Source organism: Planococcus citri, chromosome 4, assembly GCF_950023065.1.
Source record: "Planococcus citri chromosome 4, ihPlaCitr1.1, whole genome shotgun sequence".
Lineage (NCBI taxonomy): Eukaryota > Metazoa > Arthropoda > Insecta > Hemiptera > Pseudococcidae > Planococcus > Planococcus citri.
The window spans coordinates 37,889,210-38,122,950 of NC_088680.1; the positions used below are offsets into that span (position 1 = coordinate 37,889,210).

Consider the following 233,741-nt stretch of genomic DNA (forward strand, 5'->3'; position numbering starts at 1 on the left):
TAATACGAGAATCAAGTTCCGTAACAACGTTTAATTTTTTTTTCATTACCAAGTAGGTATATCGTTATACACAATATTTTTATAAAAGAGTAATAAACAATATTATGGTATACAAAATTATCGTATACATTTTAAAGGAACGTTTCACATTATGATGTTGAATAAAACAAAACAAAACAAAAAGAAACATATACAATATGTACATAAACATAAAATACATAATTTAACGTATTTCTTTAGTATTACACATAATAATAATTATTAGGAATTCGTAATATGGAAGAAGGTATGGTTTTGTTTGAATGTCGAGTGAAAAAAACAAAAAGGTGTTTCGAGCAATGATAAAATTTTATTTGAAAAATGGTACATTTGTCTACTTTTCAAATATACCTAACTAAAGCATATATCGTGAATAACTTGAATCAGAAGTTTCAGAGAATTGAGAAGATGTTGAATATTACCATAAATTTTAGACAAAAATGTGTTTCGTTCAAATTTCGAGTTGAAAAAAAAATTGAAATGTTCCCAGGTTCTCTTGAATATTTACTTCAGAATTCATTTTTACTTGCTTTCAATTGAGGATATAATTTTTTATTACTAATGGCTTGTGATTTGTTACAGGTTGTGTATCGTGATATATGAACGAGTAATTTCTTTCAAAAAATATCTGAATTGGATGATTAACTACAGAAATAAAAATTTGGTGAGTGATCTTGCTACTTCACTTGGAATTATGTTTAGAAAAATGGAACCAATTTTTTTTGTAAATCAATTTTGAAGTTAAATAAGATTTGGGAAAACTCCTCTTCTCAAAATTTTTTTGCGAATTTTCTCAAGTTTTATGGAAGCAAATAGCACTGCTCCATTATAATTTTTAATGATGAAAAAAAATATGAGAAATGAAATTTTTTTGACAAAAATAGGTAAATATTAGATCCTTTTAGATTTCAAATTTGCTTGCACCCCTTCTAACCCAACTATCCTATTTTCTTATTTCTATTAATTATTTTACTCGCATGAGACTAAAAAGCAGCGTTGAAATAAATACCCTATTTCGTTCATGCTACTTCTATACACATTACGGTTGTTGTTGTTGTTTTTAAAGACCCTAAATGACGAGTTAAAATTTCAAATCGGATTATAAAATTTCTCCGCGCGTCTAGATTTGTTGTTACATCAGTAATATTATACCTTGGTATCTATGGTGGCGTAAAACAGTTTCTTGTCGGAGCTGGGACGAAATAAAAATTGAAATATCGCACATCGGCGGTGCTTTCGCGCGTAAAATGCAGAAAAGTAACAGAAGCGAAGACGAAGAAAACCACTCGCTCCATAGCAGCGTATGACTTCATTTATGCAGATAAAATGCAAATGTACGCGGTTGTTTGTTTTATCTGAACATATTTAATACGATTACTTACCTAAACGTACGTATCAAAATCGTTTCAGAAATGGAGGCAAACCGAGATTAGATACTGTTTTGTTAGGTGTTAAAAATTATACATCCGAGTAGACTTTTTTTTTTTTGCTCATGTTGAAGTGTAGAGTGAAAGAGACAGAGAGTGGAGTTAGATCTCTCAATTCAATACTCGCTTCGGCGTACAGAAATATCGTATTTATGGGCGTAATTAAAGGCTAAAAAAGATACTAGAAAGACGTAAAAGTACTCTAAGGGCGGCAGGTACGAGTAACATTAAAACACATCTGACGCGCCTGCAACTTGATATTTCTTCCCAAACACGTCGAATTATAAGTAAAGAATAACTTTATATAAGGAAAAATTCTTCATTCCGTTTCCTCTCTGTTTCTTTTTGAAAAGGAACGAGGGGCAGGTTGCCAGCTCTAATAGTGTCTCTTTTTACTTTAGAAAGAATCTGAAAGGTATATTTTCCAGAGAAAAAAAAAACTATAGGTAGGTATGTAGAAGTTACAGGGGGTACTTAGATAGATATTGTGTGCCATATAGAAAACGAACACGTATGTAACAATTTCCTGACTTTTGTAGACAAATAGATGTGCGATGCAAAACGACGTCAACAGCAAAGTTTTAACAAGTTTTTCATCGAGTCTACCAAACACCTTTTTATTTTTTCCCCTCTCTTCTCGTTAAGGGAAGAAATTACATATAGGATAGAAACAGATACGACGAAAGTACGAGTATTTTACGCAATATGTAGAGAGCTCGCTGTAAGAACTCGACTCTTTTTTTTTTATTTTCACATAAGTAGTTTTTGAAAAGATGAATGATGTGAGGTAGAAAGGTAGGTATAGATCACTCAACGACATATATCGAAGTCTGGAATACATTCCCCGTCGGCCGGCGATAAAAACAGTTTGCCGTTTTCGCAGACGCATACTTGGTAAACGGTCACGTTATTTGGAATGGAGCTTTTGACCGAGGTCGTTTTGGCAGCTTGTAAACCCGGTAGGTATACTTTGGAGCTCTCTAGTTTTATCTAAAAAGAAATGTAAAGTTGGAAACGTTAATATATCAGCGAGAGTTGAGGTGATATGGGTGCAAAAGTGTCAAGAGGTGTGTTTTTGGAGTGTAGAAGGAGGGGAGAAAAGAGTAAAAACCCTTTCGTTGATCACATCATTGATACCTATTTTAGAATTTTTCATTGACAGCGAGGGAACTGAAGGGGGTTGGGTAAGAAGCTGTTTTACACTTTTTTGAAATAAAATGCACGTGGACAAAAAATACCAAGTTTTTCAAAAAATGTCATCACAAATGTTTTTCTTGGGATTATTGATATTAAATTGATAATTTAAAACCGGCTTTGAAAATAATTTTTTGGATTTATTGATAGGTAACGAGTTTAAAATCATAAAACAAGTTCTAAGAATAGTTTTTTATGACATATTTTTTTGTTTATTGATACCAGCTTTAAGCTACAGACATTTTTCGTTTATTGATACCAGTTTTAAGCTGCAGAACCGGTTTCAAAATGTTTCTTCCATTGATCATTTTTTTTTTTTTTTTTGGATTTGTTGGTTGAATGTTTGAAACTACAGAGTCATACCTACCTATTTTTAAAACACCTTTTCTGCATTATTTACAACCAGTTTAAAATTACGAAACCGGTTTTTAATACAATTCTTTCATTTATCAAGTTTTTTTTGTTTTTTTTTTGTTTTTTTTTTGAATCTCTACTGATGAGTGATAACTTGTTTATAACTACAGAACTGGCTTTAGGAATAACTTTGTTTGCCAATAAATTTTTTATATTTAATAATTGCTGTATAGAAACCATAGAACCGGTTTTAGGAATGAGTGTTTCATCAATAAATGTTTGGATGCTCTAATAACTGGTTTGTTTGGAACTGTACAGAACCAGTTTTGGAAATACATACATAGGTAATTTTTTCATGAATAAATTTTCTGGATTCATTCAAAACTAGTTTGAAACTGCAGAACCGGTTTGAGAAATATTTTTTCATCAAACATTTTTTTATTAATTGATTACTGGTTTGAAACCACAAAACTGATTCTTGAAAAGTATTTTCTCATCATTCATTTTTTTTGTTTCAGATTTCCGTTGATCGCCGCCGGTTTGAAATTGAAACCACAGAACTGGTTTTAGAAGTGAGTGTTTCATGAATTTTAAAACTACAGATCCAGTTTTATAAAATAATTCTTACATCGACTTTTTTTCCAAATGCATTGATCAGTTCGAAATTAGAAAACCGGTTTTATACTACAGAACTGGTTTTAGCTGGTTTGAAATTTAAACCACAGAACCGGTTTTAGAAGCGAGCGTTTCATGAATAAATATTTTTTAGTTTATCGAAAACCGGTTTTGTTTAAACTACAGAGCCAGTTTTAAACTACAGAACTAGTTTTAAGAATAATTTCCTGGATTGTCTTTTTTTGGATGCTTTGATAGTGGGTTTGAAATCACAAAACTAGTTTTCATAAACGTTTTTCATTGGTAATTTTTTTGGATTTATTGATAACTGGTTTGAAACGATAAAACCAGTTTTAGCAGTGCATGTTTCATGAATAACTTTTCATAGGCTATTTTTTAAATTTGTTGATGATCGGCTAAAATTCACAAAACCGGTTTCAAAAAATATTTTTTCATTTGCAACTTTTTTAATTTGTTGATAACTGGTTTGATGTTTAAACTTCTGTAACCAGTTTTAAAACTCATTTTTTCAATAAAAATCCAGGATGTATCCATTGTTCCTAAATTGAGAATTGAACGAATTTTAAATTAAGGGGGGTTCGGGAAAGAGGTAGGGGAGGTAAGTAAATGTCTCAATTTAATAATCCAGACAACTTCCCCGACGACTCATCGATTTTTAAAACTGGTTCATGGGCTCTCAGCTTAACTCCAATGTTTTCTTTTCAAAAATGGGGCCCAGAAATTTTTTGAAAACAAATTTCGTCGCCCAATTTACATTGTTTTTCAATCACTGCGAAATAATTTTGCTCCAGAATCATTAAACCTATTCCTAGAGTAATTGGGTCGCTGGGGGTGTTCAAAATGCCACAGGAAAGCAGTAATTAGTGGCATTTTTCACTAGAAGTTGTAGTCGAAATTTTAGATTTTTTTTTGAAATATTGAGCATTATTAACGAACAAATTCAAAAAATCTGTCTTCTGCGCTGCTTTTTTGAGGGGCAGGGGTGTGAGGGAAGGAAGTATGAATGATCCAAAATCTGTTGAAAATTCCTTGAATGATATAACGATTCCTTTAAATGCTAACCCCATGCATCAAAGAATTTCTCCCGTTGCAAAAAGCACCTCTCTGGGTCTGGATACTTTTTTATGATTGGATTGTAGATCTTTAAGTAGATATTTTTGAAGTGTAAATACCTAAATTAATTTCGATGATAACAACATCGTCGATGTTATCAAACGATTAAAAAGTGCTGAGTGCAGAACGATGGAATTTTCTAGATGTATTTGGCAATGAACGTTGCTGAGTGAACGAGTGCTGTATATTTTATGGTAGTTGGTGTAAGTAATTGACAATTAAACATTTGAAAGCGGGGATTAGCAATTAGTGAATGACGTTTGCTGATAACACGAGTACGTGTTGATCTGTGCTTTATGGAAATTTAAACGCTTACGTGCAACATTTATACACATATCTAGGCGTGAACTGCATAGAACATCTGTAGGTATACCAACGTATAACCTATGCATTATGATGTTGTATAAAATAAGTGCCCACTTACCGCTCCAGCAACCGACTGAAGTTTCAAGTCTCGTAGGCAAATCACATGAATGTCTCCAGCTCGAGATTCGAGTATTACTCCTTCTGGGCCGAAAATGTCAACCATTCGAGTTACTGATTCGAGGCTGTGAACAGAGAGAAAAAAAATATGTACCTAATACCTATAATTGGATTTTCCAAAATTGAGAATTGTGATCATAAAATGGTGCAATGAATAATGTACATACTAAAATGAGAAACTGAATCTTATGATATAAAACTTTTGGAAAATCACAACTCGGTTTTTAATCTTGAGTATAGGAAATAGGAATCGTTTCTCTGCGACTTTTAATTTGAATAATGAAAGGCAAACTGGCTTTCTTTTTCTAGTTCTACAATTAGAGTAATCTCTCAAGATTTATGGGCGATCATAAGCAGCAAACTCTTTGATTATTGTAAAATCCAAACTAGGAAATGAAAATCGCCGTGAACTTTTAATTTTTCTTCTTCATAACGCCTCATTACAGCTCCTACGCATTTCTCACCAACTCGGAGACGTATTAGGCATTGGGACATCTTTCAAATGACCTATTCTCTTGAGAAGATGCGCAAATATGGACGAAGTGTTTAGTTCAGAGCGAAATGTAATACTACGCAATCCTATAAATGCATAACAAGCGTAGCGAATGATTTACAACTTTTATTTTTTTCTTTTTCAATTCCTAAGTATGTATTTATTTTCAATGTAGTCTGTAAGAGTATACCTATCTACGACGAAACGTCGAAATACTTTTCGAGAAACCACTCTTCTTTGCTCTGAGAAACATCAAATATAGATTATTACAGCACACTGAGCGTCAGTGTGGTTTGCATTTTCAAGGTCCTGCGACGTGACTAGCTTTGACAGCATCATTAATCTTAATTTTCTCATTCGTCTAATTCATATAATACGAGTAGGTATACGACGGTATACTTGTGCACGAGATGTAAGAATGAAAATCTCTACCATTCCAATGCATTTTGTTTATCTTTTGCGAAGCGATTGTACGTTGGTAATTTTTAATGCATCGGGATTGCCTCTAGGTATGAGCACAAGTGCGGAGATACTCGTATGATGATGTAGCGGTGGAAAAATTCGAATGTACGAAATACTCGTATCATCTACATTCTGTAATAAATAAAATTTTCATACAAGGTGTCCCAGTTTGGGTCAAAAAGCTTCAAAAGTATGGGGCATGTATGGTGCTTTTTAAGACTGATTTATATTTGGATCATTTTAAAAGAACCATCCTCGATTTTGAAACTCATCTTTTGCATTTTTACGAATGATCTGTACTTGAAAATGTATTGTCGAAAACACCTCCCCTCCAGATTCATTTTTTTGTTTACGGGACACCTTGTATGAAGGTATACTGATACACGATATAAAACAACAGATATACCAGGAGGTTCCCCCTCGTCGTTGAATTTCTCTTTGAGCAAATGCGTAGCATATGTGATGAGAATAGAAAGAGAGCTGAAAAAGGACGGACGCGGGGAAAGCTCGAATTCCAGAATATGCGAAAATTAGTCGAGCGAATACGATACGAGGGAGAAAAAATTACTCGTCGAGCGGAAAATATTAAATTAACGTGGAATTTTTTTCCTATTTTATTTTCATCCGATGTTACGATTTTATTTTTAATGGGCAGTACGACGGAAATACTTTATTTACAAGTCGACATATAACGGTCTCGGTCAAATAATTACGCATTGGCCAGTGCCAGTACTCACCTTAATTCACGTTTGTAATGACCCTTGATCGTGGGCGTTTGTACGCTGCCTTCGAAAACTGCACCTGATGAGCCTGCAAAATGAAGCAGAACGAAAAGTTTTGCAATAAGGTGTCTGTGTGGAAGATGCTCTGCTTGTATTCTTACTCCTAAACACGTCAAAGAATGCAGACTTACCGGTGAATTTTACTTCATTTGTGCCAAATACCACCTCGTCTTTGCTGGCTGAAAATAACACCTCTCCTCGGGATCCAGTGATGTTGAACGATGATGCACTGAATGTGGCTGTGTCGTTTTCTGTAAATCATGGAAATCATTCAGAGGAATTATTTGTAGTTCTAGTAAAATCGAAAGAGTCGTCAGTGGAGAGAAATGATCAAGAAGGATCAAAGGACATTCTTAGACGATGCCATACGTTTTCTTGATGAAAAGAGAAAAGACCTTGAACGAATTGAAAAGTTTTTGCCGGATTGGAAAAGGATACAGTGATCTAGAAATTAAAAATTGTTGAATGTTTTAATTTTCACCAATCCTTGACCGATTTCTTGAGAGAAGGAAAAAATGGGGGGGGGTGGATCTTTATTACGATCAATCCTTCAGTTCAAGTTAAACTTTACAACCTACACTCAAAATAATAACTCGAAAAAAATCATTCTTGAAATGAAAATTGATTACTTATTCGTAATTTGTTATGTGGATCCTTAATACTGTTTTTTTTTTCAAAACATCGATTTTTGGCAATTTTAATGTGTTTTACCTCAAATAAATCAATTCGTGAGAAATATATGTAGTACAATCAATTTTTGAGAAATAGTTACTTACCTACCAACAGTTCAGCAATAAAATGTTTACGTCTTCCCAATTTACGAATATTGAACCATTTTTTAAAAACTTTATGCGCGAGTGTGAGCCCTCTTTGATTTTTCGTACAAAGATTAATATTTTCTGAAAATGGCTAAAAAAATTCAAAAATGGCCCGGAAAGTTCTTCTAATTTGAGGCAGTGGTATTAGTGTATCTGGCCATAATATTGTTTATATGTAGTGGTGGCAAAACGAATTTAGGTATGAGTACAAAATAGTGAAAATTTAAGATAATTTTCTAAAAATTCTAAACTCAAATCTGAGAGAGGTAGGGAAAGACATGCCTTTTGAAAATTTGAGAAGCCATTTTCTCACACACGGCTTCCTTTTCCCCAATTGGAAATTTTCTGATTTTATTCCGAGACTGTTCTTCAAGAACAGTCCCTCAAATTGAATTTTTGTGTTTCAATACTCAATTTTAAAAGAGCTTTTTTGTGGAAATCTCTGTATTTTGATCCTTGATAATTTCACGTAGGCCCATAAACATTTTTAGGATTGAAGAATTGAAGATTTCAAGTAAGTTTTCTCCTCCTGCTGTTTTCTTCTGACAAATTACGAACTTTGATTCATAATTTTGAAATGTTGAACTTTTATTTTTTGGAATTTTCTGATTGGGAAACTTTTTTGAGGGGGGGGGGAGGACTTCTGGATATTAATTTTGTCAATTAAAGGTTCTACTGTGAAAGTTTAAATATGGAAAAAATAATATCAATGAAACAATTTTTGATAAATGTGAAATGTGAACATTTTTCTGGTTCAAAAAGTCAAAAACAAAATAGATTGATTTAAAAAAATGAAAGATGGTTTTAAGGCTTTTTTAAAACATTGAAGTCTTGGATTAATTATTGTCAAAAAAACAATTATCAAAAATTGAAAAACATAAAAACTTTTTCTTAACTAATAAAAATATGAAGAATTTTTTGGCATTGATAAAAAGAAACAAAAATCGAAAAAAACACGAAATGCAATCAAAAGAACTAGAATACTTAATATTTCTAAAAAAATTTTTGGTATCAAAATGTTTCTTCTTTGAAAAAGTAATTTTTTTTTGGTTGAAAAGTTACGTTGTCTTTATTGTAAAAATTGGCAAAAAACGAAAAAAAAACTGGACAAAATCTGATTTTTTCAAATCGAGGTATCTGTTTTTTCAATTCAAATAATTCCACAAATCAGATAATGATTAAAATGCCACTTTATTCAAATTGAAGAAAAAACGAACAAATTAAAAAATAGAAAAAATGTTCAGTTAGGTAAATAATTATTTTTTGATATTTTGTTGAGATATTAAAAAAATTGGAAAATTTTTTCCTCGTTTAATAGAAAAAGAACAAAAAATACCTAATGTAAAACAAAGTAGGTACCTATCGAACGTAAAAATTAAAAAAATATATACTTACTTAATTTTAAAAAATGAAAAAAAGTTGAGAAAACGTTTTTTAAAAATTGCATAATTCAAGACGTATTTCAATGAAAAAAAAAAAACAAAAGAAAAACAATGAAAAATGTAAATTTTCGACAAACATAGCAACATTTGAATGTTTTATCCTGATAATAGAAAATTCAAAAATTTGAAAAAAAAACAGATTAAATATAAAAAAATTAGAACATTTTTGTGATATTGAATAAACTTGAAAAATTGAAGTTATTGAATCATCATTTCACCTTCACGTTTTGTCCATGCTGTATTACAAAAAGAAAAGATCCACAGTAGCATATCTTTGGGGTGGGGCAGGGGGAGGGGTGAGGGATGATTTCCTCCAAGTGGACGAAAACTTCTTTTAAAATAATATGAAAATCTAATTTTTCGTTGTTGTAAAAGTGTTGGCACAGGGTTGAAAAGTTGAAGTTCCCAAGAGACATATCAAAAGTATAATTTCATTTATGCACCCTTAATTATTTCTAATCTTATTTTGCCCCCTCTTTTAAATGACCCAGTCTTCGCCCCTAAAAATCACCAAACACCAAGGTTCTAAAAAAAAAAAAAACACGAAAAGTGAGATGACTTTGCTAGGATATTTTATCCCAAATTCACAATTTGCGATTATTTGGAGGACATTTCATTGAAACAAGATGTTGGAAATTGAAAAATGGGTCTAATTTGAGAATCGTTTACTTTGGTAAAAGTATTTTTTCTGAAAATTAGATCGTGATATTTGAGAATTTCTACTTTTTTCCTGTACAGATTCGAAGAATTTACCTCATTAAGATTTGTTTTACGTAATGATTTACGATTAATCATATAGTACTTGGTATTTGGAAGTCGTATGGTACTCACTTAAAATAAAGTTAGAAACTTCTCTTCCGCCCGAATTTCTCACGCTGACGGAAATATTATGCGCGGACACGAATCTGAGCGATTTTCCTCTCTTCGAATTAATACTGGAGGCGACCAGCGAATTCATAAAGTACGCTTTACCTTTCAGCATAACTCCACCTTCTATTATTTTCAACATACCTATACCATCCTGTAACAGAAATGACTCGCTGTGAAATTTCTTCGTTGATCTTATAGTCAGCTGTTAATATGTACAATATGCATGCATAAAATATTATATCGATCTAGGTCTAATATTCATATCTATATTTTACGAACACCCTATGCGGCGCGGATGCTGCCTTATTATCACTATTATTATTACTATCGTAGCATAAAGAATTTCATGTCGCGTCACCCCCAAGTGGGCGACATTCAAATGAGCAAAAATTTTCTCCATAATATCGAATAAAATTACCCCCATAGATACTCGTACCCCTGACGACGCAACCGATGCTTCATCATCCGGCGATAATATTATACCGCGAGATATGAAATATTTCACGCGGTCGACCCGACAGGGGCGAGGGGGCCAGCACAATTTATGCATCGAAAAGAATTAGCCAGGTTTTCAGGCTGGAGTTGGCGCAGCTCCGTGTGGTTTTTCACATGGTAAATAGTGACTTTTAAGGAATGCCAAACAATTCATCTTGAAGAAAAATATTCCACTAATACGTCGCGCCGCTGCGCCCAACAAAAGCTGAAGAAGATGCGGGGCTACTCGAGGGGAAAGGAGGCGCCAAGGGGGGGGTTGAAGGTAGCGCGAAAAATGGCAAAGTATATACGTAGCTGTCGGTGAAAAGGAAAGTCGTCGGCGGTTAGCCCCACGGGTTTACAACGTTATAATATAACTCGAATTTGGGCTACGGGGCGAGATAGACGAAAGACGTGTACTCTTTTCTTTTTTTCCCCTCCTCCTGACCCCCCTCTGTACTACGTAAGTAAAGTATACCATATCTACTAAAGTATGTATTGAAACGAGCTCGTGTGCGAGAAAGCGAAGAGGGGGAGGGGATGCAGAGGGGACAAGCAGAAGGGTATGAATACAGTATACTGATATTCATACTGTTGTTGTACGCCTTCTGATATTTTAATAAAACTCGTCTATGATTTATTGCCCGTTCTAGAAGATGCCTGCTGATCATATAATGTAATTCGGCTCTATTGTACCATCGCAACGTAACGTAACCGTATACATCGTACATACGTTACGTATACTATACGTACGCAATTTGCGGTGGGAAAAGAGACGAGAGCGGAGGGGCATCACCATCGTGTATATCGTTCGAATATATGTACTACACATATTCGATGTGTGGATGCTGGATGCTGCGCTTGATGCTTGATGCAAGTGAAGTGAAGTGGCTGCGTCGCGAATCCCTTGCCTTTCCTCCCTCTCTTCTTATGAACCCCCGTTCACTAGGTATATCGTGCGGCTCAAGTGCACACCGCAGAATCGTGGGATTTGAATTTAATGACGGGCGTTTTTCTAAGACGAGCCGTTGAAAAAATTATCGGTTTTGCAGTTCGCGGTGTATACTAAATCCTAAATCGACTTTTGATACCTTTGCTATAAAGTGATATACTACAAGGAGGCAGAAACGTCGATCAGGATATTATAAGGGCAGCAGTATTGGGGATTTGTGTTTTTAAAGCCAGGTCAAGTCTCTATTAATTCTTTTTTCCCCTCGTGGATAAGTTCTGGAGGTGGAAGTTCATCCACAGCAGGGGCGAAGTGGTGATGTTTTTGGGGCCAGAGATAATTGCGAATTTAATGCCTAATAAAATTAGTTTAAAAAAAAAAAAAAGTATTCCTCTCTTGTTATTCCCCAAAAAATCCTGAAAAATGGAAATGATTAAGTAAAAATGTACTGTTTTCAAAATATTTCTGTTAGAAAAGATTAGCTTATGAAAATTTTAAAATATAAAAAACTACATATTAAATGCCCCAGCAATGCGACGAAGTGAGCATTTTTCAGAAAACAGAAAAATTTCTAACATTCTAGTTTATGCTCGAAAAAATTTTAACTTCAGCAATTTTCAATAAAAACATGAAATGGGCTGCTGTAGGTGTGTCAATTCCCAAATGATTTTGTAGGAATCGGGAGTAGGTCGGATTGATTCCCCTGTAGTTTTTGCCTGTGTAAAAATTGATTTCATTGAACGGATTGTAGGTATTCACACTCCTTGATTTTTCTGTTATTTTGAGTGTCAAATCTTGGAATTTTTCTTGTTGTTTGCAAAATTCAATTCGTTCATGAGTAAAAACGTGGTGGGAATCAATTGGACGATTTTTCGTGTTTTGGAAATCAACTAAATTTTGGTAATTTTTTTTTTTATGAAAAATGTGGCGTTTCTCCATTTGAGAGATGATTTTTATATGTTTTTAGAGGATTGCCAGAATTTGAGCCTTGCAGGCACCTGGCTCATTGAAAAAATGTTCTAAGTTGATTGTAGGTGGTAAGTTAAGTATTGTAGGGGGAGGGGGCGCTGAGGATAGATTTTTCTGAAAAAAAGTCTATTAGAAGCATTTTGCTCAGAGATGAAAAATTTTCAAATAATTTGTACCTATACAGACATCAATTTCCATCTCTTTCGATATTTTCCAATTTTGGGAGTTTCGTAAAAGGGAACCAAGTGGTCATCTAAAAGTACTCGTCTCAGAAATGAAACATTCAAAAAAAATTTGAACAGATATGAAGTTTTAATTTTTTTTGTTAATTTTTTCGACTTTCGAGGGGCTTTATAGGGAACCAACATGATTTGGGAGACCGAGGGAAAGTTTTTTATGAAAAAGTGCTTATTCAGACAGATTCTGCACATTATTGAAAAATTTTCAAAAAATTTCGACAGACACCAATTTATCATATTTATTTATTTTTCCCAAATTTGAGGGCCTCCATAAAAGAGAACCAACATCATTTGGGGGTCCAACAATGGTTTTTTCTCTAAAAGGGGGTTATTTAGAACAATTCTAATGTGGAAATGAAATATTTTCAATAAATTTTTCCTAATTTTGATTTATTCTCATTTTTTGTGATTTTTTCAACTTTGAGGGGCTCCTCACTAGGGGGTAAATATGGTTTGAAGGGCCGGGGAAAGTTTTTTTCTATTGAAAAGGGGATTATTTAGGAGAATTCTGGCGCAGAAACAACGGATTTTCATGAATAGAACTTTTTAAAAAAAAATTTTCAACTTAGGGGGCTATCGGCAGCACTTTTTTTTTACAGAAAGGGGAAAAATAAAAAATAGAGAATTATTTTCCCACTCGAGGTAACAACTTTGGGGATGAGAGGTGGAAAATTCCAACTTTGCAAAATAAGGTATACTCCTTGGAGTTGATAGAAAAGGTATTAGTTGATTTGTTGTGATGTCTAATGTAAAATCATTTAGGACAAAAATAATTTCTTGGAACATTTTTGCTCTTGATGGGAGGCTTGATTTTAGACCTGAAAATGAATATAAAACGCAGAATCAGCGACTCGAATCACCCTGCCCTGGTATCAAGTTTCAATTTCCAATTCGTTTTTAATTTTTGTGTTCCTAGCTTGATACTTTGAAATGCTGTGTGTGCCCAAAAATGCACGAAAAATTGCAATTTGAAAGGTAAATTTGGGAAGGTGTAACAACTCAATCAATGCTTATGGATATTGAAAATATCTTTTTGAATTTTGTGCAGGAAAAATTAAGGGGGAAGGAAGGAGGTGGAAGAGTCTAAAATTTGAAAAAAAAAATGGAAAAATGTATCCTGAATTTTGTTTTTTTTTTTAAATATTGAGTTTCTACAAACCAAAGTGTAAACTTGATATAGTGCAGTATGCCTTCACCTTCATGGTGGTCATTCTCCGATAGATTACCTAGCTAGGGGAATCGTCGTAACGTGGGAACTATGTACACATAACACATAACTCATTATGTGTACGATACACCTGGTATGGTAATAAGCTCAGACAATGCAGCCGCCTTTGGACATAAAACTACCTTCTTATGTACAAAGGGGTGAGCTGAGATCTTCTGGCTCGTGGCCGCCTGCTATAAGGATCCAGCCACGAACCTCACTTGCTTTCCTTCGTCTGCAGCGTGTGGTTACAAGTGGCATTGTGTATACATAGTGTCAAATATGTACAGGCTCTCGACGAGAGATGCAACTTATATTCTGGCTATACCATTTCGAGCATGGTTAATTTATCAATATTAAACTCAATCGTCGGTAGAGTAATCAACGTAATTGTAATTATCATCTATCGCGATTATATAAATTATCCTTTGCGGCTACCTTTAATGAATCCAGACATTAATAGGTAGAGCGTGCGTTACGTGAGTCTCTTCTAAAGTAAAGCAGCCACCGACAGCCACTATTATTGGGGTAGGCTAAGGGAAAGAGGTGGTGAGACGGTCAGCAGTGTTAGGTAAGTAGGTACTTACATGGTGGTGTCTCCACTAACTAAATATAAGTTAATCACAATTAAATAATATTATCAGCATCCTCAGGTCTAGGACAAAGATCTTGGCCTGAAGATAGGTATATTGTTTGATACCTATTTGCTCATTAATAGCTTCCGGTGAAGATATTAATGTTATGTTTATGGACTACATGATCGGCAACAAACTTATGGCAATGATCATAGTTTCTCATGTTGGCGAGAAGATCGAGGATAGGATAATTAAACTCATTTAATTATAAAGGAATCGATGTCTTTAGACCCAATAAAAGTTATCATCGGAATAATAGTGTTAGGTGTTCATTCCATTATTATTCTAACATTTAGTTGTATGGTTGAAAATAGGATAGGAACCTTTGTCTAGCAACATAATCAGACTTTGGATAAATTCTCCCCCCTTAGGTAGTTTCTCATGTACCCCCTTTTGGAGCAATCTTTCATATCGAGAACATCTATCCTAATAATGGTAATCTACACCATATCATCTTTGGCGATGAGTTTGACTATATCAAACTTTCAAAAACTATTTCATTCGTGATTTTAATTATTTTTCAATTATCAATGAATTAAAGTAATTTTTAATATTTTAATCGCTGAAGTTTTTTATAACGATTTTAGTGGGCAAAAATGTCAAAAATTGTCTCGAATGTTCTATTTTTTTTTAAAGAATAATTTTAAGTAATGTCCATGCTAAAGCTGTGCAATTTCCATTTTTAATTGTCCAAATTGCTTTTTCAATTTTTACTATTTTTCGAGTGAACAATCAAAATGAAAAAGTTTTGAAATAAAAACTGATTTAAGTACCATCGAGAGCCTCAGATATTTCTCGAGTTTTCTCTCGTTTTAAAAATTCTGATAGTTAACAGGATTTCGAAATGTTTCAAAAACGTTCAATAATGAGAAACGCTTTTGAAAATCCATGTTCGATGGAAAGAAATTAAGTGTTTTTCACGAACCCTTGATTTGTTGAAAAAGTATCAAATTTTCGAAAATAAATTCCACAAAATTTTGATCATGGCTGCAGAATGTGCGATAAAATAAACAATAATCTCAGTCAGCTTGTGAAAGAGATGAATTTCACGTGAAATCAGTTAACATACAATACATACGTACGTATACGTAACATACTCCTAATCATATTCTACGTAAATCTGCTTATGGTTAGAAGAAGATACTCACCGAACTAAACTGCAACACTTCCATGAACCACATCGTTAAACAAATATTAAAAACTACGATCAAGCCTAGAGCAAGCATAAATGCAAAAAGGCATTTTTTACGCCAACCGTAAATGCCTATCTGAGTCCTAGTCGGATCTCGCGCTCGAGGCTTCGACGAAGATATTTCTTCTTCTAAACTTGAAGGCCTGAAAAGAACACCGATCAAATAATTAGCACATCAAAAAAAAAAATCTGCGACACACACTTATAAAACTACATATAAAAACATATTACGTATAGGAGGTATTGGTACATATTTCAGTACACCATCACGTAGATATTTCCTATAACTAACTCCTACCCTTCATCCTGCGTCTAGTGAAAAATAAAAAAGACGAGGTTAAAAATGATGGGAAAAAGAGAACACGTCGTCTGTACACAATATAGAAAAGAGCAGCGTTCGGTTAAAATGGATGAGAGTTAGAAAAGGCAGAGAGAAAAAAAAACCGTGTATGTGTATAAGTTGTATAAACAAGGTAATGTGATTACGTTAACACTTGGAAAGTGCATTTTGTGATTTTCAAAAGAAAACTCGCTTTAATGTACATAACAGCTGAGCGTCGAATAGAAGAATAATTTCTTTTCTCTTTTGATGCCACAACAACGTAGTTGTATAGAAAATAAACTTGCAAGCTTTTCTACAATCAGGTGGGTAGAAAAAAAAGAAACGATTACGACAACGTATATGGTGGAGGTGGAGTAGGTACTTACAATTTTATTTATACTTGTTTGTTGGTACCTTACCTATCTTTGTACTATCTACAATATTGCACATGTGCTATTTATATGAGTACAATGTATTCACTTACATGTTCTAATATCATAATAGCCTATATTTTAGTGTGGATCGAAAAAAATATTTTGGATTTGAACCAAATCAGGTGAAAGTGTAGGTACTATCAAAAAATTAGTGAAGACATTTTTCAATGATTTAAATTTATGTAGGTATTAAACGATGAATAATTTTCAATTTCGTAATCTGCAATTTTTCAACCCTTCGGAATCCGAATTTCATCATTTCAAGCTGCTCTGGCCTGGAGACTTTAGCAATATTTTCGATAGTCGAGAATAAGCCACTGGGTGCTAGATTTTAGTTACCCGAATCATTTTCACGCTTTCTGGAGAAATCTAAACTCGTACTGGAGGCTGCAGATTTTCCAGAAATTATAAAATTTGGAAAGTACCCAGCATTTTTATAAACTTTTAATTGAAAAAAACAATCAAAGCAAGGCATAGAGGCAGGCATATTTGATCTTTTCGTCCATTAACTACTGATCTTAATACACGTACCCGGCGTTTTCGCCTCGAGAACTTGATGGCAGCATTTTGATCCATTCTTCTGTTTGATGTGACTGTAAACAAACAAACCAAAGATATCGCTATTACTCTACAATTCAAACATGGCAGTTCAAGGGAATCGCTAACTAATGAACTGAACTAGGAGTAAATCTATTAGGTTGACTATGCAAGTTGTGCTTTTTTTCTCGCTCTAGTGAGGTATTTTGTTAGTAATTAAAGCAAACGAGAGATACACTGTGTTATATTACTTATATTAAAATACGTGGCCATATAGGTGAAACATGGCTCGGCCATATAAAATTATACCTATCGGAAAAATGACAAAAACTGACAGATGTGTCGAAAGTTTTCGCCACTCTGACTCGTAAAAAATACATTCGTAAAAGCTGTAAAAACTTTACGTGTATAAATTCGAGGTCGTCCTCGTGAACTGAGATGAGCTCGGGTTAATTTTTTGTGTCTATCGTTAGATTTGTTATATCCGAGTGGTGTGCTTTTATTGCAGAAGCTGCGGTTACCAGTCACGATGAGCAGGAAACCTGAACGTTATCGAATCACATTTAGCACGACGACGAGTAAATTAAACTAGTAAAAAATATACGTCATCATACCATTGTTCGCTGTCTCAACTTCACTCAAAATATCTCAGCCAAGCCGTAAATTTGGCCGCAAAACTCCGATGCTAAGCGATCACATTATTCTACGTATTGTGTTTTCACAACAAAACTTCGATCCACAACAAATCAACTTCACATTAACACAGAATCAAAAATGCGATCATGCAAACACTAAAAGAATTGGTTCCGAATTGCGGCAGCATGTGTTTTTTTTTTTGCAAAATATGTAACCAGTGACGCAGAGAAGAAGGGATGGGAGATCTCGCCTCGTACAGGTTATTTTTAGATCGCTGGAAACAATCCCACAAACCCACGAATGTATACAAGGTGGCTCGAAACGAAAATTTTCACGTCTTTAGTTGAAATATTGCCAAATTATCCGCTGATTGGTAATAAAATTCGGTACATATCGGGTCTAATGAGAATGTTGAGTGGTTTATGTGTCTCGTAATATGTACGAGTGTGTTTCTGTATTTGGGTTCTAATACGAGACCGAACTTTCTGTGTGTATTTTAGTTGTTTAAAAACATCCAGAGATCGAGGTAATTAGTGAAGGGGGAAACGTAACCATGTGTTTGCGTTTCTAACCGTAGCGTGTTGACAATTAGCGCCGAGATGTTATGAGTATGTGTGGAAATTAGTTTCTAGAAGTGTTGAGATTTGATAGGAGATGTTTTTTTTACAGAGGTGAACTTATTTTTTGACTAATTTAATGGAATTCGTTGGAAAGGGTTAAATGATTTGATGTTTTTTTTAATCATAATATCCAACGAAGGAATCTGTCGGTCTCTTAATTATCGATTTCGCTTATTTTTTTCTAGAATTTGAAGACTCGTAGGAAAGATCATACTACATTTTCAGCTGTTCTCTCCAAAAATTGAGTACCCCACATTGGGATAAATATTCCAAAATGGTTCCAAAATTGCATAAATATTTGAAAAATTCGAAAAGCTAGTGAAAATGTAGTTTCTATGATTTAATTTCAATTGTAGCCAAAGTTTGAGATCCCATTTTTGATACCAGTTGGAGAAATTGTATTTTTGGGCCGCATTTATGCTCATATTTAATTCTGGAAATTTTATTTCATCAAACCAAGAATTCTTTAGCCGAAAAAAATAAGTATAGGTAAAATGGAAGGGGCATGTATTCTAAATATCAAGCAGAATAAAAAAGGCACCGCCCTTCTTCCTCCTAACTCCAAACCATTGAAGTATCAATGTCGTCTTAATGTAAGCCCAATACTCCCACCTCTCTTACAGCTTCTTCAGTCCCATTTAAAGCAAATAAATAAAATTACAGCAAAATATCTCGCTTCGTTGGCGAAAAAAAAAATCAAAACCGAAAATCCTCCCTCTTCGCGGACACGTAAACTACAAACTAATCGAGTAATCCCCTGTATACTATATTTACACCGAACGTACGCAGGCCTTTACTTATACTTACTCTGCCAAAATATATAGGCTTTTTTATTGCATCGAATTAAAATACCTTATAACGTCTCCGTGCTCGTTCCTCTGCCCTCCGACCTTCCTCATCTGACATCATTGCCTCGCTGAACTAACACGGGCTACCGTTTGAAATTTATTTCATTCTGCCCCACGAGTTCTCCAGCCTACGAGTATAGTATTTTCACTTCACGATTCGATAAATGAAAATCCACCCGGACCTTTGCTCCCCCTTCTATCGTCTCTTTTTCAAATGCTTGTACGTATTATAGCTTATTTGTAGCTGATGATGTTTCTCTTTCTAGTTTTTTTTCTCGAGTCGAGTTTATCGTTTTTTGAACATTTGTATGTTTATTGTCTCCTCTACTTTTTTTTTCTATCGTGATTTTAGCGTTTATAGTCGTGATCTGGCCAACGTTGTATTAAACGATCGTATTGTTTTATTTGGGGAAGACATTATACGGTCGATCGACGCTGCTGTGGCTTGCTAAGAATATTAGTTTTTTCCTTATTCTAACTTTGTAGCGAGTTGGGTACATAGGTGGGTACTTGGGTAGTGTGCGTTATCCTAAGTATACAAATCTTCATTCTCAAAAAGAATTGAAAAAAAATTGAAATTTGGTATGAAGACGCTCTGGAGAGCACTGACTGATTTTTTTCAATTTTTTTAGTCTCAACAAAAACCTTAAAATTTGACGACTTGATTACAAAAATAGCCCTTGTCAGTTTAAAAAAAAATTGTGCATGTGCTTTTCTTCACTGTATGGTAAGGATGCATCAGTTATGTAGCCCTCCAAAATGTTTTTGTTGTTGTTGTTGTTTCTTCTGAGAGTAACAGGAACTACTCAACTTGATAAAAAAAATCACTTTGAACGCAGTATACCAATTCATCATAACCTTGCAGCGATTTTTTTATCTTGCCTGTTTTTTTTGTGTGTGTGAGTGTGTGTTTTTTTTTGGTAATCAAGTCAATAGTCATCATTTATTTTTAGAAGTTCAAGTCATTGTAGAGGGAGTTCGAATTCCGGGAAAAGGCCAAAAAACATCTTGAAATTAATCTGTGGAAGTTGATCCTTGTAGCCCAAAACTACTGTGGTCAGATTTCCAGACCACTGTATCACCCTCAAGCCTCAACCCCTCCAAAATCCGTGAAATTAGATACCTCTGTTGAAAATCTCAATTTTTTGGCAGTATTAGACCAATTTTTTTCAAACTTACAGCGATAATAAAAATACTACTCAGGGTCTTTCGTGGAAATTTTTTGAAATTTTTTCCAACTGTTTTTCTTAGTGAAATGCACATTTTTAGTTTTTCAATGACACTTTCACTTTTGATAACTTCTTTCAGAGATGCAATCACAAAAAAAATGTACATAGGTATCATATAATTACGTAGGTATATCTCATCTAGATGCCTCATAAACATTTTTTCCAGAATTTTTTATCTATGTGCAAGAATTTCAGAAATGCAAAAAACTGTTTTTTTCATGAGTTTTTTAGTATAAAGTAATTATTTTTTTTAATTGATTTTTTTTCTTAATATTTGTCGTGAAAGACGCCCAGATATTCCATCAACCTCAATTGAGAAATAATTTGTGGATTTCTCCATGTTTTATAATTTTTATTCAAAAGATTTAATAGAAACATTTTGGGAATTCCTGACTTTTCTTTCGGAAGATCTACCCTCTCCCCCCTCCCCCAAAAAATATTTCATGGAGAAAAGTTTTCAAGCAAGGTAAAAATCTGTGTATGTACAGGTGCTGTTTAATACCTTAAATTGAGAATCCAAGGTGTCCGGATAAATCCAATTTTAGCTCTTCCTTAAAATACTTTGACTCAATATCTTTTTAAATATCAACTATCAGAATGAAAAAAAAAACCATCAACCTATTATTAATTATTAATTTGCATCAAATTTCTTATCAAATCCCCCATAATTGGTTTCTGAAATCTCGAGGAATGGATTGTAAGTCATCTCAATTGTAAAGGTTTTTTTTTGAGTGATATTGTCCCCCCAAGAATTTTGTGAAAAATAAGCCACAAAAGTTATGAATCGATTTGAAAACCATATTACGATAACACGTTTGTGCTTCTTTTGGAACACGATTCAGGAGACTCTGAAAAATGTAATACGAATTTTCGTCGATTTTCTTTTAAAAATTTTAAAAAGTGTGTTCTGATTTTAAGAATTAGACGTGCTAATTTCCATCAAAACGATTTCGTGATTACATCGGTGAATTCTACACACTCTGGTCTATAAGATGAGCTAATTATTTTTCATCAAAACAGTTTGGAAAAAATTTCAAGAGTGGGTAAAAAAATAGTATAATATTGTTCAAAAAACACTTCAGAAATTTTGAAGCCAAAAAATACGTCCATTAAATTTTTTAAATAAAAATTTGAGCAAACCTAATTTTTACAAAATTCTCAAATTAATTTTTCTATCGTTTTCAAGAAATGAACACGCCAACACTAATTCAGAGGGCACTTTTTGGCGTGATTAATTAATCCTTTTTGAGAAAACTTCGAAATAAAGCTTTTGTAAATTTTCAACAAAGATTTTTAATTCTTCTCTAACTTTATTAGATCAAAAATTTTTCCAAGAAATATTCTTAGAAGCCCAAAAAAATAGGCCAGTTATGAGTTACCCTTACCTAATAGTTTTTTTTTTTTTTAATGTCTGTAATGTGATTTCTCACAATTTTTGAAAATCTCCTAAAGTAGGTGACACCCAAATTGCACGCCAATGTCCATTTCGAAGCACATGAAAGTTACACCTTTTACGGAACACCCTGTATGAGTATAATACTGCTGAAATCTTTCCACTTATGCTTACCTCATTCAGCGACTCATTCAGCTAACTTTTATTTGATCGTCGTCGTTTCGCATACACAAAATAATTCTCAAAGTTTGAAAAACTTTCACGTTTCATGCTAAACACACCCGTCAATAAGTGACAACCGGAGAAAGGAGATCTCATGAAATACGAGTACCTGTTATAAAACTTACCCTTGAGAACTACTTGCACGTATTAAGGTATACCTTTTAAGTATTTGTGTATTCGCGTGTATTAGGTTCACATTAGAATACTCAAACAACTCCACAGTATCGACAAACCTAATCATCAACTTTGCAACGAACGACACGACACCTTTGAGTCCTCAGAACGACATTTGAATATTTTCCAAAATGATTAACGATTACATGGTCATTATTAACGTATAAATATCCTCAACTTTCCCTTCTTCTTTCAACGCTTTCTCGTGCCAATCAAATTGAGGTTAATTCATTTTCCTTTAAAAAAACACTTTTTCATGGGAGAAAGGAGGGATGAAGGGAGGCATCTACACGACCTCGCACATATGCACGTCGTCTCGTCGCGTCGTCGTCGTCGATTAATATAGGTACGTACTACATACGTAGAGAATTTTTCGTTAAACAAGTTTTTAGCTAAAACAGCCTTTAAAAAGAGGGTTTAAATTTCGTTAAAATTACTTTACAAAGAATTTAAGAGTCAACGAGTCTGCACATACGGAAGGGAGGATACGAGGAGAGCTGCAGATATGCTCGTAGAACGAGCTATAGAGAGACAGAGACGCGTGATGCGTGCGTGCTACGCGACTAGGACGCGCGACACAAGTCTGCATAAACACGTAGGCCTTACATGACATTAAATAAGGATTTAAATAAAACTTTAATGTATATGAGCCATTATGTCAATTTTACACGTGTTGTTTGGATTGCGTATAGCATAACACCGTGTAAAACGGCGCCGCTTCCCTGTCTACCCTCGCCCCCTCCCTCCTTCCTCTCGTCTCGTTTGCCTTTCTTGTTGCCAGCCCTGCAACCAACACAGCAGATGCTATGCCCTGTTGTATTGTCATTAGTAAACTCCCTCTAACAATGTTGCTAAAAACCTTTTTCGACGTGGCCGCCGCGTCGCTCGTCGCGCCCCCTCCCCCCAGCCCCCTTCGCCTTCTTAACTTGTGTATACAGAGAGAAAGAGAGAGCGCTTCAACATGTGTTCTCAAAAGGAAAACTATACTATACGTATATTATATTCGTTGTTTCGGGGCTCCTCTTGCTCCATCTTTCACATCTCATTTTATATGTATTTTGGATACGTGTGTGTATAATTGTAGTACGTATCGTGTGTGGTAGGTACTGCGCGCCATAAAACTGCCGGCGAAATGTTTTCATTTCTTTGTCTCTTCCTCTCCCCTCCCCCTTTCACCCTTGCTCCTGGCGCAGATCGCATTATATGGCGGTACTCTACGTATACAAACATACATATACGAGTATATCGAGCAATGGCAAATATATACGATACTGTACAACATACGTACATGTATTCTATGTATGTGTTGTTGTAGGATGTAAAACCGCACACACGTTTTCGTATTTTTACCACCAACGTATCCGATCCTTCGACTCGTTTCTAGTTCTAGTGTATTATGGTACATGGCCATTACACACCTTCACACAGTGGGCCTCCATTTTTCCAAAACCCTTCTCCTTGAACCACAGTCCTCACTCAGGTACGTTTGCCGAAAAATGCTCACTCATTATACAGCTTGTTTTACACAATCCTGCTCACCGAACACAGGCGTGAAAGATTTCCTCCGACGAACGTTTTGAATATCATGAACGAGATTACTCGGTCAATGGAAGCGAAGGAAAGAAGATGAAGAGCTTAAATTAATAGTCCTGGATATGCGAAGTGTCTAACAGTCCTTTTAATCTTGAAGGTCAAGAAAAGTTTTTCTTTTTGCCTATGGGTCCTTCTTTTCAAAAAAGTCAGGGAAAAGTCCTTCTTTTTGACCGAAGGCCCTTCTTTTTTCCGAATTTTCGAATAATTCTGTCATTTAATCAAAATCGAGCAAAAAAAGAAAACTCAATTTTTCAACGTCTAAATAACCAGCAAAAAATTAAATATTTTGGTATTGAAAACCAATTGATTATTTCCATTGTTTGATATATTTTCTTGATTATTTTTTTTGTTTCTTTTACAAATTATGAATTTTTGAAGTTTTATTTTTGGCAATTTTGTAAAAATAAATGGGGGGATCAGTAACATTTAATTTTGAAAATGTCAAGTTTAGTTTTCAGATTTTCTTAGACACCCTGATATGACAATAGGATAGTTGCATCCCTTTTGCTGATCCTTGAGACAACTTTTTTCTCAGAAGGGACATCCAAAGGAACGTACATCGAAGGAACATTCGAAAATTAATCATCAGCCAGAATTTCTAGTGCTGAAGTGCATTTTTCGATTTTTAGTGAATTTTTGAAAATCAAATTTAGGTCAAAAATGAGAAAAAAAATAGAAATTTTACCAAAGAGGTAAAATTTGGGACATACCCTATTTTGGAGCTGGAAAATTCGATTTGAAACGTTTTCAAACTGTTTTGAGCAGTTCTGGAGCCTCCAGCAGATTTTTGAAACTTCAAGTTTCCGCCAAGTTGAAAATCCTAGATTCACGCTGCACTCCGACTTGACTACGCTATTAAGTCGACTTTTGGTGGGATCAAGTCATTTTGAATACTCCAGCGATATTTTGAAAATTCTTGGAGTCTCCAGTAGATTTTTGAAACTTTTAAATGCAGTTGGAAAACCGAAATTTATTCTGTACAGTAATTCCAATATGCTATGAAGTCGAGTGCAGGTGGATTTCAAGGCATTTTGGAGTCTCCAGCGACTTTGTGGAAACTACTGGAGCCTTCAGTACATTTTTAAAATTTGAAATTTCTACAAAATTTCATCAAGTGGAGTTGTAAAGCCGAAAAGTCGCTGGAGGTTGCAAAATAACTTCCGTTTCAAATCGATTTTCCCTGATCAAAAAATAAGATATATCCCAAATTTACCTTTCTCGGTCAATTTGGTAAAATTTTGATATTTTTTCTCATTTTTGGCCTAAATTTAATTTTAAAAAATTCACCAAAAAACGAAAAATGCATTTGAGCACTTGAAAATTTGGCTGGTGATGAATTTTTGCATGCTTTTTCGATCTAGCATGTATATCCAGTTCAACAAATTTCCGTTGGAAAATAAAATCTGCAATTTTGGCTGACCCATCAATGAATTAATGGTCGCCATTTTGTTAATAAGGCCTACCTTTTTTTTTTGGCGAGTTTGCTTTAAAATGTAATTTAGAAAGTCTTGCTTCCCCCCCCCCGAAATTTCCACGAAGTATCACTTTTTTGTCAATTACCCCCTGAAAGTTCTGTTTTCGGCAAAAATTGTCAAAATGTTGCTTTTGTCAAAAATTGACCAACATTTTCACTTTCTAGCAAAATGGCTAAAAATTGTTTTTTTTTTTCAAAAAAATTCAAAAAGTCATTTTTCTACCGAACATTTTTTAGGATTGTTTAAAAGTCTTGCTTTTTACCAAAAGTTGTCGAAATAATTGTCGAGGTCTTTGTTTTTACTGAAAATTGACTTCTTTGTCAGAAATTCCCAAAATTCTCACTTTATTCCGAAAACTGCCAAAAAGTAGCAAAATGGTCAACTTTTTAGGTTTTGTTTTTTTTTTTGGTCATTTTTTCCCTACATTTTAAATGTTTTGCTCACATTTTGTCACATATTTGATTGCTTTTTTTTTTTTTTTTTTGTTGAAAGAATGAGTCCGAGTTTTGCTCATAAGAGAAACCTGTTTGGAGTGTTGAAGTCAATGTCCTTTCAAATATCAAGATAGTCATCCTATTTATTTGAACTCGTCAGCTTCATATACAAATACATATATCTAAAGTACGCTACAAATTTACGAATACCCTATACCTCTACACTACACCATTCGCGATTAAACAACAGTTGATTAGTTTGAAAAGTCAAACACCCACGATGAAGGCATCTTTCACATGACAATACATCTTACGACAACTTTTATCCAAACTGTCGACTATTGAATGATGACAATTGTTCTTAAGGTGATGATTTTCAGAGGTAAACAAGACTACAACTAGATGTAGATATTCGAATTGTGTTTTTTTTTACATTAACTCTTCGCATGTGTGTGGGATATTCCCATAATCGTGAGAATTACGTCTTAATGTGCATGTTCCAGCGAATGAGTAATTAGAATAGGAATTATGTATGTATTGTTTTTCCTTCTTTCTTCTTTCTTCTCGCAAAACGTGAAACGATTATGTTTATTTGGATTTCGGAGTTTCGACGTGATGATGATGATGCAGCAGTTAAGGAGAGTGCAAGAAGGGGGGATGGGATATTTTATGTCAATTTTGATAAGAAGTTCTGCATTGTATTCAGTTTAATTTTCAAAACGATAAGGTTTAACGCGCCGGTGATTATTTTTTATGGTTTACGAATGGCTAACTTTATAATAACTAATATCGTATTCATCGTATATGGAAGAGTTCGCTACTCCAGGATGCTCATTGCTCGTCTTATTTTGATTCCGGCTTGTCGTCCTTCTGATGCGAGGTGATGACGATGACATAGTCTTTGTTGGTGTTACGTAGACGTACTTACTAGGTAGAGGACGGAGAATGAATAGATTTTCATGGGAAATGAGCTAGCTAGCGTTCGGAGAAGTTTTCACAGTGTTTTTAACGAGTACCTAATGTTAATCGAATACACACTAGTTTTGCCTAAATTCTCGAAAAATTGTATTACACGGTCATTTTTGAATAATTTTCATGAATCTGTAAATCGTGTGTGCCTTTTTTTTATAATTTTGATTCAAAATTTTGAAATACGAATATTCTTCTAATTTGACATTTTTTCTGTAGTAAGGATCTCATTTATTTAAATTTTTAATTTTTTGGGAGGGGGAGGGGGAGGGGAGGGAATGAGGTCAAGTGGAGAGTTTTGTAAAAAAGTAAATACTGTAGTTTTCTATCAAAAAAAATCTGTTGTATGCTCTGATTCTGAGTTAATTTAGAAGTCTCAAAATTGCGTGTGAAAGTGTTATGAAAATATTCAAAAATTCCAAAATTTTTCCACTCGAATTTTTTGATTTGATTATAAAAAATTTCAAAAACTGAATAAAGGAAGTTTATTTTTTTAAAAGTAGGTGATATTTCTAGGTTGGAATTTTGCTTAGGTAGATATGTACATATTGTTTTGTTGATTTAATTTTCAACATAGGCTATTGTGAGTTTTTTCGTCTTCTTTATTTCAATTTGCTTTCCAGGAAACGAATTGAATTCCAGCAGAATTCTTTCGTTATCCGAAATGCCCAAAAATTTGTCATCGAAAGCTGTACAACTTTATTGCTTTATAATAAATATACAGACGAACACGTCGACGAATCTCATTGTTCTCTTGTAAATGGACGAAAAAAATACCATGTATAATAGATAGTAGATATGTAGGTAGCTGCTACCTTCCTACGTCTAAAAAATTCAAATATCCTCCCATTCCTTACCCTTTACTAGTTTCGCGGTATAGAATTCGAAAAAGAAACAGAGATAAATAAAAAGAGGGATATTTCTTAATAAAAAAACAACCTCAACTTGATGCTATACGAATGTAACTTAGGTAGATTTGTTTCGTTGATAAAATACGAATTAAAAAAGTTCAAAGATACTCCACATACACGGGCAACGGGCAGGTTATCACGATTGTGCTGGCTGGCATCCTTCAAACCAAAAAAAAAAAGAAAAAAAGAGAAATTGAAGAAGGAAACCTCGTTGAAAAACCATCGCCAACTAACCCAGCACAACGTCAAATATACGTCACTATATTATACTCCAAATGTATAATATAATACTCGCGTCTTCTTCTTATCTGTTTTCGAAGTAGATGAGGGAGATTCTACGTATAGAAGCCAAGGGGGTGTAGATGTGGACAGAACGAGCGAGGGTTTCAACGAATCGAAATTTTTGTTTCTATGTGCTTTTCTACGAACAAATATACCGAAAGACGGAACTCGTTGATAGTAAAATTCTCTCTCGTTTCATAACTTTTATCAGTGTACGAAATATACATAATATAGCGATGCTTACAGCGAGAGGCTATTATAAGTTGGAGAAGAAGCACACGCGATTCCAAACTAGCCTTACGGATTATACTTACAAGTTGCCGGGTAGATTTTATTATTACGTAAAAGCTCGCCGATGCTTTTCCCTGCTACATTGTTGTCTCCTTACGAACTCGCTTGTTGTTGTGTATGGGGAAAAATGAAATGACACGACAGACATTTTTATTACCCTTTTTGTAGTCTCTCGTATACGTGTACACGTTTATTTTAAACGCCTGTGACCATGTTGAATACCTGCTAATGCCATTCACGCCACACTTTATAGGTACATATCACCCCTATCCGACTCTAATATAGCGAAGAAATTTCACTAACGACTATCATCTCTTCTACATTCGTGTGATATTTTCATTGTTGTAGAGATTTCATTCGGATTTTGAGATTTTTTTGCTGTTCTTGGAGAATTGAAGGGCGTTTTGGTAACTTTCATTGTGTGTCGAAGAGAGATTTAATTAGGTTGATTTTCCATCTCAAGTACTCTGATCGGATTTATTTATAGCTTTGTACGAGTATGTATATTTAATACCAGTCTGTTGTCCTTAATCTTCGTACGTATCGTTTGAAAAAACACCAACTTATTAATCAACATGATAAAAGTTTTCATTACGATACGAAGAATATGTATTTGTCTGGGAGGAAATTGCGAGGGGTGGGAAGAGACGAGACAAGTTACGAATTTTGCAACAGGTGTGCTTACGTTGTACATGGATTTTTTTTCGTTTTCGGTGTCTACTTGAAAATTTTATTGAAATACGAGTATTAAATATTGTTCAGAGTGTTCCTTATTTCAGGTGGAATTTTTTTTTTTCGTTTTTTTCAGATGCCATCCTTCAAGTTGTTACCTCGGATTAGAAAATCACGCCATGTAATTTTTAGCCATCTCTGTGAAAAATAAGTATTTCCAGTGAGCCCCCTCCCAATTTTACAAAATATGAAAAAATCGAAGAATCAGATACCATTTTTAAAATTGTGAACTTTCACTTGTGGATTAGAGAGGAGAGCTCTTATTTATACCTACCTATACTTGCGGGGAAAAAATTGTCAACGCCCTACACTTGTCGAGTTTCACAAGGAAAATTTCTCCAACCATGTTCGTAAAAAATAAGTCGTGCCAGGAAGCTCTCCTCCTCCTTCCCAGTTCTCAAAATGTGTAAGAAATCCGAAAATATGAAATTTTTTGGATTTAGTCTATTTTCATCAGAAATGCTGTTAAATATCTTTGACCCTTCATGATAAAAAAATAGAACTTGTCTAAAAATGTGTGTATTTTTTTCAAATTTTAGTATGTACCTACTTGAATTTTGCCCATCTTCATCAGAAAGTACTGAGGGAAGCTAAAGAAGTGTTCTGCTCAGAGATGAAAAATTTTCAAATAATTTGCACCTGCATGACATCAATTTTTCATTTTCGATATTTTTCAACTTTGAGGCCTTCATGCAATGGGGGCAACATCATTTAAAAGACCAAGGGAGGGGTTTTCTTGAAAATATGATTATTTGAAAGTACTCTGCCTGGAAATGAACATTTTCAAAATCATTCCTTATTGATTTTTTTCGACTTTGAGGAACTTTATACTTACTTACAAGGTAACTAACATCATTTGGGAGAGCGGAGGAAGATTTTTCTTAAAAAGGTGCTTATTTCGAAACATTCTCCCCAAAAATTGGAAAATTTTCAAAAAGTTTCTACAAAATCAATTTTTTATATTTTTTCATTTTTCTTAAATTGAGGGGGTGGGGGCTCCATACAAGGGAGCCAACATCATTTGGAGTCCAACGGAGGTTTTTCCTTGAAAATGGGGTTATGTAGAACAATTCTTGATTTTGATTTACCTATTCCCATTTTTAAACGATTTTTTCAACCTTAAGGGACTCCTTAAACTAGGGGGCCAATATGGTTTAAAGGGTCGGGGAACGATTTTTTTCTTTAAAAAGGGATCACTTACATAGATAAATTCTGAAGCAGAAACAAAAAATTTTGATAAATTTATTTTTTGTCGTTTTTTTTTGTATTTTTTTGATTTTTTTCAACTGGGGGGGGGGCGCTACTGGCACTTTTTTTTGCAAATAGGGGTAAATTAAAAATAGGGAATTATTTTCTTAGCCGAGGTAATGATTTTGGGGGTGGGAGGTGGAAAATTCCAACTTTGCTGCACAATAATGTAAGTACACTCTAATATTGCTCCTGCCTTCTAGGTGTCTGGTGAATGGACGCCTCAGCCATGAGATCAAAGGCCTCAAAACCGCAATATCTAATTTTTCTGATTTTTTTTTCAAGTTCTGTTTGTTCCCATTTGTGAGGGCAATAATACTCTGATTTTTTTACATTTTATCTTTTTCTTCCCTTTTTGTCTTTACCCAGGTAGGCACCCCGTTTATTAACTTTCACGTTAGTCTTTACTGTTTATAGGATGTTCACGACGACGGAGATTAATTTCGTTAAACTTGCGTGTTAAAGTGAAAAGACGCCCATAAATAGCCACTTTGTTAAAATATCTCACTTATACGAGTATATAACCCCTACGATTATGATGTCAAGCGCCATTAAGTGTTTATTATACTAGTTTAGAGGGTCGACAGAATGAGAAAGTGAGCCTGTACAGACGGATGGCAACCATACAACAGCGTGGTTTTGCTTTCGTCTTCTATTAATCGAGTGAATTTTACAAAAATTGTATTCATTGTGCCGATTTTAAAAACTTTTAATTTGATCATTTTTTGGATATTTTTCTTGATTTTTTGAAATATTTCCCAGTTTTAGAGAATGATATTTTTCGATACTTTGGTATTATTAATGCGAAGAAAATATTTTTAAAACACGAATTCACTCAAAGATAATCGATTTGCAAATTTCCAAACGCTCAGTAGAACCCTAAAAGTGATCTTGGATTTTGATGGCAATGGCCTAGGTTGATGCGGAATCTCAAAAACTATCTTTTGAAACCAGGACCATTTTTTTTCGAAAACAGGCGAGGAAGTGAAAAAAACACGGGTTTTTCGAAAATACCCACTCTTTGAAAACCATATCTTCTCTCCTAAGGCATATACAAAGCTGAAATTTTTCCTCAGTCATTTTCAACTAGAATGAAGGTCTCCGCAGAATTTAGATAATTCTTCCGAGATTTTTTTTTTTTAGTGATCCACCCTTTGATCAATATATATTTTTAAAAATTTTGGTGCTCTTGAATTACGAGTGTAATTTCTAGCGGCTCTATTGATCGTTCAAAATTTTTTCATGAAATAGATGAAACTCCTTACAATATTACCTACTACTACAAGTTTAGGTTTTGGCACACATTCGTACATATATGGTGATGCGAGACGCCTTGTAAAAATGCAGACTGCAACTTCACTAACACCAACATATCTCCACTTTCCTGCTGTATCTATAGACGGAAGGCAGGGTAGGGGGTGAACAGAGAGGATCGTTTGCTTAACGTTAAGCGCGTGCGTTTTCTGTTGGTTCTTGGTTCAGTGCATTGGAGCTATTATGGTTTCAAATAATGAATTGAGGGGAAGGGGGTTAAAATTTTGCAAGAAATTTCAATATTTCCACGAAAATGTCTTTCGAAGAATTTTTTAAAAGAATTTTAAACTCGAAATTGGTTTTTTGATTTTGGAAATTTTTGAAAAATGTGCCACGCGACATACTTACATCAGAATGGATTAAATTTTCAGCAAAAAGTAAAAAACGTCTACCAAAACTTATTTGAAGCTTTTTTAAAGAATTTTGAGCTCAAAAATTGAATATTATTTTCTGGGGTTTTGAAAAAAGTGTCATGCGACCTATCAAAATGGTTCAAAATGGCAGAAAATCAAAATTTTCAATCAAAACCTATTTTTGGCACCTTTGAAAAGGTTGAACTTTTGGAATTCTCAAAAAAGTGTCGTCCGAGTTATCAAAATAATAAAGCCAAAATTTTGCAAGAAATTGGAATATTTCAACAAAACCTTTTCAACATATTTTAAAAGAATTTTGTGCAAAATTTCGAGCAACAATTTTCAAGTACTTTTGAAGAATTATGAGCCCAAACTTTGGTTATGATTCTCATGATTTTGGATGCCTATGGAAATGTTTCATTCACTTTTAATAAGATTCTAAAGCATTTTAAACTACTGATTTTCTCATACAATTTCAACCTACTTGATGGCCGACATATTTCCACTTCGATCATTTTCAGAAATCGATAAAATTTAAGGGTGTAATTTCTCAAAACTGGTTCAAAATAGTTCTGATAAAAATTCTTAATTTTCTTCTGATGATGCAACCCTTTTTGAAAGGTCACATCACACTTTTTCAAAAAACAAGAAAACCATGACCCAAATTTGTGTTAAAAATTTTTCAAAAGTGCTCAAAAAAGTTGGGATGTAAATTTTTAATTTTCTGCAAACTTTTTCAAAAATCTCGTAATTCATGATTTAATTTTCGAGGTCGAAATTCTCCAAAATTCAACATTGTTTTTTCAAATTATAGAAATTTCTCACAAAATTCATCGCACGACAACTTTCAAAAATTCCAAAAATTATGACTCAACTTTAATCTCAAAATCTATCGAAAATGTTCAAAAAACAGTTTTTTTGCATTTTAGACCATCTACCAAAAATTATTTGATTTTTTTAGGCTGCAAAAATGAAAGTCAAAATTTCTTGAACACTTTTTGCCAGTTGGAGTTTCTAAACTGTGAAAAAAAATATTTAAAAAACTGTAAGCTTTCTAAATGTGCATATTTTAGATTACAATAAAAAATATTCAATTGATTTTCCTCAAATGAAAGAGATTTTTTGCGCTTATCATCAAAGCACTATAATGAATTTAAAATAATCTGGCTGCTCAATCGTTGAAAGCGACGAATCGTACTCATAAAAAGATACCGAAACACCTCAGATCTCCATGTCGTCTCTTTTTCTTTATAGCCTCAGGAATAAGGAAGATAACGGCGATAGGTAGTGAATTTTATTACTCCACTTAATTAGAATATCGTCGCTTTGTCTTTCATACCTTTTTGATGGTTGCACAGAGAGCAAAGCAGGTAAACACCCTGGTACAAGGGTGCTCGCATTTCATCTCGCTGTTTTTTTCAACCACCCTTCCTCCCTCATCACCCTTCTTCCATCCTGAATGAAAGATAACTAAATGAATTTTTCAACTGTTCGCGTACGTATCAAGAGATTCGGCCGTGACAGAGCATCAGCTGGTGACGGTATGAAGCAAAGATAGAGAAAGGATGACAAAGCGCGAAAATCGCAATCAACATCTCTCTCAACCCACGCTCAAAGTTTTAAAACGCGAATGAGCGAACGAACGAATGAAAAAAAAAAAAAAAAAATACCAAAGGAAAGTACCCGGTGCCCGATCTTTTCCAACAACAGAATGTAAATGACTCCGGATTTCAATAAACTTCAGCCCAAAAGTAAATACTCTTTGATGTATAAGAAATGCCAAACTACTAAAAAAGATTTCCTCCGGTTGCGGCCGCGGCGGCAGCAAATACGACGACTACGACGACAGCTGCGCCTCGTAATACCCACGTATTTGCTGCCAGTGCTAATCCTCGGACGATTCCAGCAAAAGATGCTTTCTGGTGATGTTTGAACTTTCGGCTAAACAATGGTGGGGATTAATCGCGTAAAATTGAATCGTATTAGCACACCGATGATGTCGTCACTCGTGCAAATAGAATCATCGCGTTGAGGATTGCGGAGAAAAGAATCATCTTACCCTGTGTTTTGTTTTCAACTCATCCTCCTCCTCCTCTCTTCCCTTCTGCGCTTAAATATGCAACCAGAAAGAAATTGTTTTTAAGGAGACGAATTTCCAATGCTTACATTATGGGCCTCGGTTAAAAGTACACGATAGGCACGTTTTTGTGATACGCGATGAGACGAGTAACTTTCACATACTAAAGTGAGAAGAAGAGAAGTTAAAAGTGGAAGAAGTGTGGAGAAAAACACCGAGAACTACAGTGAGTTGAAGACAGCGCGCGTTCAAGTAGGAGAGGCAGCAAACAAAAAAAAAACTCGTCCAAATAGCTTTATTATGTAAATCGAAACGAGCAAATTATATTCTTTAAGTTCAGTTCGTAAATAAAGTTTTCAACATCGGCTATCGTACCAGTTTGCTGTTTGTTTGACTTGTTATACATCGAATAAATTTTAAAAAGCTTTTTCCCGTTTCCGGCTCGGCGCGGCGCAAACTTATACCTAAAGGCTGCTGGGAAAAACTTGAAGCGAACACCAACTTGGAAGGATTTATTGTCTAGTTAGATATGAAATTTAACATCTTTCATAATATAAAATAATGGTTACCCATTAGCTGCCAACTTTCTTATAAATTAATACAATCTTTTTACTTCGACTTTTAATATCTTTCTCGAATTTATATCCTTTTTCTGAAAGCTGGCGCGTTCAAATGCCCAAACGAACGACGTCAGGTACCTTTCAATATTTGTCTATTAACGTTAAATTGAAGTAATCGTTTATCACTTTGCGTAGGTATTTTGGAAGCGGGATGGTGCGATGGTGAATGAGATCGCTGAAAAAAGTGTCGTTGATTTAAGGGGACTATTTTTTTTTTTTTATTAATATTTATTCGTGTTTTTATTTTTCATTCTTATAAGATTTCAGTTTTACAGTCTCTTTTTAAAAAGATTTATTGATGGTGAAATGTTTTTTGAAATATCCACTTTTAAGAGAAGCGCACTATTTTCTAGAAAAGAGAGAGCCAATCATAACCAAAGTTTGAGCTCATAATTCTTCAAAAGAACTCAAAAATGTTTGCTGGAAATTCTGCCAAAATTTTGATTTTTTGCTCAATTTGGTGGAAATTTTTTATTTTTTGCTGAAAATTTAACCCATGCCGATATGTTGCGTGACACCTTTTTTAGAAATTTCCAAAATCATGATCCAATGTCAGGCTCAAAATTCTTTGAAAAATTTTCAAACAAAATTTTCATGGAAGTATTCAAATTTCTTGCAAAATTTTAACCAATTCTGATGAATTGCATAACATTTGTTTTGAAAATCCCAAAAATCAATATCTAATGTTGGGCTCAAATCCTTCGAAAATACTCAAAACACGTTTTTGTTGAAATATTTGAATTTCTCACAAAATTTCAACTCATTTTGACAGGTTGCAAGGATGCTTGATATGAGGAAATATGCCTTCATCACCTTAGAGATGGTTAAATTAATATATCCCTATGTACTGGAAGTATGGTAACGTGAGAATCTATTTATAGACCTGCTGCTCGTAGCTTGAAGGCTCATGCATCAGATCTCTAACCAGCAGCTTTACTTGGTTTCTGCTATTTGCGATGGCTGGTTCTTCGTCAACTTATAGACGCACAGGCAGCGGAGCTTTCCCCTCCGCACCTCTTTCCCGTCTTAGCCCACTTTATTAAGTGGATAATTTGTGCTGATAACGTGATTTTTATTATAATTATGTCTAATTGTCACAGTACATTGGATATTTCTCTAATCCTGCTGGCCATCGGAAATATCTCTCGTCAAAAAGGAGCTTTGTGTAATGCATTTCTGTCGATGTTGTCTAGTATTAGGGACAGCCATGAAAGAGGCAGAAATTGCGTACCGTGTCATTAGTAAGTCATTACTATCAATTTCCATTAAGGTTATATGTATTACACCATCGCTAACAAATAATTAATAAGCTCACACTTATCATTATTAAGATTATTCTAGTTATTAACGCGAGTCGTAATCTACATACAAGCCAGAGCTTGTATCTATTATAAAATAATCTCATCCTTATTTATTCCAGTACAGGAGTCTCTCGATTATCCGACCTAGGGGGCCGGTGAGGGGGGTGAGATACCAAAAAAGTTGGATAATCCAAAATTAAATTTTTGCGTAGAAATGAAGTGCATAAGCTTGAGAAGGCAATTTTTCATCCAGAAAATCAAGTTTTGGCTCAAAATAGGAACAATGAATTGAAAAAACCACGAATAAACAAACATAATAATATGCTTTTGTACATGACTGAAAATTAAATACAGACTCAAATTATAATTTTTTAAGGTAAATTGAGTCGATTTCAAGGAAAATAATACCATTAGAATACAAAACGTCGCATACTGCATATTTTTACATATTTCAAAATCAAAAATTGGGGTGTTTATTTAAAATTTTGGATTATCCGACCTTGTTGGGTCGGATAATGCGAAATGGAAGTTGGATACATTTGTACCGGATAACCTGAAAGTCGGATAATTCGGAGTCGGATAATCGAGAGCCTCCTGTAATTACATATCCCATTCTATCATGCTTTCAAATAGTTCTACAGCAGTTCATTTTCACTCAAAATTTCAGAGATGTACGACTTCAAATTTTGTGCTGTAGATATTGTCTAGATTTTATGATGCCTGTGTAACTACATGGAAAAAACTTTTAATAAAAATTACTAAGTATTTCAGTATAGTAACCAGATCCCATTCAAAAATAATAGTGATTTTTACTCAGCCAAAAAATACATTTTACCTGGAAATTAGGTAGAATTTATTACTATCATAATAAAATTTACTAATCTCATAGTAAAAATCACAATATTTTTGAATGGGATCCGGTTACTGTGTGAAATAGTAAAAATTATCCATAATTTTTTCCCGTGTATTTTTGTGCTGAATTTACCAAAAAATTACACTTTAAGAGACAACATCACGTGTGTTCCATTGTGCGAGTGGAAATCTGGAGTGAACAAATATTCGGAGTTTAAAAAATGATATTGGATTCTTAAACAGAAAATCTACAAAGCTATAGAAATTTAGTTTTCACAAAACTTTGTATACGTACTTATCGTTCAATTTAATCTCGGTTGCAAAAGATACATGCCTCGTATTACTCATCTATTCCACCAATGACATTCCCTCCAGCAAATGCAAACTTCATGCATTTCAATTACTGAAATAGGTAGGTACTAAAAGCATGAACAGAGAAAACAGCACCTCTTAAATATTGTGAAAGAGCATGGCGTTAATGCGCAGATTAATTTCCCTTCTCTTAGCTCTCTTTATTAATTGGACAGCCGCCTTCGCGATTCGCTAAATCCCTTCAATCTTGGGTCAACTTTACCTCTGTCCAGCTGCCGTTCAAATATTCATAAACGCCAGTCGAGCCTTTTACATTTGAATAAAATTAATCAACCTTGCCGCCGTAAATAAGTGAACAAGGGACGTGCAACTGACGATGTCGACGCGTATAATTATGACAAGATACGAGTTGTATTTAAGCTTCAAATTATTTGCCATTCGTGAAACGCGAGCTTCCCTTTGCTTCTTCGTGTTTCTCTCTTTATCTTTCGGAATGAGAAAATTGCAGTTTGCTCTTTGTATTTTCGTGATGCAGTGAGACCTTGTATGGGTTTGGATAAAACTACGGGATAAAAGCATTTACTTAGCCAGCTTATATGGCGAGTTAATGCAACAAGTTAGTGTGGTCTATTTTTAAACAAAACGAATTGGTGTAATTTTTTGGTTTTGTGCTCCATTCATATCGAGTTTCCTATAAAAGTGAAGCTTTGATTGAACCAACTTTGAGTACGCTAAAATGATCCTGCTGTATAATAAGTATTACATTTTTGTAATCATTTTCCATCAATTTTTTATCAGTAAATTTTCGAACAGTTCTGCGCCAGGAGCCACATCCAAGCATTGAAATCACATTTCCTGAGCCTCAACTTTTCTAGCTGCCACCAAAAATATAAGCTACGGAATTCTTTCTTAAGCTTTCTGTCCCTGATACTCGATTAGTTATACCCTCATTTCAATCATGGCAAAATTCCAACAGGACACCCTGTATACTCGAATACGAATACGCGATATATTTTCGCCTCGGAACATAGCAGAAATCATAGCTAAATAGGGATTCCATTTGTTACGCTTGTCATAGCACATGATGGAATGTAGAGCGCCGCGCTTCCATTTCACACTTGCACCTAGTTTAATATGTCCGAATAGTAACAAGACGACGATAGGAGGGCGTCGCACATCGCGTCGCACGAGTCGAACCTTTTTTGATATATGGCTCGACGACGACGTTGCCTCGTGAAATCAGAAATTACGCCGAGTAGATAATTTTTGCTGCAGTTCGAATCCCCATAATATCCGACACAGAAGGCTTGTAATTAAATCGCTCGCGTACTAGTCCTACTCATATGTATTATTGTACCTAGAGAACCAACTCCTCCTCCTCCTCCTCCTCCCTCTTCGAGTATTCTTCGACTGAGTCAAAAGCTCAATATGCACGTGTGTGGTGTGCTGTACGAGAAATCAAATATTCCAAATGCATTTAGGATAATGTGTTTAAATACCTTGTACGTAACCAGGTGACAGCAGATTTTCATATTATAACACGAGAGTGCCTGAGAGAGTGACGAAATAAGGTAAGCAAGGCAACGAATACTGAAATGGCAATCGTAGTCGAGCTGCGCGACAAGAGGGTAGGTAACGTGTAAATGGAGCAAATTCTCTGAGAAATTTCAAACGTGTAATATTATAAATTAACGCGACGAAGACGATCTCTACAAGAAAAAGAGAGACGAGAAATGCTACATCCATAGATGGAGGAAAATACTTTGACGTCGACAAAGGCGACAATGTCTGAATCTATACCTAGTGTCTTCGTGTGTGTTGGTAAAATAAAATTACGTACATTACACATGTACGCAGTTATATACGCCTTTATTTACACAAATTACCGAGCAACGCCGAAATACGTGTTTCGAACGTACCCGATTTGGCTCTCCACTAGCACCCTTAATAATTCTTCAATTCAGTATTTTTTTTTCTTGCTTTTCTCCGTCTAGCTACAGCCCCACGCACCGAGAAAGGACTGTCGTGTACCGGAATCGGGAATACGACTACGACGACGCCTCACCCTTCCCCCCAGTGTCTTCTTTTTTTTTGTACAAGAAGAACGCCAATTTGATATCGCCACGCATTGTACCTGAAGATGAAGCAAATCAGCCGAGACCAAAGGTATAGGAGAAATCTCTGTTCGTCGATGTTGTATGTACAATGTCGACGCAGTACACAGCAGCGGCAGGCAGAAGAAAACGTTCACATAATATCGGTCATAATAGGGTTAGATGAGAGAAAAAGCGTCAAGCTACGAGCATCGTCGTCGAAAACCTCCGCGCTAATTCAAGTCACGTATTCTCGGATACATCCTTCAACACACTGTGCCGGATTTTACACAGTTACACACGCAGTCAGATAACCCTCTCCTGCATCTTTCTCTTTTTGAATACTGTGTGACTCAGAAGTCCTGCTTGGCTTATGTCAGTACTTAATATCGCTAATTTTAAATAGCTACAAAAATTTAGTCGATGGCTACAAAAAGTGCAGGCTTCTAACTATAGCTTCTAGGTTACAAAGGTATGATTGAAGTCTTGCAGAAGAAAGTTCAATCAATTGCCGGATCGTTGGAACGAAAATAGGACTAGTTCTCCCCATGACTTCTAGACCAGGAAGCTGTTTCCTTCAATACAAATGGTGAAGATTGACTCCTGATCAGTGAACAGCAAAAGCTATGAGCAATACAGGCTGGTTTATGAGTGTATGAGTAGGTATGGTACAGGGTGGACAGAAATATCGGGTACCCCTAAGAAAGTTTTTCATTAAAAATATAGGTATTGGCAACGTGAAATAGATGCATATGATTGGTGAAATGTTATCTCTCCAGTCTAACAATCAATCATGTGCTACCATTATTATCATTCACTGTGACCAACCGAAGTATTTAGCAGAAAACTTTTTTAGGGGTACCCGATATTTCTGTCCACCCTGTATGTGTATATTGAGAAATCAAGAAAAGAAATTCTGCAGCATGCAATGTTATCAGAGCTGTAAAAATTTTTTTTTTGGGTGTTTATAATTGCAGGATTACTGAGCATATTTTAACAATTCAACACAGATATGAATCAGAAAAGCTTGTGGAGCCATTGTAACGGGATCCACTTGAGTAACGTTAAGTATCTATGTATTTATGAAAAGCCGTGCTTTTTGCTAAAATTGTCATAGTTTCACGTTCAGTCAAAGATAACAAAAAGTATTGCCATTTTACAAAAGTGCCATAAAGTCTCAGGTTTTTTCAAAAAATTTGCTTAAAATTGTTGCCTTTCTTGCAAAAAGTTCCAAAAAGTTTGACTTTTTCTCCAAAAATTTTTTGAACAGTCTCATTTTTTTGCCAAGAGTTCCAGTTGGAGTATTATGAAAAAGACAAGTTCCCTAATCCGTCACTTGTTGACACAACATTAGTCAACACCAGGGTTGGTGTAATATGAGTGAGAAGTTGATATCAAAATTGATTAGGTATTGTTTTCCATTCACTTTGGTCTCAATGAAATTTTGGAACATTAAGGAGCTTATGTTTTTTGTTGCCTACTGCATTACAAGTTCATTGCCCACTGTATTTGAATTTTATATTTTGAATTCAAAAAATTGTTACCGCCTGCTGTGATATTTCAGAATATTTCTTTTGCTTAAATTTGATTTCTTATACTTACTTCTACTTATTTTCTGTCCACAATTATCGGGTGGCTGCAGGTTAGTTGCCAGTGTGGGTTGCGGGTTAGATGCGGGTGTCTGCACCCAGCCTTCCCTATCAGCTCTTTCTGAAAACTGATTAGCTCAGATTATACCTTAAGGTGAAGATATGTAGTTTGTGTCAAAGTTTTGATCTGTGAGACTGTGATGGTAAATGTTAACATGGTTTGATATTAAGCAGTTAAAAAAATTTATGCCGGAAAAAGGTGAATTATTTTTTACATAGTTTTTAGACGCATTTTTGCTACAGAAAAAGTGAACCAAAAGGGCATATAAGTATCTAACACATAACTAGAGCTCGGATTTTCATGATTTGTCATATTTTCATTCATTACAGAAGATTGTGCATAATTGCATATCCTATGGATTTTTGTGAATCATACGATTCTGGTTGAAATGAGCACAACTTATTAGCACATATTTTCCATATTTTGGGTATAAATGCATATTTTAGGCATTTTAAGCGCATATTCGTCATATTTTGGCCATACGTTTTCCATTTTTCGGTCATATTTTGGAAATTTCATCCAAAAAATCTTTTTTTGGTAGTATTTTTCATTAAAAATGGAAAAACTTGAAAAAAAATTTAAAAAAACGATTACCTGAAATTGATTATTCAAAGCAAAATTGAAGACTTGAACTTCTTTTTTTTGGATTTCTTAATTTTCTAGCTTTCCCTTCACATTTAAAATTGAAAATCCTTTCTATAGATACCTATATTGATGTTGCATTCGGACCGGTCTCTCACATAGAGGGCGCTAGTGTGTCCATTGTTCCAGCTTCTTCAGACAGTTCAGATGGGGCTTTTCTTATCAAATCATATTTTTACCAAAATGTTGGATTTACGATTTAAAAATGAAAATATGATTCGGTCATAATTAATATGCAATAATAATCATATAAATAATGTACTTACCCTACATCAAATTATTTTTTCAGTTTTAACCCTTGAAAATTGAAATTAATGCTTTTGTTAACGCTGATAAGAAAAGCCCAGTCTGAAAAATGTAAACATTTGCCAGCTCACTAGCGCCCTCTAAGTGAGTGCCCAGTCCGAATAAAAGTGCATATTTTGATGGATAAGGGCATATTTTATCATAATTTGATCAAAATAAATGCATATTTTATGCGCATGAAATGATTTTTTAAGCATATAAAAATCAGAGCTCTACACATAACTATAGACCTTGAACTAAAATATTTACAAAATTTGACAACCGTTTGTTTCAATTTTGGTGTATGAAAATTGAACTCAGTATCTGATCCATCACTTTGGGATAGTTGCCGGTTTTCTGTATCGGGATGGATGCCCATAGTAATTAAATGGGAGTGAGGAAGGTGAAATTTTCTTTTGTGAATACTTCCGCAAAAAGTCCAAAAATGATGGTTTTTAAAATATTTTCAGCTGGCATCCTCAATTTTTGGAATTACGTTCATTTTTAACACATATTGTCAATTTTTAAAAACACCTTTTTTATTTTGTGATTATTTTATAATTTAAACTGCCATTGTGAATTTTTGATGTTCATTGATTTGTTGTGCATAAAATAATAGAATTTCATCGAATTCAATATTCCAGGAGCCTTCCCACACCTAATCGGCATCTAACCCACGTGCGGGTTAGATGCCAGTCCAGAAGTGACCTTGGTTTTTTTTTTAAATCGCAAGAAAACTAATGGATGAAAAAAATTGCCGTTCTAGTATAAATAATATAGAGGAATAATTATTGCTCTACTGATTCGCGCAAATTCGAAAACATTTCAATGGAAATTATGGGAGTAAGGCTTGAAAAACCACAAAACACTGGCAACTAACCCGCAACCACCCTATTACCTGGACAACAATATTGTTCATGTCACCATTTACATCAACGAAGTATGCTTTTTTTCTAACATATTGATGGAAAAGTAATCAATTAGTTATTTAGTAAGAATCTTCTGTCTGTAAAGAAGCCAGGTTGATGAAAATTTTTGAAATTTTCTCATTATTTCTGATACTTTGACATGCCATCTCTACATATTGATGTGAAATTCGATGCTCAAAATTTACATCTACGTAAAACTACATCCACAAATTTTTCAAAATTAGAATTTCTGTTTTAGTGTTCAAAAGTTCAGTAAACATTTAAAAATATGATCTTGTTTAGAGAGGAAAAGAAATACATTTTTAGATGGCAACACAACGCTACAGTTGGAACCATCTTCATACATATCTCTTTCCATTCAAATCTCACCTGAACAAAACTTACATGTCACCCTGTACTCGATGTAGATATAACCAATTCATAGTAACCGTGGCAGCGTACACTACATAAGGTCCACTGTGACATCCCTCCTTCAAATTCGCACCAGAGAAAGTAAAAGGTTGTGCAAATGTGGAAGTTGGAATAAGCATACCTACGCGGCAGGTATCTTTTAAGATTATTAGAATAGTAATCCCGTGGGTTCGTGAAGGGCAGAAGGGCAAAAGGGAATCGAATTGGTCCAACAACAAATTCCATCGATGCAGCCAGTGAGTGCCTCTCGTTCTACATCTACTTGTATTTCTGTGTAATCGAATCTGGTATCTGTGAGTATTTCGTATAATATGTATTATGCATTATTTACCGATTGTTTAATCGAATCGAGAAGCATACATGAGACTAAAGGTGTTACGACGAGCGAAGGGCAAAAAGTAACGAAAGAAAAAAACACCATTACGCCGAATTAGCAGGCGGTGAAAAAAAGGCCGACAAAAATATTCGGCTCGCGTTTAATTTCGATTATTGCTTTTGAAATTCGTATCCGTGATGAGAGCTGATCTGACATGCTGCTGCGAATCATTTGATTGGAAATAATTTGCTAATGGTCGAAGCCAACTATGGTTTTTTAGTTGTATGTATGTGCAATAATAACGTAGGTACTGAAGAGGAAAGGAGAGGACGAGAAAATGGAAGCACAACTCAAAGGCTGCAGTTCGAGAGAGGACGAGAAGGCAAAAGAGACTAGATACAGAGATAGCGTGTTTGTTTGCAGATGTATAAATAGGTACATACATAGACCTACCAATCAAACAGATCGTCATGTTTTCAACTTTTTTTCCTAAATTAAAATAGAGCACTGTCGAAAGGCTTTGTAGGATTTCGATTTTGGAATACGAGTAAAAAGTAGGTAGCCAGAACTAACAACCTATGAGAAAAAACACGCGAAAGAACAATTGCGAGTGTCGCGAATAAGTAATACAATAAGTACACATTACGACAATGGAAAGTTTTAATATCAGTGTGGGGATATGTGCCCAGTACTACGTACGAAGATTGGGGCAGAAGGGTGGGAAGAGATGACTGCCCTGTTACCTACACCTTTCTTGGAATTCGCTGTATAACGTTTTTGAAATTTATTAGGGAGGTATTTGGACGCAGGATATTGCTAGCTTTGTGTAAATAAAGTAGCTGCAAAGGCGAGAAATGAACAATTATTATTATTTGCCGCCTTTGACAGATATTAAACGAACCGATACCAGAGGCTGGACGTAAATAAGACACGATTAGGTGGTGGTGTCAAACAGAAGTCTGGCTGGGAGAGGTTGGTAAAGGTAGGGCGATTTTATAACATAGTGAAATACTTACTCGTAGTACGTAAGTAGTATGTTCATTACGAAAAGTAATTTTTTCTCGTTTATTGCTCTGTTACAGGAATGTGCAGGAGATCAAGAGCAGGATTCGAGGTAAGATTTTCTCTCAGTTGTTGTCAGAAAAGCATTAAGATTGTTTTTTGTGCACTCATTTAAATTATTATAACCTTGGCTAAGGTTCTCCCCATCTCCCCTGTTAATTTAAAACCTTTGATCTAATTTAGGAATAAATGCATTTCCAATCGCAGATATCCCAAACACCGTGAAAATAATTTCATAGCTGCTCAGAGCCTTTTATAATACTATTTCGCGATTTGAAAACGATAGGCGAGCCTTGTACCCTTGCTATTGTGTTTTTTTGCTCTTCCACGAAAAGGCTGGCTATATGGCGGCAGTTTTTCCAACATTGTGTACCCTGCTGACTTTTTGGCTCGCGCGCGCGAATAATTCCAACACGAAGAATAATTAAAATAAAATACCGGCGGGCTTTTGATTTCGATGTACATATACGACGAATCGTGCAGCGTTATTTTTTCCACACGGTATTTTTCTGCGGTGTTTTTTTCCCTGACGAAGGGGAAAATACTATCTATCTCTTCTCTCTCTCTTTCTCCTCTGCTTCTGCATTTGTAAATGCATCATTGCTTTTTGCTTCGCTTTTCTGTCTACTGCGTACCTACCCACCTACACGTATTAAACCATATGTTTTTATACAGGTCTGTATTTATCGTAGTATACCTTTACCCACCTACCTTATAAATACAAATACAAGTATATGGTATGAATTTCGTGAAGCGCGATAATCGCAAAAAGGTTGGTTAATTGGTTCCGTACACCATAAAACAGTCATCACCTGTGATGGTGTAAATCTATGCGTATTTAACAGACAGAAGGGGGTACAAGTGTAGCATAATCGTCGACTAAATGGTGGTCCAGTTGTTGGTGAAGGTGTTCCCCAGGCTTATTAGCAGACAAAATGATTCTCCGCGTCGTTATAATTAAAGCGGCGACGACGACCCCATCGACGAGTATGCTGAAAAGTGACGATGACGTTTCAAGATAGGGATGACTGGCTGGCTGGCGTCTCCCTTGATGCCTCTTTCCCTATGTAGGTATATGCAAATAATGCGTATACGATAAATAAAGGGTGGCTACAGCCGTCGTGGTTTACCCACTGACCCATATAATGAAATGTTTACACAAATTAAACGACCTGGCGGTTAATTTTGATTATATTGTGGTCATCGATGCAAGCACTATAGACACAGAGAACTGTACTAATGTTTTGTGTACTGAACTTATCCCAGAGGAATAAAAATTGCTCAATGAAGCAATTACTATGTTCCTGATTTTCCTTTTCTGAAATACTATCTATCTACTTGAATAAAATTCCTCATCAAAAGTTTGTCACTGAGAATTGGCCTTGTTTTTGTGTACAAAATTTGAAAATTTGTCAAAAAATAATGCCGCAGGTGTCATTGGCTAGAAATCGTTGAACCAGTGGATTTTCTGATTGAGTACCTCTTCATTGAATGAAAATGAAATTCTCAGCCAACCAATTAGTTTCCAATGATTTGAAACTTTGAAAAAACAGATTTTTGTTTTGGATACAAATTTTTATCAGTCTTACTAGAAATGTGGGATGCTATTTTGAATAGAAGAAAGATGGTAAAAACCACACTTCGGATAAAAATTGTGTTTTTTTTCTCTCTTTCGAACCAGGAATATGACAGATGAAATTTCAATATGATAATATGGGCTCTATGCTCTAAGTCTTCTGAAAAAAAAACTTTGTGGAAAACGAGATCCTGGATTTTTTTTTTCAAAATACAGACACAAAAAAAGACAATTTTAAATTTAAATCCTTACATTTATAATTATGGTAAAATAGACTATATGTCCCCAAAATCACTTTTTTGAGGGGCCACCTCCCTCCCTCGTTGTACGGGGTAAACATTTTAAAATTTGATTTTGAAAAGCAAAATATGTAGTAGAGAAAAGATGTAAATTGAAGGAAATTTTTTTTCAAAAAAATAAATGTTCAGCCTTCCCCCATCCCACTGATAATTAGGAAGGAATAAGGAAAAATGTCTATATAGCACTTTTTCAAGCATGGATTGTGGTCTAACGTAGGATGTGTTCTTTTTACACAGATTTTGACAGATTTTCGAGAATCTTGATTTTTGATGGTTTTAGAATCTCTTTTTCAACATTTTTGATTCCTTTTGCCAACTTCTCTAAAGTCCTCTTTATAAAAGTTGAATCCAAAATCCATTTTCAAAAGCGACTATCTTAACAGAATCTCTTGAATTCTGAATCAGACAAAAACCACTTTTCTTCCAAAAACCAGGTTCTCGAAAATCCACAAAAATCCGTGTTTGCAACAACTTGAATTCGATAAAAATCGATTATCATGATGACATAATGAAAAATTTTCGCATTCTAAATGCTTAATAATGTTAACATTTTCTTCTTTTTGCCTCAGATTTGGTCTCAGCTCATTTCTCTCTCTTCATAAATATTTTTTAAAGACCATTTTTACTACAAAAAATCAATTTTTTTCAAAATCCAAAATGGACTATATTTTTTTACTAGATAGGGTATACTTAGTGTGAATTCAATTCGACCTTAAACTCATTTTTGGAAATTATTGGCTTGTCTGGTTCTTTCGGTGCGGTCTTCAATTGATTTTAACCTAAAAATGCATTGAAAATTCAAAAAAGAATCCAAAATAGAAAATTGCATTAATTATATAAAAAATTAAAAATCAGTAACATGTCTAAAAATAAAATAAAAAATCATGATAAAAATTATTTTTTATTTTTTTCTATTGATTCAATTCATTTTGATTTATATTAGGTACTTACTTCAATTTATCTTCATTCATTTTATGTTGAGTAATGTATTTTGATCGTTCATTCGTGTTATTTTACATTATGGTCATTTGCCATTTCAGCTCTTAACGTTAAAGTTCAGTTGTTGAAATAAAACAATGTTGAAAACCTGACTGTGTTGAAGTTCTGCCAAAGTTGACATTGAAGTTTCTAATGATGATGTTTTTCACTGCTGAACTGAAGTTTGGTAGTAGGTACATAGGTACATCAGTGGCGGACTGGGTCGATTTGGGGCCCCTGAAGGATGCGCCGAATGGGGCCCCCAAAATTTTTCCTTTTCCCCTTGAGAATCTTTCTCGTTCTGTTTTTTCCCAGGTTTGGATACTTGGGGGGGGGGGACGAAAAATTTGCCATAAGAAAAAAATATCACACAAATAAAATCTAAAATGACAAGTTTTGAAAGTGAAATAAAAGATGAAATGGTAATTTTGTCAATTGATGTAATTTGCATTTCGGCGAATGAGAAATTCTCATTTTCCCTTTTGAATTTATGGAAGTTTCAAAAATTGATTTTTTGGGGTTTAGAGAAGAGATAAAAATTAAGCCGAGCAAAGCGAGGGCAAAAACTCTTAAAAATTCGTATTTCGAGAGGCAAAAAAACGATGGTATTCCCGGGTAAAATAGATGAAATACCCTTGTCCTCGAATTTTTGAAATTTTCATGAAACATTGTTTTTGATGCCTTTTAAAAAAATGTTGAAGCCAAAAAATTCCCCCACCCCGCCATCTTGCCCACAATGGCGAAAAAACGCATTTTTCGGGGGGGGGGAAGGCCCAGAACAGAGTGAGAGCAAAAGATAGTTTCGAGAAGTAGAAAAACAACGTTTTTGAGGTGAAAAGTGTGTTTTTTTGGGTTAGAAAATTTATTGAAATTTGAATAGCTTACACATACCTACTTAATAGATTTTTATAAAAGTTAGATCTCAATTTGAAAAAAAACCACACAGGTCCAATTAAAATGAGGGCAGAAAATTTTAAAAATTTGTATTTTGAGAGGTAAAAAACAATGTTTTTTGAGGTGACTGATGAGTGACGAGTTTATTTTTTTGACCACACAATTTTAGAATTTGAATGTACTAAAATTGAATATTTAGATTTTTAATTAAAGGAAAAGAAATGTGGGGAAAAAGTAAAAATATCATCTTTTTTTGGTTTAAACATGGCCCCTAGGGCACCGGTACTTGCATGTACATAGGTGAGGTCAGGGTTATTCAATGTTATAAAAATATTGAAATTTCATCCATCAGACACGATGTTATTACCTAAATCCTTGAAAAATAAAGAGCTAAAATCAGTGCTTTTGAAGGGTTTAGAAACATGCTACTTGCATATATTTTCGAAACTTTGTTTTCTGTTGAAGTCATAACCTGACAGATCAAGTTTTTCTCCAGTAACCTTAATAATCGGTGGCCCTTTTAGTTGACAATTTGAGTTGAAAATCCCCCTTTCAGCACCTTTACAAGAAAATTCACCACATGTCATCCACTTTGCGTGAATTCACAAATTACGCCGTCAAAATAATAATTGAAAAACAACAAGAACAACATCAGCTTGGTTTCATACCGCCTCAATCCAAATCATAAAGATGACAGTTTCAAGTTTGAAGAAAAAAAATACTCTTCACACCTCGAGGGGTATACTAGGTGTTGAGGGGGGAGGGGAGTTCCAAGCTGGGGCCTTTTTTGAGATTTTCCTACCAACGCCAATAATCACAATGCAATTGTGTAAAAATAACGCTCCAAACAGAGCAGAATACAAGGGAAAAGCGCGGAAGCAACAATTAACGCGGAGATTCGACTATAAAATGGTACCTAATACCGTATTAATTAGTGGCTGCTTCAAAGCCGAAACACCAAGTGACCAGGGTTAGGGGTGCGGTAATTAGAGAGATAGAAAGAGAACCATAGACAGAATGAAATATGCGTAAAATGAACTACACTCTAAAGAGGGGTATGCCCGACGACTGGGAAAGACGGGGTTGTGTGCTGCTTTCGCACGTCTGTTGCTTTGGCCTGCGCTGCTCTACAGACAGTGCGCTCAGCCTTTTGCAGACTTTAATTCATAACGAACGAATGCTAAAATAAAGGCGCTATTTTACTCCTTGTACACTTTATGGTACACACTACGTACCAAAACAAACCTACAGACCTTGGGAATGTGATTATACGGTATAAGAAGACGAAGAGTGCAGCTAAAACAGGGTTAGCAGGGTGAATATTGTGAAGGGAAAACTCGTATTCGAGGCGATATATCGTCTCTGCGTATGTTTTTGGTGGCGACGTCGTTTATAAATATTAAAAGCGGCTTTTATTTTGAAATTAGTAAATAGTACGTACTCGGATGCGACGACATCGTGCCCTAATAGCAGAAAACTCCAAGTTGCGAAAATTTCCGCGAGAGTACAATTGGACGATGTATTTTTGAAAATTTTCGAAGCGATTAATTTAAAAGACGAGCGTTTGCTGAGGACATATTCATCGTAGAAGGTCGCGAACACGGTAAAGGCTCAAATTATAACGTCGTCTAGGTACGTGTACGTATTTTAAAGGTATAAAAATTAAGAACGGTATTGTTTAAGCTGAGTGAAATTTGTTCCACCGGAGGCGCGATTATAATATGGAAATATATTTTAAAAGGGTTAAGAGAACGTGAGTGTGAAAAAGACTTACGTATGTTTGCGTATTTCCAGTTTCTTTGATATGCGTTATCCATTTTTTGCGAGAAGTCATTTGTTCTTGGTTGATAAGCTGTGAGCAAGGAGTACGTAGAACGGAAGCTCGCTCGAAGGGTTTAGTCTTAAGACCGCGATACTCTGATAACGAGTATTGTTCTTCCGTCGTATCATAATATACGTGAAACTGAGAACAGCTAGGATTTGGTCGAGAGGCCGTCTTTAATGGATTTTCTTTGGGCGATTATCACGTGGTGTGCAAGGTGTATATTATGTACTCGTAGATGCCTATGCTGCGTGCACGAGCTGAGAATTTACTCCTACGACGAGTGAGATTATGTGATAGGTGTTGATGATGTTGAATACGGTTGATGGAAACGAATCTGTTGAGAAAAAAATGTGTGTTAATTGTTTTGCTATGGAAAGTTCAAGCATGATGAATAATGATGTTTATAAAAAATTTTTAAGAATGAAACTATTCCTCCAGAGATTTTGAACAGATCGAAACCGATTTTTTAAAATAGTGTGTAATTCGTTAAATGGGTGATCTATAATAAGTATCAATGGCTGAAGGCTAAACTGTTTGAAACCACATCCAATGAACTCAGAATATTAAAACTAAGATTTATAGTAAATTTCAGCTTTCGTACTTTAGCAGGTAAAATTTTGTAAAAATTTAATTTATTCAAAAATCTGCCTGAAATTCTAGAACTACTTAAAACGATTCAAAGTTCTTTTCAGTCGATTCGGGGGGGGGGGGGTCCAAAGTTTAGCTTTCTACATAGTTCAATTTGCTGTTGATTTTTTCACATTTTTAGTCCAAATTTGATTTTCCAAAATCCACCAAAAATTGAAAAATCCATTCAAGCACATGAAATTTTGGCAGTGGATGGCAATGTATTTTTGCACGATCTTTTTATTTAGGTTCATCCGGATCAACATTTTTCTGCAAGTTGAAACTTCTTTCTTGTTAGATGAAGGAAAAAAAATTGAAAAATTGTCAGTAGTCTATTAAATCCAGCCAATGGGTTGTAAAAACTGATTTAAAAATTTTCAAATTACTGACCTAATTGTACGCATCAAAATGATATGTTATTTCCCCAAATTAATTTTTAAAGCTCTTTAATCCAAAAAAAAAAAAAATCAACTTAAACACGTTTTCAGATTTGAAGTGTGGAAAGATTTTTTCTTTGCTTAGGTACTCCAGCAAGAGGAAAATTCTGAGAACTTGGATTTTTGAATGAGCTTTCAAAATTTAGGAAACTTTTTCGACCGGACAAAAAAATCAAATAGCATCCAAAAATACATCACTAAATCAAGTGCTGAATTTCATTTTTCGATTTTTGTCAAATTTTTAAAAATTCGAATTTTGTCCATTTTCTGTTCAAAATTCAAAATTGGATCAAATTGAGGTAGAAATCCGAAACTTGGTTTATACTTTGAATTTTTGATCCCTCAAAACATTATAGTGTTGTTTCAAACCGTCCTAGAGACTTTGATGAATTTTTGCATTTTCTAGTATTTTAAAATCAACGAAATGCTGCTCCTATGAAATCAGATATACCATATTGTTTACCCTTTTTTATGATTTAAACCCGAATTTTGAAAATCCGCGGGTTCAAATCTAAAATTTTCTCCGGCAATTTTTTCGAAAAAAAAAGAAGTAAACTTTGTCATTTACCAACATAGGTGTTAACATAAACAAGTGAAATTTGATGCATGCTCTATTTTTGGACTCCAAAATAAAAATTGTGATTCATTAAGCCATATGTATTTAGCCTTCAATTTTTTTTTGATTTTTTTAGTTTTGAAAAAATTGTTAATAAGGGTGACTAAAATTAAATGCAGCTCGTATGAACTTTTATTTACAGCCTTCAGGATTATTCTATGAATTCAGCTGCACAAAGTACCTACAAAAATCTAAAAATTATTGTGACCCTTCCCCCCTCTTTCCGCTTATGTCATTCTTTTGAAAAATCAAAATAGAAGCATTTTAAATCGATTTTATTAAAAATCAATTTTAGCTGAATTCAACCTCTCTCCCTCCCAACTTTGAACTAGTCTCCGAACGATTTTTTGTCCAAGTACAGATAACCTGCGTTGATTTCCCTCATCCTCGAAACGTGCCTATTCTGGAAATTAAGAGGGCAGCTACCTTTTGCAAAATTTGACATTTTTGACGAAAATTTTTGATATAACTTTTGAAACAAACAAAAAAAGTTAATTTGCAAAATAGCCCATCTTTAAAATTGAAGGTGTTGAAAAGAAGTCACATTAGGAAAAAAAATGACCAATTCATCTAAATTTTTGAAAGTTGAAATTTGTTGACTTTGAAGCCGAATTTTATTGTGTACTTAAACTTTTGAGACAAGCATAAAATGTTATTTTGAGAAATTGCCTTTTTTTTTTACTTTGAAGGAGCTATTATTAAGGGGTGATAAATTGCAAAAATTTGGAGGTGCCTTGAAAAAATCATCTGTGGAAGTTCATAAAACTTTTTGAGAATGCTACTACATTAGTTTAAGTACACGTGTAGTAGCAAAAAAGCGACTAAAAAATCATTTAAAAATTATTTGTTTGATAGTTCAAATCAAAAACGTAATTTTCACGCAAAGCTTTATAGATAACCGATAAGTATTTTGATGTTTTCATTTTCTTGTATTTTTGTGTTACCTAATTTTTCTCCAGAATAATAAATTTTTGAAATTTACATTCTTTTTCGAACTGTACAAATTCCATTTGATGCTGCCCAAAGTGTGCGTAGCTGCATGTTAGAATAGGCCATGAAGCCTTATGGCATTTCTGATCGATTTCGATACCAGTTTTCAAAAATCGTTTCTGCAAATTTAAATACTTATCTACGTATTTTATTTTTTTTTCTGAGATCTAAAAAACTCAAAAGTCTGCTGGAAACCCCAAAATACATAGGTACCTATAACTTGAAAGAACTACCAATCGATGATGGAACTCAAAAAAAGGTATGAATCAAATTTCAGCTCACCTATGTTCATGTGTTCCTGAATTATTACGAATTTTTCATTTATATTTTGAAAAGCTTTGCTGAGGGGGATGAAGCAGGCTATGTATAAAGTTCATTCAGAGCGATCTTTCCAAAAAAAATTTATTCGTTCAATTTTTTCCTTTTTTTGTTTTGAAAATTTTCAATGTTTTAAAATAGATACCTAGGTACTAGGTAGGTACCTACATGAACACATATCATTTTACTTATCATTATCGTTCAAGTTATACATCTAACGGCATTTAAATTTAATAATCCAATTAACAAGTACATCTATAAATAAAAATAATTACCGTCATGTTTACCAGGTGAAATCAAAATAACGCATTTCCCACCCACTCCATCATTTAAATTAAAATACTCACACCAGGAAAACGACGAGAAGAATTCGCGCATTTCCCCAATAAAAGCGACCTTCTTTTCGTGCTGCTCGTCGTCGGCTCAAAAGCACAAACCGTACGAGCCAGAGTAGATACAGATAGCTAAAGCTATGCATAGCAGAGCACACCATAAGCAGTAAGCACAAGGTTAGAAAATAAGAAGAGGTAATAAGGAATCAAAGACCAAAGTCGGATTTGAAATTATTTCGCTTTCTCTCAACAACGCTCAAGAATACAGAAGAGGTAGTGTGTTTTTTTCACGTACAGTTCGCTTTTTTGGTGCTTTTGTTAGCGAACGTCGCACCTCGCGCTTCAACAAAAAGCGATGAAACTTAATTGCACGTGAAATTTGATTAGAACGTATAAGAACGTGAGCTCCCTGCTCGGTCGATTTGTATGTATAGGTAGAATAGGAGAAAAAAAAACGAGAACACAGAAGAGCGACAGAAATAAAGGGGTAAGAAGCTCATGCATGGTGAAAGTATATAAGATAGACTCGGAGTCAAAATGGCAAAGGTAAAGAGTAAAGATAGTATAGGAAATCATCTAAGATTCTTGTATACGAGCATTTTGTCTCGATGCATACCGATTCAAGTCAAGAGAAGACTACCGAGTTGCTTCCTGACCGGTTATTTTTTTACCTCTTCGAGGTTTTAAATGAATTCAATTTTCATTTCAAAACGAAAGTCAATTTTTGGATTTAGGCGAATACGCAAACCAACGGGTAAGGATTCGTTTTATCTGCGATGCGTTTACGAACAAGCAGCTTGAAATATAGCTAAGGAAACGAAATTGGCCTCGAATCTGGATTGTCCACAAAATCTCGAGTTTAGGATACGAGTACGAGTAGATTGGGATACAGGCTATCGTATTTGAGCAGAAGTCTCAAACTTGCAAGGTATAGTCAACGTTGTCACATAATTTAGTTGTTTGCTAAATGAAGTCACACTTTGAATTGATACCAGGTGTATTTTTATAGGTTTAAATTTTTTGAGAGGTAGGGGCTAATCTTATGAAGGTTTCTATTTTATAAAGTTGCCATAAAAATTAATTTCGTCTTTTTACCTATGGTATTTTTCGAAACTTTCAATTCGAATTAAACTGATTAAAATGATGGATTTTCAGATCGAATAGGTATCTCAAAAGAGGGAATTTTTAATTGCTCTAGCACTGATTATGGAATGATGGGCTTGGTAGTCCAAATTCAAAGATAAATGTTGTCCTACATAAATTTTTTTTCTTCGGAAAAATTTTGGAGGTGTGGAGAAGGCAAAAATGTCGCTGAAGACGTTCAGGTCATCTGAGAATTATAAAATTTGAGTTTGAATGAGAGTTCAGTAGGTTTGAGAACAGTCATTTCATTCAGCATCATGTTTTGGCCAAAAAAAAATTGGCAATTTTTGATGAAATGGGTAATGACTCTTTTAGGCTTTCAAAAGTTAACCCAAAATCGATCAATCAATTGAAGCTGCTGAAATTTTGGTTTTGATTTTTTTTAAAATGCTGGAGAGTAAAAATAATCAACTTCTTTTTGTCAATTTTGTGATTCTAAGAGAGTCTATATTGGGTATTAGATGAAAATTATTATTGAAAATTTCATTTTTTGCTAATTTTATCTTACTTTCAAAATGAAAAATGAGCAAACATTACCTGCAGCTTCTACATACAATTTTAAACACATTTATTGAAATCATTACGAAATTTCTATCTAGGCCACATTTTTATGAGTATTTTTACTTTATACTTTATATTCTTATGCCGACCAACTTTTTTAATATTAAAACTCTCGATTTATTTTTAGTTTATTTTCAGTTCTCGATCCAACATTCAAATTACATTCAGATGTCTCATTTTTATTAATATTTCAATGAAGAATATTCCAATCAAGATTTTCATATTTAATGGCAAATGGGAAGATACTCGTGTGATTGAAATAAAGAACGTAGCGATGAAAAATTGTCGAAGGGGCGGAGAATTGGAAATTTCCTTATCTGAATTCTATATAACCGTGCCTAAATTTTTGTACAGTTGACTACATTTTGGAGGTCGGCCTGGCCCCTTTACTCCCCTTTTCACCACGCCCTAATGGCACAGATTCAGCCTACAAGCGAAGCATTCAATCAAAAAATACTTTTTTTTTCAGAAATATTACGGTATATTTTTTTTAATGGGGAGTTTTATTTTTTTTACATTGTGCGTTGGAAATTTGGTAAAATTTTTAAAAAATGAGAAACATTGAAAATTTCCTCTCAAAACGTGTATTTTTGTTGAAAGAATTATGGAAAAACGTGTAAAAAACGGTTTAAATAATATGTAAAATCCAGAAAAAAATTTTCAGACGTAGAAATTTTGAAATAAAAAATGAAATAAAAAAGTATACAACCACACGTCAATAGCTTGTGTCAAAGAAAAATGAAAGAGTACTTACTTACGCGAATAAATTTTAAAAAAATCACCACTAAACAATATTAACGACCGAAATATGGAAAATTGATAATTAAATCCTAACTCGTCTTTGCAAAAATTGTTCATTTTTTGCTCAAATTAAAGTGTCTTAAAGATGAGGAATAAAAGAGAGAATCCAAATAAGAGAATTTGATACAAGTACTGCAGCTGGCCTACGAGTTTAGAATGTTTTGGTTACTGGTGGAACAAATTCTTAGGGAACTGGAAAAATTGTGAAATAAATTGAGTAGAAAACAGTAAATTTAAAAAAAATCAAACATATCATGAATTTTTTTGGGTAAGTTAACAAGTTACAATGAAGAATGAAATATAGCAAGGATTAAAGATGGATAAATTACCTGATAATTTTTTTTACGAAATATTCGTTCGAAGGCCTAATAAATTTATGATAAAAATTTGATTTTGTACAACAAAAGCAACATTTTTGGAGAAAAATGAGAATCTAGAGCTGTTTTGGGAAAAAAATTGGTATGAAAAAAATATAATTTATCTAAAAATTGAAAGAAAAATGGTTTTACAGTAGACTCCCGATTATCCGACCTAATCGGGGGGGGGGGGGGGGGGGTAAGGTGTGTCGGATACCAAAAAAGTCGGATAATCCGAAATGGATGTTTTAAGCGTAGAAATTAAGTGCATAAGCTTGAGAAGACAATTTTTTATTCAGAAAATCAAGTTTTGGCTCAAAGCAGGAACAAAAAATCAAAAAAATGATGAATAAACAAAAATAATGTACTTTTGTAGGTACATGAAAGACAATGAAATACTGACTCAAATTATAACTTTTTGAGATAAGTTGGATCAATTTCAAGGAAAATAACATCGTTAGAATGCAAAATGCTGCATACTGCATCATTATTTACACTACAAAATCAAAAATTAGGGGTTTTTCGGATTATCCGACCTTGGTGGGTCGGATAATGCGAAATGTAAGTCGGATAAATTCGTACCGGATAACCCGAAAGTCGGATAATTCGGAGTCGGATAATTGAGAGTCTACTGTATAAGTTTCTTTTAACATGGAAAACTATTTTCTTTTTAAAGATGTATCGGAAAAACTCTAAATGAAAAATCATAAATTTTGACAAATATTAAATTTTAGTTTGAAGGAGAAAAAATTGCTCAAATTTTTTAACAAAAATTGAAAAGCGTACTTGAGTTGAACTTATGCTCATGGCTCAGTTTTTTTTTTTTTTAATGAGTACTTAAGTTCTTTACACCTAAACTTTCATGTTTAGAATACCTATTACCCATAATTTTTAGTTATATTGTTACAAAAAATTCTGTTGTGTAAAAAATTTAACTCGAAAAATATTTATGTTCATTGGGAATTCGTGGAGATAATCAAATCAATAGAATAGAATTCGTTAAAAAAAAAAAAAACGATTTTTTTTGCTCCATTTTCACTTTTTTTCCTTCAAGGAACAGGGATTCAGCTGTTCAAATAATGGTACGTAGGCTACTTACTTTTTGAGCGTAGATTACGCGTACAAATGATTGCTAAAGTGAAAAATTTTGAAAAGGCTTCTTAAATGAATTTTTCATTTGCTGGGTTTATATTTTTTACGGAATGAAAAAGTGAAAACGCATCCCTATAAGTAATAGAAAACGTGCTACTGAAAAATTCTAACAACTCGTGTAACTTTTTTTTCTGAATTTTCTGATTTATAATTTGACCTATTTTGCTTTATCTCAAAGAAGGAATTATTTTATGATGAAAATTTATCAGGAAAATGGAAAATAAGTTAAATGAATTAAAAAATTATGAGATTTCCTCAAAACTTTTTTAATCAACAAATTATCTCAGAATTTTTTATTTTTTATATTGCATCTGCTTTTTACAAAATCATATAAATGTTCATTTACTGAATAATTTGAAACTCTCGCCTCATTTTAACGAATGAATAATGAATAGTGAAAATTCACTTGTAAAATGAACACATAAAAGAAAATTTTCAAGGTATTTTTAAGCAAAAAATTCGTGTAGGTAATTATGTCATTCTAAGCACATGAAGCATTGAAATTTTCTTATTGTTCAATAATTTTTTTACTATACTTTTATCTCATTAAAATAAAAAGAAAGGTAAGTAGGTAAACTGATGAAAAAAATTTCTTTTCATCAAAAGATCAAAATTCAAATTTGATTACTTCAGAAAAAATCATTCTCTAAAAAAATCTCAGGTACTTTTTATTGCAAAAAAAAGAGAAAGAAACGGAAACAAAAAATTAAAAATGTGAAATCGTACAAAAATTTGAGAAAAAAATTGACAAGAATTAAGTTTCATCAAGAAATTCTTATTAAAAAAATAATGTGAATTAATGCAATTTTTTCTCAATCATTGCAGAATTTTTCATTTTCAAATTTGAAACAATTTTTAAAAAATTTTCCCACGTGGTAATTTTTACGTTAACTATGGAATTCGATGATTAAAAATGTAGAAAAAATCATGGTAGGTAAGGATACTGCAAAACACGACGGTAATTGAATAAAAAATACTATTTCAAACCGATACTAATTACGAAATAATTACGTAAAAAGGGTAAAAACGCCATAAACACCTTGAGGCGAGCAGCAAGTTGTTGAAATACGTAAAATTTTACGATACGTGCGTTTGCCGGCAAACCTGATAAACGACCGACTATAATGCTTCTCACTCGTGTAGATGCTACGAAGCCGTAGAACGTACTGAGGAAACTTATCGCCTTTACCGCGGAAGTTTGGACTCGCGAAATTATTTCTAAAACGCGGGGTAATCGGCGCGGCGCGTGTCCCTTTGGCGTTTAGCGCTCTGCGGTTTTTTACTACTTCGTGTCAGTTGTGGCCCTTCCTGTTCTGATGGAGAAGAAAAGAAGTGCGAATTATTTGGGCGGGATTTCTTTTTAATTATTGTAAAATTGAAATGGTTCAACCGTTGTATACTACCTATTGATTTGAGTGATTACTCATTTTGAATTATGTGTAAAACATTCAATAAGAGTAGAAGAGACAGCTTAATTAATTACGTGTAGGTATTATTTATGCAGATGTGATTGTTTAATGTTTTGGTAGGATTATCCAGGGATATGACGTTGAGGTGATCGCTACTGATTCGAAGGATGTATAAATTCATCGAGAGAAATTTCTTAAAATAATGAGATGATTTCTTCAATTTAGTTCATCTTTGGTCCTCGTCCTTTCTTTGGTTGCCTTATCAGTCAAAATGTGGAATATTTTTCGAATTTTTTTTTTGGTAGACTTGAATGAAAAGAACCGTGATTGAATGAACTAAAATTTTTAAAAATATTGTTGGCAAAAATTGGTGGAATATCAAAAAACGCCAAAAAGTTGACAAAATGTCATGAAATTCAAATGAAATTTTACGCAAATCGCTTACATTATTGAAAAGTTCCAAAAATTAATCAAATATTTTTATTGAATGATAATTTGTCAAAAATACAGAAAGTGTGATAAAAATTTTTAGAATGATCTCCTAGTTACTGATAAGTGATAATTGATAATTGCCACAAATTGATGAAAAAAATAGCAGAGATCCAATCAGACAAAGTTTTGTGAAAATTTCTTGAAATTAATTGTTGAAGTATCATAAGCATATTTAAAATTTCCTGAAAATTAAGCAAAATATCGCCAGAGTTTTAAAATGCAAGATGTTAAAAATAATAAAAAATTTGATCAGTAGTAACTTGCCTGTCATGCGATTTCCAGAAATCTATTTGAAATATCGTAGGTCTAATTTGGAAGCCATATAAGCTCCGAAAACCAAATTTAAATTTCGTAATTTGGGGAGCCATGCAAACTCCAAAAATTGACTGGATTTTTGGAGGCCATGCAAGTTCCCAAAATCAATTTTGAATTTCATTAAGGTTTTTGACTCGTTAGCACGGCTTCTAAGGTAGTCTGTGTGTCTTGTGGGCCACGTTAAGTTACTGACCTACCTGTATAGTGTATTGTCTCACAAAACCATCCCCTAAAGGTCATTGACCCCTCTGTCTGGCGACTCAAAATCGTCTGTTCGTCTGTCTTGCCTCTTCAAGCCATTGACGGTCTGTCTGATCTCTGAAGGTCGTCTGTCTCTCTGCCTGCCTATGTGGCCTCTTCCGGTCATTGACCCGTCTGTCTGCGTGTTTGGAAGGTCGTCTGGCGCTCTGTCCAGTCCCTTAAGACCATTGACTCAATTGTCCGACCTCTCACGGTCGTCTGTCTGTCTCTCTGTCTGGCCTCTTCAGGTCATTGACCCGTCTGTCTGCGTGTTTGGAAGGTCGTCTGGTGGTCTATGTCTGACTTCTTCGGGTCATTGACCCGTCTGTCTGGTCTCTCAAGGTCGCAGATATCCGTCTGTCTCGCTTCTTCAGGTCATTAACCTGTCTTCCTAGCCCCTCAAGGTCGTCACCTGCCTGTCTGGCTTCTTAAGGTCATTGACTCGGCTGTCTGGCCTCTGAAGCAGGGATGGATAGCTGAAAGATGAAACTTTTGGCTTTGGCTTTAGCTTTTAGCTTTCAAAAATTCCAAACTTTCTCAGTTTTCAGCTTATCAATTTTTTTTAATGAGGTGAATAAAAAGGAAAATGGAAACTCACAACCACAACGAAAAAACAACACGGGAAAAGAAAACTGAAACTTGAGAAAAGTAAAATGTAAAAATCAAAAAAGAACTCAAACAAAAACTGAACCAAATGAATTTGTAAAAAAGCTGAAAGCAAGCTGAATAAATAAATTTTTTGGCCAGAGCTTTTAGCTATCAAAAATCTCAAAATTTCTCAGCTTTCAGCGTTTAGCTTTCAGTGAGCTTTCCATCCCTGCTCTGAAGGTCGTATGTCCGGCCTCTTCAGGTCATTGACCCGTCTGTCTGGCAGCTCAAGATCTTCTTTCCGCTTGTCTGGCTTCCCAAAGCTCCAAAATGCCAATTGAAATTTTTAAATTTGGAGATCGTGCAAAATCCAAAAATTAATTTGGTGTTTTATAGTTGGGAGGCCATGCCAGCTCCCAAACTTGATTCGATTTTCCACAGTTTGAGGCCATGTGAATTTCAAAAAATTTTCCAATTTAGTATTTTACTCTCTAAATTTGAAACAGTCAATTTCACTGCTTAGCAGTCATGACATTTTGCCTTTTTAAAGCAGTAGTTTTTTTTTTACTACAAAACAGTGAAAAATTACTGAATTGGTCAGTAAAAAATCATTTTGACTGACCAATTCAGTAATTTTTCACTGTTTTGCAATAAAAAAAAACTACTGCTTTAAAAAGGCAAAATGTCGTGACTGCTAAGCAGTGAAATTGACTGTTTCAAATTTAGAGAGTAGATGCCTTGTAAACTCTGAAAATTGATAAGTAATTTCATTCTTCTTCCTCGATTCGGAGCTTCTAAAATCGAATTAAAATTTTATGTAAGTCAGAAATTCATTCGAACTTTTTCTAAAAAAATATATTTTTTTAATCACGATTCGATTCGAACCGTCTCCAGGCTCGTGTCCTGCCATATTTTTGTAATTTTTAGAAATTCTTTTCAAGTAAAGAGGAACTGAACGAGCACTAAAGAGCCAAAGGGAGTTGAAAGTAAAAATTAAGTCGAAGTGTTAGTCTGTTGATCTCACTTCGCATCTCTTCTCGTACTATTATTTGCAGAATTTTGAGCTACTGATCCCCCTCCCCCACGATTTATTGGCTCTTGGAAAATTACTATAAAGACCTTGCTCTGATAGGTATAGCATTTGAAATTCAACAAAACGTCCAATTTATACATAGAAGCCTCCATATAATAAGAATCTGTGCATCGTTTTCCCATTCAATAACGCGAAACTACCAAATTTACCTGGTTAACATCGTTATTCGTGCCACGCTCGTTTACTCTTTCATCGGAATGTTAACAGGACGTCAAGACATTGAAAGAGGGAGAGAAAAACGCGAAGAAAAGGTTGTAAAATATTTTTTTACGTTCTTGAATCGAGAAAATACGATTTTTATACATTTCTACAAACATTTCGAAAAGGGCAGTGGCAGAAGAATTAACAATTTCCAGCAAAAGGGAAAGTTTTTCTGTTACCTAGTGAAGTAGGTATGTAAACATGGAAAATACCACACGGGTTTGTAGGATGTACATATAAGAGTCAGAGACTGAATCAGAAAAGAAAAACTAGGCAAGCTAACGTATACATAGTAGAAAAATATTTCGCTTTATTTGAACTACCTATACGAAGACTATATACGACGAATTCCCGAATAACATCTGGCGAAATTAAATTGGGTATTTTTGAATGAAGAGTATTTCTGCGTGTCGTGTCGTCGAGATTCGAGTAAGAAAGAGAGAGAAACAGATAGTAAAATTGTAATAAAAGTGGCGGTACATTAGTCGCGAGGAATCTACTACTAGTAAAACGCACGTTAGAAAATAAAATCCGCACGATACCTACATTACCTACCTTAGAACCTACCTACTCGTACGTAGGTAACCTCCGCACGCAGATAAAAAATAACGCGAATAATCTCGACGAGAGAATAGAGAAGCAGCGGAGGAGCTTTCAGTTTGATATTCGAGAGCAGCATGGGCAGCATCCACACCACACATTATAAGACACGACGAAGGAGGCCATGTTTATATATCACGACGACGAAAACGATATCGAGCATAGTACCCCGCAGCAGAGCATCTATATCTAAGGGTGAAAGCTCGCGAAACAGCAAGGGTTAGGAATCGGTTAACTGATATGAAAGTAATCATAATGGGCCATTAACGCTCGAATGGTATGTACAGTACGTATAGCAAAGAAAACAGACAAGTTGAAATTTTCATCGGGTCGTCGAATTTCTTTCTGCTGTATCTTCGTCTTCCTCATCACTTCTGACTGCGATTCGTTGTACGATCTTGATGCGTGGTAATTGAAGAAGAATAGAAAGGTGTTAAGAAAAGAAGAAAAGTCCATCAAGAATGTCATTTTCTTTTATACGATTTACGCCTTCGTGTCCCCCCTCCCCCCTGCTCCCTCATTCGCGGCGAATTGACGTGTGCAGACAATATCTACCGAAAGCACTCCGCACACCGATAGGCAGCTACGTAGATTATTTTCCGGGGCGCTGAGCCGCTAGGATCTGACCGAATAAGTTTTATTGAAAAGAACACCATCGTGAGTTTATATGAGCGAAAAATGACACGACGATTAAGAGATGCGATTTTTTTCTCCTCGCTGAGAGACGGCGTGGCAGGGGAAGAAAAATACGAACAGAAGCGATGAAATATCATTTCGTAGGGTTACTAGAGCTTTGGATATCGATAAGGTAAAATATTATGTAATGCAGGAAGAGAACGGAAGGGACTGAGGGAAAAAAACGACACGACGACGATGCTGAAATGACGTTAATTCTGCGAGTAATTTTTTGTATTCGATCGAGATTGAACGCACAGCGGTGTGGAGTGAATGGCGAAAACGTCTTTCGAATTTGCTCTTTCATATACGAAAACTTATTACATAGTTATTTCCTTTTTGTCAGTTATAAGATGAGTCGACGCCTTTCGACGCGACTTATACAAATATTGATCGGTAATTTTTAATTACAGTCGTGTACGAATGGTTACTGGAGATGAAGGAGGCAAAGGGTTGATAAACGGCGTCGCTGGTTTGAGATATTGGCAGAAACATCGTCTGAATTGTTTTAATCGCGGATACACCTGTACCTACCTACCTACCTACCTATACCCACGCAATTGTTTTTGGCCCAATTTTTGATCCTCCTTTTGAAAATCTTCCGTGAGAGCTCAACACACGTTTACAGTCAGCTCAAACGTAGATCTTTGCAAAAAAATCTCATCATTTTCCAAATTTAATAAACCAGCATGTATTTTCATCCTTGTAAACGAGTTCTCCCCCCTCCCTGGTCTCTTCCTACTTTACTATCAAACCCAAATTTTTCTCTTTTTTTTTACCCAACAGTGACTCGGCAGCTTATATCGTTGCACACGAAGCTCGCAACGTTAGTCAGTATTATCGGATAAAACGATCCTATTTATCTTTGGTGGTGGGCGCGAGTGTAATTTAAGAAACGTGGAAAACGAGCTCATATTATATCTCCGTTTATGAAATAGGAAAAGCGACCGTAATGCTGGTGCACTGACAATACATATGCCCTAGACACACGGCACGGTCTCCTCGCTTAAAAGTGAAATTAATTTAAACGCAGGTTCTGGCAATCCTAAAGCGTGGACATGGCGAGGGGGTTCGCGAAGACAGCATCATTTCCGGAGAACGTTTCGTCTTATATCCGTGCCGAGGCGTGCTTCGCGAATACTCAAGTATCCAGTAGATAAACAACCGGGGTACTTTACATACGAAGACAACGACTTCTTGTGATGTGTAAATTACTATACTGACTAAGTTATGATCGTATATCGCGTTCAAGGGGTAGAAAAAATACAAGTTTACCACGGTAAACGGTTGCCGGTTTATTTGCGGAGGTTTTCAGAATTGGTAGCAGTGTTTTGATTTGATAGCTTGTAGTTGAAAGTTTGTTGAGGGATGTTGAATGGGTTTCCTTGAAAATAGCCTGTTTGGGTTCTAAGATAATGAAAAAGAAAAGTAAGCTGTAGTCTGGTCCGTTGTAAAATTTTTCAAATTCAATGAGTGATTCTTTTCAACTTGACTCAAAAAAGTTTATTCACTCAATTTTTTTTTCTTGGATTTTTAAACTTGGAAGACAGTTTTTGGACAATAATATTGTTCCGCGTTTTTCTGACAATGCAGCTCGACTGAACATGGCTTCCATCAAAAAAAATTTGTTCGAGGAATTTTAAGGAATAGAAGGTTAAGTATTCTTGTTGATCGATAGATGGACACGGCCATTTTGAGATTCCTCATCAATATCAATATATGTACAAATGATTCCATCACATCTTAGTCCAAGAGCTATACCACTGCGATTGGGCCGAAATAACTGAAAGCTGGGGATGGTCTCAAAAGTTAGTATACATACCCCTATTTTGAAAGCACTTGGTCTGCCGGTCCGCAGCTGCTGCTTTAAAGCTCAGTAAAAGCTCGAAAGTTCAAAATTTTTCTGAACTTTCAACTGAGAAAACTGATGGCTAAAATTGGTGCCTAATTATAGCATTTTTCGCGCTGAATCCGAATATATCGGTCTACCGACCCATAAGTGCCGCCAAACCCCCGCCAGACTGGGTCAAAAGGGGAGCAAAGGCTATAGGTGGATAAGTATGGCGAATTTGCCCCCGAGAGCTTCAGGGTTGATATTTGCATGGAAGGTTGGTACCCTTGAGCACCTTCCGTCACGAAAGTTTCAGACCCCCAGACCCCCCCCCCGTTTTTGAGAAACCCTCCCTTTTCTAAAATTACAATAAAAATTTTTTTCTCAGCCCCATGTGAACCGATTTTTTTAATTTTTTGGTATGTTGTAAACATCCATAAGAGGCATCCCCACAAAAAATTTCAACCCCCTCCCCCCATATTTTCCCCTCAAAATGGCGTTTTTTAGTTTTGTTTGCCCGTTTAAGCAATGATCATGATTCGGCACAAAAATGCGAATAGCATTTTTAGTGTGCGTAGCACACTATTGGTTTCGCTTTGAGAAATGAAATTTCATTATACATGAATGTTCTCTTAAACTATCCAACCGGTTTTTGTACCTATTGGACACCATTTGAGAATCATTAAGGCGGAGGGAATAGATTATTTTTCATTCAATTCGGATGGGTAATTGCTGAGTAATTGCAATTTTAGTTCATTATTTTAATGCATTAAATCCTAAAAAAGGGAAAAGGGGACTTGTAGAACACCTGCCACTCATTGTACCCTGCTATACCCCCAGTCTATTCCATCTCCGCTTTTCAAATCAGCTGTCTCATTGTACCCTGTTACACCCCTCATCTGTTAGCTGTATGTTCCAAGTGGGAGTGGTTTGGTGGGGCGTTTACCCAACAAATATATTCTTTTAATGCCCTAACCCACCATGTGAGCTCGTAGTCGAATGGTTAGGGCATGTAGGTAGGAATAGGAATTGTAGGGTCCCAGGTTCGAATCCCCATCAGGTAGGTAGGTATAGGTGCGCGGATTTTTCGTTGGAAATATTGGATAGGTAGGTAAATGCTGTGGAGTGAGTACATGATGCTGGTGCAAAAAAAAAACGAATTTTGAACCCTGTAGCCCCCTCATTTTGATTTATAAAAACAAAGTTATGAAATATGATGATATCATTTTGCTAAATGAATTTTCATTTCACTTATTCAACTACTTTTTACTATACCTATAGCGCCGTAAGTACAGTAAAAATTACCTTGAGATGAGTAATTTTTACTTTTTATGATATAAAAATTACTTTAAAATGAGTAATTTTTACACAACTTGGTTAATGTAATTTTTATTATCATGCTTTAGTAAAAATTATTAAAACAAAATGATTTTTACTAATGTTATAGCAAAATTTATTAAAATGATGATTTTTACTATAAGATTACAGTAAAAATTATTATTGTAACTGAACAGTTGAAAATTGCTGATTTTCAAAACACATTTTATCATACAGTATATACTATCAATTGGAGAAGAGTAGAGGGCTCCTATGCAAATCCTTAGGGCTGAGTTTTGTATTGTTTTTATGATATTAGAAGTTTTATTAGAGATATCTATAAAACATGGACTTCCATATTCAATTTTACTACGAATTAAAGATTTATATAGGTGGAGTAATAATTTACGAGAGGGATTATATTTAGGGTTTTTGATTATACTTATGTTATGTATTTTTGTATGGGATCTGGTTATTGTGCTAAATATGTAGTCAACATTTTTTGTAAAAATTACCCATATTTTTTTCGTGTTATTTAGAGGCAATGCGAATTCTTAACATATTTTATATGATTTAATAATTTTAGAATCAAAGGCAAATTCTGAAAATTGGTTTGAAATTTTATAAATTTGAAGACAATGGAAATTCTAAAAAAAATATGAAAATTTGTCATTTAGAGACACTGAGAATTCCAAAAATTGATTAAAAGTTCTATAAGTTGTAGATAATGTGAACTTGAAAATGATATGAATAATTGAAGAGCTCTATTCCAAAGTGGGTTAAGTCATTTTTTCCTCCAAAAAATGCGTTTAAAGTTTTTGATACTGAAATTTGTTCTGTTTCCAAAGGTCGGTGCACCTTTCCTTTCTTTGGACATAGAACAATCACTTGTAGAAAAATTTACTTTGAAAAATCCATCCCACTTTGGAATAGAGCTCTTCAATTATTGTATGTAATATATATGAAGATAATGAGAATTCTGAAAAATTAGAGGCATGCACTACTTAGCTATGTAATAGCGGTTATAGCTGTAGAAAAAGCAGCTAGCTACGCACACTTTGCAGCTAAGCTTTGCTTAGCTGTCTAGTTAAATGTATTTTTGACTCCTACAAAACATATATTTTTTTCAAAAAAAAATTTTTGGTGGGCCGTGGTCAAAAATTGAAAAAACCAACAGAGGGGGTTAAAAATGGATTCTGGTGTAAATCATTGTTTTTGGTAAACAAGGTGTCGTTTCCATATGAATCGAACCCCCCGAACACGAATATGACGCCCAATCTTATGCTACCTTCATCCACACCCCTCCAGCGCCTCTGCCCCCTTCTCAATTTTTACTATATCAAAAGTTGAGCTATTTTCGCAATATTGATGTCGTTTCCAAATGAATCGAACCCCCTGAACACGAATAGACAAATATGGGGGGAGGGGGTTGAAATTTTTTGTGGGGATGCCTCTTATGGATGTTTACAACATACCAAAAAATTAAAAAAATCGGTTAACATGGGGCTGAGAAAAAAAATTTTATTGTAATTTTAGAAAAGGGGGGGTTTCTCAAAAACGGGGGGGTCTGGGGGTCTGAAACTTTCGTGACGGAAGGTGCTCAAGGGTACCAACCTTCCATGCAAATATCAACCCTGAAGCTCTCGGGGGCAAATTCGCCATACTTATCCACCTATAGCCTTTGGCAAATTTCATGTTTTTGGGCTAAATTCTCACAAAAAGCTACAAACTCAGGTTAAAATTATTTTCAAGCAGTTTAACGGAATGCTCTATGGATAAAATGATTTTTATGTCGCTACCTAACCTGTTTTGGAAAATTTGATTCAGTTCCGAACGAAAATATTTGAGATTCTGCGTCGATCTATGCTATTTCCGTCAAAATCCAAGACCACTTCTAGGGTTCTACTGAGCGGTTGAAAATTTTCAAATCGCTTATTTTTGGATGAATTCGTGTCTCGACAATTTTTTTTCAGAAGCATTAATTCAGCAAAAATATTAATAGATATCATTCCTGAAACTGGAGAAATATTTATTATTTTGAAACGCGGTGGTGCCAATTTTTTTGCCAATGCTGCCAACTTGAAAAAATTGATAAAATAATGTACATGCACATTCAGTCAAGGTAATTACAAATTAAATGATTGGTCTGAAAAGGCTCTGCATTTTACACAAATTCTGTGAAAGGACTCGCTCCGCTGACGTACAAAAAAAACAGAAAAATTGACGAACAGAGCGAAATAAATTTGATGAATCGAACACCAATATACAGTAGGTACTGGGTACTTACCTATATTGCATGTAGATAGGTATAATCTGAAAGTATAAATGCTTCAAAATTCACCGCATTAAATGCATTATCAGTATTACTTAAATCTACCGACAGTAGCTGGTACTGTTTGTGCTTTCACCCGGATGTTTATTTTATGTACGAGTATACGATGAATGAATGAGCTTTCGTAAAATTACCTATTCAACAATCGTGGAAAGTTTGTTTCAAGTTCAACAGATTTAACGTTGCAATAGATGGTATCTTATTTTACTCACACAGAAACAAAATCACATTACGAAGGTGATGATACACACGAATATTGGTGTGCTACATCACTGATGGCAATTACTTATGTAGATTGAAAACCAAAATAATACACATCGCACAACCTGGATTTGACGAAGAATCGCGTTTGAAATGGCATTGGTAGGATCATATAGATTGTTGAAAATTACGAAAAATTGGTCAAATATTGTCGAAATGAAATGAAATCGCGAAAAAAACATCATAAGAGATCATAAAAAGATAAAATCACCATAGAAATATTACTGAAAGTACCCAATCAAAATTGATAGAATTTCAGTAAAATTTTGCAAAACTTTTAAAAAATTGCTTAAACCGTAAGTAGGTACTCGTCGTACTTAAAACTTGATCATATGTAGAAAGTCTCGTAGTTCGAGTAAAATCCTGCAAAAGACGCCTAAGTCACCTCGTAATTAATCAAATACCTATTCTCAAAATCATGTGAAAATTTTTCAAAATTGAAGAAAGTCGAGTAGGTAAGGTACCAATGTTACCATGAATTTTATCAAACTGAATTTTCGAATTCAAAGTGTCAAATAACCCGCAGAAGAAGGAAAAATTCGTTAGAGAACTGCCAAGTGCAAAATATGATGGAAATTTTCAAGAGAAATGTCTGTTTCACATCTATTGGAGAGGTTTTAAGTGTGATGTAAAGCGATTTGAAAATTCTGCGACGAAGGTTGTACATAGATTAGGATAGATCGTTTTTTAATTTTTTTTGGAAAATTGGTGGATTGAAAAAAGCTGGGGTGGAACCTTAGTGGACTGTGGGAAAAATTTTGTCTCAGACTTGTACCATCGCTTTCGTATCGAGGTTCAAGATTTCGTAATTTTCGAAGGAATGAAAAAAAACTCGAAAAATGTTATGGGTTTTTGACAATATTTCTCGTTTTTTTTTGGGGAATCGGAAATAATGACTAGAAAACTTTATACCACTTTTACCTATAATTCACACGTAATACCTATTCGAGAAGAAAACATTTGCAATAAAAATTTACTCAAAAATCTGACTTTGAAGAAAATTTCGACGATTTTTAAAACATTCTCCTTGCAAAACCTTGACGTCGTGAGACATATTTCACTGATCTCAAGACGTATGCTGCAGATCTTTGTGCTCAGTACTGTGTCTTATGCGAGTCAAGGTATACACAAAAGTAATGAGCAGTTTGCACTTAAATTTTATTGTAATCGTCAAGATCCAAGGTCTCCCGTTTGTATTTCACAAATTTTGAATCTAAAATAATGAAGGGAAATTCCATCTTCTAGAAGGATAGGAAAAAGCACTTCGTAATCGGGGAGGAGAGAATGGAGGGAATTGCGGACGTGGTGGTAGTGGTGATGGCGACGGCGGCAGCGGCAGCGGTCGAAAACGATCATTTTCAACGAAGCTTCGTCTATAACCGGAATACGGATTTGTATTTCTTTCATTATTATTAGGATTGAATGTGTTTTGAAATCCTGGAGGAAAGAACGGTGGAGGTTGGGGACCTACAAGGAGAAGGATACTCCTGAGAAAGTCTTGCCCAAATCCAGGTTCAGGTGACAGATTTGTGTTGTTCTCCGTTGGAGATGGGGTCTCGAATTGGGAAATAGAGAAGGATGGGGAAAGAAGCTGCCGCATATAGGAAGGCATATCCTCATCAGAGTTTTCTTGATTTTCATTGTTTTCATTCTGTAATATTATGAATGAGAATTTGAAATACTTAATTTGAGCTAGGTATTTTTTACTTTTTGATAGGCTTGTGCTTGAAAGCATATTAACTGTCACGATTAAAAATTATTCACGTACTTTATGCTTCTCATTATATTTTTTATATTCTGCAGTAAGCTCCGGATCTTTTTGCTACATGAAAAAAACATAATTATATGTCACTGGATAATGGGTATATTATGCACATTTCATCATTTGATGTGATTTTATGAGATCATTTTCCTCTTACCAATCGCTCCGTGACTACATATTCGATGGCTGCTTTATCAGCTGTATCGAGCTCTTTTTCTTTCTTTGTCAGCTAAATATAGGAAATACAACTCAATCAAAATAGATTCCTAATATTCATTAATAAGTAAAAATAATGATTGGAAAAGTTGATATGATGGTAAAATAATGATTTTCTGACACATTGGTCAAAAGAACTAGCCTATCAAGTACTTTACCACATAATATATGATTTCTCCTATTTTGTATTTTCCTTCTAGTGACATATCACTGGTAAATTTTCGCTGAAAGTTTATAAACGTTGGTTCATCATTAAACAGTTACAGCAAGTACTGATTACCTGAATGACGTGGTCAGCAGCACTTACTATCATTTTTACATTTTGATCAGTAGTGTATAACTCTGGTTTCTCTTCTGCTAATGTTTTTGGCCCTTCCCATTGGTCTTCATCTTCCTGAAAAAAGTCACAATGTTTATTTAAATTAAATGTTGGAAAGAATGAACGAATGCGACTAAATAACAGTAAGTTAGGTATTTTTGTAACACCCTATGTTCTAGTTCTTGCCGTTTTTACTTTTCATGCATGTATGTATGTACTTCCTACCTCTTTTTTAGGTGGGTTACTAGACGATGGTACAGGAATTATTGATTCTAGTTTCTTTTCACTCTCAATCTATTTAAATGAGAAAATATATACTTAATTAATAATGACAATTTCTCTGTGAAGAAAATTTTGAAAAATTGGGATGGTTTCTTTTCAAGTTCAGCATTCTTTCTTCCTCGTTAATTTTCCCGCTCATAGGTAATCAGGCAATTACTTATTTACCTCTTTTTTTGACAACTTCTTAGAATCAGTCTAAGATGTAAGTGGAACTGGCGTTATCACTCTTGAAATGTTAGAAACCAGCATAAAAAAAACTATTTACTCACTTGAATTGGTGATGGATTCACCGAAGAAATTACTCTTGGGTTGCCTGGAGAAGGCTCTTCAGATAGAGGTTCTGATGGATTATTTTTACTAGACTGTTTACGTTCAACAGGTAGCTCCAATGGAGTATCACTCAATTCGTTTGTATTGATTGGTATTTGTACCCTTTGCACGTTTCGCTTTTGTTGAGAAATCATTTTTCGATGCATAAGCAATAGTTACATATGAACATAAATTTGAAAGGAACATTTTAAAAAGAAAGAATTTCTGTGGAAGCTACAATTTCCAGTAATGCACCTACTTCGTTCGGAATTGAATTAGATGGAGTAGGTTTCTGCTTAGTACCATTTCCACTCCTGTTGGGCAGTTGAATTCTACCTGCACCACGTTTTGGGTAAAGTGATTCATTTGTTGAAGAAGGAACAACAGATGGTCCAGCTGATGTTGGCTGTTTACTTCGTACATAATCCTGAATAGCTTTAGATCTCATCTGTTCTTAAAAATTTCTTTCTACACTTATTTGGATCCAGCATAAATGTTGTGGGTTGTGTTTGTAAATAGTTTCATATCACCAAGTCCCTACCTGTATTGCATTAATAATCTCATTTGCAAATGGAAAATCCTACAATGTAGATTAATTATCTGATATTAGAATTGTTCTGAATGATACTTTGTACCTACTTATTCATATTTATCAATAATTATCTAATTATTTACTGGTGGTTCACTTCTGAAAACAGGTGACGACGTTGGATATCTTCTTGAAGACAACTGTAATGAACGAGATGGCATCGAACCAGTCCGAAGAACAGTTCTTTGACTTGGATACTTTGCTACAAAGGCACCACATGATGAAGATGTACAAGGCGCTGTAATTGCCCCAAACATTGAACTCAAAAACAAGGTAAAGATTATTACTTTCATTGTAACTTCTGAAAACGAAAGTAAGAACTGTACGAGTGTAGTGTAAAATTTATATTCTGTCACAGTTGAGGAAGGACAGGTGTTTTACATTTCCCTTGAAACGTATTTTCCAATGGGTGGCAAATAATTACACGTTTTCATTACTGCAATACTGAAATTCACTTTGTAAATTCGCAACGAAAAATTGGAAATATATGCCTCAAGAATGTGTTACTCCAACTGCAACTGCAGCTGACAATAGGTATTTCACATCCCAACCATTAAATGACCTTGTTTCATTAAACTGCTCGCAAAATCGTTACAATTTAACTTTTCGTTAACAAGTTGAAGCATATGTAGGTAATAATTATCGTGGAAAATAATATCTACCTACCTTCAACTCCTTAATGAACCATAATATTTCAGTTGAAGTATGACGACATTCGTTAACAAGTGTTTACTCAAGAGGATGAAATTCATTTAGTCCAAAGTGATGCTATGTTTGAAAAAAAAAAACACGTGTCTTATGTGAGTCAAAGTATACGCAAAACTAATGAGCAGTTTGCACTTGAATTTTATTGAAATCGTTAAAATCCAAAGTCTTGTGTTTGTATTTTACAAATTCTGAAACTAAAATAATGAAGGGAAATCCCATCTTTTAGAACCTGGATGAGAAAAAGCACTTCGGTAGCGGGGAAGAGTGTATGGAGGAAATTTCTGACGTGGTGGTGATGGTGGTAGTGATGGCGGCGGCGGTGGCGGTCGAAAACGACCATTTTCATCAAAGCTTTGTTTAAAAACGTTTTGAAATAGTTGGAGACTCTTGAGAAAATCTGGATCATTGTTAGGTCCAGGTGACTGATTTGTGTTTTTATCTGCTGGAGATGGGGTCCCGAATTTGGACATAGAGAAGGATGAGGAAAGAAGCTGCCGCATATAGTAAGGCATATCCTCAGCAGAGTTTTCTTGATTTTTAGCTGATGGGCTTGATTTGTTGTTTTCATCCTGTAATTATGAATGAGAATTTGAAAGAATTTGAACTATATGTTACATACTCTTTGACAGGCTTGTGCTTGAAAGCATTCGAGTGTTACAATTAAAAATTATTCACGTACTTTATGCTTTTCCTTATACTTTTTATATTCTTTAGTAAGCTCATAATCTTCTTGCTACATGAAAATAAGATAATTATGTCACCAGATAATGAGTGTATGCACATTTCATCTTCTGATGTGATTTTATGAGCTCATTTTTCTCTTACCAATCCCTCCGTGACTACTTGTTTGAGGAGTGCTTTATCAGCGGTATACGTAAAGCTGTTTTTCTTTCTTTGTCAACTAAATATGGGGAAATAATAATGTAGGTACTTAATTTAATGAAAATACTTACATTATATTCATCAAGTTCACATAATGATCGACAAAGTTGATAAAATGATAAAATAATAATGATTTTTAGAAAGGCTGGTCAAAAGAACTAGTCTATTAGGCACATTACCAAATAATATATGGTTTCTCCAATTTTGTATTTTCCTTGTAGTGTCATGTAATTGATAAGATTGTTATACTTTAGCTGGAAGTTTACAAACGTTGATTCATCATTAAACTATTACTGTAAGTAGGTACTGATTCCCTTAAGTGGTCAGCAGCACTTACTATAAACCGTAAATTTTCAATAACACTATACATCTCGGGTTTCTGTTCTGCTAGTGGTTTTGGCCCTTTCGATTGGTCTTCATCTTCCTGAATGAAGTTACAATGTTTATTTAAATTGAATGTTGGAAAGGATGGATGGATACGTATGTACTTAATCATTTTTATCAATAATTAGGTAGGTATCTAATTATTTACTGGTGGTTCACTTACAGTTCTTCGACTTGGAGGCACTGCTAAAAAATGGGTACTATCACATGGTGGAGATGTACAAGGCGGAGGTGCTGTAATTGGCCCAAAAATTGAACACACAAACGAGGTAAAAATTATTACTTTCATGTTAAATTCTGAGAAAGAAAGTAAGAACTATAATAGAGTACTGTAGAATAGAATTTATATTCCACAGTTAAGAAAGGGCAGGTGTTACATTACCCTTGAAGCGTATTTTCCAATGGGTGGCCAATAATTACAATTTTTCGCTGGTGTCGTACTGATATTCATTTTGTAAATTTGCAATCGAATGTGTTACTCATACATTTGCCCTTTCTCAATAGCAACTGCAGCTGACAATAGGTATTTCACATTCCAACCATAAAGTAAATGACCTTGTTTCATTAAACTGCCAAGAAAATCGTTAAAATTCACCTTTTTTGTTAACAAGTCATAACGTACATGTGTAGGTAATTCATGCAACATTATCTTGGAAAATAATGTCTACCTTCAATTCCTTAATGAACCAAAACATGTCAGTTAAAGTCTAACGACATTCGTTAACAAGTGTTTCTGTTTATGTACTTGAGAGATTGAACTTCATTGGGGTCGAGTGATGCCATGTTTGAAAAAAAAATGCCAGTATACCTACTAAAAAAAATTTCTGACAGAGAAACCTCTTGGTCACCGATATAGCTTCTTTTTTTTTTACCAGAGCATGAGAGGCCTTTAGAGTGGTTTCCAAAAGAGATCATCTGCTTGACTTACCTAAGCAAAAAAAATTTTCAATTCTCTGTGAAATAGTTCTAAAATAAATAGTCAAATTGAAATTCATTGTCTGGATGGTGTTTAAGGTAAATTTGGCTACAGTTCAACATTTAAGTCACTGGGCCCATCAGGTCTGCACCGTATATGAAGGGGTTGTATTGCCATGTAAATTAAGCTAATTAGGTAGGTCCCTAATACTCGATTCTGTCATTATTATATCAAATAAATTCGATTAAACTTCCACCCAGACATTTTTTTGTATGTTGGAAAAAAAGGTCCTCCGGAAAAATCAAATTTTAGTAGCTTCAAAGTACCCCAATTTTGACATAAATATATCGTTTTGTAACTGAGAGCATACTTTATTCAGTGGTGTATTCAGATTTAAAATTGACCCAATAGAAAATATTTCACAGTAATTTTCGCTTAAGTGGTTCCACTTGCTGGAACTTCCCTTACACATTATTTTATGTAAAACATTTTGTAAATATGTAACATGACCTTCAAAGTCAACAAATCACAGAGAGTAAGGAATTATTCTTCTATGATTATGTAATCTTATGGAAGAGAATGAAGGAAAAAATGGTAAAGGTGTATCTGGAGGTAGAACACGAGTAGTTCCACCAAAGATATGACCAATTAGATTTCTACGGCGTTCTTCATCAGCAATCCTCAAAAAGTTTTCAATTATTGGGTGGAGCGGCCTGAAGAGTTCTTCATCTTCATTTATGTCAGGATACATATTTCTGGAAGAATCTCGTTCATTATCTGGTGCCAGATTTGCATTGTTATCAGTTTGGGTTGAAGTCTCAAAATGTAAATGAGAGAAGGATGGAGAGAGGAGCTGACGCATATGAAAAGTCATATCTTCATCAGAGTCTTGTTCATTTCTGGAGGATGGAGTCGGAGTTGTCTCGTTTCCATTCTGTAATCGTTAATTTTTGATCAAGACCTGTGTTTGTGGGGTACCATACCACACCATTGTGGTTGAAAATGAGATACCTACGTTATATTTTTCATTGTACCTATTTTTTGTACCTTTCCATAAGTTCTGGATCTTTTTTCTATTAAAATAAGATCAATGACTAGGTACATACAATATTGTTTGTTATTAAGTAATCAGTTGACGCCGGATAAGTACTTTGTATGTATAATATTTTATTTTCCACTTACCATTCGCTTGTTGATTACATATTTGATGGCTGCTTTATCAGCATCATCAAGCTCTTCTTTTTTTTCTGTTAACTATTGAGAGAAAAAAAATCAGTGTTGAGTTGGTGAAAGAAAATATCATGACATGTTGACTTCAAGTGGGATAAACATAAGTATTACCAAATAAAGTATAATTTCTCCCACTTTGTACTTTCCTTCTAAGGTCATACTGCTGGAAAATTTTCGCTGAAAGTTTGCAAATTATGATTTCATCATTGAACTGATGCATTACATGATTACCTGAAAAACATTACATATCTGGTCTCTGTTCTGCAAGTGTTTTTGGTACTTCATATTCATCGTCTTCATCTTCCTGCATAAATACAAACCGGTATTTGAAATAGGTATTTATGAAACCCAAACTTTGTCTAAAAGCTATCAACTTGCAATCAATTTTACATTTTTCCCCTCCCTGTATAGGTCAGGTTTCTTTTCTTCTGGTGTTTTTGAACCTTCATCTTCATTTTCCTATGCAAAATTGTTAAATGAGTGCATTTTTTGAATCAAAGTTAGTAGGTACCAACAAAAAGCGTTCGAAAATATTTTTATGAAGTAGCAGTTACAATTTTTTCCTCCCTGTGTGGGTCAGGTTTCTTTTCTTCTGGTTTTTTTGAACCTTCGTCTTCAGTTTTCTGAGCAAAATTGTTAAATGAGTGCATGTTTTGAATCATAAGTTTATATAAAAAGCTTTCTATGTATGTGTATACAAAATATTACTCTAAAATTACCGAAGTATTTGCCTTAGGCAGTGGCTTTGATGGTCGTGCTGGTTTGAATAGTGAATTCAGTATAAGATCCTTTACAGCTGTTAATCCATTCTGTGCATGAGAATGATTCATTTTGTGTGTAGGTACAACATGATTATTAATGGCTGGCTTACAATTGTGAATGAATGGTTTTAAGTCACCTGTATTGTCTTGAATACACTACATGATTTCTTCTTGTTTGTGGTCGAAATGTCCTGAAATATTTAGTGTAAGACTTATTTCAAAAGGTGGTAGTCGTTACCATAAATAGGTATTTTCAACATAATTTACTCGTTGTTCATATGCAGAAAGAGATGAAGATGTCTGGTATCTTGCAGTGGACAGTTGAGATGGGTTAGATTGTAGCGAATTAGTCTCGTGAGAACTTTGGCTGGGATGTTTTCCTGAGAAGTTACCGCTTAATTTTAGTAAAGATGGCGCTGTAGTTGTCTCCAAAATTGAACATGCAATCCAGATAAAAATGATTGCGTTCATTTTCACTTTCTGAAAAACACAATCTCGGATTTGCTGTTATTTTACACAAGGGTTTAACAAAATCACGATATAACGAGCGTTATGGAAAGATTTTCTGAATTTTTTGCAAAGGAATTTTTTCTCCCTTCCAACGAGTAGAATAGGTACTTGGTTTCAATCTTTCACATCTTATCCGAGTCACCCTGTATTACCTAATTCAAGTTTCAAAAATATACCTACTTATTCTTGTCGATTTAAGTGCATATCATTTGGTGTTACCTACTCACAAGAAAAAATTGGCGTGTAAGTACCTAGTTGTACTGTGAAAAATCCTGTCGTTTCTTCAACTGCAACGAACTATTGTGGTGTAGTCTTTTTTTTCGCATTTTCATCATTGAACGACCTTCGCTTCGCACAAACTGCTCACAAAAAAATTGGCAATTATGGTGAAAGTATGCTATTGTTATCCTATGCTATACATAAAACTTCACTGAGGGAAACGGTATCTGCTTCAGCACCTTAATGAGAACTAAAATACATGCATTGGTAATGGTGAACTCCGATGACATTCATTAACAGGTGTTCAGAGAATGAATTTTGTCCTCCTGAGAAGAGGAGGGTAGGCGATTCACCTAAAAATATGGCAGTAATTATCTGAAGAATATCTCAAAATAGATTTTTACAATTCTAGATGAGGTTTTTTTACCCTTGTTTCGCATGACCCATCAAGGCAAGATTCAAGTAGGGTTTTTTCAATTTGGAGTAATGATGTCAATACTTTATCAATATTTTTTTATGCCTATCGATAATTTGGAGCAGGCATCTATATTTTTCCGATACTAAATTTTCAGTGAATTGATTATCTAGAAACCAGCCGTATAGATTGAACAATGAACACATTTACAAAAAGGTTTTCCAACCGATACTTTTGAGCAACAAAGATGATTCGTTCGACGCTGATCAGCATTATGATGAGTTTTGAAAACTGAAAAAAAAATTCAGTGACTTTCTGGCATTATGCCAGACTTTTAAAAAACTGGGAGGAAAATCAACGGACTTTTAGAACTTGGAAAAAAATATTGCTGACTTTCTGACATTACTTAAGTATGTCAAATTTTGGAAAACTCGAGGAAAAAATCTTTGTGATTTTCTGATATTAGATATGCTCGAATTGGGAAAAAATCAATGGATTAAGTAGGTACTAAAAAAAAAATCAAATTTTCAATGTTGGTTTCCTGATATTTTGTCAGACTTTTTAATTCTAAACACTCACCAAATTTTGAGCCAAAAAAAAATCCATGATATTAAAACTTTCTTAAGAGGGGAGACTTTAATTACCTTCGAAAGTGGTTCTGGTTCAGCCTGCGAGTTTGGTTCTCCTAAGAGCTGTCGGAGGAATTCAGGTTACTCCGGATATTGGGTTTATCTTGTAACAATACAATATGTATTAATTAAGTACCTACGTACTACTTCGTTCTAAAGGAGCATACAAATATCTTTGAAAACCCAATGATTTTGACCCCTCCCAACCTCTTTTAATGACTTATGGCTTGGAGGGGAGAAATTGTTGCACAAAAGTTGTAGGAAATTTCCTGTTGAAAGTAAAAGTAATGAGCAATTTTCAACGTAAAATCAAATCTTGAGGAAATATCTGCAAAAAACCCTTGGAGGGGGCAGGAGGGGGTGGGAGTTCAGCCTTCCACAAAAATTAGCGTGGGAGGGAGGTAGGAGGGGGTAATTCTTAGGGATTAAGTATTCAGGAGGTCACCCTCAACAATTTTCTTCAATGAAAGCTTGCTTGGGCACATTTTTTTTGTGATTTTTAAACTAATTCGTCTACAAGAAGGTCTCATATAGTCATATTTGGCTGGAAAAAATTGGAGATGAAAATTTTTTGATTTTTTGGTCCTACAAACATGCTGCTTTTCGATTTTTAGATGCCTAAATTAATTTCTGTCCTTTCTGAAAACATTCGAAAATTCTGGAGAAAATAAAAATAACCCTGGAGGATCTCAAATACTCCGAAAAAGTGAAATTCAGAAGGGGAGGGGGAGAGGGGTTGTTTTTGACATGATGCAGCCATTTGTACTAATTTTGCTATTTTTAGCTACTCGAGTTGATTACTTTTAAATTTCGAAAATTCTGAAGAAAAAATCGCGCTGGAAGCTTCAAAATGGTCAAAAATAGTGAAAAGCTAGTTTACATTTTCTCTGGATAAAAAATTGGGTAAGTACCTACTTACATTGAAAAAAATTACTGATGGGCATGATAAATTTCGGATTTTTAAATTCGCCTAAAATCTTGGACAGCTGAAATTTTCTTTAAAAAAATCGTGACCGTAGGTTCCTCTGTAAGAACCCAACTTTGCGTGAAATCCGAACTGTACTCTTTCAGTAGTTTCAAATTCAAGGTCAGAGGAACGTCCTCAATATTAGAAACATGCACAATTCAAATTCTTGTTTCAATACTCAGTATCCACCAAGCAAAAAATTTTACTGCAATAACACCATTGTCTATTCAACGGCATCTTCTATTATACTTCTCATTTTACAATGACACATGATTGCATTCTATCAATACGTCGGGGTGAGATTAATCCACATTAACGTCGTGTCGTGAAATGAAAATAACTTGAAAAGTATCTTACAAGACGCAAGAGAGTGGACAAAGTACACAGAGGCTGTGCAATGTGGGAAGAGTAGGTACAGCTTAGAAATTAAAGTCATCTGTCAGGATGAGACGTTTAGAAAGATCAGAGACATCGGCGTCGGCGTCATCATCATCGTTGTGCTTTTACTTATTATTGACTCGACCCGACCCGATGCAAGGCGCCAAGAAAACAGGGGTTGAAGAGAGAATCATCGTTATGCCGAGATATCTCTACTATAATGGGACTAGCGAACGTGAAATAATACACCGTCGTATTTTTAATCAACGTTTGTATTTACAGTAATTTCTGCCCTTGTGCTTCTGAGCCACCTCTTCACTGTTTCTCTTTCTCTCGAGATATGATACCTTGCTTGATTTTCTCTCTTCGTCTGGAACGACTTGCCTAGGTAGGTACTGTATCATTTGGCATTCGTTGCTTGTAATTTGAATAGGATACAAGAGAGGGCTGAAATTTACCAACCGATCTGTCTAGAACTATTTCTGACAAGTTGACAGTGTTTGTAATAATATTGTAGCATTCGAAATTCTGAGGACGATTCGTTATACACTATAGGTGTTTCGCCGTCTGTACAGGTCGACAGTGAAAGGCTGAACGTGTTCTAATTAAACTTCCTTTCACATTTTCGTTATATTAGTTTCCGATGCGTTTGCTCGACTCTTCCTCTTCGTCATCAACCACCTTCGCACTATATTTTTTTATACGATATCCATTATAATTATTCGTTCGTCGTTGTCTTCGGCATTTCGTCAATATTTTTTTAGAGATGGATTTTGGTAGCGTTGTCGTCATCTTAAAAAATACACCTACGCCCACGGGGTTATTGCTGATTATCCCTTATGGCTTATGTATGTGAGATGTTTTTGTTCGTGGTCCAGTAACCGAAATATCAGTATCACGCGCGTATGGAACAGCAGAGGTGGAAAAACATCGGCATACTGCGATAATTTTCCCTAATGCATACGTCCCCGTTGCCCTCTCCCTCTTTTACAATGAGCTGAAACTTTTTCACCCTAGCATCAACAAGTGTTCGATTTTTTGTTTGCTTTTTTCTTTTTGGAAGTTGGAAGATCTTTTTCAAACGTCACTTACATATAATCCATACATGAAAGACGTTTTTATTTTTATTATTACACGTCGTCTGACGTCGACTATAGCTAGATTACTCTTGAGTGGAATACAGACTGCTAATAAATCTTCTTTCGGCTGAGAATACTGATGTTGATGAAATGTACCTATACATAGGTATGAGCTATATGCATGCCCCTATGTAGGCTGAATTTGGTAAATACGTAGTGAGTTGGGATGATTGATCGATGGTACTACGAGTGGTGCAATTGAGCTTTGTAACTGGTTGCATGGGCAAAGATTTCAATATCATTGATTTGATCCTTATGTTCAGTAGGAGATGCTGTCTAAGGAAAGGAGGGGATACTCAAACTGGCAGAAAAATTCCAAGTCCAAATAAAAAATACAAAAACAAACAAAAAAACAGATTAGCCCGAGCGTAGCGAAGGCAAAAGCGTTTGAAAATTCCTATTTTGATAAGTGAAAGAACAATGTTTTTATGGGAGGAGGTTAATTTTTTCGCTTAGAAATTTCAGAATATGAATAATTTTTTTTTAGAAATTTCGGTTCCGAAAAAGAAAAGCAAAAAAACTTGAACGAAGTGAGGGCAAAAGCTCTCAAAATTTCCTCACTCAAAATTTCCTATTTCAAAAAGTAGAAAAAAAAACATTTTTTTTCCATGTGAGAAGTTTATTTTTGGATTAAATTTTTTTTTTTTTTTTTAGTTTGAATAACTAATAGATACATTTTTAGGAAAGTTTGATTGCAAACAAGAAAAACCAACAGTTCTGAGCGAAGCGAGGGCTGAAGTTTTCGAAAATGTACCTATTATTATTCAAGTATAGGTAGTAGGTACGTAGTAAATGATTATTTTCTTGCAAGAAATTAATTTCTCAAATACATTCACATTTTTAAAAGTTAATAGGTACCTCTACCTACCTCTACCTACAACAAATATTTTTCAGGTGCAGTAATTCAGAAACAGAACAATAATTGTAGGTATTCAGTCCGAGCGAAGCAAAGGGAAACAATTTCAAAAATGACGATGCTCGAATTTGGAGACAATTTTCTTCATCACGAACATATGTTCAACGAATACAAATCAGTGAAGTAAATAATGTGATTTTATTTAAATAGTTCAAGTTTATTTACCAATATTTTGAAAAACAATTCCTAATTATGACACAATTAACTTGATTTTTTGTAAGAATTGAAGAACCAATTTCGACTTTATATCCTACATACTTCCATGTAAAGCTTAACTTCCAAGATTTGACTACTCCTCCAGGAATTTAAAAGTTGGTTTAGATAGGAACGTGTAACAATAACCTCAGAATCGTAATTTCAATCGTTTATCAGTACTTAGCGAAGAAGCCTCTGTTTCCAGAAGAAAATTATGATTTAATTCAAGTAGTTTTTGGGGGATTTTAATCCAACCACCACATACAAGATTCAATTGATTTTCTGGCTGTTTTCTTGTTAAGAAAGATATTAGGCAGACTTTTCTTTTCATGTCACACAATGTGACACATAATGCAAACATTAAATACTTAATGCAAAAGAAATATTTCCAAAACAATGAAAAAAATCATCATAAAATATAATTAATATGGAAGAACATGATGAAAACTCGAACATGGCACAAAAATACCATAAAAACAATCAATACTTAATCCAAAAGAAATACTTCCAAAACTATTTTAAAAAATCATAAAATATAAATAATATGCAAGAACACGATGAAAACTCGAACATGATACAATAATACCATAAAAAAATATATATATATAATCAATAAAATTATCCAAAATCACAGTCTCCTGAATGACACCTATGTAATAGACACGTTTGTAATCGCAAGTCAGTTTATATGCAATAAAACTTGAAAAAAAAAAAATGTCAGTTCACAAAATGCATTCACAAAAGATTATTGTACATAGGTAGCTTTTCTATTTATGGAGGAAGAAAAGAAAACCACAAATTTAAATATTAATTACCTATATTCAAAATAAGAAATTTAATTATCTATCTATTTAAATTAAGTATATTATCTTTAATTTAACTTCATTTTTTATAATAATAAATTGTTGCTGAACAAGCAAAAACAAAGAGAAACTTTGACCCCTGACATTGGCTGGGCAACTATTTGGATGTTGACCAAATTGTTTTCACCAAAAACGCATCAGCTGACGAATTCAACAACAAGTACTGTGTTCCACTAATGAGTGTGAAGCGCATCCCTCCTGATACATACCACTGCCAAAGTTTAAATACTACAAATATAAAAATTATTATTTCAAATTTAGAATAAAAATTAATTGAATATGAATATCCTCATGAACAGATCAATTATATTTTTATTATTAGTAAGTAAAACGAATGGTTGAACCAAGTCACCTTATAAACAAATCAATTATTATTTTTATCAATTTAATCTTTTTTTTTCTCAATTAAAAATTAATAAGTAAAATGAATGATTAAACTAAGTCACCTTATGAACAGATCAATTATATTTTTTATTAATTTACCTAACACTTTTTTCTCAATTAAAAGTTAGTAAGTAAGACAAATGGTTGAACCAAGTCACCTTATGAACAGATCAATTATATTTTTATTAATTTAATATTTTTTTTCTCAATTAAAAATTAGTAAGTAAAACGAATGGTTGAACCAAGTCAACATAAAAGACCTTCAAGAGAAATTTTTCATAGTATTTCTCAAAAGCGAGAACTAATAATAAATAAGAACAAAGGAGAATACACAATATTAAACCAATCAACAAATCAAGTAGGTACCTGAATTAAGATTAAAATCAGAATAGGTATTGAAAATGATGACACAATTTGCAAAATGTAAATAACTGCAATAGATTAGATAACAATATTCAACAGAACACTTATAATTCTACCCTTTTTTTCCTATAAACTAAACCCACAATAACAAAATTCAAATCTGGACAGAAAAATGACCAAAAATTAACAAAGTATGAGCATTTGATTAATTGAACATTCTAATCAAGATGATTTGGGACAGTGGTAAAGCTGGTTTGTTGATTTGAGCATTTTTTTAGATAGGATTTGATTTTGTTGATCATATTAGCTACTTTTGGATGTTCAGTTGCTGACTATGACTGAGTACTTGGCGGATGAGAAATTGAAAATCTCCTAGGTTGATGTGAAAGTTGTGGGTGATGTAGCCATATTCTTGCCAATGAGGACAAATTCCTAGCAGAAATTGATGGAAATCTTTGCATTATACGAACTACCCTGTGTAAAATATAAAAATGATTAAAATTGTATTCAAAATTTTCCAGCCAAATTGAGCATAAAAAAAATTATGTTATTTGGAATAAAAATATGAAAATAACATTTGGCTTTTTTGTACTTGATTTCAAATTATAATTCAACATTCAATGTATAATATAATTTAATCAACAATTAGTAACACATTTCTAGAAAAAAATTCCCAAGAATGCTACTTTATTTCAAATTACCTATTATATTTTCTTCTCAAAACACCTTTTTCAGTGATTAATCATCCCATTGATAATCAAGATCATGAATGATACCAGCAATAGAGAGCACAAATTGCAGAACAGCTCTTTGAAATATTTTGGTTGAATTATTTTCAAGCAATACCTGTGTAGAACAAAATAGCAAACTAGATTAAATTTCAATAACAATCAAATATCAAATAAATTCACACACACAAAAGTAAAAAATCTCACCTAGAAAATGAAGATCTGTACTACAAGCATTGTACATCCCACAAGAGCAGCAAACTATATTCTACAATCTCCACAACATATTTTCTTTGTTGGTAATATTGATTGATATTCCAATCCAGTATAATGGTAAGTGTAATAAATTTCACCATGTTTACCAAGCAGAATAATTCTCACTATGAAAAACACAATAATAAGATTTACAAAACTGGCTATCAAGTGCCAAATTATGTGTGCTCTAATGCATTGATTATGCTTTGTAAAGTCTCAAAACTTATGGAAGCAAGGTGAGATTGGAAAAATAATGATTATAATATAAGTTCTGGATTCAATTTTCAAAATAAATTCACTAAGTAATTCACAATTTTTTGCAATTGAAAATTTCATAAATTTAAAACTGTGACCAAGTTTTCCTATTTTTGGTTAGACATGTGATTTGTATGTCGAAAAAGAAGCTTGGAGAATCATTTGCATCTCCTACATATCTACCATTTACTCTAACAAGGATGGCTTCCAAACATGAAGAAAAATTCAAAGTGGATGAACCTAGACTGAAAAAAAAACTGTGCAAGAATATTCCGCCAGTCAAAATTTGGTGATAAAGCAAAAGTTGATTTCTTTTAATCCTCTCCTCTGGAGACATTTTTGAAACTACGGAGACATACAGTACTATGTAGGTACTAATGACTAACAATAGAAATACATACAAACATTAGAGTAAAGGCACAATCAATGCATTTTTTTTTCAATCATTTGCACTTCCAAAAATTACACTACAAACACACATTATTTTGTTTATTAACTCACCTTACATCTACCAGAAATGAGGATAGATCCATCAAACATAAGTTTTGACAGCTTCTGCCATAGTTATCATAAACTTCCAAATTCATAATAGGAATATAGTGCCATCCAAAAGGAACGAGAAGAATATCAAAAAAACTATCCACCAAGTACCAATGTATAATGAATTTACTGAAAACACAATAAATTATTAATTCATTATTATTACATACATATTATTTGAAACATGAGGTCAAACAGAAACACTAGTCTAGAATTCATACAGCAAAAAGTACTTGTTCATTGGGATGTTTGGGGGACAAAAAAATGATTTGGCAACTTGTGCGCATCAATTCATCATTTTGTATGAAAATGTAGAAATAAATTCTCTGTTCACACACAGGGTGGGGTGACGTTAAACAGAAGTTTCAAATTAAATTATTTGAATTCTGTTTTCTTGGATTATGGGTGAAAAATTGTCCTTTTGATAGTATAGCTAAAACAGAAAAGGGAAAGGGAGTAGCTCAGGATAGGGAATGCCTGAAAAAAACTGTCATTTTCTGGTTCACTAAGAAATTTTGAACAACTTTGGGTTAAATCACTAGTTTTGAGAAAAAAATTGTCAAGGCAGGTTTTGTGTTTTGAGAAGAGTTTTAAATGGGAAGGGGTATGACATAGAAACAATCCAGCATAAAATTCATTAACCCACAGTGATTGGTCATAAAGCTGAAATTGCATGCAGATTCTTTCATTACTGCACTAATTTTTGATTCAGGCAATATTTGAGAAAATCTTCAACTAAAATTGAAAAAAAAGGGGAATAGCCAGGACTTAAAGTAAGACCAGTAGGCCAATTTTTAGCATGCCTTCTCAGAATTCCCTATGGAACCTCAATCCTCTCAGACTAAGTTGCAATGCATCAGAATATGAGATAAAAAACACAAACTCAAAATTTGTGACTAAAATGGTCAAAAATTTGAACTATGCCAGTTCATAGAAAATTTAGCAGTTTCTACATCAGGGGACAGTTAGCTTTACAAGCACTGTAAAATTTGTAGTCTCCTTTCCAGACAGGAAATACTTCTTTGAGACCACCCCACCACACCTAAGAGTATAAGCAGACTTGATTTTTATTCATTTGTTTCACTCTATACCCTGAATTGGTATAGTTTTATGGCTATTTTTTTGTCCCATCAGATGTTTGATGAACTCAATTTGTAAAGCATGGCTATTTTTTTGTCTCATTAGATGTTTGATAAACTCAATTTCTAAAGTACTTCTTGCTATTTAGATTCTGGACTACACCTTACCTAGGATTGAAGTTCTGGATCAATGTTTCCACTTCATGGCCCAAATGCACTCAGATGTAGACTTGCTTTTGTGAGATTTACGTACATTGTTACAATAGGAATTATATATTGAAAAATGATATCAAATTCTTATCTAAGGTATCAAAATAGCATTAAATTTTAAAACACCAAATAAGATTAACTACATTTGACTGCATGTTACATTAAAGTAAAATTTAAAACTTCATGTACTGTATTGTGTGATACATTGATTACAGAAAACTTTTAAGATTGAATTATTAGAATTATGAATAGATTACCTTAATATTATTAAGTAAGTATACGCAACTACTTTATTAAGTTGCACTGTACTTTTGTATGTACATATCTCGCATGTAATTGCATTTTATTGCATTTTATTACAGTACACATGTATCATCCCCTTTACAGCTCTTGTTACAATATAAAAATAACTATGACTAACTATACCTAACTATAAAATTTATGTTATCCTGTCAATCTCTCAAATAACAACTGTTTTCCTACAATTTCCAATATTATATATTTCCATTTTTTCCCTTTTAATAGAATTAATAATTCTGTTTTATAGGCAATAAAACACTGTCCATGGTATAATTTTGATCTAGCGTTTTACTTTCTCTTCTGCGCTTTCTTCTCTCTTTTCACCTTCATCTTTTTCTTCTCCCTTTTCCCCTTTAGATGCATTTTTTCCTTACAAATAACTGTTGGGGAGAGAGAGAATAGCTGTCCATAATAGAGGAGTGCAGGGATCTTCACCCAAGTTTAATAAGAGAATTTTTCCAATCACAGTTCTTCAGATGAATTTGAGAACACAGTTGGTCAAGTAAAGCTCATCAAGTAACATAGTTATACAGTTGCTAACCTAACATCTCTCTTCCAATAATTTTTACAAGTTCCAATTTTTTCTAACATTTTTATTCTGTATTTTTTCTTTGAATATTTATAAATTCAGAATTTCATTTCATGTTAATAATTTTTTACATAAGTAAATATTAATAATTCAACTTTAAATTTTGTGTACTTGACTTTATGTAATTTTTAAATTGAGAAATCCAATTGTGAATGGACTCAAGTTTTTTTTTATATCATAATTGTTATATCACGAATGCTAAGTAAATACATGATAATATAATCCAAGGTAAATTTTTCATAATTGTATGAGAATAATTGTAATAAAGAGCTTTTAATTATTATTGATTTAATCAAGAACATAACAGTGGAAATTTTTTTTGAATTTTATTTGTTGAAATTTTAATCAATTTGTTTTGTTTTCTTATAAAATAAATTTTTTTGAGAGATTTAGAACATGTTTCCAGTTGAATAAATTTTATTTTGGAAATTTTCAAGTTTTATTTATTGAAATTTCCTGGAAACCACTATTCAAATTATTTTTGTTAATGAAATTTTTCCAATTTTCAGTTTTGAAATATCTTATTTGTTCCCTTGAATTCCATTGGTTGAAAAGACATTTTACCATATTGGTTTCCAAATTTTGAATTTTTCCAATTTCTGCTTCTTTAGGAATTTTCAAAATTTATCAAACCTAAAATTAAAATGAAATAGAAAAATAGAAAAAGAATTTGTAGATTTAATTACATTAATTGCGTGGAATATTATGCATGATATTGTGTCTTTTTGCTTGTACTGTCCTCGGAGAATTCTTGTGTGCTGTATTTATTTTTCCTCGTTTTTTCTTCAAATTTTTCAATTTCAATTTGCCAACTTCAAATTTAAAAATGGCAAATAATAACAACTAAGATGAAAACCTTTATGAAGACCTGAATGAAAATTATGAAAATATGGAAAGCAATAGTGAGATTCAGTGTCACAAAGTACCTTGTGAATGGCTTGAAGACTCAACAAAATCCCAAAGATCGTCAGCAAAATCACAGAATTCCTCACCAAAATAACAAAATTCCTTATCGACCTCCTCAATGCAAATCAATTTGTGATAATGATTCTGATTTTTTTTATGAAGACTTTGACAGTGATTTGGATTTCAATATTGATGGTTCAAGTTTAGGAGATAGGAGAAGGGGTCCAAGATACCCTCTTACTTACCTCCACTCATCAATTACTTCTACTTTCAGGGCCGAATTCATAGACGTTACTTAAGTGGCACTTGGCTAAGTGGTGAATTTTGATTCAATTTTTCTCACGAACGAATAAAAATTTTATATTTTTAAAATGATAAATCAACACTTCGGAGTCCAATCTCTCAATTTATTAAAAAACAAAATTTCAGAAATTCAATCAGGCCTGGAAAAATTGCTTCAAAATTCACCACGTAGCCAAGTGATCCCTAAGTAACATCTATGAATACGGCCCTCAGTGGTGACTGAAGTACATCAAGTGACTTCATTTCTGACTGTCACAACCCATTGAAGCTTGCTTATCCAGATCAATGTCATGCTTTACTTCTCACAGTTCTCACAAAAATTAAATCTCTTGCTAAATAAAATTTGACTCCATATGCTTTTTGAACATAGTATGATCTTAAGGAAAAATTGAAATTGTTGAATGCAAATAAAAAGCATGAAACTGAAACAAGTGGTGAACTACTCAATACTCATGCAATATTATAATCAGATTGAAAAGTGCGTCACACAATTAATTAACAATACAGTACAAAATACCACTGACAAGCCGCTAATTCCAGGAAAAATTGCATTCATAAAAGGAATCAGCCTAAATCGTTTTGTACATCATTTCAATTACCCAAATATCTAAATATCTTCAAGGAAGAACTTTTACTACTTCAAACAAAGCATTTAATTTGGGATTACCAGAGGAAAAGCTTTAGGGATTCATAAAAGTTTTAACAATACAAATACTCGAAAAACCTGTAAAAATTGTGGGAGAAGAGGTCACTCTAGTTGGGAATGTCATAATAAAATGAATAATTCCAATTACAGCAGCAATAAAAAAATATCGTTCACTCTGCTAGTTAAATACGCAAGACACCAAATTCTGTTTTAAAAAGTTTCTAATACAGATGGGGAAATTTAACAAAAGTTGCAAATATTGTTAGGCTAGCCGACATAATTTGTCAGATTGCAGAAAATTGAAATTTTGAAATGAAAAAAAATTAGACCTATGAAAATATTGTCATTTCTGTAAACCTAATACACATAATGAAACTGATTGTCCTTGTAATAAATTAAATATAAGCAGAAATAATTCAAATAATGCTGATAGGAACAATAATCAAAATAATCACAGTTCTTTAAACTTTGTCAGCACCCTTCCTTAAGATACTAAGGAGGGAGCAGCCAATGAACTCAATCTTTCAGTATCAGACTAATAAGAATCTTTCTCTCGTGAAACTAATAATGTAGGTCATTTACACCTCGAATCATCCGTATGTAGGAATAGGTTTCTCAAATTATTACTCTACAATGGCACTCAAATATGTGTGATGAAACAAAGCAGTCTCAACCCTTATATAAAAATCACCCCCAACCAAAACAGACATTTATTAGAAGGGCCCTCACCAAATGAATCCATTCAAACATTGGGTTCAGTAAAGATACCAATCAAAATAGGTAACAATGTTCACTTTTTAGGTTTTCAAGGTGTAGGGGAAAATACAAACATACCCTTAGATGGTATTGCAGGCAATGATTTACTCATTCAGCAACAAGCTACCATTGAATATGAAAATAATATTCTTAAACTAACTAAAAGCAACATTACCTTATAATTTCATGTTGGTGATGAAACACCTGCCCTCATACCTTTTGAACTGGACTATTCTTCCAATTTTACAACCAAAATGAATTCCCAATTTTTATAAGTCAATTTTAATGTTGATAATCACATATCATAAAAAGAAAACCAAAAACTGAATACATTTAAGATCTCATCAGAGAACATCCAAAGTTAATGATGAATAAAAAAATGTATCTTCTTTTCAATTTTTTATCAGGATTTTTTGAGCAGTATCAGTAGGTATCCATAGCAAATGCAGCAATAATAATTATTATTTGTAATTATAGTCTGTAAATAATTAATTTTAGATGAATAAAAAAATGTATCTTCTTTTCAATTTTTTATCAGGATTTTTTGAGTAGTATCAGTATCTGTAGCAAACGTAGCAATAATAATAATTATTTGTAATTATAGTCTGTAAATAATTAATTTTAGATGTATGAATTAAAAGAAATCTTGAAAAGTTTTGTCAAATCTGTTAACACAATGAAAAGTACGTGTGATGCACTCAAAGAGGAGCAAGCTAGACTACTCACCGAAATTGAGAGACAAATATTGTTTCTGAGAGCTGCACAACCTATGGCAGTTTTAAATATGCAGACACCTGTATTGCCAACAGCGCTGCCAAATTACTAAGATGTAATTCAAAACAACCATTCCAATGGGACAGGAAGTCCAACACCAACAGTCATAGTAAACCATAGAGCGACATCTCCAGCAAGTTCAGTATTGTCGGTGTCCATGCAGGGATACCCAGGAAGTCCTATAAATATCTAGGATATCTTTGATGAACTAGGCTTGATGGTACCAACAAGCATTACACTGCATACACCACAACCTAGCCCATCCATAATCCAATACCCAGCCAGAGGGAGCTGTGACTTTATTCCTGATAGAATATGCGATAATCCGCACTGTCTAGGTGGCGAGGACTGCATGGAAGAGTTGGAATAAATAGTATTAATTTAAAAAATATTATGTATTTTTTAATTATAGTCTAGTCATTCATAAACTTTTCAATTCTAGTCTCTTGTAGTTATTATCTAGTATTTTATATTTCATTATGTATACATTTTTATTCTATTATTAAATCAAATTGCTGAAGACAATAACTAGTTTTAGGACAAATTTTTACTCATTATTATTATCTATATCTAGTCATAATTATTTTTACTTTTTTTTTCTTCTCAAATTTTTACAAATTTTTAAGAAAATTTTGCAAATTTTTGCATAAATTTTTATTAAGTATATTTTGGAATTTTTTCATTTTTTTCAAAAAAATTGTTATTGACATAAAATTTGTTTCCAGTGGAGGGGGGGTGTTAAGTTGCCAGCAACTCTTGCATTTTAGTGCATTTTTACAATGGTACAAATGTGTCATCCCCTTCATGACTCTCGTTTCCAATATAAATATAGATATGACAACCATATCTCTATCACCCTGTCAATCTTCCTAATAACTACTGTTTTTCCTATATGTTTACATTTTTTCCTTTCAAGTTAAATCAAGTCTATTTTAAAATACTACAGTACAGTTTTGATTCAACCTTTTCCTCTCTCTTCTGCCTTTTTCTTCTCTCCTTTCACCTTTGTCTTTTTCTTCTCTCTTTACCCTTTGGATGCATTTTTCTACAAATTATGTTTGGGGAAAGAGGAAAGTATTGTCGCTGTCTATACTTGAAGAGTGAAGAGAGCCTTCACTCAAAGATAACTATAGAAATTTTTCCAATGACAGTTCTCATATAGATTTTGACCATATAGTTGGTAAAGGAAAGCTCTCTGAGCAAGTTCTCTGTAAATACAGTTGTATATGGTAGTGGTAAAACTTGACATCTCTTCCTTCCTAATTTTTCTCTTAATTCTAATAATTTTTGACAAGTGTGAATTCTTTTATTATATTATTCTTGGTATTAATTGTTAATTTCTCGAATTATTAATTCATATAATTTTCATATTATTTCACGAATTTCATATTTAAATTTATGTAAGTAATTTTCTCTGAATTTTTTATTTGGTGTTGTTTCGCAAATTTTGTATTTCAATATATGTAAATTTCTGTGAATCGATTTAATTTTTATTTACTTAATTATTTATATTGCAAGTGCAATTAATCAAAGATATTTTACCTAAGGTAAATTTTCATAATTGTAGAATAATAATTATAATAAAGAGCTTCACAAACTTGACCAATTTATTTGAGAACATAACAGCTCCCTCATCAGAATCAAAACATAAACATGTTCCCAATATTTTATCACATAACAAATTTCCAAAAGTTCTCATAAAGAAACTGCCTGAAAACTGCAGATTATGGTTTTCTTCAATTTATCAACAGGAAGTTTGAGAGTGGCTAATTCCAATCTGCTGAATCTTTGATTCCAGTATTACTTTCCAATTTAACTAGCTACCAATTTAAAAATCTATAATAATATGAGTCCTGTTTTAATATTTTATGCATGTATGTGTTGTAGTTTTTTATTGAAAATTACATGATTAAGTTTTATTCAATTTCACTAAATTTTAATTTATTCTGAAAGAAGGAACTAGACAAGACCAACATTTTTTTAAATGTATTATACCTACAATCAACTCTATTGTTATTCATATGTATAAATTTCAATTTCATCACTACATGTACAGATAAACCAAAATTTAATAACAATTTGATGAAAGTAATCCTCATTTGAATTAATTTTATTTTTATTTATTAAAATTTGCTTCCTGAAAATTAAAAATTAAATACCTACCTAGTTTAATTGCTTAAAAGCCTAGTAGGAAAAACTAAAACAATAGTGTTAATAATACAACATTTGCTAACTCATTAGGAACATAATATAAAGAACAAGCTTGAAACCCAAACTGTTTCTTAATCTGATTGTTAATTTCAATGCATTCAGCAATCACACCTAATCTAGCTAAAAATAAGAAAAAAACTTCAATACTTTCATCACTCAAGTATGGATCCTGAATTTCTTCAGGACATTTTGAACACAGATCACATAATTTATAAATATCACCACAGTTGAAATGTTTTTTAATTTTTATAGCAACTTTTTCAGACAGAAGTCTTTGCAGAATAGACCTTACAGTTGAGTTCTGTAACACAACAGAACCACACATTATACCAAATAATCTGGAAAAATAGGATTCATAATCTTGTTCTAAAACTGACCATGGAAAATAGATACACTTCTTCATACTTGTATTAGTACAATAGAATGATAAATCCCCAGTAACATTTCCACCAGGAACCATTAATTGCTCTAATGTATCAGATGACTTGATATCTTCTAAGATAACACCATAATAGGTTGTAAATTTATTATAATTTGGAAAACAGTACTCTGCTATGCCCTCAATCTTGAGCAAATTTGTCTCTCCAGTCAGCAGCACAAAATTAATATTAGAATCACCTTGTAAACCAACATACATAGTTTGCAAAAACTCCACAACTGGTTCTGTTGGGCCATCAATACTCATTTGACTAATGATTAAATCATCATAATGATCAATCAACACAATAACCTTTTCATTGAAATGCTTTCTAAATAATTTACATATCCTCTTAATAGCAAATCTCAGCTGAGACTCAGTTATTTTACAACATGATAGTTTATGAAATTCTTTTCTCTCTTTAAGATCCAAGTTAGCACTCTGCCTTATACAAGAAAATTCAGCCAAGGCAGATTGTAATACGGACTGAAAAAGCAAAAACAAGGAGGCTTTATCAGTGTTGACTTTAACCTTGTGAAAGTTTAGATGCAGAACAGGGTATCTAGATAAATGTTTGTCTAGTAACTCTACATGTTTACCAATTTTCATTGATTTAAATACTTCATGCTTCCATAATCGTATAAGATTATTATTTGGTGCTCTCAAATTGGCATCATTTATTCTGAAGAAACATTTAAGCATAAGAGTGTTGGTTTTCTTGAAAAAGCCAGGAGGTGCTGAGATCAGTATCACATGTTCTGGAGAATCTAGCAATGTTTTGATCAGCAGTGATTCATCTATGTACTTACTGCTGTCAACAATTTTCCAAAAATCTTTGTCTAGCAGTTTAATGTTGTCATTTGAGCAAGACATTTCAATTAAACATGGACAAATGGTACATTCATCTGAAATGAGAAATCACACCTGTGATTAGTATAATGCAGGTCTTACTTATATGCATATCTAAGAATGTATCAGCTATATAGTGAACCAGAAAGGAAACAAATTAGAAGAATACATTGGATGAAATAATGAGAACAAATTTTCCTGCATGTACCACTCATCAGTTATAATTTCATGGTGCAATAATTTTCTTCATTATGACTAGGAAATGAAACTTCAAACTACATATGTACCTACTTATGAAAGTCATTTTTTTATTGGGTACCAGGAAATGAAAATCAAAACTACTCCTGACAGTAATTTTCTCAATCATCCCATGTTCTCATGTAGGTACGTTATGTTTCAGTTTCCTGGAGTTTTGAAATTCTATGTCCCAGTGTTAATAAAGAAAACAAACAATAATGATGATCACTAGGCAAATGAACTTGTTCAAAAATAAATTGAAAAATTAAATAGAAATCTGGGGAGGTATTAGTGCATTAGGTAAATTGAATCATGGCAAAGATAACTTGGAAAAAATTTATCTGAAAATTTTCTACAAAAAATAATTCTCTATTTCAAATGCTATCATTAATCATAAATTCTACAGGGAATACGACTTAATAACATCAATAATCACAGAGTTTTTATTATAACGAGCCAGCTGGATCCCAAAGGTTGTAATAATTTGTTTCCTACGCTCCTCCGGGGCATAATTCAGCATAGCCAACAAGAGATCTAGATTACGTTGCTGCAAAGAATATGGTGTACAGTAAAACTTGATTATCTCTTCCATTTTATCAAACAACACATAATTCTTAAGGTGATCTGCGGCAGAATTCCACATATCTATCAGTAAAGACATTTTATCATCTTGCAAATACATTGTTTCAATTGACAACATTCTCATCAATTCAGCAAATTGCTCTTTAGTAATTGTTTGTTTGATTTGATTCCAAATCACATAAGCCAGCTCATATTCCAATAACTCATTCCAAAAATTCACCATTATTTTTACTGGAATCGTTGATAAAATCTCAGATCGTTGATGGCTGTTCAATTTATACCATAAACGTTTCAGATGGATGAGAATTTCTCCATCAGATAGGATAAGTTTTTGTGCCAATAGTACTTGGTTGTCTACATCTAAACGATCCCAAAAATACTCAGCACTCGCCCAAGTAACCCAAACTGCATTTTGGTTCAGCATAAATTCATCCAAAGAAACAGAACCCTCCACAGGTATTTTATGCAGTTCGTTTCTCTTGTAACAAATCCAGTAGTATAACAGACAACAGGTGGTAAAATCCACTGAATCGATAAAATTTCTCGATAACTCCGACAAAAATGTACCATCAATTTCATTCTTCAAACAATACTTGCACATGATTCCAAATTTATGATCTATGCTGAAATTACTGTTCAAGCATAAGTTTTGAGCAGTCTTTTTATCATCTATTTGGCCATTTGGTTTCCAAATACAATGATGTAAGTGTTCGCGATGGAAATCATAAGCAATCGGAATATCTTCAAATATATCATAATTATGGCGATCCAGCCAACGATCAATTTCTTTTTCAATTACATCTACATGGGTTTTGATAATTTGTATGATACGTGGTGGCGTATTCAAATAGTTAATGAGATCAGTATTCAAATTACTACATTCGTCTGATGAACTTGCTGAAGAGCATATTGCTATTGAAATTTTGATAGCAGACATTTCTTGTAATGTGGGTAATGGTTCATGCAGCATGCCCTGGACTCCACCCGTGTTATTTGATGATCTTGATTCCATTTTGCAATTCCTAAAATTGAAATTTTTATCAGAACTATATTTTTTTTGTTTAAATTTTTTCAATATTCATTTTTAAAAATAAGATGGGAAAGTATAATTTTTGTAATTTTCATTTCCAATCCTAATAAAATCATTATTAAAGAATATGCCACGCAATAACGATCGTAAAAAGCAATTCCATTAGGGAAGAATAAGAGATAGGGATGTGATCGCCTGAAGATTCACAGGAGTCTCAATGGTCCTCAGTGTTTTCCCCTCCTCTACACCAATGAATATATGTACCTCGAAACCTCCATATTTAGAAAATTGAGTTCCTCAAAAAATTGCATGGGAAGATTTTTACACGGAGAATGGAGATGAATACTTACGTGGGAAGAGTTTTACGTGCGAAGAATTTCACACAATGGATTTTCTCGAATGTGCTTGGATGTTTTTCTAATTTTGTGTTTGGTTATGTAGTTGTACTTTATGAATATCCAACAAAAGTATCAGCAATAGGTAATCTAGTAAATTCACACTCTTATAAGTGTTAAATTTCATCTTCACCCTCATTTACAGCACATTTTTTTTTGAAAACTAAATAAACTTCAAATCCCCTGAAGGCTCCAAAACGGTTTGAAATCATTACCTGCCAATCAACTCGCCAGGTCGAAAACAATGTATGTACAGAGGTGGCAACTTGAATTTTCCCCTTGTGTAGCATAAAAACTTTGACTTTTCAGTTGAGAAATTTTTTTTAGAATGTCCAAAATTATTTCATTGACTAGTTGCACCTTTCATTTTTGTGCCATGTGTAGCATGCTACGCCGTTTTTTCATGTGAAATAGGCTAATTTCGAATGCTCAAAAATTCGCCAACAATATAAAAAGAACTTTGACGCTTGAAATTTTCGTTGGTGACGTATTCTGACCCACTTTCAATCCCCTTTTCATATGTATAATGGTCACTTTGTAATATTAATAATGATTAATTGCGATTAACTTTCATTTTTTCACTGTTTCATACATTTTTCTTTCTTAAATAATTTTTTTTTTTCTTCAAATTGACCAGATTCAAAAGCAAACTTCATAGGTATTTTCAATGCATTCACAAAAGAATTCTAGATTTAGGCAAAGTGAAAAAGAAAAAAAACTTCAAACACAATCGATACTCTCCTCCAGCTTTCAAAGCAATCTCGAGCATTCAAATAAGTATGTTTAATAAATGCACAAAAAGAGAAATAGGTTGAAATTAAGAATCGATGAAAAATTTACTCAAAAAAAAAATACATCTTAATAGATATTAAATGGTACGTAGGTATTGAACGACGGGTAAAAAAATCGAATTTAAATCATTTTCGAAACCTTCTCGTCGCTAAATTTGGATTTGAATTCGGAAATTTGTTGCTGATCGTTATCCAAAAACCAGGTCAACAAAATCGTAGTATACTGCTCTTCTCTTCTGGCAATCGAAGCTTCAATAATTTCCACATCTTTGAAGGCGAAAATTCGTCGTAATTTATACTCCTTCACAAATTGAGGCTCTACCAGGCACCATTTCAAGAATTTATCCATCACTTGGAGCATATTCACGTTGAACTCGTCCTCATAAATATACCTCATCAGCATTATCTCCATGATTTTATCAAAAATCTCGTCCACAGGCAACGTCGTCTTGAATTGTTTGATCTTATCTTCATCGCACAAACACCAGCTAGAAAATTCTTTCCAGTACGTTTCATCGAATGATTTCCAATAATATCCATCCATAAGTACATCTCGAAATTTACGCAATAACGTCTCTTTCAATTCGGTCATCTCGTGGTTATTTAAAAATTGATTTGTGATCTCGATCAATTGCTGTAACAAATCGAGGTTCGTCCAGTCGTAAAAACAACTCATTCCAGATGATAGAATCAATTGTTTTTTAACATTCGTAGCGAACGATACATCGGAATAAACATCATCGACCAATTTCTCAAGCTCAGACCATCTGCTGGGTTTAAAAATGAACACAGAATCGGTTTTATTCGATTCTAGAATTTGTTTCTTGAAATTTATCATCGTAGACTCGTCGGGGGAGTAAAATTCGACGAATTTATTTAAATATTGGAACTCTCCGTTTTCGAATAATCGATTGCAATGATTTCTGACGATGGTTGATTTCATCATTTGTTTCTTAAACTGCGTGATTTCATCGTCGTCTGGTATACAAAGCTTGATGATTTTACCAACTTCGGAAAAATGATCATTAACCATTAAATTATCACCGTGTTCCAATATAATATCCTTTCTGTAGCTGGGCGACGAATAAGACAACGTAGCCATCAAGAATCTCAAACTATGAGGTAGGGAGCAAAACGTAGGCATGAAATAATACTTTATAAGTACCTCTTTCCTCTCATTGAGTAAGTATCTCTTCTGATGATCGTAGGCTGATTCCCACAACTTGACCATCACAGGTATATAATCCTCGTTGAAAAGCCTCTCATCTAATATCTTCTCCACCAGCGACGCAAACTGTTCACCGGTCATCGAATTCTTGATCCGGGTCCATATTGCAAACGCTGTCTCAGGCTCGGATAAACGAGTCCAAAAATTCACTATGATATCGACTGGTATCTTGAGAAGAATTTCACGTAACTGCGATTCGTTCATTTTAGCCAGCAAACGTTTCTGGAACCGGATAGTGGGCCATTTGGTCAACAACTCGATTGTCTTCGTGATTTGATCTGGTTCACTCAAACGATCCCAAAAATACTCGATAGCGTACCAATTATCAACTTCGTTCTGACTCACCATAATGAAACTGGCCAACGATTCGGACGAATCACTAGTTGGTAATTTATGTAGCTCGTTATTCAAGTAATTCATCCAATAAAACGTAAGAGGGCTGTTGTCGTAATCAATTTCTTCGAAAAAACTGTCGAGTTCGAAATCTGGAGACAGGGTTTTTATTTCATCTTCTAAACAATATTTACACATGATTCCGAATTTCTCCACGTCCGTCAAGTCAGTCAATAACAGCATTTTTTGGGCGGTTTTCTTGTAATCTATTCGGCCATCCGAGTGCCAAACGCAACACTTGAGATGGGGACGACAAATGATTAATTTTTCTCGTGGTAACGTTTCGTATTTACTGTAACCGATCCAACTATCGAGTTCATTTTCGACTTTCAACAGACATTCTTTGATGAGCTCTTGGATGAGATGAGGAGAAGTAAGATGCTGTATAGATTTCTCTACTTCTTCGCGATATTTTTCGTTAAGCGAGTCGCCCAGTTCATCTTCTTCTTCGTTGAATGTCCCATTGAAGAAGAAATTATACCATAAGGAAATAGCTATTTTCATAGAAGATATTTCTTGTGCTGTTGGTAGGGTTTCATTGAACAGCAGATGAATTCCTTGCAAATCAATCGGCGGCGAGGCGCTCATTTTGAATACCTGAAAATCGAAATTCGAATTCAGATTTCGAAAATGGATCTTAGCTCGAGCAAAATCGTATAAAACGAAGGTATACGCGAGAAATACTCTTTATTCCATCGCTTGTCCTCATATAAGTAGGCTGTTAATTTTTCAAAAGCCACGAGAAAATAAATTTATCTTATCAAAAAAGGAAGTAGGTACAGGTAGGTAATGAAAAAATGAACAAAAATTCTGAATGCTGAAAAATTTATACCTAATCTTTCAGCAGGGAACCTTTCAAACTAGCACTCTCCGATTTGAACGAAATCAAATTAGATTGAAAGACCAGACTCTAAAATCCCTATTACCAAAATTTCAGGTCCTGAAATTTATTTTTGGATTTTTAACGAATTTTTGAAAATTCAATAAAGTTTGGAAAAAATATTTTTAAGACGATTTGCTTCAATTTAACTCTCAAACGTCAACAACTGCGTGAGTTTTAAGCCATTCCCGAACCTCCGACGATTTTTCAATCTTCTCTAGAAATTTCAAATCGCCCGGAAATTAAGAAAATTGTCACCAAGCCGATGTAGAAGCTCTGGACAGGAATTTTTTGGCCGAAAATCACTACCTTTTCACTACCTTTCAAAATATTTTTAACCCCCCCCCCCCCCCACCAAGAACGATTTTTCATTTTTTTTTTGTTTTGGTTTGAACTAGGTACATAATGTAGTCGTTTTTTACATTAGAGTAAGTACACGTTTTCATCAATTTTAAATCAATGCAATGATTTTATAACCATTGCTACATTTATTCAAGTGTTATAATTTCTCATGTATACATGATAAAAATACAAAATGAGCGAACTCGAAAAATTAACAAATCAACTATTTCAAGAATAAAATTCTTTCAAATATGAGAGAGGAAGGATTTTTTCAAATTTTTAGCAGTGATTTTTCGGGGTGTCTAGTCCAACAAAATTTCAAAATAAGAAATCAGGGCTTTAGCAGGATATTTTTTAAACACATGGGATTTTTCAAGAGGGGGAGGGGGTGGATGAGGCAAAATTTTACATTAACATTTTTCGCTTATCCGATGTCTTCAAACATCTCATGATTTTTTTCTAGCAAGCGGATGTCGAGAATATAATTTTGTCATTTCATTTTTTGATTTTATTTTCACCTTTAAGGTTCTTGTTACTGTAATAAAATTGGGCGAATAAAGAACTTTTTTCGAAATAAAAAATAAAAAAAAAATTATGGAAAATTTGAACAAAATTTGGAAAAAAATATACCAATTTTTCGAAAAAGCTATAGAAAATTAGTATTTTGAGGGGTATAGAAACGTTTTTTTCTTGGGTGAGGGGTGACAAATGAAAAAGTTTATTATTTTTGCTTCAAAATTTTAAAACTAGAATGATTATTAAAAAAAAAAAATTCAAACTTAAAAAAAAGTAAATGAGCCCGATTGAAGCGAGGCCAAGAAAGCTTTCAAAAATTCATGTTTCAAGAAGTAAAAAAAAAGTTGTTTTGATGAAGGTAAGTGATTTTTTTTCTGATTGAAACTTCGAACATTTCTTGAATTTGAACAGTAAGTTTTTTATATTGAAAAAGAAGAGCAAATAGCCCGAGCGAAGCGAAGGCCAAGGATTTCAAAAATAATTAATTCAAGTCCAAAAAAAATCAACAAATGAGCCATTTTCTACAAAATTTTTCTTGTGTGGAAAATCGGATTTTCCGTTTTTTTTTTTTTTCATTTTTACTACTTTCACTACCGACTTTCAAAATCACTACTTTTTCACTACTTTCACTACTTTCACTACCTGGTAGACACAGACACCCTGTCTGGAAAATGAGGGAATCGAAAAGTAAAACAACACACCATTTTCGTGAGAAAAATCAGTTTTTCGACTATCTTTGATGTTACTGAACTTCAAGTCGACCCTTATTTTAAAAAGGAAAATTTTCACTACTTTTTAGTCAAAACTACCAAGAATATTACAAAGTATACTTTTTCAATACAGACTTTCAAAATCACTACTTTTTCACTACTTTGGGGATTACCGCGAAATTCCACGAGTGCCTGTTCAAAAGTGAATTTTTGATCAATTTGTAAATTCTTTTCTAGAATAAGTGAAAAAAAACAAAATTTTAAAAAAAAGTAGGTAAGTACATATTATGTAACAAGTGTGTTTTTTTGGCAAGAGATACATAGACCTTCCATTATTCAATAAAAATGATGGTGAAATTATGCTCTAGCGAAAATTTAGTAAAATGAATTATGTAGTTGGAAATGTTTTTAAAAAATCGCTCATTTTGCATGTTTTCATAACGAATCTGGCCGGTTGAAAGACCAGTAACGTTTAAAACGACATTTAACACAGTAACTACGTTCTAAACGTCGAGAAAAAACAGATGCTCTGTTCAAAACTTTTCTTTTCTTTCTGTTTTAAACATGAGTTTTTTCAACTCCGATTTCCTGAAGAAAAAAAAGTCATTTTAATAGCTTTTTTTGAAAGAAAAAAAAGAAAAAATCAAATTCTTCAAAATTCTTTTAAATTGTATTTTTTTATACTTTTTTTCTTTTTTTGGACGAATTAAACATTACCTTCAATAAAATGTAATGAAACTTGATTTCACATTTTTCTATCTTTAATGTTTAATTTAAAACTGTTTCAAATGTGTTTAAAACCATTTTTAATTCATCTTAAATTCATTTTAAAAATAAGGGAATCCAATAATTCAAATAAAACCGTGTTTAAAACAAAAATAAAATAAACCTTCTTTTTTAGCAAATGTAGGTACGTGGCGGTAGGGAAATTTTCGTCTGGGGTTGGTGCAGAGGGGAAACGTGCGACAAGCTCGAATCATCCGCTCGAGGGGGTTTGATGCAATCAGACACCTTTACTCTTTTAAAAGGTCTATGGATGCAAGCTGTTTTCAGCGAACACCGGTGTCGATTACTTCAACTCTCCCCTAAATATTACACGAGGCAAATAAACGCGCCAAAAATCAAAGACCTGGTCAGACTCAAACCTCGTATTTTCCCCCCAATTTATCAAGTTTTGTTTCGCATTTTGTAAAAATGTTTTGGTTGAAAATGTACGAGTATAAAAATTAACTTGAACCTCCTGAATGAAGTGAGAAGGCACAAAAAACTTTGAACAACTTTCACTTTCATTCTTCAAGATATGATTGTATCTGGGCAAATACATAGGTACATGTAATTTTAGAGCCACTGAATGCAATCAATATTTTAGAATTTCCAACTTTTTTCACCCTCACAAATTACCAAAAATAACTGTATAAAAATACAGAAGATGAACTTCGAATAATTTTGGTCGAATATTTACGAATTACGAAATAATAATTCTAAAGCCTCCTTCATAATATGTTAGCTGTGAAAAGTTACAGAAAAAAAGGCAGACAAAAGTTCGAAGTGTTTCTTTTTTTAAAAGGAATAATACTACGGAAAAAGTTCAGCAGTAAAAAGAAGCACTTTGATGTTTTGTTTACATTTTTTCGATAGATTTTCATAGCTATTATAAATGACGCTTCGGTTGCATATTTTCTCACAATGAATTAAGGAAAGAGCGAATGAATCACAATTACAAAATCGTGACTTACTGGCTCAGTGGCTACACCAAATTGGGCGTCCCTTTCCCCAACAATGAAACAAACATATTATCCCAAAAAGCAGTGGTAAGCTTAATGAAAAATCATAATGGACAAACATCTCATGATCGAAACGTATTCAACTAATATTCTACAATGGAATAAAAAAGAAAAACATGAAAATAGAAAGCAGAAACACAGACTTACTTTATCAAAATATCGTTTTCTTTGGAAAGTTTACGACGCCGGTGACAATTTTACATTCATTATACGAAAAATTAAAGATGATCATTCAATCATTGCGATGAAAGTTCAAAACACTGATATGGTGATGGTCATTGATAAGAAATTCAACTGTGAAAAGTTCTCGAGATCTTTAAAACCATTTTATTCGAATACAATAACTTTAGATTATAATAATTATTAGGTATTTATTAAAAACGAAATTAGTTTGCAAATCTTGTGTGAATTTCTCAAAAAAAAAGAAAGAAAAAAAATAATCAAAATAATGCAAAATTCTGATAAAATGATAATTGCAGCAAGATTTCAGTTTGCACATAAGTTACAGCATCCAGTAGAAATACACGAGTAAATACGGCGTATTTACATTGCATCTCAAACACTGATAATTTCGTTTTTTTAAATTTTTAAAATAAATTAAAATTTAAACTTGAGATATTAGAAATAGAATAATGATGAATTTTTTTTATTAATTTATTTTTCTGCTGAATAAGAAAATGAATCATTATCATAACCATCAATCATCACCTGCATATAGATTAACATTAACAGGTTGTTTCTTTTCAACATCTTCGATCTTCATTCGCTTGCAAAATCATTTTCAGTTTCAGGCTGATCAAAGTTTACTATTTATCAAAAATTAGGTTTAGTAAAAACTAAAAAGACGCAACCAAAATAATACCCTCGTTACATAGTAATACTTAGGTATAGGCCTTAGTACCCCCACAATACTCGTGCAACGGTGCAAGTAGGCAAGTAGTAAAATTTTCAAGTTAGGTACGTTTTTAACAAAAAAAAATTCACAGAACCGACTAGGTACCTTATTTCTCGAATCAGTTTTACCCCAATTCCATAAAATATAATCGTTCCATTTTCCAGTGATCATTTAGGCTACAATTCACATTCGAAAAAAAATCACTCCTTGTTTTTTCATCATTTTGTTACAAGTTTATCTACGTAGTACCTAATTTCTTGAATTTTTACGATTAATCCCAAACAGAATTCAATCTTTTAATTTTTTTAAATAATTTTCTTTTTTACTTTTCAAGTTTCGGAACAAATTACTCACTACAGAGTAGAAATCACTTCAAAATGAGACATTTATTCAATTTTTAAATTTACCTAATCATTTCTAATTCTAGTTTTTCAAAATATTAGGAATCAACCGAATAGTTACGTAATAAGTAAGTGAGCTAAAAAAAGCTTTAAATCAAATTAATACTAAAGTAGCCTACATAAGAGGATCTCTCAAGATTGGAAAAATTTAAACACATTTTTTCATACCTTATTTATTACTATCATCATCAAAAAAAAAATCAATTTTATCGAATATCATCTTTACTCAAATACATATTTAGTTCACGTTCTTGAAAAAATACCTATTCACGTTTTATTTTGATCAATTAATTTCATTAAAAGGTGATGATATTTGTAATTTAATTTTACTTTAAAACAATTATAATTTAAAAAAAAGGAAATGTTATTAGGTAAGGCACCTAAGAATATTTTATCACTCATTATTATTTTTATTTTTAAATCAACTCGATTAACTTGAATAAAACATTCGTCGTCATTGTTACTTGAATTACTTCAGTGAATGAATTAAAAATTTATTTTTCGACTTACGAGTATCTGATTCGATGTGGAAATCCAAAGGATACGAACACATCTCTGCTAAGGCAACGAAATGACCAACCAATTCACATCACTGGACGCCATACACCAACTGAACAAACACATCGAATGATTGAAATCCTAGGCTGTAATGTAACTTGTATGGTAACCGAACACTTCCCTCTTTTCATTGGTATACAAATAATGTAATCTTGGTAATTGGTTATTCACATTTCGCAATCGCAATTTTGCCAGACTCCAGCATTCCCACTACAATTGTATAGGTTTAGGACCCTTCTTTTATTCAAGCAATCTCTGTCCAGCAATATATTGTTATCCTTCGCTTTAAGTACATTCTGTACATTCCCTATTAACGGTTTTTCGAGTTTCGACTTCCAACCAAGATAATATCTATTCGTATTCGACTGAATTGACATTTATATGCTCCGTCCTCCGTTACGCCACCCAGTAAGATGAGATAACTTACGTAAACGAAGAGGGTGAATTTTACGCGACCACCGGACAGCAAACACATCACAACATAGATTGACAAACAAATGAGATCTCTATACCCATCCGAAATTTCTATCTGGTGGACTGATCTACAAAAAAGATGAATCTCTCAGCAATGAAAATTAAATCCAGGTAGAAAAATATTCAACGAATGATTTTATTGGTTTACTTTTTGTGACCATTTTTTATGAGTAAAGTTAACTAGTAGGTATCACATTATTTTTGTCATCAAGTATCAAGTTGAGCGAAAAATGAAATTTCACCCTTTATGTAGAGCATAAAAAGCTATTAACACTAAACAGAAGGTAGTTCAATATTTTTTTAGTAAGTAATGATTGAAAAAGCAACATGAAAAACTAGCCTCATTCACTTGTTCTAGAAACACACAATACATATGTTAGGTATAAGCACGTACATACCTACATACCTAATTCAAAAATCATCACACTAATGATTTAATAATATCCAATAAGCTGTACAGACTTATAACCTATGTACATGAATGATGAATAATAATAAATAAATGGCATCTACCCAGTTCCAGTTCCTATTAAACCCTAAATCAAAAATAGACCTACCTAATAAAAATGAATATCAGATACCTAGCCTGGTCTTTCAAACCCTTAACAATTTTTAAAAAAACTAAACAAGAACACAACACATACCACACGCATTTTTTGAAACAAAGCTTCAGTCATTGACGTCTCTTCAATAACACCGATACGCCAAAAAATCTCTAATTTGAATAGTGGACATAGGTACTGTTTTTATGACATCCGCTCAGCATTCTAGATGGAAATTTCCAAGAGGGTGCGAAAAATGAAAATCCTCAAAATCAGAATTTTAATCTAGCAGCATTCCGATCGTGTAGATACGAGAACCATCATCCAACTAGTCATTTACGTATTTCAAAGGTACGCCATTAATTACGGTAATCGAACCATCAAAAACACGCATCATAGTTCCGCTTATAGAATTATTCTTAGTCGACTCGCAATCAGCTATCGATATCCGCAGCTGACACCTGATTAGTTTTATATAAAAATCAATTATCTTCGCAATAGATTTTGGAATTGGAACATGTAACATACAAGTGCAGCTGAATTCTAGCTTATATATTTCGACTGTTGGGCATGCGTTCATGGTATTTTTATGCATATGCAAGCAATACCGACACCAACACATTATAGCCAATTTTGCACCGGCCATTGCCATCAATGATTCTGGAGTTGAGTTGAAAACGATTACATTTTTCTTACTATCATCCACGATTGACATCGTGGCTACCTTCTTGACCAAGGAAACCATTTTTTTTTTGATCAGGGAAGTATTCACGAATATTCGCAGCAAATGAGAATTCTGAAAAATATACGACTGTATTAGAAGATACCTACGTTTTTCAAGAAATTTACAAGGTTTCACCAATTCACTAGTCACATTGAATGAATACTTAAGCGAAGCAAGACGAAAAAGAATTTATGTTCTACTTTCATGGGAATGAAAAAAAAAAAAAAATGCAACTAGACATGCTTTACGTTAAAAGGAGGGAACATAAAATTAAAAAATAAAATTCAACTTAAAGTAGGTACATCAACTCACCAAATACTGTATCTAATATTAAATTCTGAATCTTCACCAAACGAAAGTCCTATGCAGTTATTGAGAATAATCAGAAAACACGAAGCACTCAAAATATGTACATTTAATGATAGTCGACTAAGACGTACTGGTAAACTGAAACTGAGGACAGAAGCAGATCTCGACCTAACCATATCGAGCCCAATGGTCGATGATTGTATTCATATCAAGTAAAATTTGACTTGCAGCAGACAGTACCGTAGACTAGAGACTAGACTAGACTAGACTAATTACAACACAAAAGAAGAACAACAGTCATTTCCCACTAAACCTTTTATACACCTCGTTTCAGATGTGTCGATGTTTTTATTGTTAACAGGAAGCAAACAAACAGGAAACTACGTATGGTCAAATTGGTCAATGGTTCTTCTTCATCTGCATTGAATGAAGTAACAGTAACAGAAAAAACGACGTGTTTCAGACCAAAATTTCTATAATAAGACGTAGCTAAGTAGGTAGAGGAACCATTATTTTCTTCCTGTACCTAATTATCAAGAAATTTTACATTTTAAATACAAAATGGGTTTTCATAGAAATTACATTGTTCCCTGATGGTAGGTACCTACCTACAGAATATTACAAGTAGATCTGACAAATGTAATTTTAATGATAGGTACGGAACTCCCACTCAACCTTCCCTCATATCCCCCCTCCCTAGCACCTTGCTAGTATAAATATGCGAAACCTTTTTTTTTTTCAGCAATTTATGGCAATTTATGGTGAATAAAGTGAGACTTCTACGCAATTTTTGAAGAATAAGTTGAACTTTTTAGAATTATTTTGCAAAAAAGTGAACATTTCTGGTCAAAATAATGAGAAGTCTGAAATTTATTGGAAATTTCTGACAAAACAGCAAAACTTTTAAAGAAATTAATTGGTAAAATTTTTTTTGCAAGTCTTGGCAAAAAGGGACAGTTTTTAAAATTATTGGCAATTTTGATAAAAGGCGAAATTTTTGCTACTTACGTATTATTGGCACAAAGCAAGAAATCGACAATTTATTTCAGCACAAGAAAAAAATTCGTAAAAAAATTAATATGCCATTCAAGAAAAATTCTCAACATTTTAATTTTCAATTTCCTCTCTCTTTATTCCATTTTTAAAACGAAATGACAGATAACATTGCAGAGTAGAGATAAAGATGAGGAAATGTTTACCTATTAAACTGCACTATTCAAAATCAAATAATGCGGATGAAATGAAGATCTCATAGTATTGTTTATTTTGAATTATAATTTGAAACACTATACGAATTCGAGCATTGTACAATTTAGTTGACAATCAAAAATGGGCCTAGTGGCAGAATTACATGCACCCATAGAAGATGCAATTCTCACCATAAAGCAATCGAAGAACTTTGACAAAATTTAGTATGAAACTGGAGACCTTCATTTTGAGTTGGAGGTCACTCTGATTTTTTTTTAGCTATGGTGGTGCCCTTGGAGAAGAGATATGGGCCCTCTAAGAGGGGAAATTTTCCAACAAAAAAAAAAAAATAGAAATCGTGTTTCTTTTTTGATCTAGACCTCATCCAACCTGTTTTGGAGAAAATGGCCCTGCAGTTTCAAGCGACTGTATTTCAGATTCTGCAACGACCTAGGTCATTGCCATTGAAATTCAAGATCACTTCCCAGGGCAAAATTGTTTTTTGAACATATTTATTTCTCATATACTATTTTGCATACCTAATTATGCTAAAACATCAAAAGATATCATTTCTAAAACAACAAAATTTGGCTATGGGCCTCAAAATTTTACATGGAGTCTCCGACTTAAAGTAGGTATACTTCCTAGAGGAACCGTATTTTCTATACAAAAATTGTAAATGGGACATCATAAAAAATTATTTCAACTTTTTTCTTCAATTTTCATTCTGGATTTCAAAATATGAAATCATCAATCATCATGGACAATAATGAGGGCTTGAGTCAAAGTCCAGAAATTTTTTCCATGATTTTTTAACATCAGCGTACAATTTTTTTTCAAATCCCCCATTTTCAAAAAAAAAAAGTAATGGACGACCCATCCTACTCAAACTTTGCTCCTTCACATTCCCAAAAAATCAAAAATTTACTAGGTAACATACCTTTACGTGATACACAAAGACAAAAATGACCCTTACCTGCCAGATTGGGGTGTTGATTCATCTGAAACAAAAAAATCAATGTTCAAAGTTAGTGAACATGTTTCGGTATTTTTTATCCATTTACTTTCGTCAATAATACATATATGTATCACGTAAGTATCACATGACCACAAGACAGGTTTTTTAAAATCATTATTGAACAACATTTTTCCCTTTCCTTAGTCATGTTTCCTCGTAATTTTATTATCGAAGTACACAACATTACGTCTTTAAAGGAATTTCAGGTTGTTTCAAACTTGAAGACTTCTGCATAGGGCTGAACATTCCTCTGATATAAAACTATTAGAATAATCAGAAGTTTTGTGGGATTTTGAGGCAAAAAGATATCTTTAATGGAGCCCATAATATTTCCCTCTCCTCCCCTACTGCGACAGCTTGTGTAAAAATTCAACTTGGTTGGAGGTAGAATTTGCAGCTTTATGAACATTTGATTGCACAAAGCAACGTGCATTATTTACTAATGAACATACAAACCGTAGACCTACTAATGAACACGCTTACCTCACAAATTGGAAAAACATTCATCATCGACAATCAAGGAAAAAATATTGATGAAGAGCACTTGGTTAACACTTGCGTATGAAGAAAACGAACAACGTTTTAGAGCGTAATATAAATTCTCAGTTTTGCCTGTTTTATGCCTCAAATTCATAAAAACTTTTCGCGAACGATTTACCCACAATTCAAGTTCATATTCGAAGTAAGTAGCAAAAAAATACCTTCATATAGAATAATGAAATCATTTCCGAGCAAAACGTTATCAATTTGTTTCAAAATGATGTTACAGGAGTTTGATAATTTACCAGAATGACTAAATCGTACATATTTCTCGCCCTCATACTGGGCCTGGTTTTCGGTAACACACTTGCACAATTTTTTTCTTTCCTGAGTCCTGACACTATTCTCGTACTTTTTCAAAATAAATATACATTTTTTAGCTCAAACTTGTTCGGCTGGACCAGCAAGAATCTCACTATCACCCCGAGAAATAGATTCAGACGATGAAGACGCAGGTTATAACAATAATTAGCTCATTATATTGCCTTATTTTACTTCACGTCGACTTTGAATTTGTTCTTTTTGAGAAAAAAAAAAATGTTTCCGTTGGATACTATTTTAAAACCAATTTACTGATCCTGGAGAAAAAATCTCAAAAATTTACACATTTAGTCTTCATACCTACATCTTGTAATCTACAAGAAACTTACAAATTATTGTTCTTTATCGATGTACCGTTTCTCAAACTTGAATTCAGATGAAGATGCCGATTCCGAAGATGCCGATTCCGAAGATGAAGACGATGACGACCTTGAAGACGAGGATGACGAAGAGGAAGAGGAAGAAGAGGAAGGCAAGTAAATTATCACCCACAACGCAAAATTTACACCACCTAAACCTTCTAACCAACCCTACTCATTTTTTCTTTCAGAAGAATCGAACCCAGCACCTAGCTGTCTACTATTCGGTGACCAAGCTTGCCACATCGAATGTACCGTAATAGCTCAAGCCTACAGCATCACAGCCGATGGCCACTGCGACGAGAACCAAACCTGCCAATGTCACATTACCGGAAAGGTTTCCTTCCAGAAAGCTTGGAAGAATAAATTCGATTCCGACTACGTATACAAAAAAATCAAAGAAAACGACCTGGTCCTCGAGCAAGCCCACAGAATCTTTAACTACCCACTCAGAACCGCCGAGGAATTCAAGAACCTCTTCAAGCCCATCCTCAGTCCATATCAGTTCACCAAACTTGAAACTCACGACGACAGTAAAGCTGCCGAATTCACTAAGAATGGCGAAGATAAAATAGATCAGAAAGCTGTCGAGCAATATGTCGCCAAAGAGGTCAAATCGCTTCTCGAGTCGTCAGCCAAGTCCTTATTGACAACCAAGTACCAAGATAAATTTAGGGAAGCTTTGAACGAGTCTGAAGGCAACGAAGGTACTCTGCATAATTTCACATTTAGGGTACGTCAACTGAAAAATAAAACTTTGGAGAATATTTTGAAAGAATATCTCAAGAAGAATGGCAAAGATGAACCCAAAGTCGAATCTATTGAGAAAGAAGGTCTCAGTGAAATTCTAACAAACGCTGTTATCAATGAAATCATAAAAAAGAATGACGAAAAAAATAGACCACCACCAAAGAAAACCGCCCCAGCTAAGAAAGGTGCTGCAGGTAAGAAACCTGCCACTGGCAAAAAAGCTGCCGCTCCCACAGACAAAAAACCTGCCGCAGTCAAAAAACCAGCTGGAAATAAAAAACCTTAAGCTTCGAGGTAATTTAATTAGGTACAGGCACCTACAATTTTAGATATAATTTTTCTCACAAATGATTATACGTAATCAACCAAATAAATGGATCTAGTGATTTGCATAGTTCAAAAATGTTTGTTTTCAATGTACCAATGGTGTTACAAATCTGATAAACGATCAAGGTGTAGGTACCTACTATGTACCTACACCTAATTCAAGTTACTCAAGAAAAATACGTTGACTTTTTGATTTTCTCTTACAACAGACCATTCAAGGATACAACGTGGTGACTTCTGTAATTTTCTTATTCTCAAGTTCGCATTATTCATCATCAAAAATTTTTCTAAAAATAGTGAATAGTCAGTCAAAGGTGTTTTTATGCGGAACAAAACGAAGCCATGGACCAAAAATTTTTGTTCTACTCGTTTTATGGTAATCGCCGAAGAGGAAGATTTAGGTTTGAACAAAATCAAGGTGGAAGTAGATAACTAGAATGCATAAATTTTCAAGTACCAGCACGAATATTTCTTTGTATGAGATTGAGATGAGATGAAAAACCTACCAATTGAAGGCTCTCTTTAAAAACCTATACCTATAATTCACTTTTTTTTTTAGAAGTCATATATTTTCATAATTTTTTAAAAATCTTTCAACTAAATTTCCATCCCCTTTCTCCCCAAAAATGAACAAGGTGAAATGAAAATTTTAAATTATGTACACGAAAATCTGTGCTCGATAATTTTTTGAATAATTTTTCCTGAAATTTTTAAAATTGAGCTATTTTGGGTCAAATTATGAGATTTTTACTATTTTGAAATCGTGAAAACGTTATTTGAACGTCTTTCCGAAGAGTTACGTAAATCTCAGAATTTGACCCAAAATACTCAATTTCAAAATTGCAGGAAAAATCATTTGAAAAATTATTGAGCATTTGCTAGCGTGTTTCAAATGTAAATTCTTCGATTTATTTGAAAAAATATGCATAAACGCCTTTTTTTAGGGGTCCCTAAAATGAGGGGCTCTAAAAAAAGGATTCAAAATTACAAATATACAGGGATCCTAATTCAACATTTTCATCTAGATTATTTATTGAATAATATGTATCTCAAAACGTTAAGTTTGGCGGAAATAGCAGGTTTATAGTTTTCCAGGGGTTCTCAAAATATCGAAATTACGAAAAATCGGGAAAATTCGATTTTTGAGTACCAGCGCAAAATTTTGTTGAGCTCCAAATTTGGCTGGATGGAGGTCTTTCAGATACTAATAAACTGTAAAAAGCTTTTTAGCGGGGCTCAAACGGGTAGGTTCAATATTGTGGTTCCAAAATTTTCCAAAAATCAAAACCCGTAATTTTTGCACCCGAGGGTCGAAAATAAAAAAATCTCCTCGCATAACGTTTATCGGGTTCAAACAGATATTTTACGCGAAACAAGATTTTGAAAATAATATTCAGTGGTTCCTAAAATTCTTTTTTTATTCACAACTTTGGGAACCCCTGGAGCCCAAAAAATGATCATTTTGGGTTAACTAACCACGGATTCGTATTTGGGACATTTATTACAACATTTTAAGAATGGTCGAGTCGATAATTAGCTGGGGCCAAAAAATGGCCTTATTGCAACTCCTCCTTTAGTACTTTTCTCCTCAACATTTTACACTTTCACCCTCCATTCAGAATTTTGATTTTTCGAAAAAGGCATTAATTTTCTTGAATGATATAGAATTAAAAGAAGACAATTTAAAAACATTTCGACCTTTTCCCCAAAAATTTGAAATATCTATCTGGAAAAATTACCGCGGGTTTCCATTGTTTTAATCAAACTGCAAATTTTTTCAAATCCTCTCTTTCTTTCGAAATTTTGATTTTTTTCTTTGATGATGTAGAATTAAAAAAAAGCAATTAACAAAAATTTTAATACCCCACTTCCCACTTCACCATCTTTTCATGCACAACTTTCGCTTTTGGGGAGAAAAATAAAACTAGAACTTTCTAAACAAAACATCTCTGGAAATTTGGAAAATTTTGTTCGGAAAAGCAGACGTTTAGAGATAATTTTTTATGAAAAAATTGTCAAATTTAATATCACCATGAGAAGCACAAAAATTCAAAAATTTTTATTGAATTTAGTAAGTTCATCTCCAGTACGATTGATGATTCATATTTTTGTTGCAGATTATCTATCTGTGATTCTCATGTTGATTCTAGATTGTTCTAAACAATGTGTATATTTTTTGAAAACCTTTTTAAAAGAATGAAATCAGTTTAAAAAGTTGTTCTTTTATGTTTTTTAAATATTTATAGGTGAAATTCTTGAATTTTGATTCCTCGTTTGAATTTCACTTTACAAATTGAGAAACTCAGTTTGTCAGTTTGAACAAGTTTTACATTTTTAAATGTTTTTGTTTTGTTTTTTTTTGGTAGAAAAACATTATAATTCTTATAGTGAAATTTTAAAAGTTCATCTCCTCATCTTCATGCGTCAAAAGAGGGGGAAGGTTTGAAATGTCCTAAAATTTGAAAAAGAATTTGGCACCTGTTTTACTTTCCATTGATTTGCTACCGTGTTCTTTTCTTTGGCTCGAAAAGAATCACGTGGCTTCTCAAAAATGTTGAAAAAATTTAGGAGCGTTTGAGCCCTCATCTTCAGCCTATTCTCCTGCAGTTTTCAAAAATTTCGGGGTACACAACTTTCCACTCAGTTTTAGGGGAAAAAAATCAATGCGGTAGGAAAATGTTCAAAATTTGAGGAAATAGATACTGATTTTCAAAGCTCTGAGGCATTTGGCTTCCTCCCTTTTTCCCTCCTCCATTCCGCGTTCCTAAATAAAAAAAAAACTCCCAGAATCAATTCGAAAATGACCCCAGGCCACTAGATAGGAACTGGGAATATTTTTTGAACAAATATTTCTCAAAGTATTCATCATCTTCATGCCATCATGAAATCTACCATCTGAAAATAAGTAATCGTCACGTAGGTATACCTATTTTGAAAAACAGTTTAGTCATCTCGTACTTACATGTGTGTTCAGCAACGGCTGAAATTTTCATTTAAAATGAACTTGAAAATTACAGCTTTCAACGAACTTTTCAAATAAAATCAATAGTAAAAGGTGGTAGTCATATTTTACAAAAAATCAAGCCAAATTTGAAAAATGTACTTATTTCTGCATTGGAAAACAACTGGGTGAACACCTGTGCATCAACCAAGCAAAGAACATGTCAAGAACAACGATGACAAGCTCTTGCATATGTATATTGTATAAACCACATTACATAGAATTCGATGTCTTTCAATTTTTTTAGCATCAAAATTTGACGTTCTTATATGTTATACCTTAGTTATAGAATCTTTACTCGAAAAACATTTTGTGCAAAGTGCGTAAATAAATCGAACGATTATGATGAGTGGATCATTTGCTACTCTAGGCTTTATTCTAAGCTTCTTGCTGGGTAAATCTCCATTGAATAATTCCCTCTCGAAAATATTTCAAAATAAAGAGTTTCTAAACGTGTACATACTTTTTCAGTTCAGACAACGACAAAGGCATGGCAACTTCGAGAACCGTACAGGTGTAAGTAGCCTAATCATTAAATTGTATTTAATCAGTAAAAATTGTTTGTAACAATTAATCGAAATTTCGGCCACACTTTTCAAAAATCCTCCACAATTCGCGATAAAAGTTTTTATTACCTGAAGGCACATTATGATTATTATTTTTTTGCTTTGCAGTTGACATCAATTCATCACTAGGCTGCGTACTATTCGGTAACACCGGTTGCAAAATTGAATGCTCCATCACCCATGAACTCTTTGGCTACCGAACTTACGGAAAATGTATCCAAAACAACAATTGCTATTGTAAAAGATACACAAACGAGCCCATTGAGCTATACGACGCATGGAAGAAAAAATTCGACGACGATTACGTTTTTAAACAGATCATTCGTCACACGAACACCATCTTCGAAACTGCTGAAATATTGGCCGATCCTGATACAACTGGTGAAGAAAATAAAGAAAGCCTTAAATCCATACTTAGTCCATACCAATACGCTAGGCTCAAAGTCAACGATCTTAGTTTGGCGGCAAAATTCATTAAAAATGGTCGAGTCGATATAGAACCGTTTAAAAAGCATGTCTCCGAAAAGCTCGATAAAATGCTGCGATACGATTCAACTTTGTTATATATATTCTACGAAGATTACTTCAGAACTAGTTTGAATAGGATTTACGAAACAGGCACATTGCATAATTTCGCTTATAAAGTAGGCCGATTGCAGAACGCAAATGTGGAAAAAATTTTCAACGAATACCTGAAGCAGAATAACATTGATAAACCGGAAGTCAACTTGAAAGAAAAACCACTTGTCATGGAAGTGCTTCATTACACAATTATAAACGAGATGATTAAACGAAACGATGCCACTGAGAAGTCCTGGTGGCAGAAGTATTGGTATTAAAAATTTTATCTGGGACGTAAAAGATACTTATCTATTTACTGATCGTACAATATTAAAGAAGAATGAAGATGAATTTGTATTTTAAAATAATTTTGTCAAAAATCATCCTAATCCATCGATATCACCATAATGCTGTTTATTTATCAGATTATAACTAGTCTTCCCCTCTACCTATTTCTATTGATGTGAAATAAATAGATATCTAATCATTCATGGTGTCTGGCTGTCTGATTTCGTTACATAAAATACTTCGAAGTTCTGCTGAGGACAAATTTTTTGATTCAACTTTCAACTAAGGAAATTTCCAAACGAATTCAAAAATATTCGGACTGAGCAAGAGAGAATTAAAAACGGTCTCATAATACACAATCCACAATCCACGAGAATTTCAGCTGCTGAAATTCATTTTTAGAACTTGGCTTAAGGATTGTTCAACATGAGAAAAATTAAAATTTGACCAAATTGACGTCTGAATGCTGAAATTTAATTTACACCCTATTTTCGACCTCCTGAGTCGATTGGAAATGGTTTCTTGCTGTTCAGCAGCCTCCAGCAGATTCCAGATTTTCAAGTTCTTAAAAAAATAGGCCTTAATAAATAAAGTCAAAATAAATTGAGCTCCCCGTTTGTGCTGGTTCAAATCCAACAAAATTGCGAGCGCTATTTCTGAAAAAAAAAAAACACAGTTTACCAACGCACGAGTGAATAAAAACTGCTGAAATCTGGTTTGAGCCTATTTTCAATCATTCCGATTGTAAACCTGAGTTGATAGGTACTCAATGAATTTCATGTTGGCCCTATTTATGAGATTTTTTTGAAAATTGGAGAACCTGTAAAATTGCTGGAGGCTTCAAAATGCTTTGAAGCCATAGGTGCCAATCAACTTGGGATATTGAAAATAGAATATTATCCGAATTTTATCCTTTTACGCTGATCTGATCAGATTTTGACTTTGTTTGTGCAAAATAAGCTAATGAGCTAAGAAGTTTCAAAAATTCGTCATAAAATGAAGAGTTTTTAAAAAATTGTCTCAAAGGTAGCATTATGATTTATGAGTAAGTAGATAACTCAAAATCAAGCAGCATTGAGATACAAACGTTCCAACTTGCAACCTACATATTTTTACTGAAAATAAAATTATATCACGAAGTCTTTCGACAGAAATGATGTATTTAATCATAATGAACTTGAAAAACTAAAACTCTGACGAACATTTTTTAAAAATGAAATACTTCATAATTTGGGTATCGTATGGGAAACACATGGGGCGAATAAGGAACACTTGTCAATTAAGCATTCGCTCTACCTACCTACCTATCTACATAAATAAAGAAAAAGAACTCGCAAGATACATAAATTCTCCAGTTTTTATTCGGTTTTCATGCAAAACCATTCATTAATTTTTTGCACAAAATACTTTTGAATTTTAACGACTCCGTCCTCCGTAATTACAATGCCTAGGTCATGTATCTTTCTAATTTGTATTCTAGGCATACTCTGTGGTGAGTAGGTACATCATTGATATGTAAACTTCACATTTAACATGCCTACTTAACTATCGTTTAAACATACGAGTATTTTAAAAATTTTCAGTCCAGACAGCCGATTGTGCATCCTCGCTCCCAGAATCACCTGCAGGTACTCACTCAGATAATTATAATTTTAGCATAGATAATCAAACAGAAACATATTTAACCTCTCGAGAAAAAACCCGAAAACATTTATTCCTATTCTTTCCTTCAGGTGACGTAAATCCATCACTGACATGTGTTCTATTCAGTATACTCCAGGATGTACTCTGGAATGCACAGTGATCGGTAAATTCTTCGGCCACGACTTCAATGGCTTCTGCGCTTCGAACGAAGTATGCGTTTGCAGTCCGACCGACAGAGCTCCCATCGACTTATACACTCTTTGGAAAGACAAATTCACCACAGACGCCGATTATGTTTTCAGTCGGATTACAAAAAGCCAAAACCAAGCTGTACAAACCCTGAGCATATTCAAAGAACCACATAAAACCGCCGAGCAGTACAAACAGCAACTAAGACAAATCGTCAGTCCATACCAATACTCCAAGCTCAAAACAGACGATCACGATTTGGCCGCTGAATTCATCAAGAATAACAAAATTGATAAAAAGTTGCTCGAAAAACACATTTCTCAGCAACTTCGCTTGAGACTGTTGAACTTTAGGTATAGACCCGCACTGAAGGTTAATTACAAAGAAAGATTTCGAATGATTTTGCAGAATATTCGTGATATTGGTACACTGTATAATTTCACCTACAAAGTAGCTCGATTGCAGAATAAAGATTTGGAGAATGTGTTGAAGGAATATTTCAAGAAAAATAACATCGAAAAGCCTACCGTCAATTTGGATGAAGAACCGTATCTTGATGAAGTTCTCCATTATACGTTCATCAACGAGTTGATCAAACGAAATTACACCAGGTAGAAGCTGGTGTGAAAATTAGCATTAGACTTTTCTTCAGTAAATTAAAATACATGTTGTTTGATTATTTCTCGTAATCTTCAATGAGACAAAAATATGTGCATTCAAAAGTAAAAATAAAAAGTAAAACCGAATTTCTAATCGTATATGAATGACTTCAATTTTACCATCCTTACAGAAATCAAAATTTTTGAAAAGACATAAGTATTTTTACCACGCCTACTGAATTTCTGAGAACTGTTTTCTTGAAAAAGAGATATTTTCTCAATCCAACCTGAACTGGTAAGACCTGACTAAATCTCATCGAATCTGGTATGATCAAGGTTTTGAACTGATCAGGTCCAACAGGGAAGACCTGATTGAATCTAATCAGATTTAAAGAATTCTGATTAGATCTGATTGATCAGACCAGATAAGACCTAATCAGATCGGGATATTCCCTGGATCTAATTAAATCTGTTCATACATGATCATAACAAACCATATAGTGGAGATCTGATTGGATCTGATCAGTTTGATCAGACCTGATCAATGATCAAATCCAATCATCAGCCAAATTCTGAATTCGCGAAAAGTAGCGAAAAAATTGCAAATTCGGAGCTTAGTTGCTAAAAAAAATCACGATTTTTTTCTGTTTTTTGACCATAATATTACAGTAAATTCCGATTCAGTGATGAAAAAGAAAATTAAAACAGTAAAAGTGAAACGAGAATGCGAGTGAAAAAAAATGTATTTAAAAAATGTTATACCTACTCTTCTTTCTTCAATTTGTTCGACGGTGGCAACTTTTGATAAGGCCAGACAAGCGGACAAACAACCTTGAGAGGCCCGATAGACGACCTTGAGAGGTCAGATACATAGACGGGTCAATGACCTTAAGAGGCTAAACAGGTAGCTATGAAAAATCAAATTAATTTTTGGAGTTTGCATGGTCTCCAAATTACAACATTTCAAATCGATTTTTGAAGCTTGCGTGGTCTCGAAATTAGGAAATTTTAATTTGTACCAACTCTGAAGCTCTCTCGCCTTCCAAATCTAAATCTACGAAATTTTAATCTGATTTTTGAGGCTTGAATGGCCACCAAGGCACGAAATTTCAAATTCATCTCTGAAGCTTGCATGATCTCCAAATGACAAAATTTCAACTCATTTTTCGGAATTCGCATGGTCTCTTGAGCAATGAAAAATCGAATCAATTTTTAGAGTTTGTATGGCCTTAAAACTAAGAAAAATTAAATCAATTTTTGAAATTTGCACACCCTCCAAAACATACAATAATCACTTTTTTCAAAAATAATATTCGTCAACTTTTCAGTTTTCAACTTTCCTTGTACAGTTCCCTATATTTTCAAGGTAGGTAAGCTTTAATTTAAATTTAGAGTCAGACGTTTGGTGACTTGAAAAAAACGAGAACTTACTATCGCAAAATATGTTTTGTAGTTTCGTTTGAAATTGAAAATAATGCCCTCATCGAGTACTGGCAATTAAAGAAATATGTACCTACATATCTATGGGAAAGCATATGGTTAAAAAAAAACTCGTGCGTTACGAGTCGTTATATGTACATGGAAAATTGTACGAGAGCATAATAACATATACTTATAAGTATACACGAATACATTCGCGGTATAATTCTCCTACAAGTATGTACATATAACTTATTCAAACACTAGTCAAGAACATTCGCAGGCGTAGTTAAAACTTAAGATTCCAAGACTTGAAAATTAATCAAGGCATCAGAAATATCTAATTTCAGTCTTCTTACTCTTCGTAAAGGTGTACTCAGAATGATCAGATTTGCAACACTTCTCACTCTCGCTATGAGCTTAATTCTGGGTAAGCCAACTATTCTATTTCTACGCAATATAGGCGGATCACCTGTCTTTTATCTAATAATATTTTCTCACATGTTTCAGTTCAAGCACCTGCTACTCCACCACCATCGCCACTTCAACTAGAAGAAACACCGCTAATCTGGGACTTCGAAGCAGGTAAGCTAATGATGCATGATTTTTCTCACGGAAGCAATATCGTCTCGAGCTGTTCTAAACATCTAAAACCTTTATTGTGCTTATGGCAAAACAGATTCATCAGATCCAAAATACCCTTACAATGACAAAGACACAGTGGGTACGTAAATATATCCATGCGGACCAGGACCACATTAAATTAAAAATCTCAAAAAGCTCACTTCTTACTTATCAAATATCCCGATTACATGATTACAGACGAACAGAATCCATCTATGAGCTGTCTGCTTTTCGGCAATGCAGCCTGTCACATCCAATGCTATTTATCGATGGAAATTTTTTTCATCCAGATGACACCAGCCAGTATTTGCACAGAAGGGCAACACTGCTACTGCCACTACAGAGAAGGCGCTTTCTTCTATAACATTTGGCAAAAGAAATTCAACCGGAACTACGCATATCGCGCTATTACAAGTGATAATTCGCTTTTCCATTATGTTGCAAAATTATTCCAGGATCCGTTTCGAACTGCAGAGAAATTGAGACAAATCATTAGACCAAATATTTCTCCCTACATATATTCCAAAATGGAAGTTCGCAAAGACACCTTAGCTGAAAAGTTTATCGCAGAGGATGGTGAAATAAACGAAGATGCAGTACGCGAATATGTTTCTAATAAACTCCGACCAATTTTCAATTCGAAGTCGAAATTTCACTTTTCTGAAGATTACAAACAGAACTTAAAAAATGCGTTGGAAAATGCTCGAGATGAAGGTTCCCTGTATAATATAACTTACGCAGTGCGTGGACTGAAAAACCAAGAGTTGGAAAATATTTTAAAAGAACATTTCAAGAAGCATCAACTCAAAGAACCTGAAATTAAGCTAGACGAAAAGGAAGACCTCAGAGATGTACTAGGAGATGTTATCAACCGCGAAATTATCAGATATAGAGATCAAATGGGCGTAGATCCCATGTTCACTGGACAAATGAAAGATATTTTGAGAGCGTATCCCCGTAAATTTTGATTTTGACACGGTAACATTGGAGTTCACCTTCAAATTGAGCTTCAATTTTTTCAATTTTATTGATTTTTTGGGATGTAATTTTTGTACACCTGATTACCCACTAAACATAAGTAGGTATATTGAAACGAGCAATTTTTTCAGCTCACTTTTCTCGCTTCGTCTAATAAAGTAATGCAAATGAACTAAAAATGTCAATATTTCGTAAATTTTTGTTGAAATAACACGAAAAATTACGAATTTTTCAATTTTTGTTGGTAGAGACTCAAAAAACAGCTTGAAACCATCTGCAATAGACTCGGCACGTCAAAAATAAGGGTGCAAATTTAATTTCAAGGTTTTTAAAATATAACGGTAGAAAACAGTGGATTTATCAAATTTTGAATTGAAGCATACATAATATGTTTCCAAAACGCACTAAGTCCATTTTCAAAGATTTTGAGGTTGCATAGGCCATCTAGCATAAAGTTGCGGCCCAAAATGGCTGATTTTTTGATATGTTGTGCCCATTTGAGGGTCTATGGCTACAACATATCAAAAAATCAGCCAATTTGGGCCATTTCTACGTTTTCAAATTGAAGAGCTCTATTTCAAAGTGGGTTAAGTCATTTTTAAAAAAGGTACGTTTTACGGAGATCTTTACTTCAAAAGTGGGTTAAGTCATCGATTTTTCAAAGTAAATTTTTCTACAAGTAATTGTTCTATGTCCAAAGAAAGGAAAGGTGCATCGACCTTTGGAAACAGAACTTTCAGCATCGAAAACTCTAAACACATTTTTTGGAGGAAAAATGACTTAACCCACTTTGGAATAGAGCTCTTCAATTGTAGTAAGTAGGTACAATATTTTTTTGGACTTGGTGCGTTTTGGAAACATGCTTCAATTATGAAATCGCTGAAGAAAAATACGATTCCGAACTGATATAGACACTGTTTTTGAAGAATGATGCGTAATCGGTCAAGTTGGTCACTAAAAGGCATCAATCGCGACATAAGTAGGTACGTGCTAAAGTTGATTTAGACAGATTTCATGTTTTCTTTATTTCTTTTGGAAAACTGAAATTTATATGACGTTACTGGAGGCTCCAGAACGACTTGAAACCAGCTATAGTGCATGCTGAAGTTGGGGTATAGATTAAACAGCTTTCCAACTTCATTGGGAAAAATGTTGAGGAAATTTCAGCTTTCAAAAATCTGCTGAAGGCTCTAGTACTGCTCAAAATAGTTTGAAACCATTTCCAATAATTTTGGGGTGAAAGGTGCTCAAAAAAAAGGTGTATGTCAAATTTCAGCTTTTTAAGTCAACTTTGATAAAATTTTGATTCCCCTCCTCATTTTCCAATAATCTACCAAAAATCGAAAAATGCACTTTAGCATTCGAAATTTTAACTGGTGATTTTTTCGCACGCTTTTTCGATTCAGCTTTCTTTTTCGATTCAGCTTTCTTTGTCTAGTTCAAAAAATTGACTTCAAGTTGGGATACTTCCCTTACGAAATTTAAAAAAATATTTTAATGCATCAAATCATCTATATATCTCTGTTCACGAATTTCTAACCTACTTATCACAAAATGTCCTAAATGTTTCACACGAATCTTCGATTTTTTTTAGCTCTAAAGAAAATCAAACGACTTTCGTAACTGACATGAAATATACCCAGTCATTTGCACCTATTTCAAGTATGGTAGGTGCCTAACGATGTACTTTAGGCTACATCGTTTCTTAATGAACATAAAAATTGCGACACTAACGAAGGACTTCCTAAAAATAAATCCACCAAAATTATGCGTCGTAGTCGTGAACATAATTTTCTTCAGGAATATTAAACAACACCTTACAGCCTTCTGCAAATTCATGTAGGTATGTATGTAGTTCAACGAATACACAAAATACAAGCCAGTAATACTTGGATGAATAGTTCACATCACGTACATAAATTCGCTTTCCCTGGCACTTTTTGCTCATTTTAAATCCAATTACTCTAGAATTGCTACAGATATTTGGGCATTGCAAGTTCACAATGAGTACAAAGACATGATTTCATAAACGTTTCTTTGGGGGGGGGGGGGGGGCAGAAAATCAACTTTTATAAGTTTTAGAGCAGCAAGTATCACGATGGCCAGATTAGTAATGCTTTCCAGATTTTGTTCAATCATTGTCACAGGTATTCAAACCATTGTAAGATACTTATGTATTATGAATTTTGCAATAAATCTTCTTAGCTTATGAAAAATTGACACTTTTCAGCTCAAATGAGCACAGCTAACTTGGGATCAGATTCAAAAATGAAGCTTTCATAATCATCGTCAGGTATTATTGGTAAAATACATAGAAAAAAAATGCTTCTTTCAACAATAATTCCTCTTCTAACAACAATATTTACACACACGTGTTTCTCCATATTCCAGGTGATACGTATAAATATGGCTTTAAGCTGTGTGCTAAACGTGGAAAAAATGTTCAACGAATATCTGCAACAGAATACGAGTAACACTGATAAACCGGAAGTCAACTTGAAAGAATAACCACTTATGTCACAGAGAAGTCCTGGTGGTGGAAGTATTGGTTTTAAAAATTCTAGCTGTGGTAGAGGTCTTATTTTCGAGCGATTTTCAGTATCGATATATATCGATATTTTTTCCCCAAGTATCGATAATATCGATAAATATCGATACTTTTCAGTTGACTTCAATGACCAGTTATTTTTCTCATAATTTATAATTACTTACGAATATTATTGTAATGAATAGCCGCCAAGCCGGACAGAACTCGAAAATGTAAATATAATTATATTCTTGATAGAAATTACATCGTTAACAGCAAAAATTAATGCTCAAATACAAATTACGAACCAAAAAAGGGCGAAAAATGGAGATAAGAACGTAAAAACGCAAATATCGATACTCATAAGACCTCTACTAGCTGGCACGTAAACGATACCTATTTTCTCCAGATACAATTAAAGAAGAATGAAGATGAATTTGTTTTTAAAAATAATTTTGCCAAAAATCATCCTAATCCATCGATATCACCAAAATGTAATTTATTGTTTTCAAATTTATTTATCAGAATATAAACAAGCCTTCCCAACCCTGCATTGAACAGCAGTACCTAGTCCCGTGAATGAACATAGAAAACGTTTTTAGGAACTGGAAAGAATAGAAGCGATAATCAAATCGGAAAATTGAAAAATACATCGAGAAATGTTTTGAATTTTAACGTGAAGGTGAAAACCATCCCAGGAATTGAAAATCATAGATCAGGAATTTTACAAGAATATCACCAAAAGTTTCAATTTTCAAGAAATTTAACTCGAGAATAATAAATAAATCACGAGTCGAGGTCACAAAAATTACACGTGAAATCAAATCAGTTTGGTACTTGGAAACAAAAAACTTCACAACAGAAAAATTTTCGTCTTGCGTGAAATTCGAGTTTCAGTGATGATTTCTATTAAAAATTCCACCAAAAATAGGCAATTTTTTTGCTTTTCAAACTTGCAAAATCAATTCGAAAATGACTCCAGGCCATCTACTTATTCAAAAACTGACAATATTTTTATCGAACAAATATTTATAATGCATTCATCAGTTTCACGCCATCATGAAATTTCTTATCTGAAAATTGGTAATCGTCGTCACCTACCTATTTTGAAAAACAGTTTAGTCATACTCGTACTTACGTGTATGTGTTGAGCAATGGCTGAAATTTTTAATTGAAAGAACTTGAAAATTACAATTTTTAACGAACATTTTCAAAAAAAATTAATATTAAGAGGTACCTAGTTGTCATATTTTACAGAAAACCAAGCCAAAATTTGAAGAATGTACTAATTTCTATACCTACCTATAGGAAAACAATTGGGTGAACATCTGTGCATCAAGCACGCAAAGAACACTTCAAGAACAACGATGACAAGTGCTTAAATATACGTAAACCACGTACGTAGAATTTGCTGTAAGTAGATATCCCAAATTTTTTTTGGCATAGAAATTCGTCGTTGTTATATGCTGTTAGTATCTCACTCGAAAAATATATTTGTGTAAGTGCATTAATTGTAAATCGAACGATTATGATGAGTAGATCATTTGCTCCTCTAAGAATTATTCTAACCTTCATGCTGGGTAAATCAATATTGAATAATTTCCTCTCGAAAACACCTCGAAATAAGAGTTTCTAAACGTTTACGTAATTTTTCAGTTCAGACAACGACAAAAGCAAGGCAACTGCGGGAACCATACAGCAGTAAGTAGCCTAGTCGTCAAATATATGTAGGTACTTGATCAGTAAAAATAGTTCGTAACAAAATTAATCGAAATTTCGGCCACATATTTCAAAGATCCTCCACAATTCGCGATAAACGATCATTTTTTGTTTTGTTTCACAGTTGACATCAATTCATCACTGACCTGCGTACTGTTCGGTACCACCGGCTGTAACATCGAATGCTCCATCACACATGAACTTTATGGCCACCAAACCTACGGAAAATGTATTGGAAACAACAATTGCTATTGTAACAGATACTATAATATAAACAAGCCCGTTGAGCTATACGACGCATGGAGGAAAAAATTCGACGACGATTACGTTTTCAAACAGATCATTCGTTACACGAGCACCATCTTCGAAACTGGTGGAATATTGGCCGATCCTGAAGCAACTGGTGAAGAAAATAAAGAAAGCCTTAAATCCATACTTAGTCCATATCAATACGCTAGACTTAAAGTGAACGATCGTAGTTTGGCGGCAAAATTCATTAAAAATGGTCGAGTCGATATGGAACCGTTTAAAAAGCACGTCTCCGATGAGCTCGATGAAATGCTGCAATACGATACAGCTTTGTTATATAAATTCTACGACGATAATTTCAGAGCTAGTTTGAACAACATTAACGAAGCAGGTACGTTGTATAATTTCGCTTATAAAGTAGGCCGTTTGCAGAACGCAAATGTGGAAAAAATTTTCAAAGAATACCTACGGCAGAATAACATTGATAAACCGGAAGTCAACTTGAAAGAAGAACCACTTGCCATGGAAGTGCTTCATTATACGATTATAAACGAGATGATTAAACGAAACGATGCCATAGAGAAGTCCTGGTGGTGGAGGTTTTGGTATTAAAAATTCTAGCTGTGACGTAAAAGATAGGTAATTAGGTAACTACATTTATTTTCTCCAGATAAAATTGAAAAAGAATAAAGATCAATAATTATTTTGTTTTTCAAAATAATTTTGTCAAAAATTACTGCAATCCATTGATATCACCAATACCATTTTTTATTGTTTTCAAATTTATTTATCAGAATAAACTAACCTTCCCCTGTATCCATTTCTATTGATGTAAAATAAACATCTAAACATTCGTGGTGTGTGGTTGTTTGCTTTCGTTAATTAGCCGAAGTAGGTACTTCAAAGTTCTGCTGAGGACAAATTTTTAAATTCAACGTTCAACTAAGGTGGTTACCAAGCGGACTCGAAAATATTTGAACGGAGCAAGAAGGAATCGAAAACGTTCCCATATAAGACACAACCAGCGAGAATTTCAGCTGCTGAAATTCATTTCTCGAATTTTTGAAATTTTGAACTTGGCTGCTTGTTCAACATGAGAAAAATCATAACTTGATAAAACTGACTCAGAATGCTAAAATTTGGTTTCATGACCTATTTTCGATCTCCTGAGTCGATTGAAATGATTTCTAGCTGTTCAGAAGCCTCTCGCAGATTTCCAAATTTCCAGGTCTCTAAAAAATGGGCCTTAAACAAGGTCAAAATAAATTCAGATCCAATAAACTCAAATTCATCACGTTCTATGACCCTTCCAATCAATTTGAGCACATCTCTTCAAACTCCGTTTGTACCCGTTCAAGTCGAAAAATTTTTCCTGCGCTATTTCGAAAAAAATGAAAATTCACCGTTTACGAACGAGTGAATAAGAACTGCTGAAATCTGGTTTGAGCCTATTTTCAACCTTCCCAATCGTAAATCTGAGTTAATAGGTACCCAATGAATTTCATGTTGGCCCTAATTATTGTATTTTTTTGAAAATAGGAGAATCTGTAAAACTGCTGGAGGCTTCAAAACCGTTTGAAACCATCGCCAATCAACTCAATCCGGGAAGTTGAAAACGGGATATTAACAGAATTTCAGCCTTTTACGTTGATTTGATCTGATTTCAATTTTTTAGGAGCAAAATAAGCATGGGCTAAGAAGTTTCAAAAATTCGTCATAAAATGAAAAGTTTTTAAAAAATTGTCTCAATTTTTTATGGCATTAGGTATGAGTAAGTAGATAACTCAAAATCAAGCAGCATTGACATACGAGTACAAACGTCCCTACTTGCAACCTATTTTTACAGCAAATCAAATTATATGTGACCCACTCCGACAAAATTGACCGTTTCGACGAAAAAAAGTTTCCAAAATACGAGTAATGACGTTTAAAATGAATTTTAAGGAGTCAAAGATCATATTTTTGAAGGAAAAAAAACATGCTTATGAAATTTAGTCGAAATGGTCGATTTTTTCTGAGCTGGTCACATATCACGAAGTCTTTCAATAGAGATGACATTACAGTAAATTCAGATTCAGTGATAAACAAAAAAAATTAAACAGCAAAAGTGAAACGAAAGCGAGTGATAAAAATGTAATTTAAAAAAGTTACACATTTCTTTCATCTTGCTTGACAATGACAACCTTTGATTAGGCCAGACAAGCGAACAGACAACCTTGAGAGGTCCAAAAGACAACCTTGAGAGGACAGACAGACAACCTTGGAAATCCAGACAGATGAGTCAATGACCTTGAACGTACAGGTATGCGGATATTCATGACCTCAAGAAGCTAGACAAGCAGACAGACGACCTCGGGAGTCTAAACTGGTAGCTCTAGCTATGAAAAATCGAATCACTTTTCGGAGTTTGCATGGTCTCCAAAATACAAAATTTCAAATCGATTTTTAAAGCTTGCGTGGTCTGATTATTGAGGCTTGCATGGCCATCATGGCACGAAATTTCAAACTCATCTCTGGAGCTTGCATGATCTCCAAATTAAAAAATTTCAACTCATTTTTCGGAGTTTGCATGGCCTTAAAACTAAGAAAAATTGAAATTTGCACGGCCTCCAAATTACGAAATTTCAAATCAAGATTGCTGCAGTTCAAAGCAGCTACTAATCAGATCGTCAGGCTGCAGGGTATGATTGCTCCAGTCTAATCCAATGCGTCTAACCGGATTTCGGCTTCAGACAGCGGCGGATTTTCTCGAGGCATTCAGAACATATGTATGTACAATAATCAATTATTTCAAAAATGACATTCGTCAACTTTTCAGTTTTCAATGGCGTGGAAAAAACTTCTTAATTATCATTTCTTTGTACAGTTCCCAAATGTTTTCAAGGTAAGCTTAAATTTCAATTTAGACTTGTGGTGACTTGAAAAAAAAGAGCACCTACTATCGCAAAGTTTCGTAATTTCATTTGAAATACATAATTGCAAATGACGTCCTCACCGTGTACTGGCAATTAAAGAAATAAATATCCATGGGAAAGCATATGGTTAAAAAAACTCGCGCGTTAGAAGTCGTTATTGTACTTACTTACATGGAAAATTGCACGAGAGCATAAGAACTTATAGTTACTTATATACACGAGTACATTCACGGTACAATTCTCCTAAAAGTAGGTATAACTTATTCAAACACAAGTCGAGAACATTCGCTGGCGTTGTTAAAACTTCGAGATCCCAAGTCTTAAAAATTAAATAAGGCATTCGAGAGGTCAGAATTTCAGTCTCCTTACTCTTCGTAAAGCTACCGTCAGGATGATCAGATTTGCAGTACTTTTCACTCTCGCTATGAGCTTAAGTGTAGCACTTCGATTAGAACAGACACCGATCACCTGGAACTTCGAACAAGGTAAGCTTATGATGCATATTGTAGGTATTTTTTCTCAAGGAAGCAATATCGTCTCAAGTATCGAGCTGTTCGAAACATATAAACCATTTTTTTTTTGGCATTTACTGCAAAATAGATTTATCAGACCATCCAGACCTAAAACACTCTTACAATGACAAAGACACGAAGGGTACGTAAATTTTATCCACATGAACCAAATTAAATTAAAAATCTCAAATTAAACATCCCGATTGCATGATTTACAGGCGAACAGAATCCATCTATTAGCTGTCTGCTTTTCGGCAATGCAGCCTGTCACATCCAATGCTATTTATCAATGGAAATATTTTACGTCCAGTTAACACCCGCCAGTTTTTGCATAGAAGGGAAACATTGCCACTGCAAGTACAGAGAAGGCACTTTATTCTCTAGCATTTGGCAAAAGAAATTCAACCGGAACTATGCCTATCGCGCAATTACGAGTACAAATGAGCTTTTCCAATATGTTACAAAATTATTCCAGAATCCGTTTCGAACTGCAGAGAAACTTAGACAAATCATTAGACCGAATATTTCTCCCTACATATATTCCAAGATTGAAGTTCGCAAAGATACCTTAGCTGAAAACTTTGTCGAAGAGGATGGTAAGATAAAAGAAGAATCAGTACGCGAATATGTTTCTAACAAACTCCGACCAATTTTCAATTCGAAGTCTAAATTTCACTTCTACGAAGACTACAAACAGAACTTAAAAAATGCGTTGGAAAATGCTCGAGACGAAGGTTCTCTGTATAATATAACTTACGCAGTGCGTGGACTGAAAAACCAAGAGTTGGAGAACATTCTAAAAGAACATTTAAAGACGCATCAACTTAAAGAACCTGAAATTACACTAGACGAAACGGAAGACCTCAATGAGGTACTAGGATATGTCATCAACCGCGAGATTATCAGATATAGAGATCAAATGGAGGAAGACCCCACGTTCACTGAAGAAATGAAAGATATTTTGAGAGCGTATCCCAGTGAATTTTGATTTTGACGCTGCAATCATTGGAGTTCACCTTCAAATTGATCTTCAATTTTTTCAGATTTATTGACTTTTTGAAATGAATTTTTTGTACACGTATTACCCACTAAATATAATTGTTGATTGAAGCGAGCGATTTTTTTCAGCTCACTCTTCTCGCTAGTCTAATAAAGTAATATACCTACAAATGAATTAAAAATTTCAATGTTTCATGAACTTTTATGAAAATAACAAATAAAATTATGAATTTTTCAACATTCGTTGGTAGACACTCCGCAATAGACTCGACACGTCAAAAATAAGGGTGCAAACTATTTTTTTTTTTTTTGTCAAACGGTAGACAACGGAGGTTTTATCAAATTTTCAATTATGAAATCGTTGAAGAAAAAAATAAGAGTTCCGAACTGGTAGACACTGATTTGGAATATTGGTCGCAGGCATCAATTGCGACATAAGTAGGTACGTGCTAACGTTAATTTAGACAGATTTCGTGTTTTTTTTTTTTTTTTTTGGAAAACTGAAATTTTCATAACGTTTCTGGAGGCTCCAGAACAGCTTGAAACCAGCTCTAGTGAACTCACATGTTGAAATAAGGGTATAGAATAAATTATTTTAGCTTTATAACTTCATGGGGAAAAATTTTGTGGAAATTTCAGCTTTCAAAAATCTGATGAAGGCTCTATAGGGAGGTACCTAGACCTACTGCTCAAAACAGTTTGAAACCAGCTCCAATCATTGGGGGGGAGGGGTTCGAACAAAATGTGTACGTCAAATTTTAGCTTTCTAGGTCAACTATGATAAAATGTTGATTCCCCTCTCCCCTTTCTCCCAAACATCTACCAAAAATCTAAAAATTCGCTTTAGCATTCGAAATTTTAACTGGTGTTTTTTTTTTCGATTCAACTTTGTGTAGTTCAAAAAAATTCACTTCAAGTAGGGATACTTCCCTCATGAGAATTTTTTTCAAAATTTTAATTCATCAAATCATTTATCTGTTTTCAATTACGAGTATTAGTGTTGTTATTTTTCAAGTTTTCTGAAGTTGCAACTCTGATTTTGTTATGGTACGGTAAGTGGATAGTCATTTGATGATGGGAAAAAATGGGGAGGGGGAGGGCTTCCATAATAATGCTGCAAGTAGAAACATTTTTTTAAAAAATCAAAAAAATCAAGATAATACAACTTTTACATTTTTTTCCTCAATTCATCATCACAAGCAGAATACAGTGAAAGAACAACACAAAAACTGAACTTTCAGCACTTTTTTTTTCTTCAAAATGATCAATTTTTCAGAGAAGAAAGAAATTCAGAAAGAAGAGAGGGTAACCGTTCATCACTTGCTATAAAAATTTCTGATACACGGATTTCTAAAGTATCACGAAATGTCCAAAATATTTCACGCGAATCTTCGACTTTTTTTTAGAGCTAAAAAAATCAAAACGACTTTCGTAACTGACATGAAACATATCCAGTCATTTGCACCTATTCCAAGAAGATAGGTAGGTACCTAACGAAGTACCTACATCGTTTCTTAATGAACCTAAAAATTGCGACACAAACGAAGGACTTCTCAACAATAAATTTACCAAAATTATGCGTCGTAGTCGTGAACATAATTTTCTTTAGGGATATTTTAACACCTTACAGCCTTCTGCAAATTCATGTAGTTCAACGAATATACGAAATACAGGCTAATAATACCTGAGGAATAGTTCACATCACGCACATAAATTCGCTTTCCCCAACACTTTTTGCTCATTTTAAATCCAGTACTCTAGAATTGCTACAGATATTTGGGCGTTGTAAGTTCAGAATAAGTTCAGAGGCATGATTTCATGAAAGTTTTTTTTTCGGACAGAAAATTAATTTTTATAAGTTTCAGAGCAGCAAGTACCATACCACGATGGCCAGATTAGTCAACTTTTCCACATTTTTTTCAATCATTGTCACAGGTATTTAAATCGTTTTAAGTTACTTATTATGAATTTTGCAATAAATCTTCTTATGAAAAACTGGCACATTTCAGCTCAAATGAGCAAAGCTAATTCGGGATCAGATTCAAAAATGCAGCTTCCACAATCGCCGGCAGGTACTATTAGAAAAAAATAAAATGCAGAGAAATAAATTTAAGAAGCCTAAATTCTCTTCCAACAACAATATTTACACACACTTGTTTCTCCACATTCCAGGTGATATAAACATGGCTTTGAGCTGTGTGTTATTCGGTGACCAGGCTTGTCACGTCGAATGCACCCTAACGTCTCAACTCTACGGCTACAAGACCTACGGTACCTGCACAAAGAACCAAAATTGCCTCTGTCACCCATACAGCAAAACTCCTACCGATCTACGCAAAGAATGGAAGAAAAATTTTAACGCGAGTTACGTCTACAGCCAAATTGTAAAGGACAAAGAAAGCATCAATACAGCTGAACGTCTGCTAAGCGAACCATTAGCAACAGCTGAGGAACTAAAGAAACAACTCAAATCCGTCCTTACTCCCTACCAATACTCTCAGCTTGAAACAAACGATCGTACTTGGGCAGCAGTATTCATTAAAAATGACGAAATTGACGAGCAAGCTGTTCAGAAGCATATTTCCAATCAACTCGACACATTTTGGAAATACGCCTATAAAGACAGAACTTTACTGAGAGTGAATTACCAAGACAGATTCAAACAGACTTTGGAGAACATTCGGGATACAGGCACCTTGTATAATTTCGCTTATAAAATCGCTAGGCTGCGGAATAAAACTCTGAACGGTGTATTCGAAGAATATTTGAATAATCATAATATCAAAAAACCTGACGTCAAGATAGATGAAGAACCTGGCGCGATCGAGGTTCTGCATTATTTAATTATTAATGAGTTCATTAAACGAAATGACGCCGAGCAAAGAGGTATTACGAGTTCTTTTTCAGCAAAGAATTCAGCAGCGTCAACATATCGCAGACCTTACTCATAATATATAGGTACATCTACATACAGGTCAAAAGTTTAAAATTAAGAACTGATTCTTAGTACATTCATTTTAAATTTTGTACCTACAACGCCTATCTTGAATGGGGTACCTATTATAATAAATCATATTGAAGCATTAACGATTTTGAATTATTCTTTTTTTATAATGCTGTTGCATTGAAAAACACAAAGACAAAATGTGACACGAATTTTAACAAATACATACTTCGAATTCGCATCCTATTTGCATTTTCATCGATAAATTTATTTTAGGTTGGCCTGTTTCGGCATTCACCTACAAATCTACATTCACTGCCAAGTTCACAAATCAAATGAAAATATACGAAACTGTCGTCTGTCACTCGCTGTATTTACTTAACATACTGATCGTCGAGACTTGTCACAGAATGCGTCATATCTCTTGTTCAATAGGCAAAATACGTTTCACGCAACTGTAAATTAAACCATTAATGTATTTGTAACGATCATGAAATTATCACCTTTAACACTTCCGATTATTGCTGGTATTTTTATCTTAGGTGAGTAAATCTTTCAAATATGCTATATTTTCAACATTTGACAAAAATTTCAGTGAACTAATAATTTTTTACAGTCGACGGACAAAAGGGATGTCGTAGACGAAGAATCAAATATGTACAGCCAATCTTACCACCACCTCCTCCTCCTCCACCACCTACTTTTACTTGCCAGTCTTTTGATGATGACATAATCGGCAGGGATGTCGGCAATACAGGTACCTTGGAGAGAAAATTGATAATGAGAAGTACACTTCTCTAAATAATGTTTAAATAATAGAAACTAATTCTCACTTATTTTGCCTACCAATACAGATAATCCAAACCATCCAAATCTGAGCTGCTTACTGTTCGCCGATGACGGCTGTAATGTTTCCTGTAATCTCATGTGTGACATAAATGGCTGCCAAAGCGACGGATATTGCAGTCAAAAGTTATACTGCCATTGCAATGAAGTATACTTTATCGAGAATCAAGCGATCTCAGCGGATCAATTTAAGAAGCTAACTTTTGAAGATCTATGGGCTTATAAATTCAAAAGTTCCAATAATTCTCCAAACTTGAAAAACCGTATATTTCAAAGCAAACAGCTGTATAATTTTATAATGCCCTTACTTCAGAATCCTCACATAAGTGGACGCGATATCAAACAAGCGTTAATCCAAAAATACCCAAAATTATCATCAGCAGCTGAGAATTTGCTACCTCGAGAGCATGGAGTCAAGACGAAATTATTTGGTGATAACGAAGCTGGAGAAAATCTGCATCAGTATATTCAAAGTATGATGAACACTATACAGAATTCAATTTATGATCGATTAAGTCATATGAGGTATATGCGTAGGATTATTAATCTGATCAAGAACATAGATAATAAAGATGACCTTTCTTACATCTTGCGGCAAATCCGCCAGATTGGTAACGAAAGGTTATTTGAGAGAGTGAGAAGGTATCTCATGAAGAGAGGCTACTTCTTTGATGATGATCTCAGACCTATCTCCAAAAAAGCTGGCTTTTGCATGAAAAAGAAAGCCAAGTGTAAATGTAAAAAGAAATTTAAATCCAAGCCGAAGAGATTCTTCTATAATTATGGAAACACATTTGTTAACGATGAGGATGATTCTGATTGGGTCGAAGATGAAGAGGAAGTAATCGAGTTGGCGCTTATAAATGAACTCATTGGCAGTAATAATGCTGAAGGTAAATATCCCAGCAATACAATCTTGGACAAACAACCACTGCAAGATGCGGAGTATACAATGGGTCAAATAGATGAAGAGGTTCCATTTATTGAGGATACAATCATTACAAAACCTTCACCAACAATTAATGCAATAGCAGATAAAAATACACAACTCAACAAAAATCCAATGATACCTCAGAATGATGCTTCTTATGTAATCACCTCAGGAGGCTCTGGGAACTCGGCTGTCATATCTAAGCAACCAAAGAAATTTACACAGCAGATGAATTACCCAGAATATGAGGTTCCAATACTTGAAGATACAGTCATTACAAAACCTTCACCTACAATCAATGCAATATCAAATCCAACTATACCTCAGAGTGATGCTTCATATGTAATCACATCTGATAGCCCTGGGAACTCTGCCATCACATCACAGCAACCAAAGACATTTGTACAGCAAATGAATTATCCAGAATACTCGTATGAGACTCCAGTTACTGAGGATACAACAATTATGAAACCTCCACAAACTACCCCCAATGTAACACCTGAAAACACAATCCAATTCAACAAAAATTCAATTGTAACTCCTACTGATACTACATATGTTATTACTTCTGATACTCCCAATTCCTCAGAGATCATATCTCTACCACCAAATACATATGTGCAGCAGATTAACTATCCAGAGTATAATATTCCAATAATTGAAGATGGAACAATCACAAATTCTTCACAAGCTACATATAATGTGTTACCTGACAAGATTACCAAATTCAATCAAAACTCAATGGCACCTTCCACTCATACTACATATGCAATCACTTCAAATACTCCAGATTACTTTACGAACTTACCTCAGCAGCCAAAAATATACTTACAGAACATGAAATATCCGGAATATGGAACATTCCTCAATGGTGCTGGAAATGATTACATCTTTGAGAAACCACAGCCAGATTCATTTTCCAACACATTCACAAATTATGATAATCAGCCAATTTCCAATTTGTTTACATCTCCACAAACCATGTACTTTGAAGAAAAGACACAACCAAGTACTGTTCCACTTCAAAATCCCAACACAGCCACAATGGAATACACTAGTAAGCCTACATCAACTCCACTGACAATCTCTTCTCAAACTGGGGAGCAAGCACCTCAAACAATAGTTATGGAACCTCAAGTCCTTCATAGTTCTTCAAATATAGAAAATATCCCACAACTTATCAAACCTCCCACACCACCTTTTATGCCTAAGATTGAGCGGATCAATGAGTCAACCATACCATCTCCTCAACTTATTCAAAAACCTTCAAAACCACTTCAACCCTCTCAAAATCTCGCAGACCTCACACATAAGATAACCACATCTTCTCAAAAACTCGAAAATCAAAAACCACAACTCATAAAGCCAGCTCAGAATCTTCTACAACAATTCATTACAGAGAAACCAGCTCCAAAAATACCAGAAACAAGCCCATATCTGCATAAACCATTGAACACTGAAGATCTTAAAGTGCTTGACATTCCTGATACTTCTCCTTCTGTAGAGTCTTCATTTGTTAAACATCACTATGGTCCTGAAACAACAAGCACCATGAAAATGCTTCCCCCATCACCACAAACTTCCATCAACAGGCCCGAATCATACACAGAATATTTCATAGAAGATGAAAAAACAACCCCATCTCTCCCTGAATCACAAGCATCACCTAAAGTATACTCAGAATCATCTTACAGTAGTTCACTTCCTGAACCTAATTTACCTCAAATAGAAACTGCTACACCTTACAATAATTATGATTTAGTCAACAATAATAATAATTTTGATGCACCTCCTACTTATCCCTTATCCAGTGATAACTTTGCAGATTATCATAATCATATACCACAAATGAGTTCGCCTGAAACACAATCAACCAAAATACCACCACCTCCAGTTATGCAGCCACCTAAAAATAAGATTTATTATCAAATATTAATGGATGAGAATGGAAACATAATCAAATCAGCCAATTATCAATATGCCAATCAACCCCAATATTACCAAGACACCCAATTACCATCTGGACCAATTCCTCAGTATACACCAACCACTGGCCCAGCAGATCAGCCATTGTTGGATAAATTTGATAAGCAAACGTTACTAAATGCTGCTAAAGCCAAACCAGGAGAAAGTGTTGCAATTGACTATGATTTAGAAAACACAGACAATATACCAGTTTTTGATATTCCTTCAGATATAGACATGGCTTCGGGAACATTGAGCATGTCTCCTGATGCATTTAATGAATATGTTATGCAACATAATGAAAATAGTGGTAATAATTGGGAGACAATGCCTATAAGCTACACCACTGAAGATTCATATAATGTAATGAATAGCCCTGGAATTATCAAAGCGCAAAACACTGGAATGAATTTGTTAAGAACTGACACACAATATCCCTTTGAAATTGATAATAATAATCTTCAAATCCAAACAAATGATGGTTTAACTTTAGATTATGAAGAAAATGGTGCTGGTAATAATAATTGGTCAACTTATTCAATCAGTGACACAGGTCCATCAAACAACCTTCCCATTGATTATCAAAATTATATGATTGATATGGATAACATGTTAGTCAAGAATGGTCCTGGAACAATGTCAAATGGCAATGATATGATGCACTATGACTTAAATTCAGATGAGGGAGCAATTAATATAGAAATTCACGATGGTCCTGATTATGCAGATGGAAATGCTCTAACACACAAATCTGAATATAGTGCTCACAATTCTAAAAACTTTCTAGCAGAGAAAGGGAATGGAATCTCTCAAAACTTGAACTCCGATGAAAATTCCATTACTATAGATATCATGGGTGAATCCAACAGTGCTGAAGGAAATATCAATAAATATGGGTCAAGTTCAAAATCTAGCAGTGTAATTAAAACGAGTTATCAAGCTAGCTCTAAAACCACAAATAATAATACTGTACCAGTAAAAGTGATCAGTCATGTTGATCCTAATTCATCAAAAAATGGAGAAGACATTTCTACAGCTTGTGATTTTCCAGTTGACCCTGAAGACGATTTATTGAATTTCTAAATTCACACACAAAAAAAATCATTTTTTAATTGCATATCAATTTATACACATTTTGATTCATAAATGAGTGCCCTACAAAGGGATATTTACAAATACTTTGTCACCTAAATGTCTTATTATTACTGAAATGTCAAATTGTTCATGGTTGAAGAAAATAAAAATATTAAAAAAATTGTTGACATTATTTGCAGATTTTGGGTATACCTACACCACATGTACTCATTTACGCAATAAACTCAACTTATGGAAAAGTTGCCCAGAGCTAAAGCTGAATTTCTGTACACTATTCAGTGTAGTACCTACTGGATATTATCCAACAATAGGTAGGCACCTAATTCTATTCAGTGGTGTTGAATAACACGCATTAAATGGATCCAATAGCAAATTATCTTTGCTCATCAATTTCCATTAAAACACACAAAGTCGAGAAATTCTTATGTCCAAAAATTTTCATTAGGTATCCTTATTTTTTCAGTTGTTTTCAATTGTAATGCCTCTCCCTCTATACTTGGCAGATTGAGCTGGTAAGTAGGGATGTATTCATGTAATAGGTACTGCATGACACAAACTTATTTATTGTTGGACTGAAGTGTGATGTGATGTGATGTGGTGAGGTGAGGTGTATGTCATTGAGAATGAAAAGCCAACAAAATTCAATGATGTCAACTTCAACAAGTTCAAGGTCTCTCAAGCAGGCTTGTTAACCAAAAAAAAAAATTTCCGGTCAAGGTTATGGTTAAAAATTAAACAAGAAATTCAAAATTTCGGTTAAAGGTTACGGTTAAGGTTCAGGTTACGGTAATTGATGACCATTTTTTTCGGTTAATGGTTAAGGTTAAGGTTACAGTTTTTGGTGGTAATTTTTCCAGTTGAGCTTAAAATTTCGGTTAATGGTTAAAATTAGAGTTGAAAATTTGAAAATTTCCAAAAATTCTTTCGGAGTTTGAAATTTTGAAGTTTAAAAAATTGAAAAACTGGTAATATTTTTAATCTTTTGATCATTTTTTTGATTAAAATTTCAAATCACTACAAATCACATTGAAAAAAAACTCAGATAAAAAGAAATGAATTTTAAAATTTTGTAACCGGTTTTTTCTAAACATTTTTCGGTTAATGGTTACGGTTTATTTTGATGTCAGAAAACGGTTACGGTTATGGTTAGTGATATTTCAAAAAAAAAAAGGTTTTTTGGTTACGGTTAATTACTTTTTCGGTTAATTTACCGGTTAATTTGCGGTTACGGTTAAAGGTTAAAAACCGGTTAACAAGCCTGCTCTCAAGCAAACATTCTGCAGCTCAAAGGACAAATCTAAAAAAAAACAATAGCTTATCTACGTAGGTATTTTATTTCAAATCCATCAACTAATGAAAACTGAGTCAGTAGATGAATACATTATTAATAATAACTTTTCATTTTGTAATTTAAACAAAATTAAATGCAAGACACGTGTATGGAATGTTTACTTTCCTCAATAAATGATTGTGAACATTACGAATGTACCTATGTATTTATTTAGTTGATGATTAACGACAAGACATATGTACCTATCACCATTCAGACATTGAAATAACCATGCAGCTCATGTTTTGACTATAATTCTGTTTCAACTTTCTATATTAGGTGCAGACTACAAATTGCTCCACAAAATAAAAATGCCGAACTTGATACTACTATACAGTATCTTTTCAACAACCTCAGGTAAAATGTTTTCAATTATTCATTAAATTGACAGAATGGCGTTCTAAAATTGAGATAACTGATACACAGTTCAGGCATGCTGGTTCTTCAGTAGCAGTCCATCACCACCACCATGTTCTCAAGCTTCAAAATCCTTGGACCAGTTACCTGTACCTGTCCCTCCGGGACCACCAACCTCACCACCACCAGGAAGGGAATACTCCTCCACACAAACTTACTCATCATCACGAATGTCACCACCATTAATTTACTCTTCAGCATCTTCTACCTCAGAAAGTAACTATTCTCCTTCCAAAATGGAACGAGCACGTGTAACATCTGTATTATCAAAGCAGTCCTATTCAGAAAATGAACAAGCATCCTCAACGGTTATAGAATCTTCTGAAAATGTTTCCACCTATGACATTTCTACATGTGATGACCAAACTTCAAATGCATCCTATCCAACAACCACATCTTTCTTTGAACAAAGAGGTAAAAAAAAAATGGATACTTCAAGAAGTTCTCTACTAAATTTTTGTGTCACTTTTCCAATTATTTGTACATTATACATTTACAGAATTGCCCAAACGTGACTTGAGCTGCATCATGTTCGATGATTCAGTGTGTTCTATAACTTGCAACCAGGTATGTTCGCTATATAATTTTGAAAGCACAGGAATCTGCACTGAAGAAAAATCTTGTTACTGTACCATAATAGAAATGAAATCACCCAAAATTAGTATTGACAAATTTGAAAATCTATCTTTGGATGATTTATGGGACTATAAATTTGTCAAATCCACCATCTCAGTCAAGGTGTTAAACCAAATAAAAAAATACCCCAAGATGGCTACGAAAATACAGGAAATGCTTCAAAAACCTCTTCGCACTGGTGATGACATAAAGAATAGACTCATTACTGCGTATCCTGAATGGACTGCATTACTCAACCTCAAATCACGTAAAAGGGCACCAATAAATTCCTTCATTGATGACAAGTATAAATTAGACGAATCTGGATTGCAGAAACGCATCAAGAAATCTGTTGAAAAATACAAAGACTATATCCTGGGAGAATTTTCATCTAAAGATTACCTCAATAACCTAGCAACATTTTTAGACACACTGAATGATGAAAATCAACTCAAATATATTTTGAAAGAAATCAGTTATACTCAAGCAAAGCCCCTCATAAAATACATGAAAAACTATCTCCAAGACAGGGGGTTAGACTTTAGCGATGAAGACCTGCAAACTTATGAATACGATTATGTAGATGTGGATTATGTCGATAACATTGTAGAGGGAGTAATAATCAAACAATTCCTCAACATGATCTCCACCAAGTCTGGAACTTCTGGTATTGCATCTACGAAGTTCAACAATAAAAAATCTTCCAAAACGAAAACAACCCAGCAGAAATCCGTAACCAATACTCAAGAAATAATGACAACTTCTACTCAAACTGCACAGAGCAAATCTGACTCAGTGACCTACAATAATGTAGATCAATGCTCATGTCCGAGTAAAAAATCATCTGCTCAAAGTTTAAATGACGATAGTCGTTGGGTCCTGCCAGGATTTGATGCCTATAATTTTGTAGCTGATTGTTCAGGCGCAATAAATGAGGAATGGAGCACATCAGACTACTATGTTCACTACACAAGAGGAGCCTCAGGAGCTTACGAGGTGGTTTGGAGAAAAGGAAATGATAATGTGAACATCAGAGTAGGAGCTAGTGGAGCTGTTACACAAGAATGGCGTCTCAATGGAGCGTCTGTTTCACTGTCAGTAGGAGCCAGTGGAGCTGTAACTCAAACTTGGGAATTGGGAGAAGTTAGTTATTACTATAGTATGGGAGCTTCAGGAAGTGTAACAAGAAGATGGAGAAATGGATACAGGGATCAAAGTATTTTGGCTTTATATGAAGGCTACATATCATCTTGGTGTTCTAAAAATTACTTCTTGGTTGATGGTGGACATTGCGTTGTATATTAAGTAACACAGTAGTCGAATAAAAAATTGATGAATTTCAAAAGATTTGTTTGTTTTTCTTATAGAACGAATTGATGCTGATCCTTTTTTGTATTCAATACATGATAAGCGTAGGTACAACTTCAATTTTTAGGCGTGGAATTACAATTTTTCTGAAGGATAGAATCTTATTATTTTATTTACATAGCGTCTGAGATAAACGAGCAACAACAATCTTTGCACAAATTCGTATCACTAAAAATTATTCTTATCCAGCAGATCAGCAGAAAACCCTACTTTACACTTCCCTATGATCAAATTAGAATACATAGGTACAAGTGTTCATCGTACAATATAGGTAGGTATGCCTTGAACTCACATTCACACAACCTAAAGTAAGTAAGTTACAATTCAAGGTGCCCTTAATCAAGAAACTTTTCAAACACTTTCAAACATCAAAATGTACCTTCATTTACAGCTTATTATAATACACTCGAATTCTTGGTATGCAGGTGAACAAAACTCATTAGAAAAATTCTTTAAACACCCACATGTCATGTCAATACAATTTAGCATGAATATAAAATCTTAGCAACTCTTCAAATACCTACAGTATAATATTTTCTAGCAAAAAACTTTCAACCTTTATCACTTCAACGTTGAATTTTTGTAAGATTTGAACCATTAAAATGGCCAAAACGTCCGTTTTATTTATCCTGCTTTTGAGCATGATTTTTGGTTAAAGGATCAGCATTGGTGGGCTTAATAGTTTTGAAGCGAATAAAATAGAAAGTTGCTGTTCTTTTTTCGGAATTTTCTAAATACCTACATATTAATTTTTATTCCGCTCAAATTGAGAGGTGAGGACAAAGATTCAAAGAAAAAGTCTAGCCTCTGGAAAAGCAGATAAAAATATTTTTCAAACGTTTCATATCATTGAATTCTTTTCTTCATTTTTTCATGTCAATAACAAGTTTGATCTACATGAACAATCGGTGACAAATTCTTGAAAGTATTCGTATAGAAGCAATCATGATGATTTCACTTTTTCAAACCACAGACATTTTTTCAAGGTGACATTGATTAAGAAATCGCACCTCTTGAAACATGTACACTACTTAATATAATTCAAAGAATTCATATCTACGCGTTGACAAAACCAGCCTTCAGTAATTACTGTTGAAACTTCGTCAACACAATTATAATTTTTCTAAAAATATGTTTCACCTCTGTAAGAGATAATACATATTGTATCCGCGAATGTAAAATAGGTACATATAAATTCAAGACTCAAGTTCAATTTTTCATAGCAGAATTTTTTCAAAATCGAGAGCACATTTTTCTCATTAACTTGCAAAATGATCAACAATACATCACTTGCATTCATTACACTTCTGCTATGTGCTGTGCTTGGTAAATTTCATTATTTTCCAGATTATCTAAACTTGAAACTGCTTATTGAATTATTATGAAATTACAGTTCAACAAGCTGCTTCAGCCACAAAAAAACGAGCAATTAAGGTTGAAGAATCAGATTCTGAAGATTCTGATAGTGACGTTTCCGACTCTGACGGTATGTACACATTTATTCAACTGATTTCTACTTCTTCGAATAACAACTACTCAATAAATCTCGATTTTAAACGCAGATGAACACGAATCAGGCGATGAATCCGACGAAGACGATTCCGACGTTGAAAGTTCGTAGCTCCATTACTCACCTATGTTTTCACTTTTACAACAGTCACAACACTATACCTTATTTTCTCTTTCCTTGCAGCAAAAACCACGAAAAAATCACTCTATAAATCGCCTTCATCTAGTTCAAAATCGCTCAAAGGTAAATCCAAAACTGAAACGAAAAAATTGACCAAAACTAAAGGAACCAAAAAATCCGACAAAAATGAAAACAGCACCGGCCAAAAAAACCGTTTTGTTTTGCCTAATTTCAAAAAAAGCAACGTGGTTGGTAAAGGTTCGATGAAACGTAAATGGAAAACGAAGTCTTACGAAGTTCATTACGAAAGAAAAGGAAATAACGTAGCTTTAATCTGGAAAAAAGGATCAGATCTGGTGACCATTGCTAAAAGCCAAGGAGATAATATCGCTCAAGAATTCAAATTTGGAAACGCTATTATTTCAATTGCAACTACCGCGGGTGGGAGTGTGGCTCAGGACTGGAAACTGGGTAGCTCTCATTATTCTGTGGCCAAAATGCCCGGACTTGGTACCGTTACGAATGGCAGTATCAGCAAAGCTACGATTAATAAATATAAGAAGCTGATTTCAGCTTGGTGTAAAGTTAATGATTTTTTTGTGGGTAAAAAATATTGCGTCGTTTTTTAATATGAAAATCATACAACAGCCTGGAATAGAAATACATACGAAGACGAACGAATAAACATGTAATAAAAGTTGATACACGAATCACGTTTATTTTTTCAATACCTTGAAATGACCTACCTACGTTATAAAATTCGTACTGCAACTCAGTAATTTTTTTTAAAAAACAATATTGTACATATTTGCATTATTCATGCTGAAGGAAAATACATAGAATGATACAATAGTTGAAAAAATGTAGAATGTGTATCGAAAAAACTGGAACATGACGTCAAACAACACACAAACATTTTAAGCTCTTCCTAAAAATTGAAAAAATTTTCAAAGAAAATTGATTTGAAAAAGATGTTGACTTTCTAACAGATAATCACACCAAGGAAATTTTTGCCTCCCTTCTTTTTTTTCAAGGAGCAAGGAATTATGCCTAGAACCATAATTGTGCAACCCATATCAAATCCATGTAGACATATTTGCCTATCTTTCAAGTTTCAGGCCACAGAGCAATAGGCAAATGTTCAACAATTTGATTTCCAAAACTGGTGCACGATTCTTAATGTTTTTAATGGCACCTTTGAAAATCTTTGGAAATTCCACAATGTTCTTGAACAGTTTGAAACCATTTTCAATCAATTTGAAGGGGGAGGGTCAAAATAGAACATGCGTACCAAATTTCAGCTTTCTAGGTCAATTTGGTAGAATTTTGATTTTTTTTTAAATTTTTGTCCCAAATTTGATTTTTTAAAATTCACCAAAAATCGGAAAATTCATTTCAGCACCTCAAATTTTGGCTGGTGATGGATTTTTGCATGCCTTTTTCTAGCTCTGTGCGGACCCCCCTCAATTCAAGTAGGTATCTTACAAGGGAACTACCCAAGGTGTTACACGCCGATCGAAAAAATTTTTTCACAGGCGGATAGAGCATCAAAAAATATACTATGAGCCAAAATTTCAGCTGCTGAGGTTCACAGGGGGCGAAATTATGGGGGTTTGAATATCGAAAAATCACAAAAATACACAAAAATACACTGAAAAAAATATAAAAGTTGAAATCATTCGGCACCCTATTCGCCTCAGCAGCTAATTTTTTGGCCACGATCTACCATCGATATATGAAGCCTTATGGTGGACAAGTCGCCGCGATCTGCGTGTAACACCTTGGGGGTGAATTTTTCCCCACCCCCTAATTTTGGGCGAAACTTTCGAAAGAAAATCTGGAGCATGTGATATATCGAATTGCATGTTTTTGGAGACGCTGAATACGAATATGACGTCAGATTTTTGATTGGACTCCATCCACGGCCCCCAGCACCTCCCCAAAGGGGGTAAAAGTTCAAAAAAGTGTTTTGTTAGTGCGACACATGAAATAGTATGTTTTTTGTGACGCTGAATACGAATATGACGTCAGATTTTTGATTGGACAAGTCGCTTCGATCCGTGTGTGTAACACATTGGGGATAAATTTTTCCCCATCCCCTAATTTTGGGCGAAACTTTTGAAAAAAAATCTGGGGCATGTGATATATCGAATTGTATGTTTTTGGCGACGCTGAACATGAATATGACGTCAGATTTTTGATTGGACCCCATCCACTGCCCCCAGCACCTCCCCAAAGGATTAAAAGTTCAAATAGATTTTTTTTCAAAAGTTTCGCCCAAAATTAGGGGATGGGGAAAAATTTATCCCCAATGTGTTACACACACGGATCGAAGCGACTTGTCCAATCAAAAATCTGACGTCATATTCGTATTCAGCGTCACAAAAAACATACTATTTCATGTGTCGCACTAACAAAACACTTTTTTGAACTTTTACCCCCTTTGGGGAGGTGCTGGGGGCCGTGGATGGAGTCCAATCAAAAATCTGACGTCATATTCGTATTCAGCGTCTCCAAAAACATGCAATTCGATATATCACATGCTCCAGATTTTCTTTCGAAAGTTTCGCCCAAAATTAGGGGGTGGGGAAAAATTCACCCCCAAGGTGTTACACGCAGATCGCGGCGACTTGTCCACCATAAGGCTTCATATATCGATGGTAGATCGTGGCCAAAAAATTAGCTGCTGAGGCGAATAGGGTGCCGAATGATTTCAACTTTTATATTTTTTTCAGTGTATTTTTGTGTATTTTTGTGATTTTTCGATATTCAAACCCCCATAATTTCGCCCCCTGTGAACCTCAGCAGCTGAAATTTTGGCTCATAGTATATTTTTTGATGCTCTATCCGCCTGTGAAAAAATTTTTTCGATCGGCGTGTAACACCTTGGGTAGTTCCCTTGTTAGGTGCTCTTCGAAATTCCTTCCTTCAAATCTGGGCCACCCTGTAGGAGTGTAGGAACATCATGATAACAACTACAGCCCATAAAAAAGTGAAAGTGAAAAATTATCATTCTTGGTTTCTACCTGAAAAAATATCTAAAGACACGGTTTTAATTAAAAATTGTTAATTTGTTTGAAAAAATGTTCGAAAGTTCAAAATTTTATTTTGGTGCTGAAAATTTAATCGGGAGTCGGGATTTTAACTCAATATTTTCATTCAAATAATGTCATCACGTTTTTCAACAATAATTCTTCCGAGGAAAAAAATTATGGAAAGTTTGGAAACTCATTTAAAAAAACAATATATACTAGGAACATTCACAACACTGCATACCTACCTTAACGAAATAAGCTCACTAAAACCACATCGTATAACATGAGTGCAGCTACCTCTAAACTCAGCATGTCGTCCGCCAGACTTTTCACAAGGTAACCTTAATCAAGAAAAACTTTTTCTCGGAAAAAAATTCGAATAATTCACCAAATGAACTACACGCGTTGACATCACTAAGTACATTATTCATCAACCATACTCAAATTTCAACATCAATGTCAGCACTTTGTGAAAGATAACCAATTACCTATACTCAAAACACTTTTTGAAAATTCATTCGCCGAATTTTCACGAGTATAAATTTCCAAATACTTCAAGTTCTTTATTTTACATACAGAAAAGTTCTCGACAAAGTCAATCACTTCAGTAAGTAATTTCGAATAATTTTTTCTGAATATCTTAATCGAGTTTCGATAGTTCCACCAATTGTACGTTTCTCTCTTTTTTTCCAATGAATTTCTGGTTCATCAATCGATGTAATTATTCTACGGATACAGGGTTTCACTCATAACTCGATATTGTTTATTTTTTTCGATCTTGAAAGGAAATAATTATTTGATTAAAACACTGAAGATTAATTTCAGGTGACCATACATCAACATGGTCAGCAAATCTCTCACAATTATCGCACTCCTGATGTGCGCAATTCTGAGTGAGTGAACTAAACATCAATAATTTCATTATAAGGTTTGAGGAAAAACAAAAAGATCAATATTTAATGCCTTATGATACTTCCAATTTGTAGCTCAGACCGCAGTAGCTAAAAAAAATGAATCAGAGGATGAAGCGGACGACCATTCAGATGATGAATGTGAGTACACCTACCTAACTGTGTATTTCTGACACGTACATGTATTTTCTCAAACGGTGAATTACATCATTTCTAATCAATTTTCAGCCTCGGAAAATTCAGACGATAGTTCAGAAGAAGAAGATGATGATGATGACGATGAAGGTAATATTTTTTAATCTCAATAAATAAAGCCACTGATTTCATGTATAAAGTCATACCCTATTTTAACCCACCAATTTTCAACACAGACATCGAGTTTCCTTCACTGAGTTGCCTAATTTTCAAGGACATCGGCTGCAATAGTGAATGTGGCGTGATTAGCGACGCTTTCGGCACAAAATCCACCGGAACTTGTGACGAACAAAAGGTTTGCGAATGCAACGTCCAAAATGAAACGTCTTTTGATGACGAAGACGCTGGTAAATTCATCAAGAATGGTAAACCAAACATATCCGCCATAAAAAAGCACGTCTCCGATAAACTCCCCAAAACGCTGAAATCCTCCGATGTTAAAAACTTATCGGTGCTGAAATACAAACCAATTTTACTCGATGCTCTCGAGGAAGCCAAAGACGATTCCGATGCTTTTGACCAACTAGCACTCGACATTCGTCAAACCAAAAATAAATCTCTGGGCGATATTCTAAGCCAATACTTGAAGAAAAATGAACTTGATGAACCAGAGAAAGACAAACAAGACAAGCCCAGCGTAGCTGATATCATGGCATACTACGTAGTCGACGAATTAGTCAAGAAAGTTGACGACAAAAAATCCACCAAAGTTGTGAAAAAGCCTACCAAGAAACCCGCCAAGAAGGCTGAAAAAACTCCAGCCAAGAAACCGAGTAAGAAATCCACCAACAAATCAGATTCCTCTTCATTGAAGGATCGTTTCGAGCTCGAAGATTTCGATGATAGTGCTCTTAAACAAGGTGGTTTAGTGAATAAGAACTGGAGTGGAGATGATTACAGGGTAAGTTACCAAAGAAGCTGGGGAGGCGATGTGAGTATGAACTGGGTTAAAGGCCAAGACAAAGTGAGTATATCAAAAGCAGCTTCAGGAGCCGTCAGTCAGAACTGGAATTTCGGAATGGAGAATGTTAAAGTCTCAATATCTAAAAGCGCTGCCGGTGACCGCAGTGAAAACTGGAATTTTGGAACGTCCAAATATCAATATTCTAGAGCTGCCAATGGTTATGTTAGTTCTAATTGGAGCACCGGTAAAGCAGATAATAAAACACTGAAAAAATATCAGCAAATGATCGATGCTTGGTGTGATGTCAACGATTCTCTCATTCAAAGATCATACTGTGTCATTTATAAAATGTGATTGACGTGTAAGAAGTAGAGATTATTCATTAGCGGATAAAAATTGAAAAATATCATGTTACGATTATGTTATAGGTATTAGATATTATATACATATTATTTATTGAAACAACTGTTCCTAATTTTTTCCACTTCATTAAAATAATCCTGGTTAAGGTGCAGTTGGATATGCAAAAGACTATCACTAAGCATAAATTAAAAAACTATTCTCCACACGAAAATAACATTAATTGAAAATCCCTACACAGAAAAAATATTGATTGACGACTTGCATATTTTCATCGGATGAATAATATTTCTACGCAATAAATGATTTTTTGCATCAAATTTCGCAATTTTCTGAGTATTATTATAAAAATTTAAACAAAAATTGCATGAAGCACTTGAAAACAATCGACATGTAGGTACACATACCTAATAATTCCAATGTAAAGTGCCACAAAACAGTTTTTTAGCCGAAAATTAAAAAAAATTGATTTCGATAATTTTCAATTTCGAGACATTTTTCTTTCAAAATCCCACCATTTGCCAATTTTTTTTTGCATTTTTAGGTCATTTGTTTATTAAAATGCAAGTAATATTCTAAGAAATACATACGAGTACATACGAATATTGCGCAAAAAATACAATCAATTTTGAATAATCGACTTCAAATTTTGCTATTATACCACGGAAGAGTAGGTAAATGCAAAATAAAAAATTTTAAAAATTGAATCGATTCGTATTCCAATTTGAAAAACTGTACAGTAGTCTCCTGTTAATATGTTGTACAAATAAATACTCCAGAATAAGTACACTGAAAGTTTCATACAGATTGGTCGGTTACTATTGGAATAACGCACAATCAAAGTAAACTTCACTTTTTTCGTTTTGCAAATTACCTTAGGTATACCCACACAAAAAAAAATCATCAGTTTAATCAACAAAAAACTTCGCCATTTCAAGAACAATATTGCTTTTTTCTGGAATTAGAAAGTTGAATGATGGAAAATTTAAATTAAAAAAAAACAAAGGCACCTACAACATCTTTATGGAACGATGTTCTCAATTTCACACAGCATCCTTTGTTCTTTGAATAACTCTAATTTTCTTATGAATTCTGCGATCTGAAGTGCACATGAATTCCATCATCATTACCAAATCACCAGTAATTTACTACTTAAGTATAATATTTCAAAAATTACCAAGAATTTACTAAAAGTTATCAAGAATTCTCTAAAAATTTACTTTAAAAGAAAAATTTTTGAATTATGGATACATTTTTTGCTTCAAACTTGATAATGAAAATGTCATTGATAGGAATTCTACTTACCTAACTTTTCTCGATTTTTCATACTCGTATGTAAAATCTGACAAAATGTCAGGAAGTCATTTTTGAAAGTTGGACATATAATTTTAATATTTCATTCGTTTGTTCCATAAGTTCTTGAAAAACAGGCTTAAGAGCTAAAGTTTACTTTAATGCTATGGTATTCAGAATGCCAAAAATCATTTATGAAATTTTGACATAATTCCAACAAGGCCACTTTAGTGTACATATCTGGCATTGTCAGACACAGGTCATTTTTCAAAGTGTTTTTACGTTAGACAAAATATTGTAAAATTAGATAATATGCTAATTCTAAATGGTATGAATATAATTTTAGTGCAGATGTTCTTACCAAAAAATATCACCGATGATCGATCGATCACTCTTCTTCACTTCCTACACTGCAGCACTCTGAAAAAAAAATCGTGAAAAATAATTACTAAAGTAAGTATAAGTATGTTATTTGATACATATTTATGATACTTGAGTACATTTTTATTAGAATAAGGAAAAAAAATATATTGGCATTATTCGGAGCAATTCACCACTCTGGCATCTCTTTTCAAGAATACTCAAGTGAAAGTAGGTACGTATCTTTTTTTTTTTTTTTACATATTTCAAGAATTTCCAACGAGAAAGGTAGCCATGAAATTTTTTTTGAAAGCATAGCATTACGTATTCCCCAACCCATTAAAAATAAACATGTCGAATTAAATCGAAATCTTTCTCTAGAAAATATATACTTAGGTATCCACTTTAAAAACGCCATTGTGTAGAGCATTTTGAATTATCATTCTCTCCCATTTTCGAAACACTCGTACTGTATGAAGAACTTTCGAAATAAGAAGTTATATTTTCAGGGTTAATTTTCAAATTCTGCATGAAATTTGAAAATTAAAAAAAAAATCTAAAAAGCTACGCGTGAGGCGAATTTTTAACATCAACGAACCTCTTAGGAAACGATGAAAGGCCACTTGTAAGTAAAATTCTGTTTTTAAAAAAGTAACAATTGAATGCAGCTTCAATGGAAAGAATGGTATTGCCTCAACTATCAATTTCAAGAAATGGACCTTTGAACGAGCCCCAAGAAGTCTCTTCTCCACTTTACAGTAGAAACTTTTTACGTTTTGCAGCTCTAATGCGTTCAATTTTTATTTAAAAATTCCCAATCAATCATCTCAAAAATTTTATAATTTGAAACTTCTTCGATCAACTGTTACCATACTCTTCTCTACAAAAATGGAAAATTGATTTCCTTCGTTTAGAACCCAGCTCCCAGCACATAGAAAATGAACCAACCTCATTTTACATATTGTCCGTCTAACATAGCTTGAGCTGAATTGTGTCAGTCGCATTTGGTGGAAGTCAAAAAGGAATAACAGAAGGGTTTCCCAAATTGATTTGCTCTTATCTTGATTTTTTTTCAATAAATCTTTGTTCAGCAAATCAGCCATAAATAAACATGCAAAAAATACATAGCCAATAATTTTTACTTTCTAAAAAATGTTGGGAACCACAAAAATTTGGAAAAATTCATGAAAAATTTTTTGGAATTCGGCTTATGCAAATGACACAATTCAGCTCAAGCTATGTTAGACGGACAATACAATAAGCACCAACCTAACCTTCGAATTTCTTAGTTCATTACGACCGCCTGACTTCCTACAAGGTAACCTTAATCAAGAAAACCTATTTCTTGGAAAATAACTAGCAATGTGAAAGATGTATTACAGCCTGGCAGAACCATAATTACTAACTAACAATACCATAAAATTTAAACCTCATTAACTAACGGGAAAATAGCCCATCATTAGACTACTAAGACATACTTTGCAAAATATGTTGACCGAACTCTCACATATATATATATACGAGTATATCCAAAGGTTTCACATCAGTTCCTTATTCTACGAACAGAAAATTTCTCGACGACAGTCAATCATTTCGGTGAGTTTTTTCGAGTAATTTTTTCGCTTTTCTTTCTAAGCTTTTGAAATTTCACCAATACTTAGCGCTTTATATTCTTACTCCAATTTTCCTCTCATCAATCGATGCGATATTTCTTCAGCTTGTTGGTCTCATTCTGCAACTTGATATGGCTTTTTAAAACCAGGAAATGATACAATTCGTTAATGAATAATTTTGCAATAATTTCAGGTGACGATCTATCAACATGGTCAGAAAATCTCTAACAATTATCGCCTTTCTGCTGTGTGCAGTTCTAGGTGAGCAAACTAACAATTTTCTTACGAAGTTTGAGAAAACTTATACATACAGGTAAATACGAGGTTTAATTCCTATCTTGTGTCTACTTCAAATTACAGCTCACACTGAAATGGTACAAGAAGACGAAGACTTTAATGATGAAGTAGATGGTGTAATAGCTGAAGGTGAGTAACTTTTGGTTTTTTCCCTTTCTAAACGTAACAATGTTATTTACCTATAGCTGAAAACAGTGACTTAAATCATTGAAATAAATTTTCAGACAATGAAAATTACGAGGTAGCAGGAAGCGAAGAAGATGATGACGGTAAATTTTTGAAGCCTTAATCGCCCATAATCAATTAATCATGCACATCACAGTTTAACATACCATTGGTCAATTTTTAACCCATGTCATTTTTCGTAGATGTAGTAGTGTATCCTTCATTGAGCTGTTTGATTTTCAAAAACATCGGTTGCAACAGTCAATGTGAAGTGATCAGCGACGCCTTTGGCACAAAATCCACTGGAATTTGTAACGACGGAAATATTTGCGAATGCAACGCCGAAAAAGGAATGTCTTTCGACGACGAAGACGCTGGTAAATTCATCAAGAATGGTAAACCAAACTTCACCGCTATAAAAAAACACGTTTCCGACAAAGTATCCGAAACTCTGAAATCCTCCGATATCAAAAACTTATCAGTCCTGAAATATAGACCAATTTTACTCGATGTTCTCAAAGAAGTCAAAGACGATTCCGATGCTTTTGACCAACTAGCACTTGACATTCGTCGCACCAAAAATAAATCTTTGGGTGATGTTCTAAACCAGTATTTGAAAAAAAATAAACTCAAAGAACCAATGGAAAACACACAGAACCAACACAGTGTAGCTGATATCATGGCATACTACGTAGTTGACGAATTAGTCAAGAAAGTCGACGAGATGAATTCCACCAAAAGATTTAACACATCTACCAGAAAACCTGCCATGAAAAATGGAAAAACTCCACCCAAAAAAGTAGTCAATGATGAAGGAAATCCTCCATCTGAGGAAGCAAGTAAGACACCTGCCAACAAAACAGGTAATCCTTCCTCAATGAAAGATCGTTTCACGCTCGAAGACTTCGACCAAAGTCAACTGAAAGGGTCTGATTCACTGGATAAAAACTGGACAGGAGATGGATACAACGTAAGCTATCAAAGAAGTGGCGAAGGTGACATAAATTTAAACTGGACCAAAGGCCAGGACCAAGTGACTATACAAAGGAGTGCCACAAAAGACCTCAATCAGACTTGGAACTTCCAAAACGAAAACGTTAGCGTGACTATATCTAAAACTACAGGCGGTGATATCAATGAAAGCTGGAATTTTGGTACGTTGAAATACAAATGTTTTAAATCCGGCGGCAGATTTCCCAGCGCTGGTTGGAGCAGTGGTAATCGTAAATCAAATGATGAAATGTTAAGACAGTATCATCGATATATTGATTCTTGGTGTGATGCTAACAATTTCCTCATCAAACGAGAATATTGCGTCATTTATAATAAATGATTGCATAAGCATTAATCATTAAATTGTTACCTATCCATTTCAAGATGAAACTTGTAAAAAATATTAGATACCTACCTAGATTCTGATAAAACCATAAGTATTCAATAAAACCCATTGCATTTGAAATGATTTTGATTTAATTGAATGAAGGATACATAGAAAGGCGAAAAAAAATGTTGAGCAATCGATGTGAGCATTTTCAGAACAACAGCTCATTCGGAAATTCAACTTTCAGGTCAATGTTAATCAAGTTCCAAATCGAACTACCTACCATTGGTTTCGTTAATGACACCGCGAAATTTTCTATCAAGATTGACACCTTCATGAGCTTCTTGTTTGAAGATTGAATTTTCATTTTGAATGATTTAGCTATGAAATGCTCAACTTGATTGTGCCAAAAAGCTACAATTGAGCTTCAAAGTTTTTCTGACGTCACACAACTTCAAGCTATCAGTTCACGGTTAAACATTTCTGATTTGCTGAGAATTTAACATAATCCAACTTATACTTAGCAGACGACTACTTATTTCTCATTGTAATTACTCATTTTGCTTAGAATCGTGGTGAGGTTTTGTGGTTAGGTACTTATTCGTCATTCCCGTGAAAATTTTGACTTTTAGGAAACTATACGGGCCTGAGAAAAATATAATGTGGCCTCATTTCTACCGATAAAACTATATAGAGGTTTTTAAGGGAAGGAGGAGGGGGTTCGACTGAAAATTTTATCGACTGGTATAGGGATTATGACTTATAAAAAGCGAGGGTGGAAAATTTCAAAAATTTGTATTCTGAGAGAACTAAAAACTATGTTTTTTTATGCAATGAGTTGATTTTTTGGCTTTTAAAATTTTAGAATTTGAAATTTTTTCAGGACGTTAATTTTGAAAAAGAACAAAGAACAGCCTCAAGTTGAGGGCGTAAGCTCTTGAAAATCTGTATATTGCAAGGCATAAAAACTATACTTTTTATAGGATTGCGATAGGTACTGTATTGGTGAAAATTACAAGAAATTTAGTGATATAGGTGAATTTTCCTATAGTTATAACCACGGCCGTCAAGAGTCAATGCGAGTTCGGGCCAAATATAATTTGGTCCCATGTCTAGGGATGAAACTATATAGAGATTATTTGAGAGGGGGGGGGGTCGACTGAAAAGTTGGCGACTGAATATGGGGGGGGGAATACTAGTTTGGCCTATTGATATCATAATAATTATGTAATTCTACTTCAAAAGGGTCCATTTGGTCAGTGCAGAAAAGAGTAAACATTTTATTTTTCAAAAATCGAAATATAGGTACTTCCAGCGTTCTCAACGGCGCGTAAACGTGAAGTTTTCTTCTCCTTCTACATAATTACTCATTTTTGTTTGAAATGTGTTAAGAGTTTGTATTTGTTATTATTCATGTAAACTTGGTGACGGCATATCGAAGGTTCATTCCACCTCAACTAAACCAACGTTTTCTAGTCATGTCCTTCGATTTCGCTCAAATTTTTTTTACAATGTCTACCCAACCAATACGTAAGAAACTCGCAATCAGTTTAGTCCCAGCCCTGTGAAGCGGTTGGTGGGGGGGGGGGCTCAATTGTTTTCACATTGTCTCAAGGTACTCAATTTCAGCAGCGCAGAAGCCATGATAATTTGTGATCTGTCACGAGAAAACCAACCTAGTGTCCAGAATGTAAATTTTACAGGAAGGGCATTTGAAGTTTAGAGTCTATGTATCAGGCCAAATGTGGGCCGATTGTTGCAAAAATTTGCATTTCGACTCCCCAGAACATACCATTCAAGAAAATCAAAAATAAATTTTTTTCAATTTTTACTGTAGTTGCTCTATTTTTTTGACCTCAGATTTAGGGTCAAGAGAATCGTTCGCGAACGTTTCAACCCCCACAGCCGGATTCAGCACCCTAAGTACTACATATCCACCATAAAAAAGATATCGATTTTTTGGACACTAAGCTGGTTTTCTCGTGACAGATCACATTTGATCAAAACTGATTTCACGGTTCGAAAGGGCATTGCATTTCAAACTTTCCAAGTATTTTGAAATTTTTAAAAGTTTAAAGTTGAACTTTCAAATCGAACGTTCAAATTTTAAAATCGCGCTGTAAGTGGGAGCTACCATTTAAAATTCTGAAAAAATTTCCATAGATGTACCTTTTGATGCTTTTCCGAAATATTCAATTTTCGAACTGGGATCTTTTAATGAAGGGGGAGCACCTCCTCTCTCAAATTTGGTCAATACTTCGAAAAGAAAAGCTGGGGCATGTGATGTATCGAATTGTATGTTTTTGGTGACGCTGAACCCGAATATGACGTCAGATTTTTGATTGGACCCCATACACGGCCCCCAGCACCTCCCTAAATGGGGTAAAAGTTTGAATAGTATATTACACAGCATAAGGGGCGAAAGTGAACGTTTTAACGAGAGTAAATTTTGCTTCACTCGCCTTCGGCTCGATCAGCAAACTCGTCCACTTCGCTCGCCTTCCGCTCGCTCAGTGAACAATACTCGTCGTTGAAAAGATCACTCTCACTCCTTATAATGTAAGATATTTTACATTACGAATTATAAGAAAGTATACGCATTCGTCGCTGCTATGTGGGGACCCCATGGTAATCAGTTGAATCTCTGCAGAATACAGAGTACATTATGCAAGTTATTAATTTTAATTACATACGTATGTAGTGAAATACGTAAGATAAATAAATTGTTCTTCAAACAAAATTTGAACAAGCACAGCACATTAGCACAGGACAGAAGAACTGACCATAACCACACACTTCCGACTTCACAAACAACAAAATACATAACGCAATGCTTGATTTACGCAAAATCCAGAAAAATCTTAATAATCTCATAACAATGCGTTACTCATGTAAGCCTACCCCCGTTCATTATCTTTTCGAAAGGTTTCGGCATGTGTTTGGTTAACGCGGGTGGAAAACTTCTGTATGTGTTCAGTTGACGCGGGTCGAAAGTGCCGGGATGAAAAGTCAGCTTTTCGCCCCACATAGAAGGGGCGGAAGTGGGTACTTTCATATCATGAGTAATGTAAAAAGTGTTTTTATTCGTGCGGCACTTGAAATAGTGTGTTTTTGGTGACGCTGAACACGAATATGACGTCAGATTTTTGATTGGACCTCATCCACGGCCTCCAACAAATTTTTTGCACTTTTACCCGTGGGGAAGGTTCACCAAGGCTATATTCGTGTTCAGCGATATCGAAAAAATACTATTTCATGTGTTACACGAATGAAACTTCATTAATACGTATAATAAGCACCTTATAACCTTCGCATTTCTTAGTTCATTACGACCGCTTGATTTTCTACAAGGTAACCTTAATTAAGAAAAACTATTTCTTGGAAAGTACTAGCAATGTAAAAGATGGATTACAGCCTGGCTGAACCATTAATTACTAACTAACAATACCATAAAATTTAAACCTCATTAATCAACGCGAAAATAGCGAATCATTAGACTACTTAGACATACTTTGCAAAATATGATAACCGAACTCTCACATATATATATACGAGTATATCCAAAGGTTTCACATCAGTTCCTTATTCTACGAACAGAAAATTTCTCGACGACAGTCAATCATTTCGGTGAGTTTTTTCGAGTAATTTTTTTGTTTTTCTATCCAAGCTTTTGAAATTCCACCAATACTTACCGCTTTATATTCTTACTCCAATTCTCCTCTCATAATCGATGCGATATTTCTTTAGCTTGTTGGTCTCATTTTGCTACACTCGATAGTCGATATCACTTTTTAAAATCAGGAAATGATACCATTCGTTAATGAATAATTTTGCAATAATTTCAGGTGACAATCTATCAACATGGCCAGAAAATCTCTAACAATTATCGCCTTTCTGCTGTGTGCAATTCTAGGTGCGTAAACTAACAATTGTATTACAAAGTTTGAGAAAACTTATACAGAAAAATACGAGGTTTAATTCCTTTCTTGTGTCTACTTCAAATTACAGCTCACACTGAAACGGTACAAGACGACGAAGACTTTAATAATGAAGTAGATGGTGTAATAGCTGAAAGTGAGTAGCATGTTTTTTTCTCTTCCTAAATGTAACAATGTTACCTACTTACCTATACCTGAAAACAGCGACTCAAATCATTAAAATAAATTTTCAGAAAATGAAATTTATGAGGCAACAGGAAGCGATGAAGAGAATGATGAAGGTAAATTTTGAAACCTCAATCACCCCTAATCATGCACACCATCACTATATCATACACATTGATCACTTTTCAACCTATATTTTTTCTTGTAGGTGTGAAGCATCGTTCCTTGAGCTGTTTGATTTTCGAAGACATCGGTTGCAACAGTCAATGCGTAGTGATCAGCGACGCCTTTGGTACAAAATCCACAGGAATTTGTAACGACGAAAACATTTGCGAATGCAACGTCGAAAATGGAAATTCTTTCGACGACGAAGATGCTGGTAAATTCATCAAGAATGGTAAACCAAACTTCACCGCCATAAAAAAACACGTTACCAACAAATTTCCCGAAACTCTGAAATCCGCCGATATCAAAGACTTATCAGTCCTAAAATATAGACCAATTTTACTTGATGTTCTCAAGGAAGCCGACGACGATTCCATTACTTTTGACCAACTAGCACTCGACATTCGTCGCACAAAAAATAAATCTTTGGGTGATGTTCTAAACCAGTATTTGAAAAAAAATAAACTCAAAGAACCAATGGAAAACACACAGAACCAACACAGTGTAGCTGATATCATGGCATACTACGTAGTTGACGAATTAGTCAAGAAAGTCGACGAGATGAATTCCACCAAAAGATTTAACACATCTACCAGAAAACCTGCCATGAAAAATGGAAAAACTCCACCCAAAAAAGTAGTCAATGATGAAGGAAATCCTCCATCTGAGGAAGCAAGTAAGACACCTGCCAACAAAACAGGTAATCCTTCCTCAATGAAAGATCGTTTCACGCTCGAAGACTTCGACCAAAGTCAACTGAAAGGGTCTGATTCACTGGATAAAAACTGGACAGGAGATGGATACAACGTAAGCTATCAAAGAAGTGGCGAAGGTGACATAAATTTAAACTGGACCAAAGGCCAGGACCAAGTGACTATACAAAGGAGTGCCACAAAAGACCTCAATCAGACTTGGAACTTCCAAAACGAAAACGTTAGCGTGACTATATCTAAAACTACAGGCGGTGATATCAATGAAAGCTGGAATTTTGGTACGTTGAAATACCAATTTTCTAAAGCTGGTGGTAGATTTCCCAATGCTGGTTGGAGCAATGGTAAATCAAATGATAAAATGTTAAGACAGTATCATCGATACATTGATGCTTGGTGTGATGCAAACAATTTCCTAATCAAACGAGAATATTGCGTCGTTTATAATAAAATATAATATTGCATAAGCATAAATCAAGGAATTGTTATCCACTTCAAGATGAAACTTGTAAAAAATAGTAGATAAGTACACCTAGATTCTAATAAAACAATAATACGTTAATACCTTAAGTATTTAATAAAACCCATTGCATTTGAAATGATTTTATGTCTTCATTGAATGAAGGATACGGAGAAAGCGAGAAAAAATTGAGCAATCGATGTGAGCCTTTTCAGAACAACACTGCTCATTTAGAAATTTGACTTTCAGGTCAATATTAATCAAGTTTCAAATCGAACTACCAGCTGAAAAAATTTCAGCATGAGGGAAGAGTGAGTTTAAAAAGCAATTGGTTTCGTTGATGACACCGCGAAATTTTCTATAAAGGTTGAAACCTAATTTTTGAGCTTCTTGTCTTGAGGATTGAATTTTTATTTTGAAAGGTTGTACCTACCAAGAAAAATCACAGAATATGGAGTCAATTTTCGTTTTTGGAATCGTCAGTGATTTTCTCAAATAGTTCGCTAAATTTGTTGGTTCAGTGAACAACCAAGCATACTCATACTTATCACTGATTCAAATCCCAGGAGAAGTTTCAGATTTGAATCAGTAGAAAGAATTAAAAATGTGAGCATAAATCGATAGAAGAGGCCTCAAGAACACTCAATCCTAATTTTTATTCAAATCTGCTTGGAAAGAATTTTTTTCAAAACCAAAAAATCTAAAAGCTCGTCGCAATCTTTACGTGTTTAAAACAGCTCAAACCCACCCCGAATTGATTTGGAGGATCATTCTACATACTTAAGAAAATTTTAAACTATGTAATTGATCGACTATCCGAAGTCAATTGAGGCAGAGAAATGTCGTACACCCGAAATAGTCAGGCAATAGATTTTTTTGAATTTTCACTTTAAAGTCGTGACATGAAGAGAATTTTGAATATGCCTTTATAATGCGGTGAAACGATGTAAAAGCACTCAATTTTTTTGTATTTTTTGGTCATTTGTCTATTAAAATGAAGATAATGTTCTAAAAAATATAAAATATTGCGCAAAAAATTCAAAAAGCCAATTTTGAAAAAATTAATTTCAAATTTTGCCATTAGGTACTCCACGGAAGAGTAAACGAAAAATTGAAATTTTAAAAATTGAATCGATTCGTAGCGTATTCCAATTTGAAAAATTGTAGAGTAGTCTCAAGAAGTTACTTTCTATTTTGAAGTAGGTAATATCTTTCAAATTAGATTACCAAAATCATTTGAATTTTTATCTTTTTTTTAAAACGTAGGTAGGTACCTATTTATATGAGATCCACTTATCAGTTACACGTGTAGTTTGAAATTTTCTTGAGTAGAATGATCCTACAAATCAATTCGTGGTGGTTTTGAGCTGTTTTAAACACGTAAAGATTTCGGCGAGCTTTTAGATTTTTTGGTTTTGAAAAAATTATTTTAAATTATATTCTCTTCCATTTTTGAAGCACTCGTATTGTAAACAACTTTCGAAATAAGAAGTTCTATTCTTTCGGTAATTTTTCAGATTCTTCATGAAATTTGAAAATTTAAAAAAACAAAGTCTGTTTTTAAAAAAGTACCAACTGAATGCAGCATCGATAGAAAGAATGATAGGTATAGCCCTACTCCCGTTTTCAAAACATTGAACGAGCGGTCTTGAATTTTAAATATTTCCCAAGAAGTCTCTTCTCTACTTTACAGTGAAAAATTTTTACGTTTTGCAGCTTTAATGCATACAATTTTTATTTAAAAAATCACAATCATCTCAAAAATTTTATAATTTAAAACTTCTTCGATCAACTGCTATCCTTCTCTACAAAAATGGAAACTTGATTTCCTTCATTTAAAACCATGCACATAGGAAATGAACCAACCTCATTTTACATACAATAAGCACCAACCTAACCTTCGCATTTCTTAGTTCATTACGACCGCTTGACTTTCTACAAGGTAACCTTAATCAAGAAAATCTGTTTCTTAGAAAACGCTAGCAATTTAAAAGATGGATTACAGCCTGGCAGAACAATAATTACTACATAACAATACCATAAAATTGCAACTTCATTAACTAATGGGGAAATGGCCCATCATCAGACTATACTGAAACATATTTTGCAAATATGTTGACTTAACTCTTAAGTATATATACTTATTTCCATAGATTTCATATCAGTTCCTTATTCTATGAGCAGAAAATTTCTCGACAACAGTCAATCATATCGGTGAGTTTTTTCGAGTAATTTTTTCGCTTTTCTATCACAGACTTTTGAAATTCCATCAATAGCACTTTATAATCTTATTCAAATGTTCCTCTCATCAGTCGATGCGATATTTCTTCAGCTGGTTGGCTCCATTCGGCTACTCGATACCTATAGATTTTTAAAATAATGAAATGATACAATTCGTTAATGAGAAAATTTTGCAATAATTTCAGGTGATGATCTATCAACATGGTCAGTAAATCTTTAATAATTATCGCCTTTCTGCTGTGTGCAATTCTAGGTAGGTAAACTAACATTACGAAGTTTGAGAAAACTTATACATATATATACATACAAGGTTTGTTTAATACCCTTCTTGTGTCTTCTAGACTTTAATAATGCAGTAGATAGTTCTATATTTGAAGGTGAGTAACTTGGTTTCTTCCCTTGCTAAACGTAACCCTCATTATTTACCTGTAGCTGAAATCAGTGACTTAAATCATAGAAATACATTTTCAGACGAGGAAGATTACGAGTCATCTGGAAGCGAAGGAGATGAAGACGGTAAATTTTTAAACTCTTAGTCACCTCTAATCATTCACATTGTACCATTGGTCATTTTTTAACCAATGTCTATTTTTGTAGATGTAGTGTATCCTTCCTTGAGCTGTTTGATTTTCGAAGACATCGGTTGCAACAGTCAATGCGTAGTGATCAGCGACGCCTTTGGTACAAAATCCACTGGAATTTGTAACGACGAAAACTTTTGCGAATGCAACGTCGAAAATGAAAATTCTTTCGACGACGAAGATGCCGGTAAATTCATCAAAAATGGTAAACCAAACTTCACCGCTATAAAAAAACACGTTTCCGACAAATTACCAAAAACTCTGAAATCCGCCGATATCAAAGACTTATCAGTGCTAAAATATAGACCAATTTTACTCGATATTCTCAAGGAAGCCGAGAACGATTCCGAAGCTTTTGACCAACTAGCACTCGACATTCGTCGCACCAAAAATAAATCTTTGGGCGATGTTCTAAGCCAATACCTGAAGAAAAATAAACTCAAAGAACCAATGGAAAACATACAGAACCAACTCAGCGTAGCCGATATCATGGCATACTACGTAGTTGACGAGTTAGTCAAGAAAGTGGACGGAAAAAATTCCATCAAAAGAGTTAACACGTCTGCCAGAAGACCTGCTACAAAGAAGGGAAAAACTTCGCCTGAGAAAGTAGTCAACTATGAAAGAATCTCACCATCCATGGAAGCAAGTAAGACACCTGCCAACAAAACAGGTAATCCTTCCTCAATGAAAGATCGTTTCACGCTCGAAGACTTCGACCAAAGTCAACTGAAAGGCTATGGATTACTGAATAAGAACTGGAAAGGAGCTGGATACAAAGTAAGCTATCAAAGAAGCCGCAAAGGTGACATAAATTTAAACTGGACCAAAGGCCAGGACCAAGTGAGTATACAATGGTATGCCACAAAAGACGTCAATCAGACTTGGAACTTCCAAAACGAAAACGTTAGCGTGACTATATCTAAAACTGCAGACGGTGATATCAATGAAAGCTGGAATTTTGGTATGGTGAAATACCAATTTTCTAAATCCGGCGGTAAATTTCCCAATGCTAATTGGAGCAGTGGTAAATCAAGTGATAATACTCGTATGTTAAGACAGTATCATCGATATATTGATTCTTGGTGTGAGGCAAACAATTTCCTCATCATACGAGAATATTGCGTCATTTATAATAAAATATGATTGCATAAGCATAAATCAATAAATTGTTACCTATCCACTTTAAGATGAAACGTGCAAAAAATAGTAGATACCTTATTCAATAATAAGTATACCCATTGCAAGTGAAATAATTTCTGCGACTTGACTCATGAACTCATAAAAAGGCGAGGAAAAAATTGAGCAATCGATGTGAGCCTTCTCAGAACAACAGCTCATTCATTTAGAAAATCAACTTTCAGGACAATATCAATTAAGTTTCAAATCGAACTACCTGCTTAAAAAAAACCAGCATGAGGAAACAGGGAGTTTTAAAAAGCAATCTGTTACATTAACGACGTCGCGAAATTTTCCAATAAGGCTGAAACAAAATTTTTGAGCTTCTTATCTTGAGGATTAAATTAGAATAATGAAACGCTGGGTATACCGTCCAAAAGGTGCTCGATGGTACGATGCTTCACACGATCGTTTTTTCATTTTAATAATTGGGTGAATCAAGTTGAAAAAGAAAAAATCGAATCAAAAATTCACAGAAAAATTTCATACATTAGATAGATACCTACTCATTTTGAAATCAAAGAGTTTCAAGCTTAAGGAACCTTCAGAAGAAATTACGTTCCACTGCTGAGCCACAATGACCAAACGAGAACAGTCGATGATAATTTTTTCGAAATTTTGACGAGATGGTGCTAATTTGCAAAATTTTGCGTCTAATCAAGCAGTACTTGACTACAAATTACAAAACGTGGCACCCATTTCATTCACACAACTGCGCTACCTCAATATTACTTCACAATAGAATTTTTCACAAGGTGACCTCAATCAAAAACTTGATATTTATGAAGGAATTTGGTGCTATTTTAAACGCGTACCTACTTATTTATAGAACAACAATTGTTGTCACCGAAGTTCACCAACTCACACATTTGAATGAAGCTACAAAATTTGAAAATTCATCATCTTGTAAAATCAGGCAGGTATCTCTTGTTTCTAGGAGTGGTGCCTGCTACATGAAATTGAAGAATCATCATTTCCTGCCTCCGTGTCTCATGTACATGTTGAAAAGAACGTAAAAGACAGGAGACATTCTTAAATTCTTCGGTTAATTGTTGGGTCTTCCAATAGTTTAATACCTACAATTTTCACTCGTCAAAATCAACTCTTGTTTTCTTTTTCAGACGGACATATTTGACAACATGTTCAAAATAAGTCCTCTGCCCACGATTTTGGCATGCAGCATATTCGGCATTATTACCAGAGAGAAAGTAGCTTTCGCGCATTATATGATAGAGATTGACGATTCGCCATCCGAAAGTAGGTGAAATCTCAACTACCTACCATATTCATAAAATCACAATCCCTATTAATATATTGTTTTCACATCACAGGCGTTCATAAATCCTTGCTGAGCTGTGCAGTTTTCCAGAACATAGGCTGTGACTTGCAATGTTTCATTGTCACAGCAGCTTATGGAAGATTGGGAGCAGGTATTTGCGACGAAGATGATTTTTGCTCTTGTACATTCACCATAGATCCAACTCTGCGAGGTTTATGGAATGAGAAATTTGATTTCTCTACCGCTAATATCCTGAAGAAAATTGAAAAGAACTCGGAACTAGCTAGTAAGGTTCACGAGGTACTTGAAATGCCATTTCGAACGAGTGTGGAATCCATGAACGATTTAAAATCATATTTATCCAAAGAGGAATACGACCAACTCCAAATTTACGATAAAAGCCCAGCGATGAAGATGGCTTACCAACTTGGATATCTCAATGAGGGCGAAATGAAAGCATACGTTACCGAACAATTAAACAGCGAACTCAAATTATCTGTCGAAGAGAAATTATCAGCCATCAACTATGAAAATGTTTTAGTCCAGGCTCTCGCCAAAGCTAAAACCCAATCGGAAGAGCGTTTTAAACAACTTGTTCACGAAGTTCGTCAAACTGGCGATAAATCTCTGGAAAGAATCGTCTCCAAATACTTGATGGATAATCCACCCTCAACTTCTGCGTTCGACTTTGTGGAAAAAAAGACCAGTACTATACCCGATAAAATTTCATATTACGTTGTCCATAAGCTGATACAGAAAGTCGAAAAAACTCCTATACAAATTTGCATTTTTTGGTTTAAAAAAAAACTCGCGTCATTGGTTTCATGTTGGAAAACTTGTGAAGCATCTGAAGATGGAGATCCCTATATATTACCTCTACAATTCGACAGTGTAGTGTTCTTAAAACCTAGCTCCGAGGTTCGAACTTTGAAAGGTGATACATACACACTACGTTATTATAGAAGTAGTAAACAAATAATTCACTTTAGCTGGGTCAGAAAATCAGTTCAAGTAAGTATACTAAAAACACCCCAAAAAAATGTAAGTCAAAATTGGATTTTTGGTAAAATAGTCATCAATATGTCTCGAACTACTACCATCGGCAGCAGCTACCATAAACAGGTTTGGAACTTTGGTACACATACCTACGAATATCACAGAATTACAAACCCTGATAGTAATCTCGATAAAGAGTGGATCAGAGGAGAAGCCGACGAAAAAGCGCTAAATAAATATAAAGCAAATATTCAGTCTTGGTGCAGAAAAAATCCTGATTTAATTGAAGAATGTTTTTGTATCATTTATAATTAAATAGTGCAATGTTGAGTACTTCGATTTTTTCCCCCCAGTAGGTTAAGTAGGCTGACTTCCGCAAAAAAAAAAACAACAGACTGGGATTTTTGAAGTGAAACAAACTATTGTGTCTAGTAGTGTAGATCAAATTATTGTGCATCGCCAAGTGACCGTTTTCTTCCAATTTCATTTGTACCTACTTCTTGTATCATTTTTTGAAAGATGAGAAGAAAGACTAGAATAAAAAATCGTCCCCCACACCATTTTCCAACAAAAAATCTCTCTATATAAAAATAACAATTTCAATTTTAAAGATTTCCAATTTCTTTCAAAAATTATAAAACTTTGAAGCCTATGTAAGTATCTAGGTACCACATACAAATGAAGATTTAATCCATCAATCTGAAATCATCATTAGGGTTTGTTTGACATCATTTCACTTCACCAATTTTTTCAACCCTACACTCTCAACTTGACCAAATAAATTAAAAGGTCGCTATCGAGGTATTTCTTTTCTCGATATTTCATTCGCAACACTGCACGCAGTAAATTCATCAAACGCAGGGTAACTTATGCGCTATGCAACTCATTTCAAACGTCACACTTTTTACAAGGTAACCTTAATCAAGGAAAACTTCATGTTGAACATTTTTTAACAATCTGAAACATGAATGCGCCAACCGAACTAAGTCTAATTACTCAACAATACCTAGACCTACCTAGTACCAAAGTACATAGGTAGGTAAACTTCAATTCCACCAATCAACAAAAAACTACCAATTCATTAGTCGAAACAGTGTTGGAAAATTTGTCGAACGAATGCTCGCGGACGTAAATTACCACCGATTTTAAATTGGTCCATAATTTTGCATCGAGAAAATTTCTCGACGAATCACAAATTACTCTGGTAGGTTACGTAATAGGAACGTACATATCTCCGAGTAGTAAATTTTTCGCTATTCCGCGCGAGCTTCTTTTAAGTTTTTTTCCCCTTCGGTTTCTTGATCATATTCTTGACTAATTCAAATGTAGACGATTAATTTTAGGCGACCTTCATTGCGATACAGGTTAAGTAGGAATACATTTTGCTGTGTACTTTCAAAACATTAGCATAGACCGCAACAGTCCAAGCATTTTCAAGCCAGTAACTTGCATAGGTTTATGTACCTGAATTTTTCATAATACTTAAACAATCTCAGATAAATTATTTATTTTGAATTCCCAGTGACATTTTTCCTCGGAGTTAATTTTGGAAGGTACGTACAAATTTTTCATCACTCCACTTAGAACCTTGTTGACGAATTTCATCTAATTTTTCATCATTTGTGATTGAGCTATCAATAAGGATTATTTCAGCGCAAAGTGGAGCCTCATTAAAATCAGGAATAATCCAATATGTTGCATTCAGAATAAAATTAAAAAATCAATACTCAATTATTTTTTTCGGACCTGCATCAGTACACAAATGATTAAGTCGCCTGCTTGGGTCGCAATCTCGACATATGTCATTCTGAGCATCACTGCTGTGGAAATAAATTTAGCAGGTAAACCTCTAAGTGTTGAACTAAGACCTTATAGATATCGTACTTATCAGAAACAAAAAATCAACGTTAGATTTTTTTCAGGAAATCCGAGTGACGCAAATGATTTGGACGAATATTTCTCTAAACCAGGTAGGTGTAAGTTCTAGTAGAATTGAAATACAATCATGTAATAAGAATAACTGACTAGCAACTGACGAAGATAATGAGTAAAAACACAGCTATCACAATGGGAAAATTCCATGTCAAATCGAATAAACATCGCACGATGGGCAAGATTTTTTTTACAATATGAGAATTCAAAATTTGACAAAATGACGTCGTCGTTTGAGAAATTTCATATTAGGTTGCCTCGGTTCCAAAAGCTGCGACAATTTTTTTTTTATTCTACTCTACTACCAGCCATGATCAGCAGTGATTTGTACCTACCTTGGTACCTATCTTATTTGTTAGAATGAATCGCATTTGTTTTGTAAGTATGAGTGCTTATTTATGGTGACCTAAAGCTCTTTAATACAAGTATGGAAATTGATTAATATGCTCTTAAGAAAGTCATAGAATTTTACGTAAGTTTTACGTACTGCGCACGCACCTAATCAGCTGTTCACGTACAACGTTGCACCCCATTGGTTGCTCCACCGCGTGACGACATCAACCTGTCATGCGCAGTATGTAACACATACGTAAAATGCTATGACTATCTTAAGAACATAATCTTTTTCCATACTTGTATTAAAGAGCTTTATGGTGATCAAAATCAATCGGTGTTACCACGTTTAAAAACCTAAAGGTAAAAAAATCAATTTTTAAAAAGGATGAAGCCGGCGAGTTAAAAGTTTGAAAAAATTCTCAGTTATAGCCCTTAATGTATGGAATAATAAGAAGTACTTAATCAAAAAATTGCGATGACATTTTTTGTCTTTTTTGAGAAATTTTTTCTAAAGATCGCAAAAATCTGTGAAATACTGGAATTTTAAACTTACATGAAAGTCCAATTTTGAATCAGAAAACTAAGAAAACTACCACCAAAATTCCATGTCTTCACATTGAACCCTCTCAGCCAAAAACCTATGAAATCAGAAATGTATCTACAGAACGATTTGATTATAACGTTGAACTACAACGACCAATTTATAAATCCTAACCCAAAGCAATTTTTTCCTTTTTCTTTTTTACAGAACCTCTCACAGTCTCATTGAGCTGCTTGCTTTTCAAGGATTTAGGCTGCGATATCGAATGCTTCATTGTATCAGCCGCTTACAATCGACTGGGTGCAGGTATTTGCAACAAAGATAATTTTTGCTCTTGCAATTTCGCACTAGATCCAAGTTTGCAAGGTTTATGGGAAGAGAAATTCGCCCCTTCCACTACAACCATCCTAACGAAAATTGCAACCAACCCAGACGTTGCACACAAGGTTCACGCGACACTCCTAATTCCATTCAGAACAGGCCTGCAATCCAAGGAAGACTTGAAACAATACTTGGCTGAAGAAGAATACGGCCAACTTCAGGTTACAGATAAAAGCCCAGCGAGTAAAATGAACCACGTGGTCAATCATCTTAATCTAGGAAAAATGAAAAAGTACGTTAACGATAAATTAAAAGCTGTGCTCGAATCATCCGACGAGGAGAAATTATTATCCACTGATTATGGAACATCTTTAGTTAATGCCCTTCATGATGCTAGAGATCAATCTAATGAACGTTTTGAGCAACTTGTTCTCGATGTTCACCTAGTCGGCGACGAGTCTTTGAACAATATCGTCACGACGTACTTGACGGATAATTCACTAAAAAATCCTTTGGCTGAAGGCAACCCGGTCAACAATGATGACGTCACTATTGCTGACACAATTGCATACTACGTTATTCACGAATTGCTAAAGAGAACCAAACCCACTGCAATGACTTGGTTCAAACAAAAACTCGCGTATTTTATTTCATGTCTAAGACCTAGCGATACACCTGTACACCAACGTGATGATGAAGTCCACGATCCAGATCGCTTCAAAGTACCTTCAACATTCAACAGGAAACCGTACCAAAAATCTGGCTCCATAGATCTTACTTGGAAAGATGATACTTTTTTGTTACGTTACCATAAGGGCAAAAAAGGCGATATAACTTTGAACTGGGTCAAAAAATCAGTTCAGGTAAGCATACTGAAAACCATCTGGAATGATGTGAACCAAAATTGGGTTTTCGAAAACGCCAGAATCAATATATCTCGAATCAGAGATGGTAACTTGGGTCAAACCTGGGATTTGGGAACTTATAAGCTATACAAAATTACTGATCCCGCAGGTAATCCAGTCTGGAACTGGAGTAAGGGGCAAGTTGAAGAAGATTCGCTAACTACATACAAAAATTATATTGAGACGTGGTGCAATGAGAATAGATTTTTGATAGAAGAGAGTGCTTGCATTATTTATAAATGAAATAATAAATAAAAGATGAGCACCTAATTTAAATGTGTGTGTCCTTTGAATATATGTAAGGTACCTACTTTATGTTTTCCAACGGGCTCACAAGGTCATCTGTCCGGGTGTTCGCTGATTTCACAGCATAGGTAGGGCCACCGTTTCAACAGTCCTACTGTCCTACCTGGTTAAATGCTTTTTTAAAAATGGAGTGAGGGAGGAAAAGCAGTCAATCAGCAAAAAGCTAATGCAAAAACCTTGTTGAAATCAGCGAATAGCTGATGATTTGTTTTCAATAGGAATTAGAAGTTCGATTTAAAAATGAATGATCATTTTGAGTTTTTTTTTCGACTAAATCGAAACTAAAAAATTTCAAATGAATACCTACGTACCTATACGTTTAATTTCACGATATTTTCCCGAGTAACTTATTACAACTAAATGTATATCTTCTTCAATTCTTTGAGTACAGTACTTACCCTGAAACATAATACAGAAAAATCCCATGAAATTATAAATACATAATAGATATGTTTACTATTAAAATAAATCCGACCAATATCTACTTAATTAATATTGCTTGTATATATATATCAGGAATCAGGAGTTCATTTAAATCTTTCAAGTTTTCAATTTCTAAATTTTTCAAACTACTTATTCAAGGTTTGTTCCAAACAGAGATTCCGATGTCTAGCAGGTCCTTTTCAGTGATATCTCTATACTATACAAATATCATATTCATACTTCGCAGTTTTTCTAGACAAGTGATTCGTCAAAATTACACAAATTAGTATGAAAAAATGATCGAAAAAAACAATCAAAGTTTGCGAATAAAAAAACTCGTAGATATGTACCATACCTATAATACCTAGACAGTTTGCTAGGTAGGTAGGTACTCCTCGTACAAATAACCTTGAAAACATCTGTTATGGCGAACCTACTACGAATTTCAAACAGGTATAACATTCGAAAAATTCGCCATCAAAGTACATTATTTCTTTGACAAAGAAAATTTTCCAACGTAGACTGAAACGATAGGTACTAATCCAAAAAATGAGTACACTAATCCCCTTAGGAATTTTTTCAATGGCCATTTTATTAGGTAAGTAGAATTTTCTTGTACATTAGAATTTATTTTCACTTAAAAAATACGCAACGAAATTGAATTTCAGTCCAAACAATGTGTCATCTATTTGTACCAGTCGAAACAGAAGTTCCTCAAAATCATCTAGACAGTTTCTCAGGTAAAACAGCAGACGACAATCCCTTGATTCTGCCAGGATTTGACATAAAACAGCTCGCCGAATTCAAAAATGGAAAAAAATGTTGGAAAAGTCCCGAAAATTACTCGGTTTGTTTGAATAGAAACGAATCGCTGGAATGGCTTAGTTGGTCGAATAGAAAAAAGCACATTTACGTTGAAATTGGAGCATCAAAAAATGGAGATGTTACTCAGAACTGGAGATTAGGGGACGATAACGTCGATATTGTACTGAACAGGAAAACAGACGGTGAAATTACACAGACTTGGAACTTGAAGGATTCCAAACTAGAATACTTTGTTGATGGTCAGGAAAAAATTCCAAGCAAGAAATGGATAGGTGATTCCGAATATCCGGAAATGGTAGAGAATATTAAATCCTTCATAGATTCGTGGTGTGCGAAGTATGGTTTTGTTTTTGGTAGAAGTGATTGTATTATATATTGAACTAGAAATAAGAGAGATAGTTTCTCAAGGTTGACCAAGCAATGTTAAAATGAGTAATGAAAATTTTGACAAATAAAATTTTGAAATAAAAGGTTATTCACTGCTGCGTTTTTGTTGCTAATCTAGCATTTACATTCCGTCAAGCATTCTCCAGAGACTCCAACTAATAAGCGTCTTGATGCCTGAATAGAATAGAGACTTTTCAAAAATCTATTCTCTTCAATCAAGTGGCAACTTCTCATGCCAGAGTTATAAAATCATCTGAAACTGTTAAGTTCTACTATAGCTACTCCCACGTTCAATTTTGCTGACAAGTTTTGTTCAAGCAATATAAACCCAGTCTCAATTGATTCAACAGGTTGAAAAAGGTAGCTCAAGACACAATGTAGACATCATTTTTGTCATCGAGCTAATAAATTTTCTGTCGAAAAATTCTTTAAAAATAGCTGAAGTGAGAAGTAATTTCAATTTTCCAATTAATGATTTTCAACATTTTTTCCTGGACAAAAATTCACAATAATCAAGACATGGAATCTAACGAATTAAAAACCCTATGGCGAATTTCAAACATCTGAAAAAATGTAACCAAGGTATAATTTCTTTTCAACTTTCAAGCCTACTCCAAATTGAAACATCGCATTTTTCAGCAATTCCCCAAGCACAGGTGAACAGATGTGGTTTACTACGCAGGCTGAAAAACAGCCATAAGTCAAAAATGATTTATACAGTTTTCAAAAGCAACTCGCAATTATCATAAACTTGTTTACTTGCATTCGTTGATTGCTTCGAAATTCGGAATTTTTCAACGAATCCAGAAAATATGCCCACAGTAAACTGTGAACGAGTCGCAATAAATTACAATTTTCTCCAAGCCTTGAACATTAGAAGTGTCAAACGAGTTTTCTCGACCATTCCACGAATTCACTCTTTATTGCAATACAAATTTCAGCAGTATTGCGTTTCAACATAGTTTTTGCTGCGTAAGTATCATACATTTTATCAAAAAGAGTATAGGTAGGTATAAAGTAAAAATCGAGTAAAAAGTCAAATTAATGAAACTTATAGACAACAAATTTTGAGTGATTCGAACTGATTCATTCAACATTTTCATTTTTTCTTCTCAGATGTATTTTAAATATTTTTTTGTTGAATTACGCAACAAAATTAATATTTTTAAAATAACTTTACAGGTAATCATTCAATTGAAGCAAACATGATGAAGTCTATCACAATATTCGGAATAGCCATTTATATACTTCTGGGCAAGTAATAATATTTTCTTAATTAAATTATCACCTCACCAGAAATAATTTAGGTAGGTACCTATTTCGTCCAAATTTCTTCACGAATGAGGATTCGAAGTTCGTAGGATGAATTTCCAAGTAGAAAAAGAAAAATTCAACAGTTCATTTTTGAAAATTAAAACAACTTGTCTGTACAAAAAAATATTTTTTCAAGTCCTGCATTTCTCTTACAACGAACTAACCTCTGAAAATATTCGATTACAGGAGAAAATCTCACATCAGCCAACGACCAGCAAGCAGATGAGGGTAAGTATCGATTAAGTCGATATCCTTCAACTTACTCCAACTATTGACCCTTCTCAGTCCATTTTAAATCAGCTCCCATAATTTTTCATTTCAACAGAAGACATGATTCCACCAGCTCTCACCTGCGTCGCAATAGGAGACGCCGGATGCGATCGCATGTGTAAGATGGTAGGTCACATCTACGCCACACCAGTCAATCCGGCCAAATGTAGCCCGAGTAACATTTGCGAATGTTCGATGCGCGAACACAAATTCCTCGACGATCTTTGGGCAGAGAAATTCACATCGACCGAACTCATGAACGAAATCCACACCGATAGAAAAGTCTACAGAGAAATTCTCAAAAAAATGAAAGCCACGCTGAAAACTAGAGAACAAAGCAAACATGATTTAGGATGGTACTTGACTGCTGATCAATACGCTCGATTACAAGTTAACGATAACGTAGCCGAAAATATGATCAAGTATAACGGTCATAAAAAAGAATTCGATCGCGATAACATCCGCGCATATGTATCCAAAAGCCTAAGGTCAGATCCACTCCAGCTGCCGGAGGATTTCTGCTACAAATCCAGGCTTTCCAACGCGTTGGAAAATGTCGCCGATGCGGATACTGCCCAATTCATAATTCACGACGTCCGTCAAACTGAAAACCCCACCTTAAACGAGATCGTAGATAACTTCATAAACGAGAAAAGTATACAAGAAGATAAAAGTATAGCCGATTTGGATGGTGATGACGTCTTACCCGATATCTTGGATTTGATGATCGTTAATGAATTCATCTCACCGAGCCCTATCCAGGAAGACAATCATACGAATGCAATAAACGAGTCGACTCCCTCGAGCGACTCGGACCCGTGGGATTTACCCAATCTTGACATAGCATCAGTGCAGGAATTTGACGACGGTTACAAATGCTGGACAAATGAGGTACCCGAATACAGCGTCTGTCAATTCAAAGCGGTCTGGGGAGAACATCATATAGAGTGGAAAAAGGGTAAAGTTTCGATTGACATTTCTACCTATAATACAGGCAGAGTAACTCAGAAATGGAAATTCGAAGACGGAGTGAATATTTCACTCGTCAGGCAATCGAATGGCAATCTCGAACAGACTTGGAGTTTCGGTCCACATAATCAGCTCAAGTATGTGAGAAATGGTGACGTCGTCGACGAAAAATGGTCGTATGATAACAAGGATGAAGAATCCTTGACCAAGTATAAGTCAATTATCAAATCGTGGTGCGATAAAAATCGCTTATTTATTGAAGAAAAATCTTGCGTTATTTACTAATTTTACACGAATAGGTATTGAAAAATAACTCTTTTTATAAATTATACGTATTTGGGTAGGTCGATAGCCACACCAGGTAGACGAAAGTCGACTTTGTATTTTTTAGCATTAGTTTTTAAGGAATAATAAAAAAATGGTGCAAATGATTTTTTTATGTACCTACGTCTTGATTCAGCGAAACAAGTTGTAATGTGAATGTAGAGTGTCATCTGAGAAAAAAGATTAACAAAAAATCAATGAATAAGGAGAATAAATTTTTGCTATCCTCGACGCATAAAAAATAGGAGGCACTTTTGAAAAAGAACATCGTGTTCCAGGTTCAGACTTCATGGAAATTCCGCTTAAAGCTCGATGCAGCCGATTCTCGTGGGCATAAAGTTCTCACTATAGGCGAGTTAGTGAGGTCCTCTGCTACCCTCTACAAGAAGCTGTAAAAAAAAATGCACCAATCACAATTTCAGGTTATTCTAGAGAGCACATATTTCGACTTGGTGAATTTTTGAAAATCGTTGAGTAAAAAATACAAAAAAATCTTGATTTCAACAAATTAACTTTTAGAAAGCTAAAATTTGAAACGTAGTTACCTTCTCTATTTTTGAGTCTCCGAATTGATTGGAAATGGTTTAAAACCATTTTGTGCAGTTCTGGAGCATCCATTAGATTTTTGTAATTGAAAATTCCCACCAAATTTCACCTTATCTTTCAGCATGCTGAGACGACGATTGCAGGAGATTTCAAGCCATTCCGAAGTCTCCAAACTATCAATGATAGCGAGTTGACAACAAAAGTTATCGAAACTACAGCTGGTTTCTTTCAAAATTGTAACTTCATCACCATATTTCGGGAAAAAAAGTCTTGCTTCATTACAATTTTTGTGAAAATTTCATTTTAAAATAGCAAATACAAAATAGAGTAAATGAAAGTATAGCAACATAGGCAGGTCTCATAAAAATCGCGAGGAAATCAATCTAACCTCATTTTGAAATACTTATATTCGTTACCTGTCCACAAAATTAACCTTAGTAAATATTTTATGGCAGTAAACAAATATGGCCAACTTACCAACCTTGGATTCAATAGAAAATTGTCCACCAGAGAGCATTCAAAAATAAGCCACTAGGAAAATTTTTAAATACCTACTAATTTTTTTTTGAATTTTGCAAATTTTATGTAGGTAACCTATTTTTTAACAAGAAGACTAAAAGTTGATCGAATTGAAGGAAAAGCAAAATTTTGATTTACATAATTATTTATTCTATGTTTGACCTCCAAAAATTATTAGTCAACGTTTCGAGCTATTCTGGAGTTTCCAATAGAATTCTACATAGGTTCTTATGGACTTCAATATTTCAGTACCAGCAAATTTGCATTTATATTGACCGTTTCCGTGATCTCTTGAGTCAATTCAGGAATATTTTTTCAAAATTCATTCTTACCTGCCCACACTGACGTTTTTCTATGGGAATTTATTTGAAAATAAAATTTTATTAATTATTAATTCATTGAATGAACTTTAATAATCCTATCCATAGAACTTGAAACCCCGTATAGATTCGGGAGGAGGGAGTCGAAAATGTGGCATTTCAGCTTTCTGCCTCAATTCAATCAAATTTTAAATCACCGCCTGAACACGTAAGACTTATTAAGTCCAGCGGGTGAAATTAGCCAGCGTTGTTGCGGTAGATAAGATTAAAACTTTATTTATGATGAAAAATGAAATGAAAAGCGACATGTTCTGCTCATTTGAGAACGTATTTCATCAACTATACAAAAAATATCCCTATTTGGTAACCTTACCACTCAGTCAGAGTAAGTCAAGAAAACACATGTTTCGTTAATAATCTTTAGGTCTGTGTTACTACCTACTTCATTAAGCGCGTAATTGCAGCTTTAAAATTACATGCTCATCACTCAGTCACTCCATTTCATTTTCTCTACTGAAATTCAAAAAATGATGAAAAGAAAATTTTTGCAAATGTGTGAACATATTTCTTTACTTTCACAAACATTAAAACATTTGAACGCCATCATGAAAACACATGTTTTGTATTAACCTTTGCATTCATGTCAGGACTTCAAGTACTTTAATTATTGTAGCTGTCACCACTTCACCATCGCTTTACAACCACATTCAAAAAATTACAAGTGCTTGAAATTTGAAACCTACTGATAAGTAAGTAAATAATATAACGAAATAATCGTCGAAATGACCTTGAAAACATTTGCTAAAAATCCCTTAAAGCATTTTCTGATAGGTACAAAAAAAATATAAAAACTTTCTTGTCTTACATATTTTATCATAAAATTTTTTGCCAAGGTGTTGAAAAATGTTGAATGTTACCAACATGAGAACGTCACTCGCGTTCGGACTTTTTTTAATGGCTTTTTTAATAGGTAAGTACCTAATGTATAAACTGCAAAATCATTCACTTCTAATTCTTGCATTGAATAATAATTTTTGAAATTTCAATTCATACAGCCGGTGTTGCTTGCCGAACGTCTTCTGGACAGGGAACATTGAATGGTCAACAGTCCGATAGGAACAAAAGTGTTCAAGATTCTGGTAAGAGTATCGTTAATTTAAACAATAGTAGATTATGCAGCTAGGGAGATAACATATTTCGCGTTATTAACCCTTTGGAGGTTGTCTAGGTTCCCATGTTGGGGAAACGAATAGTTCTGAAGAGTGTAATAGGGTACCTTGCCCAATGCCCAATTGACCGAATCACAAAAAAGTTGATCTTTCAAAAAAAAATCATTTTGGAGAATAAAAGTTCTGAAAAATCTCAAATATTTAATTTCCAACAAAACAAATGAATATAAATTAGAAATTTTCTTTCGAAAATAATTCAACAACACAAGTAAGAAACATTAGTCAAAACCACTTTTTGAAAATATTTTTAAATAATTGAAAATAGGTAAGTAATAAAAAAAAGTTGTAATAACGATCGTAAAAAAGGTCATTTGGTAGTTCACAAGTTGGACAAAAATAAAAACTTGCCGAAAAAAATGCCTTTGACCAAGAACTCCAGACTAATCGCTGAATATCAGAATTAAAAAAGTACACGCCCCCCTCACACACAGAAAGCAAACGTTTCGAACATTAGGTAGAAAAATTACACCTATCATAAAACTTGATTTGTAAGGTAGATGCACAAATGAAGGAATTAAAGGTAGATGAAGCCGATGATGAAAGTGAACTGGAAGGAGAAGATGACGAAGAAGAAGAAGAAGAAGAAGAAGAAGAAGAAGAAGAAGAAGAAGAAGAAGAAGAAGAAGAAGAAGAAAGTTAATTCAAAAATACTCGTACGTACATAAAATCATATGGACATTGGTTCAAAAACATCTATTATTTCACAGCAACTGAAGGGCCTCACCTAACGTGTACACTTTTCAACGATAACTCAGCATGCAACGCGTTGTGCTCGATAATGAGTACAATTTATGGCGAACCAGTAAGTCCGGGGACCTGTGAACAACAAGACTGCAATTGCGATGTACCACCCAACACCACCCTCGAAGACTTCTGGAAACTAAAATTCGACTCTCCGGGTATTCTGCAAGAAATTCGTAAAAATAAAAATCTATCTAGCAAAATTTTCGATGTCCTGAAGATCCCATACCAAACACCACAACAAACTAAACAAAATCTTACATCACTATTAACTCCCCAACAACTGAAGAATCTTCGCGTGAAAAATGATAATTCTCAGAAACTATTTACAAAATACGGTGCACCGAATCCTGTCACAGTTCAGAAATACGTCGTTCAGAAGCTGAAATCTCTTAAAACACCACTTAAAAGCAAAGATTACAAGAAATTATTACTCAAATCACTAGAGGATGCAGATGACGATACATTCTACCACTTCTCGCACACAATCCGTCGATCAAAAAATAAACTTTTGAACCAAGTTCTCGACAAATATGTAAGTGATCACAAAATTGATGATTCTGGGATGGAGTCTGCTGAAGAAGAAGAAGAACAATCAATGGTTGATCTTTTAGACACGGCCTTGATCAACGAAATCATCAAACCAGTACCTCGTAAGATCCAACCGGGTGCTCGTGGTAAATCATCTTCAAAATCACCATCGTCGCGTTCCAATTCAATCAAATCAAAAGAAAGTATGCCTGAAAATCAGAATAACAGTTTTAGCTCGTCAGGAAAAACTTCTAATCATAAACGTACCATAATCGATAAAAATCTCATTACTTTGAAAGGATTCGATCAGACACAAGTAGCTCGATTCAAACAAGGAGTAAAGGGAAACCCAACTTGGGATAAATGTTGGCAGGATCTTGATGCCTATGAGGTTTGTACAACTCGATACTCCCGTGCAGAATACTTTACCTGGTACAATATAAAACAAGTAATTAAGGTTCAAATGAGGAAATCTTCCAATGGTATCGTAGTGCAAACGTGGGATTTTGACACCTTTGGTTTCGAATTACAACGAGACGCAGATGGTAAAATCACTCAGTATTGGAATTTACCTGGCGGTTCCTACTGGGAGTACATTAGATCTCTTGATGGTGAAGTTACACAACGCTGGGAAGGTAAAAAAGACTGGAAATCTGTAGAGTATTATAAATCATTTATGGATGCGTGGTGTGCTGAGAATGGTTCCTACTATAATGTGGGAGGAGAACCCTGTATCATGTACTGAGAGTGTTCGGCTGTTCGGTCGTAATTCTGCGAAACCCGATTTTATGTATAGGTATTAGGTACATATAATTTGTAAATTAAACGACTAAGTAATACATTATTTTGAAGCATGAATGTGCCTTTAATATGTACGTAGCTACGTACGTCGTACTTAGTACATTCAGGTACAAGTAAGTACATGTCACAATGTAATCCGAATTTTTAAATTTACAAAGGCTGGCCAGAAACTACTTCGACTGGTCCCAGAACTTTTGAACCAGACGTCCTAGTGACTTCAACAAAAAACCATTCGAAAGCACACTCAATTAGCTGCAACATACTAAAATTTCAGCTTCCTAGCGCGCGTGAAAAAAAAGTTACAGGGAATCCCGCGCGACGTGTTTGTTTAACCCCTCCAGGTTTTTTTGAAGGAAAAGTAGGTAACAAAAAAGTTCCTAAGCAGAAAAGTTTATTTCTGAATAATTACAAGTTGGTTACTGCTTCTCAACATATCTGCCGTGGTTGCTGAGACACTCGTCAGACCTCTCCGTCCATTTTATGAAAGTTTTATCAAATTCAGTGGGGGGGAGGGGGCCGGAGGATGTCGTTGAAAAATGTTTGACATGATTTCAGCACTACATTATCTTGTGAATTGAACTGGATACCGTGAAGATGTTTCTTCAGTATCGGAAACAGCCAGAAATCACAGGGCGCAAGGTTCAGACCGGCAAATTGCACGTGCAATTGTATGCGTGCAATTGTATACGTGCAATTTTCACCAACCCAGTACATAGGTATAAATGATTGTAGATCCCATGTTTGACCTCCAAAAATGATTAGTCGCTGTTTCGAGCTATTCTGGAGCTTCCAGTAGAATTCTATATTCATTAATATTTTTTTGAATCCCATAAAATGCGTCTATAACTAAAATTAACCGTTCTTGGTGATCCTAGGCTATTGATCAGTTGAGGTACAATTTTTCAAACTCGTCTTCTTTCATTTTTTGTGATTAGGTATGTTTTTTAAAAAATAAATACTTGAAGAAATAAATGAATAAAAAAATAAAAGTTATAGTTGATAGTGAATGAATGAATGAATAAATATTTAAAGACGCGCAGCAACTTAGGCTTTTTTGCGTTCATTTGGAGACATTCCGAGATATCATTTTACGTTTTTTAAATTCATAATAAAGAATACTTAGTTTAAACAGAGACTAATCGATTTGGATATTGAAATAGCAAGGAACAACTGAATTTTTGCAATCTAAGAGGTAGATTTTTTTTCGTTTTTCATTGGTTTAGTTCTCTAAATTTTATTTATGATAAAAAATGAATTAAAAAGCGACACGTTCTGCTCATTTGAGAACATATTTCATTAATTATAGGTACACAAGATATTCCTCCTGGTAACATTATCTACCATTCGATCAAGAAAACACATATTTCGTTAATAATCTGTAAGTGTGTGTCATTACCTACAACGTCTCACAACCATATTCAAAAATTTACAAGTGCTAGAAACCTACTAATGAGTATTACATTATGTAACGAAGTAATTGTCGAAACGACCTTGAAAACATTTGCAAGAAATGCCTTAAGACATTTCCTGGTATAGGTAGTTAGGCACAGAAAAAATATAAAAACTTTCTCGCATTACGAACTTTATCATAAAATTTTTTACGGTGTTGAAAAATATTGAACGTTGCTAAAATGAAAACGTCAGTCGCGTTCGGACTTTTTTTAATGGCTTGTTTAATAGGTAAGTAGACTGCAAAATCATTCATTTCCAATAATGCTTGCATTGAAAAATAATTTTAAAAATTATTTCAATTCGTATAGCCAGAGTAGCTTGTGAAACTTCTCCTGAACAGGGAACATCGAATGGTCAACAATCCGATAGCCAGAAAAATGCCGCAGATTCTGGTAAGAGGATCGTTGATGAAAATAAATAATTATTAATTTTTATTGGCAAACACAAACGTACAACGAAACCCCTTAAAAATTTTCTTGAACATAATTCGTTACGAAATTCTACCGAATTTGAATACGTGAATTTTAAAATCGTAACCAGAACTGTAGATTGACCACGGAATATAAGAGTTGATAAAAGTACTCTCCCCTCCTCCGAAATCCAATGTTTCGAACTTATAGGTGCAAAATAATACATCCATTGCAAAAATTGATTTGTAGAGGCAGAAAAGAAAGAATTAAACAAAGAGAAAGCTGATGAAAAAAGTGGACTGGTTAAAGAAGAAAAAGAAGAAGAGGAGGAAGAAGAAGAAGGTAATTCAAAAAAAAAAAGTTTAAGTATATAATATCATAATATGAACATCGGAAATAGGTACCCTAGTGGTAAAGTTCCACACCATCATCAAGACGCTACAAAAACATTGATTATTTCGCAGGAACTAAAGGACCTTTCCTATCGTGTTCACTTTTCAACGATAACTCAGCATGCAACACGATGTGCTCGATAATGGGTACAATTTATGGCGAACCCATAAATTCGGGGACATGTACAGAACAAGAATGCAAATGCGACGTACCACCAAACGCCACCCTCGAGGACTTCTGGAAACTAAAATTCGACTCTCCGCATATTCTGCAAGAAATTCGTAAAAATAATAATCTTTCTAGTAAAATTTTCGATGTCCTGAAGATCCCACACCAAACACCACAACAAACTAAACAAAATCTTGCATCACTGTTAACTCCCCAACAACTGAAAAATCTTCGCGTGAAAAATGAAAATCCTCAGAAACTATTCTCAAAATACGGTGCACCGAAACCTGTCGCTGTTCAGAAATATGTCACTGAGAAGCTGAAATCTCTTAAAACATCACTTAAAAGCAAAGATTACAAGAAATTATTGCTCAAATCACTAAACGATGCTGATGACGATACATTCAACTACTTCTCGCACAAAATCCGTCGATCAAAAAATAAACTTTTGAACCAAGTTCTCGACAAATATGTAAGTGATCACAAAATTAAAGAGCCTGAGATGCAGCCTGATGAAGAAACTGAAGAATCAATGATTGATATTTTAGATACCGCCTTGATCAACGAAATCATCAAACCAGTACCTCGTAAGATCCAACCAGGTGCTCGAGGAAAATCATCTTCAAAATCACCCTCGTCCGGTTCCAAATCAACCCAATCAAAAGAAAATACTTTCAAAAAGCAGAATAGCAGTCCCAGCTCATCTGGAAAGACTTCTGATGATAAACGTACCATAATCGATAAAAATCTGTACACGTTGAAAGGATTCGATCAGACACAAGTAGCTCAATTCAAACAAAGAGTAAAGGGAAAACAAAACTGGAATAAATGTTGGAATGAAATGTATGTCTATGAGGTTTGTACAACTAAGTACTCCTTTGTAGAATTCTTCACCTGGAGAAACATAGAACAACAAATTGTGGTTGAAATTAGAAAATTCATCAATGGTAACGTAGGGCAAAAGTGGAAATTTGACGGCTGTGGTTTCGAATTACAACGAAAAGCGGATGGTGAAATCATTCAGTATTGGGATTTGCCCAACGGTTCCCACTGGGAGTACGTTAAATCTTCTGATGGTGAAGTTACTCAACATTGGGAGGGTAAAGAAGATTGGAAATCTGTAGAGTACTATAAATCGTTTATGGATTCGTGGTGTTCTGAGAATGGTTCCTATTATCATGTGGGAGGAGAATCCTGCATCATGTACTGAGGGTGATTCGGATGAAATTTCGCGAAAACCGATTAAATGTACCTAGGTATTAAGATTTGTAAATTAAATGACTAAAATATAATTTTGAAGCATGAATGTGCCTTTAAATAGTACTTACATCGCAATCCGAACGATGAACTACTTAGTTACACGAGAGATATCACACTTTAGAAGAAATATTTTTGAGCAGTAATGTATAATAAAAATCACTGAAGAAGCCGAAATATGCCTTAGACAAAATTCCAAGCACTGAATTTCCTTTTTCGTTGTTTAGCATTTTTATGAAAAATCAAAGTTTGATTTCGTTTAGATCGAAAGCTAACTCGATTTTTATTCAAAAGTAACCACATACTACTCGTAATTTTTCTAGTGAAAAAATCCATTGCTGCTACACCACCAGACCGAATTTAGAGTTCCCAAACTGATTGATAGTACTTCACGACCACTCAGAAGCCTTCAAAGGATTTCCTGAGTTTTCAACTTTACTAAAAACACGCATGAACTCGAATTCATTGGTCGTTTCCTTTTAACCAAAGCTCAGTGCAGCCGACTCTCGTGAACATAATGTTCCCATTATAGGAGAGTAACTATAAAAGAGTCTTGCTTTATTGCAATTTTTGTGAAAATTTCATTTTAAAACAGCAAATAAAAAATCTTAAATTCAAGACACATTATTCTGCTCATCGAAAAGAACAAAAATTACCGTGACAAAAAGTTTGAAAAATTCACTCTTTATGAGAAGTATTTCGTCTTCCGGTAAGAGTAAATGGAAGCATAGCAACATGTAACATAAGCAGGTTTTAGAAAAATTGTGACGAAAATCAATCAACCTCCGATGGGATACTCATGTTTGTTATCTATCCACAGAATTAACCTCAGTAAACAATCTAATTTCATGTCTGTAAAAAAATATGGCCAACTTACCAACCCTTATGTTCGCTTACTAAACTTAGATTCTGTAGAAAATTGTTCACCAGACAGAAAAATTGAAAGAGCATTAAAAAAAACCACTGAGAAATTCTAAATTTATGTACTTTATTCTATGTTTGACCTCCAAAAATGATTGGTCACCGTTTCGAGCTATTCTAGAGTTTCCAGTAGAATTCTAGGATCTTAAATATTATTTTTTTTTAATCGCCCAAAAGTATTCTCAATAGGCCAAAAATTCAGCGTTTATAGCTAAAATTAACCGTTCTTGGTGATCCTATTACCTATACCTACCTAATTGATCAGTTTAGGTACAAGTTTTCAAACTCGTCTTCTGCCGGTTTAATTCTTTTTTTTTTGTGATAAAGTACCTATTAAAAAAAAAAAAAGAAATTTATATTAAGTAAGTATACCAAAGAATATAGTTTAAGCTGCGACTAATCTATTTGGATGTTGAAAATAGCCAGGAACTGAATTTCTACGAGTACAATCTAAAAATTAAATTTTTTCGCATTTCACTGGTTTAATTCTCTAAACTTTATTTATGATAAAAGATGAAATGGAAATTAGGAAACGATATGTTCTGCTCATTTGAAAACATATTTCATTAGGCATACACAAATATCTCTCTCGGTAGCATTATCTACCACTCAATCAAGAAAACACATGCTTCGTTAATAATTTTCAGGTTTGAGTCACTACCTACTTCATTAAGTAATTGCTTACATCCTCATTACTCATTCCGTTTCATTTTCTCCACATTACTGAAATTGAAAAAAAAAGTGAAAAGATAATTTGTGCAAATGCGTGAACATATTTCTTCACTTTCACACACATTAAAACATTTGAACGCAATCATGAGAACACATGTTTTGAAATAACCTTTGAATTCATGTCAGGACTTCACTCAGTAATAATTGTCAAGCTGCAACCCAAAAGTACAAGCAGCATAATGCGACGTATTTACTAATTTAGTGAGTAAATGTGACAAGTTAATCATCAAAACCACATTGGAAAACATTCACCAAAAAAATTCTTACCTCTAACACATTTGTTAGTGTAATATGAAAATCAAAAAAAAAATTTCTATCGAAGCATCGAAGAATATAAAGTGTTACCAAAATATGGGAGCAACGCTCATATTTCAGTTTTTTTCAACGGCTATTTTGATAGGTAAATAATTCGTAAGGTATTTCATTTTGAATAATGCACATGGGGCTTAATACCTACCTATTGGATAGTAATTCTGAAAATTAAAATTACAGCTCAAATAATAAGCCCAACAGCTCTTCGAGGTGAAACATCAACTAATCAAATGACTGACGAAAACCCACCATTATTAACGTGTACCCTCTTCAACGACAACTCTGCATGCAACGCGATGTGCTTTATACTGGCTTCTACTATTTACGCTGGAACCGAAGCTTCAGGCACCTGCAGTGATAAAAACTGCAAATGTGATATTCCACCAAACGTTACCCTCGAAAACTCACCGAAAATTGACTCTCGGGACATCCTCCATGAAATTCGCAAAAATGATGATTTATCAAAGAAAATACTCCATGCACTGAAAACTCCACAACAAACATCCAAACAAAGTAAACAGCTGGAAGATCTCCGAGTGAAACAAGACTATACCATTCAGAAGTACATTGTTGAGAAGTTGCAATCTCTTCAAACACCACTTGAAAGTAAAGTTATTTGCAAGTCACAATTAATTAAAACACTACGTGATGCCAATGAGAATACTTTCAACTATATTCTGCAGGCAATTCGTCGATCCAAAAATAAACGTTTGAATGAGTTCCTCGACTGCTATGTAGAAGATCGGAAAATAAGAGAGCGTCCAATTCAGTCCCAAGATCGAGAATCTGTGATCGATATCTTGGACATCGCCATAATTAATGAAATTCTAAAACCAACGTCTCGAAAGACTAAACCTTACTATGCTCATAGTAAATCAACCAATTCCAAATCAAACATAGCGCAGGAAAATCTTCCTGAAAAACAGATTAACACGTCAGGTTCATCTGAGAAAATATTGTCTGCTGTTAACAAACGCACCAAAAACACAGTTGATGCTCATCTCGATAAAACTCTCTACACTTTGGAAGGATTTGATCAAACACAAGTAGCTCGATTCAAAGAAGGAATAAAGGGAAACTCAACTTGGGATAAATGTTGGAAGGAACTTGATGTCTATGAGGTTTGTACGACTCGATACACCCGTGCAGAATTCTTCACCTGGCACAATATAAAACAATTAGTAAATATTGAAATGAGAAAAACTTCCAATGGCAACGTAGTGCAAACGTGGAAAATGGGCTGCTGCGGTTTCGAATTACAACGAAATGCAGATGGTAAAATCACTCAGTATTGGGATTTGCCTAACGGTTCCCATTGGGAGTACATTAAATCTCCTGATGGTGAAGTTACTCAACATTGGGAAGGTGAAGAAGATTGGAAATCTGTAGAGTACTATAAATCGTTTATGGATTCGTGGTGTGGTGAGAATGGTTCCTACTATAATGTGGGAGGAGAGCCTTGTATCATGTACTGAGGGTGATTCGGTCACAATTCCGCGAAAACTGATCTTATGTATTATAACATGTAAATTAAATGACTAATATAAATATCTATTGAAGCATGCATTAATGTGCCTTTAATAGCAGGTACCACATTGTACATAATATGAATGTACCCTTTAATCTTTTACTGACATGCCAGATTTTCTTGCGACAGGCCAGACTTATTGCAATAGGACAGATTTTCCTCGAAATTTGCATTTTTTTTCAAAATAAAAAGTTACGTAGGTACATACATGAGGTGGTGTTACTTGTCTCGCACTTGGTTACTTTCCAAGTAGGTACTAGGTACCCTAAAGTTACTACAGAGATATTTCATGCCAAATCCGCGGATTTTTGCAGGAGGGGTCTTCGATTTTTTTTCAAAATCTGATCATGTGTAGAGGTCATCAAACGATGACGAATGACGGAAACCGGACATTTTTTTGATTTTTTTTTGGCGGAGCTGTGGGGCTTCAAAGTTTTTCAAAATGGCCGAAAATGGAAAATTTCAGTAGCAAATTGCTCCGGTTGTATGTGGTATAGAATTTTGAACTTTTTTTCAAATTGTAGTACTTTGAGAGGGTAATTGAAGAAATGAAGAATGATGTCAAAATCAGTGTTGCCACTTTCAAAAATCTAAAAAAAAAATCGATTCAAAAACTTATAATTTAAATAATATCTAACCATGATCTTTGGCGAGTAAAAATTCTGAAAAAATTCTCAATTTTGGTCCTTTTTATGTAGAATAACATATCAAAAAATTAGAATGGCAATTTATTTTCATTTTTGAGAAAAAAAAAATTACAAATTTCACACTTATTGCAAAAATATCATCAGAAACCTAGAGAATGAAAATTTTTGAACTTTACCAATGTGCAGATGAACATGAGAAAAAAATCCCCCTCTCATCCCAATTTGTCAACGAATAGACGAGAAATGCCATTTTTCGTGTTATAATTTTAAGAGTGAAACAATCATACTTATTGAAAAAATTTCGCCACCGTTTTAAACAAAAGCAGGAACCTAAAAATTGGAATATTTTTGCATTTTTGAAATATTTTACCAATATTTAGAGTGATTTTTTTCTGCATAAAAATTCTTTTCTCACATTTTGATTTTTTTACGTTTTGGTTACTTTTTCAAACTTTTTTGGTAATCGAAGTTACACTTTTTTTTTGGTAAAAGCTGAGAACGTCCGTACATGCTATTGACAGCACTTTCATCTATTTTGGACCTGGCAAGAGGTTTCTTATTCTATTCGTTCCCCGAAAATTCAAAAAAAGGAGCCCGGATAAAATTTTTGAAACCGATGTTGGTTTGTTCAAATCCGTCGTTACAGTATTACTTTCACTTCCAGAAAACTCAGAAAGGGCTCGAAATTGAGATCACTAGATTCGTGAGGTAAAAATACAAATAAAATAAACGTTAAATTTCAAGCTTCTACCAGAATTAGATAAAACGTTGATTTCTATGAAATTTTCCAAAATTCGCCATGAACCAAAAACATAAACTGAATCCTAAAATTGTGTCTGATAGAGTAGTTCAAATGTTCGCTCATCAGATTTTTCTCTATCCAGCCCAACTGGATGAGAGGATATCTCGTTTGTAAGAGTATCATACCTTAGATCCACATAGATTTTCAACCTTGTCACCATCACACAAGTCCTTATGCGTAGAACATTTCTGATATTCAAGCAGACCTTCGTTCACAGATCGTTATCTACGTATGTTCAAGTCCAGAAAAAAATAAAATAAAGAAGACTTTTTACACATAAGTACGTGGTACTGAGTGAATGTTTTCCTTTGATTACACAACGGCTACCTTATGGTAAAATTCACATTCAATCAAGAAAACATATGTTTTGTTAATAATACCTACCTAATAGTTTCGTGTCACCATTTCATTAACGCCTTATAGCGATACTCAATAAATGACAAGTAAATTGAAATCCATTGACAGGTAAGTGAGTAATACAACGGAATAACCGTCGAAACAACCTTGAAAAAATTGGCAAAAAATCCCTTAAGGCATTTTCTGGTAAGCACAGAAAAAATATAAAAACTTGTCTCGCAAATACATATTTTAGCATAAACTTTTTTACCGTGTTGAAGAATATTGAACGTTACCAACATGAGAACGTCACTCGCGTTCCGACTTTTTTTAATGGCTTTTTTAATAGGTAAGTACACTGCAAACTCATTCATTTCTAATTCTTGCATTGAAAAATAATTTTCAAAATTTCAATTCGTACAGCCGGAGTAGCATGTGAAACGTCTCCTGGACAGGGAACATTGAATGGTCAACAATCCGATACGCAGAAAAGTGTCCAAGACTCTGGTAAGAGGATAGTTAATAAAAATCATATTAGGTAGGTAATTTTATTCGTAAACACTCACATACAACGAAGTCTCTTAAAAATCGTCTTGAACATAATTCGTTACAAAAGTCTACTGAATTTGAATAAGTACGTAATTTCAAAATCTTAACCAGAACTATGGACTGATCACAGAATATAAGAGTTGAAAAATGTACTCCCCCTCCCCCGAAAATCAACGTTTCGAATTGTAAACGTACAAAAAAATACATCTATTGCCAAACTTGATTTGCAGGGACACAAATGAAGGAATTAAACGAACAGAAAGCGGGTGAAAAAAATGGACTGGACGAAGAAGAAGAAGGTAATTCAAAAATACGTATACATATCTAGATTTATAAAATCATATGTATAATGAACATCGGAAAGACCCTGGTAGTATGTACTTAGTACAACTCAGTTACCGCTTTCTAGAAACATTTTTTCGAAATTCCGAAGGATAAGTTGAAAAAAAGTGGTACCTAGTTGAGTTTTTTCAAAAATACACCTTTTTCGCTATATTGAAAGAATTTGACTATAACTTTTTTTCTACTTGTCCTTTGGATTCAAAAACTAATTCACACCATGTTAAAATGGGGCTCTTGCAAAAAAAAAAAAAAAAAAAAGTAGTAAAGTTTTATTTTTAGTGTAACTTAACTAGGCTACCCCCCCCCCCCCCAAGATCTTATTCCTGTGCAAAAACAAGCGACTTCAGCTAAAAAGTCACATTTTATTGAAAACTTGACTGCCACTTATTTTTTTGAAAATCGTGATAAATTATTGTAAATTATTACATACTTATACCCTTTTGAATATTTTTTTTTTTCAAAATTCCGGTGGCAAGTTGGAAAAAAATGTGCAAAGTTATATACAAGACGCTTCAAAAACATTGATTATTTTGCAGAAACTGAAGGACCTTTCCTAACGTGTACACTTTTCAACGATAATTCCGCATGCAACGTGATGTGCTCGATAATGGGTACAATTTATGGCGAACCCATAAACTCAGGGACGTGTACAAACCAAGACTGCAATTGCAATGTACCACCAAACGCCACCCTCGAAGACTACTGGAAACTAAAATTTGACTTTCCGGGTATTCTGCGAACAATTCGTAAAAATAATAATCTATCTAGTAAAATTTTCGATGTCCTGAAGATCCCACACCAAACACCACAACAAACTAAACAAAATCTAGCATCACTATTAACTCCCGAGCAACTGAAAAATCTTCGCGTGAAAAATGAAATGCCTCAGAAACTATTCAGAAAATACGGCACTCCGAATCTTGTCGCTATTCAGAAATACGTCAGTGAGAAGCTGAAATCTCTTAAAACACCAATTAAAAGCGAAGACTACAAGAAATTATTACTCAAATCATTAGATGATGCGGATGAGGATACATTCAACCACTTCTTGCGCACAATCCGTCAATCAAAAAATAAACTTTTGAACCAAGTTCTCGACAAATATGTAAGTGATCACGAAATTGACGAGTCTGAGATTCAGTCTGATGATGAAGGAGAGATATCAATGGTTGGTATTCTAGATACCACCTTGATCAACGAAATCATCAAATCAGTACCTCGTAAGATCCAACCAGGTGCTCGGGGTAAATCATCTTCAAAATTACCTTCGTCGCGTTCCAAATCAACCCAATCAAAAGAAAGTATCGCCAAAAAGCAGAATAGCAGTTCCAGCTCATCTGGAAAAACTTCCAATGAGAATCGTACCATATTCGATAAGAACCTCTACACTTTGGAAATATTCGATCCAACACAAGTAGCTCGTTTCAAAAGAGGTAGAAGTGGATACCAAAATTGGGATAAATGTTGGGAGGAACCGGGTTTCTATAGGGTTTGCACACATCGAATCAGCCGCGGAGAATTCTTTTCCTGGCGCAAAGTACTATTAAATAAACAAGTAATTGATATTGATATGAGAAAAACTTCCACTGGTGTCGTAGCGCAAACATGGGAATTTTTCGGCCACGGTATTGCATTAACACGAACAGCAGATGGTACAATAACTCAGTGTTGGGATTTTCCTGACTATTCTCATTGGGAGTACATTAAATCTCCTGATGGCGAAGTTGATCAGTTCTGGAAAGGTAATAAAGAAAATTGGAATGCTGTAGAGTACAGTAAATCCTTTATGGATGCGTGGTGTGCTGAGAATGATTCCTACTATAATGTGGGAGGAGAACCCTGTATCATGTACTGAGGATGATTCGGTCGAGATACGAATTTCGATTTTATGTAGATATTATAATTTGTAAATTAAATGACTACCTAATACATAATTTTGACGCATGAATGTGCCTTTAATATGTAGTACTTACATGTACGGAAGTTGGTGCATGTCACAACACAATCTGAATTAGGAACTAACTAGGGGGCTTCGTCCTCTAAGCCACTTCGCTCGGTCTTTGTCCCTTCCTTTCACTCAACAGCTGGCGCCCTCGCTTCACTCGGGCTGCTCGGCTGATCTTCATGTTACTCAAGCCTCTTACTCTTGTTTTCATACAATCATTGTTAGAAGAAGCTCGAAAATGAATGAAAGAACCCTCAAGAAGTAAGTTTTTTGGATTTTCAACCGGAGTCCATCACTATGAAAAATTTGAAAAAAAATACTATGGTTTGAGGGTAACATTTTCCTCCAAAAATTTATGTAGCACTACTTTTAGGTTTAAAGTGATAGCAGTTTGAAATCATTTTCTTCTAAGCTTTTTGGCTAGCATACAGTCCATGAAATTTGAAAAAAAAAATATACCGATTCACCTTCCGTATCTCCAAACACTACATGAAGTTTCAAATTAATTGTTTTGCGCGAAAAACATGATTTTCACTCAAAGGGGGCGTGGGAGGGGTGGATGATGGGCAAAATTTGTTGAACTCAAATTTTTTTGGTCTACCAAAAGATACTTTGCGATTTATTAATTTGTAGGGCAACCCAAAATATGCTCTCATTAAAGGTAATGAGGTAAAATATTGAATATTATATTCAATTTTTTGGAGTGAAATGTGGGCCGAAATAGGTATTCGAATACCTTTAAAATATTTGAACATATTCGAATTCAAAATGGATATCATTTCACTCGTCTTGACAAGCACATTACAAAAATGGCTATATCGTTTGGTTTTGTTTCCTAAATTACACACTATTAGCAAAATAGAACAAAATGTTTGAATAAAAATTTTATTTTAGTCATAAAAAAAAAATAAAATCAACGCTTTTTCATCTTCAACATTCTATGAAAATGAAGTTTACTGTGTTGCGATTCTCAAAATGCAAAAACTTCCAAGATATTCAAAAATATTCGATGAATTGTGAAATATGTGGTAATTTTAGACGAAAATATTCAAAAAGCAATCAAATATGTAAAAATATGCATTTTAAGGTAAAATATTCGAAAATACTCGAAATCAAGTTGGGCTTATTTAAAAGGAAATTTTCTAAAATGTAAAATGATTTTGTCACATTTGTAATCGAAGTGCTACAAAAAAACATTCAAAAAAATATATTGGGTTGCCCTATTAATTTGTTACACATAATCTCAGGGGTTAAAACTGTTGAAAAACCAAAAACCAAAAATAAAAAATATTTGATCAAAACCAATTAACCAAAAACCAATTATAAAAAATTTAAAATTTAAATCATCAAAATGTGTGTAAGGTTTTGACTTTTATGCATTAATTATTGATTAGTACCTAGAAATGAATACAATAATTAACCCTTAAAAGCACGCTCCTAGGAAAAAGTCTTTCTCGATATTTGTCAACAAGTGACATCCTGCAAAGGTTAGCGGTAGGCTTGTTTTTCTGCAGAAATATCGAAATAGGTTTATCCACCCCTGTGAAAAGCTTTACACAGTCAAATTACAGCTGTCTCTGGCATTTCATAATGTTCAAGCATTCATGAAGAGGTCACTATCCCTCCTCGATCACAGATAATGTAGTTCTACATCATGAAATATCATGATTGGAAACGACGACTTCTACTCATGCAATTTCTTTTATAGCAGCAAAAGAAAATTGGCCAACTCACCAACCCTTACGTTAGCTTACTAAACTAATAGGTACTTATTCAACAGAAAATTGTTCAACAGACAGAAAAATTGAAAACACATTCAAAAGTAAGTATGCCACCAGGCAAATTTTTAAATGCTGAACATGTATTTTTTTCTTGAATATTGACAGCTTTTTCAAATTTTATTTCTCAACAAAAAGGCTAAAATAGATCGAATTTCGGAAAAAATCAAATTATTGATTGAAATTTATGTAGGTATACTATCCAATGTTTGACCTCCAAAAATATGCAATTGGTCACCCTTTCAATCTATTTGTAGGGGTTCCACCATAGAGGCCTAGGCTAAGCGGGGAAATAGAAGCATATAGCAACACTAACAGGAACCTTCGATGGGATACTCGTGTTTGGTACCTACCTATCCACAAAATTAACTTCCGTAAATTATATTTCATGGCAGCAAAAAGATGTGGCCAATTTACCAACCCTTATGTTAGCTTACCTAAACTCGGATTCAATAGAAAATTGTCCACCAGAAAGGAAAACTTGAAGGGAATTTGAACATATTCCACCAGGCAAATTTTCAAATGCTGAATAGCGTAGGTATACTCGTATACTTACATATGTTTTTTTGAATTTTAATGAATTTTTCATATTTTATTTCTCAACAATAAGCCTAAAATTTGATCGAATTGCAGAAAAAAGGAAAATTTTGATTTACATTTATCCAAATTTAATTTGACCTTCAAAAATGGTTTGTCAACGTTTCGATGTCGCGTATTCTAGAGCTTCCGGTAGAATTCTATGATCATAAATTATAATATTTTTTTGAATTCCATAAAAGCAGTCTCAATAGGCTACAAATTCAGCGTTCATAACGGGAAAACTGTAATTGAACCATCGATTAAATGAATTGCACGACAGAAAAATCCCACGTCGAAACATGGTTTTCGAACGACAAATATAGAAATTTCACGCCATAATAAAGGGAATGGCCGACGAAATTATTTCAATTGCCCGATAATCGCAAATTTTTCACCTCTATCCTTTGAATTGTTGAACATGAATGGTGCAGTATTTGTGAATAATGAATGACACGTTGGTTCCAGTTATTGAAATCTCATCATTTCTGTTTCATTCATCCCCCGGCCACATCACCAGTCAAACATTCAGGTGCCGAAGTTCATTTTTAGATTTATGATCAATAAAAAATCAAATTTTTATCAAGCAAGTAGGTATATATAATTTCGAGCTATAGAACTGACATTTTGGAATGCGCCCCATTTTATACACCCCTTCCCTGGTACTTGAATAGGTAGACTGGAAACTATACCATTTTCGATATACAGACTTACAGAGTCGACTGGAGGTGGTTTGGAGTTGTTCTGAAGTTCCCAGCGAAATTTAGGGAATTCCTGTTCCCGAAGTAATGTCATATAATCAGTCTAAATAGCAATTGGTGCTTGTTAGTGAGCCGCTTGAGCAGTTGCTCGTCATTTTCTCATGTACATTGATCCAATTAATCAGAAAAAAAAATTTCATCAAACTGACTTGGAAGGTTGAAATTCAATATGAACTCTATTTTCCATCTCCTGAGTCGATTGAAGATAGTTTCGAACCATTTTGAACAGTTCCAGAACCTCTAGCAGATTTTTGAGAGTTGAAATTTCCACAAAATTTTACTCAATGAGTTTGGGGATACCAAAACTTACTTATCGGCGCAATGTAACGTTGACATTTTTAATGATTAATAATTTTTCAAACTTTTAATTTTGTGAATAAATTCGCCGTTTTCATCTTAAATTTGTCCTTTATTCACCAAAGTCGTCGATGCATTTCATTCAATTCGTCGGGCATACGCCGGCGTGCAACTGATTTCTTTGGCATGCACTTGAATTTTTGTAGTCGTGCAATGGTTGAAAAATCTTTCCGTCGTTAAAAAAAGTGGTTTTGAGACGTTGGAGTTTGTCCTGCAAAACACTCATTTTCTGTAGTTCAAATCACTTCATCTGTTGCGCCGATAAATGGCACCTTGTTCATAACTAGAATTAGACATTCTTGGTGATCCTATTGATCATCAGTTCAGATACAAGTTTCCAAACTCGTCTATTATTTTTCATTTTTTTAAATTTATAATAAAGAATAGTTTAAGCAGAAATTTATCAATTTGGATGTTGAAAATAGTCAAGAACTAAATTTCTGCAATATAAAAGATAGATTTTGTTCGCATTCTCATTGGTTTAGTTCTCTAAACTTTATTTATGATGAAAAATGAAATGAAAAGCGACAAGTTCTGCTCATTTGAGAACGTATTTCATTAATTATACACAAAATATCCCTCCTGGTAACCTTACCACGCAATCAAGAAAACACATGTTTCGTTAATAATCTTTACATTTGTGTCACTACCCACTCCATTAAGTAATTGCAGCTTTAAAATTACATGCTCATCACTCATTCAGTTTCATTTTCTCAACTAAAATTTTAAAAAATTATGAAAAAAAATTTTTTTTACTTCCACAAACGTTTAAACATTTGAACGCGATCATGACAACACGTTTTGTAATAACCTTTGAATAATTCAGGACTTCACTCAGTAATACATAATTGTAACTGTCACCACTTTACTTGTCAAAACGATCTTGAAAAAATTCGTAAAAAATCCCATAAAGCCTTTTTTCGTAGGTATAGAAAAAATATAAAAACATGTCTCGCAATACATACTTTAGCATAAAATTTTTTACCGTTTTGAAAAATATTGAACGTTACCAACATGAGAACGTCACTCGCGTTCCGACTTTTTTCAATGGCTTTTTTAATAGGTAGGTAAGTAAACTGCAAAATCATTCATTTCTAATTCTTGCATTGAAAAATAATTTTTAAAATTTCAATTTGTACAGCCGGAGTAGCATGTGAAACGTCTCCTGGACAGGGAACATTGAATGGTCAACAATCCGATACGCAGAAAAGTGCCCAAGACTCTGGTAAGAGGATAGTTAATAAAAATCATATTAGGTAGGTAATTTTATTCGTAAACACACACATACAACGAAGCTCCTTAAAAATTGTCTTGAACATAATTCGTTACAAAAGTCTACTGAATTTGAATAAGTACGTAATTTCAAAATCTTAACCAGAACTATGGATTGATTACAGAATATAAGAGTTGAAAAATGTACTCGCCCCTCCCCCAAAAACCAACGTTTCGAACTGTATGTACAAACTAATACATCTGTGGCAAAACTTGATTTGCAGGGACACAAATGAAGGAATTAAACGAACAGAAAGCGGATGAAAAAAATGGACTGGACGAAGAAGAAGAAGAAGAAGAAGAAGAAGAAGAAGAAGAAGAAGAAGAAGGTAATTCAAAAATACGTACATATCTAGTTATATAAAACCATATGAACATCGGAAAGATCCTGGTAGTACTTAGTAGAACTCAAAACATTGATTATTTGGCGGAAACTGCAGGACCTTTCCTAACGTGTACACTTTTCAACTCACCTACCACTTTCTAGAAATTTTTTTTTGAAAATTTTGAGGGCAAGTTGAAAAAAAGTGGTACCTAGTTGAGTTTTTTCAAAAATACACCTTTTCGCTACATTGAAAGAACTCGACTACAACTTCTTTTTTACATGTACTCTGGATTTAAAAACTAATTCACATTAGGTTTTATTTTTATTATAACTTAACTACGCTACCTTATTGATTATTTTGCAGAAATTGAAGGACCTTTCCTAACGTGTACACTTTTCAAGGATAACTCCGCATGCAACGCGATATGCTCGATAATGGGTTCAATTTATGGCGAGCCCATAAACTCAGGGACATGTACAAACCAAGACTGCAATTGCAATGTACCACCAAACGCCACCCTCGAAGACTACTGGAAACTAAAATTTGACTTTCCGGGTATTCTGCGAACAATTCGTAAAAATAATAATCTATCTAGTAAAATTTTCGATGTCCTGAAGATCCCACACCAAACACCACAACAAACTAAACAAAATCTTGCATCACTATTAACTCCCGAGCAACTGAAAAATCTTCGCGTGAAAAATGAAATGCCTCAGAAACTATTCAGAAAATACGGCTCCCCGAATCTTGTCGCTATTCAGAAATACGTCAGTGAGAAGCTGAAATCTCTTAAAACACTAATTAAATGCGAAGACTACAAGAAATTATTACTCAAATCACTAGATGATGCGGATGAGGATACATTCAACCACTTCTTGCGCACAATCCGTCAATCAAAAAATAAACTTTTGAACCAAGTTCTCGACAAATACGTAAGTGATCATGAAATTGACGAGTCTGAGACGCAGTCTGATGATGAAGGAGAGATATCAATGGTTGGTATTTTAGATACCACCTTGATCAACGAAATTATCAAATCAGTACCTCGTAAGATCCAACCAGGTGCTCGTGGTAAATCATCTTCAAAATTACCTTCATCGCGTTTCAAATCAACCCAATCAAAAGAAAGTGTTGCCAAAAAGCAGAATAGCAGTTCCAGCTCATCTGGAACAACTTCCAATGACAAACGTATCATAATCGATAAAAATCTTATTACTTTGAAAAGATTCAATCAAACACGAGTAGCTCGTTTCAAAAAAAGTTTCATCGGATACTTAGTTTGGGATAAATGTTGGGAGGAACCTGCTGTCTATCAGGTTTGTACAGCTCGATACCCCCGTGGAGAATTTTTTAGCTGGCGCAATATACTACTAAAACAAGTAATTGATATTGATTTGAGAACAACTTCTCCTGGTGTCGTAGGGCAAACATGGAAATTTGACGGCATTGGTATTGAATTACTACTAAGTGCAGATGGTAACAAAACTCAGTCTTGGGGTTTTCCAAGCGGTTCCCAATGGGAGTACAACGAATCTCCTGATGGAGAAGTTATTCAGCACTGGGTAGGTAAAGAAGATTGGAAAGCTGTAGAGTACAGTAAATCGTTTATGGATGCGTGGTGTGCTGAGAATGATTCCTACTATAATGTGGGGGGAGAACCCTGTATCATCTACTGAGGACGATTCGGTCGCAACGCGAAAATCGATTTTATGTAGATACTTATTATAATTTGTATGTAAATTAAATGATACCTAATACATTATTTTGAAGCATGAATGTGTCTTTAATATGCACTACATATACGGAAGTAGATGCATGTCACAGCACAATCTGAATTAGGAACTAATTACATGGGATATATCACACTCACTCAGTGGAAAAAATTTTTGAGCAACTCGATTGTTATTCAGTAAGAACCACATACTCGTAATTTTTTTGTTGAAAAAAATCCATCAAGTTCGTTGTGTTGGCTGCTACACCACGACGCCACCACCAGACCGAATTTACATCTACTAAATTTATTGATGATAGTTCAAAGGCCACTCTGGAGCCTTCAGAAAATTTCCCGGGTTATCAGCTTTCCTAAAAACACGCATAAAGGACTTCAATATAATTCAGTACCAGCAAAATTTGCATTTATTGGCCGTTGCTATGATCTTGGGTCAATTCAGACATATTTTTCAAAATTCATTCTTACCTGCCCACGTTGTTATTTTTCTGTGGGAATTTATTGAAAATAAAAAGTTAGCGTCAATTAGGTAACTCATTGAATAAAATATTTGTTTACTTCTTTTTAAACAAAATTCACTACTTTCACTACCTGTTAGATATCCTGCTTAGACATAATTCCATGCACTGAATTTCTTTTTTCGATTTTTAGCATTTCTATCAAAAATCGAAGTTAGATTTCGATTAGATCGAAAGCTAACTCGAATATTATTCAAAAGAAACCACATATGTAGGTAAGGTACTCGTAATTTTTCTTGTCAAAAAATCCATTGCTGCTACACCACCAGTCCACCAGCACTAGACCGAATTTTGACTTCTCAAACTGATTGATGGTACAATTCCTTCACGACTATTCGGAAGCCTACAGAAGATTCCCTTAGTTTTCAACTTTCTTAAACACACGCATAAAGGGCTCTGATATAATTCAGTCCCGTGATTTTTTGGGTCAATTCAGGTACAATTTTTCAAAATTCATTCTTACCTGCCCACGTTGTTATTTTTCTGTGGGAATTTATTGAAAATAAAAAGTTAGCGTCAATTAGGTAACTCATTGAATAAAATATTTGTTTACTTCTTTTTAAACAAAATTCACTACTTTCACTACCTGTTAGATATCCTGCTTAGACATAATTCCATGCACTGAATTTCTTTTTTCGATTTTTAGCATTTCTATCAAAAATCGAAGTTAGATTTCGATTAGATCGAAAGCTAACTCGAATATTATTCAAAAGAAACCACATATGTAGGTAAGGTACTCGTAATTTTTCTTGTCAAAAAATCCATTGCTGCTACACCACCAGTCCACCAGCACTAGACCGAATTTTGACTTCTCAAACTGATTGATGGTACAATTCCTTCACGACTATTCGGAAGCCTACAGAAGATTCCCTTAGTTTTCAACTTTCTTAAACACACGCATAAAGGGCTCTGATATAATTCAGTCCCGTGATTTTTTGGGTCAATTCAGGTACAATTTTTCAAAATTCATTCTTACCAGCCCACACTGGCCCTTCTGAGCTTTTAACTAAACCTCACTACAACCGACTCTCGTGAAGATAATGTTCCCATTATACATTATATTTTGTAGGCGAGGAACTCTGGTCCACTCCTACCATCTATGTACAAAAAAAAGAGTCATTGCTTCATTGCAATTATTTGAAAATTTCATTTCAAGACAGCAAATGCAAAATCTGAAATTCAAGACACAATATTCTGCTCATTCGAAAGAAACAAAAGTTACCGCGGCAAAACGGTAAAAAGTTTGAAAAATTCACTCATCTTGAGATATTCTCAGTGAGTATAAGAATGCATGCGGTATATAGCACAGCAACATCAGCAGGTTTCATAAAAATCGCGAGGAAATCAATCAATTTCCGATGGGAATAGGATACCCATGTTTGTTATACGAGTACTTACTACCTATACCTATCCACAAAATTAACCTCATTAAACTACCTATCTTTTATGGCAGCAAAAAAATGTGGCCAACTTACTAACCCCTTTTTAGCTCACTATACTTGTATTCATCAGAAAATTGTCCAACAGAAGAAAAATTGAAGAAGTATTCAAAACTTATGCCGGCCACCAGGTAAATTTTTAAATGGTGAATACGTTTTTTAAAAAATATTGACGACTTTTTTAAATTTCATTTCTCAACAAAACGGCTAAAATTTAGTCGAATTTCGGGAAAAGCAAATGAATACTATCCAATGTTTGACCTCCAAAAATGATTGGTCACAATTTCGAGCTATTCTAGAGCTTCCAGTAGAATTCTATGACCTTGATATTTTTTTGAATCCCATAAAAGTAGTCTCAATAGGCTATAAACTCAGCGTCTATAGCTATACCTAAAATTAATCGTTCTTGGTGATCGTATTGATCAGTTTAGGTACAAGTTTTCAAACTTGTCTTCAATCATTTTTTTTTTTTTTTGTAATTACCTGTAGGTATTTCAAAAAAATGATAGTCATTTTTTTTTAACGAAAATGTAGATAGGGGAGACATTCCGAGATATTATTTTTCATTTTTAAGAATAGTTTAAGCCAAGAACAATAGATTTGCATGTTGAAAATAGCTGGGAACTGAATTTCTGCAATCTAAAAGGTTGATTTTTTTCGCTTCTCATTGGTTTAGTTGTCTAAACTTTATTCATGATAAAAAATGAAATGAAAAGCGACGTGTCCTGCTCATTTGAGAACGCATTTCATTAATTATAGGTATACAAAATACCTATCTCTCCTGGTACCGTACCACTCAATCAAGAAAACATATGTTTTGTTAATAATCTTTAGGTTTTTGTGTCACTACCTACTTCATTAAGTAATTGCAGCTTTAAAATTACATGCTCATCACTCATTCCGTTTCATTTTCTCAACAGTAATTTAATAAATAATGAAAAGAAAATTTTAGCAAAAGTGTGAACATATTTCTTTACTTTCACAAATTTTAAAACATTTGAACGTGATAATGAGCACACATGTTTTGTAATTGTAATAACCTTTGCATTCACGTCAGGACTTCAAGTAATTATTGAAGCTGTCACCATTTCACCGTCGCCTTACAACCATATTCAAAAAATTACAAGTGCTCGTGATGAGTAAGTAAATAATATAACGAAATAATCGTCGAAATGACCTTGAAAACATTTTCAAAGAATCGCGTAGGAGTTTTCTGATTGGTACAAAAAAATATAAAAACTTTCTCGCAGTACATATTATTTTATCATAAATTTTTTTTACCAAGGTGTTGAAAAATATTGAACGTTACCAACATGAAAACGTCACTCGCGGTCGGACTTCTTTTGATGGCTTTTTTAATAGGTAAGTGAACTACTACAAAATCATTTATTTCGAATTCTTGCACTGGATAATACCTACCTACTAATTTTTGAAATTTCAGTTCGTACAGCCGGTGTTGCTTGCGAAACGTCTTCTGGACAAGGAATATTGAGTGGTCAACAGTCCGATGGGGACAAAAGTGCCCAAGATTCTGGTAAGGGGATCGTTAATATGTAGATATAAATAATAGTATGTACTTGGTGCAACTAGGGAGATCGTGAATATATTTTTCGTAATTAAGGGAGAAAATCACTAGTTTGTCTGCCGAGCGATTAGCGAGCGGAAGATAATGTAGAGGATTATCTCCCTAGAAACGTAAATTATTATAATTATTCGCAAATACATGCTTACGATGAAACCCCTTCAAAATATTCGCAACGACAGTCTACTGAATTTAACCCTTTATTGACCGAATCACAAAAAAGTTGAGCATTCAAAGAAAAATCATTTTGGAAGATCAGTTTTAAAAAAACTCAAATCCTAAATTTCCAACAAAAAAATGACTATAAATTAGAAATTATTAAAGATAATTAAACAATGTGAGTAAAAAACATTGGTCAAAAGCACTTTTTGAAAATATTTTTTTAAAAAGTAATTAATAAGAAAAAAAAAGGTTGTCTGGCAGATCACAAGTTAAGCAAAAATAAAAACGTTGAAAAAGAAGTTCCTTTGATCAAACAAATGAAAAAAAATTCAGTCCGCTAAAAGAGCATTTTCATCAAGTCATAAAATCTTGTTGGAAATCGGGCCGACATACTACCCAAAGTCTGGCGAAATTTACAGCTTTGTAGTAGGGGTAACTAACAATAAAAACATTTTTGCTTTGAAGCATGAGATGTAGGTAGCAAAGAATTTTCTTAGATTTAAAAAAAAAAGTAATCCACCACTTAAGCAGATGTTTGAATATGAGATGAACATAAAGGAAATAGTACATATAAGTAGTAGGCGAAAATACAAATTCATTAGTTCAGTTTGTCATTGCGTTCACGCCAAGGATTAGAGTTTTTTATTTTTTTTTTATAAATTTCTCCCTTTGTTCATCTTCATATTCCAACATCTGATTGAGTGGGAAAGCATAACCAGAACTCCGGACTAGTCGCTGAATATCAGAGTTGAAAAAAGTACCACCCCCTCGCCCGAAAACAAATATTTCGAACAACAGGTACAAAAATTACATCTATTGCAAAATTTGATTTGTAGAGGCACACATGAAGGAATTGAACAAAGAGGATGAAGCCGATGACGAAAGTAAACAAGACGACGAAGAAGAAGAAGAAGAAGAAGAAGATGAAGGTAATTCAAAACTATGTAGATATATAAGATCATTTATGAACATCGGTTCAAAACCATCTATCATTTCACAGCAACTGAAGGACCTCACTTAACGTGTACACTTTTCAACAATGACTCTGCATGCAACGCGATGTGCTCGATAATGGGCACAATTTATGGTGAACCAGTAAGTCCAGGGACCTGTGTAAAAAAAGACTGCAGTTGCGATGTACCACCAAACGCCACCCTCGAAGACTTCTGGAAATTAAAATTTGACTCTTCGGATACCCTGCAAAAAATTCGTAAAAATAATAATCTATCAAGTAAAATTTTCGATGTGCTGAAGATCCCACACCAAACACCACAACAAACTAAACAAAATCTTGCATCACTACTAACTCCCCAACAACTGAAAAATCTTCGCGTGAAAAATGAAAATTCTCAGAACCTATTCACAAAACACGGCGCACCGAATCCTGTCGCTGTTCAGAAATACGTCACTAAGAAGCTGAAATCTCTCAAAACACCACTTAAAAGCAAAGATTACAAAAAATTATTACTCAAATCACTAAATGATGCGGATGACGATACATTCAACCACTTGTGGCACACAATCCGTCGATCAAAAAATAAACTTTTGATTCAAGTTCTCGACAAATATGTAAGTGACCACGAAATTGACGAATCTGAGATGCAGTCTGATGATGAAGGAGAGATATCAATGGTTGGTATTTTAGATACCACCTTGATCAACGAAATCATCAAACTAGTACCTCGTAAGATCCAACCAGGTGCTCGTGGTAAATCGTCTTCAAAATCACCCTCATCCGGCTTCAAATCAATCCAATCAAAAGAAGAAAGTATTGCCAAAAAGCAGAATAGCAGTCCCAGCTCATCTGGAATAACTTCTAATGATAAACGTACCATAATCGATAAAAATCTTTACACTTTAAATGGATTCGATCAGACACAAGTAGCTCGATTCAAACAGGGAATAAAGGGACAGAAAACTTGGGATAAATGTTGGCAGGATTCTGATGTCTATGAGGTTTGTACAACTCGATACCCCAGTGCAGAATTCTTTACTTGGCGCAAACTGAAACAAATAACAGAGATTACCATGAGAAAATCTACCAATGGTGACGTGAGGCAAATATGGAAATTTGACGGCTGTGGTTTCGAATTAGAACGAAAAGCGGATGGTAAAATCATTCAGCATTGGGATTTGCCCAACGGTTCCCATTGGGAGTACGTTAAATCTCCTGATGGCGAAGTTACTCAGCAATGGGATGGTGAAGAAGATTGGAAATCCGTAGAGTACTATAAATCGTTTATGGATGCGTGGTGTGCTGAGAATGCTTTCTTCTATAATGTGGGAGGAGAACCCTGTATCATGTACTAAAGGTGATGCAGTAGTAATTCTATGAAACCTGATTTTATGTAGGTATTATAATTCGTAAATTAAATGACCAATACAGTATTTTGAAGCATGAATGTGCCTTTAATAAGTAGTGCATAAAATGCGTATTATTGCATGTAGATACAATATGTCACAACGCAATCTGAATGATGAACTAATACGTAGTTACTTACATGAGAGGTACCACACTCAATCAGAGAAAACATTTTTGAGCAATGTAAAAATCACCTAAGAAGGCGAAATATGCCTTAAACAAAATAATTCCAAGCACTGAATTTCCTTTATACTCGTACTTATCGATTTTTTGCAATTCTATCAAATATCAAAGTTTGATTTCGTTTACCTAGATCGAAAGCCAACTTGTTTTTTATTCAGAAGGAATCACATACTCGTAATTTTTTCTGGTGAAAAAATCCATCAAGTTTGTTATGATGGCTATACTATACCACTATAGGTCACCACCGGACCGAATTCAGACCTAACAAATTTATTGATGATAGTTCACGATTATTCTGAAGCTTTCAGAGGATTTCCTGACTTTTTAACTTGCCTAAAAACACGCATAAAGAGCTCTAATACAGTACCAGCTAACTTGAATTTATTTGCGGTTTCCGCGATCTCTTGGGTTAATTCCGGGATGATTTTTCAAAATTTATTCTTACCTGTCCACACTGGCCTTTTTCAGTGGGAATTTAAGTATTTGAAAAAAAAATTGATCAATCAATTCACTGAATAAAATCTAAAAATCATCTCTATAGTACTTCAAACCTGTATACATTCGGAAAGAGAGAGTCTAAAATTTAACATTTCAGCTTTCTGTTTCAATTTAATCAAATTTTGAATCGCCGCCCGAACACGTAAGACCCAAGTCCTGCAGGTGAATTTAGCCAGCGTTGATTCGGTAGAGAAGATTGGAAACTTTTAGAAAACGACAAATTATTTATACCTAGATTTGTGGTGTGCCCAAAATGATTTACATATGGGAGAAGGAAATTATATCATTTACTGAGGATGACGTAATACAGTTCCATGAAAATGTTGCATGACAGCAACCAGAATTTTAATTTAGGTATTTATATTAATTAATGAATGAAACAAATAATATATAGGCCGATGACATTTTGAATTGGTTGCCCATCAAATTAATTAAAATGTGCCTTTCGGAATAAGTTGGATAAGAAATTGAAACATTATTTAGGTACAAATTGTTTGTAAATTGACTCAAAAGTTAAAATCGATCCCACATTCTTTAATTACTAATACTTAGCCTATTAGATCAGTGATCCAAAATTATAAAAAAATACATTCTGAAAAATGAAAATTAATCATTAGATACTTGTGGAATCTCTGTTGTTTTTCCCAACTCCATCATTAGAAAAATCCTGTATAACAATCGACTGAAAATTCAATACATACGTCATACGTCATAACATGAATCATTGAAAAATCATTCATAAAATCGATAAAAAAAATAGGGTACGTTGATAGGAAAATATCTCGTTTATAAGAGTAGGCATGATGCGTCAAATTCACATTGATTTTCAACCATGTCACCATCACACAAGTCCTTATACGCGGGACATTCCTGATTGTAAAGCAGATCTTCGTTCACAGCTCATTTATCTTCATCTCATTAACGATGTTAAAGTCGAGAAAAAAAATTAAAAGACGACTTTTTACACATGGTGTGAAGGTATTTCTTTGATTACTTACACAATGGTTACGGTGAAATTCTCACTCAATCAAGAAAACACATGTTTTGTTAATAATCCCTAGTTTCGTGTCACCACTTCATCAACGCCTCACAGCCATATTCAAAAAATCAAATACATTGAAACCTACTGATGAGTAAGCGAATAATAAAACGAAATAATCATCGAAACGACCTTGAAAACATTTGCAAAAAATCCCGTAAGGAATTTTCTGGTAAGTACAGTAAAGATATAAAAACTTTCTCACATTCGTATTTTACCTATCATACAATTTTTTTTACCCATGTGTTGAAAAATATTGAACGCTACCAACATGAGAATGTCACTCGAGTTCGGACTTTTTTTAATGGCTTTTTTAATAGGTAAGTGAACTGCAAAATAATTTATTTCTGATTCTTGCATTGAATTATCATTTTTCAAATTAAAATTATTTGTATAGCCGGAGTAGCTTGCCGAACATCTTCTACACATGAAACATTGAATGGCCGACAGACCGATAGGAACAATAATTCCCCAGATGCTGGTAAGATTACGAATGAATCAATTTGATTAGCGAGTATATACGATAAAACTTCTTAAACATTGTCTTCCACACGTTCGTTACAAAAATCTTACGAATTTAAATACGTAAATTTCCAAAACGTGACCAGAACCTCGGGCTAATCTTTGAATGCGAGAGTTGACTCTCAACCTCCCCTTCCTACACCTCATATGCAATGCTTCGAATTACATAGTAGGTACAAAAAATTACATATACTGCAAAACTTGATTTGCAGAGGCAGAAATGGAGGAATCAAACGAAGAGGAAGCCCACGAAGAAAAAGTAGACACCGAAACAGGAGAAGTTGAAGGTATGCATTTCAGAAATACGAGTACATAAAATCACATGAACATTGAAACTCCCTTCAATAACATAAATCATTATTTCGCAGAAACTGAAGGACCACTCTTAACGTGCACACTTTTCAACGATGACTCCGCATGTAACGCTATGTGCTCGATGATGGGATCAATTTACGGCGAACCTGTAAATTCAGGGACCTGTATAGAACGAGATTGCAACTGCGATGAACCATCAAACGCCACCCTCGAAGATTTCTGGAAACTAAAATTCGACTCTCCGGATATTCTGCAAGAAATTCGTAAAAATAATAAACTATCTAGTAAAATTTTCGATGTCCTGAAGATCCCATACCAAACACCACAACAAACCAAACAAAATCTAGCATCACTATTAACTCCCCAACAACTGGAAAATCTTCGCGTGAAAAGTGAAGATACTCAGAAACTATTCAATGAAAATGGAATCCCTGATGCCGTCGCTGTTCAGAAGTACGTCACCGAGAAGCTGAAATCTCTTCAACCGCCACTTGAAGCCAAAGATTACAAGAAATTATTACTCAAATCAATAGATTATGCAGATGAGGATACTTTCAACCACATCTTGCACACAATCCGCCGATCAAAAAATAAACTTTTGAATCAAATTCTCGACAAATATGTAAGTGATCACGAAATTGCAGAGTCTCCGATGCAGTCAGATGATGATACAGAAGAATCAATAGTTGATATTTTAGACACCGCCCTGATCAACGAAATCATCAAACCAGTATCTCGCAAGATCCAACCTGGTGCTCGTGGTAAATCGTCTTTAAAATCACCCTCGTCGCGTTCCAAATCAACCCAATCAAAAGAAAATACTCCCAAAAAGCAGAATAGCAGTTCTAGCTCATCTGGAAAAACTTCAAATCGTAAAAGTACCAATATCGAAAAAAAACTCTACACTTTGAAAGGATTCGATCAGACACAAGTAGCTCGATTCAAACAAAAAGCAAAGGGAAAACAAAACTGGGACAACTGTTGGAATGAGGTCCATGTCTATGAGGTTTGTACAACTCGATACTCCTTTGTAGAATATTTCACCTGGAAAAACATGAAAGAACAAATTGTTGTTGAAATGAGAAAATTCAACAATGGTAACGTAGGGCAAACTTGGAAATTTGACGGCTGTGGTTTCGAATTACAACGAAAAGCGGATGGTAAAATCATTCAGTATTGGGATTTGCCCAACGGTTCTCACTGGGAGTACATTAAATCTCCTGATGGTGAAGTTACTCAGCATTGGGAAGGTAAAGAAGATTGGAAATCTGTAGAGTACTTTAAATCGTTTATGGATTCGTGGTGTGCTGAGAACGGTTCCTATTATAATGTAGGAGGAGAACCCTGTATCATGTACTGAGGGTGATTCAGCTGAAATTTGGCGAGAACCGATTTTATGTACCTACCTAGATATTACAATTTGTAAATTAAATTACTAAAAATATAATTTAGATGCATGAATGTGCCTTTAATAGTACCTACTTACATACCGATGTACCGTAGATGCATATTTTTGAGCAGTAGGTATATGAGAATCACCGAAGAAGCCGAAATATGCCTTAGACAAAATTCCAAGTACTGACACTTTAAGAGTTTCCTTTTTCGATTTTTAGCATTTTTATCAAAAATCAAAGTTTGATTTCATTTAGATCGAAAGCTCCCGCACAACAATTGTAGACGTCGACATTTACATCGACTACGTTTTTTTCCAATCATATGATGGAAAAGTGATCAATTAATTATTTAGTAGGAATCTTCTGTCCATACAAAAGCCAGGTAAATAAAAATTTTCGAAATTTTCTCATTATTTCTGATACCTCGACATGCCATCTCGACATGTAGATGTAATATTCGATGCTCGAAATTTACATCTACAACTATGTCGACCAATTTTTCAGAATTAAAATTTCTGTTTTAGTGTTTAAAATTTTAGTAAACATTCAAAAATATGATCTTGTTCAATGTGGAAAACAAATTTTTTAGGGAATTGATGAAATTATTCACTTTTCCGCAGTTTGGAGATGTAGATGATATGATGATATTGTGGATGTATTTGTTGATGTCGAATTTCACATCAACATTAACATCGACATGTATGTCGACATGAAAATGGATTAGTTTAGTACTCGCAGATAAAGTATTGCACCATCTTTGATATAAGGGATTTCTGTTGAACTTCTTGATTATACAGACTTTTCGTCTGTACTTCTTCGGAAGTGGACTTTGCATCGATGCTGTTTTCAGCGCTAGCAATAGCCACATCAGAGGAAATAATTTTTGGGGAAAAAATTAAAAATTTTTAAACTCAAATTCTATAACTTAACGAAGCAGGAGGTCGACATAAATTTCGATGTGAATGTCGATCCATCCACATCCGTCACTTTTGGATGCCCCATGTCGATGTGAATTTCGACCCTATGTGGAGCCATTTGTTGACACGAATGAAGATCAACATCAGTCGACAATTACATCGACAATTAGCTCGACACAGGGTCGAAATTCACATCGACATGTGGCATCCAAAAGTGACGGATGTGGATGGGTCGACATTCACATCGAAATTAGCATGGCCATGTTGTATGGGCTAACTCGATTTTTATTCAAAAGGAACCACATACTTATCTCCTCGTAATTTTTCTTGTGAAAAAAATCCATTGCTGTTACACCTTCAGACCAAATTTAGAGTTTGCAAACTGATTGATAGTAGGTATGGAAATACGCAATTTTTGGTTATGAAAAGAAATCATTTCAAAGTAACTACTCAATTTATTAACTCTTAAAGACTCAGGCAAATCCTGAGATGTCATGAAAAAATACTCTCAATTTCCTGAATAAGATCATCACAAGTATCACTTTTACTCACAGTTCACCCCCCAGCCCCTCGAAGCCACTTCGGAAATGATAGACTTATTTATTTGATTAAGTATCCTCCAAAATAAAAGAAGCAAAAAACCCAATTGGGTCAATTTTGGAACCGAATGATATAGTTTCATTAGATGTAATGAATGAGTGAAAGCATAATTCCAAAGAACATCTCACCCCTTTTTGGGAGGGCAAACATTGATAAAAGTTGGGAAAAAATACAGGGACCCATGCCCCATTTTTGGATGAACATATTGATGGATGAACTTTCACAAAATGAAATCAAGAAAGGTGTGTGCAGGGTGGACCAGAGCGTTTTTTACAAATTAAGGAAATATTCTCAAATAGGCTTGAAATGACAGAAACAAAAATTGAAAGGAACACAAATGCTCTTAACGGGACATAAGTATGTTCAGAAAATCTACAATCCACCCATCAAATCTGTTTATCACACCGTGGATATTCTTTCTCGATATTTGTCACCAAAGCAGTAGGATTGTTTTTCTGTAGAAATATCGAAATAGGTTTATCTACCATTGTGAAGAGCTTTACGCAGTCCAACTGCAGCACTCTCTGGCATTTCATAATATTCAAGCATTCATGAAGAGGTCACTATCCCTCCTCGATCATAGATAGTGTATGTAGTTCTACATACATAATGAAAATTGCACGAGCAGAAGTCGTCTTTTCCAATCATGAGATTGTGTCCAGTTTATGACAACTAGATTAAGGGAATTTGAGTTTCAGTAAAAAGCTTTCAACTGCTGTTCAACCACAATGTATTCATGCAGAGGTCAATAATCAACCTTCGATGGGATACCTACTCATGTTTGTTATCTATCCACAAAATTAACACCTGCAAAACGATCTTTTATGGCAGCAAAAAAATATGACCAACTTACCAACCTTTATGTTAACTTACTAAATTTGGATTAAATAGAAAATTGTCCACTAGACAGAAAAATCGAAAAAGCATTCAAAAATATGCCACCAGGAAAATTTGTAAATGCTGATTTTTTTTTTTGAATTTTGATGAATTTTTCAAATTTTATTTCTCAACAAAAATACTAACATTTTACCGAATTGCGGAAAATAGCAAAATTTTGATTTACACATACAATGTACATCCTTGTTTAACCTCCAAAAATGATTGGTCATCTTGTCCAGTAGAATTCTATGATCGTAATATTTTTTTTAATTTCATAAAAGTAGGATCAATAATTATGCTACAAATTCAGCGTCTATAACTAAAATTAACCATTCCTGGTGATCTTATTGATCAGTTTAGGTACAAGTTTTCAAACTCGTCTTCTGTTGAGTTCAATTAATTTTTTTGTGATAAGGTAAGTATTTCATGAAAGTAAATAAATAAACAATAGTTAGTTTTTATAAACAAAATACTGTCGATAGGGGATAAATTCCGAGATATTTTTCATTTTTTTAATTGATAGTACGTAGATAAAGAATAGTTTAAGCCGATACTAGTTCAGTGGCAAAATGTATATTTTGGGCGATAAACGGCAAATTATGATAAAGCTTTGAAATTTGGTATGATGAACAAGGACACCAACAGAAAATTTTTAAGCCCGGGAGGCAATCGCCAAGTCCCATAGGAGGGGAATGGGGGTGATTTAGGGGAGGGTTCAACCCCCCATTTTTCCAAATGTGGCTAACGGGGCCATATTGGTGTCAATTCCATATGATTGAACCCCGCTGAGTTCGAAAATACCATTACTTTCAAAATCTGAGGAAGAGGCATGCCTCAAATTTGAGATTTTCTGAGTGAAGTTTTTGCATTTTTCTCAAAAAAACCCCAAAATTACAGTTTTTTAACCCTGGACGACACGCTGACCTTTCATCGACATTTTTATGGTCATTTTCGGATTCTACAGGTCAATTACAATGCGAATCGACCATCAATACTTTCGCATACCTCTACTGTGGGTGTACAGAGGTGTCTAAAGGGGTTAAAAATTGACGTTTTTTCGGCATTTTCTCGCAAAAATCGGGGGTTTTGAACTGTGCACCGGATACAATTAGCGGGAGAAGGTTCTAATGTCGATTTTCGAATACTACAAAGCAAATGCCATCGAATAAGACTCGGAGGCACTTTTTACACCCCTCCTGGGAAGTAGTAGAGGGGGTCAAATTTGACCCTTATCTTGCTTATGTTGAATCAATTTTAGAAATAATGTAATCAACGTAAGTGTACATTTTCTTACTACCGAGGTGATGATGTTTGCATCAATGTTTTTTGTACCGTCGAACCCAAATTTGCGATGATTTTTTCGATTCCAAGGGGAGGGGGTGAGACCATATAGGGGAGCGGGTCTATTTTTCACAAAAAATCGACATGTATATCAAAATGTAGGTTTTCAAGGACGCTGATTTCAGAAATGCTATCAGTTTTTCATTTTGGTTGAAGCTAAGGGGATGATACTGCATTCAACGTGTGGGGATGAAATTTTTCACAAAAAATCGACATGTATATCGAAATGTAGGTTTTCAAGGATGCTGATTTCAGAAATGCTATCGATTTTTCATTTGGGTTTAAGCCAAGGGGATGATACTGCATTAGAGAAAAGATAGCTTGTGCTACTCATACAATTTTTGACAAAATGAGAATTGCTTTTTCACTTCATTGGGAGTTATAAAACTATTTTTCCAACTTTTCCCTCGGTTAGCTTTCTCAACCTCATTCTCACATTATTCTTATGAGAGGTCTAAGCGTGCATTTACATGGAGATAGTGTCTTTGGAATGAAAAAAGGAGATATGAAAGGCATTGTTAAATTATCATGATTGATTATGAAATACTAAAATCATATTCATGATGCACAAATTTTTTACTCCACAATTTTCATTCTAAAAAATCTTCATCTGGTAACTAGCTACTCACGTAAATACCACGAATAATCGGGAATGTTTGAACAAAATTATGTCGAATTATTTATTCAGACTCCCACTTCTCTGAGCCGGAACACAAAACGTAATTGAAAGAAAAAGATTGATGTACATGGCGATTTTTTGTGAAAAATTTCATCCCCCACCTCTCGAATGCTGTATCATCCCTTTGGGATCGACCAAAATGAAAAACTGATAGCATTTCTGAAATCAGCATCCTTGAAAACCTACATTTCGATATACATGTCGATTTTTTGTGAAAAATTTCATCCCCACACGTTGAATGCAGTATCATCCCCTTAGCTTCAACCAAAATGAAAAACTGATAGCATTTCTGAAATCAGCGTCCTTGAAAACCTACATTTTGATATACATGTCGATTTTTTGTGAAAAATAGACCCGCTCCCCTATATGGTCTCACCCCCTCCCCTTGGAATCGAAAAAATCATCGCAAATTTGGGTTCGACGGTACAAAAAACATTGATGCAAACATCATCACCTCGGTAGTAAGAAAATGTACACTTACGTTGATTACATTATTTCTAAAATTGATTCAACATAAGCAAGATAAGGGTCAAATTTGACCCCCTCTACTACTTCCCAGGAGGGGTGTAAAAAGTGCCTCCGAGTCTTATTCGATGGCATTTGCTTTGTAGTATTCGAAAATCGACATTAGAACCTTCTCCCGCTAATTGTATCCGGTGCACAGTTCAAAACCCCCGATTTTTGCGAGAAAATGCCGAAAAAACGTCAATTTTTAACCCCTTTAGACACCTCTATACACCCACAGTAGAGGTATGCGAAAGTATTGATGGTCGATTCGCATTGTAATTGACCTGTAGAATCCGAAAATGACCATAAAAATGTCGATGAAAGGTCAGCGTGTCGTCCAGGGTTAAAAAACTGTAATTTTGGGGTTTTTTTGAGAAAAATGCAAAAACTTCACTCAGAAAATCTCAAATTTGAGGCATGCCTCTTCCTCAGATTTTGAAAGTAATGGTATTTTCGAACTCAGCGGGGTTCAATCATATGGAATTGACACCAATATGGCCCCGTTAGCCACATTTGGAAAAATGGGGGGTTGAACCCTCCCCTAAATCACCCCCATTCCCCTCCTATGGGACTTGGCGATTGCCTCCCGGGCTTAAAAATTTTCTGTTGGTGTCCTTGTTCATCATACCAAATTTCAAAGCTTTATCATAATTTGCCGCTTACTTACAGTTTGCCACTGAACTATACTAATCGATTTGGATGTTTAAAATAGTTAGAAACTGAATTTCTGCAATCTAAAAGATACCTACATTTTTTTCGTTTTTCATTGGTTTCTCTAAACTTTATTTATGATAAAAAAATGAATTGAAAAATGACATGTTCTGCTCATTTGAGAACGTAATTCATCAAATTATACACAAAATATCCCTACAGTAACATTACCTACCACTCAATCAAGAAAACACATGTTTCGTTAATAATCTTTAGGTGTGTGTCACTATCCACTTCATTAAGTAATTGCAGCTTTAAAATTACATGCTCGTCACTCATTCCGTTTCATTTTCTCGACGGAAATTTAAAAAATAATGAAAAGAAAATTTTTGCAAATAAGTGAGCATATTTCTTTACTTTTACAAACATTAAAATATTTGAACGCGATCATTACAACACACGTTTCGCTTCATCAAAGTCTCACAACCGTAGGCCTATTCAAAAAATTACATAGATACTCGTATATTGAAACCTACTAATGAGTAAGTAAATTATATGTACAACGAAATAATTGTCGAAACGACCTTGAAAACATTTGCAAAAAAACCCCGTATGACATTTTCTGGTATAGGAAGTTAGGTACAGAAAAAATATAAAAACTTTCTCGCAGTACATATTTTATCATACATTTTTTTTACCAAGGTGTTGAAAAATATTGAACGTTACCAAAATGAGAACGTCAGTCGCGTTCGGATCTTTTTTAATGGCTTTTTTAATAGGTAAGTAAACTGCAAAATTATTCATTTCTAATTTTTGGATTGAACATAATTTTTAAATTTTCAATTTGTACAGCCGGAGTAGCTTGCGAAACGCCTCCTGGACAGGGAACATTGAATGGTCAACAATCCGATACGCAGACAAGTGCCCAAGATTCTGGTAAGAGGATCGTCAATACATACAAATAAATTATTATTATCAATCATTATTATTCGCAAACACAATGAAACCCCTTAAAAATTGTCTTCCACACAATTCGTTACGAAAGTCTACTGAATTTGAATACGTGAATTTCAATATCGCAACCAGAACTGTAGTTTGATCACTGAATATAAGAGTTGAAAAAAGACCCCCCCCCCCCCATGAAAACCAATGTTTCGAACTCTAGAGACAACAAATTACATCATTCTATTCCAAAACTCGATTTGTAGAGGCACAAATGAAGGAATTAAACGAAGAGAAAGCCGATGAAGAAAATGGACTGAAGGGAGAAAACGAAGGAGAAGACGAAGCAGAAGACGAAGGAGAAGAAGAAGAAAAAGGTAATTCAAAAACACATACCTAAAATCATACGAATATCGGAAAGACCCTGGTATACTTCTTAGTAGTGTAGAACTTGAATACCACTTTGTTTTTGCAAAAATCGTGATAAATCGCCATAAAGCACATATTAGCATTTAGAATTTTTTTTTTGAAATTTCGAGGGCAAGTTGAAAAAATTGGTAGTTCAGTTCTCGCAAAAATACACTTTTTTCACATTATAGGAAGAACTTGATTACCACTTTTTTTCTACTTGTCCACCTACACCATTAAAAAGCTACTTTATACGGTCGACGCAAAAAAAAATTACTATTGTGATAAATCATTGTAAATTAGTCCCCTTTAGAAGATTTTTTTTTGAAATTCCGATGACATGTTGAAAAAAAGTGATATTCAAGTTCTACAACACTACCAAGCCGCTTCAAAAACATATATGTATAATTTCACAGCAACTAAAGGACCTCACTTAACGTGCACACTTTTCAACGATAACTCCGCATGCAACGCGATGTGCTCGATAATGGGTACAATTTATGGTGAACCAGTAAGTCCAGGGACCTGTGTAGAACAAGACTGCAATTGCGATGTACCACCAAACGCCACCCTCGAAGACTTCTGGAAACTAAAATTCGACTTTCCGGGTATTCTGCGAACAATTCGTAAAAATAATAATCTATCTGGTAAAATTTTCGATGTCCTGAAGATCCCACACCAAACACCACAACAAACTAAACAAAATCTGGCATCACTATTAACTCCCCAACAACTGAAAAATCTTCGCTTGAAGAACGAAAATCTTCAGAAACTATTCAGAAAACACGGCGCACCGAATCCTGTCGCTGTTCAGAAATACATCAGTGAGAAGCTGAAATCTCTTAAAACACCACTTAAAAGCAAAGATTACAAGAAATTATTACTCAAAACACTAGACGATGCGGATGAGGATACATTCAACCACTTCTTGAACACAATCCGTCGATCAAAAAATAAACTTTTGAATCAAGTTCTCGACAAATACGTAAGTGATCACGAAATTGACGAGTCTGAGATTCAGTCTGATGATGAAGGAGAGATATCAATGATTGATATTTTAGATACCGCCTTGATCAACGAAATCATCAAACCAGTACCTCGTAAGATCCAACCCGGCGCTCGTGCTAAATCACCTTCAAAATCAACCCAATCAAAAGAAAATACTCCCAAAAAGCAGAATAGCAGTTCCAGCTTACCTGGAAAAACTTCTAATGATAAACGTACCATAATCGATAGAAATCTCTATACTTTGAACGGATTCGATCAGTCACAGGTAGCTCGATTCAAACAAGGAATAAAGGGACAGAATACTTGGGATAAATGTTGGAAGGAAACTGATGTATATGAGGTTTGCACGACTCGGTACTCCTTCGCAGAAATATTTTTCTGGCATAATACGAAACAAGTAATTGAGATTACCTTGAGAAAATCCACTAATGGTAACGTAAGGCAAATGTGGAAATTTAACGGCTACGGTTTAGAAATACAACGAACATCAAATGGTAAAATCACCCAGTATTGGAATTTGCCCAGCGGTTCCTACTGGGAGTACGTTAAGTCTCCTGATGGTGAAGTTGATCAGCACTGGGAAGGTGAAGAAGATTGGAAATCCGTAGAGTACCTTAAATCGTTTATGGATTCGTGGTGCGCTGAGAATGGTTCATACTATAATGTGGGAGGAGAACCCTGTATCATGTACTGAGAGTGATTTAGTCGTAATTCTACGAAAACCTATTTTCTGCAGGTGTTTTTGTAAATTAAATGTGTAATACAAATACATACATTATTTTGAAGCACGAGTGTGCCTTTAATATGTCGTAAATACTAAACGGTACATTATAAATGGATGTAGGTACCTACACGTGAAAACGCAATCTAAATGATGAACCATCTACGTAGAAGAGAGCTGGGGTATCCCAATCAGCAATGTAGAGTCATATTGGAATACTTTTTCAAATTTTTAGCACGATTCCCATCTAAAATCAATGATTGATTTCGTTGAGCTGGGAAAGCTGTAACTCGATTTTGATTTACCTAAGAACCACGTACACGTAACTTTTATGGTGAAAATATCGGCCACCACCACACCGAATATCGACCTCCCAAACTGATTGATGATGGTTTACGGTTACTTTGAAATTTTTCAAAATTCATTCTTACCTGCGCACACTGACATTATTCTGTGGGAATTTATTTGAAAAAAAATTGATTAATCGATTGAACAAAATCCAAAAATCATCTGTGAGGTCTTACAGCAGTTCGTATACCGCATTGATGGGAGGGGGAGGGAGATCGAAAATATAGCATTTCACTTTCTACCTCAATTCAATCAAATTTCAAGTCAAAGACATAAGGTTGTACCTTTGAACTAAAGTTTCAAATGCATTATTCACTCGAATACAAACTCGAAGATATTTACATATAGGCAAGGCCTATGACTAACAGATCAAATATCACATACTCGTACTTATTCATTGTACCAGATTTTTTAAATGGTTTGTTGTTTTTATAAATTATCTGATCAACTGATAAGGAAAAAAATGCATCAAGTTCTCAAGTTCATAACTAGGCATTCGTAAAATACTCACACTCTGAATGAGATGATATCGCATACGCGTACCTACAACAATCAATCACCACGACCTTATTTTATCAAATAACAGTCATATCGCAGACACAACTTCGGGGTTGAACTTCAACCTCGCCAAATACATACCTCGATAAATTCTTTTTATAAATATTTAACTAAAGCAGATTTCGTAAGCACGGAACTTTCCATCACTCGCGAGAAATAATCGTTACTGTATCACTAGTCTGTAAAACGAGTCATTTTGCGAGTGTTAGTCATAATGAAGAGTAATGCGGTTCTGATCATCAGCGCTTTAATTAGCGGTAAGTTGAATAATTATTTTAATTTATTTTTTTTTAATTTTTCGAGTAAATAGTTTATAATAATTTTCGCAGTCAGCCATGGTTTCGAAACAACTGACCCTTTTGCAAAAAAAGATGGAATTACGTGCGAGCCAAAATCTACGGAAACCATTACTCAGCCAATTCCAGCTGAGATTGCACAATGTATTTTTGAAGACTACGCCGAATTAGGAGGGTTTCCCAATGAAGCTCCGTGGAAATCATTTTTTCGACCTTTTCCGAAGCCAATGAGTCCTAAAATCATTGATGCAAAAATATACTTATATACGAGGTAAGATATTTAATGAGAAACTTTTTTTAAAAAATGAATAACTGCTGTAAATTTATAGCTATTACTTTCTTGAACTCATACTGGTGAGTGAAACACGAGTTTTTTTTTACCATGCAATCATCCAGTATACATTTTTTTTTTTTTTAATGACATAGCAAATATCCCACTCAACAATTTACCGTCAAGCTATGGAAAGATATTTCAATCGAAGGATCAGATTTCGATCCAGAACGTCCTCACACCGCGTTCATAACTCACGGATTTTCCAGTGACGGAAGCGTGCCATGGATACATGAATTGAAGGATGCTTATCTTAAACAAGTACGTATATAAAACAAAACAGTGCTAATAATAATACGACGAAAGTTGATTTTACCACAATTCAAGGCTTGTTTCGGGGAGATTAAATACTTAGAAATGTCAAAAAATAAAGTAAAATTTTGAACTCTTCGAAATGTTTTTAACAATAGGTACACTAGATAAATATGTAGTACTATAAAATTCAAAAAATCTTTAAAAATCATAGGATGTCTTGAGCAGTGATGATTTTTGATTAATCTCCAATAGAAATTCAGCCTTTCAAGTTCACTTTTCGAAACTTTTCGAAATTATTTAATGAATTAGGCCTCGTATCGATGCTTGTTTCATGCATATAGAGAGATGCTAACGTATTTATCGTGGACTGGGGTAAAGGAGCTAGTCACTGGAATTACTTGCAAGTCGCCTCGAATACTCGCGTTGTTGGAGCTGAATTGAAAAGGTATGCACTAATAAACTCAATAATAAAATCTGAGATTTGGAAGTATACTCGTTCAAGTAGGTAGTTAAATAAAATCTCGAATGAAAATAAATTTACTCGCTATTCCAATATTCATTTCAGATTTGTAAAATATCTCGTTGAAATTTGGCATCTGGATCCAGCGCGAATCCATTTTATGGGGCATAGTTTAGGAGCTCATATATCAGCATATGCCTCCAAAGGAATCCCTGGAGTTGGACAGTTGACAGGTGAGTACAATAGAAAATTGACCGGACGTTGTCAAATTATTAATAATTATTTTGAAAAAAGTAATTCACTAAACTATTTCACCGGTTTTTTTTTTTTTTTTGAGAAAAATTGGGTTGAAAAAATTCAGTTTTTCTCACTCAAGTAAGTCGAAAGTTGCCTTAAGAAAGCAACGGTAGTAAGAATATGATCTCTAATGAAGATTTTTTGAGATTTAGTTTCTCCAAACACACTCATTAATTTATGCATTTTTCAAACTATTTTGGAAAATTCGAATCACTGTAAAAACCCTCGATTTTCCGTTTGAGCAGCTGAATTTTTTCAAAGCTGTCCTATGGGTCAACGGTCTAATTTCATAACATTTATCTTCAAAATTTACCAAAATTAAATGTTTCTTCTTTAACTCTTGACTTCTCTATTTTCAGCATTCGACCCAGCTCAACCAGGATTCGAAGGAAGTCCTGCAGAAGTCCGACTAACCAAAAATGATGCGAATTTCGTCGACGTAATTCACACTAATATTAGACCAGCACCACTTTTGGGATTCGGTTTAATTTTACCAACTGGTAAGATACCTTATTGTGAAATACTCTTCACAATTTTATTATCTATCATTATTTTAGAATTTTTCACTACGATTTTACAGTTCAATCATTTGAGACATTAAAAGCAGGGATTAAGTTTTGACAAACACATTATTTATATGAGTTCAACTTTTTGAGAAAGTCAAGTAATACAGAAAAATGTCCAAAAATTCAAAATTTACTCACATGAACTCGCCAAAAAAAAATTTGAAAATGTAAAAATGAAGACATTTTTTACTGTTTTTTTCCCACCGATTTTTTAGTCTACTTGCAATTTTCATTGTTTTAGGACACGTTGATTATTACATGAACGGAGGAGCATTGCAGCCAGGTTGCATCGTACCAGCGTTTCAAGAATTGAACATCACAAGCATCAAAGATATATCCGAACTTCCTGACAACCCTGATCAAATTTTACCCATGGTGTATGCGCATGCCAAACGTAAGATATACACTACAGTCATCTTATTGTTGGAAATTATAGTGCGACAAAATGGCTTGGTTTCCTTGGATAAGTATTGTTCAATTCGATGCAACTAAGTCAAAAATTTTGAGACCATGAAGGCGTATATACATGGATGTCCAAGAAATGAGTGATCAATCCGGAAATATTTCTACTACTCGCCTATCTAAAAAATTTAGGAGTCAAACACTAACTATTGGAGGGGAAGAAAATAATCAAAATGAATTTCTTTGAATTCGGCATTTAATTGGTAATTTTGTCGCATTAAAATTTCCATACTGAAATGAAATCACGCAAATTAACGTTGACATTATTTTACCATAAAATCAATTATTGTGCAGTCATTTCAACGTGGATAGCATGTTCGCATGGTAAATCGTACGAATACTACACCGAAGCATTGCTCAATGATTATTGTACGTTTTGGGGACGTTCAACAAGCTACTTCGGTACAGTTTTGGAGTAAGTGTCTCATTATTAACATCTAATTAAAATTTAGTTGATGCAGCATTGATTTCTTACTCAACTTTTATCTGTAAATTTACCAATTTATCTAACATCTACTTGTTTCGTTGCTTTATTAGGAAAAGGTCGTAACTACATCAAAGTTGATTTCTCAGAAAACGCATTTTAATTTTTAAAGAGCATTCTATCAAGTACACTTTATAGTTTTAGATGAGGTAAGAGAACATTTGGTTATCGCAATCATTTTCCTGCTAATTTTCAAAATAAACATCCTGGTAGCACTGATTTTTCATTTTTTTATTTGAGGAACTCTGAACTGAAAAAAGTAAAATTTAACAAAGGAACTTTCACCTTAAGTCAAGCTTTTTTCATCAAAAGCCCATAAGAAATACACAGGAACGATATCCTTAAGGTGATGAGGTTGATTTTCTGCAATTAATCAGTGAAATTACGTGAAATTATGTGTTTATAATGACTTTTCTTACCAACAAATTACAAAAATCAAAAGAAATAGGTTCAATCTGAGAAACAATATCATTTAGAACCTTTTCATTGTAACGGTTTTGAAAACTTGTATTTAAAACCATTTGTTTTCGGCTATTACGAGAACAAAAAACATCGAAATTCAATTTCAAGTGTTGCATCATGTAGAGGACAAAATTCTCTTTCCAATGATACCACTATCTCATTTTTTATAAAAATTGTAGTTACGACCTTTTCCTAATAAAGCAACGAGTCTCATTATTAACATCTAATTAAAATTTAGTTGATGCAGCATTGATTTCTTACTCAACTTTTATCTGTAAATTTACCAATTTATCTAACATCTACTTGTTTATTTTAGTATCGCCACATTTGGCAGAGCAACCTTAACGTGGGAGAAATTCGATAAATGTACGTTGGATACGTGTAGTCCAATTGGTTTGTTTGCCGAACAGCATCCAGCCAGAGGAGCATTTTCTGTTGGTACTAGTGAAGCAAGTCCTTATTGCCGTAAGTTTTATTACACTTGAAAAAAAAAAAGACGCGATTGAGGAGCGATAGGTAATATCACTATTTTTTGTTCCAGAAAATGATCCAAAAATTACCCAACTAATGAAAGAATTAACGCAGCAAAGATTAGAAAAACCTATCGAGTAAGTCAGTCATAATTATTGAGTAGGTATATTTTTTTTGGTTGAAAATGAGGTACCTATAATATTATATTTTAGTGAAATCTTATCGAAACTCTTCCTTTTCACGGGACATATTTCATTACTCAAGTCAGAACCACATATGAAAAAATAAGCTTCATTTTGTACTATTTTCGTTACAATTAATTTTCATTTTTTTTTTTTTTAGAGAAAGGAATACCGGCGCCAAAGGAGGAATCAAGTTTCTTAAGGACTTCTTTAAACCTTATTTCTAAATCAAGAATGAATCCTTCCAAAGTATTTGGTTAAATTGATGAGCTTTGAACATCTTTCCTACACTGTGTTGGATGAAACTATGAAATTGAAGATAGAAGATTGATTATAATTCAAAACAAAATGATTTTTGTGAAATCTACCTGAAAGAAATTAAAAATTAGACTTCGTTTGTAAATTTTTACACTTAGAATATCATCACAGGAATTTCTTGCTACACCAGTGCCGAATAATTGAAAAGTGTAACTCGAAATGCGACCTATTTTGGAGTAATCGCCGAAAACGATCAAAAAGGTGTCTGTAATAAGCATCGACCAAAGTTATAGGTCTCAAACTTCATTTTTGGCCTTTACAGAGTGATTTGAAGTGTTTGAAGAAACTTTGAAAAATTTCTAGAGAATTCAGAAGGTTCAAAACTACAGTTTTCGATACCTAGTTGCGCTCAAGTTGTCACTTTTTAACATCTCACGTCAATAAAATTTCAAAGTTTGACATTTTTGTCATTCAATATTGAAATAGGCAAATCTCTATTGAAAACTGTCTGAAAATCCACTAGAAATCATTGCCGTTTTTTTGTTTTTTACCAACACTCAATCAAATTCAAAAACGACACTTTCAAAATTTAAAATTCAACTTTCCATACTAACTTGCATTTCACAGCAGTACATAACCTATACATGTAAATAAGCACAACCATTACTCGTAGGAATCAACAAGACAACATCGTTCAAGGTGACATCAATCAACAGTTCAACACCCATCATTTTTTCAAATTTTAGTTACAACAGCCATTATTCAATCAGCAAGATGATTATAGAGTGGCAGATACAATATTTTCAACCCTTTTAAAATCCTTGTAACCAGCTGTTTGTCAAATCAATTGCTCATGTGAGACGGCTACAAAAATTCAGTACATTCGACTTCATCAACTCGACAATAGGTTTACTGACGAGAATTTTCATCAAAAATTAATTTTAATTGGCAAAAGTAATGTTTTTATTTGAATTTTATTTAACAGCAATAATGGAAGTTTCAAGCGTACATTTTCATTTAATTTTTTTCTGCAGGCATTACACGTCAACATACACAAGTTACCCACAACCTTACTCAAAATGAAGTCGTTTTTACTGCTAACACTTTTATTGGGCGTAATTTTTGGTAATGTAACTCGAGCGTAAATTAAATACCGAAAACTTTTTGTAAAGATGGAATTAATTAATTCAATTGAGTACTTACAGTTCGAACAGCATCAGCAAACGGTTCAGATAACGAAGGTAATACTTATATTTCTTGCTTGCCTCTTCACCTAAAAAAAAAAGAAACGTCAAAATTGAGTTTTTGGCCTTTAAAACTTCACGCGAAATGAAAAATCTTAAAATTGTTTACTATTGCAGGAGGAGGAGAAGAAGAAGAAGAACGAGGTGAGGAAGGGGATGAGGAGGGTGAAGAAGAAGAAGGAGAAGAAGGTGAAGAGGAAGAAGCTGCACAGCAAGGTATAGGAACAATTACTCAATTAGACATTGACAAAATAAGCAAACTACCTACATATTACAGTATCCAATCCATTATACTCGTAGACATGCTATCTTACAATGTATAAGGACTAACTAATGATTAAAATCAATAGTTTTGACGTTCGCTGGCCTACTTTACTAATCTCATTTTTACCTACAGGGCCCGTATTTCCGAACCTGATCTGTACACTATTCACTACCCAAGGATGTAACGCAGGTTGCGGAATCGTTGCCAAAATATACGGAAACGAAAGCACCGGATACTGCAACGATCAAAACATTTGTGTTTGTGATCCTTCTGAAAACCTAACTTTGGATGACTTATGGGACCGAAAGTTCGACAGCAAGGTTGTTTTGCCTCAGGTCAAACTCGACTCAGAACTCTCCAAACAAGTATTCGAGATACTAAAAGCATCCTTCATGTCATCCGAAGAGACCAAAGCAGCGTTAGAATCCGTTTTACCAACCGAGTACCAAAATATTCGCATCAAGACTAAAGTGCCTTCTACCAAAATAGTCCAACCTGAGAGGAAATTCAATAAAGAAGAAGCCAAAAAATACACAACTCTCAAGTTACGATCGTTCATAAATAAAGAATTTCCAAAAGACATCGATTACAAGAAATCTCTCAACGAAGCTTTGGAAAACGCTCCGGATGAATTAGCTTTTCAACACTTGGTACATGATGTTCGTCGTACGCATAATCCCATATTAGGAAAAGTGGTCGATGAGTTCTTGCAGTTGAGTCAAGAGGACGAACAGCCAATGGATGAAAAAGAGGAAGACCTTGAAGAATTCGTCGATAATCATATCATCAACGAACTCATAAAAGCCACTCGAGCCAAAGCTAAGAGTCCTGGTACACCTCCAGCAGCCAACTCAAAAGGACCATCCAAACCAGGCCAAAAATCCATCAAACCACCTATCAGTCAAAACTCTGGTGGCCCTCGCCCACCTCAAAATCCACCTCTATTTTCTTCTGTAACCGTTGACTACACACTACCAAAGTCTACCATCAACAAAACAGTCATAGATAATTTCCGCAACCCAGTTGATAAAACCTGGACAGGACCCAATTACGATGTTCGTTTTAAGCGTGTATCTCCTTCAGGCGATACTCAACTTTGGTGGAGAAAAGATAACGATGAGGTTTACCTACACAGACATGCAGATGGAGCTGTCGACCAAAACTGGAATTTCGGTGGTAAAGTGTTCATTGGATTATATCGAGATATCGATAGAACTCAAATACAGAGTTGGGAATTCGACAAAACTAGACTGGACTACGACAGGTCTCCAAATGGTACACCTCATCGAGTTTGGTACAACAACAACAGGGACGAGGGTGCGTATAAAAAGTACACCGAGATTATCAAATCCTGGTGCGATGCAAACGATTTCTTCGTTGAGAAAGAATCTTGCGTCATTTTTTAATGAATAACTGACCATAACAGAAAAGAAAATAGAAAAAATGTGAAAAAAACAATGTTAGATTTTATGTGTATAAATGTATAATAAAACTGTTCCTATTTCAAATGAAGATCATTCGTGTACTTTTTCATCAACTACTTCAGCACATCTACCTGTTAACTCTCTGAAGAGCGTCTTGTCTGCTTTTTTGGAATTCCCAAAGCTCCAAAATGCAAATTGAAAATTTTAAATTTAAAAGCCACGTAGATTCCAGGAATCAATTTCAAATTTTGAAAAAAAATGATGGAAATTTTGTAATTTGGAGGCAATGCCAGTTCCAGACATTTATTTAAAATATCGTAATTTGGGAACCATGCAAACTCTAATTATTTTCAATTTTCAATAGTTTCAAGGCTGTTTGAATTTGGAAAATTGATTTGAAATTTTATAATTTTAAGGCCACGTAAGCTTCAAAAATCAAATTGAAATTTCGTAAATTTGGAAGCCATGGACCAAAAGGCAAAAATTTTAAATCCGGAATACATACATCCGGTTAGAATAAAGTCCTGCAATAATATTCCAATAGGTATTGAATCATACTTCACAAAGCTTTATAACGCTACTGGCAAATTTGTGCATCATCAAAATCACATTTCAAAAAATTCTTACCTAGTACTTTCGGTATTCGCTGAAAAATTATAATTTTTTCAGACATTCACAGTCAATCGTTACGTTAATTGCTCAGGCTGGCATACATAACACACTCAAGTTCATTAGTAACACGAATCGAAAATGAAACCAGACTGCAATTCTCGTTAAGACACACCAACAGTTAAACACTAGTTGAACACAACAATTGATGAAAATTGAAAGCAGGTGAAAAATGAGCAAAATAATTTTTTTGATATGTGCTTTACAAGTCCTTGTAACATGTGAGAGATTTATTGATTTTTTTATTCATAACAGATTTGATTTGATTTATAACCTAACAACGCCTTCTATTCATTTCAGTACGAATTACCTCCGCAGGTCCATCAAGAACGGCTTCCTACATTTCTGATGATGAAGCTGACGACGACGACAATCAATATCAATCATCACAAGAAGACAGTGAATTCGAAAGTGGTTCAGATTCCGACAGCGAAAATGAAAATGAAGCTAATGAAGCTGAAGAAGAAAAAGGCAAGTATTCCCACGAGTACGAGTATTTTATTTCTTCTACTCGTAGGTACATCATTGATTTTGACTCATACTTGTTGTTAAATGCACCACAGAGCCACCTCACTTCAACTGCATAATAATTGGTGATCAAGCATGCAATGCAACCTGCTCGACATTAGCTTTTTTGTACAACTCAAGTAGCCAAGGTACCTGTGATAAGTCTCACATTTGCCAATGCACATTGGAGAATAAACCTCTCGCCGCATTATGGAACGATAAATTCCAAAAAAATAAAACTTCCAGACGTCTGCTACAAAAAATCACCGAGGATGAAGACCTCGAAAGCAACGTTTACGAAATACTCCAAAAATACCCTCGAACTGCTACCGATTCCATTCATGAACTCAAAGAAGAATATCCTGATACCAAGGAATACAATAAATTGAAACCAAATGGGCAATTCAACATGCCTGTGTCAAAATACATCGATCAAGATGGCCAACTAGATCGTAAATCGTTACGCAAGTATCTTTCAATCCGGATACATAAGTCTCTTAAAAAAGGAGATTACAAAATCGATAACTTGCATTACAAAACGAACATAGAAGCTTTTCTCGAAGACGATTCAATCCTGCCAGTGATCGTTAATGATACACATTTCGCCAAATTTCTTGCTAAGCTATTTCCCAAAGATAAGATCGAAGAAGTAACCAATGAAGATTTGAAAGCATTCGACGAAATATCAGATTTCGTTGAATCGGTAATCGTTGAGCAGTTTATTAAATATCTCAAAGATGAAAAAAAATCTAAGAAGAAACAGGAAAAAAAGTCCAAGAAGAAAAACCATAAAAAATCTGAAAAATCTGATGAAAAAGCTGCATTTGCTATATTGTTTAAAGATTTCAATTCAATAAACGATTACAAAATGTTAAACGAACACTGGAGCACCAAGACCACTGATGTGCGTTTAGTAAAGAAAAAAAATGGCTCGATTGATTTAGATTGGAAAAATGAAAAAAATGGAAATCAGGTAGTACTGAGCAAACAAAGTGATGGCACCATCAAGCAAACTTGGCAATTCGGTACCAAAGCTACCATCGAATTGGAGGTCGGTAGTAATGGTTCAATTAAGCAAAGCTGGAAAATAGGCGATAAGACATATAAATACACGAAATCGGACAAAAAGGTCAACTTTTCAGGTGATGTGAACAAAAAAGACTTGGCTATTTACAAACACAAGATTAGGACCTGGTGTGAAAAAAATCAAAAATTATTCATCGCAAATGACTGCATTATTTTCAATAAAGCATAAAAACTCATGTAGGTACTCTAAATGACAAATAAATTTTTAAAAACATTAAAATTAAATTTTTCCAGAAAAAAAATCAAAATCATAAAAATGTAGGTACCTACCTACGTACTAAAAAATGAAAACAGAACTGCCGTAAATAAATTCGAAGACTGGAAATTAAATAAAAAATTCTGGAAATATAACCAAAAATGGAAAATAAAAGTGAAACTAAGAAAAAAAATGAAACTGAAACTATGAAAATTAAAATTGAAGATTTTGAACATTAAATCAAAAACATGAAACCATGCAAACTAAAAATTTTGAAAATGACATTGAAAATTCTGAACATTGAATCGAAGTAATGAAAATAAAACTGGAAACTCTGAAAATGAATTTGAAAACTGAATATAAAATCAAAACCAGAAAATAAGATCAAACATTGGCAATTAAATCAAAAAATCTTAATACTGAATCATAAACTGAAAATTAAATTAAAAAATGAAAATATAAATTGAATGTTCTGAAAATATATTTGAAAAATTGGAAGTAAAATCAAAAAAGTTTTGATTTTTGTGACAAAAATTTCGACTTCTTGCGACAATAAATTATAGCTTTCAGTTCAGAAGAAAGAGTTTTCATTTTGATTACAAAAGACAAAGGGTTTCATTTTCAAGTTTTGTGACAAAAAGTTTCAATTTGCGAATTACATACAAAACACCGATGAGGTCCTATTTCTCTCTAGGACCGTGCAAAATAACCCATAGCTCCGATATAATAAATCTTTGGGCAAATAAAAGGTTTTTCTAGACAATCAAATTATACTTTTGTGACGAAATACTCAGCAGTATTGTAGTAAATGTTTAGTTTTTTATTTAGGGACCTTCGATTGAGGAGGAACGAATAACATTTTGCAAGTGGTGAATGTATTGTTTCAAGGTGTAGGTAGATTTTTTCATTTTTTAAAATGGTTATTCTTTTGTTTCGTTAATAGGTAATTAGGTATAGATTAGGTAGATATTTTGTGAGCAGGGAGTCAGGTAAATGAATGATCACTAGTTCACAGAATGACAGAATAATGAAAAGAAAGTATGAAAAATATCTCATGGCACTCTGCATTTATCGATATACGAGTACGAGTAGAATGAATTGGGTAAATTGCACAGTGATTCAGAAAATCGAGATTTACAGTTGAAATTTTCACATTTTTACTCTTCGATAGTTTTTAAGATTAGATTCAAAGACACAGGTAACTAATTCTCCCTCAAATATTATGACATGACACATTTATCATTATTAACCTTATTTATCAATTAGAATCAGGATCTTAGGTCTTGATACTTCGATCAGAGTACATCAGATAATTTTCAAGGTAAGGTATATAATTACTGATATCCAATAACATTTTCCCCTACATAATTTTTATTCTGTGTATCTACGAATACGTAACTGCTCTTTATACCTTAAAAACAGAAAAAGAAAAATAGAACTGCTTCATAACGGACGGTATTCCGTTAAAATTGAGGAAGGTGAGTGAGATGTACCTACCTATTTTTGGAAAGTACCTATTGAAAAAAAAATAGGCACCTACCTAAATAAAATCCTCAAATTGAGCCTGATGGAAAATGAGATTAAAATACATACAAATCAAACTTCAATGAATTTTTTCAATTTTCATCAAAAATAATCCAACTCATGTTGCATAATCTCAATGTTCTATTTAAGTCTTCAAACAAATTCAAATTATTAGTGAATATTTATTTTGAATAAATTAGCAAACAATCAAGTGCAATTAACGAGAGCACGTGGATATTAAACTGAACAGCAGATACAAGTAGGTATTTACTCAAGTGCCTTACTCTGCGAATAATTCAACACCAATTACTCAGTGAAGTATTAGAATTAAACTTGTACCTAACTCGCAAAATACATTTACTTTTCCTTCGTTGATGCTGTAACTACTATCCATCATAAAAGCGTAGCTAAAATTCACCAAATCCACATGGACTTGAACATGACATTATATTCGTTGATTCTCTTCACCTCCAGTAAGTACCTATCAATATTACTGCATTATTTCATTCGCTTCTAGTAAATTATTAATGAGTAATGACACACTAAACATTCGTAGATTTATTAATATGTTGGTGCAGAATTATCAAATCAAGCGCTGATAAGTTCCAAACTCCCGAACAAGCTTCATTCACTGACCAATCCAACAGTATGTTTATATTCCTTCGTCATCCAGTTGCCACCAAACTTGACGTATACATTTTTTTCTAATGTAGATCTTGACAGTTTTTAGACCTGATCTAGGATGCATTCTTTTCGGCGCAGCTGGTTGTTCGATAACTTGCAACGTTATGTGCGACATGTACGGCTGCCAAACCTACAATCCCATCTGCCTGGACGAAATATACTGCGAATGTAACGAAAAATACGAAATTTCATCCTCCCTTACAGCAACCACATCCGATTACAACAGTCTATCGTTCAATAAATTATGGAACTATAAACTAAACAAATCGAAAACATCGAAGAAAATCCGCCAAAAGATATTCCAAGATCCAGAGACGTTCGACGAAATACTGAAAATACTCAGAGATCCTCATAAAACCGGACTCCACGTCATAAGACGATTACAAGATTTACATCCGAAATGGACCAGCGTATCGGAGCTCGAACCACGCCAACTAGGTTACATAAATAATCTCATCGAAGGAGAGCAACTAAACGATAACGAGTTGCATGAGTATTTAGAGACGAATATGGAACCGATGATCGAAGAAACGTATGATCAATTGCAGAACGTTGAACTCGAAGTTAGATTGAGTGATGCTTTGGATCAAATCGATAGAGAAGAGGAAATAAGGCAAATCGTGGAGCAAATTGCTTTACTGAATAAATCATCTTTGAATGATTACACAAAGAAGCATCTGAAGCAGAAAGGATTAGAGGTAGATGATCTAGCTGAAATGTTGAATAAGGAGAATTCAGGTTTGGTATCAGTTTACGATGCCGATCAACTTATATTGGCCAGCGTTCTGGAAAAATTACTTGATATTAAAGAGAATAACAGAATCGTTGACGTCAAAAGAACAGCCGGAAACAAACAGTTTGCTTTGAGCGAAGAAATGACTGTAGGCAGAGAAGATCTGTTTGATTCGAATTTCAACGCTGATGAAGATACAGGAGACACAAAATCGTTCATATTGAGCGAGGAAATGACCGTAGGAAGGGAAGATCTGTATGATTCTGATTTTGCAAGATCGATAAAAAGTTCTGATTCTGAATCTGAATCGAAGAAAAATAAACGTAAGTTTAAAGAAGACAAATCACAGAAGCGCGATCGATATGAAATCAACAAATCAAACCGAATTTCTGACAGAAAGATTATTATTAATAATAACAACAACAACAACAATAACAACGACGAATATTACTCATCTGACAGTATCAACAATAACAATAACAATAATGATGGGGAATATTCATCTTACTACGACGATTATTACACTACAGCTACAGATCCACCTTATCCACCTCCACCTCCACCTCCTTACAGCAGTTACTATAATCCGGCTCCAGCATATTCATCTTACTATGGTGATGAGAATTATCGTAGGCAAGGTCCAGTTCAGTACCAGATGAACAGTAATTTTGGAGGATCATTACCACCGATGCCACCGCCGCCACCGCCACCACCGGCGAACATTTGCTGTGGAGGATACGGTAATTTTGGACCACCACCGCCACCGCCGCCGCCTCAATCGTGGGATGCTAATTGCTGTGATGGAGACCGTTCAAGTTGGATGGAAACCTTTTTTCCATGGTAGCTAGTAGGTATTTCAAAGATGACGGAACCGACATAGACGCTCAATTTTAATAATCAAATGTTCGATGAATCACGTAGTAATGTAACTCGTAATTAAGTTAAAATAGGTAAATTATAAATAAATAAACACTCAACTCGTGAATACTTACATATATGGTAGATTGGTAGATGCATTTTCACGTCGAAATAAAACAGTATTCCACACACCGAACTCAAAAGAGTATCTGAATGAATATGTGTGAAAGCTGAATTGAGCTGAACTCCTGTAACTCGAAGTTTGTATTTGAATGCGAAAGATGAGTGATCACGATCACGAATGCACTAATTTAGTAACGCTTGTGATAGCGAATATTGAGTAGACCCTACCATCCACCATCCGCCATGATAACGAAGTGTTCATTGCGAATGCGATGACTTGACTACACGATCAGCAGATCACCTAGCAGAACCGATTCTTGAAGTTGAGTTGATTATTTGTATTGAAACGCGATCGCGAAGGTTCTGAAAATAATGATCAAGTACATAACACGAAGTAATCGATGAACAAAAAACTGAAGAAATTACAGCCACGATTCCACGAAGCACGCAATTGACGCAATGCAAAACCCACCGACAGTCCGACAGGAAATTGATAACAGTGATAACAGAACGGTCAACCGATCGAGTGACCGAAGGAGACGGAGTAGAGGATCGAACGAGACCGAAGATCAAGTAGTGGGTAGTAAACTACGACTACGATAAAGTTTTTTTATGATTTTTTTTTGCAAAGACAAAAAACGTTTTTGTAGACCAGTTCTCATTGAGCGTGCCCATGATATCGCTATGGATACCAGTTTGGACCATGCTGTTAACTAGCGGCGGTAGAATAACCAATCGTTTTAGATGTAAAATGATTTTCACAAATTCGCTACGGAATTTTTGTTTTGGTGTGTTAGCGTACATATGATATTTATTACCTTTACATTGGCATAATTTATAATTCCAACTAATGCGTCCACAGCCAGGGCAGTAGCGTGTGGCAGATCATCATGGCAAACCCTTAGTAGATACATAAACTGGAATTTTGCCATTGCCTTGGACAATAAAATTCGTGATGTTATCCTCCGACAAAATTACTAAATACGAATAATACAATACATGATGATAAAATAAATTTTAAAATGCACCAAAATACCTCAATACGTTTTTTTTTTCAAAAAAATGCAAACTCGAAGGAAACATACATATATTCATTGCGATTGAGAAAGGATTAGGTGAAATTATATTCAGAATTCACTTTTTCTCAAATATCTAAAAAAAAAGTAAAGTTGAAATACTTTCATTGGAAGAAAAATGAATAAAATTATCTGATGCAGTAAGTTTTTAAAAAAAAAAACAAATGTAAGTATTGCTTTCGGCAAAAAAAATAATACCTATTGGAAATCTGTCCCTTCGGCAAAAAAAATAATACCTATTGGAAATCTGTCCCGTCGGCCGTCCTTCATCCCTTCCTCATAAAAAATTGAATAAAAAACCGGAGAAGACTTACCTATTTTTTATTAGATTAATTTTTTAAAGCTTAAAGTATTGAGAGAGGTTCTATTCGGAGAAATCACATTTTTTCCTCAAATATCCAATACAAAAAAACTTCAAATAGGTAATCGAAAAATAAATAAAATCATTTGATGCTGTATTATTTTGAAAATGATACTACGTACATATAATATAGAAATCAAAATTTTTCAATGTTGCTTTTTGGCAACAAAAAAAATGATTTTATTGGAATAGGTATCTAAAATTTGAAGAATTTTCTTCAAAACAATAAAACAATGTTGAAAGGAATAACTTCTTAGAGCATGCATCTACATGCATTACCTATGTAACTTGGAAAAATGTAAAAAAAATTACTCAATTGTTTCGAACATGAAAAAAAATAGGTAGGTACCTTTATTTCAATGTTTTGTTCAAATTTAAAAATAGCCTAAAACAAAACCACAACACATCCTTATTGAAAAATATCAAAAAACAAAAAAAAAACGGATTGAGCATTTTTGTGTTTTTTTTTTTAAATTTAGGGTGTTTGTAATTGCCAGATTATTACACGAGAGTTTTAGATTTGGTGAAATAGGCTAACACTTATTTCCATTTAAGAACTTGTCAAATGTCATAACTATAACATTGAAAAAAAAACACTTTGGCACGTTT

General features: G+C 34.2%; 24 protein-coding genes and 5 long non-coding RNA genes across 39 annotated transcripts; 24 read left to right on the plus strand and 5 right to left on the minus strand.

Moving 5' to 3' along the window:
* Positions 1-329: 329 nt before the first annotated feature.
* On the minus strand, positions 330-58,417 carry Scgdelta (sarcoglycan delta). Of its 4 annotated transcripts, none has more exons than XM_065363535.1 (9): positions 58,290-58,417; positions 49,867-50,251; positions 17,066-17,127; positions 15,735-15,921; positions 10,075-10,264; positions 7,115-7,234; positions 6,939-7,011; positions 5,188-5,311; positions 330-2,456 (listed from the first exon to the last, which is right to left on the minus strand). In XM_065363535.1, exons 2-9 carry the CDS (start codon positions 49,924-49,926, stop codon positions 2,277-2,279), a joined length of 996 nt encoding a protein of 331 aa, XP_065219607.1. In that variant the 5' UTR covers positions 49,927-50,251; positions 58,290-58,417; the 3' UTR covers positions 330-2,276. The 4 variants fall into 4 exon arrangements, with proteins under 4 accessions (XP_065219607.1, XP_065219609.1, XP_065219608.1 ...); XM_065363537.1 differs by lacking the exons at positions 49,867-50,251; positions 58,290-58,417 and adding exons at positions 17,476-17,613; positions 17,686-17,902; XM_065363536.1 differs by lacking the exons at positions 49,867-50,251; positions 58,290-58,417 and adding an exon at positions 17,686-17,902.
* LOC135845072 (uncharacterized) lies at positions 3,532-83,012 on the plus strand. Its single transcript, XR_010558697.1, has 5 exons — positions 3,532-3,586; positions 44,366-44,397; positions 72,191-72,354; positions 72,440-74,324; positions 81,902-83,012. It is a non-coding gene; the product is annotated as an uncharacterized LOC135845072 (long non-coding RNA).
* On the minus strand, positions 69,729-72,516 carry LOC135845068 (serine/arginine repetitive matrix protein 1-like). Of its 2 annotated transcripts, XM_065363533.1 has the most exons (11): positions 72,168-72,516; positions 72,034-72,072; positions 71,752-71,940; positions 71,453-71,629; positions 71,349-71,378; positions 71,127-71,195; positions 70,890-70,976; positions 70,741-70,806; positions 70,524-70,595; positions 70,373-70,426; positions 69,729-70,255 (listed from the first exon to the last, which is right to left on the minus strand). In XM_065363533.1, the coding sequence occupies exons 1-11, from the start codon at positions 72,372-72,374 to the stop codon at positions 69,818-69,820; spliced, it is 1,428 nt and encodes a 475-aa protein (XP_065219605.1). In that variant the 5' UTR covers positions 72,375-72,516; the 3' UTR covers positions 69,729-69,817. The 2 variants fall into 2 exon arrangements, with proteins under 2 accessions (XP_065219605.1, XP_065219606.1); XM_065363534.1 differs by lacking the exon at positions 71,349-71,378 and having other exon boundaries at positions 69,730-70,255.
* Positions 73,219-74,355, minus strand: LOC135845070 (uncharacterized). The gene is made up of 6 exons (XR_010558695.1): positions 74,219-74,355; positions 74,009-74,095; positions 73,851-73,925; positions 73,615-73,690; positions 73,469-73,522; positions 73,219-73,358 (listed from the first exon to the last, which is right to left on the minus strand). It is a non-coding gene; the product is annotated as an uncharacterized LOC135845070 (long non-coding RNA).
* A 14,808-nt stretch (positions 83,013-97,820) lies between the features above and the next one.
* Positions 97,821-105,554, minus strand: LOC135845067 (uncharacterized). Of its 2 annotated transcripts, none has more exons than XM_065363532.1 (2): positions 105,454-105,554; positions 97,821-100,012 (listed from the first exon to the last, which is right to left on the minus strand). In XM_065363532.1, exon 2 carries the CDS (start codon positions 100,001-100,003, stop codon positions 97,916-97,918), a length of 2,088 nt encoding a protein of 695 aa, XP_065219604.1. In that variant the 5' UTR covers positions 100,004-100,012; positions 105,454-105,554; the 3' UTR covers positions 97,821-97,915. The 2 variants fall into 2 exon arrangements, with proteins under 2 accessions (XP_065219604.1, XP_065219603.1); XM_065363531.1 differs by lacking the exon at positions 105,454-105,554 and adding an exon at positions 103,795-104,091.
* A 539-nt stretch (positions 105,555-106,093) lies between these two features.
* LOC135845071 (uncharacterized) lies at positions 106,094-108,221 on the minus strand. The gene is made up of 2 exons (XR_010558696.1): positions 107,554-108,221; positions 106,094-107,313 (listed from the first exon to the last, which is right to left on the minus strand). It is a non-coding gene; the product is annotated as an uncharacterized LOC135845071 (long non-coding RNA).
* A 2,064-nt stretch (positions 108,222-110,285) lies between these two features.
* LOC135844544 (trigger factor-like) lies at positions 110,286-112,129 on the plus strand. Of its 2 annotated transcripts, none has more exons than XM_065362764.1 (5): positions 110,286-110,438; positions 110,526-110,594; positions 110,677-110,751; positions 110,994-111,089; positions 111,171-112,129. In XM_065362764.1, exons 2-5 carry the CDS (start codon positions 110,546-110,548, stop codon positions 112,010-112,012), a joined length of 1,062 nt encoding a protein of 353 aa, XP_065218836.1. In that variant the 5' UTR covers positions 110,286-110,438; positions 110,526-110,545; the 3' UTR covers positions 112,013-112,129. The 2 variants fall into 2 exon arrangements, with proteins under 2 accessions (XP_065218836.1, XP_065218835.1); XM_065362763.1 differs by having other exon boundaries at positions 110,287-110,438; positions 111,168-112,129.
* Positions 112,130-125,726: 13,597 nt separating this feature from the next.
* Positions 125,727-127,160, plus strand: LOC135845518 (uncharacterized). Its single transcript, XM_065364108.1, has 3 exons — positions 125,727-126,029; positions 126,106-126,150; positions 126,293-127,160. The coding sequence occupies exons 1-3, from the start codon at positions 125,978-125,980 to the stop codon at positions 127,027-127,029; spliced, it is 834 nt and encodes a 277-aa protein (XP_065220180.1). The 5' UTR covers positions 125,727-125,977; the 3' UTR covers positions 127,030-127,160.
* A 7,043-nt stretch (positions 127,161-134,203) lies between these two features.
* Positions 134,204-138,788, plus strand: LOC135843775 (uncharacterized). Its single transcript, XM_065361785.1, has 3 exons — positions 134,204-134,329; positions 134,404-134,544; positions 134,642-138,788. Exons 1-3 carry the CDS (start codon positions 134,278-134,280, stop codon positions 138,610-138,612), a joined length of 4,164 nt encoding a protein of 1,387 aa, XP_065217857.1. The 5' UTR covers positions 134,204-134,277; the 3' UTR covers positions 138,613-138,788.
* Positions 138,789-140,192: 1,404 nt separating this feature from the next.
* LOC135844706 (uncharacterized) lies at positions 140,193-142,434 on the plus strand. Its single transcript, XM_065363020.1, has 3 exons — positions 140,193-140,311; positions 140,381-140,785; positions 140,871-142,434. Exons 1-3 carry the CDS (start codon positions 140,266-140,268, stop codon positions 142,289-142,291), a joined length of 1,872 nt encoding a protein of 623 aa, XP_065219092.1. The 5' UTR covers positions 140,193-140,265; the 3' UTR covers positions 142,292-142,434.
* Positions 142,435-143,625: 1,191 nt separating this feature from the next.
* On the plus strand, positions 143,626-144,662 carry LOC135845162 (uncharacterized). The gene is made up of 4 exons (XM_065363625.1): positions 143,626-143,680; positions 143,748-143,840; positions 143,917-143,967; positions 144,048-144,662. Exons 1-4 carry the CDS (start codon positions 143,626-143,628, stop codon positions 144,611-144,613), a joined length of 765 nt encoding a protein of 254 aa, XP_065219697.1. The 3' UTR covers positions 144,614-144,662.
* A 2,798-nt stretch (positions 144,663-147,460) lies between these two features.
* Positions 147,461-149,709, plus strand: LOC135844363 (uncharacterized). 2 transcript variants are annotated; one of them, XM_065362526.1, is made up of 5 exons: positions 147,461-147,626; positions 147,845-147,912; positions 148,006-148,071; positions 148,159-148,215; positions 148,302-149,709. In XM_065362526.1, exons 2-5 carry the CDS (start codon positions 147,861-147,863, stop codon positions 149,381-149,383), a joined length of 1,257 nt encoding a protein of 418 aa, XP_065218598.1. In that variant the 5' UTR covers positions 147,461-147,626; positions 147,845-147,860; the 3' UTR covers positions 149,384-149,709. The 2 variants fall into 2 exon arrangements, with proteins under 2 accessions (XP_065218598.1, XP_065218597.1); XM_065362525.1 differs by having other exon boundaries at positions 147,462-147,630.
* Positions 149,710-153,026: 3,317 nt separating this feature from the next.
* LOC135845163 (uncharacterized) lies at positions 153,027-154,555 on the plus strand. The gene is made up of 3 exons (XM_065363626.1): positions 153,027-153,081; positions 153,177-153,221; positions 153,321-154,555. Exons 1-3 carry the CDS (start codon positions 153,027-153,029, stop codon positions 154,448-154,450), a joined length of 1,230 nt encoding a protein of 409 aa, XP_065219698.1. The 3' UTR covers positions 154,451-154,555.
* Positions 154,556-158,026: 3,471 nt separating this feature from the next.
* Positions 158,027-158,653, plus strand: LOC135842954 (uncharacterized). Its single transcript, XR_010558225.1, has 4 exons — positions 158,027-158,065; positions 158,284-158,351; positions 158,447-158,512; positions 158,610-158,653. It is a non-coding gene; the product is annotated as an uncharacterized LOC135842954 (long non-coding RNA).
* Positions 158,654-161,969: 3,316 nt separating this feature from the next.
* LOC135845019 (uncharacterized) lies at positions 161,970-163,881 on the plus strand. Its single transcript, XM_065363457.1, has 5 exons — positions 161,970-162,090; positions 162,303-162,370; positions 162,459-162,494; positions 162,589-162,633; positions 162,715-163,881. Exons 2-5 carry the CDS (start codon positions 162,319-162,321, stop codon positions 163,842-163,844), a joined length of 1,263 nt encoding a protein of 420 aa, XP_065219529.1. The 5' UTR covers positions 161,970-162,090; positions 162,303-162,318; the 3' UTR covers positions 163,845-163,881.
* A 3,437-nt stretch (positions 163,882-167,318) lies between these two features.
* Positions 167,319-170,430, plus strand: LOC135845164 (uncharacterized). Its single transcript, XM_065363627.1, has 4 exons — positions 167,319-167,705; positions 167,806-167,993; positions 168,075-168,122; positions 169,169-170,430. The coding sequence occupies exons 2-4, from the start codon at positions 167,915-167,917 to the stop codon at positions 170,428-170,430; spliced, it is 1,389 nt and encodes a 462-aa protein (XP_065219699.1). The 5' UTR covers positions 167,319-167,705; positions 167,806-167,914.
* Positions 170,431-171,391: 961 nt separating this feature from the next.
* LOC135844200 (uncharacterized) lies at positions 171,392-172,224 on the plus strand. The gene is made up of 2 exons (XR_010558468.1): positions 171,392-171,514; positions 171,585-172,224. It is a non-coding gene; the product is annotated as an uncharacterized LOC135844200 (long non-coding RNA).
* Positions 172,225-172,882: 658 nt separating this feature from the next.
* LOC135844430 (uncharacterized) lies at positions 172,883-175,112 on the plus strand. The gene is made up of 4 exons (XM_065362633.1): positions 172,883-173,100; positions 173,311-173,382; positions 173,629-173,670; positions 173,768-175,112. The coding sequence occupies exons 2-4, from the start codon at positions 173,334-173,336 to the stop codon at positions 174,964-174,966; spliced, it is 1,290 nt and encodes a 429-aa protein (XP_065218705.1). The 5' UTR covers positions 172,883-173,100; positions 173,311-173,333; the 3' UTR covers positions 174,967-175,112.
* Positions 175,113-177,277: 2,165 nt separating this feature from the next.
* On the plus strand, positions 177,278-179,712 carry LOC135845433 (troponin T, skeletal muscle-like). Of its 2 annotated transcripts, none has more exons than XM_065363975.1 (3): positions 177,278-177,360; positions 177,446-177,529; positions 178,117-179,712. In XM_065363975.1, the coding sequence occupies exon 3, from the start codon at positions 178,398-178,400 to the stop codon at positions 179,634-179,636; it is 1,239 nt and encodes a 412-aa protein (XP_065220047.1). In that variant the 5' UTR covers positions 177,278-177,360; positions 177,446-177,529; positions 178,117-178,397; the 3' UTR covers positions 179,637-179,712. Both variants share the same exon structure in this region, with proteins under 2 accessions (XP_065220047.1, XP_065220048.1).
* A 1,644-nt stretch (positions 179,713-181,356) lies between these two features.
* Positions 181,357-183,409, plus strand: LOC135845165 (uncharacterized). Its single transcript, XM_065363629.1, has 4 exons — positions 181,357-181,372; positions 181,453-181,536; positions 181,804-181,896; positions 182,019-183,409. Exons 1-4 carry the CDS (start codon positions 181,357-181,359, stop codon positions 183,323-183,325), a joined length of 1,500 nt encoding a protein of 499 aa, XP_065219701.1. The 3' UTR covers positions 183,326-183,409.
* Positions 183,410-188,866: 5,457 nt separating this feature from the next.
* On the plus strand, positions 188,867-191,396 carry LOC135845166 (uncharacterized). Its single transcript, XM_065363630.1, has 4 exons — positions 188,867-188,999; positions 189,074-189,157; positions 189,430-189,498; positions 190,078-191,396. Exons 1-4 carry the CDS (start codon positions 188,951-188,953, stop codon positions 191,394-191,396), a joined length of 1,521 nt encoding a protein of 506 aa, XP_065219702.1. The 5' UTR covers positions 188,867-188,950.
* Positions 191,397-195,900: 4,504 nt separating this feature from the next.
* Positions 195,901-196,629, plus strand: LOC135842907 (uncharacterized). The gene is made up of 3 exons (XM_065360595.1): positions 195,901-196,021; positions 196,100-196,183; positions 196,455-196,629. Exons 1-3 carry the CDS (start codon positions 195,973-195,975, stop codon positions 196,592-196,594), a joined length of 273 nt encoding a protein of 90 aa, XP_065216667.1. The 5' UTR covers positions 195,901-195,972; the 3' UTR covers positions 196,595-196,629.
* Positions 196,630-201,403: 4,774 nt separating this feature from the next.
* On the plus strand, positions 201,404-204,384 carry LOC135844630 (uncharacterized). Its single transcript, XM_065362877.1, has 4 exons — positions 201,404-201,604; positions 201,684-201,776; positions 202,823-202,915; positions 202,987-204,384. Exons 1-4 carry the CDS (start codon positions 201,556-201,558, stop codon positions 204,294-204,296), a joined length of 1,545 nt encoding a protein of 514 aa, XP_065218949.1. The 5' UTR covers positions 201,404-201,555; the 3' UTR covers positions 204,297-204,384.
* Positions 204,385-206,242: 1,858 nt separating this feature from the next.
* On the plus strand, positions 206,243-208,366 carry LOC135844219 (uncharacterized). Its single transcript, XM_065362367.1, has 4 exons — positions 206,243-206,388; positions 206,466-206,549; positions 206,803-206,877; positions 206,959-208,366. The coding sequence occupies exons 1-4, from the start codon at positions 206,340-206,342 to the stop codon at positions 208,263-208,265; spliced, it is 1,515 nt and encodes a 504-aa protein (XP_065218439.1). The 5' UTR covers positions 206,243-206,339; the 3' UTR covers positions 208,266-208,366.
* Positions 208,367-214,375: 6,009 nt separating this feature from the next.
* On the plus strand, positions 214,376-216,965 carry LOC135845479 (uncharacterized). The gene is made up of 4 exons (XM_065364059.1): positions 214,376-214,652; positions 214,726-214,809; positions 215,082-215,192; positions 215,640-216,965. Exons 1-4 carry the CDS (start codon positions 214,604-214,606, stop codon positions 216,923-216,925), a joined length of 1,530 nt encoding a protein of 509 aa, XP_065220131.1. The 5' UTR covers positions 214,376-214,603; the 3' UTR covers positions 216,926-216,965.
* Positions 216,966-217,955: 990 nt separating this feature from the next.
* On the plus strand, positions 217,956-222,527 carry LOC135843049 (inactive pancreatic lipase-related protein 1-like). 2 transcript variants are annotated; one of them, XM_065360784.1, is made up of 11 exons: positions 217,957-218,115; positions 218,188-218,425; positions 218,581-218,746; positions 219,082-219,185; positions 219,306-219,433; positions 219,857-219,997; positions 220,305-220,457; positions 220,820-220,940; positions 221,788-221,936; positions 222,013-222,079; positions 222,285-222,527. In XM_065360784.1, the coding sequence occupies exons 1-11, from the start codon at positions 218,073-218,075 to the stop codon at positions 222,349-222,351; spliced, it is 1,377 nt and encodes a 458-aa protein (XP_065216856.1). In that variant the 5' UTR covers positions 217,957-218,072; the 3' UTR covers positions 222,352-222,527. The 2 variants fall into 2 exon arrangements, with proteins under 2 accessions (XP_065216858.1, XP_065216856.1); XM_065360786.1 differs by lacking the exons at positions 221,788-221,936; positions 222,013-222,079; positions 222,285-222,527 and adding an exon at positions 221,063-221,672 and having other exon boundaries at positions 217,956-218,115.
* Positions 222,528-222,676: 149 nt separating this feature from the next.
* Positions 222,677-225,405, plus strand: LOC135843048 (uncharacterized). Of its 2 annotated transcripts, XM_065360782.1 has the most exons (5): positions 222,677-223,336; positions 223,417-223,507; positions 223,588-223,623; positions 223,744-223,842; positions 224,024-225,405. In XM_065360782.1, exons 2-5 carry the CDS (start codon positions 223,462-223,464, stop codon positions 225,295-225,297), a joined length of 1,455 nt encoding a protein of 484 aa, XP_065216854.1. In that variant the 5' UTR covers positions 222,677-223,336; positions 223,417-223,461; the 3' UTR covers positions 225,298-225,405. The 2 variants fall into 2 exon arrangements, with proteins under 2 accessions (XP_065216854.1, XP_065216855.1); XM_065360783.1 differs by lacking the exon at positions 223,744-223,842.
* Positions 225,406-226,075: 670 nt separating this feature from the next.
* Positions 226,076-228,197, plus strand: LOC135845264 (uncharacterized). Its single transcript, XM_065363729.1, has 3 exons — positions 226,076-226,205; positions 226,285-226,455; positions 226,548-228,197. The coding sequence occupies exons 1-3, from the start codon at positions 226,157-226,159 to the stop codon at positions 227,744-227,746; spliced, it is 1,419 nt and encodes a 472-aa protein (XP_065219801.1). The 5' UTR covers positions 226,076-226,156; the 3' UTR covers positions 227,747-228,197.
* A 1,380-nt stretch (positions 228,198-229,577) lies between these two features.
* LOC135842289 (J domain-containing protein DDB_G0295729-like) lies at positions 229,578-231,691 on the plus strand. Its single transcript, XM_065359674.1, has 3 exons — positions 229,578-229,770; positions 229,854-229,943; positions 230,021-231,691. The coding sequence occupies exons 1-3, from the start codon at positions 229,725-229,727 to the stop codon at positions 231,556-231,558; spliced, it is 1,674 nt and encodes a 557-aa protein (XP_065215746.1). The 5' UTR covers positions 229,578-229,724; the 3' UTR covers positions 231,559-231,691.
* Positions 231,692-233,741: the final 2,050 nt, after the last annotated feature.

Bases quoted from the DNA above. Each gene is read 5' to 3' on its own strand.
- Scgdelta (XM_065363535.1), bottom strand. From the start codon at position 49,926: ATGACTTCTCGCAAAAAATGGATAACGCATATCAAAGAAACTGGAAAT. The intron at 7,235-10,074 runs GTGAGTACCATA...CATGATTTACAG, and splicing joins AGTTTCTAACTTTATTTTAA to AAAACGACACAGCCACATTC. The intron at 5,312-6,938 runs GTGAGTACTGGC...CTCTGTTCACAG, and splicing joins CATTACAAACGTGAATTAAG to CCTCGAATCAGTAACTCGAA.
- LOC135845068 (XM_065363533.1), bottom strand. From the start codon at position 72,374: ATGAAAGTAATAATCTTTACCTTGTTTTTGAGTTCAATGTTTGGGGCA. The intron at 71,941-72,033 runs GTAGGGACTTGG...TTTTAAGAACAG, and splicing joins AGATTATTAATGCAATACAG to ATGAGATCTAAAGCTATTCA. The intron at 70,807-70,889 runs GTAAGTGCTGCT...ATAAACTTTCAG, and splicing joins ATCAAAATGTAAAAATGATA to CGAAAATTTACCAGTGATAT.
- LOC135845067 (XM_065363532.1), bottom strand. From the start codon at position 100,003: ATGAGCGCCTCGCCGCCGATTGATTTGCAAGGAATTCATCTGCTGTTC.
- LOC135844544 (XM_065362763.1), top strand. From the start codon at position 110,546: ATGACTAAATCGTACATATTTCTCGCCCTCATACTGGGCCTGGTTTTC. The intron at 110,752-110,993 runs GTTATAACAATA...ACTTGAATTCAG, and splicing joins TTCAGACGATGAAGACGCAG to ATGAAGATGCCGATTCCGAA. The intron at 111,090-111,167 runs GCAAGTAAATTA...TTTTTCTTTCAG, and splicing joins GGAAGAGGAAGAAGAGGAAG to AAGAATCGAACCCAGCACCT.
- LOC135845518 (XM_065364108.1), top strand. From the start codon at position 125,978: ATGATGAGTAGATCATTTGCTCCTCTAAGAATTATTCTAACCTTCATG. The intron at 126,030-126,105 runs GTAAATCAATAT...GTAATTTTTCAG, and splicing joins TATTCTAACCTTCATGCTGG to TTCAGACAACGACAAAAGCA. The intron at 126,151-126,292 runs GTAAGTAGCCTA...TTTGTTTCACAG, and splicing joins ACTGCGGGAACCATACAGCA to TTGACATCAATTCATCACTG.
- LOC135843775 (XM_065361785.1), top strand. From the start codon at position 134,278: ATGAAATTATCACCTTTAACACTTCCGATTATTGCTGGTATTTTTATC. The intron at 134,330-134,403 runs GTGAGTAAATCT...AATTTTTTACAG, and splicing joins TGCTGGTATTTTTATCTTAG to TCGACGGACAAAAGGGATGT. The intron at 134,545-134,641 runs GTACCTTGGAGA...CTACCAATACAG, and splicing joins CAGGGATGTCGGCAATACAG to ATAATCCAAACCATCCAAAT.
- LOC135844706 (XM_065363020.1), top strand. From the start codon at position 140,266: ATGCCGAACTTGATACTACTATACAGTATCTTTTCAACAACCTCAG. The intron at 140,312-140,380 runs GTAAAATGTTTT...ACTGATACACAG, and splicing joins TATCTTTTCAACAACCTCAG to TTCAGGCATGCTGGTTCTTC. The intron at 140,786-140,870 runs GTAAAAAAAAAA...ATACATTTACAG, and splicing joins ATCTTTCTTTGAACAAAGAG to AATTGCCCAAACGTGACTTG.
- LOC135845162 (XM_065363625.1), top strand. From the start codon at position 143,626: ATGATCAACAATACATCACTTGCATTCATTACACTTCTGCTATGTGCT. The intron at 143,681-143,747 runs GTAAATTTCATT...ATGAAATTACAG, and splicing joins TCTGCTATGTGCTGTGCTTG to TTCAACAAGCTGCTTCAGCC. The intron at 143,841-143,916 runs GTATGTACACAT...TTTTAAACGCAG, and splicing joins TGACGTTTCCGACTCTGACG to ATGAACACGAATCAGGCGAT.
- LOC135844363 (XM_065362526.1), top strand. From the start codon at position 147,861: ATGGTCAGCAAATCTCTCACAATTATCGCACTCCTGATGTGCGCAATT. The intron at 147,913-148,005 runs GTGAGTGAACTA...TCCAATTTGTAG, and splicing joins CCTGATGTGCGCAATTCTGA to CTCAGACCGCAGTAGCTAAA. The intron at 148,216-148,301 runs GTAATATTTTTT...TTTTCAACACAG, and splicing joins TGATGATGATGACGATGAAG to ACATCGAGTTTCCTTCACTG.
- LOC135845163 (XM_065363626.1), top strand. From the start codon at position 153,027: ATGGTACAAGAAGACGAAGACTTTAATGATGAAGTAGATGGTGTAATA. The intron at 153,082-153,176 runs GTGAGTAACTTT...ATAAATTTTCAG, and splicing joins AGATGGTGTAATAGCTGAAG to ACAATGAAAATTACGAGGTA. The intron at 153,222-153,320 runs GTAAATTTTTGA...CATTTTTCGTAG, and splicing joins AAGCGAAGAAGATGATGACG to ATGTAGTAGTGTATCCTTCA.
- LOC135845019 (XM_065363457.1), top strand. From the start codon at position 162,319: ATGGTCAGTAAATCTTTAATAATTATCGCCTTTCTGCTGTGTGCAATT. The intron at 162,371-162,458 runs GTAGGTAAACTA...TGTGTCTTCTAG, and splicing joins TCTGCTGTGTGCAATTCTAG to ACTTTAATAATGCAGTAGAT. The intron at 162,634-162,714 runs GTAAATTTTTAA...CTATTTTTGTAG, and splicing joins AAGCGAAGGAGATGAAGACG to ATGTAGTGTATCCTTCCTTG.
- LOC135845164 (XM_065363627.1), top strand. From the start codon at position 167,915: ATGATTAAGTCGCCTGCTTGGGTCGCAATCTCGACATATGTCATTCTG. The intron at 167,994-168,074 runs GTAAACCTCTAA...GATTTTTTTCAG, and splicing joins TGTGGAAATAAATTTAGCAG to GAAATCCGAGTGACGCAAAT. The intron at 168,123-169,168 runs GTAGGTGTAAGT...TCTTTTTTACAG, and splicing joins CGAATATTTCTCTAAACCAG to AACCTCTCACAGTCTCATTG.
- LOC135844430 (XM_065362633.1), top strand. From the start codon at position 173,334: ATGATGAAGTCTATCACAATATTCGGAATAGCCATTTATATACTTCTG. The intron at 173,383-173,628 runs GCAAGTAATAAT...ATTCGATTACAG, and splicing joins AGCCATTTATATACTTCTGG to GAGAAAATCTCACATCAGCC. The intron at 173,671-173,767 runs GTAAGTATCGAT...TCATTTCAACAG, and splicing joins CGACCAGCAAGCAGATGAGG to AAGACATGATTCCACCAGCT.
- LOC135845433 (XM_065363975.1), top strand. From the start codon at position 178,398: ATGAGTACAATTTATGGCGAACCAGTAAGTCCGGGGACCTGTGAACAA.
- LOC135845165 (XM_065363629.1), top strand. The intron at 181,537-181,803 runs GTAAGAGGATCG...ATTGATTTGTAG, and splicing joins GAAAAATGCCGCAGATTCTG to AGGCAGAAAAGAAAGAATTA. The intron at 181,897-182,018 runs GTAATTCAAAAA...ATTATTTCGCAG, and splicing joins AGAGGAGGAAGAAGAAGAAG to GAACTAAAGGACCTTTCCTA.
- LOC135845166 (XM_065363630.1), top strand. From the start codon at position 188,951: ATGAGAACGTCACTCGCGTTCCGACTTTTTTTAATGGCTTTTTTAATA. The intron at 189,000-189,073 runs GTAAGTACACTG...CAATTCGTACAG, and splicing joins TTTAATGGCTTTTTTAATAG to CCGGAGTAGCATGTGAAACG. The intron at 189,499-190,077 runs GTAATTCAAAAA...ATTATTTTGCAG, and splicing joins ACTGGACGAAGAAGAAGAAG to AAACTGAAGGACCTTTCCTA.
- LOC135842907 (XM_065360595.1), top strand. From the start codon at position 195,973: ATGAGAACGTCACTCGCGTTCCGACTTTTTTCAATGGCTTTTTTAATA. The intron at 196,022-196,099 runs GTAGGTAAGTAA...CAATTTGTACAG, and splicing joins TTCAATGGCTTTTTTAATAG to CCGGAGTAGCATGTGAAACG. The intron at 196,184-196,454 runs GTAAGAGGATAG...CTTGATTTGCAG, and splicing joins GAAAAGTGCCCAAGACTCTG to GGACACAAATGAAGGAATTA.
- LOC135844630 (XM_065362877.1), top strand. From the start codon at position 201,556: ATGAAAACGTCACTCGCGGTCGGACTTCTTTTGATGGCTTTTTTAATA. The intron at 201,605-201,683 runs GTAAGTGAACTA...TTGAAATTTCAG, and splicing joins TTTGATGGCTTTTTTAATAG to TTCGTACAGCCGGTGTTGCT. The intron at 202,916-202,986 runs GTAATTCAAAAC...ATCATTTCACAG, and splicing joins AGAAGAAGAAGAAGATGAAG to CAACTGAAGGACCTCACTTA.
- LOC135844219 (XM_065362367.1), top strand. From the start codon at position 206,340: ATGAGAATGTCACTCGAGTTCGGACTTTTTTTAATGGCTTTTTTAATA. The intron at 206,550-206,802 runs GTAAGATTACGA...CTTGATTTGCAG, and splicing joins CAATAATTCCCCAGATGCTG to AGGCAGAAATGGAGGAATCA. The intron at 206,878-206,958 runs GTATGCATTTCA...ATTATTTCGCAG, and splicing joins CGAAACAGGAGAAGTTGAAG to AAACTGAAGGACCACTCTTA.
- LOC135845479 (XM_065364059.1), top strand. From the start codon at position 214,604: ATGAGAACGTCAGTCGCGTTCGGATCTTTTTTAATGGCTTTTTTAATA. The intron at 214,653-214,725 runs GTAAGTAAACTG...CAATTTGTACAG, and splicing joins TTTAATGGCTTTTTTAATAG to CCGGAGTAGCTTGCGAAACG. The intron at 214,810-215,081 runs GTAAGAGGATCG...CTCGATTTGTAG, and splicing joins GACAAGTGCCCAAGATTCTG to AGGCACAAATGAAGGAATTA.
- LOC135843049 (XM_065360784.1), top strand. From the start codon at position 218,073: ATGAAGAGTAATGCGGTTCTGATCATCAGCGCTTTAATTAGCG. The intron at 218,116-218,187 runs GTAAGTTGAATA...TAATTTTCGCAG, and splicing joins CATCAGCGCTTTAATTAGCG to TCAGCCATGGTTTCGAAACA. The intron at 220,458-220,819 runs GTAAGATATACA...ATTATTGTGCAG, and splicing joins GGTGTATGCGCATGCCAAAC to TCATTTCAACGTGGATAGCA.
- LOC135843048 (XM_065360782.1), top strand. From the start codon at position 223,462: ATGAAGTCGTTTTTACTGCTAACACTTTTATTGGGCGTAATTTTTG. The intron at 223,624-223,743 runs GTAATACTTATA...TTACTATTGCAG, and splicing joins AAACGGTTCAGATAACGAAG to GAGGAGGAGAAGAAGAAGAA. The intron at 223,843-224,023 runs GTATAGGAACAA...TTTTACCTACAG, and splicing joins GGAAGAAGCTGCACAGCAAG to GGCCCGTATTTCCGAACCTG.
- LOC135845264 (XM_065363729.1), top strand. From the start codon at position 226,157: ATGAGCAAAATAATTTTTTTGATATGTGCTTTACAAGTCCTTGTAACA. The intron at 226,206-226,284 runs GTGAGAGATTTA...TATTCATTTCAG, and splicing joins TTTACAAGTCCTTGTAACAT to TACGAATTACCTCCGCAGGT. The intron at 226,456-226,547 runs GCAAGTATTCCC...AATGCACCACAG, and splicing joins TGAAGCTGAAGAAGAAAAAG to AGCCACCTCACTTCAACTGC.
- LOC135842289 (XM_065359674.1), top strand. From the start codon at position 229,725: ATGGACTTGAACATGACATTATATTCGTTGATTCTCTTCACCTCCA. The intron at 229,771-229,853 runs GTAAGTACCTAT...AAACATTCGTAG, and splicing joins GTTGATTCTCTTCACCTCCA to ATTTATTAATATGTTGGTGC. The intron at 229,944-230,020 runs GTATGTTTATAT...AGATCTTGACAG, and splicing joins ATTCACTGACCAATCCAACA to TTTTTAGACCTGATCTAGGA.